The 288358-nt window shown below is 31.2% G+C and overlaps 9 protein-coding genes and 1 long non-coding RNA gene across 12 annotated transcripts in view; 5 read left to right on the top strand and 5 right to left on the bottom strand.

The window, feature by feature from the left end:
- Positions 1–12512, top strand: part of LOC130901413 (uncharacterized) — a 23194-nt gene extending 10682 nt beyond the window's left edge. The window contains exons 4-5 of the long non-coding RNA XR_009060278.1: positions 7736–7984; positions 12369–12512. This is a non-coding gene — a long non-coding RNA (uncharacterized LOC130901413). The remainder of the gene's footprint in view (positions 1–7735; positions 7985–12368) is intronic.
- Positions 12513–86219: 73707 nt separating this feature from the next.
- LOC130902811 (heat shock protein 75 kDa, mitochondrial) lies at positions 86220–116857 on the top strand. Its single transcript, XM_057815147.1, has 12 exons — positions 86220–86422; positions 86478–86815; positions 86875–86946; positions 87992–88152; positions 90044–90390; positions 91260–91443; positions 95663–95810; positions 108276–108400; positions 109622–109809; positions 109924–110155; positions 111621–111693; positions 116622–116857. Exons 1-12 carry the CDS (start codon positions 86323–86325, stop codon positions 116721–116723), a joined length of 2070 nt encoding a protein of 689 aa, XP_057671130.1. The 5' UTR covers positions 86220–86322; the 3' UTR covers positions 116724–116857.
- LOC130902810 (Fanconi anemia group D2 protein) lies at positions 95731–121938 on the bottom strand. Of its 2 annotated transcripts, XM_057815145.1 has the most exons (14): positions 121878–121938; positions 107173–107313; positions 106662–107094; positions 105246–105645; positions 104255–104666; positions 103598–103725; positions 103020–103248; positions 102473–102803; positions 102013–102327; positions 99907–100128; positions 99141–99311; positions 98604–99082; positions 97843–98199; positions 95731–96102 (listed from the first exon to the last, which is right to left on the bottom strand). In XM_057815145.1, exons 2-14 carry the CDS (start codon positions 107289–107291, stop codon positions 95880–95882), a joined length of 3819 nt encoding a protein of 1272 aa, XP_057671128.1. In that variant the 5' UTR covers positions 107292–107313; positions 121878–121938; the 3' UTR covers positions 95731–95879. The 2 variants fall into 2 exon arrangements, with proteins under 2 accessions (XP_057671128.1, XP_057671127.1); XM_057815144.1 differs by lacking the exon at positions 121878–121938 and having other exon boundaries at positions 107173–107697.
- A 1986-nt stretch (positions 121939–123924) lies between these two features.
- On the top strand, positions 123925–149702 carry LOC130902805 (V-type proton ATPase 16 kDa proteolipid subunit c). Its single transcript, XM_057815137.1, has 3 exons — positions 123925–124310; positions 139959–140148; positions 146712–149702. Exons 1-3 carry the CDS (start codon positions 124232–124234, stop codon positions 146917–146919), a joined length of 477 nt encoding a protein of 158 aa, XP_057671120.1. The 5' UTR covers positions 123925–124231; the 3' UTR covers positions 146920–149702.
- A 3863-nt stretch (positions 149703–153565) lies between these two features.
- LOC130900723 (abhydrolase domain-containing protein 2) lies at positions 153566–205060 on the top strand. Its single transcript, XM_057811532.1, has 6 exons — positions 153566–153876; positions 172430–172602; positions 177343–177510; positions 182576–182759; positions 199718–200067; positions 201887–205060. The coding sequence occupies exons 1-6, from the start codon at positions 153722–153724 to the stop codon at positions 202069–202071; spliced, it is 1215 nt and encodes a 404-aa protein (XP_057667515.1). The 5' UTR covers positions 153566–153721; the 3' UTR covers positions 202072–205060.
- An 8108-nt stretch (positions 205061–213168) lies between these two features.
- Positions 213169–224091, top strand: LOC130901271 (PC4 and SFRS1-interacting protein-like). Its single transcript, XM_057812494.1, has 12 exons — positions 213169–213413; positions 213469–213524; positions 216368–216527; positions 218057–218207; positions 218773–218938; positions 219014–219170; positions 219670–219706; positions 219760–220139; positions 220630–220854; positions 220926–221058; positions 223725–223774; positions 223837–224091. Exons 1-12 carry the CDS (start codon positions 213339–213341, stop codon positions 223921–223923), a joined length of 1677 nt encoding a protein of 558 aa, XP_057668477.1. The 5' UTR covers positions 213169–213338; the 3' UTR covers positions 223924–224091.
- Positions 221845–227776, bottom strand: LOC130901272 (U11/U12 small nuclear ribonucleoprotein 35 kDa protein-like). The gene is made up of 3 exons (XM_057812495.1): positions 227560–227776; positions 227145–227508; positions 221845–226369 (listed from the first exon to the last, which is right to left on the bottom strand). Exons 1-3 carry the CDS (start codon positions 227566–227568, stop codon positions 226101–226103), a joined length of 642 nt encoding a protein of 213 aa, XP_057668478.1. The 5' UTR covers positions 227569–227776; the 3' UTR covers positions 221845–226100.
- Positions 227777–228461: 685 nt separating this feature from the next.
- On the bottom strand, positions 228462–230287 carry LOC130900813 (pre-mRNA-splicing factor Slu7). The gene has a single exon (XM_057811700.1). The coding sequence runs from the start codon at positions 230176–230178 to the stop codon at positions 228538–228540; it is 1641 nt and encodes a 546-aa protein (XP_057667683.1). The 5' UTR covers positions 230179–230287; the 3' UTR covers positions 228462–228537.
- Positions 230288–235728: 5441 nt separating this feature from the next.
- On the bottom strand, positions 235729–241529 carry LOC130901855 (transmembrane and ubiquitin-like domain-containing protein 1). The gene is made up of 6 exons (XM_057813489.1): positions 241218–241529; positions 239821–239952; positions 238651–238920; positions 238379–238595; positions 237998–238309; positions 235729–236056 (listed from the first exon to the last, which is right to left on the bottom strand). The coding sequence occupies exons 1-6, from the start codon at positions 241285–241287 to the stop codon at positions 235894–235896; spliced, it is 1164 nt and encodes a 387-aa protein (XP_057669472.1). The 5' UTR covers positions 241288–241529; the 3' UTR covers positions 235729–235893.
- Positions 241530–246145: 4616 nt separating this feature from the next.
- On the bottom strand, positions 246146–280297 carry LOC130901054 (activin receptor type-2A). 2 transcript variants are annotated; one of them, XM_057812131.1, is made up of 11 exons: positions 279914–280297; positions 277918–278105; positions 277285–277444; positions 276979–277115; positions 275421–275450; positions 274339–274497; positions 273679–273901; positions 260413–260614; positions 260008–260263; positions 256532–256719; positions 246146–256472 (listed from the first exon to the last, which is right to left on the bottom strand). In XM_057812131.1, exons 1-10 carry the CDS (start codon positions 279981–279983, stop codon positions 256540–256542), a joined length of 1605 nt encoding a protein of 534 aa, XP_057668114.1. In that variant the 5' UTR covers positions 279984–280297; the 3' UTR covers positions 246146–256472; positions 256532–256539. The 2 variants fall into 2 exon arrangements, with proteins under 2 accessions (XP_057668114.1, XP_057668115.1); XM_057812132.1 differs by lacking the exon at positions 275421–275450.
- Between the last annotated feature and the right edge of the window lie 8061 nt (positions 280298–288358).

Genomic DNA, 288358 nt, shown 5'->3' with positions numbered 1-288358 from the left:
AAGACAGAATGCAGATTTTTCTCAGAAAACAAACTTTGTGTTAATAACGCCAATGATAAAATTAGATGTTTCGTTTGTCCAAACCCTAGTTAGATTAAAATATTGCTACTTAGCTAAAGGTACTTGTTTAAATGATAAATATTTCATAATAAAAATATTTTTTACTGGGGAAGCTACATTCAATATTATTGGAATTATATCATCTCTTTCTCATCATAACATTATGGGGAATAACCCTCAATGATTTAAAATCATGAAGATTAATACTCTCGGAAAGTGAAAGTTTTCTGGGGGATTTCAGGTGAACAAGTGAATTTTGACTATAATTATTTAAACGTGGATTTTTGAAAAAAAAATTATTGGACCAACTTATCTTCCTCTGATTGTACGACACAACTACTTCTATCAGCTTGATAGTGCATTCATAAAAACAAAGAAAAATTCATCTCTGGTAAGGATACAATAAGTATTGGATAGAAACACCTTTTTCAAATTGTATCAATTATGATCTCCCGACACCGTTAGATTCCATTTTTTACAGTAAGGTGAAATATGAAATTTATAAAACAATATTTATCGAAAAATTTGTGCCATAATAAGTCAAGAATTTGGTATCACTCACTAAACATAAAAAAATTCAGTCCTCCAATTTTGTGAAGGTATCCCACCAATGCGGATTGCGATTGGGTGATCCTCGAGAAAAAATGAGATACGTAAAAGACGTGCAAATACAGAGAAGATCAGAAAAAAGAAATGATCATCTACGTCCTGACAATAATACTTATTACCGAGGCTATAAAATTTTACTAAAAGAAAGCAAAAAAAAATTAAAAATAAGCTATTAAGTAAAAGAGAGAACAGTATATTGAACAAAAGAATATGTTAACTTATTTCTTGTGAAAGCAGAGTAAATATGTAAGTGAAAAGGAGAACAATTAAATAAATTCGTAGATAAATCCAAATAAATTACTTCACGAAAACTTTTTCCTATTAAATAGGTGTCTTATAAAATACGACATATTGTATATGATAAAATTTTAGGTGGAAAATCATTGTGTCAAATTAACTCTTAGAACATGCTGGGTGCATGGATTCCCTTTTCCAATTTCCTTCCGACTTTTTTGGGGCTTTTTAACTTACTACCCCATAACCTTTTAACTAGATTGTAATGCTTTCATTGACGTCCAATTAAGATGCCACCACAAAAAGTTAACTTAGCGGTTTTTTACTACCCTTTTTCTTATATTACCCTGTCATATTGAGTTCGATTCAATGGATCACCTGTCATTCAGAAGGGTAAAAATAACCCTTAAATGGCTTATTACGCCACCTGTCTCTTTGCAAGTTACAAGGGTTATTGCTAAAGGGTAACGGTGTACAAATTTCACTTTTTACCTGAGTGGTAGGTCCATAATTGGTGACATTCTTTTGTCTGCTGTTTCGAGATAATGAAAAGGGTAAGGTATTCATTGTTATTTGGCTAAATTAGATCATGTTGTCCTTTAATTTATTTTGGCGTCAGTGAACTAAAGTGAAATAAATGGGATCTACCTAGAAATAGATCACTATCCTCTGGGCTCGCAAAATTTAAACACACTAATATCCTCAAATTCTTTTAATAATTCTGGTAAATCGAAAAATGTGTTGATTTGTTTTTAACCATTTCAATACGATTTTTTTTATTTTAATAATTCATGTAATATTTATAGCACAAAATTTATTATTGTAAAATATTAATTGGCACATATTGCAATATATGTTGCATTAGGAAGGAAAACAGTAGAGGAAAAACATCAATGTAATCCAACATTTCTTTTTTATTGCATACATACAGGGTAATCAAGAATGATACATCATACACAAAACAATAATTGCAGAGCGCTACTGTACACATTTGGCAAACAATCTTTGTCCTCTTTTTTTTTGAAGCCAGCACATTGTACATATGGTTTTATTGAATTTCGCGGAATAAGTAGATGATCCTCAGCATTATCCATGAATTTAGTTCTATTTGAGGGACATCCTCTCTTCATTATTTTTTTCTTGCCCAGTTGAGATATGGCAATGGTTATCATATTTCTACTACTGGTATAATAAAGTTCATAAACGCCATTTTGAATGTCTTGCTTAATTGCATATTATGTATGCATTATATATGGAAGTCATGAATAGCTTGTAGAAAACCTTTGGCTACCATTTAGAGCTTTTTCTATCCGAATCATACTGTGATATCATTTGATCGGCGGGATCGACGCCTGCCATAAATTATAAAACGTAATGGAGCCGAGATAAGTAATCTCTTTTTTACTGCCATCTTTGGCTTTCCTTTCTACAGTACCGATACTGACACTGACAGTAGCTTCCCAGCAAGATATCTCTGGTGTTTTGTCAACGACTGCAAATTACACACATTCCATAATTTCCCAGTCTCCTCTCTGCAGTTTTTTTCAAATTTTGGAACATTTTTTCTAGTCTATGCACGTTCCAACGACAACATATGGTAGTGTATATAAAAGATAGATTTAGATAAAAATTCGGTCAAAACATAAAACTATGGTTAATTTCTCCACAAATCTTTCACCAAGTATGCATTCTTGTGTGGAATTTTCTTTTCCAGTGTAAATATTTGTATAGTATACATACCCAGTTTTGGAATCACATCTTACCATAGTTTTATACCTCGTTTGATTGGTTCTACAGGAACATATTGTTTCATTGATGATCTTCCTTTGAATTTTGACATCATCTCGTTAATGCATTTATACGTACTATCACTTCCAGCAGACAAAAAAGTAACTGACATCTATCTCTATATATGGTACTTTCAATTTCATCATTATCTAGAGATTTTTTGTTAGACATGTGATATGCTGGTAAACGATTGATATTCTTTATGAGAGAACAACAAACACAATCATTCATTTCTAAAGACTTGTTTGCTATGTTACATAGTACAATTGTTTGTTTTTCCTGTGGAATAATTATGCCACGGTATAAAATTTTCAGTTTTTCTTGTCATGTCAAACGCAACTTCTAAATTAATATTCGAAACTTCGTCTTCCTTTTCATTAATGTCGTTGTATTTTTCATCTTCAGAAGTAAACGCATCATCCAAAATTTGTGTCAATTCGGTATCTTCAACTTCACTTGAAGAATTATTGTCGTTAAATGATTGTATATAATTTTTATCTATATCATCCTCATCACTGTAATCACTGTATTCGAATGGGTCTAATTCTTCTTTAAAATCATGTTATCCACAACATCTTGGAGCTCTTTATCTGACAAAGGTTTATCCATTCTAAAACGAAAACTTTGAATATAATGGCTATTCAAAACTTATGGGGCATAATATCCCAATAGTTCCATTTTCATTTTTGGACACAATGAAAACTATAGCTGCAAGCTAAATAAGTGAAATACAATTATAAATAGCTTATATAGCAGTTCCGAACACACCACATATAAGACTGATAAAATTTTATAAAAAAAGAGAACAGCAAACAGCAACAAAGCAGACAAGTTTGGACTTGTTTACGAGCCTATGACGTTAATATAGTACTAAAATCCTAGATCCCACTGCATTTGTAAGCATTAAAATTGAGCAAAATCAAAAGTGGTAATGAGATGGTGGGAGGCATTCTTCTGGATCCGTAACACTGAACTAAGCTTGTGCTAAAACTGGATGAAATGGAAGTAGAAGGAATTCCTATGAAGTGGAAAGGAACTCTAATGTAGATAAGATTGAAAAAGTGGAACGAGGATATAGAGACTGACGAAGAGACAATTACAGCGCTACTACCGATGGAATTGTTAAAAAATGCTATTTAAACAGGAATCAAAGCCAAATTTGAGAAGATAAGATCAAACAGAAATGATTACGTAACATTTGGCCATTGATGAATGAGAAGAAATAGAAGAGGTTATAAAATTCAGAGAATACTATATAATAAATTTGGAACAGTTTCATATCAAATGACTACCAAACGTTAAATGGTAAACCCCAACGACTTCAAGCAGTAATCCATAGAAAAGACGATATAACACAGTTATAATTTGATTTGATTTCGTTTAATTTCAAATATCGACATTCTTTCAATTCATAAGATATTACTGCTTTCTAACAAAAAAATTTGATAATATTTTTTTTCATTTTTGAATACTACTTGTGTTACAAAAATTATGAATAACTATTATTACTTGGGCTCACTGTTTGTTGAGTATATTAAATTTTTATCTTAAGATAATGAGTTTTCATCAAAAGCTATTTAGTTTGACGAGATGTATATCGTTACAACTATCTCATTCTTTTCAAACTTTCCTCCGAAACCCACAGTTTATGCAGTTTTTCGGTTTTAATAACCGTCTGGGATAGTAAAAAACCACCCTTAACTTAATTTAACAGCAAGGGGTAGTCGCCAAGGCCGTACACAAATATTTTATTCATAGAGGGTTTTTAGTATCTTGTTTACAATATACAAGATTTTTTCGTTTGTCCATCGTATAAGTAGAAGAAAATAATCCATACTTCTGAGTATTTGTTGTATTTGAGAATAAGAATTAGTGGAACAAATTCATCAATAGTTGAATTCTCTCTTGGACTCATTTCTGAAATTGTAATTAATGTAATTAATAATTTGAAATTATTTCCAACGTGTATGGGAATCGAACTAATTGCTCTATAGGTTTATCATTAAAAATGTGAATTTTATTAAGGTTTATCCATGAAGGATACTCTATCTTTGAATTGTGAAATTTAGAATTTAGGTGTACTATTCAAGTCATACATATATAGGATTTCGAAATCTTGATGTTCAAATTTCATAAGTTCTTCTTTGACACTATCTATATGTTTTTCCTTGTTATCACTTCATTTTCATTATTTGATTATCAGTCCAGGTTAACATGCTGTAAGTACTCGATTTGTACCCATTTTAAACTATGAAATAAATTTAAACTTGTCAACAACTTAAAATATTACACTAATTTAATATTCTTATAATATTGTGGTACTCATGTAATCAGGATTTACGATTTTCTTCTGATAACGCGGTATAAATTAATCAGCTTGTAAAGCGTTTTTTACAGGTTTGTATTAAAACAACCCTCAAGGTTTTCTGAACAATCTGATCTAATCATCGGTGCGATCAGTGAATAATTTTAATCTATCCGAAATTACTATAAATGTCTTAAAACTAATGGTCGTACTCAGTAAAAGTTCTTTGAATTGTTTTACAATTCGCACTTTGCTTTGCTTTTAAACCAAGCACTTAATTGTCATGGAGCTGGAATTGTCTTTCTCTATATCCAGTAGAGATAGGTATTTCGAAAGTACGAGTTTCCTTAGCACTTATTTTAGAATCTCTGGATTATTCGTGTGTTACTGAATCCTGTAATTCCAATGAAAAAATACCAATGAAATAAAATCAAGATGGATTGAAAATTTAACTGATACTGACATACTAAATGAAGTGAAAGAAGTTTTATCTTTAGGTCCCATTTTTGCACAAAATATTTCTAGTAACAAAGAATTACCTGTGACAAATAGCTTATGTAAGATTGAATGCAATACCAATCATCTCAATAAGAAATTTAGAAATAAAATAATATTATTTCTAATGTTAAAAATAGATGAAAAACAACAAACAACAGAGCAATATGAAACCTCAAAATATAATTAAAACTAAAAATTATATTAACCACAACAGACATCTGAAAATAAGAGTAAATAGAGTAAAGAGAGAGAGTAAATAAATCTAATAAAACGATTATGAAAATTACAATGAAAAACCTTACGAATTCTTATCCAAAACAAGATAATGATCTAATTCAATGGCAGATTGAATTTTCTTTCCGGGAATCAAAACATTTTCTTATATCTAATACCAAGTTCTCGTTCTTTTTTATGAGAACTATTCAGCATAGCATTGCATCTATTGTTAGCCTCTGAAATTTTGCTATATCAGCATGTGGTATCGGTTTGTTTTATTTGTGAGATTAATATGTGCCGATATATATAATTCTTTAAGGTTATTTTCTTTTTTTTGGTTCAACAATTAATTTTATTAATTGATTCCCGAGGCCACTTCTTCGTTGGTGTCATGTACAGCCAAGAAAGCCTTGTAAACTACCTTAGGGGTATACCTGCCATAATTTTCTTCAAGTCTGGTTAAGCAATTTCCTGCTTTATTCTGAGGCCGGTTCTTTTGAATATGACCCTAACATTTTTGCATATTTTTTAGGCAAAAGTTTGCTTAATATGTATTTCAACCATTCATGCCAAACCTTGTCGAATACCTGATCCACATCTAAAAGCACAGAGAAGCCAAATTGATGTGAAGGAATTAAGTGGTAGTAATCTTGGCCTATATGAAGATACTATCTTTGGTGGTTTACCTGGTTTGAGTATCATTATGACTACAGCTACTTTTCACTAGGTAGATACATGCTGAAATCGGAGGGCTGCATTAATGATATGTTTAATTTAATTTTATATTTCTTTGGTAAACATTTTAGTATTGCCCCCGTAATAATAATAATAAAATTCAAGACTTTCCCTCGAGTTGATATTTTCTTCAATCAATGTGGACATTTCCGTTGGAGTAGTATAATATGTTATTAACAAACTTTCTAACTGCTCTTTGGTTTTAAGTTTTACTAAGAGATTGAGAGAGAGAGAGATGGTTTTTCTAGCATCTTTCCTAAATTCAACCAATCTGTTTGTATATTTGCAAAGTTGTTTTGCTTTTTTATGATAGAGTAACATGAGTAGAACGGATGATAAAAAATATTTTATACTCTTTACTTTGTTATTTGTCCTTAATTTTTTCAACTATTATTTTATATATTGGATTTTATGAAGAAATAATTTATAAAATTTCACAACCCCTCAATCTACGCCGTTGATTCAAGGGGTTGTCGCGTGCGTATATGCCGTTTAACCGGTTTCCGGTGTATTCCGTTTTAGAAAATATATTGCCTTTTGTGCCACAAAAAACTCATTTTCCTCGTGGCAAAACGGAGGAGGATGAGCTTTTGCGGCTCGACTGGATGGAATTTTATTAGATCGGGTTTTGAAAATTAATGTGTCGAGAACACAAGTCTAATTTTTATTAATTTCTTTATTAATTTTCCCCAAATGAATGAGGCTGGAGGAAATTGGATTCTTTGGATTTTTACTGAACTTGACGTAAATATGATGAAAACGCTTTAGAGAATTTTTCATAAAGATTTTTTTTGGTGAATATGAAACGATACATTATTATAGAAAATAATCTGAAATTTTGATAATGAATTATGTATTAAATTTTTGTACTAAAAACTATCATGAATAGAAGAAAACTGATTTTTAAATTCTTTGATGCTCCTACAAAATAAATTACGAAATCAGATATTTGTAACGGTCTCGAAACCGTCCCTATGTAAAAGAACATTATAGAATGTTCAAACGTTGACAAAAACGTAGCGTTTTTTTCGGTGCGAATGACACAATGATCATTTAACGATTGTTATGCAATAATCATGGTACTACTAAACGTTGAACGACAATTTATTGTTAAACATTTTGCTCGGGGCGTCTGTGATTCGTTAATTATTCACTAGGCGCATGTTTTAATACGCAGCCACATCATTCTAGAGAAATATTGTGATTAAAGTTAAAACAAAAGGATTGAACAGGATGAGTTCAAAGTTAAGTAGACGTGAAAGATTGTTACTTAAATGTCTTTTGTTTGAGGAGGTGCAAGATGACGAAATACTTCTTTTTACGTTTGGGACGATTAGAGCCAAAAAACACCGTCTGTTTGAACTCAAAAATGAAGAGGAAAAATATCAAAAATTGATCACTACCCAACTGCGTGAAGGTAGCAAATTTTTCCAATTTTTCCGTCTTTCTGTTGAACAATTCGACTTCGTGCTAGGATTAATCAAAGACGTATCTACAAAGAATTATAACATCCGATGAAAAACTTGCTATTACATTAAGGTGAGTAGATACTACTTGTTTAAATTTTGTGATTCAGTTGTCTTGCATTTTAAAACCTTACGATGAGGATAATGAAGATGAGGTCGAGAGGATGTGAGTGAGCTCCGTTAGTGTAGAACTTTGACGTGAAGAATCGCCAATGAGGATAATAATTGAGACGAAGTAGCAATAAAAGTGTCGCAGTAAAAATGTGGTTATTGTAAAGATTGAAGAAACCATGCGATTTCCACATTTCACTTTCAACCTTGTTATAGGGTTTAATGTTTCGAGCTCAACTTATTGCTGCAGAACAAGTGTTTTTTTTTTCTACGGATTTGGCCAAATTTTTGAAAAGAAAAGGCCATCACACTCAGATTCTTCGACAAACACAGCTTTCATAATTCCATTTCGCCGAACTTCTCTCAAAATTTTCCACAATTTTGTCTCTGTTGCTCGATCTTTTTCCTCAGCGTATTGTGGTGAGGTACTATGGCAAGGCATTACAAGGAGACGGAATCGTTAATGCAGTTGATTTTGTTGTTGAGGTTTGTTTGTAAGGCTGGTGTTTGTGAGGTTTGCGTTCATAAAATTTGCTCATCACCAGGTAAAGGTGAATCTGCTAATTCTTTTGTTGTGGAGAATTGAGATTGGAGATGTTCCTACAATGAAAAATATCATCTATGTTATTTTTAAAATTGATTTAGCTTAAAACATGGTTACAAACTCACAATGTGCTTCAGCTCTTCTTAGAAATGATGATTTTTTCTCTAGAGCCCATATTTTCCTTTTTTTTTTGGAGTAGCTGCTGAACCTGTCTTTTTATAATTTTTTTCTATCGTAGGTGTCTTTTATGTTCATCCAACGTTTTTTGTATTAATTATCTAAAGTATTCAGTGATCATTAATTAGTGAGTGATAATCAACTAGTTTTTTTTATTTCCAGATATCTAGTGAATCTTTCCAGTAACTGCAGTTTTAGTTTCGATTGAGTGTAAGCAAAATTAGTAAAATATTAAAACACACGTTAGAAGCACTTAAGAAGGCTCTAGTGCCACTGATGCTGCTTCAAGATAACTTACATAATAAGATGAATTATAGTTGAAATGGGATTTTCCCAACTGTTTAGGAGCCATTGATGGTAAACATTTTCACATTGTCTGCCCTGTTTCACAACTCAATAGTGCTTCTGGCTGTTGTCAACGCAAATGTAAGTTCATTTTTATCGACGTAGAACGGTCTGCTCTGGGGAGAATGTTTCTTAAAGGAGAATTGTTTCCACCCCTAAGCAAATTACCCAATTCCAATCTTGTGCTACCTCACGTATTTGTCGGTGATGATGTTTTCCGCTTACATCGAAACATGTTGAAACCATACTCGCGAGAAGATGCGATTAGAGAGAACTCGAAAGCTATATTCTTAGCGGAAGGGTGGGCTGGCAAGATCGCCAAATTAAGAGAACCGATCGAATATAATTAACTTTTAGTTCATTTCATGTGTTAAGCTGCTATCCGAAAAAAATAATCATTATAGTAATTATTTTAAAAATATAAGTATTTAAATAACTAAAGAACAACTTACTTGCTTTTCTAACTTTTATGACAATCTCAGCCCACACATTATCCTTGACAATTTGATTCTTGTAGAATGTGTAAGATAACTGCTATAGTGAGGAATGATTTGACACTTCCTCGAGAAGAATTTCATCATGAATGAAGGGACCATGAGCGCATGATCTTCTCACAACGAAATATCGTTGACGATTAATGATTATATTCAATCTTTTCCTGAACTAATGTTCAGTCGTTCGGAGCAAAACAGCTCTATAAGAAATACAAAAAAATAGTGCTCCACGATTATCACTGCACGATCATGTTTCGATATAGCATTAACTGATCTCTCATTTGTCATTCTGGCCATGTGTCAGAACTATCTTAACTTATTGCTTTTTATTGTTTGAGCTATTGATTTGATTATTCTCTTATTGCATCGTTTCTTATTTTGTTTTCACATGTTATTGCTTTTTGTTCCGTTTGGCAATACCCAGCTTTAGTTTCCATACTCCAATATTGGTATACATTCTTATATACCGTCATTTTAGTTTTCTTGCCAATTTATTTTGCATATGCATAGGCAAATGCAAGTGTATAATACCTTTTGGAGGCACTAGAGATTCTTTCATTCATTTCTTCGTCTTCTGTTTAGTGTCGTCCATAAATATTTGATTATCTCGACTTGTTCATTTTTTACCCTTCTATCATTAACTTTATCTATTTATTTTCTTCTCCTTTGTATACTAAATTTCAAAATTAACCTTCAGATTTCTCTTCGGTAGATCTTTGTCCTGTATATCGGTGTTATTTATTTCATTAGATGCACCTATAATGAATTTATCTGCAAAAGCCAATTCCGACAATTGTACTAGGTTTAACCTATAATATCCCATTTTTACCTTTTTGTTTTTTTGTTTTTTCTATTATATCATCTATTATCAACAACAGAGGATTCAGTACTCCTCCTTATCTTCGTCCATTTTGTCATGAAGCTTTGACATTTTAAGTTGTTTTTCCTGGAGTAATTCTTGTTATTGGCAAATAAACTTGTGTTTGCTTTTATCAGTCTATTAGGTACGTTTCACTGATACAGGCCATTTCAAACTATCGTTTGCTTTATACTATCAAAAGCTTTTTGAAAGGCGTTGTATACTTATTTTGTTCTGTTTTCACTATTAATTGTACATGTACACTGTATCCTTTTCTTCACTAGTATAATTTGTACGATCCTTGGATTCTCCTTTATTGTGTATCGATTTCCAAGCTCCTATTTTCCAATCGTCTGTTTACCAAGCTTCTTTGAATATTTTAAGTAGCAGCTCTTTTCTGTATTTTCCTAGATTTATCTTGATTTCAAGGGATATCCTGTCTCTTTCTTTAACGTTTTAATGCTTTCTTTCGTCTTATTAGCGCTTGCTCCGTGAATTCTGCTTCTGCTCCTACTTGATGATTGTTCAGTAGTTTACTTGTTACATTTCATTTTGTTTGTTTTCCCACAGGTTTGTTGTTGCATAAAGTAGCTTTTGATTTATGATACCTATCCATTTCTAAAAATGAGGCATTGAGGAAAATCTCTAGCATGAAAATATTAAAAATTTTCTGCCGAGAGAGATAAACTGCAATTTAAGAAACGAAACATGGCAAACCATTGATGGAAACATTACGAATTTTTCATTAAAGCAAATTTTATTGTTATGTATGTACGAATTTTATTGAGAATACTGTACAACTGCTTTTATATATAATAATTATTAAGAACCGCCTACTAAAGTGTTGTATTAAAAACTATTTCTATTGAAAAGTATTGAATAACAGAATTTGCGGAAATCTTTCCATGTTGTTCTCAATGCATTCTTCAAAGGCGCGTGTTAGAAGGTCTAATCTTTTGTAGAAAGCTAAAGTTACACCAAGAAGCATCGAATTACGATAAATTGGGCTTATGAAAGGTACGAAGAGTTCTAGTAGGGATTTTTTATACATCTTTTCCCATTTTAAGATTCTTTTCTTAGAATATTTCTGTTTGTGTTGATTCCTGAAAGTCAGTACTAGTGAAATTCTACAAATGTAGAAGTATACTATAGTAATTACTTTGAAGTTATTTGATATCACAAAATACATTGATCAGTCTAATAGAAGAAGAAAGTTTCTCGCTCAATATTTTTTTCATCGGGATAGTTATACAACACTTTTTCTATCCAATTTTCCTTTAAACCAAAATATGCTTCTATTTGAGCGACGACTTCCTCATTTGTTTGATGTTTCTTACCCTAGAATATGTTTTTGCTATAAAACAGACAGTAGTTGCTATACGACAAAACTGGAGAATATGGTGGGTATGACAGCAATCTGTTCCAATTAAGCATCGTTTGATCGATTTGTGATACGGTTCATTGTTTGGTAGAGAGAATTTTGTTCTTTTACATATAGGGTCGTTTATTGTGATTTTCTTTTTGTATCGAGCCAATAATCTACAATAATAGCGAGTGTTAGTTGGCGTTTCTCTTTTTCAAATAGTCACTATAGGTTTTAACTTTGCCAGCCAATTTCAATCCACTTAACTGATTGCCGTTCAGATTTAAGTTCAGATTTAAGTGTATGAGGGTAACTCAGTTTCATTCATGGTGATATATCGACGTAAAAATCTTTCATTTTATGAAAATACCTCCAATCAGGGTTTTATGCAATGAGGAGATGCGGCATATGCTTTTTCTTGCTCAAATGCTCTTGTGAAATATATCATCTCTCACAATTTTACTTTGTGGATTTTTCCTACCTTGGTTAGGTAAGTTAGGTTAGGTTAAATATAAAAAATGTCTTAATGCTTGTAAGTATTATTCAAATGCACATTTTTTCTAGTTTCTAGACACCAGAGATATTTATACAGCCACCAGATCCAAACGTCCTTACTGGACTCTGCCGACGAGGACCAAGGGGGAAGTTGAAATTATAAACAACTATGTATAAAATGTATGACTTAGTTTTTGTATTGAATGCAAATAATTTTTCATACAAATTAAAAATAAAAGTCTTATTTTTCCTCTGTAACTCTATATCTAAATAGCCTTTCGTTAAATATATGTAACTAAATTGTATTTAGCTGCTAACTCTATTTTATACAAAGTAAATGGAAAAAATCTCGGGTTAACTTGACATAGTTTTGGAATCGACTATTTGTATATAAGACTGCGATTTGACGGAAGTATGTTCGAAGGTTGACAATATTTTCGTCATTGACGTCATCTGACAGGTAGATTTAATTTAAAACTCATACTAAAAATGCTGTTTTAGTTAATAGGTAAATATTGGGAAAAATGGAGTTCGAATATTATTAACTCGAGAAAACAAGCGAATAAACCAAGGAAAAGTAACGTAAAGATTATCCTGAAAAAGCTCTGTCCCATGGAATTGTTAATAAATCCGTACCTTTCTATTTACAGATTGTCGAATAAAAGTACGTGAGGAAGTAAATATCTCAACCAAACGAGTATGCAAGGTTTTACACAAAATGTTACACAATTTAAAAGCTATTTGCAAGGTGGATTCATTAAGGTTAATCGAAAGCTCACTTGCTCTAAAAATTTAAGCGAATATTTGGATATCTTACGTAATCTAAGTGAAAATTTCCGTTGATAGGTTACAGCACATGAATCTTATTTATACGCTCTAACTTTATAACTTTATAGATCATTTAGATAAAGGAAAAATGGTAACTGGCCAATATTATGCTGATTTGCTGAGAAGTTTTGATGCTAAACTTGAGAAAAACCGACCGCATTTGTTAAATAAAAAAAAATTTGTTTCTTTCATAATGCGCCTGTACATTATTTTGATATTGTTGCCTATATTAAGATTCATTCCCTGAGCCTCCATATTTCCCTGAACTGACTCATCCCGATTACTGTCTGTTCCCAAATTTAAAAATGCGATTTCTTCGTGAATTTTGTGGGACACTGGACTGAGTGTGCAACGTTTACAGCAGATTATGTTTAAATGCTCTTCCTTTAAACTAGAAAAATATGTATGTTCAATTTGGTGATTGCTGTGTGAAAAATTGTCATTCCGACAAAATTAAAGAATACACCTACATAATTGAAAACGAATTTAACAAAACTATAGAAACATACTTCAAATTTGATAATGGACATATAAGCAAATTTATGGTTTTGTTAAGGGTGAGTCTTATATTAGAATTAGTACTAGAAAATATTGAGAAAACTACCTTGAGTGGAGTTATGAATATTCTTGAAGACGAAGGACGAATATGTAACAATCCGCATTGGAATAAGAGATTGAATAGTTAAAATTTATATTTCTATAAATAGTTTGGTATTACAATCAATGAAATATAAATAGAAATTCCATTCTTATCATAAAGAACTTCAATTTACAATCAAAATCGAACAAAATAATGAAGGTAGCTTTCTTAATGCCACAATATATAAAATTAAACAGAATGATGAACAAGATATTTAAACTTCCCATGTCACAAAAAAGTGAATAGAAAAGAGAATAATTATCCGAAAAAAATGATAAACAGTAACATATTCAAGAATAGGATATATAGATACTATAATTGATCAAGAAACTAAGCATAAAACATTTTTCCTTACCAAATGTACTAGGACTTTACCAACAACTATCGAATTATTTCAGTAAATATGATATTAGTAATAAGTATTCATAAAGGATATAATACATTATACAAATATTTCAATAAACTAAAATTGAAAACCACCCAAAAACAAAACAAGTACTATCATATATCAAGTATCTTGTAATAATTGTGATGATGTCTACATAGGACAGACATCTCAGTATTTAAAAAATAGACTAGAAGGTCATCAATACGATAAAAAATTAAACTACATTAACGAACCACGAAATATTAAAAAGCACACATTCAATTATAAGGTTTCAAAAATTCTTGAAACAGATACACGGAAATCAAAATTTTTAGATATGGCTCGCATACATAAAAATGAGAAAGCTGTCAATGATAAAAGAGACTAAACAATTTAAGTTGAATTTTTATTTCTATTTTATAAATTTTGATGCAACTACGAATAATTAATTTAAAACATTTCTGTTAAAACAGATTTTGATATTCATATTGAAGATGATCTGTGGATTAATATAATATAAGCTGTAAACCTCAAGCCATATTTTGATAAAGACCGAAATAGGTCGCGAAACGTTCATTTTTTACTTGTTTTACATCCTAATTTTTATTCAGAAGAGACCTAAAATCAAGACAATTTAGCAACAAAAATATATGAAATGGTCTAAGAACTAAGAAGCTGAAGAAATTAATATTTTTTTTATTTAAAGTTTCCACGTTTCCACTTAGAAGCCGTGCTGACGTAAGACGTGAAAGGGAATAATAGAAGTCTAAAAGCAGGAGGAAACAACAAATCGCTTTGTGTTGCCCCCGAGGTGATAATATCAGAATTCGCGAGAAACGACATCGATGAGTAAAGAGTCGAATAGCTGATAGGGCGCAAAAGAACCGAAGGACCAACACAAGACAAGAGCACATATGGAGACCAAAAACGACCCCTAAGGACGACGGCTACCGTTACGGCGTGTTTCGTGGACAGTCGATGGACACTCCCCACATACGTTGTTATGGGGTGCATAATGCACAATCAAATTATTCTTGCAATCACCAGTGGTGTAGAGAAAATATCTTCGACTGATAAATAATAATTAACAAAAGCTTGCATACTTCCATTAAACAAAAAATCTCGAAATCCTGCGTGTCTATTATTTTATTTTGAAATCATCAAATCAAATCAAACAAGATGAAGTCACAGGAAACTACTTTGAAAATTATAAGCGAAAATATCTATTTAAATAAATGTTTAATAAATCATACCAGTGAAATTAGTAGTTGAAATTCTGTTACTTCTACAGTTAATTTTTGCTTCATCTTTACCAAAGAAACAAACTATTATAGATATTTAGTATTGATGCCAATCGCAAAAAATTTAATAGTTTTGGGAATTTTATGGTGTGTTTCATGACTCACAAAACACGTAAAGCATAATTATGATCTTAAGCGGTTGTCATTTTATGCCAGAAAGGAGAGAAAATATTTTTCAATTAACTATCAAATACTAATTACTTTTTAATGGGGTTTAAAATTATCCTCTATATTTCAACTCATAGTGGATATTCAATTGGGTCTAAAAATTAGTGCTGAGAAGAGAACAAGACAAAAAAAGTCGAGACCAAGTAAAAACTGGAAGGTGTGGGTGTGAGTTGGTAAATAAATTTAGCTACCTTGATGTAATGATAATGAACGACGAGTTAAAACAGAAGATACAAGCAGTAACTATAACGCTCGTTGGAAAAATTCTGAAAAATAAAGGAGGAAAATATATAAAATAGCATAGCCTATGCTGCAAATATGACAAACAATTATGCGGACCGAAGAAGAAAAAATGAAGAAATAGAAGAAGTGCTGGAGGGAGAAAATATTGTAACGATAATAAAAAAAGCCTAAGCGGGAAGCAAGGAAAATAGAGTGCACGAGAAGTGGTAGAGGAAGACCGTGGTCGAGATGGTTAAATAAGGTGAAGATAATGATAAAAATTGGGGTGAAGAACTGGAAACAATGGATGAGGATAAGCGAAAATTGGGAAGTCTGGTAAACATGTTCAGCTTAAGGGGCTGACTGGAATTCGGAAGTATTTTATGATCAATAATAATAACGTAAACAAGTTTTGTGAATCAAAATACTTTGTGGTATTATTTTAATTAATAAAACTGGAGCTGTATTACTTAACGATATGTTCATCGTTAAAATCCAAAAAGTAAAAAAGAAGATTGTCAATAATGTTTAATGAAATATGCCCTAAATGTCTTTTAAGTTTAGTGAAATTAGTTCCGTTTCTAACAAAAAAGAAGAAATAATTATCGTCTTTCGAATAAGGCAACACAAGTTTATCTTTTAGGCATCTTCATTGTAGAACCACTCACATTTACAAAATATCCAAAGAAAGTGTAAAATTGTTCAGCTACTTTTGGAAACAGTAATTTTGAATCTCCATCCTTTAAAGACAATATAACTATTTAAATATGTTTCAACCTCTTAACAATTAGTTTGAAAAATCAATTTGATGTGTCTAATAGGAAAATTTTATTTACTTTGCACACTTCGCATTTTTGCAAACATACAGTAGATAAAATTATTTCCTGGCAAAGGGATTGGTCAAAGAAGATCAATAAAATGGTCTTGCCACCGTAATCGCCTGACTTAACGCGATAAGATTTTTTTTCATGGGCACATTGATTTTTCATTAAAAAAACCAGAAAAATAACGGCTCTACACAGAACTTTTTCGAAATATTGAGTTTGTAAGCACACTGTCAAAAAAATTGACATTTCAATCATTTTATAATATATGGTACCTTTCGTCGTAAGTTTGATTAAAAAACACACTAGAAGTAATTAAAAAAATCAAGTATTTTCTATTCACAATAAGAATAGTTAAATTGCTTTCAAAATAATGTAAAATTTTAATGTAATTCAGTTAAAAACGAGCCTAAACTATATCCATCAAAAATAAGTAAGACGTGACTTTACATATTTTCAAATTTTCTTTGGGAGCTGACAATTAGAAAGAAGATACGTTTCTACATCAACATATGGTATGTAAGAGTTAATTTATTATTGGAAATTACTATTCTTATGGGCTTAATATGAGAATTAATATTCTACTCAGAACATAGGCTTTATCTTTGAAACCTCAGTATCTAGAGTTTTATAGGTACTTTTCTCTAAAGATAGAGTGAAAAATTTACCGTTAAAAACGAGCATTTTTGTCAACTTGTAACTTTTAACACAGGTTGGCATGATCGGTATTATGTGAATTTAAAAGACAAAAAGAATTTATACAATTGCGATAAATTATATGTTTGCATAGATCTTAAAAGTACTGAACTCCAGTTTATCTACAATCCCCAACAAAAAAATTACAAATATCTTTAGTACCAAACTAATCATTTTAGATATACTTATACTATCAGTACGTTGATAAATAGTTTTATTAGGCAGCTATCTAAAGTCGATTTTATAAATGAGGGATCTACGTCACTGGTTAATGCCGTTATCTACAACTAGAAAATGGTGGAGTGTTAGTTTTCCCGCGTGGAATATTCGCCAAACCGCGAAAAAAGCCATAAATTTTTTCTTGGGAGACAGTGTCACGCGCAAAAAACATTAAACGTAAAAAACAAGTTCTCCATTTTGGTGTCCAGATATATATATATACAACTACGGCCACCCTCCACTTAATCTTTTCGATTACTTTTATCTGCTATAACGTTGATCTTTCTTATCGGAAATAGAAAATTACATTCGCAGAAAATAAAGCAGTCAACAATATACCTATGTAGATTTTTTGTTTCGAATATCTAACTACGCGTTGTGTAAAAAAAGTATCGGAATTCGATTATTATAACAGATACTGTCTAGCATAATTTTTTGAGTTAGTTACAAGGATATTTCCTTATCTAAGATGGGCCTATGGCAAAGTATACATTTAGACTTATGTATGAAAAAGTAGTTGAAAAATAAATATGGATACCTTGTTTTCTGAATATTTACTAGATTTTCTCCGAAATACTTCGAAAACGATACATTATAAAATGTTAATGTGAAAAAATATTAACTATTAATTATATACCTTGAAGACTTTGATCGTGAAATAAATCCTTTCAATGTAAAAAATAGTAAACTATGAATATAAGGTACTCACATTTATTTCTATAAATATACGAAGATTATTCGAAAAGTTTCCGACCTAACAAAGAAATAAGATTTTTTTTCCATAATCATTTTTATTTTTCACCATTTAAACCTTTCCAAACAGTAATTGCCGTCTTTCTCCTGTAATTATATTTAAGTATACGATAATTTTCTCTTCTAATGAACATGTCCTTAGCGATAATGATGTGAGGAAGTGCGTTGTGTTGATGGAGAAATACTTTCTTTTTTTCCAAATGCAGTCTCTTTTTTGCAATTTCCCCTTTACTTTATCAAGCAATGATGCTTGATACTCTCCTTTTATTGTTTTACTTTTTTGCAGATGGTCGACGTAAAAAAACTGATCCATTCGGCACAAAACGCATCAATAAGGTCTGGAAAATGGATGTTCATTCAAATGGCTTACGGATGCATAAATAATTCTTCAGTCTGTGTTTGACAAATGCGATCTTTTGATAAGCCGATAGCTTTTTCTAGATCTATCCAACTATCAGATCCTGAATTTAGATGCATAACTATAAGAAAAGCAAAATGTGTGTTAAGAGAAAATCAGAAACAACATATTCATGAGACGGATAAACAAATACAGAAATAGAACCCAAACATATAAGGTTTTTAATACATTATAGTAGTAATTCATAAAACTAAAATCTAAAACATCCAAAAAGAAAACAATATCGAGTATTTGTCTATGATACTGTTTACAGATGACAGACATCTCAATATTTGTAAAATATATTAAAAACTGATCAATACGAGAAAAATGAAACTTTATTAACAAACCACAGAATATCAAAAAACATTCAGTTTTAAAAATTCATCAGAAATTCTTGAACAGAGTCAGATACAAAAAAAGAGAATTTTTAGGAATGGTTTACATACATTGAAACAAAACTGATATCAATGATAAAAAGAACTTAAACTAAAAAATATAAAATTATTTAGTGTGATTGAAAATAGATTCTTACTTTGATATGCATATTACGGGTAATCTATTGATTAATAATGAAAATTATCAGTGTCAAATTATACATTTTATCTAAGCCAAATGTCAAGACAAATTATATAATATATTATATAAGGATGAAATGTGTATTACATTCCGTTTCAATAATTTTTGAAACTTTAAAATTGAATTTATGTTTTTTTATATTTCATGGTTCGTTAATACAGTTCTATTTTTTTTATTGTATTGATGACCTCTATTTTCTAAATACTGAGATGTCTGTCCTATGTAGACAGCGTCACAATACAGTACAAGGAACACTTGATATATAATATTACTTCTTTTGTTTTTTTGTGTTTTAGATTTTAATTTAGTGAAATATTTGGATAATGTATTATGTCCTTTATAAATTATTGAAATAATTCGATAATTGTTGGGAAAGGTATGGTAAGGAAAACTGTTTTATGTAATAATGTTTCGTTCCTGTTTTGTTTTTAAATTGATTGTTATATTTGTTTATCCTTTCCTGGAATATGTTATTTATCATTTCTTCCGAATAATTATTTTCTTTCAATGCAGTTTTTGCTTTTTGAATAGCTAAGCATCTAAATTATAACATGGGATGACACGAATTGAAGTTTTCATTCATAAGAACGTGAAAGCTATTGATAAAAAAGATCTAAATAATTTAAGTAAATTCTAAAAAAACCACAAATAATTTAATTGATTACCGCTATATATTTGAGATGTAGAGACCAAGGAAAAATTAATTTTTCTTATTAGAACGAAATTCTAAGTTGATTTCATCCTTATTTTGATATGAAGGTGATCTATAAATCAATATAAATAAGCAAATTGTCAGTTTTAATATCATATTTTGATAAAGAAAGATAGAAAGTCGAAACGTCAAAATTTAACTTTCTTTTGAAAATTTTCAAAAAAAAACTAATTTTAAAACAGAAAAGACCTAAAATCAAAAACAATTAGATGCATTATATATATATATATATATATATATATATATATATATATATATATATATATATATATATATATATAAACTAACTTCAATATATTTTCCGAGCTTTCGAATACTTATGTATTCATCGTTCAGTAATTAATTAAGATTTCCGGTGATTTTGATATTATTATGGAATTCAAAATTCAGTATTCAAATTGACTTTGATAAAAATATTGAATTTTGATTTCCATTAGCTTAAAAATTTTTATAAGCTTTGATAATATCAAAATCACCGAAAATCTTAATTAATTATTTCCCAGACGATGAATATATAAGTATTCGAAAGCTCGGAAAATATATTTTAAATAAATTGTAAGTCTTTGCCAGCTATATTATGAGCGATTTCTTATTGGGAATGTGGAAATGAAGCACCAAAGTCTCTGTTTCATCTGTAATGTGTGTGTTTCATTGTATAGGGTTTACTTGTTTAACGCATATTCATGTCTGTCTCAATCAATTTTTGAGTTCTTCTTCCGTTGGTCCTGGATATATGAATTGATCTACATTTTTAATTCCCATGTTTTCATCTACTTTTAGCTTTTTTACTCTTTCATACAACATTGCTAGATCCTGCGATCCTACTTTCTCATACTCCTTTAAATTCCTTTAATTTCCTCACCATATAACCCAACCATATCTCCTGTTTTTCATACTTTAATCCGATGGGGGTTCAGAACTATTTGGTGAATTTTTTCAAAGATATCATTGGTTGTCATAGTTTTTGACTGCTCCGAACGCTTGTCGTCTGTCCAACTGATACGGCCGCGTTTGAATTCAGCTCAAAATTTAAGTTTTAATTGATGACGCAGAGTCTCTCCGTACATAGTATTTGGCTCCTTTTTCATTAGTGTAGTTGTACTTCCTTTCAATAATGAATATTTAATGTCGATACAAACAAACTAAGCGTTGGTAGTTGGTTGAAAATTTAGTGAGAATCTTCCAAAACATCCACAAATATATTCCCAACCAATATAGTCAGTGCTGACCTCTTCAGATTGAGGCTGGATACATTTTAGATAACCCTCGTAGCATATTAGATATTAGTTCAATGAAAAAAATGTTCGCCAACATTTCTAAACGTACCAGGCAGGTAAATTATATAACTATATAAGGGCAGAGAGAGGTGGTTGTTACACAATAAAAAATATCTATTAAAAAGAGAACAACTTAATTTGTCAAATTTCAGCACTGCATGTAATCCCCCGTATTAGCAGTTTCCCTGTGTAGAACGAGAAATCTCCCGATCGATGTCTCTCGCACGTATAGCACTAAAAAAGAATTAGGTAACAGATTGCGATTAGCGACCGATTATGCTGGTGAAAAAGAGAATAGAGAATACTATCTCGGAATGATCACACAGAATACAAACGTGAACATAAAAAGGAATTTTGTTGGCTACTAGAGAATAAACGATTTTAGTGACTATAATGCATTTTAAAGCGTAAATTACTTCCGACGGCTAATGATTTACGTATGATTTTTATGAACAGAAAAATGAAAAATACAGCAATCAAAAGTAATTTGCCACATACTTTGTGTAAGATAATGTATGCACTCTTGATCACAATAAAGGAAAACAAATAAAAAACTTCCAAATAAATTCCAGTGAAAAAATCACGAATTAACAATTTCTCACAGACTCAATCCAAAGTCTTCAAAAAATTCACACCACAAATCCTTTAGCAATCAAAAACAAGCAACAATTGCAATATATACAAGACAACAACAAAAAATAGTATTCTGTTGAATCCCCTGACACACTGGAATAAAAAGAAACAACGAGGAAGACCTGGCCGCTAAGGAAGCTGTAAATAGTGATAGTGCGGAGTGCGCGAACTTTTTAATTGCTGCCGATATTAAATCAATCCTAAAGCGTAAAGTGATTAATGAATGGGAGAACAAATGGTGAACGTCTACACATGAACTTCGCGAAGTGAAAGACTCAGTAAAACCATAGTCAATACTACCAAAAAATCAAAGAGATGAAGTTCTTCTAACACGTCTGCGTCTAGGCCATACGCGACTGATCCATAGCTATCTATTTGATGCGAAACCTGAACCAAAATGTAGCAACTGCAATTGCAAATTGACTATAAAACACATAATCGCAGAATCTCCATTTCTTAAATCAGAAAGATCATCATCAAATCTACCACTCGGAACAATACGTGAAATTTTAGGACCAAAATACAACATTACTTACTTTAAAAATTACCTTAAACAGATCTCTATCATAAATTTAATTTAAAAAATATTCATAGATAAAATACTTAACCTTTACTAAATCGCTAATAACCAGTATACTGTTGATGCGAAATTTGTAATAAAAAAAATAGAACATGGAGAAAAGGTAAATAATTTGAGAAAATTTTTCAATATATAAATAAATCTTCCTAAAAATAAATTTTTACCTGTTTTAATTTGGTTCAATATCTAATAAATTCGGTTGCAAATCCTACAATTCCTTATTGATTTTCTTATAAAATTTAATGATGCTAGTGGTTTCAAAATGTTTGAGAAATGTGCGTCTTAATCTGTAAAATTATGATTGATTACTTTATGTTAATTACGAATGGATTAAAGTTAGATTACAATATTACTACTACTTATTCTTCACTAGTACTCGTTCTTTTTTCAATAGGATTCATTACTGGATGGTATAGCGTTACTCAGTGTGGAGTACTTTTGCGCACTCGTATCATAAATAACTATTTTAAATGCATTTTAAATAAATGTTTGAAATTTTTTTCATTAAATTTGTTTATTACTTCATCATTTGAATAAATAGTATTTGGAGGACATTTCACGTATTCAGACGATTTAATATATCACGTCCTCACCGACTATATTCATACGGGCGCATAATTAGACCATACAGTGACACTGCCTCTACCCTCATTCTCCCAGCAAAAGAAAAGTGATAAAACATCTATTAGGACTAACGTTAACTAGTGTAGATTTTCGATTTGCTTTTTTGAAAAGGGGTAATCAATTTTACAAGAATCAATTCCAATTCTATTATATTCTATATATGTTTTGATAAAAACTTTAAATTAGTCGAAACGTCAATTTAAATCTATCTCTTAAAAATTAATAAAGAATCTGATTTTGAAACAGAAGAGATCTAAAATCAACAACATTTAGAAACAAAAACATATCAAATGGTCTAAGAAATAAGAAATTAAAGAAATTTTCACCTATAACTTTGATATTCATTATGGTTTTCTTCTGTATATTGAAATTTTATTTTATTTGTATCTTTTTTTTTTTAGTTACTTTTATGTATTGTTTTTTAAATAGCTTTTGTCTACAAAATGTAACAATTTTTTGATAATAAAGCATTTCTCTTTCTCTCTATTCTTTTTGTATTTAAATTATTGAACGAGAATAGAAACATTACTTTTTCTACGTCCATTAAAATTAAGGATTCAAAAACTCATATAAATACGTGAAACTACATATTATACGTATATCTAAAAGCGTGAGAAAAAAATGGAAGTTTCATTGTGATACCCAAAAGAGTTCGAAAAAGTACAATTCTTTTTTAATCATTATAACACTCCTTTTCATTAGTATATTTCTCAAGTTACCTTAGATTATTTTGTGTTGTGTGCTCTGTCAAAGGTACTGTAATTGTAATAATTTTGTACTGTCATTAAAAATTGTGAAACGTCATCGTCATTTTGCAAAATATTTTTCAAATTTTGATTGATAAAACACCGATTGTCAAGCTAAATAAATAAATATGGAAGAACAATCTGATTGCACTTCTCTTGAAATTGCAGTAATTGCGTGCAATATCACTCAAAACCTTGTTCATTTATCGAGTTTTTGGATTGGTGCTTCACTAAAAAATCGAAAATTACACGGAAAAATGTTCTTATTGCATATTTCTCGAAAAAACAAGCCAATGTTAATGGAAATCATCAACTTTATGTTCCCATCATTCAATGGTGAAATTACCATAAATTCTTATTTAAACGATGATAATAGTTAATTTCATAAACTTCATAAAACAATGATCAGAGAGCCATAAACCAAGTTTCCTAGATATTTACAAAAAATATGTATCTTTGCGACCTTCAGAAGTAAATAATAAATTTTATTTTTGACTTATCGCAAAAATAAAATTACCAAACAACCTGTTGGTATTAACCAGACTAGGAAGATTACATCCTTTATAGCACAATATTCAAATTTGCCCAACTCTAAGGACTTCACAAGTCACTGTTTCGGGCATACATTTGCTTCTCTACTCGCAGATTCGGGAGTAGATATATTAGCAGTTTAACGGCACGCTGGGTGGAAATCTTCTATCGTCGCAGAAGGATACATCGAAAATTCTTTCAACAATAAGAATTGGGAGAGCAGAAATTTCTGCACTGGAGGAGCTAGAGCCCAAACCGACACTTGTCAATTTTGTCGATACTGGGGTACCTCAAAAATAGAAACTATAACATCATAATTTTTGAGTAGCGAAGTTACAGTGGAAAAAAAATAATTAATAATATAAACAATAATAATATAAATATAATATTGTCCAATTTTCACTCTAAATTTGATTATGTACCTTATGTGTAAAATTTGGTCACAAATATATGTTCATAATTCTGATTTCAACTAATTATTGTCTACTCTTTCCGTTCAACTATTGAGTTTACATAATGTTCTTTTCAGAATCAGTTTTATATCATTTTTTATTTGTGGGAGGGACTAGAATTAAGAATGTAATATATAGTATGGTGTAAATGAAAGGAATAAATTGTTATTTTGTAAGCCAGCGACTTTAAGGAAAATTCCTGAAAACCGTCAATTTATATTTTTAAACAGGCTATTCGTAAGGATTCCTTTTTATTTTTGACGTCATCTATTTGAGCGTGATGCCGTCATCGCTAAAATTTTCAAATGGAAATGTGGGTGTTGTAATACATTATTTGAAAGATCTTTTAAATACTTATTCGGCCATATCAATATGTACAGTACAGTACAGTACAGATTTGCGTATTGTCACAAATATTATTTATGAAATTTCAACAGATTTCTTAATATGTAAAATGTATTAAGTACTGGTATGATGTATTTATTGACACACAAAAATAAATTTTGTAAAGACCGTCACTGGTAATGAAATGTCTTAACTACTTACTTTTTACCTTTTTTAAAAATCTAGTTACCTTATCAACATCAACATTAACACTTGGATATAATTAACTCTCTGTCAAATGATTGATAGTATTATTGTATCAGACGAATTCAAACAGTCTTTATATCTATCAACATGAAGTTGACTGAAACGCAAAGAATTGAAATTCTAATAATGATTGATTGTGGAGATAAAGCACGTACGCAGAAAGAAGTATGTACGTTATTTGATAATAAACACCCCAACCGAGAACCAATTTCACAATCCACTATAAGCAAAATTGAGAAGAAATTCAAAGAAACGGGTCATGTCAAAGACCTCTCTAAAGGTAGTAGGAGACCAATATCAGAAAACAAACAACTAGACGTTCTGTTAGCCTTTTAAGATAATCCCCATACCAGTTCACGGCAAGCAGCATTAGATAATGACATGGACCATTCAACAGTTCTTAGAAACCTAAAGAAAAAAAAGTGGCATCCCTACAAAGTAAGTTTAGTACAAGAGCTTATGGAAGATGATTTTGATAGACGAATTGAGTTTTGTGAAATTTTGATGGAACAAAATAACAGAGTTCCGATGTTTTTAAAAAAGGTTCTTTTCTCGGATGAAGCTACATTTCTACTAAACGGTCATGTCAATCGTCAAACTTATCGGTACTGGGCTACAGAAAATCCACACTGGATGCAAGAGTACCATACTCAATACCCAGCGAAAGTTAATGTTTGGGCAGGAATAATAGGCCATACTTTTTCGAAGAAACCTTAACAGGTCCTCGACATTTAGAATTTCTTCAAAACTTCTTGCTACCTGAATTGAACCGGCTGTTTCCAAACAGAAATGATTCATGGCTGCAGCAAGATGGTGCGCCTCCACACTATGCTGTATTGGTGCGCAACGTCTTTCCAAATCGGTGCATAGGTCGAAGAGGAACAATAGAATGACCGCCTAGGTTACATGATTTGACTCCTCTTGATTTCTTTTTATGTGAATACTTGAAAAGTAAAGTGTACCAAAATAAACCACAAAATATCAATGAACTCAAAGAAAGGATACGTATTGAGGTTGCACAAATAACTCCCGAAGTTATAGAGAAGGTTCGAGAAGAGTTCGCGGCATGTCTCTCTCATTATATTTTACCTGAAGGTAAACAATTTGAGCACTTAATTTAGGTTCCGTTTTATTTAATAAGTAATACATATTTAATATTTTTTATAATAATAAAATTTTATTAATTTTTCAAACAAATACAGAAATCAATTACTGTACATTTTAATATGGCTGAATAGATATTTAAAAGACCTTTCAAATAATGTTTTATAGTACCCACATTTCTATTTAAAAATTTTAGCGATGACGTCATGACGCTCGCATAGATGACGTCAAAAATAAAACGGTATCATTACGAATAGCCCGTTTTAAAATAAAAATCGACGGGTTTCAGGATTTTTCCTTAAAGTCGCTGGCTTACAAAATAACGATTTATTCCTTTCATTTGCACCATACTGTATAATAAAGGAAAAGAATTTTTTAATGTCCTGGTAGATAAAATATCGAATGGTACATATGCGTAAAAGTACTTTTGCGCACTTGTATCATAACTAATTATTATAAGGTGGCTTATGCGTTTCACTTAGCCATAAAGCAAATTTCGAAGCACTGCTTTCATAAAAAGTATAATATTATAATAGCATGCATTGGATATTTAAATGATTTATTTTAAGTACAGCATACCGTATAAATACGTATAAATCATATGGTTCTTTTTTCTCGCTTATATTTTTTTAATGTCATTAAATATCAAAAGTGATTCAATATCAACTTTTCTAATGAACATTTTTGTATTATCTACCACTTATCTCCATCTGATTCCCTATTTTTTTTCAAGTAATTATCTACAATTATCTATTTTGCATGTAAAATTAATCCCGTCCTAATTTTTAATATCATTCCCATAGTATTTATTTTTTTAATGAGCTGTAAAAAATAAAACAATAAAAACCTTATACTTATAGCTTCGTAAATATTTATAAAGTCCAGCTAACTATTCAACTAGATACATAATTAACAAAGAATCTACAATAAAAGTGAATACGCTAACATAAAATATACCTCAATTTGAATGTACAATAACGAACTGGGCTAAAACGGATATCTGAAGCACTAAATATTTCATACGAACGCGTTCATCATATAATTCACGTCAATTTGGACAAGAGAAAAATTGCTGCAAAATGGATCCCCAAATGTTTGAATGTTGACCAAAAGCGTGCAAGGGTAGAAGCATCGCGTTCGATCTGTGCTCGGTTTTAAAACAATGTAGACTTCTTAAACCGAATTGTTACTATGGATGATACTTGGGTATATTTCTACGATCCAGAAATAAAGCAACAATCGATGGAATGGCGACACTCTGGTTCTCCAAGACCTAAGAAGTTTCGTATCCAAAAATCTGCTCGAAAAGTTCTTGCTTAAGTTTTTTGGGATTGCAATGTAATCATGATTGATTTTTTGGATAAGGGTAGAAAAATAACTGGAGATTACTATTCGACATTACTGACCACTCTACGGGAAAAATTTAAAGAGAAAAGACGCGGAAACCTATCCAAAGGAGTTTTGTTTTTGCAGGACAACGCCCCTGCACACAAATCTGATGTTGTCATGTAAAAAATTCGTGATTTAGGGTTTGAATTACTAGAACACCCCCCTTATTCACCAGATTTGGCTCCGTCCGATTATCATATCTTTCCTCAACTGAAAAAAAGCTTAAAAGGTCGTAAATTTTCTTCCAACGAGGAGTTTATAATAGCTGTGGAGGTCTGTGAAAAGATTTTTTTTGAAAGGTCTGGAGACGTTGCAGGTTCGCTGTAATAAATGTATCCAATTAAGATTAGAATATGTAGAGTAATAAAATATGTTGACATTGAACTTTTGTTTGGTTCTATAGTAAGCTAAATATTACTAATCAATGACTTAACTCTAGCACCTCGTAACCCACAGATAGAAAATTTTACCGAAGAGCTAAAAAATGGAAAGGACATTATGTAAATCCAATAGTTGAACATATATTTGTGACAAAATTTTACAATACTTATATGAGTTCTTAAATGCTTAATTTTATTGGTGGTCATAGATAAAAAAGTTTTGGTCTCAGAATCATTAAATAATATATGCTGATGATAAGAAAGTTGAAAAATTATCTCGTGAACATCTAGATCAGAAACATAAAGAAATCCTAGTAATATAGCAACTATTACTATCTAATGATTAGTTGAAATATCTGCTATTAATAAAGTTAAGATTCTTTGTCAATTGATGATTTGATTTGCCAAGTGAACTGTACATTATATTTTTTGCCGTAATGTATTATAATTGATTGATTCACTTAATCATATGAGTAAAACTAAACGAATGCGTTAACTTCATCTTTCTTCCACATATTTAGACGTTCTTGTCTTTTAGCTCGGTGCCCATATCAAAAACACGCAAATATGAAACAACGGTACAGTATACAAACAAAATGGGATTCAATCCCGTTTAACGGAGATATATGATACAAAAATCAAAAGAAAAGAAACTTTCAGTTATCGATACCTACAATGTGATAAAGTTAAAATTATTAAAAAACGGTTGTATTGTGTGAAAAAAATAGTTATAGTAAATAAATATAGTTATAACAAGTGAATTCGGGAAAAATGGGGTAAAACTTAAAACACTGACATATCTCCATATGCGTAAAAAAATCACCTCATTTTTCGAAATAGTTTTAGGCTGAATTTTTTCCTAGAATAATTGGATTTTTTGATTGACGTTTGTAATGAGATTTGATCTGCCAACTATAAAATTGTAAGCTGTGCTTATGAGCCATCGGGTTATTGAGGCTATTTTACTTTTCAAACCTCATTTGACAATTAATTTGATTAACAATCAATCTATAATATCTTGATGAGATTAACAACCACTGCTATGAAGTCTAATATGTCTTATGTGGTTTATTGGCCAATTTTTGTGTTCCTTGGTCCTCTAATATTTAAGTGAGTTACTGCGGTTTTATTATGTTTAATGATTCTCGACTAGATAATTTCTTGTACTTTGAGCACGTGAATGTTCATAATGATTTGATACATACCATGGAGAATTTATTAGTTGACGGAGTGTTGAAACTGCTCAATTCCATATGTCCATATAGGCTCAGTGACAGATTTGTAGATTTTTAGTGAGACTTTCGAATTTTTTCTCTATCAGCCAATGTAGCTCTCTTGCTTTTATTCCAAATTGTATCCTTTTTTTGAATGTATCGTTTTTGATTGTGTGGACTCCTAGCCATTTAGCATTGTATGCTTGTAGTATTTCTCCATTATTTAGCTTTACTGAGGGACATGAAACCATACGTAACGTAAATGTTACAAGTGTTTTGCTTCCATTTTCTTTAATCCTCCATTTTGGTAGCTACCCTTATAATGCGTTTAGATGAGTCTGAACATTGCTGTTTGTGGTTCTTAATTGGTAGAGAGGCTTTACATTTCAAATATCATTTAGTCCGAGGCTCACGTTAAAAATTAAAAGCATAATAAACTTCATTACTATAAAATATTAAAATAAATTTGAATCTAACTTATATTAAAATGATCCTGGCAATAAAAATAATTACATCTCGCAGGATCGTCAAAACGACCAACACTTTCAAACCATTCTTGTTGTATATTCGAATGTCTTGCCAACATAAAAAAACTCCATCAGGTGTTTTAGTAGTAGTATTTTTACATCCTAGCATAAACACGATTTATATACCATTTTTCAGATTAATCAAAGTTTAATAAAAACGCTTATTTCAGAATAAGTCTCGCAATATGGCGGTCTCACTGAAATGTTTAAACTACCTACAAAATTTTTGAATTTTTAATAATATTTTTCTCTATAAATAGTAATTTAGAAGTGGCAAAAATTATAATAAAAGTTGTATGTAAACAATCGACAACTATTTTTTTCTCAAACCATGTAACCACGCAAAATAGAACATTATGTTTCATATCAAAAAGAAATTAAGTATTCTCGATCATATGAACTCACATAGGGGCTTTAATCAGACTACATTACATTGAATGTGATTCCTCCATATTTAATTCTCGGAATTATAATACAAATACGAACAGTTTTTTTCCATAAATTAGATTTACAAATGTATTATTGAATGCTCCAACTTTTACAAATATATTATTTCAATTGAAACAAGATCCCGACAAAAGACCGTCGATTATTTCCACTAACAGAAAAACCCATTTAGATTCTTTAACTGACCATTATGTGCATATGTTATTTTCTGTGGGTCCATTCTTTCTTTTCGAAATTTATTCCACCCTATTCACTCTTTTTTTGGCTGCCATATTTATTTTGTGAGGAATTGGGAATACATATATTTATCGTCTCTCTCTGACCCGTATGACTCACTATTATCCAGTAAGAGCGTTTTTTGCATTAAACAGGCTCCTAGTGAAATATATAAAAACAAGTTTTTGGGAAGGGTCATTCCCTATGGACGCATGGGGTTAGTTTCCCCTAACATTCGCGGCCAATGGTAGTAAAGTTATGTCCAAGGGTCAGAAATTGATCGATATTTTCAACATTTTTTATTGTTAATTTTAATACGTGAAAATGATTTTAGAAACAATCGAAAAGAAGTTATTTATAGAAAATAACGTTAAGCAATAAAATAATAACTCTTATATTATTCAATACAGAAACTTTTTGCACAAATAGACCTCAAAAATATTTTTTACCTGTACCGGCTATACCCTTTCGTTATGTTGAATCAAATGGACCCGATGATGAGTTAAATTCAGTATGAAAAGAGTTAGATACAGTATCGGAAACTACCTGTGAACGTTTTTCAGTAAAAGAGCTTTTGTTCAACACAAAAGGGTTAGGGCAAATTACAGAATAAACATGATCGATCCCTTTATGATAGATATGAGTATAAAGGGTAATCATTTCATGGTGTTAATGTTAACATTTAGCCTTGTAAATAGAGAGGATGTATGCCTGTTGCACACTATTAGGGTTTATATTTATATATATATATAAAAAATGAGTTACTAATAGTGACTTTTCAAACGTTAACCCCGACGATTTATTGGCGCATTAGTGTCTGATCAGGTAGAAAACTGTATTTGAATTCAATATTTTACTAACTTAACTCAAAAATTTGCAAAGATAAATGTTTTGTTGACTTTTAAGCTTCATTATGATAATCGTTTCACGAATTCATGCAATTTTTTGTAATTGAACATAATAAAAATAGAATAGGTTAAGTTACATAATGCTCATATCATTTCTCCAGGTTAGATCAATCCACATTGTCTTTTTACTTTATCGCTAACTATTCTCCATGAAGTCCTGGCCTCTTTCCAATTTAGCATTGACAAAGCTACTGTGTCTTCGTCTGCTCTCCACAAATACCCTTGCCATTTAAATATCTGTGTTTTGATTCTTCTAAATGTATCTTAAGTCCCCCTTTTATTTTATAATTCATACGTTATCGTCCATTTTCATCAATCTTGATCGCGCCTAATATTGTTCTTTTTTGGCTACTCTTAACTCCTCTATTTTGTTTTTGTGCGCCAAAACTCTTAACGATTTTTAGTCCGTTGAGATAAGTATGAAATAAATCAGGATGGGTTCATTAGAAAATCCAAAAAGAAAAACCTAGAATTTCTAAATCCCTTGGCTTAGGTTGAGTTAGGTTAGGTTGTAGGGAAGAGCCGACGTACAAGGTTTAAATCTCATTCCGATTCCCCCCTAGGCTAAAGCCGAGTAGGGTGGTTTAGTGAGGTGGAAGCCCCATACAGATGCACGGCAATTCACAGCCCGCCGCATCTCTAAGGTTAGGTTAGGTCAGGCTAGGTAGCCTAATCTAAATTCTTAATTTTTTAAATAAAACAGATTTTCTAAAAAATAGCTGTGGAAAATATTTCTCATTCGACAATGAGTTAACTAATAACATTTGGATTTTAAATAAATTAAAATTGTTTGAAAAGCTCAGCAACATTTTCATAGATGGCGTCTGTGAATACTATTTAAAGTACTTTTTCACCAGTTCTCTAATCTTCATGACAATCACGATCATAAGTGGGCACTTTGTAAAAGAAGTTAAAATTTTATGACGGGTATTAAAATCACGAGCTGGTGCACGCACAACCAAAGTTTGGTACTTTTATTAATTCATAATCTCCTATTTGTATTAATCCCTTCTTAAATTGCTTGCCATAACTCATATTTTCATTTTTTTCAAACCAATTCCTCTTCCTGTTGTTGTTAGTTTCTTTAACAAACTTTCTATTATATTTCTACTATATGTAATTAGTTCTATGTCGTCCGCGCATACTTTTATTTCTTGCAATCGATTGAATAGTATTACCGATAAATCACTTGAAATTAAAAAATTGTCTATATATGACTGATTGTTTGATTATTTACTTTAAAGTTCCATTTTGTATTTCTTTGGCCACTATCCATTCTACAAACCATCTAACCTGTTGGTTTTAATTCTGGTGACACCTCTGACTATGCGTAAATACTTCCTGTCCACTGTTTGAATTTTTCTTTCATTCACTTCTGCTACTTGATTTCCATCGTTTTGTATATTTAGGTATACCCAAATACTTTTCATTCCTTCTTTTTCCCAACTATATATCGATGTGTTTTCCCCACTACCTTTATTTACGTCTTCTTTATATTGATATTTATGTTCCACAACTTTAATGTCTGCTTTCATGTTTTTAATTTATGCTTTTACTTCTTCTTAATTTTAACAAATAATATTGAATGGTCGGCAGTTCACACATTCAAAAATTGCATATACGTTTATCTTTCTGTATCATATCAGTATCTGTTTTACATCTTTCATTAAATCATCATTTATTACCATAAATAGCGCCAGACATCAATACCCCCCCCCTGTCTTAATCCCTCTTTTTGGTGAATTCCTTAGGTCGTTCATTATTTGTCTTCATCTTGTTGTTTCATGCATACACTTGATTTTTTTCTCAATTTGCTCCAACTTCTCTTTGGTTTAAAATTTGCCTTGCTGTGTCCGCTGTCAAATGTTTATAAAATGTCTGTAAAAACAAGGAGTACGAGGGTGGTCCCAGAAGTACATGGCCCAACAAAGAAAACACAATAATTTTACAAAAAAATATATTTATTTTTTAACGTTATCTTCCAGCGATGTTTGATAAGTTCAATACCCTTTTTATAATAAGAATCATCAAGTTCCTCAAAATATCCATCAACTGCCGACATCACCACTTCATTGTTGAAGTGAATATTTGACCACCGAGTCTGGGATCAGAAAATAATCAGAGGGGGCTGATTCTGACAAATAGGGTGTATGAGGTGGAAAATCAAACTCCAATTCAATAATGTTGGCCATTGCAATAACGGATGTGTGAGCTGGTGCATCATCTTGATGTAACAAAACTTTTCTTCTTAGCCAAATGTTTGATGGACCCACGTTTCATTCATGGTTATGAAACGTTGCCAAACGCTCGATAGAAACATCTTCCCATCGCTGTTTTTGTTCTATTGTGAGCAAACGCGGCACCCATCTTGCTCACAGCTTTCTCATGTTCAAATTTTCAGTTAATATGCGATGTACCGCACTTTTGGAATGCCTACTATGTCTGCTAGGTCGCGCACTTTCAGTCTAAGATTAGATTGTGTACTTTCTAATACGATGGTATTTTTCAAGTAACTAACGCCATCTCTAGTTTAGACCAGGTAGTTCTAGGACCATCCTCGTACTTCCTAGGTCTGTTATTAAGAGAATTTCGTGGACTATCAGCTTAGCTTATCTTAGCAATGTTATCCCTTTATCATTAGTACAATCTGTTATTTTACATTTTGACAAGTGTGAAAATGCCCAATATGTCTGATTTTTTCGTTGTAACAACTTTGCGTTTGTAAATTCCTTTCTCTCAACCTTAGTAGCATTTATTATCCAATATTGTCGCAGCCCGCTGCTTTGCCACTTTTTAGCTTCTGTACTGTTTTTCCAACTTCTTTTGAACTTCTTTTGTTTGTGTCAGTTGTTTATTTTAATTATTTTCTTGTTCTATATGCCTTTCATCTTGGATTTCTAGTAATTTATTTATTGTTGCATATCTCTGTTCGTTCATCTCGTTACTTTTTTATTGTCATCAATTCTGGTGATACCACTTGGAGAAAAGTTTATACCTGATATTAGAGACAAAACCGAAAGTGAACAACGATAATTTTTCGGTAAATCATTCCAAGAGTAAAGAGGAATATGTAAAATTAAGTTGGAATTTCTGGAACCTTTGATGATATTCATACTGAACTACAACAACAATAAATAATATTATCCAGAACTATTATAGAATCTATAGTTTACTAAAAGGGTATTGACAAGTGAAGCCAGTCCTTAGTTTTGACTAATATTGTCAATTCCATAGAATAATAGAATAATACTCAATTGTTACATCAAAAATCATGTCACAATAAAATCATAATGCAACATTTATGGCATTTTAACCAGCAATATTTTTCAATTTCTGTTTTCTGTTTGTTTTCTATACAAAACGAGTGCTTTTGTTGTACCCATAGCTTTGCTCTTTTCGTTTAAGCAATGTATTCTGTAAAAAGTCCTTACCCATGTCCGAGGATACATTGGTCAAATATAGAGCACGTTAGAAATCTGTGCTTCACGATGACAGGATTTTAAATCGTGAACATATTTTATTAGCACCGCGAACGCACAATTCCAAACTCCGCATGAATCTGGTGACAGAACATTTTCGGGATATCTACCGCGAACAAAGCTCTTAACATCTTCTTTAATTACTAATGTGGATTTAAGAATATTGACCGTAACGTTGATGATATAACCATTGCCAGCTCTACTAGAAAAATCGACCAAAAGTACAAAATACGAAATTGAGATTTGTCTAAGAGATCTTCAACATTATTTTACTGACCCAAACCGTGAATGTGATGTGTGAATTATATTGCTTTCCGTATAAAATTTCTGATTTCTAGGAATATAAAATCCAACGAGGTTTTTGTTGCTGAAATTTATTTGTTTTATATTACTAAGACGAAGTGTAGCTGCAATACCCAGCAAAATGAGTTGCAGAAGGGTAGTTTTGATGCAAGAAATTTCGCTCTATAGAAAGCGGCATTAAAATGGCTCTTTTAGATGAAATATCAACATTCAGTTGGTCTTATCATGATATATAAACATTTTTCAAAAACTGTCTCAACAACCAGATGCATTCAATGAATATTTATACGACATCGGAAATATACACAGTGCCAATCTTTTCAGATATCGTCTTCTTCCGCCCCAAAAACCAACTGTTTGCTTTATTTTTAACGATGTGTCAAATTTATTATCGCAAAGTACCATAACACAAGGCAATCAGAAGACTTTTATTTGTTCGCCTTTTCTCTGTCCGTTAATAAAATGAAAAAAATATCGAGATCACCTGCAAAATTTATTAGAAATACCTGACCGCTGCATCTTTAGAGGTAGAAAAAAATTAGAACTGTCTACACCACCAACTGCCTGTCTCAAAAACATAATCCACTTCAGGTGAAGTATTTTTTCAATCGAGCTATAAAACTTTTACAATAACGTGAATAGTTACAGCTATTATACATTTTCATATAAGCATTCATTATTGGGTATACTTTGCTTCAATGAAAAGCTTCTATATTTTGGCGAAGAGTATAGTTTAATTTCCTTCGTTGTATAAATCTTTGTATACAGAAAACACCTTCAACAGTTTTTGTGGTAGATTTATGGTTTTTGTTCATGTTTCAGTTATTAAATTTTTATCAATATTAATGTTAAGAACCTAATGCGAATTATTCATATTTTGCAAATAATAACATTGTGAGCAAATTCTATAGAAAGTGCCGTTTTTGTAGTGAATAGGTATTAATTCTATTTCTCACTCAGTCTTTAGTCAAGTAGTAGATTTAGTTATGCGAAATTAATTTGATATTGATACAAATAATAGACAATTGAATTATTTTTTACCTTCAACATTTTAATCAAACAACTTGAAGAGGTGTAAATGATCGTTTATGAGTGAATAATATTTACTTTCTCTATTATAGACATGAAAAAAATATGTTAATTTTCATTATGGTCATGCATGTTTCATTCACTTTAGGTACTAGTATGTCCTTGAAATTTTCTCAAAGCAATAATATTTGCTAACTATGCCCATTCGTATTAGAATCGAATATATCATTCTGAATTGGTATTAGAAATTTCAATTTCAAGACCTCTCGGCACCAAAATTAAGAAACCTTGGAGAGTACTTGAATTCTCATTTTTTACGGAATACGTGAATGGTATCTGTAAAGACCTTCTACTACACATTGTATATTTTGTGTCCCTGTATTTTTTGTTCATTGTATAGTAAATTTTTGAAGATACATTTTAATTTTTTCAATTCGTTTAACTCAATCTTCGAGTAGTTTCTGTATGTTTATTTGGTTAAATGGAATTTTGTAATGAAATTTTCATTAACATGAAATTAACCCGCTGACTTGAAATTTTCCATAATTTCTCGCTTTTGATGACTATACATCCAACAAAAGAAATGTATACTTATGTCAGTCTATAAAAGTATTTTTCAAATTTCAAACGATTTTTTGTGACATAAATAAATATTCATATGAGCTTTTAGCAAAATGAGGTTTTAAATGTAAAATAGCTTCGATAACTCAATGGTACGCGAAAGCGGCTGACAATCCTATAGTTGACAAAGTTGAAAAAATTTATTGTGAATATATAGGCACAAAAATGTGAAAGAAAGTTGGTCATATTGTAATTATTACTTTCTAATAATAAGCTGAATAAACCGCTTTTGAGTAAGGTTAAAATTCGTTGACATGTACACTAACGTACAATGTGATAAAGTGATAAATTATGAAAAAATGTTTTTCTACGACAGTGCGTTTTAAACCACTTTCCCGCACGCATTTTAGTTTTGAAAGTGTCACTTTCCCGCACTAGTGCGGGAAAGTAAAATTATGCACATTTTGACCATATTAGATAGTTTTTCACTTCTGAGATTATAACTATTGTTACTACAGGTAAATAAATATTTACGAAATAGTCCATAAAACAAAATTTAAACCTTTTCTAGCTTTTTGTAGCATTTTTAATTTTTTGAAAATATAAAATAATACAGATATTTTTTATATAACCATGTAATTGTTACTAAAACGTCAAAGTTGTTCAAAACGTTTTGGAAGTGACCGAATAAGTGCAATCTTCTTCTAAATTAAACCACATTAAACCGAATCCGATACAATAATATTAATTCATCATCAACCGAGGAAGAACTTCCCGAAGCCATTTTGAAGGCTGCAAATGAAACTAATTCCTGCCACTTGTTAGGAAATAGTTATTTTCCTAACAAGTGCGGAAAGTGATACTTTCCCGCACGCGACTGCAGTTGTCCCGAACGACACGGAGCGGAGTTCGGGCAAGCGGTCAAGTGCGGGAAAGACACTTTACGCATGAGTTAGGAACATAATTTTTTCTACGACCGTATATACATAAAAGTATACCAACCCATTTTTCAAAAATTATTTTATTCCAACAAACATAATAATATACAAAATTTTAACTAAAAACTATTAATTATTATAAATATTAATATTGAAAACACAATTTGTTGTATTCTGTAGACTAGTAAGAATTGCCGGCCCAGTGGAGTTATTTGGTTTCAACTGGAAGGTAGATGACGTCGGTGAAGATGGCATCGGTTGCAGGTCGCATAAAGATGACGATGACGGTGACGGCAACGGTTTTAAGTCATTTGTAGTACAGAGAAACTTTTTACCATCGAATAGCGGGACCATAATGTATTAGATTTCAAAACCTTACTTAGGTCTGAAAAATACGCCAAAAATACCTCTTCCTTATAAGTTTTGGCCCCTTTCTCCTTACACCATGTAACAAAATGGTCGTATTGCTTCTCATACTTTAGTCTGGATTTGGCAGGTAACAGCTCGGAATTAGTTTCATTTGCAGCCTTCAAAACGGCTTCGGGAAGTTATTCGTCGGATGAATCCATTAATATTATTGTATCGGATACGGTTTAATGTGGTTTAATTTAAAAGAAGATTGTTCTTATTCGGTCACTTCCAAGACGTTTTGAACAACTTTGACGTTTTAGTAACAATTATACGCTTGGGTTGTCATAGCAACTGATATCAAACCAGTTTTGATATTTGTTTCTCCTTTGAAGAATGTCACTTTCAAAACTAAAATGCGTGCGGGAAAGTTATATTCTTCAAAGGAGAAACAACTATCAAACCACCCTGGTTTGGTATCAGTTGCTATGACAACCCAAGCGTGTAATTATTACTAAAACATCAAAGTTATCAAAACGTCTTGGAAGTGACCGAATAAGAAATCTTCTTCTAAATTAAACCACATTAAACCGAATCCGATACAATAATATTAATGGATTTGTCGGACGAAGAACTTCCCGAAGCCATTTTGAAGGCTGCAAATGAAACTAATTCCGAGCTGTTACCTGCCAAATCCAGACTAAGGTATGAGAAGCAATACGACCATTTTGTTACATTGTATAAGGAGAAAGAGGCCAAAACTTATAAGGAAGAGGTATTTCTGGCGTATTTTTCAGACCTAAGTAAGGTTTTGAAATCTAATACATTATGGTCCCGCTATTCGATGGTAAAAAGTTTCTCTGTTCTACAAATGACTTAAAACTGTTGCCGTCACCGTCATCGTCATCTTTATGCGACCTGCAACCGATGCCATCCATCCTCATCCTCTACTAGTCTACAGAATATAACAAACTGTGTTTTCAATATTAATATTTATAATAATTAGTAGTTTTTAGTTAAAATTTTGTATATTATTATGTTTGTTGGAATAAAATAATTTTTGAAAAATGGGTTTGTATACTTTTTTGTATATGCGGTCGTAGAAAAAATAATGTTCCTAACTCATGCGTAAAGTGTCTTTCCCGTACTTGACCGCTTGCCTGAACTCCGTTCCGCGTTGTTCGGGACAACTGCAATCGCGTGCGGGAAAGTATCACTTTCCGCACTTGTTAGGAAAATAACTATTGCGATGTGTGAAAAAATAGTTAAAGATTACATGAACATAGTAATATCATAGTGTGGGCATTTTATGTATAAAGAGAGTTCTGGATAATGCTCATTAGCTTTTGAATGTGGTTTTTGGAATCGTTGGTATATGAAAAGCTACTCATTTTTATAGACCCCATATTTCTATATCCAATAGTTAAACTCAGTGTTCACATTGTTTTTTCGTGCTCTTGACTATTTTTTCTAAAGGATAGTGCCCCCTTGTTTATTCCTGTAATTCATTAATGATTCCTCTGCAATTTATAATATTGTCCTTACTTATAGCTTACTTATAAGTCTTACTTATTCCAATTTCTTTCGTCCATATCATCTAATTTCTCTTGGTTGGTTTCCCCTTCCTATTTAAAGTACCCATTCTTCAACTAGTTTCTGTTTTAAATATTTCATTTTCAAAAATTTTTATTCAAAATTTGTGTTTCCGCTTAAAATTGGTCTTATTGTTTAAGTATAAATACTATTAAATTGCCACGATATCTTCTTTTTTTGACACATCCAATCTATACTTGTTTCTTCCAACCACTTTATAAGTGTTGGTGCTATTCAGTTTCTACTAGCTTATCATATTTTGATGTTGTGTACGGCTTCTTTTCTCATAAATTCTCATTGTTCTTTTTCCGTTTTTTGTTAATTTGGATCTTTATCTTTCTAGGACTACAGTGAAATTTGTCTACATAGTACACTTTCTACGTGACTTTTGGTTGCTAATTTTTGTTTTCAATTGCTTTTATTTCCTTCTTCTCATCTTTTTAGTTGTTTCCATATCTTTTCATTATTAATCCGATGCGTTTCTTATGATTAAAAATGAAATAATATATTTAATATATAATTAGATATTTCTGTATGAAATTTTGTGAATCGACTCGATAGACACTTCCTAAAAAAGTATATTTTCAAATTTACAGGTGTTTCATCTATATATTGATTAGCGAAAGTGTGTTTGGTGTTGATTTTATCTATCACGATAAAAATTTGTGTGTAATGGTTATTGTTACTGTTAGAAGATTGTAGAATGAAAAAACTATAAATTTACTTTTTATTATATTAGAATTAATTTTCGTTGGAAGAATAATATATAACAATCAAGCTGTATATTTCAACAAATCGTTATTGATCAGATCATTTTGCTGTTATTTATATCTTTAAAATTATAACAACATCCAATTAAAAGAACTAATTGAACTTCCTCGTTGTTTCATATTTGGCCAAGATTCTACTGATGACATGATTGAATTTGAATAAATTCAATGTTGACTTTTATCTGTTTATATTGTTCAAAATAAAGTTTCCATTTATATGAATATTACTTTTTAATAATAGTCACAATCTTCGGCTCCTTGATTTCGTTTGTCCTCATACCCGCGAAGGAATATTCTGACGATCACTTCCAATGTGAATATAACAAAAATTTGATTATTTTGCTAGAATTAGGAAAACAAAGAGGTAATCAAAAAAAGAACGATTGAAAACTATGGTGAAAATTTACTAGAACTACATACAGTAGTCTTTCAATAGGAACAATGAAAATAACAAGGAAAAAATATAAACTCTCATATTTTGGAGGTACCCAACGAAATGGGAAAAATTATTCGACAATTGGTTCAAACACATGCAAAAGTATATTGATCTTAATAGAGAATATTTTGAATAACAATACAGCTATGTCCAATTACCAATATTTGTATTTATTATCTCAAAACTTGAATTGCAACCCTCGTACAACATATAACGCAACATCATCATTCTGTAAAGCAATGCTGTAAAAATAAATGCCTTTTTATCAAATTAATTATAATAACGTCAGACATCTGTTGTTATAACATCAATACCTAGGGAATGGGTCCATATCAATTTTTATTTAGGTATCTCAAAACATGATCTCTCACTATACCTCCCCGATGTAGGTAAGTTAATTTATGCCGAAGAATAAAATAATCTTCCCTGTTCTGTTAACCTAAAAAAAGCGTGCCACTCGAAAAACCGCCAGGTCTTAAAAAACCAAACATGACGTCCACGTTGTTTATTCTTTTGTTACAATTTTGCTACCCAGTTGCGACAAAAGAATAAAAATGCAACAGTGCAGGGATGGTTTTGGCCCATCAAAATATTAAGTGAACTTGATTGAAAAGATTTAACTTATTTGACGATTCTACATCGCATGTTGAGAATAAGTGTCGTACTACAAAACTGTTACTAAAAATTTTTACGTTAGTGCTGAAGAAATGTAATTAGTAATTGAAACAGACACATGACTTAAAGCTTTGTACAGTAGAAATGAATCAGTTGACGAATCAACATGCAAATTAATATAGAATATTCCAGTCATTATTTTCTTTTTCGGATTTTCTATAACTCAATGCTTCAACCCCTCCTAATGCCTATTTCATTATTATTGATAAGCTAAGGAAACGCTAAAACTATAATTTGGAAAACCGTAACCGTTATCATTGACTTAATTTATTATTGTATTATTTATATTTTTGTTTGAAGCCACTCCTGGTAAATTTGACTCGTGCTGCGCTTCAAATATAACTAGAAATATTTAAATTTAAACTGTCGGATTTCGTATTTTTTATGGAGCTAAAAAATCTAGCAGATGCTTAGCGAGGTCAACTTTACCTACTACATATAATTCAATAAATAAACGAGGGTAAGTTGCATAAAAAAAGGTGAAAATGAAAATAAATAATTTTGCATGAATTTACGTAGACACGTAGCACGTGATCTATTATTATTAGGTAGATATTGACAGACACTGGAAAAGTTTTGAGAAATTTCCTCTACATTTATTGATGAAAGATTAGATATAAAATCCTGTCTTCAATCAACTTTCAGCCGTAAATATTATTCAAATTTGGGACTAGCGCTAAACATTTTCAAAGTACGACACTTTTTTCTTATAGATCATCTTCCACACCCTTTGCGTTTAATATATTACACCATTCAATTTCTGACATTATGGCTTTTATATTAGATGAATTAAATCTTTTAATTCACCAACACTATTGTGTAACATATTGTATAACCCAGACTTTTCACCAGTCATATAGTAGTGACTTTACAAAGTATCTTGCGGCTAAGCGGCTCACCTATACTGGCTTTAAGAATAGGTCTGTACGAGGATATATTTATATCTAGTTATTCTAGACCAGTTCCATGCGTAAACAAAATATTGCGTTACCATAGCAACGAACAATAACTTATTAGAAGTGTAAGTGTAAAGTTTGACGTCAAAAAAGTGAGCCAGAGTTACGCAATAAATAAAAGAAAAAAGATTTCCACCAAAATTGTGAAAATCGAAAAATTGGAGTGTCGACCCATTATCAAGTACCTGCATTTAAAAGGGTTAAGAGGTAAACAGAGTTACGAAGATTTCTGTCTCAATCCCCGAAAATATCGATGCAGTTCATTACATAATTTTATCAGACCGTCGAATTGGGTTAAAACGGATATTTGAAGCACTGGATATTTCATATGAACGCGTTCATCATATAGTTCACGTCAATTTGGACATGAGAAAAATTGTTGCAAAATTGATCCCCAAATGTTTGAATGTTGACCAAAAACGTACAAGAAGCATCGCGTTCGATCTGTGCTCGATTTGAAAACTATGTAGACTTCTTAAACCGAATTGTTACTATGGATGAGACTTGGGTACATTTCTAGGATCCAGAAACAAAGCAACAATCGATGGAATGGCGACACTCTGGTTCTCCAAGACCTAGAAGTTTCGTATCCAAAAATCTACTGGAAAAGTTCTTGCTTCAGTTTTTTGGGATTGCCATGAAGTAATCATGATTGATTTTTTGGATAAGGCTAGAGCAATAACTGAAGATTACTATCCGACATTACTGACGACTCTACGGGAAAAAATTAAAGAGAAAAGACGAGGACAGCTATCCAAAGGTGTTTTGTTTTTGCACACAAATCTCATGTTGCCATTTAAAAAATTCGTGATTTAGGGTTTAAATTAATAGAACACCCCCTTATTCACCAGATTTGGCTCCGTCCGACTATAATCTCTTTCCTCAACTGAAAAACAGTTTAAAAGGTCGTAAATTATCTTCCAACGAGGATGTAATAAAAGCTGTGGAGGTCTGGTTTGCAGAGCACGAAGAAACATTTTTTTTTTAAGATCTAGAGACGTTTTGTTTAATAAATGTATCCAATTAAGATTAGAATATGTTGAGTAATAAAATATTTTGACATTAAAATTTTGTTTGGTTCTATAGTAAGCTAAGAATTTTTCAATATATCCTCGTAAGTATAGCCTCACAGAGGATGTGCTCGGCTGTTCCCTTCGTTTCTTTGCACATATGACAAGAGAAATCGAGAGTTTTTCCGATGTTCATCAGGTACTAACTCACTGAACAGTGTCTAGTGAGCATACCAGTAACTCTCTTAAGCTCGTATTTACTAAATAAAAGGAATTTTTGGGTCCAGTTTCCATTTAGTAGAATAAGAGATACATCTCTCATATTGTTTCAGGCCTGGGGTATTACTCCGTATTCCTGATTTCTTTTTGTTTTGTACTTTTTTAACATTATAGTTTGATGAGGTTTAAAGCTTTCATCAATAATCTTTGTATTCCTTTTTAACTTATTATTATTTCAATTTAGGACAGAGACCACACTCAACTAATATCTCTATCCGATGCAACACTTTTCCAGAGTATGCTTTTTATTTCTTTCAGATCATCTCCCCACTCCCTTCGGGGTCGATATATTACTTAATTCAATTGTGTGAGATTGTGTCTTACTTACATCTATTTAAGTTTGGCTACATGATCTATAACATGCTGGACTTTTGATCTATTTTATAACCAACTTCGCTCCCTCTTAATATCCTTTTGTGTTTGGGCTATATCCTACATGTCATTTTTTATTATTAGGAGGATGTTCAGTTTAATTATCCTTAGAAATGGATATATTGATATTTCCATGTCAATATAATAAATTCTATCCATACCAAGTTAGTTCAAGAATTATCAGATGATGATTTCAACAGACTGGGAAAGTTACCTGACATAATAATGGAAAAATGTATTATCGAAGCGATAAAATTTTTCGTTAAACTATTTTTTCCAATAAGGCCACTTTGTGTATTAAAGGATACGTGATCATTGTATATTCTCGAGGAGGAGAAAAATATCCACACAAATATTGATGGTTTGTTAAGGTATTTCTAATGTACATGTATTTTTAGTTGCTTTTTAATTTTGAAATTGGGATGGATAGAGATAGATTTATTGTTTGACCCCCGTAATCACCCGATAAGAATCTTTAAGAAATTCCTGAAGTTCGCTTTAAAACATTGTTTACACAATAAAATGTGCCAATATTCAAGCATTGAAAGATATGATTACACAAAGATAAGAAAAACCAGTCACGGATGTTAAAAATGTATTGAAAATATTCAAAAATAGTATGACCGGTTAGAGTGTAGTGAAAAGATAACACTTTAAGTTGTTATCTACTGTTAGCAGCATTATTTTGTGTTTTCTATAGTTCGTAATCAGCTCTTCACTCAAATATGGATCTTGACATGACATATACAACTAAAAATTTTTCAATAATTATTTTATGTTTCACTGATTATTAGAATATGAATGTTTCTTCAATTATAATCATCTTAATATCCTATTTCAACTTTAGTTAGATTTAGTTAGATCTTTTGAAACTTAGAAGGTACCTATGTGATGTCAAATGTTTCCATCTTTTCTATTTCAATATTAAATCTCACTTCTTCTACTATTATATCCGATTATTCTCTTCTTTATCAAATTCATTCGTGAAAATAATTTTTTATTTAAAGATGTAAGCGGGTAGATTTCTTAAAAATTTCTTTTCGCCCCAACTACAAATTTACAACGGTTAAAATCTTTAATCAGCCATAAACATCTACTGACCTATTTTTACACCCATCATGTTTCCAAAAAATTTTTTTCGGAATATTCTAACCGGCCACTACATTATTTCGGACAACAGAATAGATTATGAATGGCTTTTTTTGTATAAACTGACGGGTTGCAGGGATTTTTTTATGTAGCCGGCTGCAAGTTTGCACCCTTTAAATGGACATCGTCAAACACATTGCCAATAAATTACAATCGATGGACAGAAAATGGGCATTGGGCAATGGGACCGCCCATTTGCAGCTCAGATTTATAATACTTAAAAATGCAGTGTCGGAACTTCAGTAAAAATAGTTTTGTCTAGTAACTAATCTAACTTTTGGAATTCTATTTTAGAAATGGTTAAATGAATAGAAACTTGAGAATACCTGTCTCAAATTTCAGAAAATAGGGTAAATAACATAAATTAGAACTTCCACACAATAACTTTTTTTTTCCAAAATTAACAATTTTGAAGTAACGAACAAAATTTTTGTATTAAAAATGTTTTACTATTTGCATCACTGGTGTTTTCTCAGTTTTGTTCTGTTTAGCTATTACACTACACAACAAGCGCACTGTTCTCTTCTTTTCAACCACTGCACTAGCTCAACTCTTTTAACTTTTGTCACTATCTCATATTGGTCATGCAACTGGATTGCTTCGTCCTTCTCTTGATTGGGAAGCTACTTTCCAAAATGTATTGCCTTGTTTACTACCATTAACATCCTAAATTCCTGTCTGTTTCTTACATATCAAAGGTTGTTGACAATACCCCCAAAGCCTTGTTTTGAAACCTTGAAACCTTTATAAGATTGCTTGAGCTGCCTTGACCTTGACGTTTAAAGTTGTAAGTCGTATCCATCCATACAGGTTTTTATATAATCAAATAAATTCTAATTGTTAGTTCAGAATTTTTACGTAATAGCTAATAATTTTCCAATTTCCGGGTTTTTTCCTTTTCTTCTTGATGTCTTTTTACCATCGTAGCTTCCCATCTATACTCATGATATACTCAGCGGTGTTTGAATATTCATATGCATAGGTGAGTAGTGTAGTTTGTTTAGTTATGGGTATATCAACAGTGTATACAGCAGTGGAACCAGAACACTGCCTTGAGGTACACCATAGTTCTTCTCGTTCACCTGAAGCTCGAACATTTTAATCTTACTTGGTAAACTTTAAAGCTTTCTCATTTGTGAGTGCTGGGTACCGATGACATGGTCTGCAGCTTCTTTTAAAGATGGCGACCTAAATGACCGTATCCGATTAAAAAAGGTCACCAGTCACTGAGAATTCACCAGTGAGCAATATTGTATTCAGGTAAAAGTTGTTTATGCTCTAATGCCAGACTAGGTGCTTAATTGACTTCTTCAAGAACATCGGCTTTTGTGAGTTTTTTTAGTGAAGTCTTTGGGCCTATGTGTGTAACGGCTCATGTTCGGCCCCTGCCAAACTATGAATTATGAATATAAAATATAAAAACTGAATATTTGGTTGCAAGCGAAGTAAAATAGAAGCATGGAGTTGAAGAAATGTGACTGTTCATTAAAATCCAAAAGAAATAGAAGAAATCTACCAAACAAAAGATAATAATCGATATAATTCGTGGTTCACTAGGAGTCCAGTCCCATATATTATCAGTTATTTTTGGGCCAAAAGCAATGTTTAACTATTCTATCGGTAGTAGCACGGTAACTGTGTTTTTGGCAACAAGAGTGCCTCGCAACTTTTATTTTGTTGTTTTAGATGCTATAGCTTTCAAGGCTTCTTGACTATCTGTTTAGATTGTTGTGTTTTTTCTCAATAGTCTGGTAGCCTTCTATATTACGTAAAATTTTCACGAGAACGATATTACTTCCAGTCCGTGCTCTGAACTAGTAAGCCCTTTATTCTTCTTCCTTCTATTTTAAGTCTAACTACTCTCCATTTTCTTAGAATGTAACCTAATCTTAGGCTTTGACGTCAATTTCATTCATTATTCATCCTGGGAATAGGAAAGCATAATGGGTATCACTCCCTCTGGCTCCGCTGGCTTCTATGGTTCAAAAGAATTTATTGTCCATATGATTCTCTCTCTAATTGATATTCTTCTACTATTTCCATGTCAAAAATTTGGGGATTCATTGGTGATTCTTCTTCTTCTCCAGCGATATCCCCCAGACAAACCAGTTTCAAACATTGATTCTTGCGTCTCTTTGCTCGTATATTTTCTATGTAAAGGTTGAAAGAATAAAAAAGCAACGAAAATAGATGTCTCATCAAGATGAAATAATTGAAAAATTAAACTGCTTACACTTTTTGTGGCCAATTATCTCCAATTAGTCATTTTAAATTCGTAACATGTGGTCTTTAAAAAATACCATATGATAGTTTTTAGTTCAGGATAATTTCTAGTATAATCCTTCAATATCTCAATGGCACCATCTTAATCTTTTTAGTTAACTGGTGGTTTTAAGGCAAAAACCATTAACTCCCTCAACAGGAAATACACATCTGACCTACCCTAAGATGACAAAATTTGGAATACTTCAAAAAGTGATATGTGGCTAACATTTGTTCTCTTTCTTCCTCAAGATGTGCGAGTTGTGACGTCGATGTAAAAATCAAAAACAAATTAGTTCAGTTCGACTACAGGACTGGACTAATCTCTACCAATATAACGTATTTGAAATAAAAAATTATTTGGTGTTGTAACGTATTTTCGATCTCCTATATTCAGTAACAAACAACAAACTTTTAAAAATGATTTTTCCATCACGAACATAAATATATATTCAATATAAAGTGATTAATATACTTTCTTTCCCCATACAATTATAAATGAGTTTAATTTTTATATAAATAACCCCTATTAGGTAAAGAAGAAAATTTTTAATTTCAACCCTCATTGGATCGCGTCTCCAGTTAAACGAGGAAATAACTTTTCTGCTGCCCTTGAGATTGATCGTTGTATATCCAAGATGGCTGATTCGAAATTAATTATTTATTGGTTCTCTCCTCCCTATCGCCCTTATTTGGGGGGACCTATAAATGAACTTTTAATTTATTGCTTCCATCAGTTTCATGATGATATTTGCAAAGTTTAATGGGACGCGAGAAATTGATGAGGACAAAAAACGTTATGACGAAACCTTTAAAAAGACGAATATTACAAATTCACGATGTGTTTCTAATTAATTCATGAAATAAATTATAAGAAAAAATAAATTGTGATCATCAAACTTTTTAAACGTGATAGGTTTTCTAAATTCTTATTATATACGGTGAGTTTTTAACGTGATACTATGGCTCATAGCTGCTTTGCCAATATACATTTCTCAAATGCGTCACACTGTATATTCCCTCATTTTTAAATTCATCCTAGACGAGGGTTGTTTGAAAAGTTGCCGACCACATCCTCAAAATGTCAGTACTTCTCTATATAAGTTGGGAAATATATTTGCGCTTTGAAAGTTTGTCACTTAAGTTTCCTCCGTTTTGGAAACTTAGTTTCTGTTTTACAAACGTATAAGTCATTTGTTGTGAAGATTTTCCTGAAAATGGAAGAAAATCAGTATTAAGATAATAACAAATATTTTATTTTCTAAGAAAATACACCTACGCCAATGAAAAATGAGCTAAACACTTATATTAAATAGAAAGACAAGACTACCGGCATATCAAACTTATACATGAGTAAGCTATCCAGCCTTAGCTTACACGTATATTGAGCTGGGTGGCAGAGAACTGGTAGTGCAGTACAGCGAAGGACAGCATCGGCAAAACTTTCCGACGCCCAATTTATCTCGCAATCTCGTCTTGAAAATCAAAACTGGTTCGTTCAATCAGCCTTTTCTAGGAGAGACGTCTGTTATCACTTTATTGAAATAGTACCCCTTCCCATCAAGTAAACTCCTTAGAGGCCTAATATTGTGAAACGTCATTTTTGGGTTTATCGTCAGCATTTCCGCTTGTTCGTGGCACCTATGTAGAGGTTAGATATTTTTTTCTGTTTTATAATATATAAGTAATATAATATTTTCATTTCAACATATTTTCTCCTAGGTTTCTTGCATGCATTCATTCATTTTCTATCACTGGGATCATACAAAACTAGGTGAACATACACCAATTCAATCAACTTGCTCTCTTGTTCCATTGCAAAATTCAGGTGAACAATGTGGCTCAGTTTCTGTGTCTCAGACTTTGTGAAGTCGGAAACTTTCCTGGCAACCCTCGTAATCTTCTTTCCAATATGCAGTTTAACCAAAAGAAATAAATATATCGAAATCGCTCGGAGTGACTAGCTAAATAGACGAATATTTATTTGGTATCGTAACATGAAGGAAGAATAGTCTTCAAACTAGTTTCAACAGAAATCGTGACTAAATATGTATAAACAAGATTTTTCAGTTCATTAAAATTTTAGTCATATATACCTATTCAAAAGAAAATATTGATCTGCTGTACAACATTTTCAAAGATTTTGGTTAATTTTAATGATCCTAAAGAGAAAATCAGAAAATTAGAGGTCGAGAAATTTCTCGAGCTATTGGGACTCTCCAAGCAGGCTCAACACAGACGGATTTTGCAAATCAACTAAGACTTATTTCGGCTCCAGCTAACTAGAACTGGAAGACCTAGAGTAACAAGATCGTTAGTTCCGACTTGAGGCTCAGAAGTCCTCGTAATACATACAGAATCCTAGAAAGAAGTTTTAGTGCTGTACATACTTCTGAATCTACCTTAACAATAAGTGAAGAGTCCGTAGTGCTGTTTTGAGATCCAGATTTTTAAGAAGACGTCTGCGTATAGGCAACAAAGATTGGACATTGGAACACACACACTGGCGTAATTGTAATTAATAGAGAAATTCAATCTTCACAGATGAATCTAGTTATGGATTGTATTTAAACAGTAGATTTAAATGAATATGGATAAATCTGTTGACGCCTTTGCATAAAAGACCTGTTCAAGAAATTTACTCTTCTCGAGAAGGTCCAATGGTTTATGCAGGAATTAATTTGTAGCCATCATACTGTCATAATTTCATACCGCTTAGGCTCACAGTTCATTTTATTGATGAAAATGCGAAACCATATCGAGCTGCGGTGTTTCTAGATTTAAATTTGGGGTATTTAATATATAGATCACGTTTAATACGTTTACGTATCAACAATCAACCATCCTGTAAATATCGGGATATTTCCTAGATAAAAACCGCATTGTTCCTTACAATTTAAGATTATTTTATTTTAATAGTTAGTTTCCATAATAATGGAGTTAGATACCGTTATCACACTGTATATCCCAGTCTTTTATTTACTTTTTTTTGGTGAATGTCATGTAATTAGGTTTTTATATTCTCCAACAAAATGTTTACCTAGATATTTTTTGATTGTCTAGAAAGACAAATTATCTAATTAACAATTGTTTGTGCTTCGAAATGTAAACTGTTTCATTTCATATAAAAAATTGTTAGTATGACTTAGTATGAAAAAGAATCAATTAAAACAGTACACTCTCATTAGTTTGTAATGTTTTAAGGTCCAATAAAGTTAAATGTAAACAACATGCAAAAAATGATCAGACAAATACTTTTTTCTACACATCAGTTTCTCTATTATATTCTTACTTGCAGAACTTGAAGAAGCAAAAAAACTTTTCGTCCGCAAACTATTTTTGTTCTCTGTGGTTCCTATACCAGCCATTTTAATAAATCCATAGGCAGTTTTGACAATAACTGTCGTTAACTCTTATGAAATTAGTTATTTACGAAACTGGCTAGATAAATAAAATAGATAAAATAATCAATAATCGTTGATATTTCTTCGGAGCTATGAGCTATTGTACGAAAATAATCAAACATATTCAATATAAGGTAGAAAATTTCTCAGTATATGTTTTTTCGTACTATTATTGTAGTAAAATCAGCATTAAGTCATTGCATTTTTTGTAAAAGCAAAGCCTTGGATCTGCTTGAGTATTTGAATTACTGAAGTTAATCTAAGAGATTAAATACTCAAAAAAAGAACCACAATATGCTTTCAGTATCCATTCTAGGACTCATTAAGAAGCAAGTTTTTCAAGAATCAGACAAAGTTTGCTACAAATATATCGACAATGTGCCAAAAACTGCGAAGATAAAATTGTCAAAAAAATTAGAGTACGCCTGGCATTGTTATCTACGTACATATACAACACTTTTGATTAATTCCGGCCAATTCATAACCTTAAACTAAGAAGTTGTAAGTATAGTATTCCTTATCAGTTGAAGTATATATATTTGAATAACAATTAATATTAAATTGGTGGCGTCCAGCTTTTTTGTGAAACTAAATTTACTAATAGAGAAAAAAGAGGAAAAGCTAGGAACATCCTTTTTTAAATTAAAATTACTTTTAGAATCGAAACGAATACAAGCAGTTATAAAGTTAAACCATTTCTATACTGATGTGTGATACAGATCTGACAAGAAAATATATCTGGAAGTAGATGGGTTGCAGCTGTCCACTGTGGTTTCAGGTATGTTGTGATGTAGCTGCTAGCGAAGCAGTGATCTTTAATCTTTTTGTTTTGTTGTTTTTGTCGTGACTGCTTAGTTCATTAGTTTTATAACATATTTCAAACTTAAGTATACCTACTCTCTTTACTACATCCCTTGATCTGTTTCTGCTCTCTGCCCTGTCACCTCTTCTATACATTTTTTGTTCGGCTTGTCTATGTTTCTTCTGATTTCCTCTCCTTCTACCAGCTCAACACCCGCCCTTCTTCTCCATGAATAGTTGCCCATTTTCATCACCTCCAGTATTTTTCGAAGCACTTTCCTTTCCCACATTTCTATTTTTTCAGATCTCTTTTGTTCGTTTTCTATAATTGACTCTTTGCTGGTTTGAATATTCTTTTTGTTGTCTGAATATCATTTAAATAATTTAAAAAAATATTGATGAAAAAATACCAAACGCATGAAATAGCACTTTTGTAAGTACTACACATACAAATTCACAAATAATATAAGAAAAAATATAACCACAAATTTATTGAAATTACTTTGCTACGAACGTTTTAGAAGCCATTTTAAACTACTCGATCTGAGATTTTAGGATACGAAAAAAAGAAGTTAGAACAGCAAGATTGTGGCAATTAACAACAAGGGGGTATAGGAGTGCTTACATATTGATAATACTAAGCGAAAACAAAAAAAATGGAAAAATAAGATCAATTAAAAAGAAAAAGTTGATAATGAACATCTGATTTTTAATCGAATCTTAAAGTTTAAAGAACTTTAAAGTTATCATATTCCATATAAAATAAAAATATCCAAAAGCATTTTAAGCACTCCAAGATGGAACTTGCATAAACAAGTATCCAAAATGAATAAACATATTGCCTCTCCTATTATATTGAGAAAAACGTGAGTACCAAAAGAATAAAATATTTGAAACTAGACAAATCGAAGAGAAATCATCTAACGGCTAAAATTCCTTGAGGAATACACAACCACATCTGTATTAAGTTAATAACATATCTGTGAAATGGATAAAAGCGTTCAGAATGCAAATATATACTACCCTTCTCTTTAATAGAGTAGTAGCGACAGCTGCATTTATTCTGCATGCGAAAACACAATAAACCTTCAAATTCCTAAAATATAACATTTTTATCCAAATTGCATTCAAATCAGAGTCAACCCCCGGTTGTATGTGGGTAGAAATATAAAGCGTGGATATGTTGTGCATTCAACAGAGACGTATCAGACATTTATCAAAACATTCGTTCATACACTAAATTGCAAAAAACTTTTATTAAGCTTATAAAAAAATAGAACATATTGACTTGCTTAAGAAACCTTTGTATGGACTTGTAGCTTCACTTGAATTATCTTTCAATATTTCTAGTTCAAAAAAATCTAGAATATGTATAATTGCAAGGATTCCAAATGAAGGTGAAAATGGGCTTCTCCCCACCTATTTCTTAAGTCCAAAAAACTGCAAGAAAGCAGAAGAAATTTGAAAAAGAAAAGTGCAACGACGCATTGAAGATGATTGATTTAAACAAACATAAATACACTTTATAGAAAATGCACCGAAAACTCATAATTCTTAACTCTTCTGCAAATTTTTGGGAAATTGGTCTTAAAGGCTAAATTAAATAGTAGATCCTGATGGTAAGAAAGTTACAAAAGTGTATTGTCTACATATAAGCGATATATAATCGGATCCACATATACCACATAGTGTCTGGTCTAAGTTTACAGTTGTGTACTATATACAAATTTGGTCCATTCTCTTTTGTTAAGTGCTGTTATTTTTGCTTCTCTCCATGTTGTGCATCTTTTCTCAAGTATCGTCCCATCTCTGCTTCTAATACACTTTTTTGTCTATTAGTGTCCATTTTTCGCAACCGTTATTCGTTATTATTGAGACTTCTCTTTTATTTATTAGGCAGCTGTTTATGATGTTATATATATTTGAGGCGTTTTTAATTCTCTTGACAATTTCTACGTTTTCATTGTCAAACTGTTTCAGTGTATATTTTCAAATGTCGGAGTTTTTCTGAAGATATTAGTTCTTTCCTGCAATAAGGACTAGTCATCAGCATATGTTCCTTAAGATATTTTCATTATTTGCAGGTTTTTGTACACAACGCACATTTTCTATAGAAATACAGAGGAAAGTAATGGACTGAATCCCCCATATTGTCTTGCTCCTTCTGTAGTTGGAAAAGCCCCTGAAATTAGGTTTTTTCTAATAACATGGTTCACATTTCTTTTATATAAGCTCATGATTGCATTTCGTAAATCAACATCTATTTGTCTTCTTTCTAAACTTTCCCATATTTTTACCCTCGGTACTCTGTCAAAAATTTTCTCCACATTAATAAATCCAAAAAATGCATCTGTATCTTGGCGGCCATCTTCATATATATTTAAATAAAAATTGATCATTTATTCTAATAATCTAAAAATCTAAAAGTTAGAATACATTGTCATAGATACTAAAGTACAATGTGATATTTTTTTCATTTTCCTGTTTATTCCCAATCTATAATAATTATTATGATGGGCAAGTTGGGTGATAATACAATTCAGTTGAAATGCTCGACAGGAATCTATTGATTACTATCTTTCATCAGTTGACTAGATGCTATTTGTATCTATTGGGAAAGCAGTAACACTTATTAAAACCTATTAATTAAGTCGTATCGATCGTGTCGTTTAAGTTGGGCTACTGGTTGTACCATGTGGTTAGATGGCTACCTATTTTGATGATATCTTATCTACCGTGGGTTCAAATGTGCTTGAGGATTGCTCTGTAGATCGGTACCTTATCAGATAATAGAGATTATCTACCTATCAACTAGTTTTATCACTTTGTTTCAAACCCAATTGTTTTCGCTTGGTAGAGAAATGTTTCCTCCAGGTTAGATACTTATCTCGGTGAATAGCTAGATTTAGAGTGACTTCTGGACATTTGTCTTTGCGGTAGGTAAAAGTTAACTGAGCAGATTTCAATTAAATTGATTTAATTCGCTATTTCTTTAACTATTTTTCTAACAAACTGGGATGAAGCTGTTGTGTATTTGGTAGTAGGTAAAGTAGCGACCCCAGAACACTTCCGTAATAAAGTTAGAATTAGTGATTTTAATGTGTGAAAAAATAGTTAAATAATGAATAAATAGTGGTATAAAATTTAAAACTAACAAAGTAAACTGAACAGTGGGATGAAAAGAAATAATTGCAGGGTGAAAAATCAGTGGTATAGGGTATTAAAGTTAGTGCATAATAATTTGACTCGTCAACACTAATAACATTGAGACGTTGATTATGTACAGTTTAACTTTGTCGCTAATCACTAACAAGATAGATAAGATAACAAAATTGAATGAAAATCCCTTTTTGGTTAAGTGATTACTTAAACTTTACATCCACACATATTTACAGAAAATATCGTCACAAATATTTTTGTAAAAAAATGTTTGACAATAAAATAAAAAAATAATTAAGTAGGTACGATAACAATTCAAAAATTTCAAAACGCTATACAAAACGCTCCCTATTCGCAAAATGAAATAAATATTTCCCACTCAGAAGTAAAGTATTTCATAATAAGTTTCGGTTCCCAGCTTCCTGTATTTCGCCTGGTGGTTGATCTCACTATTGACGTCACATCCTGTGTCACGACCCTGGTCAAAGAGTTTCCTACATCCATTTGACCTTCAACGTAAACAAACTCACATGTGTTCTACATCCAAAAGTAAGGAATTCATTTAGCGTTAATATTGAGCGAAAGATTAGAAAGGGGAATTTATGTAAACACCTGTTTCTATATAATACTGAGTGTTTCTAAAATGTATTACCCAATTCAATAATAAATATATTCAAATTCAATAGTGATAGAAATGAAAATTTCGACATTTTGTCCTAAATATTTGAGAGAAATCTTTAGTATTTGCCAATATTCTCAAGTGTTTAGTTGAATTTTTGGTTCGAGTATATAAAATGTATAATTAATTAAAATATTAGTAAGAAATAGCAAGTTTTACATACTCTGAATTTTTTTTGTACTTTCCCCATGTGCCTCACAAAACCATTCGTAAATGTGATATAAGGAATAAGAATGTGTAATACGAGTACTTATTACCGATTATAAATTGCAAAAACTGTTTTTATAAGGAGTATTTTATATACAAAACATTATAACTAGTCGTATACATTAAAAGGAAGCTATAGAAAGGTTGCGCAACGAAAAAGACATCTTATGGTTGAATAAAACCATGCTAGGTAATAATGTAATATATGTAAGATCCATATAAAAAATAATAAATTTTCTTGAAAAATAAGTAGAAGATTGATATGCATTACAAAACAATGTTATTGTGTTTTGTAAGTTAAAAAAGTGATTATGAAATAGTAAGTGCGTATAAAAAATGTCCCTAAATGTCAAAAATAACATTTTCAGAATTCTGTGAGGCTAACCAGTGAAATGTAAACAGATATAATACAAGACAACTACAGTAATAAAAATTGCTAGAATAGTTGGAAATTAAGATTTTTGTCTGATATAAAACGCAAAAATTAATGATAATTAGATTGTTAATCGTACAATTTTCATTTTTAGGCAACTATGGATGTAGTTATGATACAATTCTACAGAATAATAAAATATTTTTCATAATTCCATATTCAAGTCTACAATAATTTATTTTAAATATCACAGATCGACTGAGCCCGTTTTATGGAACAATTTGCTGTTTACAATCGTAGCGGCAGATGTAAACATGCAAAATGACGGTTTATAAGGCGAAAATGATATTTTTGAGCGTCACCTACATCACACACTAATACTTTGACATATTTTGTTGATATATTCCACAAATTTCATATAGGACAATATATCTCCATAAATAAATTCTAACAATCACAATCTACGAGTTTTCTATATAATTTCTCGTTTTTTTTATAATTCAACAAATATTGTACACTTTTATACGTTTCAACACCCTTAGAAATCAGTCAAAATTTTGTGGTGTTTTGAAATGATCCAATTCAAATTCCACTTTCCTGAATATTATATCCGGGTTATGCCCGCATCTGCTGTTCTCTCTGTTACCCCCTTTACAGTTTCCACCCCTACGTTTCGCTGATATGAATGAGAAACATCCATCAGAGTCGTTGCATAATAAAGACTCGATAGTTAGATGCAATATTTACATCAGTTTTACACATTGATTAAACAAAATTGGAAATACATCAATCACTTATTTTGTAACTATTGAAATATTCATAAATTTCATTAATTTTTCTGATATTAAAACTATTATTTTTTAGTAAAAATTTTGTCAAAATATGAGTGTAGGATTCAAATTAATACTAAATATCTAATGAAAACAACTGCAAACATATATGGGGCGATCCGAATCACCTCATAATTAATATTTAGGTACTTATTTAGCGTATCCAGTACACGTTTTTTATTTATTTGAATGTTATGGGGTCATCCATAAACTACGTCACAAAAACTCTATGTTTTTTTGCCCTTCCCCCCGGCCTTGTCACATCTCTTCACATTTATGAGACTCCCCCAGTTCCTAGTGTGACGTCATATATTTTGCAAATTAAATTTAGAAATTATTGAATGAAAACAGAGGTTCCAAAATCAGTTATATTCCCTTTCAAATTATCAAATCAAACAGTTAACAAAATAAAGAGCGATCAATTATATTAATTGAGAAATTAACAAATCAAAAAATTTTATACTAATAATCTTGAGTCATTGAATCCACTCATTTAAATTGGTATCTGATATTTACACAGATATAGTTGTTTTGAAATTTTTGTAAAGTAATAGTTTAAAGTTCGTGTTCTAACATTAAGATTATAATAGATTTCAAAATATGACGTCACGAAATTTAGGACCACTCCCACTCCCTTAACGTGTGACATAATTTAGGGATAGCCCCTATTGAGGGGCTTGGACAACCCTATCGTCCACACCACCACCAACAAATTATCAGGGTCTTGGACGGCCCAATAATCACGCAGGATGTCGTCCGTGGCGTTGAACCTCCATTTTGATTGAGGCTCCTCACTGGTAAATCATATTTCGCAATTAGGTCTTCTTTACGATAAAATATATGCCTCCAGGTTTAGCTTAGTGGAAATTAGGAAGCACAAACCTCGATTTTCGAACCCCCTCAAAAATGACTATCTTGGGAACAGCAATATCAGTATCTTCAATGTATATGCAGTGATTGGAAAACAATTTTGTCGTTATATCATTGGTGTAAACATTGTAAAAGCTGGATGACTTATATTCCCTGAAGATTTTTATGCTTTCGCCACCTATTTTTTCTGATTATCTGTGTCGTAGAAACGACGGTTTACTGCTAAACCGTTAATAACATTGGTTAGTTCCCAATCCCGTGTCAATTTGTAAAATTTGTTAAAACAATCAAATATATTTAAAAATATTATCTAATGTTTTTTTTAATAAATGAGAGAGAAAATAGAATTTTATTATTTTCAGAAACTGTTAGCTGCTCACTGACCTTTTTGAGGATATATCATACAGTGATGGTAGTCAATTGTAGATGGTACAGCCAAAAAATTCATTAATTTAAGTCAACCACGCTGCTTAAGTCAACAATACAAAACATGACGAACATCATTAACATCATTTACTTAAATAAATACATTTTTGTATGCTCCAATTGAAAATTCAATAAAAGAACAACTGTTAAAGAAGAAATTGACATTGATGTCAAGGAAAGAGGTAATAAATGGGCAAGGGACTGAAAAAAAGAAACTTTTAAGAATAGATTCACATAATACCGGGTAACAGTAGCTGACCATTAGCGAACAATGGAATTCGGAAGGACAGGGTTTAAGAAGATAGTAGGAATAATGTTAAAATCTTGCATTTCACACATGGTCACTATACAATGTTTTTCGGTCTAGATTTATGAGTTTCAGATGCAACTGTTTAAGGAAGGGGGTTCATAGACGGCTTATGAGGGTGGTATCCTGGTAACTCGATATATCGTTAAACGAAAAAATAACAAAACTATCTAATATTAATATATTTCTACCCAAAGTATTTACTGAAAAATATTCAATGGAAAACTATTGTTGCAAATTTATTGTAAGATATTTCCAAACTAATACAATCATTAAAATATTTTGAGAATATTCTCATAGTGTAGTGCAAATCATCCACTACGCCTGGATCGCTTTTAAATACACTGTATATAAACTGAAAACAACATTTTCGTAAGAAAATGCCAAAAATGAGGTATATTGTGAATATTATTATCGATTGCTGAACAGTAAAAAATGTAAACCGCCCATAATATTTGCATTAGTACGGATGCTACATATGTAACGAAGTGTGATAAAAAAGCCACGATATCTTTCATTTATAAGAAATTATAAAGGTAGCAATCATTTTGAAATGATCTCTTTCAAAGTGCTGCCTTTCTTTGCACATCAATTCGAAAACTTTCCAATCTTAGTCATTCACCTGTTTAAATGAGAAGTTTGTGGACTTTTTGTGAATTTTCAATTATTTTCTAGGTAGTGGTGTGTCCCTGTCGGTTTTCGTTCTTGATTGACTCATTTCTACCTTGAAATTACTAATTCCCACTGAAAACAATCTTTAAACCGACTATAATCTTACTATAGTAGCAGAATTACAAACCAATCCGTGTCACTGATCGCCTTAATACAAGAGAATATGAGACATTCTTGTTCTCTGTTGTGCAGCTACTTTCAAAATTAAAAAAAGAATAATTAATCAACCTATAATTCTAAAATAGCTTAAAATAATAGTTTAGAGTTCTAAAACGTGCTCCTTCATATATCGCATACCAGAGCCAGTATATTTTAATTAATTTACGGGAATATTTATATTTATACTCGCTGCTGTGCTTAAGGTAATAAAAAAAATGAAAACTAAGTCAACAATGATCATATCAATACCAACGACATTCCCATCAACCTAGACCACAGTAGAGGGCTGCCAGCAACTGTTTCTTTTATTGACTAAGTGGTTAATGAGATTCTTGTTTTTTGATAAATATATTATCGCTGAAATTTTTGTATTTCCAACAATTTCGTTCAATTTGTGAAATATTCTTTGGGTTAGTCTTATTTTATTCAGGTTACATTAGGGTTTCCAACTATTCGTTTGGATGAAACAAATGATTTATAGTTTCCAGTCAGGAATTATAAGATCACAACGAATAGTAATTCTCACTTTTTCTACTACCATAAATTGAGAATAATTTTGTTATGGTCATCTCTGTTTATTTGCTTATGGTCTTCGTCAAAGTTCTAGCGTCTTCAGGTACATCTTCTTCTTTTCTAATTCACTATTCAGTGTCCTCTTTGATACCTTTTCCAAATTATTTCCATTTTTTTACAATAGACTCTTATTGTTAGTGTTTTCCTTCTGGACTATAAAAACAAGAAAATGTCGATTCAACTGACCTAGATATCAACGAAAATTAACAGGGGACATTAAATGTTACGGAACAAGTGATTACTATGCAAGAAATAATATTTCTAATAAATTCTTTGAAAAAAATAGACAAGCAGGAGGCAATGACGAAAAAACTAAAACAAGCACATACAAAAAGCAAACTGGTGACCCATGGTGTGAAAAATCATGGCTAGAGGTATTCTGGAAAGAAGAAAAGAACCACTAAACGACAAATTTTCGTAAAAGCGAGCTGGATTCAGAAGTGATAACTCTTGCAATGTCCATAGGCGTCAGTGAGAATCATTCTGGAGCAAAAAAAGAGCAAAAGGAAGCTATCTGGTTAAATTTTTTAGACTTCGAAAAAGTATGGGTCACTTTTCCCATAAAACCAAAACCGAAAAGGGAGTGTAACAGGGATATCTACTGTCGCCAACTCTGTTCAATAAATTAATTAATTAATAAATAAAAGGACAGTATTCAATTATTTGAAAAACTGAACAACCTTGAATTCGTGGATAATATATGTCTACCAGCAACAGATGGAAATTACATGAAATAGAAAACTAACTGACTACATAATAACCTATTTGGACTAAACAGGAACAGTAGAAAAACACAGATATGACGAAACTGCCAACTTAAAGCGCCATCTATGTGGAAGAAAGAGAAATAGATCAAGTCGAACAATTAAGACTTTTTCGGGCCAATGTAAAATATATTCTGTTCTATGGGGCCGAAACTTGGAGCTGTGATGAAAACATGTTTCAGAAAATTCAATCAATAGTCAACAGATGCCTACGCGAGTTATTTGTTGTCAAAAAATGTTTACAATTTGTAGACAAAAGCATGAAAAAACTAAGGAACAATTACACAAATAACTAAATAAAAACATAAATAAAATAAAATCTAAATATAAAGTATACACAAAAATGAGTAACAAAATTACCTTTTAAAATATATATGTGAAAATGTTAATATGTAATTTACATTACATGTATACATTGTCAAAATTGAATCAGAAAATAAAACCAACTATACGGCATCCTAAAATTGATAATAATTTGTATTGTATTAAAAATCAATACCCCAAATTAAATATTAGTATTAGAATTAAAGTCGGTTCTAGAGTAAAAGGCACTTTCCAGAAAATATGAAATCGAATTATTCCGAAATGCGGGAAAAAATCTTTTGATTTTAATTGATAAATGATAGTTCATTTTTTGCATTGTAAAGTATTGAGCCCTTAACCAATTCTGAACTTGGATTAGGTAGATAAAGGTCGTGTTCAGCGTGGATAGCTGTGCAATGATCTTTCTAAAATGGAGTGGTTACGAATTAGGCAATTTGAAATTAGGAAATTTGAAGATGAATATAGAAGGAAGGGCCAATATTTTGAATCTTCTAAAGAAGTTTCGGCAATGAGCTCTTTTGTAGTTTGGAGATTCGCTCAAACTGAGTCGCTCCACACGTATCCCAGAAGGGAAAAGCATATCGGAAATGCGACTCAATAAGGGCATAATAGTTGGATAAGTTTAGTTCCTCGGAAACTTAGCACAAAACAGGCAGAAGTTTAATTTTTGGCATAAAGCGGCAATGTCTAACTCCTATTTCAGATAATTGTCTACAACAAGCCCTAAGAAGTTTGCAGATTAATCGATGTCAGTGGTGGTATTATTTTACTTAAGTTTTAGAAACGTTGAGACACAGAAGATTAGAATAGCACCATGATTTAAGGGTAATTAGGTCACTAGATATGGTGCTATGAAGTGCCGTGTTGCTCTAAAAGAAGCAAGAATCGTCTGCAATAAGACATATTTTACCACCGATGTCTAGACAGGCGATGTAGTTGATAAACAGAAGAAACAATATAGGACCTAGTACTGAGCCTTGAGGCACTCCACATTCTATTGGCTTGCAAGAAGACATCGTTGGATCATCCCTTTCAAGTCTGAAAACGTAGTACTGCAATTATATTTAGGCTGGAGTAAACATTATTTAGGGGGCAGAATATAGCATCATTTGTTCCTTGAAAATCCAAATTGATGTGTATGTTCATATTATATAACGTGGGAAGTTGGAAGAAGTGCAATTGAGCGATAGTTTGATGCTTTATCTCCTCCTTTATGCAGATATAATTTTGCCTAATGCAATTTGCAAAAGTGTCATTTTGAATTGACATGTTTATTAAAGTGGTAAGGTGATTTAATGACTCCGGTCCATCAGTACCAAATAGGGATTAATTTTTGATATCATCTATTGTACTGCGAAGCTCTGCTAAAACTTTTCGAAGTAACCCTTCTAGAATTGCTTCTTAGAATCAATATTTGGATAATCAATGTTATTATTTTGAAAAAAATTAATGCAAACTTCCAATTTTTAGTGGAATATTTAAACTATTGTTTGATCAAACCACGAATTTTCTATTTACCTCATAATCTAATTATGTATTTATTAATTATATGTCTGTCTATGTAGCGTATTAGTAATTTGGTTTTAATACCTGGTTATTTGTTTTTTCGAACCACTATGAACATTTAATTCTATTTTTTATAACAAACATTTATATTCAATTAGATGAAAATTATTGATTTGATTTTTGTGATTAATATTGCATTAATACTAAGAAATATCGCTGACAAAATTTCGTTGTAAGTTAGTCTTAATACTATTATTTATTTATTAGTTGATGCATTTAATGAACTCACTTAGTAATTCTACCCGGTGATTCCGATTAAGTTTCTATTATTGAAGAATTAATGTCGTTTACTAAACGTACCAGCAGAATTGTTTATTATTAACTTCCGACTGTGGTTCTATTTGTAAAAAAAAACCAAACAATTTTAATTTTAGTTATTTCACTAAACTATTATGGCTGTTGTTATTATATATCGAATTTAAATCAAAGTTAAGGCTGATTAACCAATTATAAAGTATTGCTCAATAACAATACTTAATAGGGCAATTTCTCTCATTTCAATGAAATTGAACTGTTAAAATTGTTGTAGTGACTGCTACTTAGCAATTTCACTTTGACTATGAGATGCGCAATCAAAGAAAGGAGACTGCAGTATAAACAAAGTAGAACCGTATGTATCACAAATAAATATTTTTGATTTGTGATATATTTTATATTATACACATACAGGGTGTCCCGCTTAAGAACCGACACAGAGCAGAGGTGTATAGAAATATAACGATGGGGGGCAATTTACCTCTATTTTAAGCTGCATCCCTTAAGAATGATACGGCTTAAAAGTAGGGTCGAGAATTTCGGAAAAAAGTAATTTCTTTGCAATCCTTTAACTTCAACTACAATGTACACTATTAAGGAGATTGAGTAATTGTAAGTAGAAGGCGATCGAACCATTATGGGATATTAATTAAGCGTGACCTGAATTTAAAATTTCACAGAAGTTCTTTATCTATCAGTTGATTTGAAAAATTTTATTTTCATACCAGGGAAAATTTGATTCAAAAATTGTTTTTCACTCTTGTCATTTTTCATAAAACTTCATAATTTTGGCTAAAAAGTCGAATAATCGAAGATATTTCTTCAGCGATTCTAATCTCAATCGTAATGACAGATCGCCAAATAAATCCGGAAGATTATTTTGGAGAAACCCTAAATAAGTTTCGCCGCTTAGCGGGTTTGTCAAAACAGCTGGTAGATTCAAATAATTATCGATAAGGCCGATATAAACATGTATCTTACACTCAAATATTGAGGTTACAGCTCTTGCACTTTTTGAGCATGATACGAAAGGAGTAAATTACGCCTAATATTTCAGTGTACAGATAATCTTGATAAGCCACTCTATCTAGATATAGCTCTAGTGCTAATATACCGTTGATAGTAAATGATATCCAGAATAAGTTCTTCATCTCGCACACTCATTTGAACGGAACACTCCCGACTAACACTATAAAAAATTCTTGTTTCTCGAGTCCGTTTTTTAACATTAGAAAATGTTTCTTTGCTAGAAACCACCCGATTAGGAAAACTCCATGCTTCTCCTACAGTTTTCTGTAATCATAACCATTCAATTACTAGAAGAACTGAATTGTCAATTGTCAAATTTGATGTATAAATTCATAGCCAACTATCGACTTTTTTAAAACTTTTTAAATGACATTATTGAAAACATGTCTTTTGTTGTTTGCGTTTTTATTGAAAATTTTCATCAAAAAATACAGAAATAAAAAAAGTTTTAAAATTAAATTATCGATGCTATAAAATGTTTCTAATCAACCATTACTTATTGCCCTTAACAGTCTCAGATAGTGAACCAAATTTTTTATTTTTAGTTAAAGGGTTGCAAAAGAATTGATATCTTAATAATTCTGAGCCCTACTTTGAGACCCTGTAACTTCTCGGGGTGCGCAAAATCGTAATATTTTGGGCCCCTCTATACGCATCTGCTCTGTGTATGTTCTTATGGGAGACGCCCTGTATAGTCGATACACAACGTTAAAAACTTTGTGTTTTAGCTTTTCCTGGTCATTTTCGTATTTAGGTTCAATCTATACTAAGGCGGGGCTCATAAAATACGTATTTTGTCATTGTCATATACTTTGTCTAGACATTCATTGTATTTGTTAATTGCTGTTAATAAAATCTGGCTGGTAATTGGTGAGAGCAAAAGTTATTCATCAGTTATAGTTCTTCCAATATCAATTGCAGATTATAAAAACTGGTTCAAAACCTTTACCGACAATTTTGTTTGATCTACCATAGGCGTAGATATATCATTTTATAAGTTTATTATTTTAATAAATACTTTTAAAAATATGTATATATTATACAAGAAATTATTCGTTAAAAGGCAATCGAATCATTACAAATTGCATTATATATCGTTATTTAGACAGACGCAACTAATTGTAATCCTACTTGGAACTTGGAAAAAAATCATTATTATACCTTGATAACTTGCTACAACTCAATATTGAACAGCAATTTTTACTATTGTCAACCCAACCGAAATTTACTACATCCTGACTGTCAAACCATGTTTCATGTAGATAAATTATATGTCTATTAGAACTCCGGTAGTCTTTTATCTGATGTAAATAATCTTGTCGCCATCGAACTATCCTTGACTATTCGGTTATTGTCATCCGTTTATTCAGTCTTTAGTATTTAAAACCACATGCTGACAAAACTTGATACAATGTTTTTAAACTGGTATAATTGTATCCTGGATAATTTGCTACCTTTTGCTGTAACTATTACTTCTAATGGCGCAGCCTGTTCTCCTTATATAAACTCTAAAAACGTATAAAATCTTGAGTAACTTTGTCAACTGATTTCAGTTTTTTTTACATATTTTTCGGCACTGTGAATGATCCACTGCAACCTTATAATTACTTGCTGTGTTTGTATATCTAAATCTTTATTATTTAATTCATACCTTTCTTTATTCTCACTACACTGTGCAATTTCATTGTCTTCATTCGCCCATGGTCTAAAGAACCCCATCTTTCTATTTATTTAAATAAATTTATGAATTAAATGAGTCTCATCTAGCGACGCCACTGCTTATCGCAGACTGTCTGGCAGGAATATTTCAAAGAAATTGTCTACATACGCCTTCTAACAGCTTCGGCCAATAGAAATGCATTTATTTTTACGATTCGATGTTTTCATTGGTAAACATTGGAGATGATGAATTTTGAGACACATTCATAAAGTCCACGTGGACTGACGGTTTCTAGAGGTTAACCAAATTGTATATGAGGAGTAAACATTATTTTTCAACTCCACGTTTAGCTTTGATAAATTTAACAATTTAGTACAATAGATCACATACATAAGTGGCCCCAAAATTGCAGTAAGTATCTTGGCCCACTCCTTTGATTGCGAGTACTTTTCTTCCAGAACATTTTACGTAACTCAATTGTTTCTTTCCGGACCTTTTGAGTTTTCAAGCTCTTGTAATTTCAACTTTACAGCTGCTATGTTTTACTATAAACGTTTACAATATCAATAGGGAAAGAAATTTTAGAAATAAAGGTTATTCACTCAGCAAGAATAGAAATTTTACATGATTATTCTTCTGTTTCCTTCCATACATCAGGAAGACTACTAGAGATTGTTTTAAAATATTTAAAATGAGTTTCTGTATCAAGCTTTTTTTGAAACAGTCTTAATTTGTTGTGCAAGTTGAACATATTCTGCATTAATCGTGTTTTCCTTTTATATATCTGTAAAGGAGGATGAATCTAATAACCAGCTTGGGTCATCAAGTTGTGAAAAAGATTTATCTTTTTACAAAGATACATCATCAGGAAACTCGTCATAATCAAGTTTTCTAGGACGTAAGCTGACTGTGTGTTTTAGTCCTTGAACGAATTTTAAAATTAACAGTTTTTAAAACTAACAGAATAACTTGTGAAAATATAAAATGTTTTGTTGCTAAATGTTCTCTGTGAATAAGACTATGTGCAAGTGAGGAATCGGGATATGAGTTGACGAGTGTGCCAAGGCGAGAGTCGCATCAGATGGACACGGAAGCCGTATGAGGCTAGCGAGCTGCGTTATAGCCACCCCGGTAACTATTAATTTTCAACATCATATAACAGCAAGAAAAAAATTTTCTCTACTAATGTTATGGAACACTGAAAATACATAAAAAATATACTGTTTAAAAATACTTTATTATGCATACTGTTAATCTATTTATACAGATAATCTATTAATTATTTTAAACTAGTTCTATTACACATTTTTTGTCAAACCCAACAGAAATCTAAATATCATTGTTAATACAACACTCTGTATAAATTTTGAATATCTGTCTGACGTTTATATATCTCATTTTATTATTATTTATTATAGACAGTAAAAAATATACCTTAGTATATTCACTTCGTTTTATATTGATAATATTGCATCCAAGAAAGTTATGTAAGCTATTTCTTACCCTTGAGACCTATTATTACAAAAATATTCTTTAAAACCTACCGAGCAATAAATTTACCCAACGAAATGCAAATTTTTTACTTTTTCAAATTATTTTACATTTGCGAAATCGTAATAAAAGGTAATAAAACAATAAAAGATTCCTCAAACCAGGTCAGGATGTTAGTACGAAAAATCGAATCTATTTCTTTATATTAAGCGTTGTTGCCTGCTTTATATATTTCTTAGAAGTCACTAGTGATTTGTTACGGACGCGATTTTTTGTTAGCTCTATTTTTACTCCACTCCACTACATGCGTGTTTAGTTTTGGATAGTATGTATTTATGTAGATATTGGGATGTCATATAGACTGATCTGTTAATCCCAATCCTTTTATAGTCACAATGTGGGATGGCTGTAGCTGCCAAAGATCTTCGTCTTGTATTTCATACGCTCCCAGGTGTAGTACTCTGGAGTTCTGTAGTGTCTCACACTTTTAGAGAATGTAGATAGAGGTTTCGTCCTATGTGCAACAAACTCTGCACGCCGCATTTTCTAATAAGTTTAGCATCATTAGGTGTCCGTTGAGGAGACAGTGTTCCGATAGGACATCCGTTAGTATTCGTATTCGGTTGCCCTTACTTAGGTTGATACATTCACCAGATCTTCTCTGGTTATAGTTTCCCAGGAGAGTCTTTGCCTGTCTTAGCCCCTGTAGGTTGTCTCAATAATTGGTATAGCTTCTTAGTTTTGGATTGCTTAACTAGTCTACAAGGTTTTTTCTCGAACCCTTCGTTCTATACGTTTCTACATATCTCTAGGATTTCTGTGTTATTTATCTTGTAATTTAATTATCCATTCTTTACTGGTCGATTGATTACTTCATTGGAAATCGCGATAAATAAAGAGAGGCTTCATGAAACTCCTTTTCTAATGGTATTCGTCTGTTATCTCCGTTTATATCAAAGTTAAATAGAGAATTAATGTGAAGTGAAAAGCCCCGAATGTAATGATTCGAAATCACTTCATATTTTAAAAACATGTATGGTAGAGTATAGTAAATGTTGGAATTTAAAGTGTATGGTTTTGAACACCAGCCCTGAATTTGTGCAATACCGCCTGGTATCTCCTTTAAATTTCTTTATTGGGTCATAAATAAAAGTTTTGCAAGGGTACGATATGCAAATATTCATTGTAAAAAGATTCGGCTTCCGAGAAGGGTTTTTAGATTTATTGCACAACTTTCGGTAACTTTTTTTGAAATCAAAAAGAAAGGTATAATTTCTTGGGGCAGTTTTTATAGGAATACTAATAAAATTATTTTATCAAAAATAAATATTAGATAGTAATAACTGATATAAGTAAAGAATTCTCTATTAATTAATACTATAGGCTGTATCTAAAAATTAGATTATTTATTAACATCTTGGAACAAGAAACGGATCGAATGACCCTCCAAAAAGCAAGTTGAACCCATTCAAAGTTAAACTGAAAATTGATCATGAAATATCTTGATTGACTTGAAATTTTACAAGAAAAAAAGGCTTAGAATATGGTCCAGTTAAGCCTATCGTGATGTGAATGTTCAGGAACTAATTTGGATCAGAAACTGAACGAAGTATATTTCTTTCTTTCTTTTCTAGTATATCGATTGCATTAATACGATCAGATCCAGGGTTATTTTTAACATTGAAAGTTATTAATTCCCCTTATATGATTATTTATTATCAATTCTTGGGAGCAGCATATTGTTAGGTTACTAAGTTAGTCCTAATCCTAAGTACATTTTTGTAACTGTTGAAGATAAGCATTACCAAAATTTACGACTTACAATTTAACATATATATTAATAAAACATTTGAATATGTAAGAATATTCTTCATTAAAGATACTTTCAAGGTGAATACAATATTTATTCAAGTTTATATTGTCAGGTTGTATAGATCTTGAAGCAGTGATCAATACAGAATGTTTTCCTGAAGAGGCTGCATAGGTTGATAGTCATTCTCTTTTTTTGGAAAGACATTATTCTAAGGTTCTAGTTTGTATACCTTTTATTTTGTTTAGCAATCTTGACGATGATTTTTTTGGCTTTTCTTTACTCTATGATAATTATGGAATTAATACATGCAGCATTTGAAATTCCTCTAAATATTCAAAGGAAAAATCTTCTTTTTGTTTGATTGAAGGTTTATATAATTTAGGCCTTTCTAGAATTCATAGAAATACTTCCACCTTCGTGCATATTTGAAAGCAATTATACATTTTTGTTGCCTTTAGCTTTATATGACACCAGCAATTTTTCTTTGTCAAAGCAAAATTTCGAGAATGCAACCTTCCGGCTATTTTAAATCTAATGTTTCTGGAGAATTTTCACGTTTGTTTTAAATCTAATTTTAATTTCGAATCGATCCCTAGATTAGCTCAAACGACTCGTAACAAGATATTCTGCTAAATGTAAACTTTAATTTTCTTACTGAGGAATGGAGCTGCAATGAGAATGTATTTGGAAGCTGTATCATAAGTCATTTCTACACCATACTTTACTGTCTTATTAGGAATATACATGCAGAAAGGATACTTTTTACGAAAGTTCAGCAACTGTTTGTCTATTGTAATACACGCAGCTGGAACATTGGCAGTTTTACAGGTCTCTATGAAAATATCTCATATATTTCCATAGCAGCCACAGGGTCAGTCACTTTTCTTTCATCCCTGGCGTTCGCCGCTGTGTAATGTCACACAATTTTTTAATCGGAAAAAAATTAGCAGAAAATCCATTCAGAATTAACGTTTTTAGTAACTAGAGAAATAATAGCAGGTTTAACTTTGTATTTCTGAACTCGAGTTATCGTATGATTTATATGTTCTAAAATTAAATGAGAAATACCATCTGGGACAAGTGTTTTGAACGCTTCTACTGGTGATATATTATTTGTATCTACCTGGTTAGCACTAGGAAATATCTGAACTACCTTCTTCTTTTAAGTTGTTGTCAATATCTTTTTGAATCAGTAAATGTTTCACTCTCTAGAACTCCATTTCCCTGTATTTACTATTCACTACATGTCTAGAATTGATTACTAAAATTACAAAAATTTTGATTGTTTCTACTAAAACTAGTCGGTGTCTTCAGATTCAGATTCCTTCAAATTTAATTTTGCCCTTTTGGGTAAAAAGAGCACCTGTTTCTTATTGCCGTTGCTCCCACTCTCAAACGATAAGAACCTACTTCCAGAATCTATGAATGGTTACGTCAAAGCTAATCTCTGTAAATTTTACTATGGCGCTCTTAAAATTTGCTGTGTATCGGTAAATAGCTGATAATTTCTAAATAAAAACTATTACATAAATGAATCGAGGTCTATAAACACACAAAAGTATGAAGTTATAAATTAACGAACGAAGCTAGAGTATTAAAAATAAAAGCATTTTGTAAAATTCAGTTAGAAATTTAAAATTTATATCGAAAACGAAACGAAACGTTCGGAAACTCCTTAAAGCGAAAAAGAGTGTCTTGTGTGAGGGAGTAGGTTAATATCTGGAATGCCCCTAATATAGAAATGAGGTGATGTGGTACCGCCTCACTGCACATATGTCCGCCTATCATCACGTGAGCGATATAAAAAACTGAGCACTTTAGGAAAAAAATGACTCGACGAACCAAACAGCTTTTTGGAGAGTAAAAAGATTGTTTCTTATCGTATATCTGATCTGAACAAAATGTTGTTCTGGGATAGAATTCCCAATCAGATGATAGGTAATCTACCTGAACATGGATCAAATTTTCCAAAAACCTACAAAGTATTCTTTTAAAAAATGTAACTAAATTTATACGTTACCATATGAATATTCTGTATAGAGTGTTTAATTTGAAGCTTTAGTTATATTTCTGTACAACTCAAATATTTTAAATTTCATACTTCCTCTAGACTTCAAATTGAAATAATGACTCTGTATAATGTCAGAATTATTATAATACGCATGAAGTATAACAAATATTTTCTGGTGCGCCAAGTGCATAATTACAACCCTTCGACCATCTATGATATATTAGGGTTTCGAGTGTGAATCCCACTGTTAATAATATTTCAAATAATAGTTACTTATTTTACGGTTATTTTATTTGGAATAGAGCTTGAAAAGCACCGAACCCTTTCAATTCTTCCGCACCCCTGCGATTAGTAAGAGAGCGACGAATAACAAGAGAATTAGCGGCCATTTCACCCTTTCACGAAGGGCATCATGGTAGACCAAAATATTAATCATATATATGTAGGTGCCCTTGATTATTATGTAAACGAAAACATACTCGTTAAAAAAATAAATTTGATATACAAAAAATAATTTATACATAATACACAAATTCTGCCACTGTGCATTTTGAGAATATGTATCTTTATTTCTGTTTCTGTTTGTTTCGCGTACTAGATGAATACTACCACTATTGATTATGTCAACTTCCCTGGTAAATCTTTTACCCTTTAACTCAGCCCCCCAATAGAAAATAATCGGACAGAACGAAATCAAGGCTATGTAGTGGGTGTACAATCTCTGTGAAGCCACATTCATGTACAGTAGCGTTGAAAGTCTAGACTTGAGCATGCATGAAGCAAGCGCAAACCTTGGCTAATTTTGACTCGTCTTTTTTCGATAAATTTTTGATGCAACTGTCTTATAAGTCAGATTATTATACCGCGTCACTGTTGACATTTAATTAATTAAAGTCAATCCAAAGGATACCCTCGCAGTTGCAAAATATTGTACCCATCACTTTTTTGGATCAGGATCTCTTTCTCAATGCCACGGTATTTGTTTTGGATGCCAGATCAAAATAAAAGACCATGAAGCTATGGTTTGACCACCTACTACAATTGATTGGATTACACTTTCTTGAGCTTCGCGGCAAAGCTCTAAAAATCGCTCACAACATTCCACTCGATGCTGCTTTTACACTGCGCTGAGAATTCGAAGCTCCCACCTTGCATTTTTGTCATATTTAAATGCTAATGTAGCATCATTAGAGCACCTGTTTTGGAAATGCCGTTCTGTACTGAAATTTCTTTTGTTTTTCTGTTGGTGTTGATCTTTCTTTAGTCAAAAATTTTATAACAGCGCCAAACTTAATTTTTAACAAATTTTCAAAATAGCTTCACTTAGTGGTTATTCGAGCTCTACTATAATGAAATGGATTGAAGCAGCAAGTTGAAATTTGTTGTTTTTGTGTGTTGTTTATTGAGACACTGACGCATGCATAAATTTTTTGCGAAAGCAATCTAATTACTATGTGAGACCAAAAACTTATCGACCGCACTACGTATACTAATGCCGCATACAAGAATTTTTTATGGATTGGTAGTCAATGCAAAAAATCACTTCTTTTTCTGAGAATGTCCTCACTATGGAATTTCTACTCAATGCTAAAATCTACTTTGAAAATTTACCATAAAATCCATTTGGAAAATTATATGAAGCAACAAACATTTCTGAATCGCAAGTCCAAAGGCCAAAAAAAGTCAATATTCCGTAGTAACTAAATAAATTTCTAAATGAAGCACCAGGACATCCATTTTTTCCGACCAAAGTAACTCATAAAAAACTAAATGTTGTTATGTTGTGTTTTTCACAAATTGAATTAAAATTAAAGTTAAAGAAATTACAACGGTGGGAATCAACCGCAGTTGCTGAAATCGACGACAACATAAATAACAAGTAATAACAAGGAAGAAAAATTGTAGAAATAACATTTATAACTATACTATACAAAGTATTAACAATATTACAACTACAGCAGAAAGTATTAATACTTATAATTTGACGGATAGAGAAAATTCACCTGTAACTTTTAGTAATTGCTATAGTAATATTGCTAATAATTATCATTTCATAAAAAAATAATAGAATTTATTATTAATATATACCTATTATTAAATATTAAATTATAGACCTAACGTCAATCAAATCAAATATTATACCCCTAATAAATACCATGGTACTCTCTTGGTTGGTTCTTTTATAAATATCTTTTCGGAAAGTGCCGTCAAAGTATGTGACAGAGTTTTGACTGATATTTATTCGCTTGACTTAAATTGAAAGGAAGATATTTTGCTTCTTTTGTTAGAGTCAGTATTCAAAGGATTAAAATACGATAATAACAAACATGCAAAGGACAATGCATTTCTCACTTTTCTGGTTCCGTAATCCTTATGAACGTTGCCGCATTACTTTAATTCAAAGAATATTTCTGTAAGGATGAGATTATAGTACAGGGTAAATCAATAAATAAAATAGAGAGCAAGTTGTTTTGAACATGAAATGTTATTTTCCCAAGAATGTTATTTTAAAAGTTGATATGGTATTCTTGGGCTGCCAAAATAACTAATTGACCAGCAGCTCATGGTCAAAAAACACATAAATTACTATTTCATATCTTATTGAACAGCTGTAGAGAATTGTTGTAGTGCAATAATTACACAAGGTGTTAAATAAATGAATTGTTGATTGCTAAAATATTTAACCTAAATCACTTTGTGTTCGAGTCACATGGTGTTTTGTGTGTGCTTTTGAAACAGTCTGTAATCGCTGGGGGTCAAATCTGGAGAATATGGTGGATACTTAACTAATTCAAAGCCAACCTGGGCTATTTTCACTCTAAAAATATTTCTCTAAGCTCTAATAAAAAAAATTAAGTAGATAGAAATTTAAAAACCTCACTTTGCTTGAAATGTATTAAGAATAAAATGGTTTGGCATAAATCATGGTATAATTAGTTCTTAAGAACGTATTATTATGTTCATTTATTCTTCAAGTATTTTTTCATACAATTTTTCAATAGTATTAACTTTATCACGTTAGTATCCATTACAATGAATGTAACCTTTACTCAATAGTGGATTGTTTAGCTAATTATATAAGAAAGTTCCTATGTGACCAGTTTTCCTCTGAACTTTTTTGTTTATATGTCCACAATATAGTTTTGTAACTCTACCATCGTTAACATCTATTATCTAATTCGTTTGGAAGATCAATTGTATCATAATTTATCCAAAAAAATAGATTTCAGTTCTTTCTAAATAAGATGCGGTTTTTAAAAAAAATTTCACTTCATTTTTAATAATAAATTTTAAAATTTAGGCGTTAATTTTAAAATACACTGTATGAGTAACATTCTAATTTTTTTGGCACTAGATTCCTGGATATATTATTCACAATACATCAATATAAAACCAATTTATTGCGAAGTTAATTGCAAAACATAATTTATTTCTCATAACGGTAATTTTGGTAAACTTACGGTTAAAAGGCATTTTAGAAATAATTTAAAACTTCTGCGAAAATATCGGTGTGGCTCTTTTTTAAAATTCTGTTATATTTTAGTCATTGTTATGTAATATTTGGGTCTGTAAAATTCGTTTTAGAGTGATTTAAATGATTTGTATAACAAAACTTAGACGAATAACGTGAAGGTTACATTTCCTTGACAATACAACAAAATTGTGCAATTTACAAACGATAAAAGTGAAATTTTTATGGTGTATTATAAATTTGTGTAAAACTGTTGTAAATTATCATGAAGGCAAACACCGTCTATATAATATAAAGATAAATATAAGCTAAATTCGTAAAAATATATTATATTTTTGGCAATACTTCCAGGACAAAAATCTATTTCAAACTATTATTATCATATATTATAAAATTACAATACCACTCTGTCATTTAATACCACAAAGGTAGAGTGACTCATCAACATAGCTGCAGTCTTAAGGTAGAACTACAAGTCAAAAACAGGATGCTTCTAAATTTATGGCACAAAATTCATATAAAATTAAGATTGTTCTTTCCTATAACAAATCAGCCTTTCCAAGGTACCATCCTTAAAAAGTGATGACTAAAATTGAGTTTTTTGAAATCAGAATAATGAAAAAATACTTTCTTGCTTCATTAAAATGTTGGAAAAAAATAAAAACTCAATTTAAGTGTGATTTATCAGTAGTATCATCACATGAAGGTTTAACAATAGGTTCGATTATAATTTCAATGAAGTTATTAAGATTCCACATATTCTGTTGCTCCTTCACTACTTCTTCCTAACATTTTGCTGACGATTGTAGGATCATATTAGTTAGTGATTGCAATATTAAATAGATTTTTACGTCGTTTAGTTTGAAAGTAACATTGTTTCGTACTACTCTTTTTTATTTTACCTTGTACAAGTTATCTTAATTCAACTCCCAATGGTACAAAAATAACCTCACCTCGCACAATTTCACCTATTACATATCTGATATGAACAGCTGTTTAAAACGAAAGTATTAATTTAATTCCATTTTAGAAGCTATAACAGAAAACTTTGATGTTATTTCTTAAAAGGGTTGTTTAAGTCCAATCTAACAAAAAATCAATATTTTCTTCCACGCCCATTTTTATTATTTATTATTATATATCAAATATATCAAATCTATACATACTTGCCAATTATGTAGTAACCTTTTTAACCCTTTCAAATAATATATTCTTTCCTCAAAATAGGCATTTACGAGTACGTATACGATAAGGTCCTCGTCTGATGAAAACTTAACTTGACTAAAGTTAGGAAATGAAAAAAGTCGCTGGGGGACTGATCTGGTTAATACGGTGGGTGACCAAACGAGTCGAAAGTCAATTTGTGAATTTTATCCTGAGAAATATTTATTTGAATGCGCTTTAGGTTCAAAGGGAGCAAACCCAACACCCAACGCGTGGTTAGCTTACGCATGCATAACTATTCAGTTAGTATGTGGAAAATGAGTTCTTTTTATAAATCGATAGCGTCTTTAATTTCTCTAATTCTAATCTGATGGTAGCTCAATACCATTTGGTGAACTTTTTCGATGACATCGGCCTACTATAGAACCAAACAAAATTTCAATGTCAAAATATTTTATTACTCAAAATATTCTCCTCTTAATTGAATACATTTATTACAGCGAACCTACAACGACTCTAGACCTTTAAAAAAATGTTTGTTCCTGCGCTGCAAACCAGACCTCAACAGCTTTTATCACCTCCTCATTGAAAGAAAATTTACAACCTTTTAAACTTTTTTAGTTTTGGAAAGAGATGATAGTCGGACGGAGCGAAATCTGGTGAATAAGGGGTGTGTTCTAGTAATTCAAACCCTACATCATGAGATTTGTGTGCAGGGGCGCTGTCCTGCAAAAACAAAACACCTTTGGATAGCTCTCCGCGTCTTTTCTCTTTAATTTTTTCCCGTAGAATGATCAGTAATGTCGAATAGTAATCTTCAGTTATTCTAGGTCTTGGAGAACTAGAGTGTCGCCAATCCATCGATTATTGCTTTGTTTTTGGATCTTAGAAATGTACCCAAGTACCCTAGTAACAATTCGATTTAAGAAGTCTACATCGTTTTCAAATCGAGCACAGATCGAACGCGATGCTTCTACCCTTGAACGCGTTTGGTCAATATTCAAACATTTGGGGATAAATTTTGCAGCAATTTTTCTCATGCCCAAATTGACTTGAACTATATGATAAACACGTTCGTATGAAAGTGCTTCAGATATCCGTTTTAACTCAATTCGACGGTCTGATAAAATCATGTCATGAACTGCATCGATATTTTCGGGGACTGACACAGAAACTGGCCTTTCCGATCGGTCATCATTTTCAATGGAAAATTTAACTCTTTTGAAGCTTGCGGTCCAATTTTTCACGGTCGCATACGACCATTGATCACCATGGGTATTTTTCGATTTTCCCAACTTCGGTGGACATCGTTTTTCTTTTATTTTATTGCGTAACTCTGGTTTACATTTTTGACGCCACACTTTACACAGACACTTCTAATAAGTTATTGTTCGTTGCTATGATAACGCAATATTTTATTTATGCATGGAATTGGTCTAGGCTAACTAGATATCAATACACCCTCGTATATTTCGTTTTCTGCTTATTTATATGTAGTCCAAGTTCTCTTTCTTTTCCTCCTGAGTTAGCTAGGACATTGCAAAATTTTATTTTTGATCTAATTAAAACTACTACATCGTCCGTATAAGCAATACATCAATTACTAATTGTGTTATACGATTGCAATGAAGAGCATGCACAACTGTATATTCTGCTGGTAACTAACATATTGTAGTCTATTGGGCAGATTACTGCTCTGTACCATTTACTTGATAGCCTTTCTTATTTCCATATTTCTTTGATTAGCTATATTTGTTAGTAGGCAGTGACCACCCAATTTCAGAAACTTTGCTAGTTTACCATCCTCCCCGGGGCTTCTATTATAATTTCCTCTTTCTGGAATTCCTGCTCAATTGGTCCTAAGATAGGTTATCTCTCATTTTCATTCATCTATTCTTCGTCTTTAATATTTAGCAGTTTATTACATTAAATCTAATATAGTGCTAATATGTAAAAATTAAAAAAAAGAATTTATAAAAAAATTCAATAAAAAAGAATGTTTAATCTGTATGGTCCTTATTTGTATTTATCACGGCACTACATCTTGGCATGCCATCAGCCAAGTTGTCTTGTCGATTCATTCCCAATTTTTTGGAAAAAGATTTGTAAGCCTCTATATGGTTTCTGATCGTTAATTTTGTTCAACGACTTTTTGTAACTGATCCCAAGTATTCCAAATTAGAAAAACCTTGATTTTCTATTTCTTTTAAAACCAGCACAACTCTGTATAGACTCGCATTATCTCCAAAGATATTGACTGGGCGCCTACAACAGAATGAAATTGTAGCAGTATGTTGGCCACCAGTTGATACACCTGTCCTGAAATGCATTTATCCAATACAATTCCTGCCCAGACCATAATTGTACCTCCTCAATAACAGTGCATTTCTTAGACTGTCTGTTGATGGATTTATTCATATTCGTTCTCGTCTACCGTTTGAAACAATCCATAACGAGATTCATCTGTTAAGATCACGTTCATCCAGTCATTCCGCCAGTGTTAAAGTTTCAGCATGTCACAACGTTAAGCGGGGGCAGAACTCTTCATCGGACCTTAACCCTTCTGTAGTATCAGCTACATAATAATAAAAAAGCATTGGAAAACAAGATAGGAGCAAAAACAATTATTGGGACAACCTACAGTGTCTGAGACAGGCAAGGACTCTCCTGGAGAACTATATCCAGAGAAGAGCTGCTGAATACATCAATCTAAATAAGAACCATCTGCGAATACTAACAGGAGTCCAATCGGGGCACTGTCCTATCTAAAGGCGCTAGACTTAGAAGATAATGTGGCGTGAAGATTTTATTGCACGAGAACGAAAACTCTATCCACATTCTCTCGAAGTGTGAAACACTACGGAACTCCAGAGCACTACGCTTGGAAGCGTATGATATAGAAGACGAAGATCTCTGGCAGCTACCGCTATCCCACATTCTGGAGTAGGATTAACAGATCAGCTATAAACACTGAGCTCCCCAGTATCGCAGCAAGAAAGGGGGACACAATAAATTCTTTGGGTCGCAATGTATACAATATCAACATACATATATGTCGCATAAGTTTGCAAATATATCTGCGTATACGTTGAGTGAATCTCACTAAAATTTACGAGATTTTATCATTTGTTCGTTTCCACGAATAACTTCCTCAATAAAATAATAATCCTTCAACCCCAACTTACTGATACCTGCCCCAGAGAATTTTAAAACCTTAATATCCTAATAGCAATTAACTCAATTCTCTCCGATACACCTAGTAGCATGTTGTCAAAAAAAACAGTGTATCAACATACTTCTACCTTTCAACTTGGTCCTAGTACATGAACCCAGTCGAGTTGTTGGATCAACCTTTGAGTTCACTTCTCAGAACAGCTAGGTAAGTAGATTTCGAACGCCTAGATCTCCGTGCAGCTACGCTTCTCCTAGACATTTGGCACGCGCAACTTCGTTTTGTATTAATTTCTGTCTATATTGTAAGTTGGTATATTTGTATATATAGAAAGTTTAAGTATTTATCGAATTTGATAATTGTGCTAAACTAGAAAAGAAAAAATGAGTATTTAGCTTTATTTTTGGAAAGAAATACGCCTACGCAAATGAAAAGAAAAAGTCAAATCAAGCATGATCGTATCATCATGACTAAAGAGTGTTTGGGAAAGCGAAAAACTGCGATATCATCGAAAAAATACACCAAATGGTCGTGGACGAATATCGGATTGAGGCTAAAGACATAGACGGTTTTATAGAGGCTATCTGCATATCAAAAGAATAGTGACTAAAGAATTATACATGCATTAACTATCCGCGTTATGGGTGAAACTGACGAATTGCACTTCGAGTTGGTCGACCACCCTCCATATTCATGAGATCTGGTCCCCAGCGACTTTTTCCTGTGTCTTAACCACAAAGATTCACTTGCAAGAGAGAGGCAACTACGCTTTCGCATACGTAATCGCCTATTTTGAGGGGAAATATGGTAACTATTATATGGAAGTGCTAATAGAGTTAGAGCATCGCTCTACTAAGTATATACATTTGAAACAAAATAATTATGGTAATAAATTTCTTGTTTCTTTGTTAGGCTGGAAATTCTTCAGACAACCGTTAAAGGAATTGGTGGTTGGGATATTTCATCGTAGGATTTTTAATGTTACGAAAGGATAGAATGAATTCAGAAGAGTTCCATCTCATTTACTAAGGACTCTGTTGTTTGTATATAGCATAAAGGTTACTAATTTTTACCTTTCATTTATTTGAACATAGATGGGCTAATTAGTAATAAATTTAAAAAATGCTTTTTGGGTTAATGGTCTTAAAATAAGTCAATAAGTCTAGATTGAGCAAAATCGGTCCATGCAAAGAATGTGAAAGAGATAAGTTGGTAAATGTAAAACCGGTGCCATATCCATATGGAGCACTTCATATTGAATGATGGCTCGCGTAGTTTCCTCATTTCTTCTCATCTTACCCGTTGAAGGTGACGGGAGAAACTTAGACCTTAAGTGTATTCGAATACTTGCTTATTTAACATGATCTATATGAGTTATCATTATTTTCTTCAAATGTATCCAATAGTTTATGTAAACTACACCAAATTAACTGTCATCAATTGCTTCTTAATGCTGTACAACGCGCAAACTATCTTTAGCATTGTATATTTGGCTCATTAATCCACAATTCCTCTTTTCATCTCACTATCCAGTTTTGGATGCACCACAGCTCTAATTGGTTAATTATCTTACGACTCTAATTAACACAACCATTCTTCAACCACCTGTCAATGATTACCTATAGATTTCAGTGTGAACATTCGTATTAGAAACAAATACTTAACCAGGTTTCGATTTCACGATACGAGTATGTACATTTTATCGAACATTTTTGAACAAAGATATTTGTTGTCTTCAAATATGTTACTGGTTCATTTAGTAAGTGAAAGAGGGAGTGCGAAATTTACGCTTTATTTAACTTGATGCCTATGGTTACAAAATCCTGTAATCCTTAGAAAATAAATATCAGAAAAATCTGGCCCGTAGCGGCATATCACCCAAAAGGAGTGTGTATCACTTTTAAAAAGGGATAAGAAGGGTTTTGCGGGATGATATTTAAGACACAAACTCTTTCAAGAAGTGATTTTATATTTTACTTTGCTATTCGAGTGAAATGGTGCGATATCACTATTGTTATAGATTTTACAATGAACATAAAAGAAAAGGCGACAAATATGTACTCGTAGTATGTTACATCTCATAAAAAGGAATCTTGAGATTATATTTGTTTTATACATTCAAAGCTCTAACCATGGGCATTACTAAAATACTTTTTACATTAGATTCTGTATGTTGGTATATTGATTATTTTAACAATAAAATATAGTTTTAAAAAAAAGAGCAGCACACTTTTATAGTTGACTGAACTAAAAAGTAGAAAACAATTCTTAAAAGAATAAAAAGACTGACGAGAAAATATGACTGTTTTATTTAGATTTTGTTTCTGGGAACGCAGAGGTCTTGCCAGTTTACAGGCCTTTTTGTAGCCTTCGTCCTTAAGACTCGTCAGAATTCGAATCATCTGAGAAATCCAAAACTATTCCACTAGGTCGAATCCTAGGATTGTTCCAAGTGTGTTGCGAAGAATAAATATCGTAGATTCCTTCTCTTTTTCACAGAACCGACCGTCCGTCTCGGCGATCTTTCCTCTGTGATAATTGGCTCTCGCCTGCCCTTAGTCCGTCTTGGTGATCTTTCCTCTGTGATAATTGGCTTTCGCGTGCCCTTAGTCCTACCAGAGCAATTGTCTGCTCTCAGCTTAGCTACAGCATTTTCTTTACACACTCTGATGGATTTATCTCATCTGTAAAGGTTTTAGCCTATTTGCAGCCATAAACTGCAGCTATGACACTTTTCCCACAGCTTAAGATGTTCCTTAATCTAGGAATAAGGGATTTCCACTGCAGATTCGGGTTTTGCCCACGGTTGATTAGCTCTAGGTCATTAGCAAGTTTATTACTCCTTGGTTTCTTATGTCCTGAGCTCCAGTGTAGCTCTATTTGCCATTCCACCAATCCCGTCTATGTAGATATGCACATTTATACGCTATATACTAAAATGGTTATTTTATGCAGTAAACTGGTGAGTACGTGAGTACGGCCATCAGCAGAGTTAATTTAAAAAAAAAAGTCGGTCGTCGAATTTCCTCATAAATCTATTTCCAGTACTAGTAGACGTGTTTTTTGAGTTAATTCGTATTTCGTATATATTATATCCAGCACCACTATTATTATAGACTCAATTTCATATTTATCTATGTATTCTAACTTATATTATGCTCAGCTCTTCTTGATGTGGCATTTTTGTTCTATTTTAATTTTTGACTTGTAGTTTTCATAAAATTCCATAAGCTTTAGTTAAATAGAAATGTTTAATCCATCCACAAGCTACCTTTTGTCAACGTGTTGTGTTTAGATGATTGTTCTGGCGTATACCAGAAAATTATAATAAAGATGAACAAATTGCCATAGGCTTTAGTTGAATGAAACAACTAAATGTATCTTCCATCCACGAGCTACATTTTTGTCATTATGTTGTTTCAGAATAGAAATTATGTTCTATGCATGAGCTACCTTCTGATTAAAAATGAATTCTTAAAACAATTCAATCACAAGAAACCTAGAATCAAGACGATGCAGAAACAAAAAGTACAAATACTTCAAACTGACTCTTATTCCTTGTTCATAGACTAATTACGAAGGCGATGTAATTAAAAAAATAGTTTGTCTGTGCAGTATAGCGTCTCAGAACGTCTATAACGGAAGCCATCATTAATTATTTCTCAGAAATTGCTTCGTTACATATTTGTATACCTAATTTGTTCATTGCATTTGATTTTGTGAAACCCTTTTCGTTTATTTGACTAGTGGATAGCTTACTTTCAGTTTCAAACCATTCTTTGTGAAGTGTATATCACATTTGTACTAAAAAATGTTAACAAAAAGAAAAAGAGTGGTTCTTGAGTTAAAAGATGAAATGGAAATCATTACGCTGCTTTTTAGCCGGTGAATCGGGTCAGACATTATCTATCGAGCTCGGTGTTGGTAAATCAACGATAACAAAAATAAAAAATAATTCTGATTCAATCACCAGGTACGCACATAATCTTGCCAATGAGGAGGACAGTTCAAATCGTAAAACTATGAAAAAAGCAAACAGTGAATTGGTGGAATATGCTGTTTACACTTGGTTTATGCAAAAACGGTCTTTTGGGCACCCCATATCAGGGCCTATTTTGTGTGGAAAAGTATTGGAATTAAACATAAAGCGTGGTGGTGAATTAACCAACCTTAATCGCAAGCCTTAAATTACAACATAGGATACGGCAGATTGAAATTCTCGGTGAAAAATTAAGTGCTGACGCTCCAGCAGCAGAGAATTTGAGGAAATTTCTTGAAGTTAAGAATACGATTTGAATTTCGTCTACAATGCAGACTAAACGGTATTGGAAAGCTTTGCCATCCACGTTAGTGTCTCGAAAAGAAGCCGCAGCTTCAGGTTATTAAATGAGCAAGGATCGCGTTACAGTGTGCGCCAATGCATCTGGGACACATAGGTTTTTATTGATAGGTAAATCCAAAAACCCACGATGTTTTGAAAACGTGATAATTTTGTCAATATACACATGCCAAAAACATGCCTGGACGGATAGCGATTTGCTCATAAAAGATAAGAAAACACTTTTATTAAGTGATAAATTTTCGGCATTTTAGTGGAAATGGAGACAAGGTTCTTCTCCTTTTGTACAATGCTCCGTCACATCCATCGCCTGAAACTTTGAATAAGTTTGTGGTGAAGCTTTTCCCACCTATTATAACTTCTCTAGTTCAATCTATGGATCAGAGCGTTAACGAAACATTAAAGAAACTGTACCGAAAACAGCTCATGCGTCGTCTGCTTTTAGGTGATACAAATGACAAAGAAACTATTTTCTCTATGTACAAAAAAATCAATTGAAAAGACTGCAATTATATGTTGGTCAAAGCATGGAATGGAGGAATGGAATAGAGGAATGGAATGAATAAGTCGCGGTATAAATTACTGAAACCATCCAAAGATAAAATCGAAATCCACGAAGATGATAATGAAATTTCATCGGAAATTGTGGATGAAATGAGTAATATTAGTGTTTTCGCAGTTTATGCTAAAAATAACGTGAATGAGTGGCTACGTGTGGACAGTGATGATCCAGGCTTTCAGTCGCTGACAGACGATGAAATTGTTAAAAAATTATTACGTGGCTTGATCGTCAAGAAGGGTCGAACCAAACGCAGTTATTACCACTGAAAAGAATTAGAGATCTAGCTGCTATGAAGAGAAAATCGACATTGAAGCAGACAAATATTAAAACATTCTTTATGCCACAGCACCAATTTTAATAAAGCTACATTTTTGATTATCCAAACCACCCCTGACAACATCATTTCGGATAATCGACGCTCTACTATATTTTCCCTTGTTTCACTTTTACATGTAACTATTGTACACCTTATTTTTTCGGAATACTTCCCATTCTAGTTGAAAATAATAGTTATTTATCTAACTAGTTATAAAAAGAGCGATATTGTTCAACAAGCGCAAATTACGCGAATTGAACAATATTAATGTGGCATTAAATGGTGTTAGAAATATTGTTATTATTGAAGCGATTTTTCAAAATAAGTCAAAACAAGTTTGAAGTAAATATTTGGAATGTCTTTAGATAGCGAATCAGACATTCCATTTGAAGTAAATGCAAATGCTGCAGTAGGTAGTTGAATACCTAAAAAAACAAGAAGTAGATACGCCTTGACCTACCAAAAATTTGAAAAATGGTGCGATTTGAAAAATATGAAAAACATCAACGAAAAGATACTACTTGCTTATTTTGAAAATTAAAGATAATAAAGGCGTCGACTTTGTGGACTACATTTTCAGTGTTCTGAACTCAACTACACAAAAATCTCAATATCAAGAAGTACACATGCTTTTGGCTTGGCTGAAAGACGCAGATACTATGCGAAAGATAATGTAGAAAGATTTATAAAAGAGACTGAAATTAAAATATTTCTATTTTCAAAAGTACGACTTAATTTACGATATGTTTATAATTCATTAGGTCGCAGTAATAATAGGGATTACGGGAGCCTGCAGGAATGCTGAACAGACGCTCCTACAAGAAGAATATGTATTTGATAAAGGCCCCTTTTTTGAAATTACAATTCCAGAAAGCAAAACACAGGTTATTCACGAATTTGTGGTCGCTGCTGGAAATATTACTGGTGTCAATCTGTTGACCTCCTCAAAAAGTATCGAAAATTAGATCTCCTGCTGTAAATCACGACAAATAATATAAATATAAATATTATAATGGAAAATGTGGCATACAACCCGTGAGCATAAGCACCATTGGAAAATTATTGCCAGCAAAGATTGCTCAGTACCTGGGTCTACTTAATCTTAAAGGATACGCAGGACATTGTTTCAGATTATTGTCAGTGTCTGTTCTGGCAGAGTAAGGAGCGGATATTCTGAAAATAAAGCAACACAGAGGATGGAAATCCAAAAGGATAGCCAAGGGCTATGTTTAGAGTTCGTTAGAAAATAAAAGAAGAATTTCAGAAAACGTTATGTGACAAGCCCCTGGCATACAAGTAGATCCCACAGCTTCAAATAAAATTAACATTAAACAAGAAGTTCAAGAGAATATTCACTCAGAAATGGACTTTAATATCTTCAATAATGTTGTTTTTAATGTTTATAAATCTTAAAATACTATTGAATTCAAATAATCAGTTAATGATCAGTTTAGATAATAAAATAATTGTCAGTTTTTACGGTAACTAATAAATAATTCTTTGAAACAAACAGTTGCGTAAAGTTTTTACATAACTATTTTTCATAACTGATACATGAAGGTCATGAAAAATGTGACGTTTTCTAATGTCAAGGATTGACTTAAAGGGTCACATTTGACAGCGAAATTAGATTTATCTTTATATCAGAAACGATTCTAATATTAATAATGGTTTCATTTGTTTTAATTGTTTTATTAATAAACATATATTTCAAAAAGAATATCACATCTGCCATCTACAGTCCAATCTTCGAAGAATAACTTTGGCTATAGAAATTTACTGCTTCACATTTGAGGTGTTACTAACTGACATCTATTAGAGAGGTCTTTAGCTCAACTTTTATAGGAATTCAAATTTCGTGTCTCGTACTCTATTGTACCTATACTTACAACGACTATACTTTATAATAATGTTTACCTTATTGATTTAAGATAAAATGTATTTGATTGAAACAAGATATTTTGCGAGTTGCACTAGCTTTGGAGTCGACTATAGCTTAATTACATTAGACTATATAAAAATAGCATGAAGTTATTTATTCATATATATTTAAAAAAGAAGAAGAAACTATCCATTACAATTACAAATATCAATAAATCCGCGAAACGAAATTTGAATATTGAATTCTCCAAAGTTAAATATGTCTTTAAGTAGATTCAGTCGTATACTTACATTTAGAAATGTGTTAACCAAAAATAACACATTTAGAAATGTTAATTGCAACAAAGCTGCCATTCGAGGTATGATTCATTTTTTAGGTTAAGATAACTTTTATTTAAAATTAACTTTTTTTAGGCGCTCAACGTTGTTTAAGGCTATTAAGTACACAGACTTCACCTAACGAAGAAGAAAATCATTCAATAATCAAAAATACAGAAAAGCCGACAGGGGATATTACAAAACATGAATTTAAAGCAGAAACGAAAATGTTGCTAGATATAGTTGCGAAATCATTGTATTCCGAGAAAGAAGTTTTTATTAGAGAGTTAATATCAAACGCTAGTGATGCTTTAGAAAAATTTAGATACTTAGCAGTTTCAGGAAATGAAACTGCTCAAAATATTAAAGATATAGATAGACCACTCGAAATACACATTTTAACAGACAAACATAACAGAACCCTAACTATACAAGTATGTAACAATATAACAATTGTATAACCTTAGGGTAAATCATAATTCTATTTTTGTAGGATACAGGAGTTGGTATGACCAAAGAAGAACTTGTATCAAATTTAGGAATAATAGCCAAATCAGGATCCAAGGTAAGTACAGTATTTTAATTAAATGGAATACTAGAAAATTTAAGATAAGTCAATTTAATATATAAAATTGTAAATTTCTTGTTTTTAAGTTGTTTGGATATATTTATGTTGCTAAATCATCTTGATTTTTGCTCTCTTCTGATTGAAAATTAGTCTTTTTTTAAATGCAATTGAAAATTTGACCTACTTCCAAATTTTCACCTGTCTTTTAAAAAAACTAATTTTCAATCAGAAGAAACCTAAAATCAAGACATTTTAGGTCAGCATAAGTCAGGTAACAAGCCTGCATTAAGAGAAAAAAATGCAGTGTCTAAATGAATTTATTGCAAAAGAGATTCAAAAAAGGGTAACTGTAAATGTTCAAATTGGTAACCATCTTGATCAATGCATTTATGGCAACATCTCTCAACAGAGAGGCAGGTCCGGCAAAGTATATCAAACCGTCCATGAAGAGTTTCAAATTCTTCTTCAATTGCTGTTTGGTGGTCAAGATGATTGTGTGGCTCTCTTGAAAAAACGTGGTTCTTGAGAGGGCCCTGTATGAAGAAATCATTCTTCATCATGCTGGCTTGAAGGTTGCTTCATCTGAGAAAATGGAATGCTTAACTGCAGATTATCCTGACTACATCCAAGGTACTACTCGCCAAATTCCAATCTAATGAGATCCAAATCATCTTCATGAAGTACGTGGAGGAGACACAGATGGTAAATTTGATAGTGCATGCATTTCAACATTAGTTGTAAAGAACAATCAAATATTTGAAGTTCTCCCGATAGCCGCACTGCAGATTGGTTCGGCTGCTCAAATAATGCCAGCGCCACTGTTTTCATATTTGCGTTAGTTATTACAGATACCAGTCCTCCAGAACGCGGCGCATCGGCAAAACATGCTTCGTTTTAATCGTTTTGAAAGCGTTGCCAGACTTATGAGCGTCACCGGTCGCCGATTTTTCGGGAAAGTTGTTTGACTTATGCCGACCTCTGCGTGTCTACATATATGGAATTTATTATGTTACATTTACACTCAGTTGGCTATTAATTCCAGGCCTTCATTGAACAAATTAAAGAAAAAGCGGCAGTTGGAGATAATAATATTATTGGTCAATTTGGTGTTGGCTTTTACAGTTCTTTTATGGTGGCTGATAAAGTAGAAGTTTATTCTAAAGCAGTTGATGCAGAAACTGGCTATAGATGGGTCTCTGAAGGGTGAGGAATGTTCCTAATATATATGGAGTCTATTTTTTAGAATATTATTAGAACATATCGTACCTCCGCTCAAATAGTGTCATAAGTCAAAAATCCAACCACTTACCAAGTAATAAGTATTTGAAATTAATTCTAACTTTATTTTTCACTTCTTGAAAGATAACTCAACAAGTGGCAAAGTTACCACAATAGTAACTATTTACTTAACATTATTTGAGATCAGTTTTTGAAGTTTTCTAGCACCAATAATACAATAAAAGAGATTTTCTCATTTTTTGAGTTATGACACTATTTGAGCAGAGGTGTGATGCATGGAAGTGAAAACAAAAAATCCGTACAAACTGTTTGTTTTATTTTAATTATTTATACTTTACTCTATGAATCAATGGTTACTACACTATAATACACACATTTTATATAACTGAATCCAGCACCTAGTTAGCTCGCTGGAGTTTGATCAAAATTCTCTTTTTCAATTCTTCCTAACCAGCCAACAATTTTCGCCAAAAATGTTCACTTGGCCTCAGTTAGGAACATTCCTAGACTCAGCGGTGGATTTACACTAGGGTAAGTCAGGGCAAGTGCCCAGGACGACATTTTTTTAGTCTAATGAATTATTATTTTAACTTATAGTAAAAATTAATAATCAAAATGTCTTAGTCAATTTATTTCCTTAGAGATTTAAAAAAATAATCGATTTTTCTATTTTCTGCAAGTGAAGAAATATGATTAGTATTTGTTTGAAAAAGTGAAAAAAATTCGGAATTAATCTTTGCATTTTTCAAAACATAATTAATCAATGAAACTCAAAAAATGTTATAATTTATCGATTGCACCAATTAATTTTAATTTAAACAAAAATTATTTTGGAATTTATTAAAATTTAAACAGTGCATGCTGTCACCTACAGTCTGTTTCACAAAAACTTATATAGGTTCTTGTGATGAAGTTTGTTATTTTAATTTTGAAAAATAAAATATATGAACTATAAGTTGAAGTAAAATTCCAGTATTGGAGTGAATTTTTTTCGGTGCTCAGAGGCGGCATCAAGTTTAAATCCGCCCCTGCATAAACTTCTCATTAAACGGAATATTTAACTCCGTAAAAGCTCTCACAACATCCTTCGCATAATGAATAGTTGCCATATTTATCCAGAACACAAATTTTCCTTCAGGATGTTTTTTCGTAATGAACTGCATTAATCTAAATCTAATGCACTCTTTTTCATATACTTACAAACCCTTGAGTTGAACTTTTTGTTACTTTTGAAATACATTTCTGCATTTACTTCCTCGCCTTTCTTAACAATAATAAGTCTTATTATTCGCCATTTCACTCCCGTCAAATGTCTTTGACAATTATTTCTAAGCTTTTAGTGGCTGAAAACTCGTTGTCACTGAGATTTCTAAGTTTTGATTTTTGTTCCATTATTTGGGTGTAGAGTTTCTTGAATTTTGAGCTACATTCTGTTTCCTTAGAATGTTGCCTGGATATTTTTGCTTACCTGTCTGATTTTTTTTCAATCGAAATACCTGTCTTAACATGAAAACAGATATCGTAAATTGATTTTGTTAATAAAACTTTGCATTTAATTTACATCGTTTGTTTTCCTTTAGATTTTCCATATTTGAAACTAAACTTCTTATAGAAATAATGTTTATACTTAGTACATATGCAAAACCCAAATTATGAGAAATAATTAAAAATATTCTCAGTCAACGCCTACTTTACATGCTAAGCTATCTACAAATGTAAGGATTTTTTGTCCTCACACCCTTAATTTTATATATGCATATTTCACATTTTCCATGCATTTCAAATTATTAAATGGTGGTAAATATCTGTTTTTTTATTTTTCCCAGTGTTAGTTTAAAAATTCTTTCATTTCCAGGACTGGTACATACGAAATTCAACCAGCAGAAGGTGTACAAAATGGAACAAAAATCATAATTCATTTAAAAGCAGATTGTCGAGAATTTGCCGATGAAGACACTATCAAAAACGTAATAAACAAATACAGCAACTTTGTGGGAAGTCCTTTATACTTGAACGGCAAAAAAACTAATGTTGTCCAACCACTGTGGTTATCAGATCCCAAAAGTGTTACTTTTCAACAGCATAACGATTTTTATAGATTCATAAGTGGCAGTTATGATGTACCTAGATACACTTTGCATTATAAAACTGATGTTCCTATATCAATTAGAGCATTATTATATTTTCCAGAAGGAAAACCAGGTGAGTTGAATATCTAAGGGTAGAAAAAAAACGTTTGCTCCAAAATGTTAACTGTTGGCTTTTAAGGTCTGAACCTTATAAAAAAGGTAAAATCGTCCAAAATGGTCCACTCTATTATACACTCCCGAGAAATCCCATATCTACAATCTCCAGATAATCAAGATTATCTACATATATATCTTCTTTAGCTGTTACTGGTACAATTTTTTGATTTCTTTTAACACAGTAAACCAAAAGAATGTCTTGTTGTTTGGAAGAGTAGATACAATAATATTGTGTAATACCTATAATGATAAAATTTCAAATTTCAACCATTGTTATCCTTTCGGTGCAAGTGGTCATAAATAATTGCGTAATCTGTAGCCTTGACAGCTAAGCTCATTGTCGGTAGCGCGCAGCACTTGTACCGCTTGCCGCTGCGTCGTATGAAAATTCATATTATTTAAACTAATACCAGACAGTAAACTTTTCTTTTGAAATAAAGAACTTAAATGTATAATGCGTAATACGAAAAAAGTTCAATTGTCATACTGAGAAGTCATAAAAATTTCAATTTGTTTATATTTTGTCTTCAATAGTTTTTTATAATTAATTTTTCAATTTGAAGTACCGAAAATTTCTATTGTAATAAAAATTGTTGGTATATTCAAAGTTTTCAAAAACTATTTTGAGTGATATTATCATTATTATATTTTAATTAGTTTTGTATTATCAAGTGGTAAAGGAAGGGTTCACTTGACTTAATCTGGTTCTTTTATCACACAGTAAGATTGTCTTTTTTATATAAACTACATGTACTGCATAAGAAAATGAATGGAAATTGGAGAAATAAACTTAACTCTCCTGTTGAAATATATTTTTGATTTCAGGTTTATTTGAAATGTCAAGAGAAACTGAATCTGGTGTAGCACTTTACACTAAGAAAATACTAATTAAAAACCGAACTGATAATATATTACCGAAATGGTTACGATTTGTTAAAGGCGTTGTAGATTCAGAAGATATTCCTCTGAACTTGAGCAGAGAACTTTTACAAAACAGTGCACTCATCACGTAAGTATGAAACTTGCACTTTGATAATACTGTCACGAAACTGTGTCTGAGAGGATACATGAATAACCAAATGTATTTAACTGTGTTGGAATATCTGGAAATACTGATGATATTCATACTGAACACACTACTCTTTACTATTACAACACCAACACTTACAATTACACTGTAAGATCCTCCATGTTTCTCAAATATGAAATATGTATGTGATTCCTTGTTTCACTCTAGATAAAAAGTATGATTAAATCTTGTTGTTCATTAATTACATATTATTGAATTAAAAATAAACAAAACTTTGACTATAGGGGGAATTTGTTGTGATCATATATTTGTCCTTAGTGATAGTAATATGAAAAAAGATGTTTATTCTTATTAACCTTTAAAAGCAAATAAAAACATTTTTATCGTACGTGTAGCACCAGCTCTGCTTTCATTATGTTAACGACGATGCTTGTGTATGATGAGGCTAATATGTATTTTTTTTTCTTTGGATTGCTGAATAATAGTAATGCCTTAAGATGCTAGACTGTGTGCCCAGAATTATCCAAACAATAATTTTCTACGTTCTGAAATGTTTACTCAGAAACGAGAAGATCAGATTCTTCAGTTTATTGACGACTACTATTAGACTTATTCAGAAAGTAAATTTTAGTGATAAAAATGAGAATATTTTATTATTTGAAAAACTTATGCGCTACTCAATTTATAGCTGTTATTCTTTACCTATCCCAGATACAATGTATCAAAAGGATTAGGCTCGGTTCACAAAATAAATGTCGGCGAAGGTGTTTTTTGGTAAACACAGTTTGGTGATGCTATTGTGCAAGTTAGGCACGACGCCGGTTGTTGACATAATAACTGGGACTATTCTTACATTTTCGCTGTGCAACATCTGTTTAATATCAATTGCGAGATCCGCGTATTTCGCCAGTTTTTCCTGGTGTTTGTTGAGAACATTGTGAGTGGATGGAATGGACCTATTGTAGCAGAGTCTAAAATTAACACTTTCTAGCACCTTCTGCGGCTGGTACTTGTAATATGGTGTATACATATTGAAATATTCTATTCTATACATATTCTAATAGTGGATTCCTTCTTTGTGGATTAGTTCTTTGTCATCATTATTCGTGTTAACCTCTGAATCCCCTCTAGCTTTGTTTTCGTCCACTTCAGGATTCCAAAAGAGTTCGTTAAAACAGGTATGGCATAGGTGTTGAGTACATAAGATGTTCTTTGCACCCTTGGTGATCTCTTCTGCAACCTTTCTGTTTCTCTGCTAAGATGTCATTTTCCTCTACGTGCCTATAAATTCTGTTAGTGATACAAGCTGTAAGTATCTTATATAAAGTTAGTAGGCACGTGATAGGTCTATACTGAGTAGGGTCATCCGTCTGGGAGCTCTTTGGAAGCAATTGAGTGAAACCCAGTGCTAACAATGTAGGGATATCTTCTGCGTTCTGTAGAAGGTGAATAAATTGCTTCGCTAATATTATCGACTTCCATTGCTTTCCAGTTGCTAGTATTTTGGATTACGTCAGTGATTTCTTTCAGTGTTAAGTCGTCAAACTGCATCGGAACAATATTTCATCGCATCTCTTCGGCATTTCTCTTGTGGATTTTGGAAGTTAACCACAATGAAGTCCAATACTTTTCCAATGTCTGTTTTGATGGCATAGCTTGATTAGTGTTGTTATTGGACGTAGCTACAAGTTTCCTGTAAAATACTTTTTGGTTGCCATGAAAAGTGTTATTCTGTAGCTTCTTTGTGCACTTAATGTAGATCAATATACTCACGCAAATGTTGTTGATGTTCTGAATTCTATGTGTGAATACCTATTTTCTTGAATATTTTTCTGATGTAGTTTCTCAAGCGTTTAGAGGGTTGTGCACAATTCTTGTACTCACTCCTAATTGTATCTAATTGTTCTAGGTGGCATTGCCACCAGGATTTTTTTTGGTGTTATTGGTACTGATATTTGTCACTTATATTTGCGAAGTACTGCAACAGCACAATAAATAAGTGAATGAAGCCACTCGAGCGTATTGTAGTCGGAGGGTTCCTATTAATGAGCCGACTCCTGTAATTACTTTATTAGAGTTTCAGTTGGTCCTCAGCTTATGTAATTTTGGACAACGTATAGGGTTTGTGCCCTCAAATTCCGCTAATGCTTTGTGCATTTCGAGGGACACTTTATCGACGATGTTTGGTTCGGTATTATCTAAATCGGGTATAGTCTGATTGTAATTTTATCTTCATGTTCGCTAGTGTGAGTTTCACCGTGTGTACCGTTTGCATCTTGCGCTGCGAGATGATCATCTATTCTTTGAAGATCTCTCGTATTTGCTGCAGTATAGGTGCATGAAGCAAATTGTTCTTCACAATACTCCTTCTCTGTTCAGCTATTCGTTGTTCCGTTAAATGCTGCAATTCTGGGTATCTCTTAACAAAATCACGATGAATGGCGAATCGGTAGGTGGTCATATCGGTCTCCATGTTGATTGCTCTTTGAAATAGAAGCGCACAATGAATGAATTTAAATCACTGGTCTATTTCATGCGCTTCCCAGGCAATCCGGCTTTTGTGGTCGTAAGCACATTGACTTGCGTCGCCGTAGAGGCAGTGGAGGAGTTAGTGGTGTATTCCTCAATTGTGTTAATTATCACAGTACTCTACTCGGCGCATCACGCTTCGTTTGCCGCTAGCCGAGGGAGTCTGTAGCTCATTTTCGAGGAGGACCCACTACCTAAATCCTGAACGGGACAAGAGGTTATGGTGGTACAAAGACCATTCACCCATTTACTCCGTAAATTATACATCATGTTTTTTGCATCTTAAACCTTCTGCCAGAGGATAGGGAAGATGTGAAAATTGTTTGTATTATTATTATATCTATATTAAGTACAACATGTTCAGCATTTACTACCTAATAGTTATCCAGTCTGTATGGAGTATTGTCAATAAAATATGAATTTTGAAGTAAGAGTCGCCAAGTGATGGCAAGAATCGCTATGTAATGTAATATCTTCCCAAATATCTTCTTAATATCAGACCACATGGAAGGATTGCTTTGTAACGGGCTCAATATAACTTTTTGGGTTTACACGATTTTAGGAGAGGTAATCAAACCCTTGATATGTTGGAGTATCTCTATTGAACCTATCTTTTTATGTGTATCAAAATGAATATAAATTTTATCATTAAATATAGAATATGGCAGCCACAAAATTACTACATAGATCATAATAAATCTATACAATTAATAACTAGGTCAATAATGTGTGGCACTGAACAACTAGCTCAGTAAATTATTTTAATGAAATGAAAAATGTAACTTCCATTGCACTAAATTTTGCATTTTTGCTGTCAATGTTCTATTTATAGTGGAAGTCAACTTTTCAAGGCAAATCATTGTAAATTTTCATATCCACATATTATGGACTGATTTTCAGTCCACATACCTCAAGCTTCACAAGATTCCAACAATGTTCTCGCTCAATGGATGGATTGGCATTATCTATGATTCTTTATTAGGACGATTTTTCCTTCCGGTACTATTAACCAGTAAAATATATCTTCATTTTATAGAAAATGAGTTTCCAGTTTTCATAATAAAAAGGCATATATTGTACAGAAGTTTTAAAATAATGTTTTTACTTTAAAGTTCGTTTATTAAAAATAATTAAATACCGTGTAACTCATTAATAAAATTTATATTACATATTTATAAGAATGTTTGGTCTGGGAATTAAATACTGAACACACTGTTTACACTACTACTACACCAACACTGTCTGACGAGCGTTTCGATAACCAAGTTTTCGTCTTCAGAGACTGAATGTAAACTAAAATCTTGGCCCTTTGTCCCTTACTCACTCTATAGTTTAGTATTATAAATGTGAAGATCCCCGCCAAGGAGGTTTTTTCTGCTGGATTTCATTTTCGCCTATAAAACAGGTGAATCAAGTTATTAGGTTTTAGTTTAACTTCAGTCTCTGAAATGATAACTTGGTTATCGAAACGCGTGTCAAACAGTGTAATTGTGAGTGTTGATGTAGTAGTAGTAGTTCAGTATGTATATCCCGAACGGTTTCAGAAATTCCAACTTAGTCATTAGAAACTAAATAGTTAATCACCAGTAATATTTCAGATTACTTATGAAATACCATGAATATATTATTCCCATTACCGACTATTAAACAAAAATTTTATTTGTTTCAGTAAACTTCGTGACGTTCTGACCGCAAGGGTGTTAAAATTTTTACAAGAACAACTAAAAAAGAATCAAGTAGAGTTTGAAAAATTTTACAAAGACTATGGTCTCTTTATTAAAGAAGGAATCATCACAAATTATAATCAAGCTGAAAAGGTAAGTTTTCAGTATTAGAAAATACAATATTTACATATTTAGAGATTCTCTAATGTTTGACAATATATCTTAATCGAATACTTCACTACTAACTGATGCATCATCGTCACGTTCCAAAATACTCATGGTGTCACTATCATCTGATGGCAGTTCTTCATCACTTTCTCTAGTATTATCTTCTGTGATAACTGTACTTTGGGAAAGAATCTCCTCTCCTTGTAAATCTCTATTTCTCAAATTACCCATCCAAAATGCAGTGGAACAATTGTTGGCAACCAAAGCCGCTTTAACTCTGAAATATTTGAAATTAAATAAATAAAGTAAGAAAACATTTACTTAGTTGACAAATAAAAGAAATATGTCGTATCAATAGAATTATATCCATTATACAGTGTGATGTCAAAATAACTTTTGAATCACAGCATTATTATAGTTACGATTGGTAGATTACTAAATTAAGCACGTTTTAATAGTACCAGTTTTTGTTGCCCAATAAGGGAATGAAGATCTAAAATTAAATTTATTACTATTCACGGGAGAATGCTGGCAGAAGAATACGAAAAAAATCAACCAAAGATTTGGATACAAGAATTGCAAAAAAAAATCAAAAGAACTGAAACCTAAAAAAGTATGATTCAAGAAAGAATCCAATGTGGATAATTTTCTGTAATTGCAAACATATTGCTCACAACGAATTTGTTTAAGAAGATGGACGACAAGAAAAAAAATTCAAGTATTTGCTGGTCAATCACCTAACAATTAAATTCTCCCAAACTTGGAAACTGAAAGGAAATGACCATACCAACAACCACAATGCAGGTGGTTTAAGAACAGATTGCGCTAACTCTGTAGACAAATTGGATAATGAAAGTCTTTTCAATCATTTCAACAAATGACTCATATCCTCTCATATCAGTTGATGCCATTTTGATTTAAACAGCTTTGATTTCTCAACTTCTTTTTGAATTTGTTTGTGACGCTAGTTTGGATTTGTTAAATAGTAAATATAAGCCATTATATGAACAATTCAGAAATGATGGAATAAATAATATCATGATTTCTTTGTTTACAAAAAGGAAAATGTGAGTAATAGAATTGTGGAAACAAGTAAACAAATTCATGATGAGGAATTACCAGATTTTTTTGTACTGCTGTGTACCCTAATACACTAATAATAGAAAATTCTCATTCCTTGGAAAGGGTAATCGATGACAGTGATGAAAATTAACTTTTTGTAAAAATAAAATTAACCGAAATAAAACAATGTTTTACGTATACAGGAGAAAAAATAGAATTAAAGATATGTCAAAATTATGTACGAAGATTGTTCCAGAAGTACCTGGTCTGACCTAAAGAATGCGGTAGTTGCTTGAAAAATACCACTGTATTAAAAAGTACACAATCCATACAGCATATGTTTCAAGTTTGAAGAAGCCACATTGTTTAGTATTTGTTTGGCAGTCAACAATAATGAACGTTTTCAGTGTATTTGTGAACATGGAAAAAATTGATCTTTAAGGCATTTTTTAAGCGAAGAAATAAAGCAAAACGGCCCCATTTGGCTAAGAAAGTGTTGTTTCATCAAGACAATACACCAGATCACACATTCGTTATTGCAATGGCCAAAATTAATGAATTAAAGTTTGAATGGCTACCTCATGCACCGTATTCGCCATATTTAGCCCCTTCGGATTATTTTCTGTTCCCAGATTTGAAAAATTGACTCGATGGTCAAAGATTTTCCAACAATAAAAATGTGATGTCGGCAGTTAATGGCTATTTTGAAAATATTGACGAAGATTATATTGAAAAATAAATATATTTTCTCCCAAAATTTTTGTGTTTTCTTTGTTGTTGGTGCAGGTACTTCTGGGACCATCCTCACATAAATCTTTATCGTCAATCTTCAATTCATATGAGTTTGAAAGCAAACAGTTTTAGTACTGCAATTTAAGACGGGCTATTACCACTATTACAGTCATTGGGTACAAAGTGAGAAGTAAACAAATATATAAATATAAATATTACTCACCTATAAACTAACGATTCTAATATTAACCTAAATTGCGGAACGTATGCCACGAAACTAGAATCTTTAGTAAATTTTGTATAACAACACAAGTGATGTAAAAATCTTGTACAAGTTTGCATTGTCTTAAAAATGGCCACTACGTCATCTGGCTTGGATCTCAACATTAATTCCATCATAGGTATACCATGAGATAAGAAGAATTTCAATATTCCAATAGATTTTTTCAAAAAACAAGCTAAATTAATTTTGGTGTCTTGAATTTTTGCTACAGTCATCAATCCTTGCATAGTAACTGTAGCATTAGTCCAAAGAATTATGTGTTGATTATTAGTTAAAGCTTCCGCCTCTGCTTTTATCCTAAAATTAAATGAATAAGTGGGGCTTATAGAATTATCAAAATCTGTGTGATACATTTATTATTTCATGTGAATTTCATTTTAAGTGAAAGAGTAATCGATTTAATTGGTTATATATGATAAAATCTAGTCACATCACATCTCCCGAGGCCCCCTTAACTGCAAAATTGTAGGCGATAACCCACTTTACTCACACCTAGTTATTCCACTAGTTTTCAGATACCTAAGGTAAACAGTATAGCTATTTGTGAAGTTGAAAATAACAATGTAACCAGGATGAATATCACAGAGGGTTCCAAAAATTCCAATCTACTGAATAAATAATATATATGTTATAGATTAAAAAAATTATTATACATAAACATAATAAAAATCACTATAATTTTAAATATATTGTAAACATACCTGTTCAATAATGCATTACATAAACCATTGTAAAATACGTGAAAGTTCTGCTTGTTAATGGCGCATAACATCTCTAAACTGTCTTCTTTGCTATTCAAATTTCCAACTTCATCTTGTAAAGTACCAACTAACGCAGCGATGGTTTCAACATTGGCACTGCTAAGATAAGCTTTAACCAAAATGTCTATATTCAAATTAGAATTTCTACCACTCTCTAATATTCCTTTGGAATTGTACCAACGTTTAGAAAGTAGTTTTTCAGCAACTGCAGATATTTTCTTCTGTATCTCATGTGTGGGTGTTGTAACTGAATAAAGTGCTTGCATGATTTTGATCAAATTGACAGCATGTGGCAGTTCAAAACATTGTTCATGTAAACCTGCAAGTCTATTTATAAATTCGATGGTTAAGCGTTGAGCAGAATGTAGAGACTGAGTTTGATCTGTGGAACGGATACTTTTTAACATATTTTTCAATACCTAAAAGAGTAAAAATTCATTATAATTCAAAAATCATTGAAATAAATGTAAAATATACCTCGAGATTACTGGAGTGTTGGAAACCAGTCCAGCTGAATATCAATAAAAAACATTCCATAATTAATCCGAAACATGTTTTGTAATCCAAAGCTGATGGAGAAAACATTTCTGCCCGATCTAATCTTCCATCCGATTCTTCTAATAATTTTTGTAGTTTCTCAACCATAACCTACAAGACATTAATTTAATAGGGCATTCCAAGACTTTATGATACCAGTATTCCATAACCTTTGATTAGTATTGTTTGAGTTATGTTTTTATGTTTCTTAAAGAGGCTCCCGCGCGAAATGTCGAGAAACAAGATATATATTTTTTGATAGTGTAGAGTATGAAGAATCCAACTGTACCCTTTTCTATATGTGTTATAGATCAAAATCTAAAAAGAGTCTAGTTCAAAGTTCGCTTCTTTAACATGAGCTCTTATGGGAGCCATGGTTACATTCTTTGATTACAAATTGAATCAGAATTTCCGCGATATATTAGTATATAGATTTGATTGGTAAAAAATGAATCTTTCTAATGGTGTCAGTCGTTATGGCAGTTATTGAACAAAGATATGAGTTATTAGCTAAAAATTGTTATTAGTCAATGTATATCCAGTAACTTAACGGAAACGTCAAAGTTGTTTCTGTCACCCAAGGAAAGCTCGCAAAACTCAACCACATTTTTTTGTTTCTTTTTGATTTTGTCTAATTTTTAAACAAAAAGGAATTAATACACAGAAAGCTACATATCTATCAAATAATTTAAATTGATTCAATTACCTTGAGATGTGACTCTAAATTCGGCAATATGTGACCCACATCTGTTATAATGTGTAGTGGTATGACTTCGTTTAAGTGTGAAAAACCTGCGTTTTTCCTTTGGGTGGTTATCGCTAATTTGGAAACTAAATCCTCCAGTAGAAACTTCAATTGTTCTATGTCCAATGTCACTGTTTGGGTCAATGGTGTCGAATCGTCATCAGTGGGTATTTTTAAAGGATACTATAAAAAATAATTCAATTTTTTTTAATAGAATTTTTCATATTCACACGAACATAGTATAAACTTAATATTAAAACTATGAAATCATAAAGTGGCAGAAATGTGAAAACGACTTTGCCTAAATCTCACTATATCAGATAGATTTTCTAATTTTGATCTTTGTTAACTATTATATAGATATTTGATCGGCGAATTAACCAATAGTAAATTAGGGAGACTTTTCTCACTGGAGAAATCTTATTATGGATAGCGAAGCTTACAATCCGTAAAAATATTTGTTTCTACATTTAATTGTTCCTGATATTTGATATTAATTCATCAAAACCGTCACAATAATGACATGACAGCTTGATTGAAATATTTATTTTAGAAGTATTTAATTGAGAATTGCATGTCACTGAGTTGATTTGTTTAATAGAGAAAAAATATTTGGGACTAGTAGGATATATTTCTAATGCAAGGCATAGCTGTTACAAAAGACAAAAAGGTCCGATTTGATTCAACCCACTAGACTTAACATCATCTTGACAAACCTCCGACTAAATATTTATTTTAAAAATTTGGAATCGACAGTTGCATGTTTATTTTTTGTATAAGTTACCGCTGCTATAAGAGACAGAAGATACTGGTTGTGCACCTTTCATTTTATTTTTGTAACTTTCCAAATATTAACAAAGGATGAAAACAAAGTAATGTAAAATTTGGAAGCATTTTATTATATGTAAATTTAACAGCATATTTTTTCTATCACTTTTTTAAGCATTTTTTGTTTAATTCTGAACAGACTATTTACACTACCACTACCCTTACCTTCAGTCTCTGAAAACGATAACTTGGTTTTTGAAACGCGCGTCAAGCAGTGTAAACGTGAGTGTTGGTGCAGTGGTAGTGTAAATAGTGTGTTCAGTAAGAATATCACCAATGGTTCCAGAAATTCCAACTTAATTGTTTTTATAGACTTTTATAGAGTTTTTCGTAAACAGTCAATTTCTCTAGAAACAACGTCGTCACCTCAGATATTTAAATCCGTCACGTTCCGTGTTGTCTCATTATCCGACCGTTAAATTGAATTCTACAGCTGTTGTGCTTTTTTACTATGTCGCCCCTTTAAATCAGTTACCTTTTGCATCTTTCTCATAATTTCGTTTCTCCATCTTACTGGTACATCTTTAGTATTTAATCGGGGACTAAACTGTATTTCAAGCGTGTTTCACTAACAAGATTCAATCTCTGGAAACTACAACTTGGTTATGGAAACTTGCATCAGAAAGTGTAGTTATATATTTGTCAGCCTGGTTGTAGACGTAGTCAGAATCATAACACAATAGTTGTGACTTTTGTTTTGGAACTAAATTCAGTCTTAACCATATTTCATAGTAGAATAGTGGGCGGCCAAGGGCCGTTAAGTACATAGGCCTTCTGATAGGCCCGTCGTGTCCCACTTGAAATTACCAAATGTCGATGTCCTTGAAAAACCGATCAGGCGCTTTATCTTGAACCTTTTGACAAATTAAAATTATTCATAATCAGCCGAAAAGGTAGAAACTACGTTGGCTTGGTTCCCCTGTCGGATGGAAACCGCTTAATGGCCCCAGTCACCGCGTTAATCAAATCCAGCAGCTGTTCTTCTGTAAAGCTGGTATCGGGTTATCCTGGTCGACTCACCCATGTAGGCGCGTCCGAGTAGGGGGTCTGCTGGCTCTCCTCACTAACGTCAAGGTCCAAAGACCAATAGTTTTAACCATACAGTTATCATATTATTTAGATCATAAATGATGTGATCATAATCTATGCACAACTTTTCAAATACATGCAGTCTAGTTGAGAACATAAATTATAAATGTACAAAAATTTAAAGATCAGTTTTGTCAAATAATCACTTGCCTTAAGTAATAACACAGTATCTGTATCCAAATATCTGAAATTCACTTTGTATTCTGTTCCATTGCAAGATTTTGTTGAAGAAATTTTCCTTTTATTTTTTTGTAACGCTACAGTAGAATTAACAGAATCGTCCATGTCTACTGCTGTAGCAGACATTTTAGATTTCTTCTTTGGATTTTTTCCTTTAGTTTCACTGTTATTACTTATTGTTGTTTTGTTTCCTTCCAAACGATAATCAAAATAACTGGCTGGAAATTTATGTTCAGGATCTCGTCCTATGCACTTACGTAGATTATTTTCCACTTGAAGTAAATTCTGTAAAATGAAAATTAAAAAGATTTTTAATCTTGTATTTGTCTATTCCCCTCTAGTTATCTTGAGCATATATTAATGCTAATATTTATTCAAGATATGCTGTAAATAAAGGACTTTTGAATACAATATGGAAAAAACAAATCACCTCTAATCTTTTAACAACCCGAAACCGCAATTTCTTATTCTTTTGTGTAACAAATCCGCTAATAAGTTCTCTAAACCAATTCGTGCAGTGGAATAAACAATCAGCCACTTTCTTTACTTGATCGAATCCTAGATCGTCTACATCATCGAATGTGGGTAAAATTACGGAACATCCTAAAAGAGCATCTATTGTCGAAAGTTTACCGTCCTGTTGACGATAGTGAAGCAATCTCAATAAACGGAAATGTGGTGCCATTATCAAAATCGCAGGATTTTTTGTTAAAGTTAATCCACTTATATTGATTCCCATGGTCGTGTCCATTTCACAAGAACTAAAAAATATACAAATGAATTGGTGTTATTGCTTAATAATTGAGTAAAAATAACTTCTTGTATCTGTGAAAAACAGATATATATTTCTTTGTATAAGATGTAACCTGCCTTAGATTAACAAGTTGAGTGCTTTAAAAATCATAATTATTATACACAAACTAGAAAAATCCACAAGGTAAAATTTATGTAGAATTAAGCTACAGCTGTGTACTCACCTATTGAGCATATATTGAAAACTCATTTCCAAATCATCGATGGGTGGTGGTATCGTTTCTGACACGTATATTTTCCGGAAATCTGTTGTAATTGTTTCATACAACCATGCCAAAAAGAATTTATCCAAATGATGGTTCAATATAAGCATTGATGCTAGTTGATCATAATAAAGGCCTAATAAATCGGGATAACCTGTACAGCAAATATTAGCAAGTTCTAGTATTGATCCTAAAACAAGATATTTTTATACTTATAATCAATCTTGCAATTTTCCACCAAAATCACAACAAGGAATAACACAAAAAAATTTATCAAATAAAAAATATAAATTTTCACAACTTTTAAACAATTGTAAAGAGTTCTTGAACTGTAAGCAATAAAATATTTGAGGTAAGAATTTTAACATAAATCCATTCGTGAATGTTATATATTTATTTTTGAAAAATTAATAATAAAAAATTTAATATAAACTTTTGTTATAAACGTGCAACGCATTGTGAAAATCCCTGTATATTCTATTCAATTCTAAATTAACACATGAAACACGTATAATAAATAAAAAGTAATACACTGTTACCTGCTTCCCTTGCTGGACCTTTTGGGAGATCTGACAAATTTTTAATTGGAGTTTGAGGTAGTTCATATGAATCATTTTCATCTGTCCTAGCTATATTACGTGCCATAACTACGGCCGATATAATTCCCCTAAAAATATTTGTATTATATATTATTTCGACTCATGATATAGTGCTTCATGTATTTATATATGTGTGACCAATTTTTCGGCATAGTTTTCCTTTATTTTCAGATCTCCACATATCTTAATTTTACTAACCCTAACTTCCTAGCATTATCCTTTTCATAGACCTTCAAGTTTTGAATCTTTTGTTCTCAATCTTTGTTATCGAAGTTCGGGAACTATCTGGATGAATGCATTGATCAAACATCAGATATTTTGATATCACATAATGCAAACATTATGAAGAATTATTAGCAAGTACTAAGATAGTTAAAAGTACTAATTTTATAATATCAAACTATATTTTATTCATAAATATGTGGTGTTACTGTTAACTACCACTACACTAACATAATCATCCTGTTATTTACCCCGATGATTAAAAATTATTAAAATAATGAAAAATTGGTTTTCCTTTTCTAGCTATATGCCTACTAAACTTTATTAACATTTTTTTTTTCAATATAAACATTTTATTAGTATTCTGTAATGTACCTGTATTTAATTGATTTCTTTGTACTACCCATTTGCTTCCTTACAATAATATGAATCTCATTTTGCACTCCTGACATTGATTCATCAGCATTTGGGCCACAAGACAAACTGCACAATATTTCAAATACCATTTTAACATTGTTTGGTTCGAATACATCCAACTTATCTAATAACCTCAATAATATTATTATATGTTGTTGTAATTTTTCTTTGGCTGATGTAAATGATGATATAATTTTCAAAACAGTCGTCACTGTAACTTTATCACTAGCGCCAGTTAAGACTATTAAACTATTCAATATTTCTCGTCTGAATATTGATTCTGTGTAAATGTGGTTAAATAATAGATGAAATAGTGTTGAGCAAAATTCTTCGATTATTGGATCACTTGAAAATCTGACTAAACTACAACCTGAAAAATAAGATGTTTCTACCAACACCTACTATTTGAAATAAAAAAATGTGTTCCATTTTAGATGAGATTGCACTGTATCTCAGCTATTATTAAAGATACAGACTTGGTATTTTTTAAATGGAACACCATGTATATTTTAATGTAAAATTCTTTTACACATGCATTTAATTATTATTTTCTTAAAATGCCATGTGATTTAAACCCATTTATTTAATTATATTAATACAGTTTCAATTCTCCTTAAGGCATTTATAATCATATTGTCTCTAAAGTTTCTGAATGCTTCTTCGGTTGAAGCTCGGAGTTCATATTATTATGCCGATTTACATAAATCTTATTTTTTAAGTATGACCATACAAAGAAGTCTATAATACTTAAGTCCGACCCGTGTATTCAGAAAAAAATTTTATACATGATGTTCCATTTAAAAGTACCAAGTTTGTGCCCAATCTTAAAAACAGTGCTCATAAAAACTACTTGTATATATCTTTAATAATAACTAAGATACAGTGCAGTCTAAACTAAAATGGGAACAGTGTACATACTACTAGTCTGAGTATAATAAAAATATCTTACCAATTTTCACTATAGAAGTAAAGTAGTCATTTAGAAGTTGTTGTGGAAGATATTTGTCAAACATTTTTTCCAGATTATTGATTTTGAACAAACCAGAATGGATACGCTTTTTAATAATAGCTTCAATTATTCTCTTCTTAGACGGCGTCACATGATACAACATAAACATTATCAGATAATCTACTGGTTTATGATCAGATGATGAATTTATACTTGAAATCATATTCAACCATCCTGCATTTGATGAAAGTGTAAAATATTGTAGTTTGTTGAAAATTAATATCTTCGCAGATTCTTTCTCCTTACTATCCTCTAGTGTTAACATTAACGAATTTAGAGCATTACGTATTTTTAATAGAACTGGCACGGAGTTTTGAGATTTGGAATCTGACATCAAAAACTAAAATAATAATATTTGTTAAAAGAAAAAACAACACAAGGCATGCATAGATATATTATATTTTCTATTAAAAAATATATAAAACAGTTTACAAAAGAGTTTATATTGTTGATATTTCTTGTGTACCAATATACTTTAACTTAAATGGACACGTGAACAAACAAAATTGCATATTTTGGACTAGAGAACAACCTTAATTAAAACACCAAAAACCTCTAAATTCTCCAAAATTAGTGGTTTTGATGGTAATATCTTCGAGCCCGTACTTTGTTGGTAATGCACATGGCAATTCAGTAACTTTAAACTCTACAGGATATCTGAAAATGGTGCAACCTGTCATATATTCAATGAACTTCTCAAACAAATTAATCACACACATAGGAGATAATCCAGGGCCTCTCCGCAGCTCAAACTTGTGTAGTTTGTCTCAGTTTAATGAAATGTTTATGGAGTTGGAATAAATAAAGGAAAAAAACACATTGCTATAACCCTATGCGACAGATGGTTCAAAAACCACCACAGTAGCTGGCACATCAATAATTGAGGCTTGTACTAAATACTCATCGTTACTAGGTTCCTTTCCAAGTGTCCCACAAGAAGAAATTCTTGCTCCCATATCATTTACTCATAGCTGAAACTCTTTACATAAAAAACCTGTTATAGCACAGATCTAACCTCCTTAAAGCCAGTACAAATATTAGAGTATACAAGGAGTACTCTGGAACTAGAAAATGTAATGCAATGTAACCCCTAATCTACATTTTAATATAAAAGTTTATGGTTTAAATAAGCTTAACATATTCATATAGCTACATAAACTATTTTTAATATATCAATTCAATTTTTGAGCAGTTTTGTGTTAGCTAGGAAAAAATCTCATCAATACAACAACAAATATCAACAATAATCATTAACTCTAGTGACCTTATATCATATTAGTGAAACAATTGACCACTTTAATTAGGCATAAAATCAAATTCCACTTCTTAAATTTTGTATAAATAATATCAACTTACTGATAATAAAATTGGAAAATCTTTCAATGAAGTACCACTATTCATTCTGTCTAATATCTGACCTTGAACTTCACTTCTTGTAGTAGGATCTAGATCTAAAGCATTCAAACAATCAATTACAGCTCCTGTTATTTCAGTCTTGTCATCTAGTAATTTACATAACTGCTTAGTAGTTTCGCTAAACTGACTATCTGGAATGATTTCCGGGATTGTATCTAAAATTTCCAACTGTGCAGGATAAGTTGCCACATCCAGAATATCTATTAATTTTGTTGTTAACTTTTCTGGTTCTTTTATGTAAGGTAAATATCGAAAAGGGTTCAACAAGGCACGTAACCATGATGTATCTTCAGATGAATCTGCGGAACTTGTTATTTCATCTAAAAGAATATCTGTTACTTCTGATTGAAGGCACTCCACTTTCAAAAAAATTCTGCAAACAGAAAATAAATATAATAATATTTAATGAACATTGGAGTTATGCCAATTATTTTTTTGGTGGTACTGTTACCTAAATAAACTATCCTGTTCTATTCTCCTAATTGAACTTTCCATTACACCATCACTCTCCCCTTTTTTGAGGTTAGTTAATGCTAATGCCTTTTTAAAATATTTTTCTTTCTTACACATCAGCTTTAAACCTGTTATAAAACTTTGTAAAGCTTTATCAGAATTCTCTAAACATTTTTCCAAATCCCTTACAACCAATGATTGCTCTTGTGTAAGAATATGTGGTTCATCTTCAAAGCAAAGTATTATTCCGATTTCTTTTAAAGTTGATTTAAATTCTCTTATTTGATATTTAAGATCTTGGGATCTTTGAAAGGTTTGATTTTGTGAGGTTAACATTTGAGACATTTTGTATAGTTGTGATTAATTACAAAATATATATTTTACGAATTTCTTATAATTTAGAAATATGTTTAAACTACAACACATCAAAATATTAAACACTGAATGAAAATAACATTTAAACATACAGATTGGCGGTTATAATCTTATTTAAACTTAAATGTCATATGACAAATAGTTAACTAAAATAGATCTTCTCTTCCTCTTCTTCTGTTTGACCGTGAAGAACTTTGTTCGTCAAATAATATAATTAGCTAACCGTTTCGATATTTGAAATGATTGCGGTTAACAAGTTAACAATTAAATTCTCCAGTGAGAGTTGCATATAATTCTTGATCAATTATTTAAATATTCATATTCATTATATTTCTATCACACGTGATTTCGAATATTGAATTCTGAATCCCATGAATTTCAAGTTTTTACAAGAATTAATACAATTATCTCCCAGACAATGAATACATAAGTATTCGAAAGCTCGGAATATATTGAAGTTAGTTATTCCCAATAAGAAAACGCTTAAATATTTATATTCGTATTCATAGTAGGAATGTGGCAAAATTAAATACTAAAGTGTACTAATTTTAATATATTTCGAAGTTTCGAATACTTATGCATTCATCGTCTGGGAGATAATTAGTTGAGATATGCGGCGATTTTGAATTATGTTATTTTTTGCAAAAACATTGAGTTTATAGATTTCAAAATTCAAATCAATCAATTCTATCAAGAGTCGATTTGTTATATTACGATTTATTACAGGAAAATGCTGCAAATTTATTATTATTTGAATCGTCTCACGAAGAACCTAATAAAAAAATAACTTTGAATGATTATTTAGCAAGGGCTGCAGATAAAAGGACTATATATTACTTAGCCGCCCCGAGGTAATAATACCTTTGAAATATTATTGCACTGTTTAAAGGACTAGACAGAAGCATCTACAAAATTAATGTACCAATCATATTTTTTCGATATTCTTCATTTATTAATGACTTACTGCACGACAAGTAGACCATGTAGCATATATTTAACAGGGATAGTTGTTATTTCAGTTAACTATAATATCACATAGTCATGTTTTGATAGTAATTCGTATGAAACCTCGTTTTAGACTAAGCTGTGTTAACATTTTATTAAAAAATGCTGATAAAAACGTTCTCTCAGTAACAGGAGAGTCACCAGAAATCTGCTAAAAAAATGAATTATTAGATGTTCGAATTATCGGTATATCGTCTCGAACGACTAGAAGTCGTTTACACGAAGCAGGGTAAAGCAACAGAAGACCATCCAAAAAATCCTTGCTCACCAGAAAACACAAAGTTCAGAGATTAAATTTTGCAGAATTGCAGAGCGAGCCTTAAAGATGTAAATGAACATGTCTGGCGAAGGCAACGAGAAATGTTTGCCAGCTGTAATATCTGTCCTAAAGTGCCTTTTGGTTGGCTCTAAAATATTTTGCTTCGATTTTCGTACCAAATTAGTTCCTATACGTACGAGGTCTATGAATGTCCAATATTATTTAGACAAAATTAATGTCGAACATGTAATGCCTTTTGCTTTTTTTGGTGGTCCTAAATTTTATCTATGCAGGACAACGCTCGGTCTCACGTGGCTAGACAGGTTATTAGCTACTCAACTATCTCAAAAAGAGGATTCGAAGTAATAGTTCCCCTGTTTCTAATCACAACCAACTCATAGAGGTCGCTATAGAAGAATGGGAGAATAGACCGCAAGCTTTTGTTGAACACTTGAAAAAATAAGGCAAATGAAGGTTATGTTAAGGTTATATTCGACTAATTTGTAGCTTATTATTATTCCTATGTAACTTAGTTTTATTTTGTATTTATATTTTAAATATTTAGATTAATTAAGTGGTGCTTTAATTTTGTCCAGGACTTTAACTATATTCACATTTATTTTCCTCGAGAATTTTATACCTATCAATATATTAAAATCTATTTTTGTTTAGGACGTATTGGAATATTGCTTTGTCTAGTTCTTATCAAATAGGATGGAAATATGTTACTGCATATCCAGTATATGTTAACTATCCAGTAGGACAAATACCATTTTGTTGAAAAATAAACATCAATGTTATTTTCTAGCCGAACTTTAGCTGAAAGTTCTCCTTATTATGAATCTCTTAAAACTAAGAAACAAGAAGTTCTATTCTGTTACGAACCCTATGATGAATTAGTATTAATGCAACTTCAACAGTTCAAAGGTTATAAGCTTGTTTCTGTAGAAAAAGATATGAGAGAAGATAAAAACGCTAGCGACCTCACAAATTTAGGTAACTTTAATATTATTTTATAAATTGGGAAAACTTCACTTCATTATTAGTATAATATATTTAGACGAATTTTTTCAAATAAAAAATACTCATATATTATTAAACTATTTCTAGGAGATGACAGTTTGAAACGTAGCGAAATAAATGATCTATCCAAATGGATAAAAGAAAAATTGGGCGATAAAGTTACAGCTGTAAATGGTACTACTCGTTTAGAAAATCATCCGTGTGTTGTAACAGTGGAAGAAATGGCAGCTGCTAGACATTTTATCAGAACACAGAGCCACAATATCTCAGAAGATAGACGATATGCTATTTTACAACCCAGATTAGAAGTCAATCCTAAGTAAGTTGGTATAAATATCATTTAGTCTTTTTAAAATTATTGATATCAGTAAACTATTATTTATAAACTCTATAATGATATTTAGTCTTAATTCAAGTAAAGGTTCCAATTTCCAAAAAAAAGAGGCAGAAATATTTAGAAGATGTGATAACCTGAGAAGAAATCGGCGTGGCTCTTTATGATACCATGACGAGGTTTGACTTTATCTTGGTGATTCATATAGTTGAGGAGGAAACTTTATAAACAATCCACTAAAATCGGATAAATACCATTCAGTTTGAATTTGAGACTACAAGTTGTTATATAATAATCATGAAATCATATGAAATACTGCTCAAACTGTCAGGAGAGTAGTAAATTTTAAATGTACTTTTAAAACTCTTACATTATACTACTGCTTTTACTGATTATAAGGTTTATTCTGATCAATAGTTGTGCTGACCTCAAAGAGTGTAGATTTTTGTTCTTACAGGTTCATCTGAGACACCTATGGCCTTAAACAGGGGCATGCTTGGCCCGCAGGTACCCACCACGGGCGCAAGAAAAAACTGTTTTATTTTGTTTTCACTTTTCTGATTTTGTCATCAGATTCCATATACGAGTCTAAATCCAAATATTAGTTACAGTAGCGGGGCACTCACCTTTAGAGGTCATGGGTACAACCGCACTCCTCGTCTCTTTGATACCATACAATAAAAGTGTAGGGTCATCAGATTCCCTATAAATATGATTACTAAAGCAGTTTCAATACACTTAAATGAAGATGAGTGCTTGGTCTTTGTCCAGTATTCAGCAATGGATATGACAACAAAATTGGCTAAGTGAGAAGCTAATTGCTTGAACTCGAACTAAGAGCTCTTCAATCATTTTTTTATTATTGCTTTGGTTTTAGCATCATTATTATAGGGGTAGGGGCGCATCATATGTGTGTCTGGTATGGTATAACCAGCTCAAGAAGCCCTAAAGCCTGCCTAAGGTCCCGCATTGGCTAGGGTCGGTCTTGCTGAGACATCTTTAGAATGGTGAAGCATTCTAATAGTAGAAGAACTAGCATTTCATCTTTCTGTTATACTCACCTAAATAAAATGAGAGATCTTCACAAGTTTTGTTAAATGGACAAGTGTCACATGAGCATCATAATTCTATGTGCTTTCTATTTTAAGGAGTGTGATTAAACGTCAGTGAGAAAATTGAAATCAATAGGTATCCTAGCAAGAATGCAAAATAGTAAGATAATTGCAAACTGTGGTGGCCAAGAAATTAACTGGACATTTTGTCTACTTTTACATATGAGCATTTTTCTATTCTTTGGCAATAAAAGGCGTTAGTGATCCTTTTTCGCAAGAATATTGACTTCATTCCATTTGACTCCTCTGTTCAGGACTCTGTTATTACTGCCATTTCCTAAATTCTGCATTTAATAAAAAACAAAAGTATTTGTTTTAATACTGTTTATATATTGTAGGCATCCAATTATTAAAAAAATGTATAAATTGATGAGCAGCGATCCAGTACTGGCTGAACTCCTTGCCAAACAGGTAAGATATTATTTGTACTAAATTTATGTATTCAATTAATTAAAATTATAAATAGATTGTTAATATTTACATAAAAATCTATTTAAAAGGAGTTTGTAAGCTGGAAAGTGTTTCAGAAGTAATTAAACTTGTTAACTAAGTTGAAATTTCTGGAACTTAACAATTATCATCTTCAGAGACCAAATATACTGACATAGGTGATCAAGGATGCAGGTCTGTTGCTGCTGCAAATCTGATTGACCTGGGGACGCGAAGGTTTATGAATAGTGAACTTTTCACATAATTTCCAGATATTTCATGTAGTCCATGTATAAAATTGTGTCTACCGGGCGAAAATCTGTTTGTCCGTTGGGTCCCAAAAATGTTGAACAAGAGCTATAAAATGAAATGAAGTGCGTTAGTCAAATGGTATTATGAGGAAAATAGAAAATTAAAACAGTCATAACAATGCACAAGCAATCTTCTAACAAACTAAAAAAATTACACAGACTTTGACCAGGAGGAAAACAATGTTTTTTCGAGATAAAGCCGTGCCTGTTTCATTGGACAGGAATAACGATAAAATGGGAATGTACTGTGACACCCTGTGTCGTATTTGAATAATATGACTATAGTTGAAATAGAATGTATTTGATCACCCACCTTACAACTCTGGACTAGCACCGGTTGACCTCTTTAAAGAAATATGGGTGTGATTAGGTGGTTAACTACCAATGAAGATCTTTAAGACACTGGAAGGACTCACCTGAGCTCACTAGCAACAGACTTTTTGCAGAGGGTATAGGAAAACTGGTGTTTCATTATACAAAATTTCTTCCTTCATGATGACTTATAGAAGAATAGGTATGTTTTGGTAATAAAATTATCATCTTTGTCTCTTATTTATGACATATCGGAACTTGTAATAGAAGTTAATGTTTTTAAATTACAGTAGAATCGCAATTATTATACAACTCAGTTATAAGGATTCCTGTATATTCAGATTACCGAGGAGATACAATAACATATTCAAGTGACAATTACCAAATAATTTAAACAAATTGAACCACATAGTATATTTTTACTCATATTATTCCTTGTTTAAGTATTTTATTAATTCAAGGAAAAATACTATATTCCAATCATTGTTAATCTCAATAATCACCTAGCTGTATTAGTACATAAAAAACCCGATTTTCTTCATTCCATTATAAAGATTTTCAACACAGTGATAACAATTTGTGAGGATAATCAAGTTTCTAGGGTAAGGGTGGCCAACCAGTCGATGACAACTACACAAGTCTGCAAAAAAAAGTTGAGAGCTGTTTTGGTTTTTCTGTGTGCTACTTACGTTTTTGGGTGTGCTGCATCCGAAAAATGATTTTCATTTGCTCGTAGAACGTCACGTTTTCTGACAATATAGGTACAATTTATTTTAAACAAATTATTACTTAAACTAAAAGATAAAGTAATAAAAAATTGTTTTTTATTTATAATTGCGTGACAAAACTTATTTTTTCATCTAAAATACATTCATTAGTAAGCACTAAACACAACATTTCTTGTTTCCAGCGAGACTCCTTTTGGTACATTTTCGCTTATAGGAAGCATCTGGAAGGTCTCTCTGAAGTGTCCAACAGTAGTCTGTCATCATTCTCCATTTTCCCTGGTATCTTTTTTCTATATTTTTAATATCTTGTAGAAATTGTTCACATTGATCTTCACACACATCATCTAAATTTTCTGGAAAGTAGTCGAGGTGGAAATGAAGAAAATGAACTTTTGCACTCATTAAGCAACCTAAATACTACCTCAAATTATTTAAAGTATAAACTCCAATTTTTTATATTTTCTTCAGAATATATGTAGAAATTACATTTTCACCACCTATTTAGATAATCATCTTTCAGGTTATATTTTTGAGGGATTTCCAATACATTTAGACATTTTTTCAATGTTTCATCTGAGAACAATATTAGTTTACCCTTAATTTGTTTACAAACGAAACAAATTAACGTATCTCCCTTGATAACACTAACAGTGGACTTTCAATATGTCTGATAAGATGTAAAAACCATTAAAACTATCTGGCTAAAGAAGTAACATGCTTTTATAGGTCCCCCAGTAACATATATAAAATTCAGTTTTTATACTATAACAAAAGTAAAATTATAATTTATTACAGCTTAGGGGAGTCTGGCAAGGGGTAGGATCTGTAAAAAGTGCCCGGCAATGGAAAACATGATTTCTACATATATCCTGTTGAAAATATAAAAAATTGGAGTTTATACTTTAAAGAATTTAAGGTAGTATCTTATACACCTTCACTACCTTTTACCTGACCAAGTAACCACAATCGGAACTAAATAGTCGGGGGTCTATCTTACCTGAGTAGGAGACATAAACAGAGAAATTTTCAGCTTTTATAAAATAACGAAGGTCTGGGCGTGGCGGGCTCTTGCTCTATAACAGAAACTGTCAGACGAATTCACACACTTCCGCACAGAAGACATTGCACTAAACTTAACCAAGAACTATAAAACAATGACGAGTTAACAAGTAATTGTATCGCGCCACTTTTTACACTATCAGAGCGCGCACGTTCAAGTTACAACTTGTTTATGTTTGTTAGGTTAGCTCACACAGGGCGTTCTTTATTTAAAAAGTAATGATACGTTATGACCTGTATACATTTAAAAACAATAATCAAAATAAAATTGTACTTATTTATTCATGACTTCAAGTTAGCTCAAAAATTAACTTTTTTTGATTAAAATTTTGCGGCTTGCAAATTAAATTGACGTTCTGAAATTTTTTCAGTTTTCAGAACACCTAAATACATAAAAATCAGTTATAAACATCTAGACGGCATTACCAACTGCAGCACGTATAATTTTTCAAAGGACGTTCCGTCACGTTACGCAATATAGATCTCTTTTATTTTCGACACACGATGAATTAAGCGGGAAGCGTGTGAAACACGAGGGCAGGACGGTTTACAGCTGTTTCGAAATACTATGATTGACCGTATATACACAATAAGTGAAAACATTAAAAACAGCTACAAGAAGATATCGTCCGCTGTGTTGTTTTTTCGCTATAACTTCACTATTAACAGATGTCACTGGCACTACAGAATTTTCATTGTCTAGTTCTTTAAAGATTTCTCGACTTATAATAAGTATGATTTCCTTGAAAGGAAAAACTCGTAACATTGATATATTCACGGAACTCAGAGCATATATTACTTTTTATACATTTTACAACATACAACTTTTTATAAACTTGTCTGCTTTAAACAAAGCAGATAAAAACCGAATAGAGGCTTTCGAAATGTGGGTTTATAGACTACTCTAACGAGTATCATGGACAGAACACCGAACCAACGTATCCGAATTACAAGAAATTTGTCCACGTACAAGGCTTCTAAACAGAATAAAACGCATGTATCTGAAGTAGAAGGAAAACGCCCAAGAGGTAGACCAAACAAAACCCTTAATAAATATGAGATTGAATCATGCCTAAAAGATTGCACAGGATAGGCAAGCATGGAAACAACTGCTGAATCAAAAACAAATGGTGTCATTTCATCCTTTGGAGTATAATGGGAAGAGGAGATAAACTCGTTTCAATGACAACAGAGAAGGCACTTGTAATAACTGGTTAGTATGAACACAAAACATGTTATGGATATTTCTTTCAATATAGTAAATAATAAAAAGTAAGTTTCTACGAAGGCGGCTACTTTTACAATAATTAGGTGGAAGGAATCAGATTTGAAATTACACACTGACATAATGTCGTTGATCGAATCAAGTTTTTGTAAATATTTCGAGATATATTGGACGAAATAATAAAATTTCTTCAAAAGAAGTGTGATGATTTACTGGAAAATTAAACACGTGAAATCTGGAACTATGACGCAATAATAAAACAGTAGAAGAAATGATGAGTTCTATTGCAGCATTTCAAACAGCATCTATCATAGTCGACAACGAAAATAAAAAATTTCAACAATTTGTAACCATTAAGTATCATATGGAAAAATATACTACCTTAAACCTAAAGCAGTGATATCAAAATTGGGTGATTTTAAAAAATTGAGCGATTGGTGGAATTCATCAGTTATCTGGTGAATAATTCTATTGATCATAGTGATATATATATGAACTGGCTACAAAATTTGCAGATAAATTTCAAATGAATCCCATGATAGTTGGCGCTACGGTCCTTGAAGAACCTTAGCCTTTCAGACAACTATTCTCCATTCTTCTCGATGTTGTACTTTTCTCCGCCAATTTCGGACGCCTAGTTCTTTTAGGTCCTGTTCTACGTTGTCCTGCCATCTTATGCGTGGTCTGCGGTCTTTCAACTTTTGTCGGTATGCCAATTTGACTCCTTGACTATCCGGCATCCGTTCAACGTGACCAAGCCATATTAATCTCGCACTCTTGATCTCTGCTAGCAAGCTGGGAGTAAATGTCAGCGGTAGTACGGATGCGCCATTCTCCTTGGATTTCTCCAAGTACTTTTCTCTCCAAAGAGTAAGTTTTATTCGTCTAAAGTCCCCCCTCTCTCTCTCTCTCTCTCTGCTGCTTATACTTCAAAACCAGAATAAAATTATTACTCGGCGCGGCGACATATTCGATTCTTTAAATTTAAATTTCCAACTACAAAACTGATTTTGCTGATTTTGTTTCATTTAAGATTTCAAGAGATATATAAATGGTAGATCGCACAGAATTTTTCAGTATATAATAGATGTTAGGACCTTCTAAATTCTTTCTCTAAATTGAGGAAAATTTTTTTTCCTTTTTCAAGATATCTTAATTATGGAGGTGGAATGTAGTTCTAATAACGTAATAAGTTGTATAAATTGCAATGGCTTTTCACAATACTACAATATTAAACTTTTTTTATACTTGAATGTAATCACGATTTTTTTTCAGTTATTTGCCAATTCCATGGTGGGAGCTGGACTAGTAGATGATCCTAGGACTTTACTTACTTCAATGAACGATCTTTTGGTCAAAGCCTTGGAGAAACATTGATAATTTTTTTATTAAAATAATCTGTTTTTCTCATTCCAATTTTCTTCCTACTAATCTAATTATATTTAGTGGGATCACATTTTCCAGGTTTAATTTTTCGTTGAATGATAATAAAAACGTTTATTGAAGAAATAGTAAGATTTTCATTATTTTTATTAGGTAGATAGATATTGATGACTCAAAAGGATCAGTGATCTCAGTAGTACTATTCTTATTTCACAAATACAATGTCCCCTCAAGAAGCCATTGGACATTGACTATGGTGAGGGTGAGGTGACTCAAGGGCCGCTAAACTCGGGCGCGCCTATTTGGGAATGAGGAGGGGGGCGGTGCAAAAGAGCAAAGAAAAGTTTATTTTTATGGGCTATATCTAAAATGGAGCCCTAATCTGGTGTCGCGAACAATGCCTGCGGGAAACCTGGCGAAATTCTAAAGGCACTCCTTTCCCCCCGAGGCTCTGAGCAAACAGGGACAACGGAACATACTACCCCCAATGTCCAAACTATATCCGGTGGTTTTGACAAGGCCCGATTCAAACGTTTTCACATCAATTATATATTATAAATATAATTTTTATTGAATGAGAGTAATAAATATGAAAATTAAAACAGGTTGGCTTGGTAAACCTTAAGCAACTATTTATGAAGATACTGAACAGTACTTTCGTACTACCGCTACACTAACATTTACTCAGTTCCTTGTTGTCCGACGTCCGCTTTGATAACAAAGCCATTATCTTCACAGTCTGACGATTGACAATGGTAACTATGTTATTAAAACACTTTTCTTTTATATCTCTCTATAAAAATTATAGTTCCTTCAATTCTCCTATTACCGTAAGAAGATATTTTATTTGATTATCATAAAAGTAGTTGAGAGTTTTAGAAGAAATTTCAAAGTGAATTATGTAGACTAGGTTAACCATATATGTTCATTAAATAATTCTCAAACTTAGTGTTTCTAAAGTCCATTTATTAATATCTCTAATTATTTTGAAAATGTTATATAGGTCATGTAATAAAATTAATAAAAACAGATTTAAAAAACACCTTGATTGTTCACTAAAAAAAATAATAGTTAAGCTAGTGGGTAATGGGTGTTAAAAGTTGATGAAAACAGTATATGATCCAATGCTATGGATCTCTTAAGTAAGATAGCTGCAGTGAGGAGAGTTCGGGTACAAGTTACTCCAAAATATGGGTTCTAATTATTAAAATGCCAATGCTTTAAATATAAAAAAGACCGGTAAGGAATGTAAATTTACTTACCTCAGATCTTAACCACTTTACTTCAAACAGTTTTTTCAAAACATGTTTGTTAACCAATTGGCAGTTTTTTTTAATAACAAAAGCAAGGGAAATCAATACCCGCGCCTCTGAATAGGGGTGAGAATTCTAACAGCTTCATTCCGTTCTAAAAATGCTCATACTCGTTCGAAGGTACAGTTAAATCTCTTGCAATTGCGAACATATAACCAATTGCGAATACTAGAACTTGTTGATTGAGTTGTCTACCTCACAGGAAAATTTTCAAATTTTTTGTACTTTTAATATTAAAATTGAAAAATATATGAACTAGGGACCATATTTAGATTTCATAGGCCCGTAAATAGTTTTTAGTTCTTAAAAACCCCTTATTCTATTTGAACACCAAATTATACATGAATTTACAAGTAATAAGCAATATCACCCTAAAGTGGTTAGAACTACCGCCGATCCGGAAGAACAGTGACTTAAATGGAAAAAATAATTTGCAGTTGACAGCATATAGAATTCTTATCGTAGAAGGCACAACTGTCGTCATTTGATGCTTACAGCGATTTTATGAAATTTTTGTCGTTTCATAAATAAAAAGAAAGAAAAAAAGAACTTTGGAAACTCTTTTATATAGCGCTGCTAAATGAAGGTAACAACAGCTAATCTTTCGATGCTCATACCTTACGGAGGTTCCCCTTTGTATGGGATGTTTTTTTATATTATCTATGGAATTTTTTGCCCATTTTTTGAATTATTTTCGATTAAATCAGTTGTTTTAAGAGTCTTGATCCATTTTTCTGGGTGTTCCAACTGAAATACGTCTGGTTGCACCCTATGCTCCCAGCTTCATGTTTTACAAAATCATTATATTTTATTTCCAGTTGTTCTTCTATAACAGCAGGAACCCCTACAGAGAAGCGTCTTGATTCCTCTAATGTACGTACTTTCTACGGTAGATTTCCTTACCTACCATTACGGGCACATATGCAGATAACACATCAATCTTAGCAAGCCACAAAGATCCGGTGAAAGCCTACAGATACAGTTGGATGAATTACCAGTCTGGCTGTACAAATGTAAAAGTAAAATCAATGAGACTAAATCTGTCCAAATAAACTTCACTCTAAGAATAGACAACTGCTCCCCGCTATAAACAATATACAAATATCAGTTGTCATCAATCACAAAATACCTATGAATGCATTTATGGACCTGAAAAAAACATTGTTAAGAAATGGGAACAAATATTTATACTGGTTAATCGGAAGAAACTCCAATCTATAAATAGATAATATGTTTTTGTATATAAAGCAATCATTAAACCAATATGGGTGGAGCCGTGAAATTGTGCAAGCAAATTCAATACATGCATAATTCGGAGAAGTCAATTAAATATACTATCAAAGAGACGTTACGCGAAGATCTAAACATACCTTATATTGAGGAGAACATTAAAGAAAAACGCAATAAACTCGAAAATCACATAAATAGTGCGGTATCTACCCATTAACAATTAACATAATAATAGAAGTTTCAAAGTCACCTAATAGAAGGTTAAAGAGAGCCTTTTCACCAGACAAAACCTCAACACGTCACAGGAAAAGCTGAAATACGTTACGCCAACACCTCAGCTCATAGAACAATATGTATTCTGATTGCTAATAAATAAAACATAAAAAATAAACTTAGTAATTGTAATAAAAAGTAATTGTAAATGAATTGAAGTATGGTGAGTTGAAAAATTTCTGACTCGAGCAGTACATTCATGAAAATTTCAACGACTTGCATTGTACAAAATAATGTAGTAAATATAAACTCAAAGAAATTTATCCTGATGCTAATGTGGCCCCACCGTTATTTGAAAAATTCCAACGGGAACTTTTTCATACATACATACAGATAATTCCACTAACCCTGCATATACCTAATAGGTTGCATGAACTTTAATTATGGTCCAAGTTCAATAATTTTCAAAACTGATCACACTGATCAGCGAGCACGGTCTTACAAACAGTTAGTCATGACTAACGTTCACGACGATCCTTGTCAAGAGGTGGGTTGAAGCAATGTATAAAGAATATTATTTATACAATGGTTGAAGTGAACGTTGAAAGAATTGGCGCCATTTTCAAAACAGATTGCAACCATGAGGGTCTATCTCATTATTTCATGTGGTATGAAAATATGATAAGTACTTGGAAGGATTATTGTGACGCACCACTAAATATTTTACTATCGCTGTAGAAGAAATTTTGATTCTACTTCTGATTTGATTTTGTACTAAAGGTTAATATTAATAAGCATAAGTTTCAAACTTTCTGGATGCTTAAAATAGACACTACAAAAACATACAAGATTAGAAATATTTGTGGCAAAAATAGACATTTTTGCAATTATATGCAACATAGTTCAACACCATTATAAGTTAGAAAGCCAACTTTATTGTTCTAAAATGTCAACACACTCAAAAATCGCAACTGTACTTTAGCTTCAAATAACACCACTCCTAAGTTTATAACAGCAGCGTATGTGCTAATAATATGATGAAAATATCCTCAACAGTTACTTCACTAATTTTTGTATTTATAAAGCTTCAAAATCCTCACAAATTGAAAATCAAACACAGTAATATGAAATATTAACGAATAACGCCATTAACCAGACCTCTCAAGAGAAGGACGGGGATCCTACAACCGTGTGCTCTCTGTTACAATTTTGGACTCATTTTTGCTTGCCTTCGCGCATTGTCCCTTCCATTCGTTTATCCAGTTTGATGTAGTTATCTCTGACAAATTTTCTAATTTGTTGTATCGTACTTCTCCCACCGTTCTATTTCTCTACTCCTCCACAACTATATCTATGGTTTAGTACGTACGAACACAGTGAGTTAAAATAAAAATTTTGACGTTTATATGGCACGAACTAAAAAGTGAAATAAGAAACGTCACTTGCCATTAGGAACTTTTCAGCATTGATTTCGGTCGTTAACTTTGTTAAATAAAAACTACAAGTATTTTGGACGCTCGGTGATTCACTGCCTTATAGTTTTTCATCATTTACTATCTGGCTTTTCTGAAACTATGATCCTGTATCGGATAAATCACCTATCAGCTGAATACGGATTCTAGCCCAGCAGGAAACGAGTTAATATTAAAGATAGAGAGAGAGAGAGAGAGATGTATGAGAGCATGCTCGAGTGGAACCGAACTGCTGATAGAGAAAAATAGCATCGGTATACCCATATATGTAATACTCCTATATGAACAGTCTCTATAAGTGGTAGGTTTACCGAGTAAGTGAAACAAATCTCTCTCCTCCGGGCGTTTCAGTTAGTTCTGCGCATCTTTTGCGCGCATGAAGCATGCGCAGTATCTGTGTCTCGAACGAGAAAAAAATGAATACTGTCGGCACCGTTTTTTCCCATAAGAACTGTCCATATAAGAGTATTACATATATGGGTATACTACTCTATGTTCCTCTAACCTATTGTGATTGAATCACCATGACATATAAGTTTTGAGTGGTGGGAGCGGCAAAGGAGGAGAAAAACAAATGTTGATTTTAATTGCAAGGAGAGGCAGAAAAATAGTGGTAAACCATCGCTTTTACTCTCTTTTCCATGAGTAAACTTCCTACTACATGCAGCTATCTCTATCTTTAATATTAAATCTTATTTTCAATAGAACTTAACCTACAAAAACCTTTTATTTCTATTTAGTTTCAAGCGTTAATTTTTTACATGACTTTTCATGTTTATACCCTTACAGTTTTTCTCTCTCTCTCTATATATATATATATATATATATATATATATATATATATATATATATATATATATATTAATTTTATGATATATTTTAAGAATATAATAATTATGATTGAGCAGTTGCGATTTTACCAAATTCTAATATCAACAAGCTGTTTTTATGTAATAAAAGCTGAAGGAACACAAATCACAAGCCTCAACAATCTGTTAATTACGTTGCTTAAAATAATTGATCGTAGAAAAAAATTTATAACGTCTAAACTACACAAAAACAAAAATAAAACAATCAGCTGATCTCGCACTTGAATTAAATCACTAATCCACTAAGCGTTCATGACGACTGAAATACTCTTTCGGGTGTTCCACATAGCGACTACGGTCGTGTTCGCGGCTAGAACGTCACTCATGACGTCATGACTAACGTTCACGACATGATGTAAAGCGAATTCTCATTGGCTGCTTCTCAGCTGGTGCGCTATAGCACACCTTTTAGTCTTTACATCATGGATCTTTGTCAAACGCTAGGTCGAATTAGCGAAGAAACAAAATTTTCAAAACTCAAGCAACGCAAATTATGACCATGAGAATCTATTTCATTTTTGACGCAGTATGAGATATTATAAGTATTTTTGAAGCATTATTGTAAATCAGTTGAGCACCCCACTAAAAAATTCAATAACTTACAAATTATAACATAACCTCTTAAAGCTTTTCCTTCATTTTTTCTATTTTGCTATTACTTAATATTTATCTCAATGCTCAAAACGCCTCGTAATGGTATCCATTTGAGCACATGATTATAACGCTGCGAACTATGTGGAAAAGGAAAGATCGTGATCGTAAACGTGATTGTCGTGAGTGCTTAGAGGAATGCAGGATCATATATGTAACACGTATTACATATATGTGCACCATATAAATTCAATGATCTTATCATAAAGCTATGATCCAATCAATGCAATCAGTTCCCGAGCACCAGAGAACATGAAAGTTTGGAAACGAAGCTTAGCGATTACCCACTGAATATGAAGAATATCTATGCGGGTTGTCAACTTTCCGATAATACGTGCAATTCAGTTTTAAATTAAAAATTAAAGTTGATAGTATTAACTATGAAGAAATTTTAGCGGATTCAATACTAATTTTCGAGATGGAACCCTTGGTTTATTGGTTCCACGAACTTATAATAAATTTTGGGTATTTTAAAGCCATACGGAAATATAGGTTTTTTCCTCATGCAATAAATACACAATACTGCTTCTTAGAATTATGGAATAAAGTTTATTCCTTCAAGCATCCGTGAATTAGATTTTGATACATCTCAAACTTGAAAGTGTAGTTATCTCCTAGGAAAATGGATGAAAAATGTTATCCAAATAAAAAGAAAGTACCTATAGTATTATAGTACGTTTATCAATAGGTACCTTTGAACAATTATTGGAGCTGGAAACTGTCAAAATTCAACAGAGAATTTAGAGTGAAATTTAAAAAGCCAAAAATAGGTTTTTCACTTTTGCATCAACTCTTAGGTATGGAAAAGATATAAACTTTTTACAACAATCAACCCTATTCTAAGATACAAAAAATTATTTATTTGTTACAAAAGATATTTAGATATTTGAACTTCGTTATTTAGTATATGTTCTATCAGTATCACGTTTATATCCTCCATTGACGTGTGTTTTATGTTTATATTTTAATATATCTATATCTAGTATATTTTATCCACACCTTCGGATTGACACGTTAAACTTGTCAGGTGATTATGAATAAGGATGATCATTGCAAAACGAATCATATATTTATATTATATAATTGAATAAATAATTCTCAAAACTTCTAGCATTGAATATATTTCTACAATAATCGAAGTATGTGAACTAAATAAATTAACAATTCTTATAGCAGTTGATATTCTGCCGTAATTAGAATTATTAAATATAACTTATATGTGTTTTAAAATATTAAGCAACTATTACATTCAGTATCTATAATAGTTCTAAGTCTTGAATATTATAATGTTCAATTTAAAATTACCGCCATGTGTCTCATGAAAAACCGGAAACGATTGATTGTCATGTGACTTAAATAACGCATTTCTATCTTGGAAATAACTTATCGTTATATTGTATCCTTTTGGAAATTTACTTTTAAATTAAAATGTTTATTTTACGTAACATGTAGATCTCAAAAATGTACGAATTTCAATAATTTTGTCACGTCATGCGCTTGGATTTAATGTGACATCATCAAATTATCATCTCAATTTGCTTGCGATTGGTGGTTATTCGACCTTCGGCTCAAATCGGACCAATCACTGTACTAGAAATTCTGCACTCCACCTGAAATTTTCTTATCGTCATATGACCCATTCTTGCTGGTGGCAGTCGCGTAAGCCATATTTGTCAGTGGGTTCGCTAGTTCCGTAGTGTGTTGTGCACTTTTAACATCGTTCTGGCCTGTGAATACTCCTAATAACTTAAAAAATGACGACTGATGAAAAATACCCAGTCTACGGACCCTTCTTTGGCGTCATGGGGGCCGCTTCAGCAATTATATTCAGTTGTAAGTAGAATATTTTGTCATCTTTTCGCCGATAGACTATTGATTTTATGCTATCAAAAGGTCTTTGGGTTTTTGATAACTTTGGATACGATTTTGTAAAACGATTCAAAGTTCCAAGTTTGTTTCGATGGAAATACTAGTGTCTGAAATAGTTTATATATAAGTAATCTTTGTGTTCAAAGCAAAATTAAACCATGGGCGTAGTAGATAAATCATATGCCAAGTTTTAGGTAATTCATGCGTTCTTAACGATAACATTTGATAAAACAATCGTTTTCTTTTTTAGTAGAAAATCAAAGACTGTTGTTCCATGTGTTGGTCGATAATTACTCTATATTATGACCCACTTATCTTGTCACATGCCTTGGTAGACCCACCCGTTGTGAAAAATGTTTTACTTGTTTTTCCATTTCTGGGCAATTTTAGATCCTAAAGTCAATCTTTTATTGGTTTATTTTTTTATTTCAGTCACAGTACATAAGAACATCAATGCCAAATGCTTAAAAAATTGACAGACTTAGTATATCAAAAACATTGTAGAATCTTTTGAAAAATGTTCTATCAGTTAAAAACAAATAATCTTCTTTTAAAACAAGTCATTTAGACTTTTTGTAAATATGATCAATAAAATTTCAAGTTAGATTGAAACAAGCAAAAAAACACAAAAGTTGACTTTTGTTTGAATCCATAACTTGAATTTTCACAGGTGGGTGTAACCTCAAAACATGTGACATTCAAGGCTTATTTGCGATATCTCTTGATCACTATCTATTGAAAGTATATAACCATTATTTTATAATTTCAATATGTATTCAAAATTCGGTTTATATTAAATAAACTTTTTTGATCATAATTTAATTTCAATTTCAACAATTGTAAATTTGTATTTATTTTAGCTTCCTTGCAATTGGATTTCATTAACTATTTAAAATGTTACTTGTAGTCATGTGACAATTATAAAAAATTATGTTTTATTTACCACACATATAAATTTCATTTTATTCTAGTATAAAACATGTCACATGGTTGAGATTGTTTTATCAGGTATAGATTGTTTGTTAAAATTTTTATTGAAGTGGATTTATTGTCATGTGATCAACTTCATGCAGTAAAAATGATTTGATTGATCACTTCTTTACTAATTATTTCTTGTGTCTTTAAAGCAAATTTGTTTCATTTCAATATTACATTCATATTTTCTCGATTTTAAGGAGGTGTAATAGTAGGGTGTTTCCTTAATTGAAATAGGGAGTAACTGGTCACATGATATATTATCTTTGATGTTAATGTTACTATATATATATATATATATATATATATATATATATATATATATATATATATATATATATATATATATATATATATATATATATATATATATATATTCACATATAATTCAGATCCTCCACCCTAGAACTCGTCTGCAAATAGCTATTTGCTGTGCTTTGCAATAGGATTGGTTACTAAGGTATTCTGCACTACTACTTAGCAGTACCTAAGTTTCTGAATAATTTTCTGAATTTCATATTTCTTAAATCCAAAAGTTTAAGGGCTCTTTCTATTGACAATTGGTATAATTTCATTTGCAAATTCCATGAAGAGCCATGTTTTTGGTTTAAGTAGGTATAAACTGGAAACTGTTAATTGAACCAACTTCTATCATCCCCTGGCCGATAAACATTTTAAAGGCATTTTGACGGTTCATTGATTGTTCCAATACTGTCCCAAGCTTCCACCTTGTATAACAATATTGATAAAATAATTCCTGTTTTAGGTCTATTACTCATGCTGATCTAGACAGTTCCATGAGACATATCAATTTCCATGTATAATCCATTATCTCTATGGCGATTTTAATTTACCATGATTTTTTGAGCCCATTCTCAAGGAATCATAATGGAATTTTGAAAATGTTCAGAAGCTCTTGTTAGGTTTTTATTAGATGGGAAGGCGGAGAGCAATAGTTATCAATTAAATTCTGAACTGTTGTAGTTGAGATTGATTTTTTATCATCTAGCATGTATTCCAGTTTTTTGCTTTTATTTTTGAATATGAATAAACTTTCTGACTTTAAAGTTTGACTAACTAATGAATGTTTGTAATGCCTAACAGAATCTCTATTCGTGTACCTTGAATACCAACAATTTTATTGCAGTTTTCTGGAATACATCACCTATCAACACTGACGTAAACAAATGGTCTAAAATATTACAGTTAAAAATCATCTCTCCTGCTTAAAATGAGATCCTTAACAGTTTTGAAATGTTTAATGGGAGCTTACATTTACTTTGCGCTTCTCGGAAAATATACCTTCCGATTTATTTTTAACACACCTAAGGAAATTTATAGACCAGTCAACTTTTTAGTGTTATTTAACATCGTTAATGTTTATTAGTTACTGTTAGTACAATGAGCTTTTATAATATTTTCAGTGTACTCCCATATTTTGCTACTAGCTGTTTCTAAAATATTCCTAAATAATGTTTGAGTTTAGAATAAAAAACTGTTAGATATATTTCTCTATAATCAAGTATAATGCCAAGTTATAAATATTGTAATGAGGCTAGGTAAATTGTTTACCTGCAAACTATTATTTTTTTCTGTATTAACATAGCCTTTACCTATATATAAGTATACAGTTGTTGAATATTCTGGGTACATGAATTTTTTTAATTTTGTTACCTCCCTTCTATTCAAATAGAATTCTCAAAACTTGCCCTTTCATTAAATATTTTCATGTATAAACAGATGGTTTAAACAGTTCATAGTTTAATTATATCTAATGTCTTAATTACACAATATCATAGTTCATATAAGTCATTTCGAGGGTTTTTCTTAACTGATATTTAATAATTTTCCTAGTGATTAGATTTAAAATGCAGTAGGTACTATAGAAGCAATCTCATTTCCATTGCTCTTTAAAAATATTCATTAAAATGTTTTTGTTACTTATTAAGGGACAGTATGTCATCACTTTTAGAAAATCCCTTTCTCATTCATAGTCGATAATTGAATGAAACTGTGTTATTTCAAATTTTATCTTAATAAATTTGACTTGTAATAGTATATTAAGAATGTTTACAGCTGTATAACACATTGATAAAAAATAATAGTACATGAATCGAAAGGAAACTGATTAACATTTCATTTGCCTCTCTATAAATAGAATAAAGTAATCAAGTTGTTTCTGAAGCCATATAGCTTTGAATATCCATCATAGTAATTTCCAGGAGTCACTTATAGTATTGGAGAAAAAAAAACGTAATTCTTTGGATAAATAAGGTGGATGAAGTAAAATTATGAATGACTGAAAGTATAAACTATGTTTAATGAAATTTCTGTCAGAGTTTTCTGAAGATAAAACCCATAATAATTTTTCTGTGGATAAAGGTGGAACTGATTTGTTACTCATTATAGGTTTATTATAAGATTCATATATAGTGAAGAAAATCCAAATTGAATAAATTCATTATTTTGGTCCATATGTGATCCCTTTTTTGGAATTACAGGTATAACTTTTCTATTTTTTAAATGGGTATTATAGGTTTGTAATATACTATCTATAGGAACTTGATTTGATCATCTAAAACTAAATCGGTGGCAATAGTTATTTCAACTCATACAATCTTTCTTTTTTCACACAGAACAAATATCAGTGTGATGTTTGTCTCATATACCAAAACGAGAATCAGAAATATCACAGAATATGAAGAAAATATCTTTTCGAAAAGGGCTTATCCAGACTGAAAAACGAGAATGATACAGACATGTTCCCACAACTACATTTATAGCAAAAATTGTGACTATGACACAAAAACATATTTGAAAACTTTGAAGTGTTCAGGTGAAAAATACGCATTTTGCAGGTATGCCGGCTTTATTTCATAGCGACCAAATGAAGATCAATCTGTTGTAGCCTTTTCCTGTTTATCTAAATATTACAATGTGACTCGAGTTTTCTTCATTACTATTTGTGACTTACATTCCTTTACTCTTTCTTCTAATTCATACTATTAATCCATATTAACATGGTCTTCCAATCATGTCTGTCTGTCTGGTCTGTCTAATTACAAACATGAGAAGGATGTAACCAGTAAAGTCATGCAGAAACTTTGGAGGAATTGGGGCAGTAACCCATTTCAAGGAGTTTGATGATTCTTATTATAAAAAGCGTATCGTACTTATTAGGTATTGTGGGGAAAAGTGTATGGAGCTATAAGGAGATTACGTTGAAAAATAAATATATTTTTTTCCAAAATCTTTGTGTTTTCTTTGTTGGGCCAGGTACTTAAGGGAACATCATCGTGAACCAGTATATAACTTTGCTGTTAAATTCTTATTTCTTTGTAAGTTATAAGACATCAATATGAAGATAATGTCTACTTTACTGATAAAAACAATTGTATCACATTTTTGTTTTTGAACCGGTATTCACTATTATTTTTATATATTAATATTTTCATAAAAAAACTTCAAAAACAATTACGTTTTGGGATAGAGAATGAATTAAACTTTCCTCACCTTATACTAACAACTAAAAAAATTATGAGTTGTACCTTTTACTTCGAAGGGGGATCATTAAAGAACAATTTTCAAGTGTTTTGGGATTTATTATAAGTGTGGACAGAAACCGAAAAGATGAGTTAATTTTATTTGATTTTTCCACACTGTATGTAATATTTAGAAATTATCTGATGTGGACTATAAACTTATTTACTAGTTTCTTGAGTTTAGTTGAAAAATATTTGTAATTATATATCATAATATATTTATAAATGATAAATATCGAAGACAACATTTGAGCTTATTTAATATTTTACGAAAAACGTGAACTTACATAATTTTTGAGTTTTCAATGAATTTCTGGGTTGTTGTCAAATGTTACTACTATAATGTATTCTAAAAATTGAGCAAAATACTAAAAAAATGTCAGGTGCGTGTTCTTAGGTTTGTTTACATTTTTATGAAACTTTGCCATCTATGCTAAATATACTGGCAGAATATTTTCCGTTCTGAATAAAATGTTTATTACAGAGATACATAAGTGAATTTATAATAAATAAGTTTACTTTGCCTCTAACTCAGAGAGTTATATGTTTTTTTGGTTTTTGCTAGAAAATTTTAGTAATGGATTAGGTTGATTTGGTATGATATAGAATTCTTATTCTCTGCAAGATTTAGTTGAGAAATTTTAAATGGGGTTGATTGTGTGCGTGCGAGTTACAGCTGGTTTGCTTAAGGGATAAATTATGTACATTCATGAGCTTTAGATTGTTTTGACGCGTTTTTAAATGAGATGTGCCCAGAAATGAAGTTGATTTTGTTTCCTCTCAATAAAGTCGTAATAACCAGAATTTGCAATTTTTTATCTTATACAAGCAGTATTATCAATATTGATGAAGGTATTTATAATATATGAATCCAATAATTTTTTACTAATGTACAGTCAGGTGCAAAGAGTTCTAACCACTACATTTTCCATTAATTTTACTTTTAAAATATAAAACTTGTTTGTTTATATGGCTTGTATAACTATTCCTCAGATCTAGAGTCCAATTTTCGCCAAATCGGATTTTTTACTGATTCTTATATTTTTTTTTCAAACTCTGTCAAGCTAAGATTTTGCAAGTTCTCGAAAAATTGAATTTTAGAATATTGCAATTATTATAGAAACTTCTTTTATTGTTAGAGGCAGGAAAACGTAACTCCATATACTATACAACCTGTCAAACTCATATGGTTTAACAACACTAACAATAAAACGTGGTGCATGCTATATGATGGAGTGACAGCAAGAAGAAGACGGATTGTAATGGTATTTTGTTCAGGAGTTAATGGGAAGTTAACTGTATGGTCAGATAACTGCATTGGTGTATGCATATGGTGTTGATATACATTTGGATTCTAAAAACAATTCCTAACCTCATCTCAATCAAGCACAAATTTCTCTTGGTTGGCAATACACATTTGTATAACTGTAAGATAAGATGCAATTCATCATACAAAGAATGAATATAAAGTTTCCTTAATTTTTTATCACTTACAAAAACTAGAAAATCGCTGTACATTCCAAATAAATGATTTAAAATGCGTCTTCGTCAACCGCAACGAAATACTCATCTCCATTCCGCAGACAATTCCTCCATTTGAATGTCAATGAATAGCACTAGTAGTAATAAATGTAAAGATCTCATAACCCTATTTTAGGGGTGGGCAACCTGTGTGAAGAAAGAACGAAAGAATTGTTTCGTAATTTCAAAAACAAACCAAAAATCTTGAAAAAGATCAAAGATTTGCTATCCGCTAAAACAGTACAAGATAGAGTAGCTAAAATGTTTTGAAATATAACATATTTGCAGGTTGAAGATATTAAACTTTTTTCTGCTTTATCACTTGCTATCGATGAGTCATATGACATAAAAGGCACAAGTTACTATTTTGTCTTCCCAAGGTCTAAAAAAAAGAACTAGGATTGTTACCGCTTTTTGGATAACTTAGAGGGGAAAATATGGCGAATGTCATGCAAATAAAATCGTTTCATTAGCAACATATGGAGCTGTATGACAGGCAAAGTTAAAGGGACAACAACGATTCTTATGAGCAAAATAAATCACGAAATTCTGAAGTTTCAGGCCGAAATAGTTGAGGTTGTTAATTTTGCAATAAAAATTGTTAATAGCATCTTGTCAAAAGCACTATCCCATCGCCAGTGCAAAGAAATGGAGACTTAGTATTCCGACTTCTTTCCTCATAATAAAATGTGATGGCTTTCCAAAGGTAAGATGTTGAAACGTTTTGCTTTGTGCTGTAATGAAATAAAAACAATCACCCCGAATTGAAGCGACAAATGGTTACTAAAATTTACTTTATAGTGGATATCACAGCGAAACTAAATCTAAAATTGCAAGGAAAGGGAATCCCAGCCTATGTATTGGTAGAAGAATTGGTTTATTTTTTAAAAAATTCATTCTTTTTGCAGAAGATATTGTTGACACTTCAGCACACTTATAAAAGAAGATAAAGATGAATTTGCTGACAGATTTATGCAATTCAAAACCAACAAAACCACTCTAGCATTCGTAGTAAATCCTCTCAACAGAAATAAATCTATATTGAGCCATTTTGAATTGAAATTAGAAGTATACAAATGAAATTGATCGATTTAAAAAGTAAAGCTTTGTGAAGTTGAAAAGCAAGGTAGAAGAGTTGGAGGTCTAGAAATGTATGTACGTAACGCAACAAAAGAGGATAGCTCTGAAAGAAATGTACTGAGCTGAGGGAGGCTCCTTATATTCGATGGATGGAATAGTGTTCCGTATTGCTACAGTGAGGTGAAGAAGTTGGAATTTGGAGTGCTGACTATCTTCGAATTGACATATTCGAACGAGTAAGCGTTCTCTTGCATGAATATGATAAAAAGTAAGAAGCCAACTAACAAATTATAATTTAGAGTCATGTTTGAAACTTGAAACATGTTTTGAATCAAATTTATCCAAACTTTATAAAACCATGCAAAGCCAACGCTCCCATTGAATTTGTTTGCCCAATTGTTTCTAATTGAAGTACAAGTTAGGACTGTGAGTGAATGTATGTTTAATTGTTTTATTTTTTTTACTTAAATGGTACGTAATAATTCCATATAAAAATTATGTATATAATGTAATTTTTTGTAAAATATGCTATAAATGTATGAATAAATAGATATTTTTATTATGAATGAAAGATACTATATTTGATTAAGTGCGAGTATTATTTATTATTTACAACAAAAATTTTTGTGACTATTTAAAAATTTTGACATTTCGTAAATTTTTGGCTGTCCTGACCGCTGCCCTATTCCAAAGGGTACCAGATCAATAAAAGCCATACTTCCAATCAATGCCGCATGATGATAATGCACCTGACTTTCCTGAGGCGAAAACTTTCACGAGTTAAAGAAAATCTCGTTTTGATTTCCATTTATGAGAATTAAAAGCTTACTTTCAATGATTTGTAGTATGAGAAGTTTTTTAAGACCACATCAAGTTGGTAATTATATAAGTAGTCAAATAATTATCAAGTCCAAAACTTGAATTTTCGTTTCCAGCCATAATAACTTGTATCAAATATTTTCCAATTTAAAAAAACGTATTTTTTATGATTTTGATCATTGAATATAATGTGATTTATTTTATCAAAAAAGACCACTGTCCACATTGTTCTATGTTTGTGTTATGACTTGTGGAGAGAAGTTGAGTTCTAGGAAGTTGGGAGTTTCCTGTAAAGTTGATTATTCGTTCCTCTACTACAGAACTTACCTTCGTACATGTAGAATTATAAATTTGTGTGCACTTCTTATGTTTCTTAAAAACAAATTTACTCTTGTCAGAAAGTAAATCTGCTAAACAAGTTTATTCGTTTTTTTTATTTTGACACAGATTTAGTGTTAAAACGTCTTGTGTTCTTCAACGAGGGTAATTGCTTTAATTCAAAATAATCTTATTCAGTATTATGCAGCTGAGATGTTGGAAGAAGAGAGATCTATTTTTGGTTTCGTCTAGACATTCAACTTTAGTTGAGTTGGTAGATCATGTAAAAAAAGTGAGGATATGGATGTAAACAAATGGGCATTTCACTGATTAATTACCGAGAAGACCAACGATTGCTATTTGCAAAACACGACTTGCCTTCGCCAAAAACCGCTAAAACTAGACTGCAGTAGATTAGAGCTCTTTGGCAGTGGTCTCCTTTTTTTCAAGACACGAAAAAGAATCTGAAAATAAAGATTTGCACAATCTAAAAAAGATGAGAGTTATTGAGAGGGCTCAGTTAAGATTTGGGACTGTGTAAGATTCGATCTACACATCGGCTTGTTCATTGTAAATTGGGGCTGTATAGGGCGATACAAACATTTTAGATGAATATGTGATACTTTTAGTTTTATTAATGGAATTCAATTCTATTTTTGATAGCAAAGATTCCATCTACTCTTAAGCCGGCTTTACACTTATCGCGTTTTCGCGGTTTTTTCGTGGTATTTCGCGATAAGTCTAAAGCCGGCTTAATGAATACTTAGAAGATGTCGGTATTGTCTGTATGTGAAAAGTGGTAACATGGAATATAGGATTGCTAACGCATTCCTACTAGCAATTCTGTTGAGCTTAGTATAACACTTTTTTCTACACCAGATCTAAATCGTACTGAACACTCAGTTTATACCAACACTCACAATTACATTGTCTGACGCTCATTTCGATAACCAAGTTATCGACTTCATAGACTGAAGGTAAAACAGTTTACCTTCAGCTAAAACATTAGTGGTTTAAACAGACTGCTCAATATGAATATCACCAAATCGAATTGATGTAACATCTTTGAGTTATAATTTTGTTTGTAATTCTATTTTACGTTTTATACTTTTACGTATTTGACTATCATTATATACACGGTATTTAACATTTTGGTTCTTTCTTTAGCAGCAATGACGCCTAACGTAAATTAAGGTCGAACATCAATATCGCTTTTGTTTGTAGCGAATTGTTTGAATGTTCTAGTCTTAAACACTCATTAAATTTCGTTTTGATGTATGCCTCAACATTTTAAAATGTACTGCTGTGTTTTTATTATATATTTAGTATCGACCGGTCTATAATAATCCTGACTAATTATAAATCCAAGTTTATGAGATGAGATAAATGATGATACTGTATGTGCTGTTTTCTGTGGTCGTTGTTATCTGTTTAGTGTTGTTTTTATAATGGTATGAATATAATCGATAAATTATCGTTGTAACGAGGACGAGACAACAAAAAGGCGTCGTGAAATATTATTCTCCTACAAAATGATGAATTAAACACGATTTGCATCCTTAAAAAATACCCGTAAGCAGAATTATTTCAGCATATGTGTAGACAAATACTTTTCTGCACACGTGTGGTGACATTCATCTATTTTAAACTAAATTTGACGAAACTGGGTGTTGAGTTTAGTATGACGTTAACTATCGACCATACTTTTCCGCACGTGTTGAAAGGTACTTTTTTATGCACGTAAGGCAAAAGTAGTTTCAATTTATTTTATATCAATAACGTTCTCACGTTGTTTCACTCTGCCAGCTCCTATTTCACAAAGCATATATAATAGTATGATTATATATATATATAAAAAAACGGTCTATCGGACTCTACAGCTCCTCAAACGAGCTGGCTATTAAAAGAGTATCATCAGTGTAGCGTATATTGTTGACAAGTTTTCCATTAACAAAGACATCTCCGACTGCGCTCTCTAAAACTTCCTTGAATATTTCTCCAGAGTAAAATTAAAGAGCAATGGAAACGCACACTTGTTTCTGAGTCCACTTCATCTACTGTTATTGCTTTTCTGTAGTTTTTATTACTCTAGACACTTCGTCTGTGATAATACTAGGACCAGTTGCTGTTGTGTATTTCTCTGGACCGTTTAATTGAAGTTAATACGTAATTTGCAAGTATGACATGATCCATATGAATGAATACCGAATACTTCATTTGTGCACTTTCCATTAAATTCACCCAACGCACAAAACTAATTTTAACATTGTCCGTAACTGTCTTTAAAGGTCGGATTGTCATAAGCAGTACGTTTCCTTTGCCATTCGCTTGGCTGTCCGCGCTACACAGTGGGACCGAATGGTCCAAATTGCGGAAAAAATTCAGTATCTCGAGAACGGATTAACGTCTGGGGTTGGTCTCATTTGACTCAGAGCAAATGAATACATCAAGTTAAATTTATTGTAATTTTGAAGAAATAAAAAACAAGGAATTGAAAAATTTTTAGCAAGATAAAAATTTTTTAAATTTTCCTGATAGGTTGTTCTTATCAAAGCAAGTTGCAACAATTATTTCGATCTTAAGGACTGGAAAATTTTGTTAATAATAAAACCAGGGATTAAAAGTCAAAAGTTGTTCAGTCTGAAAAGAAAGTTACAATTTCAAATTTAAGGAAATTAGATTAACTGTTCCCTAGCTGCATCACTGATTTCCAGATTTTGGTCTCATGTACGTGATAAAAGGATTCGAAGTCTCCAGTCGGTTGTGGAAAACTTCTTTGTTGTAGATATACGAGACATTTTCTGCGAGTTTCTGATCCTGAAAGTCTTGTAATCTTTATTTCTACTTTCTTGTTCCTCTTCTGACAATATTCCGACTATTTTAGCACTATGTAACAAAATTTTATGCACCGCGGATTGCATGTAGTACCATTGGACTTCTCTATTTTTCTGGGTGTACCATTACATTTGCTATTATTAACTTTCAGTATGGTAAACATGTAATATTCAAGCAAATTCGGTGAACAAAGTATTGCAACAAACGAAGGCGTACTCTTAATCTTTTATCAGATATCGGATAGGCAGATTTTTGTTCTAATCTTTACTTTAACACGTCTAGTTTGACAAGGGACCTTACACATCTCGGAGGAAACCGGAGCTTTTTTGTAATCGTCACTGTTCTCAATGCTTATTTAAAATTCGTAAGTTATAAAGTTGTAAAGGTCTCTAATTTTTTGATTGTCCAGTGTGACTGATGTCTGGCTTAGTTGACCATCGTAAAGCAAGTGAAAAATTTGATAAATTTTTCCTCCTTCATTTACCCTTATATATCACTCACTTAGAGTAGTGTGTAATTTGGTGAAACTCCTATTATTCGGACAGTGGACTGACGTTTCGGTGTATGCAGAAACTGTGTTCAGGTGTTTCACCATCTTCACAAAATCTCCAGTCATCAGCTTATTTTTATCATCTCAAGGTGTTCATTCAAGTGATAGTGCTCTGTCAGATAACCCTGTGAGAATGTGTAGGATGATTTACCTTTGGTCGTGGTATTTGTTAGACATTTCGCGGTCATAGTTTCCGAGGACCAGTCTCGAATGTCTTACACGATATCCCCATTTAGAGCCCAGCCAAGTTTTTGTTGTTTGTGATCCCCAGATCTAAACCCTAGTTGATCATGTTGTACAATATATTTACTTGTCTATCTATGTCTATTCTTACAGTAGAATAGGGGATAAAAGGAAGATATTGACTATTATGTGTTTTTTAAACGACATTGTATAAGTAGTTCAAGATATCTTAAGTGTACTCTCTTATAAGTTTTCTTCTGTGTCCGCCTCTCATTGAGCACTACTAAATTCATCAAAGTTTAATATTAATTCGAAGATTGAGTTTGACCGAGTATGTTAACAATTAAATAACTAAATACCAAATACGAATGAAACTTTTTATGTCCGAGACATCAAAAAATTATTTATACCTACTTTTTAGCCTTCGTATTCGAACTCCTATTATAAAATATAAAGTTTTCGTATACAAAAATAGATCACTAGCCGACCGACGCTTAAATGGAAGGACACTTTATATATATATATATATATATATATATATATATATATATATATATATATATATATATATATATATATAAACAATACACGTTATTCCAATCATACAAAGTATTATAAGTTTACCTACCACGTGGATTAAATTCAAAATACCTGAGGGAATACTGTTTTGAGATCACCGTAAAAAAATCGCGTCCTTGGTTAGTAGTCGATTTGGAACCCATCCAATTGTCTATCAAACATGTCTAGTCTGTATGCTGGGTTTTTTATGTTATCTATAGACACCATTTTTATTTTATTTTTTATTCTATTTGAGATGGAGGATGATTGATCAGTTAGTAATACAAAAAATGGCGACATTTTTCAGTTATAATAACCTTGTATGTGTACATGATGCATTTAAATTGAGTAATTTTGTTCCTTGCCTAAAATGTACACATTCCTATTATTAGATTATATTTAATACTCTTTTAACCAATAAAAAATGTTCAATTTATCTGGATGAAGGATGCTGATTGGTCTCTTCTTTCTTCCTTATATTTGTTGAAACTTTTTCACATTTATCTAAATGTTTTTATTTTTTTCAAGCAATTTAATGCGTTCAATTTCCCAGCAAATAAAATTATCAATTTCATCCTAATTGAACTTTCTATTTAAAAACTAAAGCAATACTTCTGTCAAAAATAGAAATTACTATTTTCATGATTTCGTTTTCTATGCAGGATTTTTATTGTATTCCTGGCGCCACTTAGAAACCGCACTATTAATTAAAAGAAAACATAGAATAGTGAAGTGTGTTTTTTGAAAATAATTTTTATTTTCTGCCTGAGAGTTTATCGGAATTATGAAAATGTTATGGTAGGAGTAGTCAGAGCTTCACTGTGCTGATCTTTAGAATGAACAACTAGAAATTCAATTCCTTTATTTTTTTAATAATACCTATACATCTTATAGTAAGGCGTAAATCTATCAAATAAGATTTTTTTCCTAAACTCTTCATTGTACTGACATTACGCAGCAAATAGAGTATTAATATATATGAATATTTAGGATTATTTTTTCAGTAACTTTTTTCTTTATAAATCTGGTTGTAAAGCTAAAGGATAATATTAATGAACGTATTTTACTCGAAGGTATATTGAAAAATTTTAATTTTTTACTGCAAACAATGAGTCCGTAAAAGCCAAATTATAATGCTTATTTTAATCAATTATTGTGGTTAAAGTAAGCTAATTGAATAAAAATATTAGAAACAGAAAGTTTGAAAAAGATTTCAGGTATTTAAGTATCTCAAAATTAAGTCAAAATGTTGTCGAGATTGCGGATTCACTGGAAAACAAACAACTAAGCAAAGTGAAGAAAATAATGTATATAGAACTTCACTGGGTAGTTCCATAGGCAAATAATTTAACCCGCCCCTATTTAAGTGACTCAAAATTCAAATTAAAATGTTGTCGAGCTTGCGGATTCACTGACAAACAAACAACTAAGCAAAGTGAAGAAAATAATGTAAATAGAACTTCACTGGGTAGTTCCATACGCAAATGATTTGACCCAACTCCTTTTCCTCCTTTGGACATCAGTATTCAATCAAAGTAAATTGTTTTACATACCAAAATATATCATTTTTTTTCAATTTCATCAATCATCAACATTTTTTATTATGTCAAGTCATGGTACTAGCATTTGGATCCAATCCATTAAAGAACTGACCGTTGATCAGTTGCTTTCAATCTGTCATAATTTTCCAAGCCTAACCAAGGTTCTTACTTTAAATTGGCCCTCTTATCTTTAATCTAAATATAAAGATTCAGTTATAACTGAACCAGAAGAGATGACCAAAAGCAAAGCATAACGAGATATTATCAAAAAACAACAAAATAAGTAAATGTGAACATTTTTAGGTAAGATAAATTGTAAATTTAAAAACTTGGAATATGGAGGAGTGAAAAGCTAAAATTGAACGTACTCTAATGCGTTACTGTCAATTGCCTGGTTTTACCTTAATTATCTATTATAAAATTAGCCAAAATGTAACTCTTTCTTATCCGTGTGGGTGCCAACCCCAAAATTAAAAGTAATTTAAATAAATAACTGTAACAAAAATCCGAACCATTCAAAAGTTTTACGAAAGTGTACCTATCGATCAGTTGATCTGACTAACATTTAGTTAGTGACTAACATTTAGTTAGTTGTTTACCAGAAGTAACTAATTTCTCTCTAGAATTGTAACTCGCTTGCAATAACAATTGGCAACAAACAAAAAATCGATCAGATGTGCTTTATCTGCGCATGCTTTTGATCCAGATATGTTTCGTCTTGCTCCATGTCAAGCGGTCTCTATTCGAATTATTTTTATCGTTATGGCAACAATCAATTTATTATTAATATAACTTGCAATCCACTAATATTTTAAATTGTTCCTCATCCTAATATCCATCCATATTGTAAAAAATATTCTGTTATCAATTGTTCTTTGATACTTAATGTGTAGAATTTAATTTGAGAGTCGTGACGTACTTCCCTTATCTAGAAACAATGTAACTTGATAACGTTATAACAGCAAATGAATATTGCGGATTTAATAATTGTTATAAATATCGTGGGTAGTTAATCAATATTAAAATCTCAATATGAACGACCATTTTATTAAATAATTAAGCTCGTGCTTCAAACATCAAATTATAAACCTAGAACTTGTCAGTATTAGCAAGTCGACAGTGTAAATAAAACACAAACAGGCCGAATAGTCCTGACAGATGAGGCCCAACCTTAAGAAGAAGAAAAGAAAAGAAAACTATTTGACGTGCTTTTAGATTTTTTAAAAAATGCATACTGTTTTACGAATTATGTGCATTACTTTATCAAAACCTTAGACAATTTTACTTCGAGGACAATTTCATTATATAATTGGAAAATTTTTGGAAAGTGTTTTATACTGTATTCTTTGTTATAACTAAATTGTTAAAAAATGTTTTATAATAATCTTTAGTGGCGTAAGAATAAAGGTATTTGCTCCAAACTGCTTTACTATATTGTAAAAAATTCGCCGAATTTTTAGCAATACTTGAATTTTATTTCATTCCAAATAAATTGTTTGTAGCCTTTGACTGAAGGTATATATTATGTAAACAACTAATTTTTCTATTAAAAAATTCATATAAACCAGCAATTTATCAGTGATAGATTAACAACCATTTTCTTGCTAGATATATTGACTACTGTCACAATAGCACCTTTACTAATAGTTTTTCCAAGTAAATTGAATGTAACCAAATAAATTTGTTTTAGCGCTGGGTGCCGCCTATGGTACTGCAAAGTCAGGAACTGGTATTGCCGCCATGTCGGTGATGAGACCAGAATTAATTATGAAATGTATTATCCCCGTTGTCATGGCTGGTATTATTGCCATTTATGGTCTAGTCATAGCTGTATTGATCGCTGGTAATATTCAAGACAGTGACTCCTACTCATTATACAGGTAAGTTTCGAAACTTTTCATTTTATTTACTCCCCAAGAAAATAAATTTGACTACCGTTAAGCTCATTTGATTTCATTTTTTTCAAAGTTCTGACTTTGGGTAGCAATGTACATATTCTAACATTGATTCCGTTATTGTACACATTTCTGGAAGGCTTCTTTGGGAATGACTTTTATTTGTTCTGTAGTGGTTTTCTTAATGCCAGGATTGGTCTCAAAACGTTTTATTAGCTCGTCTTTTATTTGCATGGTGCTTAATCTGATGAGTTAGGCGGATTTAGTTTATGTGTGAGAGATAGAAAGACTTTTAGTTACCAAAAATCGCTAATTATAATAGACTTTTAGCATGGCTTATTGATGTTGAAGGAAAAAGCCATTGTCTCAATTTTCGGGACGTTTTAATATCCTTTCACAAACAGTCCTACCCTTTAGATCGAAATATAATTCCTATACCTATACGGCTTACCTCTTCTGACTTTAAAAAGCTTGAATGTAAGTAGTGTAGCTTTTTTCTATGGACAGTTTCGCAAAGGAGATGTTGGGCGGTTTGATTTGGTTCCTTGCAATAACGACAAGAGCTGTCGGGAGTTTCTTCAATGTTTTCACATGGTAGTTTACCGGAAAGTGTCCAATAAGCTTACCGGTAACTCTTTTTACCTCATCCTTTGCTTATTGAAACGACCTTTTGGGACCAGTTGGTAAAAAACTGGGACCTTACTCTGTATTTATTTTTTCTTCTCCTTTTCTCTGACTTTTTCTATGGCCATGGCTTGATGATCTTTGAAATTTTGAGAAATTTCTAAAAGTTTGTGTTCCTATGAAAAGAGTTGTCTCGCTTTTCTTCGCCAGGTGATCAGCTTGTTCACTACTGTGTGGCCAGATACCCACATTAGAGTAACTTTGTTGTTTGCTCCCAATATGTTCAAATATTGGATGCATTCTTAAACTAGCTTTGATTCAATTTTATAAATGTCAAGTGGTTGAAGGGCTGCTCTGCTATCGGCAATAAGCAAGTTCTGAGTCCATTGGTATAGCGAGCTTGATTCCTCCTTCTTTCATTGCCTTATCCGTTGCAAACATTGGCTATTAACCATGCTATTCTTATCTTGTTTACTGTGTTTCTAAACAGATAAACAGATGATACTCCAAGTAACTGCAGAAGACGGTATATGTGGCGAAAATACTCCAGTTTCCCTATTTTTTTACTGTAAAGAAGACTCCTTTCTCTTTCCCTAGTTTCTTCATAACTTCCATGTTTGTGATGTACTCCGTCCAGAATATTTTCAAAATACGTCGATATAACCACATTTCGAAAGATTTCAATCTTTTTAAAGTAGCCTCGATTGTGGTCCAAGCCTCTACACCCAGGCTGCTCAACCCCAGGCCCGTGGGCCACACTGTGGCAAAAGCTCTTAACAGACGTCAATTCGGGCTATTATTTGAAGAAGAAATCGGAGAATATGGAGAGTTACAACTGTATTGTGCTGTGCAACGGCTTTCAACATTTATTCAACAGGTGTCGCAATTTTTAAAGTAGAAAGGGGCTTTACCATTCGAAGTTCATTGAGTGATCTTGCATTTCTTGTGGACATTACGAATTTCCTCAATATTTTGGATCTCAAATTACAGGGTAAAGAGTGTTCAAAGCAAAATTGAATCTCTTTTCAATTAGCTCTCTTCCCCACATTTAAACATTAGAAAGAGGAGCTCAATATTGTTTCTTTAAATACTCTAAATACCAATCTAAAATTAAATGCTTATCACAGTCATTTGAGAGGAGATTTCAAGATTTCGAGAGTAAAAAACAAAATGTACAAATTTTTATAAATTCTTTCGTAATAAGTTTGGCTGAAATAGTTACTTATCCTGCCAATATTCAATTAGAACTTGTTGAGCTGCAAAATCACGATACGTTGAAAAACCTTTTTGCTAACAAATTGTCTTTAAAAGCACAAAATTCTTCAGAAGATTTTGCAGATTTTTGGAAATTGGTACCAAAAGGAGAATTTCCAGCAATAACTTACCTGGCGTTACGGTTTTTAAGTAATTTTGGATCAACATATGTATGCAAAAAGGTTTTATCAGATCTTAATTACGTAAAAAATAAATACCGCACATCCTTAACTGAGAAACATGACTTGTTACTGTCAACGTCGGATTTGTCACCAAAAAGTAAGACAAACAATGGCAGAAATCACATTGATTGTATAAACTAATTACCCTAGATTTAAGTTCAATTTTTTTCCTTTACTTAGATTTTAGAATAACAATAATTCCATTTTAGTTTCTTAATAATTAAGTTTTTATTGCGCTTGTCCTGAGAGTAACTGAAACAGCAAATGTAAGTGGTCCGTCGTTAACGATTGAATCCACCGTTTGGCCTAACTCTTCAAAAGGTTGAGCAGCCTTCCTCTACACCATAGAATAAAACAGAAAATATGTAGCACCTGACTAGTATTAATTTTAGTTGCAAAGAAATATTTTTGCTGGTATATAGTTCATCATGTTTTTAAACGCAGCTCGAAACTCTTTTTCTATCTGTGATTGTATTTCTGATGCCTGCTCCCATTTGTACGTTTCTACTGGATATATCTTGACCATTTATCATTAGACGTACTGGAAGATGTTGACTTTTGCCAATGATCATATGCTTTATTTCAATCGCTGCGTATATTTTTTGCGTGATATTCTGTAGCTCTTCTGAATCATCAGTGTAGAATACTAATGAACTTAGTGGGAACGCAATCTCTTCATTTGTCCAATTATGTCGACTTGTTAAGAGTTTATTGTATTTGATAAAGTGTAGATTGGAATACATGACATACGTAATCATATCTATGGGTACATTATATTCCTTTAGAATGCTTAGATACCCAGACAAGTCGTCGAATATCATGTATGCTTCACTTTTTATAAAGGACATCAAAGAGGGCAAGTTTAAAATGAATTGTAGTTCATGGTACGAGATGATCATGAACTTAGTGATAATGAGGGAACTATCACTTTGTACTCCATTCCATAAAGAAAAACATCTTTTGTGTTGCTGAAAAATAAAGTATACACGTTTGTTCAAAAGATGTTTCCCGAGTAGAAACTTTGTTATATATCGATATATATTCTGATGTCAATGTAGTTGACAACCTTGGCGCCATTTATGTTTGCAAATATACAAGAAGTTGACCTACCAGCCGGACTCGATTCTGAAATAACGTTTTTTGCAAACCCAAATTCGTCTCAGGAAAAGGATATCTAAATTGCAAACATATAATCCTCAATCAGACCCTTAATAGGAAGTTGTAGGACTCGAAAAAAACTTCGCTATGTTGATCATGTTACCAATGCAGAAATCAGCACTTACCGTTGACAAAAATGCGGTATTGGTCTATGTTTGAAACATCACTCGAAAATACTTTGTGAAAACTGTCTCGTTACGGGTATTTATTGATGAATTTCTTGTTGGATCATAGTAAACTTTAATGCAGGCAATATTTATTGAAAATTAAATTATTGACACGTTTTTTTGGGAGGAATAATATTGTTTTGTATTTGACACGTAGCATTAATATAAGCCCTACCATGTCGTGTTAGTGCATTTTTGGGTAAAATTTACTCGAAAACTACAAAATATATCATTTCTGAGGTATAATTCGAATTTTAGGCCGAACATTAGTACAAACATGTATTTCGGTTTATCAATGACAGATATGATCTCGTTTTACAAACTTATGATTGGTTTATTTACTTAATCTTCACGCTAAAATGTGTATCCAACCGTTTTGTCTCGAAATTTAATTGTTTCGCCTTGAAAACCATTTAAATATAGTATTTACGTCTTTGAAATTCGGTGTGTGTACAGATTCCACATCTACAATATAGTCATTTAAATAGGCTAGTTTACTACGTATTTCTTGTATTTCAGTCAAAATTAGATTGTGTTTTATTTGAAATATCACCAGACTATTTTCTTTAATGAAGTAACTTATCTATGCTATATTTTCTTGAAAGTTTGAACTTTCATAACCGTTCGTAAGCAATAAAAGCAAAAATATCGATCTATAATTTTCCGATCTAGCAAAGAAAAAACTATTTAATCAGTTAGTCGTAGAGATAGCTTCCTCCAAGAACATAACGCTTTTCCGATCTTTTTTTTTTGCATCAATTTCAGCAACGAGTTTCTCATTTGATTAATTTTTTTGGAGGGCCTAGATTTGGAGAGTATAATGCTGCGGAAGCAATTCGAAGTTTAATTTATTAAATTTGACCATCGTTATTCCCGAATTGCGACATGAGGCGTATAGAAAAGGGTCAGTAGTCGCTGGAGGCTAGATCTGGAGAAGTCGAGGCTTAGAGCTTTATTGAATTTGACCATCGTTTTCATGGAATTATAAACAGCCCGTAATCCCTGGGGGCTAGATCTGGAAAAGTCTAAGCTCTATTTATTGAATTTGACCAACGTTTTCATAAAATTATGACACGATGCATATGGGAAACGGCATATAGTAGCTGGGAGCTAGATATGGAGAAATCGAAGTTCAATTTATAGAATTTGACCATCGTTTCCATGGAATTGTGTGACACAGTAAATATAAGAAATGGTCAGTAGTCAGTGGGAGCTAGATCTGAAGAAGTCGAAGTTCAACTGATTGAATTTGACCAAGGTTTTCATGTATACAGTGCATATGTGAATGAACAGTATTTCTTTCCATCAATAATAATTATGCCAAGAGTAACTCAGATTTTACTGGTAAATCCAATCCTTATCTATAGTCACATATCGCAAAAAGTCCTTTTCACTTTACGTAAAAAGTTAACGCTTCTTGGAGAAGATTCGCCATAATACTTTTCAAACCAATCATGTGCTCGACGATGTTTTTCCGGTTAAAAACAATACTTGATTAGTACATGCAATTCTGTTTCCTTTTCATCGTTTGTGAAAACTCCGAGGTTGTTCTAACTATTGGACACAATTTGGTCAAAATTGTAGTTTGAATGGTACTTGAAGGAAAAAGTATTCAAATGTGATTTTACCGGTTATTCCTTGATCGATAGTATAAGTTACTTTCTTTTTATGTTCTGAAAAATAGCAATAAGAATATTTTTTACTCGTTTCTCTTATTGCCGAAAGAACGAGACGTTAATGCGTTAACTTGCGATTTAACAGTTTATTTCGAGAACGATTCAATCAATACCGATTTGTTTTTAACATCAGGTATATGTAACGAATTGATTGATACTATCGTTTAATATGCATTTACTTTTCATTACAATCGTCGTTGTAAACTGGCAATAAAATTTTATTGGCGAAATATTAATAATAGATATTGAATTGTGTCATTAAATTGTTATGATTTATTTTATAATCCAACTTCACTTGTTAGATTTTTTATGAATCACATTTTAATCCTTTGGATATGAAAAAAATAATCTTCAATATATATTTGATAATTTTTTTTACTTTTACGAAATGAGTAGGCCGAAGCACAACTCATAATTATGCATGTTAAGCTAATAAAAGCTTAAGCCTAATAAAAACTAGAAATCTAAACAGTAGGAAACAATCAAAAACTCATGGAAATTATATTATAAAGAAAACCTAGAGGAACATTTTATTTAAATACATTTATTTCACAGGTAATCAAATCTATTTTACGATATTATGGCTTCCTCAATTCCTAACATCGAACTTGAACGTAAAACTGGAATTCTTTCATTTCATCTGGTACCAGTTAATTTTTTCAGATCAAACTGCCATCTTTGTTTGGCGTCTATCTAGTAAATTGTCCGTTTCTAATTTTTACATTTTTAATCTATATACCTTTATTTTCAACAAACGAGAGTTACTACTTGAGTTTTGAGATAGACAAATAAAAAGAAAGATTCATATTTGGATACCCTGTTTTTCAAAATATTCTCCATTAAGATGAATACACTTGCATACGTTTGAACCAATTGTCGAAACATTTTTCCCATTCCTTCAAAACATGTGATTTGAACGCATCAACCGCTTCTTCGGATGTAGAAAAACGTTTACCTCGCAATTTATGATCTGCGGGAATAAGAAGAAATCATTGGGTGCCAAACAAGGACTGGACGACGGATGGCCCATCAATTCAATGTTTTGAATGTTCAAAAACATTTTTGTTTGAACTTATGTGCATTGTCGTGCTGGAGAATGATTCGTCTTCTACGATTGGTTTCCCTGAGTTTTTTCGAACACTTCTGGTAAACAAATACTAGCGTACAATTCAGAATCGACCGTTTTAACTTTGCTCTAATGGAATGGTGGCGACATATCCAGTTATTCCGAAAAAACATTTGCTTCGTGCCCGAACAACCTTTGTTGAATTTGGCTCATTTGAAAGACCCATACCGTCGACAGAATCATCACAAAAATAAAATGAAAATGTCTCCTAATATTTTAGAGAGAATAATTCAACTCTTAATGATTATTATTGTTATATAATGTTATAATTAATATGTAATTTTCCGAGTAATGAACTCAATGACTAAATTTTTTTAAAAACACCTAATGTTTCATTAATATATTTTTTTGTAATTTGCAGTGGTTTCGTCCATTTGGGTGCAGGACTTTCAGTAGGATTTTCCGGTTTGGCGGCAGGTTTTGCAATCGGTATAGTGGGTGATGCCGGTGTCCGAGGTACCGCACAACAACCAAGACTCTTCGTAGGAATGATTTTGATCCTCATTTTCGCCGAAGTATTAGGTCTTTACGGTCTTATCGTCGCCATCTACCTCTACACCAGAGCTTAAGCGCTCATTTCCCCTAAAATATCATCTTCTCAATACAGCGTACCAAAATGTTGCGCCTCTCGCCCCCGATCATTTTGTTTTTAATGTTTACATGTAAAAAAAATTAAATAAAAACTGTATAAAGATGGTAGCAGGTGATGAAAGTGACTAAGGCGGGCGATGTAAATAATTTAGTTATGATGGGGCCTGTATTTTTAGCACACGAGGCAAAAATAAATTAAGTATCTTTTCTATTAATCAAAAGACTGGGTCTCTCGTTAACTGTAGTATTTTGCATTAATAATATTTTTATCTTTTGAAAAATAAAAGTGTATCTCTTCCTAGGCGAAATAAAGATGAACGAACTGTTTATTTATACAAAAATACTTTATTTATTTGGCCTCGTATGTCGTAATACCAGTACTATCATTGTAAATAATTTTATCAATTTTTAAAGCCTCCAAATTCATTTTCATGGCGGGTCACCACTATATTAAATTAATTGTATAGTTAGTAGATTTTAGGTTACATTTATTTTCTTTTCTTTTAATATAATATTAAAACTAGACTCTATTGAGCCTAGGAAGTATTTGAATAAAGTTGAAACAGTAGCACAATTTATTTTTAATTTCACAGAAAAACAATAAAATACATTACTTTTTATTTCTTCTTGAAAATAGCCGTAGGAGGCTTTCAGCAGTTCTTAAAAAAAGAGAAAACAAATTCGGTTCGGGAATGTTATTTTTGACAATTTCAGTTGCTAATTTTTTTTAGAAAATATTCTCCATGAGTTTTATTTCCATTCTCATGATTCTCTATTATTCAACCACTTAGAATGTACAAGGTATTTGAAAAGAAACGTTTTTATGTTTTATTGAAGTTTATTGTAATTCCCTCGTATAGCGTTCAATTCCAAAGTTTTTCTCTATTCTAGAATATGTGCTATAGTACTATTTTGTGTATTAATACTTTCTATAAAAGTACATTTTTATTTATTTATTTTTTTATATTTAAACCATCTCGAAATATTCTACATTCAATTTTTATGTTTCACATTACATTTACATATTATGAAAAAAATATGGTTTTGTTTAATATATTTAATGAGGGCTACTGCTGTTGAATAGCCAGAAGAAGCAATGCCGCAGAGAGAGGCTAATTCAAATGACACCGTTTTTATCTTAATTTTAATGAATCATCATCGAAATTGAAATGTTTTGAAGTGGTATAGCTGTTCTACTACTTGCTAAAATTATAGTCACCACCATTTCTTCCGTATCTGGCTTAAATCAGCTCTCTTTCTTCCTAATACCCTACTGTTTTGTATAATAAAGAGTGCTACTGAATAAACCTTAACTTAAATTTTGCTTCATTGTTATTTTTTTTCTAAGCCTCCTACACTACCAATGACTGCTTTAAGAGAGTGTTGTCTTACAAAATTTTGTATTCATTTGTTTTAAAGAAAAACCTAATTGCACAACACAACTCAATTCTACTCTTTTCTGCCTTTCAATTTTTCCTATTCGGCAATAATTTATATTTAAATTCTGCCTTTAATAATTTAACAGCTATATTTTAATACCACATTCCTAGGTGATACAGTATGAGTATAAAAATGGTAGCCCTCATTGTTTATTGTATACATTTCAAATATTACGAAAAAAAATCATTTCAATAATATACAAGGGACATACACTAAATTTAATATTATAAAATGATTATGTAATACCCTCTTGTGAATTTGAGAGTTGAAAGAGAATCATTACATTAGCAATGTCCTGAGAGGATTAATAATTTCAATAGATATTTCCAAAAAATTTCATTGAGAACTATTTTTTATAAGATTAGTAAAAGGTCTCTACACGTCAGTAGAACTGTGGTAATTTTTTAATGTCTCATCCTTTCTTTTAAAATAGATAAATGGAACTTTAACAAAAGTAAAATTGAAAACTGATATCGTTTATTTTCTACAGATAACATTTGGAGAATGTTACAAGAAAAATTCTGTAGTTATCGGGATAAATTGAGCAGGAGGGACAAAATTTATTTATACGTTATTGCAGAAAATGAACGATTTATATACCCCACACCAATGTCTGAATAACATTCGTAAACTCCAACTTAGATTTTTTAATACTATTTTTTATTTCTTTAGAACATTTAATTTAAATCGATAATCTGAAGTTCCATTACCTTTCCAAAAATAAAACAATTTTGTTCATGTCCAGCATTGTTGTAAATAATGACAACGTAAGTGTATTGATGGTTTTTTTTGGTGTCCATAGTTATACGTGTTAGCCTAAAAGTGTAGTCTATAGCTTCGACAAAAAACATCCCCGTTTCGAAATACTGACGAAAATTACTCCAAATCGGACGGCGATGCTTTTTGACTATAGCAAACTAAGAATGTTATACAGGGTTAACGAAAACGGGAATGCTAATTCACATCATGTAACACAAAAAAACATATCTCTCATTCTCTAAATCCAACTTAATGAATAAATAAATAAACGGTTTTGTGTTACAAAGTATAGATTTTCTCTTTCAAGTCAACCCTGTAGTTATTTCCTCTTTTATTTAGTCTTGATTCATCGTCTCAGCACGGAGCTTGTTGGGTGATAAATGTCTGTCAATTTGACGTGAATTGGCACATCAACGTCGACAGGCATTATATGCAACCCATTTTGTTGTAGAGTATTATAATTATTATAATGTAGTAGATTGGTTCTGTTGTAAGAAGGGAACAGCAAAATTATGTTGAAAATAAATAATTTGTACATTCCATTATATCTCTGTTTTATCAATTCTTTGTTTTCATTTTTTGATGACTTTATTTTCTAATGTTATGCTGTGTTGTGTGTTCCTCGCCTTATAGCTTTTTACCATTCTGTTCTGCGCTTTTTTATGTTGAGAAATGCGAAATAAAACGTTGGTCATTGTTCTTTTTTCTAATAGAGGTAGATATTAAAAAAGTGCGAACGGTCGCGAAGGTACAAACCAAGGTAATTTAATATTTGATATACCGGGAGATTCATTAATTATCAACGATATTTCAAAAAAGTCAATAAAATGTAATAATATGTAATATACTGCCAAGTGTCACCAATTTCCACCAAATTTCAAAGGAATCTGCCTAATAGAATTTGAGATATCGTTTCAACCACTTCAAAAAAAATATTTTAGAGAAAATTTTTAAATAAATATTAATAAAAATATTTAAACGCGTTTAAAGTTTGAGGAAGAATTCCAGTAGTTAACTCTTTCCACTCTGTCGGCTTAGACGCTGCGTCACAAAATCTACTGTATCTCCGGAAATAATGCGAATTTTTAAAAATCCGTTTAAGGACATATTCTTGAGGGTCTAAGCTTTGAAAATGTGCAAAAAATTTATTTTTTTCAAATTTCTAGACCAGAATATCCACTTAACAAAAAAATTAACAAGTAATTTTTGTATAGTCAGAACTAAATAAACCCGGATTGGTGGCTTAGTAGTTAGAACCAGGATATAAATTCAACCTAGTGCGGACAGATTTTTTATTTAATTAAAAATTATTTTTAAAAAGTTTCTTATGATGCCATGTAAATACATGTGCATGTACAAAACAATTGAATCTAAATAAATTTAAAAACGTTCTTCACAGAATGATCTTGACGATACAGAACTAAAAAAGTATTTTTTCCACAGTCGAACAAATATAAGTCACCGGATTGTTTTTTTATTTGATAGAGACAGACTCTGAAATCGAGAAATCCCAATTTTTAATTTCATCTAGTTTCGAATTCTAATTTCTAATCATTAATTAAACATTAAGGTAAATAACAACATTGCTCATTTATATAGATTTTACTTTAAACTAGTTACTCTTAGAGATGCTCAGACATCCGTGCATTTTAGTGGCAGATGCAGAAGACAGCGTTAACGGCAAATAATAAAAAAGTCTTAAGAAACGACAGTTAAAATTATAGAAGAAGCAAAATAAGAAAAATGAAAGAACCAATATAAAATAAAAAAGTACAGTTTCGAAAAAGTGAACAGTTTCAGATACATAGACACTATTGTAACTTAAAGAAATGACGGGTCACCGCAAACAATCTAGGAATACAACAGATTTATTATAAGAGACAACAAATTGAGTTTTGGTAGACTGTTATCATCTATGACGTGAAAACAATGCGTCTAACGAAAAAATAGCGCTAAAGAAAATAGATGAGAATTAATATAAAAGATTAAAGAATGAGGAACTCAGGATATAAAGGAAGGACAAAACATACAAGTTAATAAAATCCCCGAACATGAAATAGTATGAACTGTTAGGGAGTCGGCAGCGGAAATCTATAATAAAAAAAAAGGAAAAAAATGGTATGTAGTCTAAAAGGATTAGCAAGAATTAGATGCAAAGTCCAAGTGAAACAAGGCATAAAAGAAATGGAAGCTAAAAGCCACAAAAATATTTAGAAATATGAAGAAAGAGGACCATAAGAAGTTATGTGGAGTGATTCACCCCAATAAAAGAATTGAAGAGCTCCAAGACACAACATTCACATCAGAATACTTTTGGCCTTATTTGTATCTATTCATATTTAGTGGATTAGTGGATAGAGGTAGAATTCTAAAATCGAGAAATTTTAGTCAATAATGCTTCTATAATGGCGTCAGAAAAATAAGTAATGAGAGCTTTGTAAAATAAGCTAAATAATAAACAATAATCACTCATATAATGTGATTTATATTTAAAGCAGTTTTTCCAAAAAATAATTAATTGGAAAACAGGATATTTATAAAAATTTAGCTGGTTTGTTGCTTTTTGGTACATTTTTAAAAACTTTATTGTTTATAGGCCAATTTAATCATTTTATGAAATTAATATTAAATGCTTCAATTTCTACATCTTAACAACTTAATTTATGCATAGAAAATGTTTGTTTTTATATAATTCTCAAGTTAATTGCGTTAAAAATATTTTGTTTTTTTCTTTTTACATATTTCTGCAAGAATTACAGCAATAACATAAAAACTTCTATACATGAGAAATTTTCACATTTTCCTATGGTATATGTAGTTAATCGTAGAAGACCATCCGAGAGCTGAAATTTGCAATTAGTAACAGAAAACAAAAAAAATGTAGGACTAATCAAAATAAAACGACACAAAGCCTATTTAACTAGATACAAGAACTGCAATCATTTGTTTTTGTATTATAATATACATACATTGTTAATTTGCTAATTCAATAGCAATCACTTGAAACTTATAATCTCATAAACTGGTGACTATAATGAATTAGATCAGGAAAAAATAGAATGCATGCAATATAAACATTTTTTTCAAGTGCGACAATCGTATTATCTCCAAGAGGTAAAAAAAGTTCTTTTGCTGTTATCCTGATTCTGATTTTAGAGTACTTGAAATGAGAAAAATGAAAATGCTGCTAAACAGGATAGTTTTATACAAACGGTTTTAAAAGCGGTCTAATATCTAGTTAAAAAATTAAAGGTCCACTTGAGAAACAAAATGCTAAAATCTATTAAAAAATGCTGAAGTTGATAGGATCTTTATTACGAGTTGTAGTGTTTGCAAATTAAGGGTACTCCTCATATGTTGCACTGTTCTTCAAATAGTGTACTAAATAGAAGTTTTCCATATATTTTTATCAAAGAAATGAAAAATTGATAGTGCAAATTTAAAGCAGATTCACAATGGTCGTGTCCTTCAACTAACATTAATGATCTACTTCTATTACCTCTAATATTCACACTTATTTACTCTATTATTATAACTGTGTTTTCCTCCATTTCTGTTTTCGAAATAACGAAAATAGGTTTTATTAATGAATCGCCCTGTATGTCTAGCAGTAACAATTTTATTCAAGTAATGTATAATTGAAATGTACTAAAAAAGTTATTCTAGAATTAAAAAACTGCCAGATGTATGTGGTACGTAAATTAATCAGTAATATATGTGTTTAACCTACATTATGTTAATAAATTTTCTTATCTAAACTAAAAAATGGACAATAAAAGCAGGTGAATCGATCAGAAACAAAGTGTATTCTTTTTTAAAGTGTGAAATATGGACATTGGCGATGAGTTGAGAAAGGTAAGTCAATTCATAAGTACATATTTTTAGTTACATTAGCTGCTACTCCTGTTCTTCCCAACCAAAGGAAATAGGCAAAACATCGATTAGGAGTAAAGTCAACATGTGGGAATTTCCAATTCCCTTTTTTAAAAATTATTATTCAAGTTTTCAAATATCGATTTCAACTCTTGCATTCCTATTCTTTTTTATGAACTAATCGATTTAGACTTCTTGAAGAGAATAAAATGATTTTTGATTTTTCTAAAACAGAATTGTCAATTCCTTAAAAGAATAGAAAACCCTTTAGAACCATAAAAGCATTGAAAACGCGATTTTTTTGTCTATAAAAGCATCCTACAGAATTTACACAAGATTGATTTGACGTTAGTTGTTTGGATATTTTGCAACTTAGTCGGCCAAAGTAGCAGTTCCTTGACTATATAGTCTAAGTTTTTATAGCCTCTTTTATTGAGAGAAGAAGAAATATTAGATAAGACATAGCTGTAAGATGAGTTGCCTACATATTTTAATTGAAGTTATATCGATTGTAATCGAAATACTGTCAAGTGTCAATGTAATCATACCTATGGTTGACTCAAAACATTAATCTTTAAATTTATGTTCTGTGAATACAAATTGTTTGTAGAGTTGATTGTTGTATTATGGTTATATTCATTACTTAATAAATGATTTAATGTCAGTTAGTGTTGTGATTTGATATTAATCGGTCGTGTTGTGACAACTATGTCGACGGTATTACTAGCTGCCGTAGCTGTCATCATATGCATTCTTTTCCGAATTTTAAATGTAAACAGTGAACCACAAAAGCCTTCGATATGGTGCTGTGATAATAAGTTTTTGAACAACATTCAGAAAATAGCACCAATTCTTAATGAACAGTGAGTACTTGTTAAATTTTAGCTTAATAACTTTAAGGAAGAAACATACGATTACAGGTATATTGATTATTAGGGAGTTTTTCAGCTTCCATTTGCTTACAGAAATGGCTATTTATAGGAATACAGTCATAATTATTGTTTTACACATATATCTTTATTGTTAATCATTTTTATTGAAACCCAAATTTGGATCGAAATAAATATTTACTAGAAATAAGTTTACAATTAATTAAGATCAGAAATATCGATAATCTATAAAATTTCTTATCATCAATATAAATATGTATACATATATATTGTATATATATATATATATACAAAAAATGAAATGTCACAATTTGAGTTTGTATGAATTACCTTTCAGAAATTCAGTTATTGTGTTGATTTCCAGTGAGCTAATAATTTTTTTTATTATAAAATAACAAGATCATTTGGTGCTTTTTTTTGTAGAGAAATTTCCAAGGAAATTCATTTCCAAATATACTAGCATTCACTTTCAGTTGGTCAAGCAAAACCATGGCCCTATTATGTTCTTACACCTGCATGATAGAAAAAAGACCACACTTATTCAACATGCATCATAATTATACCTACAGCTTGATCCTTTTACATGAACTTATCCCATCTAAACCAACCAATAGATGGAAGATAAACTACAACCACAACTAAATTGGGTATAAACACATGCACCACCCAGTCATGTTGTCTTCTTCTAGATCACAGAGTACATAAGATGCAACACAAGGAGTAGGCAGATTGGAGCTTCTTTGTTACAAACTCATGAAAATGGCTTCAATAATTAATCTAAAATATTGGGATCTATACTTATGAGTATGAAATTGGTCAATTTCATTTTCAGGATAGTGAATGGATATTATGAATAAGATTTACGGAGCTAGCCTCATTAGACTCATTAAAAATTTGATCATTATATATATATATATATATATATATATATATATATATATATATATATATATATATATATAAATTTCTTATTTCTTAGACCTTTTGATATATTAATACATCTAAATGTTCTTGATTTTAGGTCTCATCTGTTTCAAAATTAGTTTTTATTGATTTGATAGTTAAAGAAAGATAAATTTTGACGTTTAGACTTTTCTTTAAGTCTTTATAAAAATATCTTGATACCTATTTTCACAGTTGTTAACCAACTTGACCCATAGAATGGTTTAACAATTAATCTCATAATATGAAATTTATTGGTGTTATCAAGCCTAGGCAAGTCAAGTTGCACATGATTTGTTTCTCTTCTCATTTGGCATTCCTCACATACAACATTTGCATGTAGGTGGTCAAATGTTTTCACTATTCTGGTATATTATTACCCACTTCTGTGATTATTTTGATTTATACATCATGTGTGAGCAGTGCAATGAAGTAATATATAATTTTAAAAAATTCATTTTTTGCTAGAAAAATTTTAATTTAATTTATTTGTAAACAGTATTACTATAGGGTTTCTATTATAGGAAAAAAATAAGAAAATTGTCTTTTGTTGAAAAAACTTATCAAAATAAAGACCAATCAGATAATAGATCAGATGCAATTGATATAGACCAATGTGATAACAAAATTAAATTAAAGGAGGAAGTCAATAAAATTGAATCTTCAACCAGGGAAGATGAAGTTCCTAACAAAAAAAGGCTAGGGTTATTTCTGATTCTGAAACTAAAAGTGGAGATGAAGTTTTTCATTATACAGCTTCTAGTAACAAAAGAGCTAGAGTTATTCTGATTCTGAAATCGAAAATGATTTAGACTCTATTGATACATCTCCTGATGAAGGAATTTTAGCTAAAAAAGCTGCTGAGACTTTATGGGAAACATTGAACTAAGGCAGAAACTTAGGTAGATTATTTGATTTATAATACCATATTTAAAGATGTTTCTGATCCAACCACCCATGCTTATTTTCATAATTGATGAAGTTAAGATTGCATGTATAAAATCATGTACCGAACTGAAAGCTCCTCAAGTTTTGAATGATAAGGAATGACCAGTTACAAAAGTACAATTGTGGGGAAGGTTTATATATAAAAAATGTTTTCCATGAATTTTTTGATAATAAACATTTCATTTAAATTGATTTAGAACCATTTTCTTTGCAAAAAACCTCAATTTTCTGGTATGACTCACTTCAGTAAAAATAGGTATATAATCTATAAATCTAGTGTTAATATAAGTCAAAATTGTAATAACCATGACATGATTTTAATTGGATATTACTAATTGAGGTCAAAAGATTGCTCTTGAATTTATATAACTGTTTAGATTCATAATTAAACACAGTATAAATAGAATTAATCATTAAAACGAATAATTATGATCAAAATTAATAATTTATCCTAGTTTTAATAATTGCAATGTATGATAAGGTTGAATGACCCACTCTTGCCATTATTTCCTCATTTATACATGCCATAAAACTATTGTGAAATATGGTCTTTGAAATTAGTTGTAGCATTGTTATATTAGGTCATATATCAGGAGAAACATAAGTATTGGGTCACTGTTCAAAGTTTAATTGTATACATAATTTGAAAGTGCCTCTCCCATGACAACTCAAAATAGAGAAAATGTTTTATTCGAATCTTAGTTACATTATATTCTTTTATAAAAAATATTGAATCAATGTTTTTTTATATTTACTTAATAATAGAACAAAATCATAAATACGTATGATGATCCTATTAAATTTGTATTAACCCTCTTAGTATGGTCTTATCATTTTAATTAATGATTCCGCAAAGGAAACAAATTCTAAATCACTGAATATCATAGTTACAAAAGTAAAGGCGCAGAATATTATTACACTATTAATTATAATTATCAATAAACACTATCTACACTACATGTGGTCTGTTCTGTTTTCAATAAAATGCAAATTAAAAGTTTTTAGAAACAATGAACATGGCAATTTTCATGATTAGAATATAAATTTGGATGTATGTTTCTCTATTAATATGCAAGAGTAAAAGTTTTTGTGTTATTTCACAATACTTGGTGAAGTATTATGATATCAGCAAATTTCATTGTTTATGCTGAATACTATATTATGGTTTTCTGAATTTAGGTTATGTTTTAATAAAAATTATTTTAAATATACTTTTCAGGCTCTGAAATTATTTTCAATGCAATGGTTATGTACCTTTTCCGACTTGCTTATATATTTTAATGTGTAATAAGTTGATTTAATACAGTTTATACAACTGTTATATTTAGTTGCATTATCAACATTCTCTCATCCCCATAATATAGTGAATTTTCTTAGATAGATAGATAATATATAAATAAAATTATTTCTAATAACTTTTTCCTGCTATTTGTTAAAAAATATTTCATTCAATTAACAAAATATTCTCATTAGTAAGTAAGTAAGTAGGTTTAAGTATTTATATTGAAATATCTATTTCACAAAAAAATTCCAATGCTGTAGAGCAGTGGTCGCTTACTTTTGAGCCTATAAGTTAGTTTACATAGAATATATAAATTTTCTAGTGCACACATACATTTCTACTAATGAAATCTAAATACCTGATAGTAAGTTAAAATAAAATTAAAATGATGTTTCTTCTTCTTCCTGCTGTGTATAGGCATCATTGCCTGTTTTTCTTCACCTCATTGCCTCTGTTTAGTCACCTGGGAGGTTGTCACTCCATCTTTTCCTAGGTCTTCCAAGGCTTCTTTGTCCTGCTGGTGATTTGTCCCTTGATATTTTCACAATTCGTTCTTCCGTCATGCGGTTAATGTGCTCAAAATGATGTTTAGAGAGTATATTGTAGAAGCCATACTGATGCAGTTGTCCAAATATTCATTGGCCACTCTGTTTCTATATTTGTTTTTAATAAACTCTCTTCAAAAATACAGTAGTCGAATTGAGCCACAATCAATGTGCTTTTAAAATCTCGGAATCGTTTATTACATTTTTATTTTAAATCTGGAAGAATTTTAAGGTATTCTGGGTTATTGCTGAGATGATGTGGAGGATTTTGTTTGTCTTCAAACTAAGAAAGTGGTAAGACAGAAATTTTGGCATGTTACTGTCTTTACAACACAAGACAATAAAACCCTTCTCAATACCTGTCAATGCAGGAGCACTATCCGTAGCTAAGTTCAATACCTTCTTCACAGCAAGTTACTCTACACTCTAGTCTTATTTGTAAGCTTAACATTTTTCCTCAATTGTATGCTTATTCCTTCTAAGATTAAAATCCATTGCTTCTTTGATCTACCTGGTTATATAATTTGTTTTCCCAAGTTTTCACAGCTGCAAACTTCTTTGAATGGCATCAAACAACTTGTGTGAAGTTATCCACGGATTTCTATCACGAATATTTTTTGATAAAATAAACTGAACTTTTTCGAAATAATGTTAATACATGAGACATAAAAGGACATTATAACAGACTACATAATTTTACTACCAAAAATTGAAGATTAGGTGGTTAAAACGTTTTCAAACACACGTTTTTGTATATATTTCACGATTCTGAATCGAAGACCCAAAAAATATTTAACTATTATAAGGGTAACCTAATTAAAAAACAGAAAACTAAAAATTGTGTTTGAGCGCTGACACGCATAGCTCTTTTTGAAATCGAAGCACCAAAATTTTTATAAATTTTCTTTAACTATGGAAAAGGACATTGAATTGAATTATGTTACTAGGAGTAGAAGGCTATCATTATTGTTGAATTCAGATTCTTGCACTGCCGAGGCTGTGCAAACTGGGCGAAACATATAACGAGTCTTCTGTTCCGAGTGACATATACTATTTTTTCTTCAAGCGGAGGTGTACATTGAAATTCTTCTTCTTGAGACATTTTTACAATACACTTTTCAAAACTGACAAACATCAAATTAAATAGAAATTAAGTAACCATCATGCCCATAATAAGGCGTTGCTATCGTTTCTCATTATTTTCTTACTAGTACAATAATGAGCATTCATTATCTATCAATGAGAGAAATAAAAAAAGTAGGGGTCACAATTTTTTTACGTAAGTGTCTGACGTACTCGCACAAATAAATCGTAGAGATCAAATTCATGAAAATTTCATGCCCTACACAATGGCGGAAGTCGATTTGTGAAATGAAAATATTTCGACTTGAAATTTTCAAAAAATGAAAATTTTTTCGAAAGGTCGTTTTCTAACTGGCAAACATACTGAAAATAGCAGTATCGAGATCAAAACATAGCGAAACTGTCGGCTATAGAACATTTACGTTTTTTCAGATTCGAAAAATTCAAAATGGCGGCCGCAAAAATCTTATATATATGATTTTTTTTTCAATCCCGCCTCCTTTTGGAAACATTAACGATATCGAAAAACGCGGTTTGTTGCAATCGATAGGGAAAAAGTTTCAGATATAAAATAAATACTGATTTTTTTTAATGCAGCCAGTGACACGTTCTTTCAAATCTGTATCTAATCATTACACAGGTGTAACAATCTAGTGCAACAATCAGAATTTAAAAATTTTTAATAATACGGTCACAGTATGATACGAACTTTGAGCTTCTATATCTCGGCAAAAAAATTTTTTTTAATGTTTAAAAAAAGTTATGTGATTTTTTTTATTTTATACCTAAAACTATAACTTTTCCCCTATCGATTGCAACCAACCGCGTTTCGATATCGTTAATGTTTTCAAAAGAACGCGTGATTGAATTAAAATCATATATATCCGATTTTTGCCGCCGCCATTTTGAATTTTCCGAATCTGAAAAAACGTGAATTTTCTATAGCAGACAGTCTATGTTTCCCTATGTTTTGATCTCGATACTTATATTTTCAGTATGGTTGCCAGTTAAAGAACGACCTTTCGAAAAAATTTTCATTTTTTGGAAAATTTCAGAGTCGAAAAATTTTCATTTCACAAATCGAATTCTGCCATTGTATTTTGATCTTTGATTTTTTTGCGGAAGTACGTTATAAAAAGTTATAAGCAAAAATATCATCGAATTTTAGTGCTTTCAAATGTGCTTGTAAGCTACTTTTCGAGTTTTCACGGGATTTGGTCAGAAATCTAGGAACGATGAAGGGTCGATGCACTTGCACTTGCGCCACTACTTTTTTTAATTTTCTTCTTATATACTTACTTCTCCGTACTATATGGAATATCTCAGATATGATAATTTTTATATATTTTGATTTTTTTTTACAATAACCTGTGATGAGAATTAATAAGGAATTTCATTTATACATAGTAGGGTCGTAGGACCATAATTTAGAAGACACAAATATGTGAAATGCTGAGACCCGATTTTTTATTTTTATGTATATTGATTTATTTCACAGTAATTGAAAATTAGCATTAATATTTATACTACGATTATGAAGACACAAATATAGTGAATGTTGAAACGTAATTTTTTCGAATGTTTTCTGATCAATCAACTTTTTTCCTTAATTCAATTACTAATTCGTTTGATAGTAGATAATGTTCAAATGGTAAAGTTGTGTTCTGCTTTAAATGCGTGAATCTTCCACTCTACCTTAAAGTAAGCTTAATGTAAAGGCTTTTCTTTGAAGAAAACTTCAAATTTATTTAGAAATTTATAATACCTATATCAAAAGCAAACAAATATATTCAATTGATAATGTATTATAAATGATGTACTGAAAGGAACGGGAAACTTTTGAGTATCTGTTATAAAAGCCTCCTCTTATTAATTATGGGATTTAAATAATTAAATTAAATGTATATATATTTAGGTTAAAATATTGGTGTAAAAAATGTTTAGAGGGAAATATGAAATTTTTTCAACAAAATATACAATTGCCATAACAAAGTTCCTTAAATATCTTACAATAATGTGAATATTACCAAATCGTTTAAACTGCTTGAAGCATTCTCTTCTTATGACTAAAAAAGGAACATTCTCTTAGGAAGTCGCACGCTCGTGTAAATAAAACTTACGCAATGTACTGAACTTTCTAAGAATATGTATAGAATTTACTTCAATATCACTTTTGATAAACTATAAAACCGAATGTGATTAGTTACGCTACTTAAAAAATATTTTATTGTGTAATTACTTTTTCGAAAGTTTCTGTTCTTTAAATAAAAATACAAGTATCTATTACAGAGCAATGAATATATATTAAAAAAATCGATTTCGCTGGATGTCAAGGATGAAATGACGTTAATTCTACAAATCAAGTAGCTTATTAACTTTGCTAACCATAAGGATAATTTTCACGATTTTTTTTTTTAATTTACAAATTACAGTTAAAATATTTATACATGCGTTACGGGCTAAATAAATAAAATTTTATTAGATCTACTCGATGTAAATAATTCTCTTCGAAATAATTGTTTATACAGGGTAAACCGTTTATAACGATAAATAACATGTCGTTTGAAAAAGTCGCTAAAATAATTCTCTAGAATCAATAACACTAACATTTAGAGTTTCAGGTACCAACTGTGGTTTCTTGTCACCTATTAACAATAATGTAATGTTTCCATTTTTACTGCAGTTTGCTAGTGGTACTAACATTCCACTTGCACTAACTTGATATATATCAATAGTAGTATTAGATGCAATGGATATGTTTTCAAAACTATTTACAGAATGCGACTATGACTTCATTACCTATTAATGAATCGCAAATAATCGCATCGCATGACAAATTAAGGTTTAATGTATTTTGTAGAACGTATTGAAATATTCAAAATAACATTAAAATTTTGACATATGTTTTTAAAATCTATATATCAGATTTGCAAAAAGGCAAGGCCATTAAACAGTTTAAAAATATGTAGACAGATATGGCGTGTGTGTGCATTGCATTTCTTTCTACGACAGCCGTTCACCAGCATTCGCGTTAGTTTTTTATAATTTATGTCCAATCTGTAGCTTTGAACGTAGTCAAAGCCTCGAAATACGTTAAAAGGATTTTACTTTTAATTAAAAACCACCGTGAAAATCCGGAATAAGTGACAGACGAAATTATAAAGGAAGCTGCTGTTGTTGTAGAGAAAGTCGGACTGAAGGAGGACATTACATCAATGCCGCGTGTTACGGGGAAACAACGTAATAGAAGCAATCATCCGGCAGGAATCCCTTCAGAATACTGGAAGAGGTAATACTATACTTGGATTCAATTATTACCTGACTTGAAGTACGTTTTGCTGAAGAAAACACGACATCATTCGCATTATCTAAGTTACACCCGGCGAAGAGGTAAAAGATGACAACTGATAATCTGGAACAAACTTTGTGAATCTATTGCCCAGTTTTATGATTTACCGAACATAAAGAATGAAATCGACCTTTGGCAGCAATTGTGGCTTAATCTAACAAATCTAACAGTTGTTGATATCCTTAAAGAAACAAATTTCTTCTTTCCCGAAACGGAAAAAGCATTAAAAAGATTTGCAAAAAATCCCCGCAGGTTATGTTTTAATTAAATATTATTTTTGTTAAAATAAATAATTATTACTATGTTTAAAAATGTGATTTAGTTATTGTGTTCTCGAGAGCTTGTGAAGTTTTATATTTGATATTGATATTAGAACCGTTCTTATTAAAATCGTCATCGAGGCAAAGACTTCCAAAGTGTAACGCTCTCTCATGCTCTCGACTGTACCAGGCGTTCATATTTTTTATCCTTCATAATATTGCCCCATCGCCCCCTCCCTTAGTCATAAGATGGCGATGCCCTTGACAAGAGGTTGTATCCATCTGGAAATAAAATGTGTGATTGTTACTTAAACTATGCAAAAGATGTATTTTCAAATTATTTGCTATTGTGACAAAGTCGAATTTCACAAAAATTATTATTTTTTAGTTATTAATTGAATCTGATGGCAGATATATTTAATAATAATAAACCGTATCTAACAGATTTACAAAAAAAAACTCTGTAGAACATCCCGTATCGTGAATGTAAATTTTAAATGACAAAGGACACAATACGGGGTATTAAACTAAACTAATTTTTATATAGTTTGAAAGAAGGAAATAACGATACGGGGTTTTGCAGTAGGTTCGAGAATATCCTTATCATGTCGGCGAACCAAAAATCCCAAAACTTAAAAAATGTAAGATACGGGTGGTATTGGTATTAGACAATCGAAATACCAGTCATTTTTGTGATGATAATTTTAATGTACGAGAGTGACTTGAATGGGCAACACTACTCCTTTCAATATCCATTTGTTTAACTCCTGTTCAAATCGGAACAAGCGGTTAATTAATATTTGATATGAAATTAATAGCAGTCTACTTCTCACAACTAATGAAATATAACATCATAAAAAATGAATTTTTTTGAACATTCTTTTGTTTCGATACGTCATTTAAATAAATTTACAGATAATTCAATAATTAATCTGAGTCAAGTTAAAGTAAACAAAATTTTGCGTTACCATAGCAACGAACAATAACTTATTAGAAGTGTCAATCGAAAAATTGGAGTATCGATCCATCATCAAGTACCTGTATTTAAAAGGGTTAAGAGTTAAGCAGATTTACGAAGATATGCTTAATACCCTTGGTGATCAATGTCCTCGTATGCGACCGTGAAAAATTGAACTGCAAGCGTCAAAAGAGGTAAATTTTCCATTGAAGATGATTAGCGATCGGGAAGGCCAGTTTCTGTGTCAGTCCCCGAAAATATTGATGCAGCTCATGACATGATTTTATCATACCTTCGAATAGGATATCTGAATCACTGAATATTTCATACGAACGCGTTCTTCATAAAGTTCATGTCAATTTGGACATGAGAAAAATTGCTGCAAAATGGATCCCAAAATGTTTGAATGTTGACCAAAAGCGCGCAAGGGTAGAAGAATCGCGTTCGATCTGTGCTCGATTTGAAAACGATGTTTCGTGTCCAAAAATCTGCTGGAAAAGTTCTTGTAATCATGATTGATTTTTTGGATAAGGGTAGAACTATAACTGGAGATTACTATTCGACATTACTGACCACTCTACGGGAAAAAATTAAAGAGGAAAGACGCGGAAAGCTATCCAAAGGTGTGTGCCCCTGCACACAAATATCATGTTGCCATGCAAAAAATTCGTGATTTAGGATTTGAATTACTAGAACACACCCCTTATTTACCAGATTTGGCTCCGTCCGACTATCATCTCTTTCCTAGACTGAAAAAACGTTTAAAAGGTCGTAAATTTTCTTCCAACGAGGAGATAACAAAAGCTGTTTGCAGTGCAAGAACATTTTTTTGAAAGATCTAGAGACGTTACAGGTTCCAATTAAGAGGAGACTATGTTGAGTGAAAAAATATTTTGATATTGAAATTTTGTTTCGTTCTATAGTGAGCTAAGAATTTTTCAATATATCCTCGTAAAAGTGTATTTACGGCCTCCTCAGTTAACTGAAATTCAGAAAGCTGCCATTATTTTCAAATTGGAAGATGGCTGTTCTATCAGACTGGCAACTTTTGTAGGTCTTAATGCAAGTACTGTAGTCACAGTGAAAAAGCAATGAGAACCTTGCGCCGAAAGGATGGATCTGGAGGAAGGAAAATTTCAAATAACGCACAAGATGTTGCATTGATTAAGTTTTTAAGAGAACATCCATTTTATTCGGCTGCATATGCAACAAACTTTACGGGATGCCGTCCTACGGCATGTAGACGAATTAAAGCTTCGGATTTGAAAAACTGTCCAAGTGCTGGGAAAGATTTGCTTTCAAATGAGTGCAAGTAATCCAGAGTTGTGTTAGCACTTAATTATGTGTATCGTGATCTGGACTTTTAGAAACGAATTGATGAAAGAACATTAAAGTCGTGCAATGACGAACGTATTCCCGTTTAAAGACCACCAAATTCAAGATTTGATATATTGGAGAATAGCTGCAAGGTTCAACTCTGAAGTTTACCCCAATATTTTAAAAAACGACTTGTTGCAATAAATCACAATGAAAATTCAAGAGAGTGGTTGGTTAAATAAAATTTACAAAATAAATATTCGTCTCAGAAATCAAGAAGAGCTATGGGAAACGATTTATTTGATACATTCCATTCCATCAATTTAATTCACTCCATGCCAAGAAGATTAGAAAAAGTGATTAAAAAGAATGGAGTTTTAATTAATTACTAACAAATTGTTTGTCCTATCCAATTATCTATTATCAAATATTTCAAACATTTGTTCTGTTATCTAGTGTATTATAAGTATTACTTCTATTCTGTCTTTTCAGTTTTATCTTTATTATGGATTCTTTTAAAAGTGACTCACTTATGACGTGGTCTGTAATATAACAGGTTGTGGGAAGCTATATTAATCCTTTCAGTATGGAGACGGAGGATCTATCCGCCAAATCATTTCCCAATACAATTTGTTTCAATGTTTTCATTCTGTAACTGTGTTTGGTAATGACATCGGAATACCTCATCGTTTTACCTTCTCTCTTTCATTGCAGATCACTATGAACATTTTTCCTAAAGCACTAGGAACAGTTTTTGACCAGATGTCCGTATCAACTTAAGCTCTTCTAGGTCGATTCAGAAAGAGGGAATAAAAAGAGTATTTGTTGTTATAGACTGATGAATTTATTGCGCTATAATAGTGTTAAGAAGAAAAAAAAGATACCATACATTAATTCTCTAGTATACCTTGTAACAAAAAATGGGTTTGAATGGTAAAGATTTACCCTGAAGTCTGCTGTACTGAAAGGGTTAATAATTATGGAAAGTTTTGTGTGAATACTTACCTGATAACTTAATATTACTAAACATAGCGTCAAAGGTCATTTAAATTTACACAGCTAAAAATTTCAAAAATATGTCCCAAGACTATTGCTATTTCAATGAATTGTACCTCGAACGGATCAATGCCTTCAATGTTAATGTACAAGCACTCCGCTCAGGTGTAAAATTTAATGTACATATTTTTTCTAAACTAGAAATAGTAAAGCTGCAAGATTTCTCTTTAAAACTGCGTATATTTTTAATAATCTCTATTTGGTCACTTTATTAATTAAATAAAACTTCGTCAAGAACCGGTTACTGTTAAAGATAAATTAAATACAGGATTTATTTCAATTCAAGTGACAACATCCACGAGGTGGTTGCCCGTGAATTAAACAAAATTCACTCATATCAAATCGGAGATATTAACCTTAAAGTAAGGTCAGTAAAATTGGGTTTTTATTTTTTTCTCATAGAAACTTTGTAATTTTGTAAATACCCTGCAATCGCAAAGACATAACCACCTTTTTTTCAATATTCCCGTTATATTATAATAGGGTATTTTATAGTCTAACAATAACAATATGATATGGAAAGATAGAGACACTATTTTAGAGAGATTTCAGAAGGAAAAAATATGAAACAGGCTGAAAACAAAGATACTAAAGGACAAGCAAGGGTAGCAGAAACTCAAACAACAAAAGATAAAATAAATACAAAGAAAATACAACAAACAATACAGGAACTAAAACTAGAAAAGGCATTAGGAATAGACCAAATATCGAAAGGCATGGTAAAAGTTACAGAAATAAAAATAACTCTAAATCAAAATTAACAAAATATAAGACATAGTAGAAGCACCAGAAAATTGGAAATACACAACAAGGAAGGGTACACAAGGGTACCCAACAATTACTGAGAAATCACATTAATAAGTCCTGCCACCAAGATATACCAGAATAATAGAAAACAGACTGAAAGAGGAACTAGAAAAATCAGAGTAACAGCAAATTAAACAAATAGCTGAATAGGCATTCGACACAGCCAATAAATGTGACGTATAGAAAATTCATGATTACAAAGAAAGAGGAGAAAAACTATAAACGTGTTAAGATCTTTATATAAATAGTCAAAAAATTATGTCAAACTTAGGCAAAAGGCATTAAATATGTTAGAAACCAAAAAGTAAGTAAATCCAGGATGTATGCTGAGCTAATTATTATTTACCATAGTGTTAGATTAAGGAATAAAACGAACAAAAAGACAAATAAAACAGTATAAAGTCGGAAATGTTATTGTTGCTATTGAAAGATCGGAAATACTATATGCACATAACAATAATAATGACAAAAGATGATAAAACTTTGAACCCAAACTTAAACAGTTTAGAAATAATGAATATGGAAATAAACGATTAAAAAAACTATGATAATAACCCGGAAACAAATAAGATAAAACTAGAGAAATTAAGAATTGGAAGACTGCACTTAATCAACGCAATCAATTTCCAGAAAGGAAATACCGAAATAAATAAAAATTGAAGTGTATAAAAAAGTAGTCGTATCCATATCGATCAGAAACATGGACGCTTGTACAGAAACAAAAAACCAGAATCAGAAAATTTGAATTTGAAAAAAATTGGGAAAGGACAACTTGGATATGGCCACATCATGAGAATGGGAGAAGGACGATTAATACAGAAGATATAGTAAGCATAAAAAAAACAAAAAAGAAAGACCAAAGAGGAGGTAGACAAACAAGAAAGAAAGATCGAGGAGGATTTGGACAGAAGAAATGAAGATGACATAAGAAAAATGAGGAATAAGAGTGCAGGAAAATAGACAAAGAAACAAGAAAGGAAAAAGCTGTGGAAAAAGGAGCCAACGCAAAGACTCATCTCCAATAAGCCTTTTACACCTGAAAAGGTAGAAATGTATCAGGATTAATTAAGCCCTATGGCTTATATCTTCGAATAGTATGAGCTGAGGAAATTTCGTTATTGGAAAGACCCATCATAACTTGTTACGGGAAATCAGCATTAATTTTTTTCGCGTAAATTTGAAAACACCTTGTATATCGAAATAAATTTCAATTGCAGTGCATCTGTTATAAAGTTTTACGTAGTTATTTGCTGTAGTATATGAAAGATAAGATTAGCAATATACATAAGCCCCAGTGAGTCATTAATGAATTACATCATTTCAAGGTACAGCGATACAAATTCAAGTATACATAAAATATTTCGTTGATACTTTTATTGTATACCGGTATTCTATGTAAATAAGCTCTGCAAATAAAACTGGTCTTTCTAAAAATAATAATAGTCGTTCTTGAACATATATGTTACGTATATTTTTTCAAAAGAGTTGTACCTATGTTTATAATCTGAAATTGCCTACATAATTCACGCAAGCTATACATGAATCTTCGTTATTTTAGAGGTTATAAAGTGAATAGAGTCATTTATAATCTTCAGATTCTTTTTACTAAGCTCGACGTCCGCATTACAGGTGATCTGCAGTTTTTCTGTAACCGGTGAGTTTGAGCATTATACCGAACCTCCTCCCACTTATACTGCGCTCTGTATATACATTTTGTGGATATGAGCAGAAGTTTTATATAGAAATAAAGCTTTATATGTTCATATATATTTAGTATCGCTTTCTTTCAAATTCTTTATCCGATGCCAAGGAATCTTTACACGTAGTTCCTATTTTTAACTTTTGATTTTTAAATAATCAATTTTTAATTGCAGTTGCTTCTCGTTAGAACAAACATAAAGTCATATTTATTGAATAATACTTGACCATAACTTTCAACTCTACACAGTTAGTACAGCAAGTTTCCAATTTTTTCAAACCATATAATAATAATCTTCCGAAAGTTCCGCAAAATATGCGTTTGTTTCTGCCATAACCTTCTCATTTGTCTGAAATTACTACCTAACCAAACCATTTTTTCAAGTCTTGGAACAGAAAGTAAACGGAATGAGTCAGATCGTTGATTGGAACGGATGAAGTGATAAATCGTTAAGCAACTCAGCAAAATATAGGTGGAATCGGCAGGAGCTTTATAGTGATAGAACAAAACTCTTACGTGTATCTCGAATAAATGCGATCGTTTATTTATTTTGAAACCATGGTCAGGACTACCAAAAAATTGTATAGATGTTCAAGTTCAAGTAAAGCGTCTCCGTCTATGCTATATGCGACTGACCCCTAGCTTATTGGATGCTAAATCTGAACCTATATGTGACAACTGCAATTGCAAATTGACTATAAAATACATAATTACAGAGTGTTTGAAATTTTGGGACTTAAATCAGGTGAATCAGCAGCTCTGAAAAATAGAGGTTGATATGGTGATAGAATAAAACTCTTGCGAGTATCTTCAATAAATGCAGTCGTTTTTCTTCTTGAAACCACTAACCTAACCAGTGTTACCAAAACCAACTGCAATTGCAAATTGACTATAAAACACATAATCGCAGAGTGTCTGAAATTTTTTAAGACCTAAATATAATATAACCAAAAATGACCTCAGACAGATTTTAGTCATAAACTTAATTTAGCAGAATCCTATAAATAAAATACAAAAATTCGACTTGTAAGGTTAAAAAAATTGAATCGATAATAACCAATATATGGTTAAGGCAAGCAGTCTTTTTCATGGATCTGTCTTACCTTACTGCTTTTCAGTATAGACGGTTTCTTATTCCCGTTGTGCAATAAAACGGCTTTCGAAGAGTCAACGAATTTTATTTTATTATAGTTTTGATTCGTTGATTTCAAGTCCCCGGATATTAATACAAACAATATTTCCCATTTCTTTTAACAAATTCCAAGTAATCCTTACTTCTTTTTCTAGACAAGGTTACTTTCGTAACTGGTGTTAACAAATTCCACTGTTGTAAGCGAGATCCAAAAAGTTCTGCTGTTGATATTCGTGAATCTCTAATGAGATCATTTAGTCTTCTGATCATTTCCATTATCATATTCTAATATACTTTGACTAGATTTTCTCCAACCAAATAGAAAGTATACGTTATTTTACAGCATTTACGAAACACATGGTGGTATCCACTTCTTATCTTGGTTCGTAGTAGAAGATTAAAAATAATGACTATATGTACTTTTCCAAAAAATAGACTTTCTATTCGTCATTTCAATTAAATTTTAATCGAGTTATTGGGCGTTGAGCGAGAATTAACTAATTATTAAATTTAGTATCATCATTAATCATTATTTTTTTTGTTATAGTTTCTGTTGGTCCCCGCCTCGTTTGTCAGTTTTCTCCATTATTTTCTGTCTCTGCATTTCTCTTTCCAGTCTACTATTTCTAGGAATTTTTTCCTGCCAATTTTGTACTTTTATATACTCTACTCTATACTTCTACTCCCAGCTCTTCTATTTCTTTATTCTTCTTTAATCTTCTCTCTCCATCTCTTGTAATATTTGGTACAGTTCTCAGTATTTTTCTCTCGATTATCCTCAGATCTTCTTCTTCCTTTTTATTTATGACTGTTGTTTCTCTGGTACAGTTTTCAGTTTCCTGGTTATTTATTGTTCTTATGAGTTCTTTTTTAATAGTCAATATGGTTACTTGGTGTGCATATGCTACAGCTTGAATTTGATTCGTTGGGGAGATCGAGTAATAAATAGAAAAGTAATTTTAGGAAAATAATTGTAAGAAGATAATTCAAATAAATGTGGTTTCGAGAAACTCTAGCAACAGACTATTTTATACTACTTAAATGACAAAATACAAGATACCAATATTAAATTAGTAAAATAGACGAAACGAAAGGTTTTAAACATTGTTATAAACATTAAAAATGAGTTAATCCTGTAAACTGGTGCGAGGTAGGTAAGGTAGGTAGGTAAATAAGGAAATGGAGAATTAAATGAATGGAACCCTTATTAGTGACTAATATTCGGTCACGGAAAAATAATAATTTAAACGACCCGGTAACGAGCCAGAAGCTTTACCAGTTAAACAATTACACGTACAACTATATAAGAGATCCATCAGGAAAAACTATCCTCCATATTATCGTAGAGAGCCATTTCGAACTTATTCCAAAAATAGGGAAGAGAAAAATTTTTAGTAATCGAAATAAAATCGATCGGACAATCCCCAGGCTGGGAATCAGAATCAGATCTATTTTTTATAAAACGTTAGTCTAAAAATGTCAAGCGCCTCGCACTTTTATATCAGTGTTATTAATATTCTCAGAAGTAATTTTATTTATCCACGACCGTTGTATAATGAATCCATTATACGTCTGCTTGCTCGACCTTAATAATACCCAGTTATTAATGAATCTGCTGTCAGATACTTTCTTGATTTAGTTATATTATATTGTTTTTTTTTACAAAAAATCGGTTTCTATAATTGTATCTCTACTAAATATTTTTAATTTAGTTCTCCTAGACCAGATTTGAAAACGGGACTTTCATTTTGGAGGTATGGAACATTAATAAGTGTATAATGGAGCATATTATTCACGAGGTGAATGTGAATATGAATGCCATTCGTCGCGATCGTTGGCGAGTGACGTAAATCACGGCGCGAATAATTATTACCATTATACTTTACCCACAATTACTAAATATTTTTGCTGTAGTTTTTTTGATGAAAATTTTCGTACATTAATGGAAACTCTATTATTTTATTCCAACAAATATTTTATAAAATATATTAATGTTCATTTAAACCTAGATAGTTATCAAAAATTATGATAATCGTATAATGTCTCAATAATAATAAACATAAAAATCTATGTATCAGTTTGACAAATTTTGGTATCTAATCTAACAATATGATGGTACTTATTTATAGTTATTAATAATCCCTGTTGCCAGTTCAAAAATCATATGCCATATTATATACATACTTTCCAGGCAATAAATTTGATTAGGCAACTTTAGCAGTTTCTCTAATTTCTGGTGGTGTTAAAAAAGTCACTTATTTTCTATATCAATTTCTAGTTGGTTTTATACATAATCCACCATAAACTATTGAAACACTGAGAAATATAAACGCACAATAATGTTGACAGGTTTGAGTCAGATGTATACTGGTTCGTTGTACAGAGATACGTCAAACAAATTCATGTCGCTGACATCTCAATGTTAATATCCATGCCTTCAAAATGGAGGTCCCAGTTTCGAATCTGATTTAGTGTACAAAACTAATTAGGAAAATATATAGGAGTGTTTTACATGATTTTTAGTAACAAAACAATATAAAATGAATAATGAATGAAGAAAGCATGTGATAGTAGTGATTAAGGATTCATTAATCACAGCGGTGATTAATGGGTATTATTAAAGTCGAGCAAGCAGACGTATAATGGGTACATTATACAACAGTCGTGGATAAACTTATTTTTCAACTTTTTAACACTTTATTTGAATGTATACGAAGTAAAAAAATAAATATAAATCAACCAAAGTTGTTGAAAATACAATTTACACAGCAAAAAACAAAGAAAGAATCTCCCATTATAAATGTTTCGCATGTAAGTTTATGCTAACCAACATTTATAGAAATATACTTATTGTTATTACTGGATGTTGATGTTTTTGTTACGGAAACGGCTAACGTAAGAAGTCCGTTTTGTGTGGTTGTTAGCCATTGAAAATTTAGTTTTAAACATACAGGTCAAACTAATAAAAGCCAGTTATAATAAATATAAAACTTAGCAAATTGCAAAATGTATTAATTTGTATAAAATCGTGTTAAAAATGTGGTAAACACTATCATATAACGGTTATAATATGCGATATACTGAGAACAAATATTTAAAAATCCCGTCGTATTTATTGCGTTTTATATTTTTATTATTTTTATTATAGATATATACCAACTAGACTTTGGGGATTCAGCGGTCACGTTCAAACTATTCTTCATAGCATCATAGGAAGAGTAAAATGTCCTTGGCCCATCGGAGAAAGAGTTTTTCTAACACTTCAAGATGGCACGACATTGACGTACGACATATACCAACCGATTGACACTCATTTTCAAGGTAAAAAATATTGCAACCGAATCTTACCTACACCCACTGTGAACTATCATAAACATATTTAGTCAAACGTTTGACAAAAATATTTATTATTTTCTCATTTTTCAAGATTATTGATAATGATTTTCTATTAAGTATAACAAGGTCACCATTTTTCTAGAGATGGTGGCGACACATTTACACAGATTGGCGATGCTGCGGAATTATTACGCATGCGCCAAATGCAAGCAATCGACATAAATCTTTCTGTGTTCACAGTAAACAAATCTTTATAGTCGGATCCGCTTTTTAGTAGTTTGAGTTTCAAAGAAAGCCGAAAAGACGTTCTTGGAGATATCTGCTCAGTTTGTCCTTCCACGTCAAAACGATATTGTGAAAATCGATGATTTGATCTGACGGTCGGTTGAGTATTTGGCCGATTGCAAAAATTTTAGGAATCGATAAAAAATCCGTACGCGAATTTCACATTACAAGTTTAGAATGCGAAAAGTGTGTGTTAGAAATTTACATGTTTGCACAAGAAGCACACAAAAATATTTGTAATGATACTTTAAACACTATCACCCAATCTTATAGGGAAGAAGGAATATATGAACATGAAATTCCATGCAATAAAAGATCCCATCTTTACCTAGAGTCGAAGAAGCTCGAATAAACACTCATTGGGTTCCTGCTAACTATTACTTAACATTATTACATTTGCGTTCTTGCTGTACTTTGTGAAAAATGGGAGGACAAATCATGAGTTCCCTACCCAGACAATACATTGGTTCATTCGGCATTTTGTGTGAAGAAATTTCCTTATCTCGAACCGTGAAATTTCGGTTTCCTAAGGTAAAATCTACATGTAAATCAACAACATTTGAGTCCTTCAAAGCTTTGAAAGAGAAAGCGCCACAAGTCCTGAAGCACCTGACAGAAAAAAACTTTAGCACTGTTTCAAACAATGAAAGATTCACATTGAGCATTGTCTCATTCCTTCATGTGTTGAATATGAACAAATTCGATCCCGTTTTTGCTTGGTAATCTGCTATCTTTTTAGTGAAACGCATAATTTGTTTTACAATTGATTTGAATGTTAAAATAAGTCAATTAAGGATGAGAAATGGTAGCCTCTCTTATGTCGAGTGCCCTTATAGTAAACAATTTATCGTAATAACTGTTTTTAACGGTGGGGTGGAATAATATACACGTTTCTTACTTACTTAATTTATTTATTAACTAAAAAGTATACTGAACTAGTTAATATTTACTAAACTATACACTAAAACTTATTACTAAACACTTATCTAATTGTCAACATATTAATTTATTTAAAAATACCGTTTACTGGTCTATAACGGAATAACATTAGATTATTTACTCAATTTCTCACGAAAACCCAGTAGTTTCTCGAATAACAAACAAATATAAGGGCCTCCTAGAAATTGCACAATATCAAACGCCTCTACCCCACCTCAACGAAATCCACACTCGTTGCGTTAACAAAATTTTCATAGTATCGGCTTCACGGTCCATGTTGTGGACGAGTTCTTAACAGTACCAATTTTTCTATATAAGCTTTAAAACCTCTCCGACATCAATGAATAACCACTAAGGCGTTTGAGAACTTGCTTGGAAAGGGCCTACTGTAGCATGATATCCTTTCAAGACTTGTCGGATCTAAAGCAGGCGTTATGCTGTTGCCCAAAATGTCGAAGAGGAGCCCGGAACATGAACCAAAAGTCGTGCCACACAATTGGGCATTAGCCAGCATTCCTTACACATAATTTTAGTGAAAAAGAACCATTACACTTGTTCAAAGCTACAACGAGGTGTACTACACTGGAGGAGTCATCGAACCATTTTTTTACGCCTCGGGTCAAATAATGACTGTGGACGGCACGTGCTAGAGAACCATAATTCCCGATTTTTTTCTTCTTCAGTTGGATTAATTAAGACTAGAGAACATATGGTTCCAGCATGAAGGTGTAATGGTACACACTGCTTCCACAGCCGATATTCTGAAGGAAACCTTTTCGGGTCGCATTTTGGTGATTAGCACGGGCTGGCCAGATCCCCCTAATTAACCGTTCCAGACTTTTTACGGGGTTTTTTGAAGTCTTGGTCCCACGTTAATCCTCACACTCTTTAAACCCTTAAGGAGAATGTTACTAAGAATACGAGAACTTGTCCCCGAAGTTGCGGTAAGCGTGATAGAACATGAGATAAAAAGTTCCTAATGTCTTGGTCTATATCATTTTCTCGACTACAGCCTATTTTTATGAATCTGATAATATTGTGATCACGTTTTTTAGTAAACAATTGAAAGATTTTTTGAGGTTCTCGCGTATTTTCATATGAAACAACTTTTGTATAAATATAAAGAATTATCAGATGAACAGAAGAACATTGTGTTATACTGATTATATAGGTTAGGTGAGGGTTAAAGCTCCTGACTTTTAAACAACGTTACGTTCATAAAAAATAATTTTAATATAAAAACTCTATAAGTATAGCTACTTCTTACAAATCTAAATCGGAACCAAAATCAGAAGACCAATTGTCGCAATTAATATTTACAATAAGTGGTTCGATCATTTCATCAGTAATATTCTCCAACTTCCATATTTTCTCTTTTTATCAAAAGTATAATTTAATGCCTTTCCACGCTTCACATTATTTTCAGTCTCAAAAAACAACTGTTAAACATCATTCGTTTAAAAAGAATTATTTTTACTTGAAACTTCTTCCTTTATCTGTGCCCATACCAGTTCAATGGGTACGGGAACCGAAAAAATACATCTCTTTTATAACAGACCCAGGATGGAACTTTAATTTTTTTGAATTTAGCAATCCCGTAAGTTTTTTTAACCACTTGGTTTTAGGCAATTCTTCTAAAAGTGATAACTTGCGTTACCCATTACTATTTTAAAGTTCTGAGGAAGAAGATCTATAATTTTTTCGAACCAGTCTTTGAAGACATCATTATTTATGTCCTCATGCTAGTCACCGGTTCGAGTTTATTCAAAAGGCAATAAACCTCCTTCAATAAAACAGTTGGATCTGCCGGTGTGTACTATTATCAGTCTGTACCCCATTTCTGATGGTAGATTAAAACCTGTAGATTAATTATTTAATAAAGTCAGTCTTCGACTTGTAATAGTTTCATCTTGCCAAAAAAAAAGTAAGAACTTTAATTACTTCCCGAAATTATTGCATGCTTGCACTTTCCTTCCAAGTATTTTTCAAATGATTTTTTATTTAAAATTTTGGTTTTCCTTGAAATTTACGTGCTGTTTGAAACCTAACCTAACCCTCCTCATTTTTCTTCTTCAATAACTCTGTAAATCGTAGATTTCCTAACAATAAGCGTACTTCTAACAAATTCCACTATATCATTCAACAATTTTACATAAATATTTGTCTCTAAATGATTTAAAACAATTAAATATTAATGTTTTTTTCTGTTAAAGGACCCATTTTTCGGCGTTCACGAAGCTCATCCAAATTTTCCGTAATCACACTAGAATGTATAATATATGGACACTGTACATACAAATTGTAACTAAACTAAACTGATAAAATTCCCAATTTTGACCTCCTTACTAAATGGAAAAAACTGCAATCGTATTTTCGGGGACATTTGTTGGGATTCTTGGAATTAAAACAAAAATTCTAACCTTTGTTGGCAAATAGTTGAAAATAATTGAAAAAAAAAATTTATGATAAGACTGTAATTTTTAATACACAAGGCTCTCGGCCTGACCAAACCTTTTTCTATTATTCTGTTTATCTTATGGTTATAAAAGACCAATGAAACCGAAACGTATATTAGCTTTGGTACATTTTTGAAAATTTTACGAAAGATCAAGATTACTCTGTAATAATATTTGAATGACCGCACTAAATTTTGCACTAGAAATTAGGTTTTAATACTCTCCCATACATAAAAATATACTATAGAAAGAATAAATCCTATTGTATTAGATAAATACATTTCACAAGCAGAACATAAGTTTTGTATTAAAAAAAATTATAGCGATGGAACGTTGTAGAATTTGGTAAATTAAATCTCCTGCTTAGAATTTCCAGTTTTACAATTTTTTCTTCTTGTTCTTGGGGGGGATTTAGTATCGAACTTGCCCACTCTCGTAGATTGAATTGTGTTATTGTTAAGGACGATTTATAAAGTAGACTTTCCGTTTGCCGTTCACGTTTGCAGCTACAAAATTAAAAACATTGAAATGGATAAGACCATTCATAGTTGCCGATTGGTCGTTGGACGTTGGTGACTTGTAATATACACGAATTCTCTCTTTTCCCGTTTTTGTAGTAACTTTCGTAGCAATATAAAAAACCAATCACAACCGTTTACGTTCGTCATGTGATTTTGATGTATGAAATTAGAGTGATGTTGGGATTATTTTTATTTTTGTTTGTTTATGTTGGTCTTTTGGATGTTTTTCTTTTTAGTTATTTTCCAAATATCGTCAATAAATACCGGATTACAAACAAAAACAAAAAAAATAACGTAAACAAGAAGCACGTCAAAAAGAATTACGAAATTCTTAGGTTAACGGTAGCAACGTCAAGTTTATGAATAGGGTGTAGAATTTGCTACGAATGTCACCCACCCGCGAAAGGTGGTAAACGGAAAGTGAAATTTATGAATCGGCCTTTAACTGCGACTTTAGTTTCGCGGCTCATGTAAATTTTCAGTTAATCATGGATTCGCATTGTAATAATCTAATTTTGTCGTAGATGATGTTAGTATAGCAATTTGTCCTGGAATCTGCAATACATCTGAAAGTATCTACGTTCGCACATTTGTTCATTGGGCACAATATCACGGTTATAGATGCGTCGTATTGAATCACGTTGGTGTATTGAAAAACGTTCCCGTTACAGGTCCCAGAATCTTTAGTTATGGTAAGTATGCTAAATTTATAAATTCTCTTAAAAACCATTTATACGTTTTTAAAGAATTGAAAAAATATATTCAATTTATTTTTCTTTGGCGAATCTAATATTTAACAAAAGGCAACACCGCTTCCATAGACATCTGTTACAAATTTCGACAAGCCACGTCATTTAGTTTGTAGACAACCATTGGGAGCAGACTATCTCGTGATTTGAGGAGAACGGCATTGGATTGCCTGAAAGTGCGAGAAAGGTATAGTTCTTTCAATATCAAATTTTCAATATTTCATACCACTCATACCAAATTAAGAAATGAAAAATAATGTTTACTCCCCGTATTAAATTCGATAAACATCTAACAAATAGTCAGTCCACGTGGACTTATCATCTTCACTGTTTACCAATGAATACATCGAATCGTAGACATAAATGCATTTCTATTGGACGAAGCCGTATGTACACAATTTATTCGAAATATTTCTGCTAAAAAGTCTGCGATAAGCATTGGCGTGGCTTGGTGAGATTAATTCGTAAATTTCTTTAAATAAATAGAAATATGACATTCTTTAGACCATGGGCAAATTAAGACAAAGAAATTACACAGTGTAGTGAGATGTTTAGATATACAAACACAGCAAGTTATTTTAAATATATTCGAATGTTTAAAAAAGGAAAATATTCAGCAATCTGATAATGCAACCATAATAAGAATTGCTGAATTAACTAGAGTAAATAAATTTTCCATTCATCGAGTTGTCACGAAAGGGGTTGCCGTGGATCATTCAGAGAACCGAAAAACATGTAAAGAAAAACTGAAATCAGTTGGCAAAGCTACTCAAAATTTTATACGTAGGATAATTTATAGTTTATTTAAGGAGAACAGGGTTGAGACATTAGAAGTAATACAGCAAAAGATAGCAGATTATTCAGGATATAATTATACCAGGTTAGAAACGTTAAAAACACAAAAAACTGAATATACGGTTGGCAATAACCGAATCTTCAAGGATCGTTCGATGGCGACAAGATTATTTACGTCAGATAAAAGACCACCGAAGTCTAATAGACACGTAATGTAGTCAATTTCGATGTAGGCAATAGTAAAAATTGCTGTTTAAATGAGCCAAGTTCTAAAGGGAAACGCATTATAATAGTATATGCTGGAAGCAAAGACGGTTTTGTGGATATGACAGAAGAATTATTTGAAAAGTGGTTTAAAGAACAGCTTTTACCTAACATTCCACCACTGTCAGCGACAACTCATCCTACCACTCGCGGCAACTCCTTAAGATACCAAATAGTAGTAGTAACAAAGCTGAAAAGGTAAAATCGGCTTCAAAGAAGGCAAAGACCGTTCCATCTGCAGGTAAGGTTATGCGTCGGTTTTTGGAATGCGCGTGGGATAATTTTCATTGACATCTTAAAAAAAAAATTATCGATGGCGAGTATTATGCGAAATTAATGCAATGTTTGAGCGAATAAATCAAGCAAAAAAAGCCGTGATTGGCTAAGAAGAAAGTGTTGTTTCGAATGTTGTTCCACCACACTCCAAATTCTCCAGGTCTGACTCCCAGCGACTTCTCTCTGTTGCCTTGGAATTACACGTGCAGGGGGCGAATTCTCATAAAACAAGGATTTTTTCACATACGTAAACGCATATTTTAAGGAGAAATACAGCAACTAATATTTGAAATTTTTAAATAAGCTAAAACATCGCTGGGAACAAGTGTAAAAGAGATTATGTTGAATAAATGAAATGATGGTGAAAAAAATGTGTTGCTGCTTTGTTATGTCAAAAACTTTTCAGACAACCTCCTAATAGTACTTGAAGTGACTTCTTGCGATGCCCCAAAACACGCTTTTAAATTTGCGAGACTCTTTTTCAAGCGTAATAGCGATAAAATATATACTTTATATGTAGTTAAGTCTGAAGGCATTTGATTTAAAACGACCTCGAGAGGCCACGGTTAACTACGCCACTGTATTTAGTTGAGTTTATTAATAAACCTCCCAATCGTACTTGAAGTGACTTCTTGCGATGCCCCAAAACACGCTTTTAAATTTGCGAGACTCTTTTTCAAGCGTAATAGCGATAAAATATATACTTTATATGTAGTTAAGTCTGAAGGCATTTGATTTAAAACGACCTCGAGAGGCCACGGTTAACTACGCCACTGTATTTAGTTGAGTTTATTAATAAACCTCCCAATCGTACTTGAAGTGACTTCTTGCGATGCCCCAAAACACGCTTTTAAATTTGCGAGACTCTTTTTCAAGCGTAATAGCGATAAAATATATACTTTATATGTAGTTAAGTCTGAAGGAATCTGATTTAAAACGACCTCGAGAGACCACGATTAACTACGCCACTGTATTTAGTTGAGTTTATTAGTAAACTGTCCACACTGTGCACGATGTTTAATCTACATTCTAATTATTGACGTCAGATTCACAAAAGTGGTGATCTCATCACTATTAATTCCCAAGAGATTAATCATCTATGTATACATTTAATATAAAGGTTTATTTTAGATACCTGATAATTATTTTATTGGACCATAGGAACGAAGAGGAAATACAGTTTTTATATTTATCTATTAATAGACCTCACAATCATTTGTTCGAAACCAAAATATTTCAATTTAGTTTCGCATAAATATGTTCACATTAATAATCAGATAAAATATTAATATTATCGACTTTTATTCGACATTCAAGATTAACAACAAAACCGATAATGTATTTGTCCATTATACCAAGTGAGCTTGAAGTATGGAACGCCACAATCTCGGAAACGGCTTACACCATTTTTATTATTATTTTTTAAATGTTAGATAATACATTTGGAAAATATTGGGGTGTCGAATAAAAAGAGAGAGTTAATACACATGACAAAGAATAAATCGACAGCAAAAGTAATGATAGAAGAAAGAACCATAGTGAGTCTTCAGCTTTAATATCAAGCAGTAAAATCTGAAAGACATTTCTGTATGAAATTTATGAGTGAATCCGAGAAGAGGGGGATAAAGACAAAACTAACTGGTCACTGCCCCCTTAAACACCACATTAACACGATAGGCATGGCAGAGGACGCCAACTGCAGATTCTACGGGCAAGCAATAGAGACAGCAGACCATCTACTCTGCGAATTTCCTGCAAATTTTAACTATACGATTGAATACCTCGTATGAGTAGTGCTAAAACTTTTAGAAATAAGACAAAAAAAACTCCAGAAAAATTGTCGCTTATAGTCTCGTGATACAAAACAAAAACAAGCGATCGATTTTTATATTTAAATTTGGATCCATTCGATTTTCAGTATAAATTAGACAATTGTGGCGGCCAAATCATTACTTTCAGTACATTTTCCATTATCTGCCGATTAGGCGGTGGCCAAAACGTACTAAAGTTTCTTTGAATATTTTCTCCCTTGCCACTTTTCCAAAAAGACCAGTTTCTCTCAATCTCCTTTTCACTGAAGAAATACTCAAAGGCAGATCTCTAGATTCATTGATCTGAGAACGAAAACAACTTCACAAAAATATGTCTTGATCCGAAAGTATAAATCACAAGCTTTTGCTTATTACAGGGCTAACAGGGACTAAACTACAATCATTCATAGTTGAAGAATAATAAACAAAACAGCCGGTACTTGCAAGTTATAACTTGTCGTACTCACCAACAAAATACAAACATGCTCTCGTATAAAATAAACAAATAACGGACACTACTATTTTTGGTTAATTTGTAAGACACTGTTTCGACCTACGCTTAACAATATGAAATAAAAATTTGTTCAAGTGTAACATTTTTTACTTTTAATGAATGGATTATGGGGTGGGCAAGAACTCTATATGATTATGATAATTACTTTCCTAGCTAATACCGCGACTAATATTGAACTACATCTCCCCCGAAGAGTGCTTCAACACCCCCAATGGGTCGCAATTGCAAGGAGAGATTTCGACTTCTTGTGTCTGTTCACAGCGACGTTACAATCTCTCGTTTGGGGTCTCTAATCCTAAATAAAACCATCTCCAGTCTAGACATGGGGATCTGGAATCGATTAATCGAAGAATAGATTTCTCGGACCAAATAAATCGAAATGTTTTACTAAATCGATTCGGTGAATCGATATTTCACCCTTGAAACTCGACATTCGATTTTTTCTCTTTTGGTAAAACCCACAAAATTATTTACAATTAACTGAATGTACCCGTAATATTACGGTGTTGCTGGTTAAGGGGTTTATTATTCAAAAACTCGCGATATGGCTTTGAGATTAGTTTCAGTTGCTTGCAAAAAAGCAATTCTCCACGTGTATTACACTTGCAATGGAAAGGGTTTAAACGAAGAATTTAAACATTATCGCAGAATCATCTATTACTTGAGAGCTCCTTTTTTCAATTGCGCTAACATCGTAAGTGATGAGCAGAACCGCTGAAATACAAAATCCCAGATTTTACTGATAATAGATCGCAGAGATTATTTATCATGATATTTGTCTTGTTTTGCATAAAATTGATTCATATTTACATTATTAAAACAAACTTTGATAAAAATCGATTCATCGAATTGCGATTCGAATCGATTTCAAAATCGATCTTTTGGTAAGAATTGCTATCCCTGCACCAGTCAGCTCTGCTACTTGATTCGTGGAATTGAAAAATTTCCCAGCAGACGCCAGCAGCAGATTCTATTTCCAGTAAAACGAAAAATCTGCTAACAACGTAAATACCACCATTATATTAATCTATATAACCATAAAAATGAAACTTTCTGAAGATAAAACATAAAATAACTATGAAAAATTCCACTTTATTTTACTGTAGAGTGAACAAAAGATATTTTTTGGTTTGATTGGCTGTTGGGATTTTGTTAAGCTCTAAAATAAGATTGATTCTTCCGCACACTAACTATGAAGGGGGTATTTTCAAGACTAAGATAGAATAAGAACTTCATTATTAATAACCAGTGCCGGACTCTTTTATTTTTTAAATCTCCGTGGTTTACTTACACAATGTCGTACTAATGTCAATATCGTTTTAATTAGTCATCTTTCGATTTTTTAAAGGCGATTCTGAAGATTTTCAAGCGATGATAAGAAACATAGTAGTTAGATATCCAGAGACAAAAGTTGTTTGCGTCGGATTCAGTTTAGGCGGTAATCTAATTACAAAATATTTGGGAGAAGACAAACCGAAACCTCCCAATGTTATCGGAGGAATATCAATCTGTCAAGGATATTGTGCTTTAGAGTAAGTAACAATTTTTTTAATTTCTACCATACGGATAATATTTAGAATTTTAATATATTTTGTTATGTTTTCGAATATGAATTAACTTTCTCAGTGATAGTGGAATATTTTCTATATTTTACGTAAATATGTTTATCAATTTTATTGACAACTAATAATAAAATTTCTCTTTTTCATACATAGTCCACGTTTTACTTGATAATAAATTTTTAAAGACGTTTTTCTGTGACAGGAAAAAAGTTTGACATTTTATCTCTCCGAAAAAAAAAGTGAGTACCTACCTCCTTTTTTTCTCGGATATTGTATAAACACATAATCAAAAGTAGATATTTGATTTTGAAATATTTCCTTGTACAATAAAGTTACTTTTCCTTTATATCCAAAGTACAATAGGGTCCTTGCAGTGGTCGGTAATTTGAGTATATAACATATTTAAAAATTTGTTTGCTTGAACTTTATTTAAATGTAGTCAAGATGATAGCTTTGAAGGTTATGTTTTGATCGAAGCTTTCGATTTTAAAACATTTAAATTATCTTTCAGTGCTATTAATACAAAATCATTTAATTTATATGTAAAAGATAATGATAATTACAAATAAGTATAAAGCATAAATAAACCTGAAAATACATTTATTTAATAAGAAACGGGGTTTAATCTGTGTTACTGGTCCATTATTCATATTGAGTATGACAACGTCTATATAGAAAATATTATTGAATGTGCATACCATTTCTGGGGTAATGATATTAAGTCTGTTTACTTACTTTCTACGTCACACAACTTCACACTCAGTCATGTGAGAACAAATGCGTTTTGGCGAGTCTTTTAGGCATTTAAATTTATTTATTTTCTTATAAAATAATATACAGTTAAAGAAATATTAAAAAACAGTCTGTAATTAAGAACGGTATACTAAACGTAGTTAAAATATAAAAAAAATTATGCAAGGACCCGATAATTAAATATGCATAGAAGGAACGACACGATCCTTAAACTATATTCGGTAAAACAATAGAATGTTTTAGCGTTGAAATTATATTTCTTCCTGCCAACACAACTTCCGTTGATATACTTGTAGTATAGGATCCCAATATAAACAGACCTTCACCGATATGTTTATTTGATGAAACGTATTGTATATTCAATTTAATATGTCAATTAATATATTGCATATGAGTTGCCTAACAAATTACAGTTAAGGATATCACTAATTAACAATTGAAAAAGAATTTTTTTCGATCATTTCACCAAATTTTGCAATTTTGGAAAGTGAAATATTGCTGAGAATGAATGTGCGACTGAAAAGTTCCAACCAAACATACCTGGAGATAGAAGAGGACACAGCATAGCAGCAGCTCGAAGCCTATTCATTTAAAGAAAGAGAATTCGCGTGCTATTTGTTTTGGAAAATAAAAAGGATTGCGATAGATTCGTATGTGCTGTACATCATTTTGGAGTAGTTTAGTATTGAAATATAGGAATAGCTTTTTAAATTTTTTTTAGTCAAATAATTATTTATGTGTGTATTTATTTTATGTAACAGAAAAGTATATATACATCTTTGGTAAATAATAAGGTTATAGTAATACATACAGAGTGAGTTTTATGTATGGAACGCCTTAATTATCTCGAAAAAGTCTTGTACGATTTATATAAATTCTTGTGTACAAAGGTCTTGTGATATATTTTTTGCTTTTCGAAATCCTCAAGAAATACTTTATTATTTTTCATCGAATGTTCCCTCTACCTAAATGCCATAATTTCGGAGTTATAGCTACATTTACAGTATCTCCACCAAAGTTACAATAAATATTGTACATTTAGATGGCTACGATTGAATAAGCTCGTAACAAGGACTAGTGTCAGTAAATTAGTGAAAAGTAAAAGTAGTAAAGCAGTAAAATATTTATCCAAATCTTGGCGCAGAAAACCTACAGCAATTGAAGACAAATCTTTAAATGTTTATGCAATGTTAGAAGTAGATCCACATTTGTGAAGTAGGAAAATTACGAATATTAGAAAACATACAGGCGATTACAGCAGATGCTCAAAATGTGGTCCATTTACTTCAATACAACAAGCCATGCGATTTTTAAAACTTGACTAGTCAATTCTTCTTATCTCTGTGGTAATCCTATCTTTTAATTCCTGAATATTGGCAGGCTTTGTTTTATAAACGATGTTTTTAAAGTGATTCAACAAGAAATAATCTAAACGATTCAAGTCGTGTGGTCGCGGGTGCCATTCGATAAAACTACGCCTTCCAATCCATCTTCTGGGAAACACATTATTTAGGTATTGCCTCACCACTCACGCATAGTAAGTTGGGGTATCATCTTTTTGTAGACAAGTATTGTCTATTAGAATATTGTTATTTTCTGAAAATTTCTAATAATGAAGTTTTTTTTTAAATATAATTGAAAATACCTACTTGAATTTAGAAATATCCGTGCCAACTCAGGTATAATACTATTTTCCTATAAATCTAAATACGCGAGACCATTTAAGTTATCCTCAATGAAAAAGGGACCAATTATTTTGTCGTCTATTATTCTAGCTCATACATTCAATTTTTCGGAATATTGGGTGTGGGATTCACGTATCCAACGAGGATTGTTACGTGACCAGTGTCTACAATTATGGCGATTTACGTTTCCATTAATACAAAACATAATATTACTTTGGACCGTTATGATTGTAACATTTTTCCATTATTAGATCTGCAAACTCTTCACGTCTATCAAAATCATCTTCTCAAAACTCTTGAACCAACATTACTTTGTCTGGATGAAATTTATTATCACGTAAAATTTTCATACTGAATATTCTGTTTACACCAACACTCACAATTATACTGTCTGACGCGCGTTTCGATAACCAAGTTATCGTCTTCAGACACTGAAGGTAAACTGAAATCTAATAACTTGACTTACCTGTTTTATACTAAATTTTCCCACCAATAAGCCACCTCCAGCGAAAAATTAATTCCAGCGGGTAAAACTCCTTGGCGGGAATATTCATGTTTATTCTTTGACTACTAAACTAAAGAGTGGGCTGTAAGGAATTGGCCCTTTGTCCTTATTTAAGCTACTATTACATCTAGCAATTTCAATGCTCTCAAATGCATCCAATAATTTATTATTATATAATTATATTATATAAATATAGATTTGGATGTACTGGTTACCTAAGCAATTTATAAACAAGTTTGATGCAAAAGCAGATAGATGCATGGTAGGTTACACAAATTACAGATTATGGCATATAGAAGAGCAGAAGATAATAGTATCTCGTGATGTAATTTGATGAGAGGATATTAGACGAAAATACAAGTGGAAGAGACCATGAGAATGAAAGTGAAAAAGAAAGTACTGGAGAAGGTGAAATAATGAATGAAGTAGAAAATAATGAATAATGGTTCGAAGAAGGAGGAACAAATAACGTTGTAAAGAAATAAAACATGTTAGCTGAAGTTCCAGAAAATGTTAATGTTATTTATTTAAAATGGATGATTCCAACAAAAGAAATAGAAGGGAAGGAAGAAAAAAAGGCCCGTCTTGTAGCTAAAGGTTTTCATGAAGAAATACCTTTTGATGAAGAAATTTATACCCTCGTATCCAGAATGATGACATTAAGAGTACTCTTAGTCATGGCACTGGAAAAGGATTTTATAATTCATCAAATAGATGTTAAATCAGTATTTCTCAATAGAGAACTGAAAAATCCTGAGTATATGTATCCTCCACTAGGTTTAAAAAATGTGGAAGAGGGTTACGTGTATAAGCTTAAAAAGGCTCTTTATGGTCTAAAATAGAGTCCTAAATGTTGGTATGACCGCTTACATATGTATCTATGTGCGAAAAATTATTGCTTATATATAAAGGGTAATAGTTATTTGTTAATCTGGGTTGATAACATTATAATTGTCTCTTAGTGTGCAGATGAAGTGAATGAACTTGAAGAACAGTTAAATTTTGAATTTCAGATGACAGACCTTTCAAATTAAAATAAATATGTATTTATAGGAATTGAAATTGAAAGAACAAATAATGAAATAAAACTTTCCCAAAAAACATTGATAAGAAAAGTTTTGGTTCAATTTCAAATGAATGATTGTAAAAGTTTGGATGAACAATTCAGCCAAAATTAAATCTAATGACTCAAGAAAATTTTACAGCAAATGTACCATACAAACAACTTGTAGGTTCACTTATGCATATTATGTTAGGTATGAGACCTGACTTTTGCTTTGCAGTAACTTATTTCAGCCAATTTCAAACCCAAAATTATGTTTTAAAATATACTAAACGGATAGTGTAAATGTGAATATTATTGCTTTTGTTAATTCTGATTTTGCTCAGAATATATTTTATTATAAGAAAAGTATTAATGGATTTATCATCAAAGTCAAAGAAACAGCCTGTTGTTGCTCTGTCAAGTTTTCTTGAACAAATTCTAGAATATCTGATTCATCAAGCAAGTAATCAAATATTAATTTATGAACACAATCAGTCATGCATAAAAATGGCGAAAACACTTAAAACGAAAATATCAAAGCATATCGATGTTAAACATCATTTTATTATGGAATTAATTTCGAATAATATTGTGAAACTTAATTATGTATCTACTGATCATCAATATGCTGATCTAATGACAAAATCATTGTCTTACGTAAAATTTCATATTTTTTTAAAATGTATTGGACTATGTGAGTACACATAAGTAACTTTAATAGAATTGAGGGTGAGTTTCAGTGTCACCAATTACTACAGAAGTAATTCTGACGAGTGACACATAAGAATATTTTTTTATGTTTTTTTGTATCGGTTTTCTGTCTGTAATAAAGTGATAAAAAGTAACACGTGAATGAAGTTTTATCAAATGAGTAATTAACACCTGGCAACAAAAATAATTACATATCGTAACACTTTCAAACCATTTTTGATGTATATCAGGTGTTTTAGTCGTGCTATTTTTACATCCTGGCAGAAAACACGATTTATAAACCATTTTTCAGATTAATAAAAGTTCCATAATAATGCTTGTTTTAGAATAACCAAGAGAAGAATTGTCGTATTCACTTTGTATCATATGTTCAGTGTTTATTTCATACCTATGACGCCACGTAATATGGCGGCATTACTGAAATGTTGAAACTACCTTCGAAATTTTTGAATTTTCAATAATTTTTTTGTCTATAAATATTGATCAAAGAGTTAAAAAAATTATAATAAAAGTGGTATACAAACTATTCAAAACTATTTTTTTCTCAAACGATGCAAAACTCATAACAATAACATTGATGCAACTTTTGATACCATAGAAATTAGCATCAAATTCTTGAACGCTCTTCATTTTTTCAAAATAGCTGAGAAGGTTTTACTTTTCCTTTATTATAAAATGCTGCCGTGTAATCTCAACCTGTAAACGCAAGGAAAACATGAAAGGCTATGCCATAATTTGATTTCTAACTTCAACGCTAAATTGGTACAATGAATGCAATCAATAGGTTGATTATCATTTGTTTGTTGCTGAACTGGCATGCCAAAATTCTGATTCAATAAGTTTGTACATTTTCTAACAAAATAATCAAAATTTCAATATCGGAAGTTTTAATCAAAATTCTTGAGCTTGGTTCCGCTTTATAAGTTTGAAAAATAATCCTTGTATTCAACTCTTCATGATGACATTCATAATTAGTTACTTCAGTTTTTGTTTTCAGGAATTTTCATGAACTCGATAAGAGTATTTTTTTAATGTTAAATCCAACTGACCAAATATTTATCTAAGCATACCAATTATAAGCGAATGCGTCTCCATCGTAAGTAGGTGGAATTTTTTATTTATTTCGTGACTGAGGTGCTAACATTTCTCAATGACCTTAAAAATGTTTAACCCTTAATAAAAATTTTCTAACGCAGACCAATTAATAAAACCAATTAACCTCGTATGACCAATTTCTGGCCATTCAGATGTATAACTGATTAATCGAAATTCCGCACTTGAGGAAAATTACTTTTGGATATAATCAAGAATATTGCATCATTGACTGCTTAAAAATAAAGATACAAAACCCATAAAAAATTACACTCATTGTGAGAATATAAAAAGACCAATACAATTAAGTATCTGGTATCTTATTCTCCAAAACCTGGGGAAACTACCAGGTATGATCCTTATTTAAGTTTATACCAAAAAAGGCACCTATGAGCAAAAAACATATTGTGATTATACATACATTTATACAAAAAAGTTGATTTCAAAGTCTGGATAATTCGATTGCTGCATAAAAAAGCGGCAACCCTAAATACCTGTTCACGCCAGAATTAATTCAAAACTCATGAAAACTGGCAACGCTGTCCGACCAACCGACTACTGAGCGAATGGAAGAAATGAGATATATAATAAGTTCTGTTGTTAAAGCTATGTAAAAAATTTTCTTACAAATAAATGTTAATGTGAACGTGTTAATAATAACTATAATACAAAACATGGTCCTTACGAGCGGATTATAAACAAAACCAGTGAAAATTCGCAATAAACAATATATTATTAACAACTATAACCCAAAAACAATTTACCACGTGCTGCAAGCAACTATCAACGAGTGCAAAGTGATCGACCAAACAAGTAGTCGATACAATATCACGGCGACCAAACATCAACTCAACTGGCCGACTAGTTCAATTGCAAGAATCAGGCAGTTCGACCGAAATCAGAGTGAGTTTGTTCCAAATTATTTATTTCCGAATTTTTCTTTCCATTTGCGATTTCAAAGCTTCTCTGTTTGTGCTTGAACAATTTGATAATATAAAATGGCAGAACTTGGCAAACTAATAAAGAAAAGAGGTGTAATTAAAGCTCAGTTAACTATTTTCACAAAAGCGGTAAATGAATTTGCAACTATATCTAATTTAAGCCAAACAGAAGTTACAAAATTAAAAGATAGGTTACGTGATGCCGAAAATTATCTTGACGAATTCAAATCATATCAATTAGAAATAGAGTTACAGGATGATATAAATTTAGATGAGCAATTAATCGAACGAGAGAGATTTGAAAATTCATATTATGATGCAATCGCTGTTGCTAAAAACATTTTACAAAGCTACAATAATCACGATAATGATACAAATCTTAGCGTGATTTCAGACAAAGCTTGTTGTAAAAACGAGGGTATAAAGCTTCCGGATATATCACTTCCTAAATTCAGTGGAAACTTTGAAGATTGGTTAGAATTCAGGGACACATATAAATGCCTTATTCATGATAGTAAAAAATTAGATAATATTCAAAAATTTTATTACTTGCGAAGTGCACTAGGAGGAACAGCAGCGGCGTCCATTTCCAAAATCAAATATACGGCCGACAATTATGAAGTGGCATGGGCCACAATTTCAAAAAGATTTGACAATACTAAAAAATTAATATATGAACATATTAGAGCTATTTTTTCATTAGAAAATATACAAAAACCGACAGCTGAAAAACTACAAAATTTAGCTGACGATATTCACAAACATTTGGGATCTATTGAACAATTGGGGCAAAATATAACTAATTGGGATCCTCTACTAATTTTTTGGATTACTAATAAATTAGATACTAGCTCAAACCTTGAATGGGAAAGGAAAAATAGAGATCAGGAAGAATTGCCAAAGTTAGATAAATTCCTACAATTTTTACAAAAACGTTCCAATTTTCTTAATATGTTAGAATCAAAGAACAGTCTCAGTTTAAATAAATCAGATTCAAAATTTAGTAATGAGGAAAATAAATTCAATAAACAAAGTAGAGTAAGGTCATTGACCTCAAGTACATATACATGCTCCTATTGCAAGAAAGAGCATTCAATATATCGTTGTGCAGAGTTTCTCGGATTAACAATAACACAAAAAAAAGATTTTGTCAAAAAATCAAATCTTTGCCATAACTGTTTGCGTTCGGGTCACTCTGTCAAACAGTGTAAATTAGGGCCTTGCAAAGTGTGTAAAGCTTGGCACAATACAATTTTGCATGAAAAACTCGAGATAGCGGACAACGCGAGCTCAAGTTCCGCAGCACTAAGCAGTGGCGTAGTGGTACCAGCGGCGGGGCAGGTGCTATTATCTACCGCCTGTTTACTCATTTCAGACAATTTCAATAATTTTCACAAAGCAAGAGCGTTATTAGATTGTGGTTCTCAAACTTCCTTTATAACGGAGGATTTGCAAAAGCGTTTGAATATTGCGACACATAAAGCAGATCTTTCAATTTTCGGAATTTCAAACAATATTTCAAAGGTCAGTAAAAGGTGTAAGGTTTCATTTAAATCTATACATACCAATTTTAAAGCGCATGGCAATTGTTATATTCTAAAAGAGATTACAAGTGTGATGCCGTGTTGTCGAATCAACACGCAATCTTGGGCGATTCCAGGTGATCTAAAGCTAGCTGATCCACAATTCAACATTCCCGGACCAGTAGACATGCTCATTGGCGCGGACCTATTTTGGACAATTTTAAGCAATAACAAAATTTCGTTAGGAAAAAATATGCCGCTATTAATTGATACAGTGCTAGGTTGGGTTGTATCTGGGCAAATAAGTACTAACAACGTTGAAAAGGCTTCTTGTAATTTAAGTATAAACCAGGAATTATTAAATTCAATAGCCAAATTTTGGGAAATCGAGGAAATATCTAGCACGCGACAACTTTCTCCAGATGAACAATTTTGCGAGGACAATTTCATCAAAACTACTACCAGAGACGCGAACGGACGTTTTACAGTCACTATACCTTTGAAGCAACAACCTTCTAGTTTAGGTGAGTCGAAAGCTCAAGCCGAAAAACGTTTCTATGCATTAGAACGAAAATTCAGGAGAGATCCAATGCTGCACAGCAGATATATACAATTTATGAACGAGTATAAAGAGCTAGGCCATATGACAATTTGTAACGGCAATGATTCAAGCTTCGAATATTTCATGCCGCATCACGGAGTTTTGAGAGAAGAGAGTTTGACCACAAAACTACGGGTAGTTTTCGATGCATCAGCGCCCTCTAGCAACGGTCTATCCTTCAACAATATTCAAGTCATTGGACCCGTTTTACAAGACGATTTACTATCAATAGTCTTAAGGTTTAGGAAATATAACTATGTAGTTTCGGCAGACATAGTTAAAATGTACCGGCAAATTTCAATAACGCCCGAGCAAAGGCATTTGCAAAAAATTGTATGGCGCGAAAATCCGAGTGATAACCTGGAAGTCTACCAGCTAAATACCGTTACATACGGGCAAGCCTCTGCCAGTTATCTTGCAATACGCTGTTTAGCTAAACTCGCTGAGGATATTCAAGAAATGAACCCGGAAATAGCCGAAATCATTAAGCACGACTTTTATGTAGATGACCTGTTAACAGGTGCACCTACACTTGAGCATGCGCAATACATATGTAAAGCGATAAGTGACACTCTTAAATCGGGATGTTTCGCACTCCGAAAATGGTGCTCTAACGACACCAACGCGCTCAAAAATATAAGTTCAAATGATTTAAAATCCGATATACTAGAATTTGCGCATGATGGCAAAACAAAAACATTAGGCTTGATATGGGTTTGCAATAACGATAAGCTTCAATATAAAATTCATACCAATCCTATAGGTACAAAGGTCACAAAACGCACAATTTTATCTACTATATCAAAAATATTCGACATCCTTGGTTTACTAAGCCCATGTACTATTATCGCAAAAATGATAATGCAAAAATTATGGGAAAATAAATTAGCCTGGGATGACGCTATTCCAAAAGCTATATCTGAAAATTGGGTAAGGTTGGAGAAGGAGCTTCTTATTTTGAACGATCTTGAGTTAAACAGACAAGCTATTTGCAAGAATGCTGTTGAATTACAACTGCATGGTTTCGCTGACGCTTCGGAAAAGGCTTACGGAGCCTGTGTTTATTTGAGAAGTATTGATTCCGATCAAAAGGTTCATGTATCCCTGTTATGCGCCAAAGCAAAGGTGGCACCTATAAAAACAATACCAATCCCGCGGTTGGAATTATGCGCAGCATTGCTTCTAGCCCGCCTAACAGATAAAGCTAAAACTGCTTTAAAAATTCAATTCAAATCTTTCACACTTTGGTCGGACTCAACTATAACTCTAGCTTGGGTACGCACAAGCCCGAATCTGCTAAAAACATTCACGGCCCATAGAGTGGCAGAAATTCAGTCTCTCACTAAACACGCCGATTGGAGGCACATCCCCACCCACGATAATCCAGCAGATATTGCTTCAAGGGGAATATATCCTAGTCAAATTTTAAACTCTGATTTGTGGTGGCGCGGCCCTACTTGGCTAGCTAAGGACCCAAGTTTTTGGCCCAATGACAAGCTGGAGGTGGTTCATGATTTACCTGAACTTAAATCCAGTCTTCTGACCAATGTTGCGCCCCCTACTCTGAGTTTTCCCTTTGAACGTTTCTCAAATTTCTCAAGAATGCAACGAACAATGGCATACATTTTACGATTTAAGGATAATTGTCTTCAGAGAAATCGCAGAAGAGGCGGTTCTCTTACAGTACAGGAGTTAAGTGATTCTCTAAAATGTCTCATTCGAATTTGTCAATCTCAATCGTATTCTACCGAAATTGAAACATTGAAAAATAACAAGCCTTTGAGCTCCCATAGTAATCTATTAAGTCTTAGTCCCTTTCTAGAACCCGATGGTTTGCTACGCGTAGGAGGGCGACTAAAACATTCAAATTACTCCTTTGACAAAAGGCATCCAATTTTGATCAATTCAAAGCATCATTTTTCAAAGCTACTATTTTTACAAGAACATGAACGCCTATTGCATGGCGGCCCTCAGCTGCTCTTAAGCACTATAAGAGAAAATTACTGGGTTATATCCGGTAGAAATCTTGCACGAAAGACTGTTAAGAATTGTGTGAAATGCTTCAAATTCAATGCTAAAACCATACAGCCAATTATGGCCAACTTACCGCGCGATAGAACTAATCCTTCTAGTGCATTTTCAATAGTGGGAGTTGATTACGCGGGGCCATTTATGATTAACGATAAGAAAGGTAGAGGTTGTCGTTTAAGTAAATGTTATATTGGCGTATTTATTTGTTTATCAACTAAAGCAGTCCATTTGGAATTGATTTCTAGCCTTTCTTCAGAATCATTTATTCAAGCGCTATATCGTTTTGTCTCTAGACGAGGCAAACCATCAAAAATATTGTCCGACAATGGAACAAGCTTCGTCGGGGCACAGCGAGAGCTAAAGGATTTTCTAAAACATGGCAGCAACACTATAATCGAGAAATGTAGCTCTCAGAATATAGAGTGGAGGTTTATACCACCCTACTCTCCTCATTTCGGAGGTTTGTGGGAAGCAGCTGTCAAAAGCGTAAAGCATCATTTAAGGCGCGTTTTGACCCAAGTTCATTTATCATTTGAAGAATTTGCCACAGTTCTCGCACAAATCGAGGCGATTTTGAATTCGCGTCCTTTATGCCCACTGAGCTCTGATCCCAACGATTTTGGACCTCTTACCCCAGCTCACTTCTTGATTGGAAGACCAATAATTGCAGCACCTGATCAAGATGTCACCGACATAAAAATGAATCGACTTTCCAGATTTCAGCTCGTACAACAATTAGCACAGCACTTCTGGAACAGATGGAAATCTGAGTACATTGCGGAGCTCCAAAGACGCACCAAATGGAAGTCCAACCAAGGCCATCTAGTAGAAGATTCTCTCGTTTTAGTGAAAGGCGAGAACACTATGCCCACTCAGTGGTTATTAGGTAGAATCAGCAAGCTCCATAGAGGCCCTGACGGTATCGCGAGGGTCGCTTCTATAAGAACTCCCTCTGGAGAAATCATCAAAAGAAGCTTTCAAAAAATCTGCCCCCTTCCAGTTGACCTTTGAAAGCCATCCTTATGCTTTCAACGCGGGGAGTATGTTCACGCCAGAATTAATTCAAAACTCATGAAAACTGGCAACGCTGTCCGACCAACCGACTACTGAGCGAATGGAAGAAATGAGATATATAATAAGTTCTGTTGTTAAAGCTATGTAAAAAATTTTCTTACAAATAAATGTTAATGTGAACGTGTTAATAATAACTATAATACAAAACAATACCAGGCAGTTAATAACAAGGTCACCACTCCTGGATATAAAATATTGTAAACAATATAAATAAAATAGTGCAGTAACTTGGTAATTAGTAATGTAAATACATTTAAATAGTACTTAAACAAATTTTAACTAGAAACTATGTTTTTAATCTTATCTATTACTTTAATAAAAACTTATCGTTTTAGCATAAACGCAATTAAGTATGATCAAATAATTATTTTAATGTTTAGTGTTCATTGTTATTGATTAATTTTAAATTAAGTTTTTTTCAATACTTATATTATTGTTTATTTTAAATGTAGGTTGAATAATCTCTTTTACTTGAAATGAATTGGTAAATTTATGATGGATTTTGCATTCAAAAAGAATTTTATTTGTAATGAAATAAGTAGTACTAAAATTTCACTGTATCTTAATATATAATCTTTGATAATTTTCTAAATAGAATTACATGACGCGACACTTGACAAACATATAAAATGACTATTCATTTGACAATCAAATTTATTAGATAAAATATATTTGCTCGAGAATATACACTACTTAAACTTTTTAAATTCATATTTCAAATTTACGATTCATAGTAATTATAACAAAAACAAAATCATTTGTCTCCGAAAACTTTCTTTTGCAAAAACAAACTGTCATTTGTTTAAAAAAAATCTTTACCAAGAATAAACTATAATTTGTCTTCGAAACCTGTCTTTTGTATCATTTGACTTTTACAACTGTTTTTTTCTTAAAACAAAGTGTAATTTGTTTTGGAAAACTGTATTTTTCGATAATTCTTCTTTGAAAACTATCTTTCCCAAAACAACCAGTAACATTGTAGGCGGCAAAGGGGCCGTTGAGTACATATGCTTTCATATGATTGGTCTTTTAAAACTGTCTTTATAATTTGATTTAGAAAACCGTATTTGTCAAGAACAAATTATAAATTTCCGTTGACAACTACCTTTTTCTGAAATAGCATATACATTGTTTAATTGTCTTTGAAGCATGTCTTTTTCAAGAAAATCCTATATAATTTGTCTTTAAAAGCTTTATTTTCCAAGAAAAAAACCTTTAATTTGTTTCAGAAGATTATCTTTTTCAAGAAAAAACTATTATTTTTTATATGAAAACTATCCATGCAAGAAAAACCTATAATTTGGTTATGAAAACTGCCTTTTCAAAACTAAACTATAATTTGTCTCCGAAAACTGTTTTTTTTTTTCGAGAACAAATGTAAATTGTATTAGAATACTGTTTTATCCAAGAAAAAACTGTCATTTGTTTATAAAAACTATCCTTTCCAAAAAAGAAACTAAATTGTTTTTGAAAACTGTCTTTCTCATAAATAAACTATAACCTTGCTTGAAAAACTGTCTTTTCCAAGTTAAAATATCATTTCTCTTTGAATAAGGACTTTTATAAGATGAAACTATATTTTTTTAACTACTTCTTTCAAGAACAATTTTGATTCAAGTTTTGCTTCAATCTTGGACAGATTATAGTCTGATTCAAGTGTACCATTTTTTTGTATAATTTTTCAGTAGTTTCGAAAATTTCGACCAAGGTATCGTTCGATTCATATTGTTACCTAGAAAGTTTGAGAAAAAGTCCAAAAAGGCACTGAAAAAAATTACAAAAATTTTAAACTATTGAGTGACAGTAAAATGATTTCTTTTTTTGTGAATATCTGGAAAAAATTTTAAAAAAAATCTAAACAAATCAGTAAATTTGCTAAAAAAAGTTCCGACTTCAAAAACTGTAACTCAATTATTTATAATTTATACAGAACCCTGAAAATAGAGCCATAAACAGGTAGTCCGGCTTCCGCACGCGTTTTGTCACTCTGACACAAAAATAAAACAAATATTTAAACATATTAAATATGAATATTAAGGACTAAAAAATTCATGTGTTGTGATACATCAATAAATAATAATCCATGCGCAAAAAACTTTATTATTAAACTAAAACCCAAGATTTTTTACCCATAGTGAAGTTATTCTTAATAGGCTAAAAATAGATAACCGGCTCAAAAATGGTTTCGAAGTCTCATGGTTAAAAGCTACTCAAAAATATTAATTGAACTCAAATTTTAAACTGCTATTGTTTAAAAAATTGTTATAAACAAATACATTGTTTATGAGTAAATCAAAAAATTTTTTTGTATTAATTGACGAAAATTATGATTTTTAGAGAAAAAATGGTTTCTTCAAATATTTATTTACTGCTAAAAAAACGTTTGTTAATTAAAAATTGTTTTTTGTGACTAAATATTAAAATTAAGGAACCCTTTTATTATTAAAAATCATAATTCTATTATTTGTGAAGATTTACAAAAAAGCTTTTTCTATTCTTTTTTAAATAGTTTTTTTTTAAATCATTTTTTCCATATATTTTGTATACTTCATTCTGTAATAAAAGTAGCCATGTTTTTTTGAGCATCCTAACGATGAGATATCGAAACAATGAAGATTTTTGAAAAAAAAAGTTTCTATTTATTTTTTTATTTTGTAATTGTTCAAAGCTTATTTTAAAAATTATTTTTCCTTTATAGTTAGATATGTTGTAAAAACACGTATTTTTTGGTTTTTTCAAAGTATATTTTCAATTTTGTAGTTTCATATTTCGTTACAGGAAGGATGGCTTCCAGCATAATAAATTAATTATAAATTTGTTTAAAAATAGACAAACGGAACAAAATCTGATTAAGAAAAAGTAGGATAGTTTCTTCTTCTTATGATAACATCCAAGCCAACTAAATTAATAATAATAATATACCTGTTATACTCATTATAATTTTACAATATCAATTAGACAACAAAATATTATGTCCGTTGGTGGAGCAGGCGTGCGGGGTAAAAAACGTTCAACAATTTTTTTAATCAAACATTACGACCGGAGCAGGTCGAATGACATGCGTACAAACATGATTTTAACATTTCTTGTAAAAGTCTCCAGAAGCTACTTCTTGTAGATACGATTACTTTTTGCACCGGAAATTGACCATTAACTGTATGGCATTTGGCATAATTATATATTTATGTACCAACATCTCGTCGAAACTTGTATCGAGCCGTAACTGTGTAGTTGGTGAGATTGTCAAATGATTTCTAACATGTAGATCGAAGGTTTAAATCATCTGTCGAACGAAATTATTGTTAAATAAACCACATGCTCTCAGTCCAAAGGAAAATAACAAAAAAACTCGCAAGCACCCTCATCCAGGTAAAGTTAATAAAAGCATTTTAAAAATAAGACCAGAAGAGTGGTCGAGTTGGTACATACGTCAAAAGATGAATAAAAATTTATTATAATATTATTATATTTACTATAACCAAACTAAAAGTGTAATCGCTGTATGAGAGTAAATAACACAGCATACACTATTCTTGAAAGGGGTCAAATTTATATAAACTTCAAGCGCTCACATCTTTGATATTGTTATAATAATTTTTTTTCCAAGTCTATTATTCCTGTCATACGTACAATCCTTGTCCTCCAAGGCCCCTTATTTTTTACTTTTAAGTCTTCTTGAATACTTCCCATGTTCTATCATTTGTTTACTTCTTAAATCAAATTTAAAAAAAGATAGATCCTATTGCCTATCAGTGGACCTTACTTTTTAGAGTACGATCCGAGTGCACTGTATCAATTTGTTTATGTCTCGTCCGTTATTTGTCTGAAAACGATACACTTTTGATTCTTGAAAATTGGTCTTTTAATCTTTTAATTTTACAGCAAGGTTCTAAGGCTTTCCATCTCAACTGACGCTTCGTTGTTGCAGTCTGTTTTCCGTTAGCTTCGAGTAATTTAATTTCTTGTATTCGTAATCCATCTAGTGATCTTACTCGACTTAGTGAGATGTAGGCGATTTTGTTTTTAAACCTCCAAGAATCTTATAATTATTTATATGATAAGTAATTTTTAAAACTTTTAAATGTTATAACCGATATTTTACTATACTTTTGTCTTAAAACTTTTTTCGAAAAATGCATACTTTAATTTTTTTGTAAAAAATTTGACCATTGCAGACCGTTATAAATTATTTTTTTACGAGGGTACCCTTAAAGATATGAAGATGGTTTCTGTTCGGCTGTTTTTAGCAAGGTCAGACGTATTTGAATCTAGGTTGAAAAATTTTTCATCTTATACAGGGTGTGTATAAAAAGTGTTCAAAGCCTAACTCCATAAATATCAAATTTCTTTATTTTTTTAAATAGAACCACCCGGTTTTCTCTATTTTAATGCATTCAGGGGTAAAAAATAAGGCAAATTCGTGTATACTTTCCTATACCTAAACCTTACCGTTATCCAGATATTAAATGTTTTCTGTATGTATTAAAATAGAAAAAATCGGGTGGTTATATTTAAAAAAATAAAGAAATTTGATATTTATGCAGTTAAACTTTGAACACTTTTTATGCACACCCTGTAGATCTCAAAAATGTCTTAATATACAGGGTGTTCAATTTAAAATAATAAAGTTACAGTCGGCTCTACTACTATAAATATTTTGCCATATTAGAAAGTATAATTGTTACAAGCGCCATCGTAGAATTTTTAATTAGATCATGCTTTTTCATAGGGAGTCAGCGAGCATGCAAAATTTCAAGTTCATTTATTAATGAGAAGTTATTTAAATTTTTATTTCAAAATTTGTGCTATACGGACAAACAGTGTGAGTTGAATAAAATATGATAAAAATATTTCCACTTCCATACAGTTCGCCAATATAACGGTTGATATTCTTTAGGAATGTCTAGTAATATATTAATACATCGCATTCTAAAAAATAGTTTTACTTTCATATTGATATTTTCCAGGGGTTCCAAATATATGCTTAGTTGGCAGAACTTTAGAAGATTTTATCTTTATGTAATGACGGAAAATTTGAAGAACACCATATTAAGACACCGCAAAACGTTATTGTGCGAAGAATTGAAGAAACGTTTCAATTTGAACGAACACGAAATCGTATCTGCCGCAACGTTACCAGAACTAGACGAAGCATACGGAAGGAGAGTATACCAGTTCAATACAATTTCGGATTATTATAAATGGAGTTCAAGTAAATATTACTTTGAAAAAATTCAAGTACCGATGATCTTTATAAATGCCATCGATGATCCAATCATACCAGCACCATTACTGGAACCAGTTAAAAAATTAGCAAGTAAGTTTTTTTAAACAATTTTCAATAATAGTTTATTATTTTATTGCGTTTTGAGAATGCAAAAGTTTTTCACGCTTACATTTGTAACAGTAATCCAAAAACGACTAACTAGCAGCAGTACATACAACAGACGCAGTACATACAATTAAACAAATAATGTAAAAAGCACATAAAAACCAAATAGACATGCTCTTAATCGATTTTCAACAGGTCTTTCATTATATCGAAAGACACCATCTATTGACAGCACTAAAAGATCAAGGTGTAGATTTAAAACTGCGAAGACTATGAAAGAATCAAGGAGAATCTGATTAGTTTGTAATAGCAGAGGAGTAAAACAAGGCGACTCGCTGTCGACAACACTATTTAATTTAACATTAGAATATATATATATATATATATATAATAGGAAAAGTTCATAAAGGAAATTTAAGGTCAAGTGGGGGACAAAAAATCGCCTCTGCTGATGAAATAGTACTTGTAACCAAAAGAAGAACGTTAAACGAGATAGTTACAGAAGGAAAGCGGATCGGTTTAAACAAACGACGAGACAAATCCCTATGATCTTCAAAAATCCGACTACGGACGGTTAACTTCCAATACGACCGTCAATGTCTTTCAACATTGTCGTCAACCCTATTTACTTCATCTACACATAGGATGAATGCTGTTGGCACCAATATTTGGAGCCAGCGTCAAAAGCATGTCTATATAAGGACTAAAGTTAATCTCTTATTTTTCTTCTCTTTATTTCATTTTTCACATATTTATAAAGACGGTGCTCTTTTGTATTCATAAGCCGTAGCCGCTATCCGTTGAGGAAGCGAGTGACCTCTGCTCGAACTTCATCGTCGCTCTTGAAGCGTTTGCCAGCTAAGTTATCTTTTAGCTTTGAGTAGAGGTGATAAATGCTGGGTACTAAGACCGGGCTGTATGGGAGTGGAGGCTTAATAGTTTACCCAAATTTCCTCAAAACCTCCTGTTTTTAACAAGCGCCGTGACGACCTCTCTGGTAATTCTGGAGCGCTCCAGAGTTTGGTCAAAGTTTCACAATATCTGTCTGAGTTTATTGTAGTCCTAGGTTGCATAAAATCTGTAAGGAGTACCTCCTTCCGATCTCAAAACAAAGTCGCCATAAACTTTCCTACCGACTGCATTTGTTCGAGTTTCTTTGGTGGCGGTGAATGAATGATGCTACTGACGAGATTGTTATTTTTTGCGGGGATATAATGAAACACCCACGTTTTATTTTCTATGATGATAGAGTTCAACAACTCATTGTTGCTTACTCCTCACATTGTTGAAGAAACTTGCAAGTACACTCAGCTTCCGGGGCAACCAACAAGCTATCACCTAGCTAGAATTCAACGTTTCTGTTAAATTTCTTTCAATTGTACCAAGGGGAGCTTCAGAAATGCTTTCAACAAGTTCACGGAGGTTTTTGAGTAACTCACTGTTGACTTTGAGAAAGTCGCATCCAAAACCTGCTGTCTTTCATTTCGTTCCTCATCTTGAAATTCTGGGCGTCCCTCAATAAAATCCCTACAATCTTTGAGAACGTGCTAAACGGATATGAACTCTTCACCAATCAGTTGTCGATGAATTTCCACGAGCAGTAACCAGATTACTTTCCGAACCTTGCAATTGGCGATAGTGGCGATCAACACTTCCATTTCTGACGGCTGCCAAACGAACACTGACCGATGAAGCGAATCGCGACTCAAGATTGGGTACTTTTGGTATAACCATCGTATTATTAGTTCTTGTTTTGTCACTTCTCTAATGTTTTGTAAATGAATAAACAAATTTTTCATTTCAGTGGAAAAAAATAATACAGCATACATTGAAGTAGTGCATGGAGGTCATTTGGGTTTCTACGAAGGTGGACTGATATATCCAAATCCGGTAACTTGGCTCGACAGATCGCTTGTGGCTTTAGTCGGTTGTTTGACACTTACTTCGGATGAAATGTCGTTGAAATCACGTCACTCCTTAGAAATATGAAATGTATTTATGAAAAAGAAAAGAAAGGACATGCTTGTAGCTTTCATAAAAAACAAATAACTAATGGGGCGTTATAAGAGCTTTGATAGTTTTGACTATTTACACACAAAAGTCTTTAACATGATTTTTTTTCTCCAATTTTTGTTAACTGTTGACATTTTGTGGGTAAATCATTTACAATTACGGATTGTATTCGATGTGACTTATGTAAGATAACACATTTTTCAGATACATAAATAAATAGTTAATAAATTGTTTGTATATTTAATTTATGTCTATTTTCAATTTATTTAATCACTACTATACTAGCTTTGAAATGGACAATGTATGTGTACATCCCTCAAGATTGCATAGTCGAATATTATTCAGTGACAATATAAAATTTCCATTCCATAGATATTCGACATGCTTATTATTAATAACACTGGTCAACAAAATTTTAACTTCTTTTTGTCACCGGTAACTTATACCAAATTTTGAATGTACCATGGCCACCAAACAATAATATATCAATTGAAAAATATTGACACATTTGGTTTCTGGTAGGTCCCTTTTAAGTCCCCAACAATAATCTGCTAGTATTCCTGGACTTTTTTCCCTTGATAACGCTCTTTTAATAAGGAAATGTCCTGATGAAAACTTTCGCCTTGTTCCTCCCTCACAGCACTCAAATTCTCGGGGAAGAAATCCAAATGAGAGTACAGGATATGTATTTTTAAAGACATATTACATTCCAAAACTTTGTATTTATGTTTCCTAGGAAATTTTAGACAACATTTACAAAAAATTGCCAGGTGACTTTTTCCAGATCATTTAACTTTTCTTTAAAGTTTGTATTCTTCATTAGTTAATGTATTTGTGGACCAATAAATATTCCCTCTTTAATTTTTGCCTCGCTGAGTTTGGGAAAATTCTCTTTCAGGTATTAGAATCTATTGCCATCTTATGCATAGCTTTTACAAAATGTTTCATCAGGCCGAGCTTTATATGCAACTGTAGTAAAAGTATGTCGTCAGGGTTCAATAAAGAATCATTTTTAATATTCTTCTGTCATTGAGTAAGTTACAATTACATTTTCTGCCTCCGCTGTTCCATTCGCAAATGAAACAGCAAAATTTTGTGCATCCAAGCTGTAGCATAAACAAAAAAAGCAATGATTTTAAAATCTCCACAAATTTTCCAAACATGTTTATTGTATTTAATTTTTTCAACAAGGAACTTTGTGTTCTCGTAAGTCTCTTTCCAATCACCAGTGACTTGGATAATATTCAACATTCAATAAATTCATCACTACAAGATAGTTAATACAAAAGATTAATTCATCTGCTTTAGAAAAGTAAGGTTTCATTCCATTGTCACGATGTGGGAAATAAGAAATTTTCGTACCAGGAGAAAGTAAATTCCAGTCCTTTAATCTAAACTCCAAAAGCTCAGATTGTTTTAAAACAAATTCAAAACACTTACTAAATCGTTTAAATCACTTTCACAGTTCATAATTTGGGTCACTCTCTTGAGATACCTTATGGGGTTAACTAAGAAACAGAATTCTGAATTTATGCTTGATTTGGAGGCTTTGGCACAGGCAGTTGAGCATTATTTATGATTGATCTGTTGGCTGAAGACAAGTTTGGGTACTGGACAGTGTGTTTGGACTTTATGCTTGATTTGGAGGCTTTGGCACAGGTAGTTGAGCATTATTTAGGATTGATCTGTTGACTGGTGACAAGTTTGTATACTGGACAATGAGGGTACATCAAAACAAATAAAAATCATCACAAAGTTCGTGTGAGAGAAACAGTGTTTACCAGTGTAATTATTTAAATCTCCTAAAAATTTTTGTGAAATCACTTTGAACTAAATTAATAAGAACAAAAAACAGAGAAGAAGAATCAAATCAATACTTATACTAAATATTGTGTATAGGGTGAATATTAGTTTCTGAAACATTCCTCACTTAAAAATACATCATTTATTCATCTTTGAGAACAAATTTTTCTTTTAGGTTAATTATTATAATGTGAAAAGTAACTCCTGTTATTATTAGCATTTTCCATTATTTGTATAACTATTTTTAAATTTATTGGTCATATCTTTTACAATCTGAATCAGTGTACAATTTTGCATTACAAGTATTTATATATGTAAATCTAATCAAAAATCCCTTCTTTGATCGTGAACCCCTCATCATTTTCATACATACAATAAGATGTATAAAATAAAAAACGTCAAAAATGAAATGAATGAGTAGCAAGAAAAAACAAAATGAGCATATTTATATTATAATAGGGGAGCCAAAGAAGCTAAATTGAGATTTTCTCAAGCTTGTCACCTATTTAAAGTCTCGATGATAGGAAGAATAAATTGTGACTATAACGAAAGGTAGAGAATTATAACATACAATAAAAGCTATTTAAAAACAATCAGGGTATTAGATGATAATACAATTCATTCATACTATTCCAAAATCAAATATGATTATTTTAGAGGGATTTTATTAATCTGACGGTTTTCAATATTTTTATTTAATAAACCAAATATGACAAATGGTATGAAAACTTTCTGAAAAAAATTAAATACTGTCAAAAAATTGATTTTTAATCATTACCATTATAATCATTGTCATACTGTTTGAGAGTCAAAAATCATGATAGAGAAATATGGATTGGGGTCATGTGCTTTACTTCTTGTGTACAAACTAAACTTTTTCTATGAACAATTTTATGGCTTGTGGAAATTTACATTTATTCAGCTCCATTTCATTATAATCAGATTGTCGGTGTATTGAAATGGATACTTTTTAACTTAAAAACTTAATTTTTTTTACTTTTCTAAAACTGATTTAGACGCACGATTCGTTAGAAAGGACTAAAACATAGTGAGAGTACTCTTAAGTATGCAAAATATTCCCTTATATTGATCTGCAACTCTCGAGGTCAAAAACTCCCAGCTTGGGCTCCCCTTCAATTTACTGTCAAAAAGGAAAAATAAACTAATGGGGTCTACGATTTAACTCGTGATCAACTACTAATTGTATGAATATTATAATTGGATGTATCGATGTCAATAGATGTAGATAGAGTGTAATATTCAAGATTTAATTCCAAAGTAGCAACAGTTGCATATTACTATTTAATTTTACATCTTGTATAAGTAAACTGTTAATGTACATCTAAAGTTTGCAATTATATTACATAAATCTTAAATAGACATTCAGTTGACATATATCTGTTGTTGACTTTAGAATTTTATCTTATACGACTCAGCTTTGGTCTACATTTTGATGTTTGCAGAAGGTGCTTCTAAGTTTATGCATTTGCACGTTTATAGTTGGGTCCACAATTTTTTCACATAGTTTTGAATTGTGAGTATTGAGCTTTTTTAACATATAGTGCAATGATTCAATTATTTTGATTCTAATATTTTCAATTGTATTTAGCACAAAAATACGGCAAAGAATAGAATCAAGAGAAATAAAAAAACTGAATATGTAAAAGAAATTCATTAAACAAATCTGTATCCTAAAAAGATATTCTCTATATACGTCAATTAACTAATCAGTTTTTAAATAAAATAGTCAATAACATTGTTTAAAAATCTTATCTTCGCAAAATGAGGTTACGACCCATAATAGTTTGCCTAAGATTACTACAACGAAAAATATAAATGATAACCTTTTATTCTAAAGACTCATCAAAATATTTTTGAAATAAAATTCCGCATTTCCTTAAAATAAAACCAATAATTTGTTTCCTCCTTATACACAAAATAATCGCAAACATTTCTAAGAATGTCAGAAAGGTCTAAGAATCATATCTCTGAATTGCTTGATTAACAAATCTTCTCAAGTTCATTTAGGTAAAACTCATATCTACTTTGATATTTTCTACACCTTATTGCTCAATTTTTCTCTACAGCTACAAAACATCTAATCTCGTTACACTCAGGTCTCAATCTTTCTCTTTAGTTTTTTTCTTTTTCCAATCATAGACAGTGCAATGCATTTTTTTCTGTTTATTTTTATTAGATGTTTGGATGTCGCATTTATTTGATAGAAGTACATGGCTAAATCAACATTAAAGAGTGGATCTAATTGCTGCAGCTGTCCTTTTCTGTCTTCATATTTATATTTCAGTGTTGTGCTTGCAGTAGTATTCTTGAATGAGGTCCTTCAATCCTCTCAGTCCTATATTAGGATGAGTCGTCAGCTCTTTGAATAATTTTAAAGAACGGTTCTAATAATTCAAGTATCTTTTTTGGTCTAATTAGTACATTTATTCTTTCCTTTTGTTCCTTATGCAGATGTTCTGCTATTCTTGAACCTTATAACAGTTAGAAAGTATGAATCCCCGTGACAAATAATTCAATTTTCTGACCTCATTTTCCAAGCAATTTTTGTATATATATTTGATGATGGAATCTATATTGGGTCAGTGAGCACTTATTCCATTGAGCTGGTATATTTCTACGGTTTACCATGACATTGTAAATAAGTGATTTTCTGATTATAAATTAAGTCGTGATTCGCTTGGTGAAAAAAATTATAACATAAATACATTTTTATTTACAATAATATCATCAATGGGGTATGTACAGCACAAATTTTAATAATAAAAATTCTTTCTGGGTTAAAAATAATTCTGTGATCCAACTATAATTCACTTATTGTACTTATTGTGATACATAATTTATAGTTGTAGAATGAATGCTATTTATTAAACATAAATTGGTAAAAAAAATATATTAAAATTTATTTATTTTTATAAATTTTGTACAGTAGGTTATCTAACTTTTCTGATTAAATATATTTAAAATAGATATTACATCTTTTTTGTAGTTCTGTTTAATATGAAGACTTTTTGGACAATGTTTATGTGAAATAAATATAATTTCATGTTTGAGTTTGTTTTATTTTTATGCTATTCACATACAAACAATATATTTTTATAGAATAAATGAAGATATGCTTTTCAGTTTTCCAATCAAAAGCAACAGGATACATTAGATGCTAGTGAGTAAAAGATGAAAATTAATATCTGTCATCTATTTCTTTGACAAATAAAATGCTTAGGCACTAAAAACACATCATATGAAAATATGCAGTTAGTAAAAATAATGCTCCAGCTTCTGTAGATTAATATTAAAAATAAAAAATTATTACGGCATTATTATGGAACTACTATACCTTGTTTTTAAACTATAAGCTAAACTATAGCAATAAATTCCCACCTCTCATTTAAATCGTTGCACACACCGCATTGTCAAAAATTACAAGTAACAAATACTGTTATGCGGTTTATTAGATGCAAACATTGATAACTGAATAGGGAATGCTATTTAGAAATCAACGACTTGGCCCATTAAAGCCCAATTTTTTTTTAAATTGTTGGCTATACATATATTTATTATTATACAGAGTGAGTTTTATGTATGGCCCAATTATCTCGGAAACGGCTTATAAGATTTTTATAAATTTTTGAATTAAGAAATTATTTTTCATCTGATATTCCCTACACCTAAATACCATAATTTCGGAGTTATAGCTACATTTACAGTATCTCCACCAATGCTACAATAAATACTGTACATTTAGATACGATTGAATAAACTCGTTTAATTTAAATATTCTTTAATAATTTATGTCCTAGTACAAATCTAGTAACAAGGTCTAGTGTCAGTAAGTTAGTGAAAAGTTTAACGAAACTGGTGCAGTAAAATATTTATCCATATCATGGCGCAGAAAACTTGCAACAACTGAAGACAAATCTTTAAATGTTTGTGTCATGTTAGAAGTAGATCATCATTTGTGAAGTAGGAAAATTACGAATTTTAAAAAACAAGTACAATAAAGGCGATTAGAGCATATGCTTAAAATGTGTCCATTTACTTCAATACAACAAACTATGCGATTTTTAAAACTTTGCAATATATGCTACAACATCCCTGACTACTCAATCGTTCTTATCTATGTGGTAAACCTATCTTTCAGTTCCTGAATATTGGCAGGTTTTGTTTTATAAACGATGTGTTTTAAGTGACACCACAGGAAATAGTCTAAAGGAGTTTATTTTCCAATAAATCTAAATCTAAAAAAAATCTAAAAAGGGACTAATTATTTTGTCGCCTATTATTCCAGCCCATACATTAAGTTTTTCGGGATATCGGGTGTGGGATTCACGCATCTACAATTATCGCGATTTGCGTTTCCATTAATACAAAAAGTGTCCTTATCGCAAAACATAACTTTACTTAAAAAAATGTACCGTTTTGATTGTAACAAATTTCCATGATTGGGTCTGCAAACTCTTCACGTCTATCAAAATCGTCATCTGACATCTCTTGAACCAACGTTACTTTGTATGGATGGAATTTATTATCACGTAAAATTTTAATTACGGGTCTTTGCGAAATATCAAGTTCCCTGGATATTTGTCTAGTACTCAAGTGTGAATGAATGGTCTTCTAACAGGGCACAGACAACTTAAGATTTGTTTTCAGTTCATGTAGTTTTTGTGCGCCCTGTTTTGGATAAATCTTTTATTGAATCAGTTTCGTTAAACTTTCCTACTAATTTACTGATAGTACATCTTGTTATGAGATTTCGGTTAAGATATAAATTATTAAAGATATTAAAGTTTCTTGTTGACTTCTACGCCTATCACCATATCCTAATATCAATTCGTTTTTTTCAGATGAACGATCCTTTGTGACTTTCAATAAACTTCAACAATAATAATTTTGTCTGACATCAATGTAAATACCACCATTATACCGGCTGTATCATAAGACCCTTGCTCACAAAAATTCATAAAAATCGTTCCATACATAAACTTCACTCTATATAATGCCCTCCTGAATACAAAATGATCGATTTATTGCAAAAAAATCCATGTGGTATAAACGACCGTCCTTATTTTTTTGACATATTTGACCCCAAAAAAGTATTTCATCAACGCGAATTATATGAAATTTTAGGTTTATTCTTCCGATAATAATGTGATAAAAGGCTTCAAAAAATTCCAATCAAATCGATCAATAATTTTTTTTTTAGTTACAACACGAGCACTTTTCAAAAATATAGTTTCGAAATAATCGCGTTTAAAGTTGAAGTGAAGGAAAATGACCAGTTTTATTTAATTATAAATTATTTACCGATTAATCTGCAACCCCAGATCCATATAACAATCCTTCTTCTTCCTCGAAAAGAAGATTTATTATTTTTAATATACTAACAAGTAAAAAAGTCGTCGCACTCTCAGTGCGAGAGGCTAGCACATATTTTACCGTTGGCAATCAGTAAATAGTAAACGAAGATTTAAAAAGAAATAAAACAAGAAAAATATCAATCATTTCATTTATTTAATAATTTTGTGTTTATTATTCCTTGAAAATTTTCGTGATACTTGGTTTATGAAATGAAAAGAGACCTATAATGACATAAATTAATGTCCATTGGAGACGTTTATTGTCATTTGATGTTGATCGATGTCTTAGGATGTCTATTGATGTCGATTCACGTCAATTCATGTCATTTGGCCAATAGGATCACATTTAGATTAATTTAACTAATTTTTCGTAATAATTTCCAATTTTGTTTTGTTTCGATACATTTACAGCTATACAGGAATTAAATGCAAAAATCTCGAGCTGGCTACATGTTTCCTGTGAGGAGATATCACTGCAACAGACAAACGGACGTACCAAACGCTGGTAATAGTGCGTGTTTTTTAAAAAATGCGCTAAAAAGGTTGCTTACATCCAATAAAGTCGATGCGTCCAACGTTTGTGACAACATTGGCGTTCCAACGTTGGCCGATAGTTGGAAGAAAGGCTTGATGCAGTGCTGCAACTACACGATACACCAATATTCACGTTGACTGAAAATTGAATGAAGACTGGACGCAACGCTGTAGACATGCGTGGAAAAATATATAGTGTACACGAGCTGCCAGTCTTCTGACAATAGTAAAGTTTCACATAACAACAGAAGCGAAAAATGGATGATGAAATAATTGCAGTTGCGGCGACTGTAGTTATACTATCAGCAGAAGATTTAGAATTTATTATCTCAAAAATTTGACCAAAAGTAAGAAAAGAAGATACCAGCATGAGGAAAGCAATATCGATTCAAAAATGGTATATAAACAGTCACTCTTCGATTTTTAGCTAGTAGTAATTCCTTTACTAGCCTTGCAAATGTATTCAAGATATCACAGCAGGCGATAAGCCCTTCTTGAACCCGATGTCTGTGTTGCCATTATGGATATTGGATATTGAATAATACCTACTCTATTTATTATACGAAATAAAATCTTATTTGTTGCTTACTTAACAAATACCCACCAGACAACATAGAAAAACATGAAAAATATATTATAATTACTGTCCTAATTGTGTGTACTCTATAAAGGTATTCAAATAAAATCGTAGAATTACATTTACCAATAGAAATAAATGTTTTTCATACAAAATACTCATGCAAGCGCAAGAGGACAAGAAGTTTTGGTTCCAACTTCATTCCAATGTAGGGTACTCCTTTGGGTACGAGTCAACGTTGGAAACTAAACATTCGTCGAATGACATGCGCACTACGACCACACGATGCGTCCAACGCTGGAAGCATCCTGTAGTAGCGACATAACTAACATAGTATAACAAAGTGACATCCGTGCCGATCAAGATGTAGCAAAAATATAAAATTGACAAATTCTGATTTAAAAGAAATACTTAAGTTTGTTTTCATTTCATCAATAAACTAATCATGTCTTTGTGTGCAAGTAAGTTGTGATAATGTTTTATATTAAGTCATTATATTGAAATGATTCATTATAATCCTGATTTGAAGGACCTAAGTAACAAATCGACTGTCATTGACGACAGTGTGCAAGTCAACTTACTACCCTTGGAGATTTATAATTTTGCCATATCTTATTTACTTGAAAAGGACCCTTCATTGATTAAGCTTCAACAAAAAAAATAGGAAAAACCTTCATTTTTCTATTTCTTCTACAAAGTCAAACTAAGAATAATTAATATATAATTTTTTCTCAATTTGTACGATATGTTCAGACTCCCATAATTTTTCCATCTTTAACCAAGTCTATTTGGCTATTGTACAAATCAGTAATTTCAATTTTTCATAATAAACTGTCAGCTTGAAGATGATAAAATAACAATGTTTATGATGCCATAGTATAAGCTGTTCATAATTCTATGCAAAAAGTATCGAATTAAATTATTAAAAATTCAAGAAAGGAGAAAAATGTTCATGGGAGGTAAATATATTTAATAGACTCGAACTTTATTTCCAACAAATTGTTCTTGCTAGAAAATGTTACCTACATCACGTGTAGTATAATTAACTATTTAGATATTCTTAGGGCCAATTTTATAATTGGCTAGGGTAAAACTGTAGATTAAACCGAAGATTGAATTATGGTTTGAACTCTAGTTTAAACAAAAAATAAACATTTCTACAGATCACAACAGTTAAACACACAAATATAACCAAATTTTTTGCGATATGTTTTTTTAAAATTGAATTGTTTAAGAAAGTTGTATTAACAAAAATGAACAAAGAAAAAAAATCTTAGAATTTCTATGAAGTATTGCTATTGGTTAACCTTGTGAAGAAATACAAAGAAACTGGTGAATCTTAAAAAAAATGATATGGTAATTGGGAAGGAAAAAGAAAAAATTGGAAGGAGTTGGCAAGGGAATTTAATGGTGAAAATAACAAAAACGGTCATGTTTTCTATAGAACCACAAAAAGTTTAATAAATGTGGGACAATTTAAAGATTCTTTCTAGAACGAATAACAGTGCGACGACAACGTTGATAATTTCTTCATCATCATCCTCGAGTTATTCAAATATAAAGTGCAAATCTCAAATCAATCTTACAAAGCCCTTTATAATATTTTAAAAATATAAACAATTTGAAAAAGTTTAAATTACTCCTAGACAGGTAGTGTTTAAGCGGAAGTTAATCAGTAAACACCATCAATAAAACGTGAAAAAGCGGTACCTGTGGTTTAAACCACAAAACATACCCAATAAGGTGTGGTTTAAACCGAAGCTTGAGCTTAACTTGTAAAATTGAACCTGTTAATTCTGTTGAAAATATTTAGAAAAATTTGTGACGTTCGACTTGAACTGTGGAAACCCCTGGTTATGATAGCTTATAACAGAACTCATTTCGTAACCTTATTTACTCATTTTTCCTTGGGTCTAGATCACGTATAGATATTATACATCGTAGATATGTATATTGCCAACTTTATCATTGTATAAGTGTTTTAAGTATCATTTTACTCACGCAAGAATTATTAAACGTGAGAGTTTGCTCAAAACATTAGAAACGAAAACCAATTGGAAGGTAATGGTGCATTCCACTGAGCGTTCACGGCGCCTGAAATCAAGGACTCTAAAGTGGAGAGTCCTTGACCTGAAATACTCTTTAGGGCGTTCCACATAGCGATTAAGATCGTTGAGGTCCGGCGAGAACGTCACTCATGATGTCATAACTACATACATTACGACAGATATTGTTATCATGTCTAATCTAATTTTCCTTGGTTTAGTTGAAAATGTATATAATAGTATATTATAAGGATTAAAAGTGCATATTTTTTTTACGAGCAAACATACGAACTTAAACAGAAGAAACGGAAACTATTTAATCACAACTATTGAAGATTACACTGACTGACAAACTTTTTAACTAAAATGGTTGAAAATTAATAACATAGAATACACTACATATTCTGTGTTGAAAATATATTAGTTCTGCCACGTACCATCGAGGGCACTGTCATCGAATATCCGCCATGTTGTTTCCAATGAATAACTACTAAATTTGCACTTATTCTTAGGGTATGCTCTGTGGTTTTATCTTTATCAAACTAAGCACAGCCACATCAAAAAGAGGTATGAGTGTCAACGTCGATTTTGCAATAAAATTAGCAATTAATGTTTATGCGATTACTATTTGTATCGCTATATAAATTCTTATATACGTTAATTCAATTCGTAAGTTGTTAAACAAACGCGAGCAAAGACGTAGAAAAAGAAGAAGCACTAACGCTTCAACGGTGATGTCATTTGTCACATGCCAAAAAATAGGCGCCATTAAAAAAATGAGTGTTTGGTCGTTGTTTACGACTTTAAATTGAGAAAAAGTAATTAACAAACCTTTTAAATAGAATAATTCGTAGCGGTAATTGCACTTCACATCTAGTAACTAGGTGTCTAATTTAAATATAAAATAATATGAAGAAACTCAATTTTAAAGTAGGCGACAAAGTTTTCGCCAAAGTTAAAGGATATCCCCCATGGCCCGCACGCGTAAGTTGTAAGTGAATCAATTTTATATAAATACATTACCAAGTACTTATTCTAGATTGTCGGAGAAAATGGAAAGAAATATAATGTAGAATTTTATGGCACTGGTGAAACGTAAGTATTGTAGGAAGGTAACACAACTTTTATATAGTACTAAATAAAATAACTAAATTGTTACGAATAGTTTAAGCACTAGAAAAGAAATGATTTATAATGATAATAAATAATATTCCCCCCAGTGTATGATAAAATTGATATAAAATGTTCTCAAACTAAGCTAAAATATTTTGGATTTTTTTTCTTTCAATGTTTAGATGAGAAGTTCCAATAGACATCCCCAACGAAGTACAGGATCCTGTAATAATAAAACTCAAAGTTTTAAATAGAATTTACTTGATCTGATCCTAATTATTTAATCTAAAAAAATATATGGGTGGTTGTAACATTATTCAGAACTCTTCAAGCTTTTCTGAACTTATTTGGCAATTTATTAGAAACCTATGACTGACAAAATTACCTATTTCGAAGATTAAATATATCTTTCATGGTTATTAGTAAAAAGAATGATTTCTTTGGCAATCAATGGAATAACTGTCATTATGTGGGTCTTGACTTAATTGGAAGTGTGAGATATAGCTACCAATAAACTTGAAGACCCTATATAAATAGAAATTTGCCGACAAGTTTTTCATGAGCCTGAAAAATTTGTGCGATTATTCTCTCACATTCATTTTAAATTTATTTATTTGAAAATGATCATTGAAATTTAATTATTTATTACATGAAATTAAAATTTAATTTCAATACATTTACTAATATTTTCTCATACCTTCATTACTGTTAAGTGAAAACATATCAAACAAATGAAATGCATCAGTCAATAAATTGATGCATGTCATTGAAGTGTCTCAGAATACATTCTGTCATTCAAACCGATATTTAGGTCATAAGCTTTTCTCTCTTGAATAAACACTGAAATATCTCTAAATAAGTGTGTGAACATACAGTGGAGAAATCTTAGATTTAACAACGTGAATGATAGCTCATTGTTGTGCTGCAATATCTCAATTAAATTACACGAAACAAGTACCATATGTAACAGAATTTGGAATGGTGTTATTCTCCAACCAATATCTTACTGTAGTACAATTTTTTAAATCATACCATAAATTATTTTTTTTTCGAAATTGGCACTGAAGTGAAATATTGATGCCGATTGGTCGATAGAAATCGACAATGACAACACTTTTTAATGCCTAAGCACTGAAGTATCTGAGCTGTTATCCTTTTCTTTATGTTCGACACAATCCATTACACATTATCCAGCTTTTACAACCATTATAACAAATCACTCGAAACCTATTCTGTTTGTTCAATTCCAAGTATTTTTGAATCTGGGCAATTTTGAAAAACATATAATATACAGGGTGTCCCAGAAATTGCACGCCAGGCTGACACGGGAGGTAGATCAGCTTTAGATCTATCAAATAAAAGCAACATGACCTCAGTAAAAGTTTTTTAGTTTTCGAGATATTAACACTTTTAGGTTTTTTCAGAAAATCTCTACTTTTTGCCCTATTTTTGTCTGTTATGGGCATAAAAAACCTCTAATTTATAATTCTTTTTTTTTCTGGGCTACCGCTAATAGTTGGTTGAGACAACCCAGTATTCATTTTAATAAAAAGTAGCACGACATTAACAAAAAAAACAACTCAATCTTACCTTTTGTTTCAAAGCGAACACCTTAACTAAAGTTTGGTTAGCGACTGTGAAAAAAAAATGTACCAGACTGAGTCAGAAAATGTTCTTAAAAACTAGCCTACTTAGTGCTCTTTAAAAATGGTATAATATTCATAGAATTATAAATTAGAGGTTTTTTATGCCTATAACAGACAAAAATAGGGCAAAAAGTAGAGATTTTCTGAAAAAACCTAAAAGTGTTAATATCTCGAAAACTAAAAAACTTTTACTGAGGTCATGTTGCTTTTATTTGATAGATCTAAAGCTGATCTACCTCCCGTGTCAGCCTGGCGTGCAATTTCTGGGACACCCAGTATATTAATACGTATTTTGATTGAGTTACCCTGTGTTTTTTTGGAGCAATGTCTCAAAATTTTTAGCCAGGATCGTTATCTTCCCATCTTACTACCTTCCTTTTTTATACTTTCTACATTTTTCAAACTTATAAGTAATTTTTAGTATTTCAGAGCGCTCAATGTCTTTTTCCTTCTTCGACTGGAGAAACTCTTAGTTTAGAAAATGTAATTTTCACAGGATGGAGTAATGATGTATAATACTATAAAAATTTTAAGGATTGGCAAGAGTGCCTTAAATCGGGACCGTATTCTAGCCATTTGGTCGATATCATTTTTTCTAGTTAATGATAAAAGATATCAAAGAAACGCAATATTAGAAAATAGAACATGAGATAATAACTTGCGCCACCTGCTGCTTTAAACGTGTTTCTTAAATCAACAGGAATAGTAATAACTTTGAATAGACACAACTGGCATACGTTGAAATTAAAACATGAATATGTCATACCTCAAAAACTGATATACAAACTCCGTTTTTTTATTATTTTGTACTTGAAAATTTCTGAAAAAACCTAAAAGTGTTAATATCTCGAAAACTAAAAAACTTTTACTGAGGTCATGTTGCTTTTATTTGATAGATCTAAAGCTGATCTACCTCCCGTGTCAGCCTGGCGTGCAATTTCTGGGACACCCTGTATAATGCGCTAAAGTCTCTTTTTGTCACTCATCCGGTTGGTTGTTGCGATTAAACATCCCAGCAACTAATCTCTAGTGATGTGAAAAAAGTATGACTTTAGTGCCTTGATACATAAATATCTATTATGTAAATAATTGTAATCACATCCTTATTTATATTTATTTTTTTACCTGCATATAATTTCGATGGAAGTCATAAAAAACAACTACAGCACTATATTTTAGGGGCTCTATTAAGAGTGAGGATCTTTTTTATTATTTGAAAAATAAGGAAAAATTCCAAAAGCCGCTAAAACGTAAAGATTATATCGATGCTTTTGAACAAATAAATGAAGCTTGTAAAATCGATGGTGGAGATGGCGATGATTCATCAGACAAAAATGATGTAAGTAGTAACATGAAATGCTTATTATTTTCTAAATCAATATTTATTTAGTAACTCAGCTGAAATTATTCTTTGTGACATGTAAACATATTTTTTATCAAGTAAAGAGTAGTTCTTAGAGAAAATTTCATAAATCATTAAATGCATTGCTAGTATATGCGGTACTAACTAAAAAAATTTTTCCTTTAATCATAAAAAAGATAATTTTACAGAAATAATAAATATTGGCTTTATATACTGAAACATGGAAATAATATATTCCAAAATACCCTTTGGGTGAGTAGAAAAAAAAAATTAAAAAGGTAACATTTCTACTTTTTGACCAGAAAGCATGACCAACTAATAGCCAATAGTGAACCATTGTGATCACATCAAAGAACATCAAGAGCTGGCCATATTTTCATCCCATTTGTCTGATATACTACTTTTCCTATACTAATTTCTGTTTCATTATCCTGTGATTCAGTTCAAGTTCGCTTGAAGCAATTTTTTTGGTGTGCTATTCAATTTCCTTATGCCATTCTTATATTACTTTCTCAGTTTATTCCATCTTCTCTCAGTTTCCAGAATTTCTTATATTTTCAAGGCATTTTACCATATCCTCCACAGTACATATATATAAAAATCTTTTTTGGTCATCTGGAAAAAGTGAATTTTATAAAATTGGCATCCCAATAATTGACCAGCTATAACAGTGGAGTGCACAACTTTTGGTTAGGTTTTACAAAAATATAAAATACTGAGAGATTTTCACCACAAAGTCCACTCACTTTATTACAATGTAACACTAACTTGCAAAATAAGAACTGATCTCACAACAACAACCTGTTACTTACCAACTTGAAAAAGGTATGCAGCATTTTTCATAGAATGGTATATTAGACTACTATCACATCAAATGTGACCAATTAAATTACACATAATTGAATTTGTTATCTTATTTCAGTGCGTAGAATCGGAAGTGATAAACCACTAGCGTGCAGTTAATAATTGGCCAGATATTCCTAGTTTACAGGGGAAACATTAAGACCTGTTGTGCCTCCATTAGAGCTATTCTCGTCACGGGACGATCATTTTATGTGTTAGCTTGGCAAGGCATCATGTACATGTTTCAAGAAAATCAAGTCTTTATGAATTTATATTCTAAAGCTCACAAACCATGTATAATGAAATTTTCAAACATTTTATTCTTTTACAAGTAATTTATATATTTTGATGATTGGAAACAAGTACATCTTTTGGTAGTCTTTCATTTTTCTTATAAATCAGCACAAGTAATTTTTAGTTATCTTTCAATGCTGGATTCAACATATGTCAATCAATTGATTGATGTGGTTGCTTAAATGGTTCTTATAATTATTAAATTGTTTTCTATAATAGAATTTCATATATATTTAGAGGGTTTAGTGTCACTATCTCAGGTTTCGAAAAATCAATGGAGAATTTTTATTTTTGATGAATTAATCCACAACATCTACAAACATGTTAATATGTTAGACTAAAATATTAAGTATTAAAGTTACTTTTAGGAATCAGAGAATACATCAACTCTCAATACTACAAATGAAAAATCCGAGAAAAAAATGCTCGCTAAAAGAAAAAGATCTCTTCTCGATGAAAATGTAGCTGAAACAAGTACTCCCAAAAAGAAATCGACTCGACTGTCAAGAGCTAGTGAAGGTATTTTTTTTTTAATTATCTCAAATATTGCTAGTTAATGTTGAAAAAATAGTTCTGCTTCATTGTCTTCTTTGTTTTACACTGAACGAACTTTATTACAATTTACCTGTGAAAAGTGTATGCATTTGAGAATATTGCCATGATTCTTAATTTTTTAAATTAGTTACTATTCTGTTTTACTTAAGACAAAATCATTAATTCTTCATGCTTGATTTTCTCGTATTTGGATCTTTTTCTACTACTTTTGAATTTAAAAAACATTTTAAATTTGACTTGACAAATGTGGAAATATTAATGAGTATGTAATTTGAAGTTGAATCGATATGGTCACAAATCTGGGATCTTTCGTATAGCCTTATTATTTTTCAATATTCATGCAGCATTTTATTCCATGTTTTTCTACTTTGCTGTTATTCATTATGGTCTAAAATAACGTTAACTTAGACAAGAACTTTCTTATGGCAGCTCCTGCTTTGCAAAGATAAATATTTCACAAAAAATTTTAAAGCTTAGCTTTAAAGAAAGTAGACCTAACTAATTAAATTCTTTTGGACTTTATTTTTAGAAAATAAAAAAATTGAGCTCACAGAAGAATTGGAAGAGGCTGAAAAATCCATATCTAAAAAGTCTCCAAAATCGAAATCACCTAAAACTAAAGAAGAAAAGAAAGAGCAAAACTTAGATGGAAATACTAAATCTGAAGATGTAAAAGAAGATAAAGTTGAACCACAGTAAGTATTCAATTCAAATAGGCATTTATCAGTAAGTTGTAACTTGATTTCACCATATTATTTTCAACTATTCAGGATAGAGAAGGAAATTAAAAAAGAAGAGATTGAAGAAGTTCCTAAAAGTGATGATAAACATGATGAGACTGAAGAATTGAAAGAACAAACTCCTGAGGTGAAAGATTCCAAATTAGAAATAGTTGCTGAGAAAGTCCTGCGATATAATTTAGCTTATGTAAGTATAAATTATTTATTAATATGTATTAATGGTTTATATAAAAATCGCATTGATATGGAATTCTCTTTTTTGTAGTACATCTGGTATTACTTAAAGAAGAGATTATTTCACTATATTTTGTTTTTTCATTTTGACCTTACTTTTATCCCTATCAATAAAATGCAGATGCTATATTTTGTTATTAACAGTTTCTTGCTCTGTTATGATGAGATTTTTTTCCAACAAAATGTTCTTTCTCAACTGTTTTTTGTTTTATCTTTCCAGTCTTATATGCTTTAAGGTTCCAAGCGAGGGTATTGAAATGTATTTGTGGTTTCCAAGTTTGTTATGGTGTATCATTATTCTTATGTATTATGTATGGAAGTTGTCACCAATATATAGTGTTTGATTTGTTCTCAGATCAAAACCAACACTTTAAGAATGTTCTACTTCCATGTTGATTCATCATTCTGTTACTCAATTTTGTAAAATGATGTTTTTTGATATTTTGTTCCAGGCAAATCATGTGAAGCAAGCGGAATCTTATTATAAAGGTGAATAACTTATTGATTTAATCATAATAAATTAAACTAATGAACTATTTTAGGTATTCCTATGGAACCAAGAGATAATCACCCAAATCAAGTATTGGCCGTAAAATTTCCGTCTGGTGCGATGGGGGCAATAAAACTTCATTTAAAATGGCCGTTATCGTTTGAAAACGAATATGAATGCGCCATTTATGACGAAACAGTGGCTAATAGAGTTTTAGAAACTAAAAAGAAGATTGAGTCAGGAGATGACAGTAAAATCGTTGATAATGCTGAGATAATCATTCCAAATATCGAAAGAACAGAAGATGAAATCAAACAATCACTTTATATGAAAGATATTGAAGCTAAAAAGGTTAGAATAGAGAGGTTAAATTTGGAAGCTGATTTACTTGGCCTTGACGTTAAGATTAAAAATTGCTTGGGTTTGGATAAGGTATGTTTAGTCCTCTTAGTTTGTTTACTATTAGTTTGGACCATTTACAGAAATATTCATAAGTTCAAACCTATATTTAGTGACATCAAAATGCTAGAGTATTTTCATATTTTATTGATAAGGTTGTCTATAATGATTGATAGAGACAGAATATCCAATAGTATAGTCTAGCACATAAATTTATTTATTTTCTACTAGCGCTAATTCATAGGGTTAGTGAGTATTTCATATAGGTCATAAGACACATACTATATACTAGTTCATATTTATTATCCTTTAAAGGTGTCATTCTATTTTATCTGTAACTAATGTATACAGTGATATTTCTGAACTATTTTCTCTTATCCTTATTGTCTAATTTTATCAATTTCTATAATTTATAACATTGTTCATTCTTCTAGATACTTATAAATTTATATGTGATGATGATCTACATATGTGAACTAGCGCAAAATTTTGCACTATTCATGTTAGTATTTACTTTTTCAAGGCTGATCCTAAAGAAGCCATTCGTTACTTAGAAGAAATGTGTGAACTTAATTTTGATGATATTGTACTGAAAAAACACCTTCATATAGTAGAGATGGTTAGAAGATTGCGAAAATACGTTGGTAATACTATGGAATGGAACATGAACGATGAATCACTAAATGAATTTACCAAACAAGCAGAAACTATCAGAGAAATGGCTGAAAAAGTATATGCAAAGTTTCAAGTAAGTTATTGGAATTTTTATGATTCTGATGATTTGTTTTTAAAATTAAATTCGTCATTTGTTTCTTTCAGAACACTGTTAAATTACCTGAAAATTCATCGGGATTTTTCGAAGGATTTACAGAACTTGTCAATCAATTTAGAGCTGATTGCAAGGAATTAGAATTGACTGAAACTGAAATATTCATCTTATGTGCTGAACCACGTAAGTTATTTAAAATTTATTAATGATTTTCAATGAATTTCTCATTTTTTTTGTAATTAACTAAAATGTGTGTTTATTGAGAAGAGTGAAGTAATTCAGTTGTCCTCAACTTCAATGAAATGATTTATTCTTACTTGTTTTATTCCCTTGTATGATTATTATTCAGACTTCTCTACACTTCTTTTGGCCACTTGTCCCCTTCATTGCATGGTTAAGCCTGATTTTTCATGGTACCAAAATATCTTCGTTTTTATTCTTATGAAATATTTTATACAGTTGTACGGATCAACGCTAAAATTTTAATCACATTCAACTCAATTGATTTTGATTAAGTCATTAATAATTTCAAAATAAAATCATAACATAATCCAGCAACTTCACAATGTTTTTTAATTTGGAACCAACTAATTAGAGTGATTAATTCTCTTAATTTCTTCACAAAGCTTTTTATCCATCTTGATGGTATTTATATTAATTTACAAACTTAAAATTTTTCACATCTATTTAATTCTGTTGACAATACATGGATCAAATAAAAAATCCTCAAAAAATGGGTTAACTAGTGGCTATGGTGATAAAAGATCGTGATGATCTAGCGATTAGATCGTCGACTTCGAACTTCGAGGACGTTGGATTAATTCTGAGAAGGAAATAATTTTTTTCATTAATTTCATTTCAAACCATTGAACTTATCTTTGCAAACAATTGTGTGAATTCTAGCATATTGTAATGTTTTTTCTTCTTTATTCAAACTATTTCTAACAGTGGTCTGAATTTATACACACATTTCACACATGTTTATTTTACTTTATTTAAATATTTACACTAGACTTAACTAACTTATATAATTTACTTAAATTCACTGGTAACTTGTCTATCCAAATGTGTTCCGAATGACATCATATTCTTTACTGACTTCTCACTACTAAACAAGTACGAATTTATACTAGAAAGGAATCTCTAGAATTCTAGAAAAAAACAAATAAATAAAAAGGCCTTCCTGGAAATTGGTTCTAAAAAACAATATAGAAAGAGCCGATGCGAAAAACATGTAAAAAAACAATATCAAAGACGCCGCATACCGAGAACCAGCGTATTCGCCAAATTTTAGACTTTCATTATATATATATTAATCGGACGTATACAGTTTATAACCATATGATCTCTTAAGAGACAAGGTTAACGCTTTCTAACCTCGCGATATTCCCAAAGAAAAAACAAAAATTCCTTCCAAGTGTCCGCGAATACAGCAGTGTAAACTTTGTAATAAGATATTTTCACGAAAGGGTGGCACTACATCAGTGAAAGGTCATTATAAGTGTATACATCCTTCCGAATATGAAGAATTCAATAAACTAGACTGAAAAGAGTGCAGTACAGCATTCGACTTCAACGCCTCTCCAAGCAGCCAAAAAGTAAATTACTCTCAACGATACTTTGATGAGGAATTAAAGATGGTGTAGTTCCAATCCTAAATCAATGGAAATAGATAGATTTATGAAATGGTTTGTTTGAAATATCTTCCCTTCCAATTTTGTAGAAGGCATTGGAATTAGACGTCTTGTACAGTCTGTGGTGCCAAATTATCATTTAATAAGAAATCAGTTTTTTACGGAATATATTTGTGGAGAGTATGCAAAATTAGGATTAGGAAAAAAAATGATTTGCTGAAACAATATGATAAACATTTAACTTACAATAGACATTCGGAATGAACCAAGTTCCATCCTTATTAAGTCTTACAGCACACGCGCACGAGTTAGTTACTTTGAGTAATTCAAGAAAAAGATTAACGAAATGAGAAAATTCACTGTTTTGTTTGTTAAATATAATTTGCTTCTTCTGAAATCAATCCATGTGGTTCAATTTATAAGTTGTATGAGATTTAATTTTTCATTTATTTCTGAGTACTGAAATTAAAGATGCTGATATAATTTTCAGATGTTTTACTATTTTCCATTAGTATTAAAACATTATGATAGATATTGTCGTTATACATCTATAATAATTCAATACCAACATAAAATGTGAATGATAAAACTGCTAAACCTCTATTTTGCTCGAGAGGATTTTGATTGACCATTTGTTCACTCTCTTTTGATAGGTTGAAAACAAAAGTTACATTCCGAGGTAGCTGTCAAAAAGATAAACGAATGGACAAAGTACAGCAGATTTCTCATCTGCCTCCGATTCCGATAACTCAAATTTTAAAATTATGATATAACCACTTTTGTTACATCCTTGCTTTCTACCGATGTATAAAGAAAAAGACCGTTACGCATATTATGTACTTTAGAAAATAAAAGTGCACTTCTAATATCTGTTTATAGGGAATCATTGTATTTTTTTATTCCTTGGGGGTTTAATTTTACCAGTACTAATCGTAGCGACGCATATAGTTCTATTATGTTTCTACACAAAGATATTACCTTATTTACATAAGAAAAACTGATGTTGGGTTTGTTTTAACCGTCAATGGCGCGATAAAGTTTGTATGTTGAGAATACCAGTCCATAGGTGTATTATGTAGTAATTTTAAATCAATATTTAATAATGTTCTGTTCTGTAAGATTTTGAAGAATTCTTATGGATTAACATTTTAACTTTAATTCAATAACTATCAAAAGTTTTTTTTTGCCTTTGACAATTTTTTAAAACTTTTCTAGGATCTCGTATAGCATTTCTTAATCGCCTGGAAGAAAAAGAAAACGAAAAGGTAGTAGTACTTGTAAACAATATGTGTTATACAGGATATACCTCATATTAACTTTTTTGTAGGAAAATACCGAAGACTCTAATATTACTTCAGAGGAACAAGAAAAAGTAGTAAATGGAACTACTGAAGTAGCAGATAAAACTAGTTAGAATTACATTTTGCAGTTTTGTATATAATAAGAAAATATCTATTTTTTCGATACAAGAAATATTACTTTTGAAAAAACTTTGAAAATTGTAAATACATATTCATTTTCTATTTGCTGACATGATCCCAAATGTTCATATTTTTAATAAAGAGTATTAAAACAAGTAAAACTTTTATTTATTCCATATGCAATGTGAACCTGAACTACATGTATCATTAATGGGCATAAAATTCGTCAATCAAACTTATTACAGCTAGAAGTTAAATCATGACTTTTGAATAATGTCAAAGAAATCGCCCCTCGCTATTCTAAACTTTATCAAAAAAAAGTTACTTTGCTTGTGAACAAAATTGAGGAAGGTCATTCACTAGTTATGATTGGTCATAATCTTTACAGTTCTATCTTAGCATCATAAATTACTGATAAACTATATAGACTAGAGGTCTTCAAAAATTATATTATAGAGCTTCACCTACACAGACTTCTCAGCAAAATAAATAGATAATTCGATTTTTTAAACTTAAAACATTACAACGAATTTGAGAAAAAAATCGCTATGAAGAGCTTAGTTGATGTGTTCCTCAACACAACCTCATACACTTTTGATTCATCACACAAATAAGATTTGTATCAGTTTTTGATCAGCGCGTTGTTTTTTGTTAGAATTTCAACTTACAAAAACTTTAACATTAGTTTCTTGCGTTAAGCATTTCATAATTTTTCATGGGGAAGTGGGTTAAAAATATTTTCAACATTTTGGGATTATTTGAATATTAAAATGCATTTTGACCTTTAATATCATTCCAAATTCGCCTATTTTTATTAAAATAGGGCAGTTATACAAAGAATGGTATATGATATTTTTAAGTTATTTCATTTTTCATTCACAAAATAAATCATCACTTTTAATACTCACATCATAAATAACAATTTTAATTTTTATGAAAAAATCTAAAACCATGAACTATACCTCCTAAAAGATGCAACTTGGTATAGAGCTAAGTAATATTTTGAGCCCCCCTATATGCCACTGTTCTGTGAAGGTTATGACTGTATATTAAGTGTACTAAATTTTCATTATTTTTTGTCATTGTACGAATAGAAATTATAAATATATTTTTCATATCTTTGGTAATTTGGGGTTTTTGTAAAGGTAGAAATATTTAAATAACCACAAATTTTATATTAGGAATGAAATGTGTTTAATTTGTTATGAATTAAGTGTTATAGTATTGCCTATAATGAAAAAAATGGTTGCAATTTTTTTTTATAAATAATAATCTCAAGATGATTTATTAGGGTTAAAGTGTCTAGTTCAACAATAGTTTCATTCAAATGATTTAAATTTAATATGAAGCAATTTTAATTATTTCAAGATATACTAAAAAAATTTTAATATTTGCTGCTCTCAAGAAATGAGTTTAAGGGGTTAAAGTGATGTGCAACTAATCAATTTCAACTTAATATTTTGACTTGGAACCTAAAATTTTCAAATTTATTTTAAAAGAGTTAGTTTTCACCCCTTAAAGATGCACACTCGGCACAGTGTATATATTGAAGAAGAGGATAAATATTGCTTGAATCTAAATTTTCATAAAAATCGGTGTATAAAGAAATCTATTGTTCACAATAAGTCTTGGTTCTTTTCAATATTGAAAAAAAATTTATTGTGCAAAAATATTGCTCTAACTAATAATGATGTTGATGTAATCGAAATAGTAATAGAGTATTCAACTTGGCAACTATTGTTGGTGAAGATGTTGACTTACTAGATTTTATTTTGTTTATAAAATTATTCATTTCGCTCTGCTCATTTCACAAAAGTTTCCACTCACAAAATATAACATAACTTTTAACACTCATTAAAATGACTATTGTCTTGTTTAATTCATAACAGTAATAATTTATTTTCATATTATATACTGAACCACATGTTTTGTTTTGCATTTATTAGTTATGATAAAATATTAATAAAACAAATCCTATCTGAGCAAAATATCAAAATTTTAAAGATTTCTCTAACTTTAGTGTAGTACTTGAAATCCTCATATCTTCCTATATTTTTTCAAAATTATTGTAACTGCTCTCATCTTGACAGATTTGCAAATAAAGCCATTCACCAAAATTTTAATTGAAAATATAAATATATTGAAAATATTAGAACATACAAATACAGTTTTAACTTCTACTTCTTGGAGATCTTGGCCTTTTTCTTCTATACCTGTCTCTATCCCTTTCTTCTTTTGATGCCAGTTTTCTTTGTTCTCTTTTTCTACGTTCTTCCTGCTCTTTGATTTCAATACTAATAGGTTTTTTAAATGGTCTATCTCTACCTCCAAATCTTAATTGTCCAGATTCTTTTTGTCCACCAAAACCACCTCCAAGTCTTCTAGGTTTCCAACCTTTCAATAAGCGACCACACTCAAAATCAACAAATATTACACTGCCTAAAAATAAGTTTTGAACTTAAATTTACAAATAACAGTACATCCTAAGAAACACACAAGATATCTCTAGCTGGCCTGTATCAATATCATTTTCTGATCCAAAGTAACAATGAACATCTATTAAAATAATGAAGGAAAGAATCTATGCCTTGTTAATGATGGCATTAAGGAGAATTGAATGTCATAAACAGTGTTGGATTTAGGGGGGCTGAAGCCCCAGATCCCGAGCAGGAAGGGGTCCTGCAAATGATAAAAACTTTTCCAAATGTATATCTAGCCTACCGATTGCTCGTTATGACACCTAGAGTGAATTGTGAAGCAGAAAGGTCGTTCTCAGTTTTAAATAGAATAAAAAATGTATATAGTTTTACAACGAATTTTGAATGAATAAATGATAAATTTGCCACCTAAATCAAGAAAGAAGTTTTTTCAATGAAAAATTTACATAGTTTAAGAAAAAAGATTTCAATTTATTTTTACTTATAATTTATATTTAATTTAAAACTAATTTTTATTAGTATATTAATTTAAAACATTTAAAAAAGATGGAGCTGATTTTGGTTTTCTTGAGTGGGCCCAGGTCGATTTGAGCACCTTCTCAATCCAATGCTAGTTGTAAACATAAAAATACCTATGTTAACTGGAACTACTTCAAAAAGTTGTGCGTATATTGAAAATTTACTAAATAGATATTATCTTTTTTACAAATATATTAAAAATTGTAAAATTACAAAAAAATAATCTCCATATATACATTCAAGAAAATATTTCTTACCTTCTATATTCATTTTGTTTGCCTCACGATAGGCATCCTCTGCAGAACTTTCATTTTCATATTCAATAAAAGCATAACCTTTAGGCATACCTGTTACAATGTCTTTAACTAATCTAAATCTCCTCAATTTTCCGTATTTCGAAAATATTTCTTTGATGGTTTCTTTAGTTATTTTGTAATTTAATCTACTAACAAAAATAGTACATCCAGGTTTTCCTTTAACGTGCCTATTTGGTACATAGGTTGATCGTATTGCTCTTTCTATAGCTCTGTCATGAGGTTCTGTATCAGTACCATCGATTGAACCAATTTTAATAGGATCATAATATTTTGCATATTTTGACCATTCTTCGATATTTGTTTCCTGAAATGAAATCATTTATAAATGAGTTACGTATAAGTTGATACTTTTTACCTTGGACATTGTTAATATTATAGATCGCAAACAACACAACTTATGCCATGGACAAAAATTTGTTTATAAAATTTTTGCATGGTCTATACGTATGTGGTTCATCTATGGTCTATACTTGTGAGGCCTACAGCCATAGGTCAACCACATCCCATACAGCTACAGTTTAAATTATGGAGTGTAGTACACTCCATAGTTTAAATGTTCATCCTCTAGACCTGTAATGCATAGATAAAATGAAATTTTTCTGCCATGGAATCCATAGATAACAGTTATACAGGGGGCGATTGGTTATGGAAAAATTTCATTGTGCTGTCACACAATTATTGGTCCTTATTTTTTTCAATAAAATCTTACAGGGAATCTACAATTTCTGTAAACAGAAGTTATATCAGTCTTTGTCAATATGTTTCTAAATGTCAACAACCCTAACTTACCAGATGTTAGAGTCTGGTTACAAGATAGTATACTCGCTCATTATTCATGTGATAATCTTCAATTTTGAAACTAGTGTTTTCTTGGATTGGTAGATGAGAATCGATAGAGTAAACTCTAGTTTTATTTGTCTCCGGGGTATTTAAAATCAAAGGTTCATTTATATATTTAAACCCAAAAACTGCAAGACCGAATTAGATATAAACTTACTAGAATTAATAAGTATACCCATTACTGTAACAGTTACAAAAAGTGCCTACGTAAATTTTAAATATCATATTCTTTTAGGCTATTGATAATTTAACAGTATGTATGAATGGTTTTAACTACTACTGGAACTAAATATAAATTTAATTGATAATAAATTTATTATCCCTTATCTTTAATGGTGGAAATGTAAAAGGAACAATACAAAAATTAGTTAATATATTAAAATAATACTTCAGGTATTCAAAAAAGTTACAAGCTTATTTTTTCATTACTTTTGCTCATTTAATATTTTATCTGAATTACATATTTTACAATAAGGTGAATATCTCAGGTTATTTACAAAAATTGATTCATGGGATCATCAAATCTTTGTCTTTTCTTGAAATAGTTTTCCATTTCTTCTTCAGTAGGCTTTTTAACTTCAAACATACTGTTATATGGTCTCTTCCTATCATCTAAAATAACACTATCTTGCATACTCTCTTCAGCTTTTTTATCTTTCTCTTGTTTTCTTTTGGACTTCAATTTTGCTTTTTTTTCTTTTTTCTTTGCCTTCTTCTTTAATTTCTTTTCCAGAACAAGTGTCTGGTCATTATCTGAGGAGCTGTTATTGCTACTATGCCCTTCTGATTCATTATGTTCTTCAATTTTTTCTTGATCCTTATGTAAAGTATCTAAAGGTATTGATAGAGATGTTTTACCAGATTCTCCTAAGCAATAGGAATTTTTTATAAATGAATGGCAGCACCTATATCCCCAGTTTCCTCCTCTCCAAAAAGATCCCCAAACTGATGTATGATTATTAATGTAACAATCTTCTTCATATTTGGATCTTATAACTTCTTTTTCTGCTCCCTTAATTATTTTTCCAAACCTCGAGTATTCTACATAATCTTCTGTTTGTGCCAATAGTAGAGTTTTTGGTGGAGCTTCTAAATATTCTTTACCGCCATATCTGTCCAAAACACTGCTTTGAATAGTAGATTTGACCTCTTCTTTCTTCTTTTCATACTCTTTTTGAAGCAGCTCCAATTTTGTTGGTTCTGCTAAAAGATGAACATCAACACCTTTTTCATGGGCATCCCATGCAAATAATTGAGCTTTGGCATGATTTGTAGTATCTCCAGTAAAGCGAACAAAATTTTCTCCATGGTAATTATCATCCCTGTTTGGATTCGGATCTTCTCTCATAGACCTTGTTTTAGGATCATAATAAGCAGATGCTAAATCAAGGTTTCTCAAGTATTTTGCAGTATCTTCTCTGATCCTTAAATTTCTAACAGTTATTCTTTGTTTGCTATCAACTTTAGTTCCTGGCATATCTACTTCATCAACATACTTATCTTCATCTTTTTCTTCATCCTCTGATGATTCATTTGCGTTTAATTTGTCAGCTTTTAATTGTCTCTTAGCTTCCTCAACTTTTTGGAATTCTTCTATAACAGCTTTATGCTCCAATGGATTATATCCACTCCATCTATCTCTCTTTCCGTCAAAGCTGAGTTCCAAATTTTTTTGAATGAATTCATCAGGAGCAATATTGGCTCCTGAGTATTTAGCACCAACTTTTCGAGGCCTATCCATACAGTCTTTCTTTTTATGTGTCATAGCTCCACAATTTTCACAAGCACCTTTACGATATTTTGTAACTATTTTTGAAGTATCAACTCCTCTTTTGTACCATTCATCAATATTTGAAAATTCTTTTTTGTTTTCCTCTTGAGGGCGTTGGTGCTTTAAAGTAGGTCCAGTAGTTCCATAATACCATGGTGCTGTAGAAATATATTGCGGTATATGAGGATTGATATCTTTACCTTCCTCGTCAACTGCAGCTGGCGCAGTACCCGCTTTTCTTGCCTCTTCTAATTCTTTTGCCTTCCTCCAGTCTTCTCTCGATTTTTTCTTGGGCTCATCATCAATTTCACTTTTTGATTTTAATATACTGGAAACTGGAAGGTTCTGATGGTTAGAAGTCATAATTAATAATTTATTTATATGAAAATCATAGAAGTTTAGTTTATATACGTAACTATACTTTGTTTTGAAAATTAGTTGACATATTTATCTAAGTGAGGTTAGAGATTTCTTCTTTCATTTCATTGCAATGGTCTCGTACGAGACTAACTAATAGTGTTTTTTAGTAACTCCGATCTTGATTACTTATAATAAAAAAAAATTTTGTTATTGTCTTTATTAGTTTGGAATTTAGTGAGATATGCAAAACAATGTAAAATATTTTTTAACTTGTTTGAGGCTCAAAGTCATAAATATATTGGTCGGAGGTAATTCATGACGTCATAAATCCAACGATACACTAACTCAGTGTACCACCCTATTGTGTGTGAAGTATTGACTATACTTGAGATTTTGTGAAATTTTCATTGTAACTATAGAGGGTAGAAGCATATATGTAATACTCTTATATGGACAATTTCTATAAGTGGAAAGTGTTTAGAGAATTTTCAAGCATGCGCAGTATAGATGAAGTGTCCCGAACGAGAGAGAAAATGACTGTCGACACCATAACGTAGAGACGTTTTTTCCCATAAGAAGTCTCCATATAGGAATATTACATATATGGATAGAGGTAAAAAGTATCTTATATGGTCGGCTTAATTCTCAAACTACGTAAATCCGATTTTTTTCCTATATCAACTTTTGATACCATTAGTTAGATAATTTCTGAATGTATCTAACAGAAAAACTCGAGAAAGCAAAAAAATACGTTTCAATTTAAAATTGTAAATAGAAAGCCTCGTAACTCCAGGCCGCCATTTTGATTAAAGCTAACCGCTGTCCTTGTTAGTTTAATTTAATTGTTTTTTTTTTCAATTATTTTTTCAAAATTTGATATCTGGCCACTATTTCCTTTCTTTATTGACCAGCTGTATACGATATAAACCTTCCAGAGTGGCGCTGGTCCAGACAAAGGGCATGTTCATGGGTTTTTCAAAAGTCCTGACTTTTAGAATTACGTTAAAATTTAAGAAATTTGGCTAGAGTTTCTACAAAATCAAGCTGCTCTTTTTCAAAACATTATAACACTTATTGAAGGAGACAAAATATCGGCAATCGAAGTACCAAATGTAATTAATAATTTAAAATGTCATGTCAAGAAAGGTTATAATATAATTATCTCGAAGAGCAAGGTGTAATAAATCGTCAATATATCATGAACAATGTCAAAAAGTTTTATAGTAACTGCAAAGATTATTTGGAAGACTGTACGGTATAATGTAATGATATTGATCATTGGGTTACATTAAAACCAGAACTTAATTGGAACGATGTGCAAAAATCATTTGATTATATTTCTCAAAAATAGTAATATTTCCGAAAACGATGAAGTGCCAATAGTAACAAAATATATTGAAAAGAAAAAGCTTTAGTAGTGGGCATCAGAAAAAATCACAGTAGAAAACAAATGGTTAGAAATATTTCATCATTTGGAAACAAACTATGTTCCATACAATATTGTATTAAAAGTTGTGAAATATGCACTATCTTTACCTGGAACTAACGCTGCGACTGAACGCGTTTTTTCTACAGTAGATCAAGAGTGGACATCAAAATTAAGTGTTGAAACTTTGAAAACCATTTTATGTGTCAAATATAATTTGACAAATTCTTGTGAAGATTTTCACAATATTTTAAAAAACGACAACAATCTACTGAAACAAATTCACTCAAATAAAAAATATGTCTAGGAATAAGATATACATTTTTTTATATTTATTAATTGTACTTACTTATAAAAATAAAAAAATATTACGATATTATTTTTTTCTCCAACCATCAAAAAATGTTGACAAAATATCATTGGGCCAAGCTTAAGAAAAATTTCCGTAAGGATTGTGAGGGGTTCTTTTGGAGGAGAGGGTATCATGTTGTGGAGTGGAATATCTTAAAGGGCGCACACAGAATTGGTACTGTTAGACAGAGGATGATTAACTGCTCATAGGTACATTACATAGATTTTAGAACCAGATATTGTTCCTTCTACGAATTAGGTAGTTCGTTCATACTGCTACGAGTATCAAAGATCTAATGAATTTTCAAATTTATGTTTTTGTCTATAAGATTTCTCAAAATGGCATATTTTCAAGAAATTTATTAGTTGTCATCTTGTTTGTAAGAGCACTTATTTTGTTACTCAAATAAAATGTAGGTAAAAAGGCTTTTGAAAGTAATCTGATAATCCTTAAATTATAATAATAATCTATACATAACGTATGTGTATTTATTAATAAGGTAAAATAAAAGTTGAAGAAAAAATATTTAGTTGCATAAATATTGCATACGAAAATAGTAAATTAATATGACAAATATTAAGTAATTACACCCAATTTTGATAAATTTAATTACTTCAACTCCATAGTACATCGCTTGCAGTTAATTTAGTATTGTTTATAGCCGGCAGCCATCTACTAAAACATTTTAAGTCCTCATGAAGATTTGGAAACAAATGCGTCACATTAATAGATTCCTCAATGCTATACACAGCATTTATTGAAAGTCAATTTGAAAAATTAACCACAACTAACACTACACATAATTAAAAACACGAGCACCTAACCCAACAATAATCAAGAGTCATCAAGAGAAAAATTTTATTCTTCATTATCGTTTTATTTTGTCCTAATTAAGCTAAATTAATTGCCAAGGTGCCACGAAAATCATATTCTCCCTGTAAAAGGTATTGATGACTGAGTGGGAAAATTTGGACAAAAATTACTTAAAAAAATTGATCAGAAGTATGCATCGGCGTTGTAGTGATGTGATTAGAGCTCGAGGAGACAATACACGTTACAATATTTAATTTTAAAAGAATTATTTAACTTTCATAATTTGTTAAGGCTATCTGAAAACATTCATATAAATGTTATTAAATAGTTCTATCTCTTCGCAATGATCAGAAATCACAATATTTTTTGCCGAGTGTATAACCTAAAAGTTATTATAAAATTTACCCTAATGTAGCGTCACCCTTATTTAACACATTTCGACGGATACTTTTTCATATACACAGATGATTCTCCCTACTCTACCCTCAATAATTCATATATTTAACTTATACAGTGAGAGGGTAAAGTCTTATCTCTTAATTCGTTTATTTTAAAGTATAAACAACATTTGGGCATGTCGATTTTTAGAATTATGTAATGTAACATAGTTTCGGTATTCCGTCAATACATTGCAGGTAACAACCACACCCTAAATATTTTTTATAGCAAACGGGATCATGTTATCTTAACAGTAGTAGATATAAAATTTGTATAATTATAAGTTCGTAAAATAGTTCATCCTAGAAATTTAGTCTATAAATTTGAGACAGTTATAAAACTTTCTAGTGGAAACGTGTGCCTATACAATTATACATTACTCATATACAACATATTCTCCTCTTAATTGGATACATTTATTTCAGCGAACCTGCAACGTCTCTAGACCTCTAAAAAAATGTTTCTTCTTGCTCTGGAAACCAGACCTCAACAGCTTTTATTACCTCCTCGTTGGAAGAAAATTTACGACCTTTTAAACTTTTTTTAGTTGAGGAAAGAGATGATAGTCGGACAGAGCGAGATCTGTTGAATAAGGGGGGTATTCTAGTAATTCAAACCCCAAATCACGAATTTTTTGCATGGCTATATGAGATTTGTGTGCAGGGGCGTTATCCTGAAAAAACAAAACACCTTTGGATGGCTGCCCGCGATTTTTCTCTTTAATTTTTCCCCATAGAGTGGTCAGTAATGTCGAATAGTAATCTCCAGTTATTGTTCTACCCTTATCCAAAAAATCAATCATGGCAATCCCAAAAAACTGAAGCAAGAACTTTTCCAGCAGATTTTTGGACACGAAACTTCTTAGGTCTTGGAGAACCAGAGGATCGCCATTCCATCGATTGTTGCTTTGTTTCTGGATCATAGAAATGTACCCAAGTCTTATCCATAGTAACAATTCGGTTTAAGAAGTCTACATCGTTTTAAAATCGAGCACAGATCGAACGCGATGCTTCTACCCTTGCACGCTTTTGGTCAACATTCAAACATTTGGGGATCCATTTTGCAGCAAATTTTCTATGTCCAAATTGACGTGAACTATATGATGAATATTTAGTGCTTCAGATATCCGTTTTAGCTCAATTCGACGGTCTGATAAAATCTTGTCATGAACTGCATCAATATTTTCGGGGACTGACACTGAAACTGGCCTTCCCGATCCCGAAATGTATCTCTTTTGAAGCTTGCAGTCCAATGTTTCACGGTCGCATACGAAGGACATTGATCACCAAGGGTATTAAGCATATCTTTGTAAATCTGCTTATCTCCTAACCCTTTTAAACACAGGTAATTGATGATGGCTCGCTACTCCAATTTTTCGATTTTCACAATTTCGGTGGACATCTTTTTTCTTTTAATTTATTGCGTATCTCTGGTTTACTTTTTCGACGTCAAACTTTACACTGACACTCTCATTATTTAGTAAACAAAGGCAGCCATTTTACCATAAACGCAAACAGATACGTAGCGATGTTGCCAAGCTTATATTTTTTCTCAAACTTTTTGAGCAAAATTATTTTCTTCGTCATGAAAACATTTTTGTTGAGATCAATATTTCCCATTCACCAAAATTAGTGAGGACTAAAGACTAAAATTAAGTTGTATAAATAATTATTTGTGAAACGTACAATGCAATCAGATAATAAATATTAACTGTGAAATTTTACAGTACTGTGGTCAACTGTAAGTTGGCTTCAATTATATTCAAACATGCTAGGTCAATTCTTTTTACTTATTCGTCCAAGGACAACATGTAGAGTGAGTAGAAAAATAATGTATGCAACACATTGGTAAATTGGAATCATGTGATAGTCGTATTCGGTTCATAGGAAAATATTAATATTGGCAAAAGAATTTAATTTTAACTAAATATATTCTAATTATGAACTTAAGATTAAATTTTTATATTTTTTTTCTAATATTTATTTTATATATACATAATATTAGCTTATTATGGGTATAATAAGCTTTTAATGCTTTTTGGTAATAAATAAATCAATGTTTTAAATTCTATATTTATTATTATGATGATATAATTTTTAACTTACTTCTCCTCGACTATAAAATACAAACCTACTTTATAGTACCACCAAACGGACTTTTTTAGATCTCACTTTATTAACTCTGTGTATCGTTACCGGTTTCAAGGTCATTACTCGAGACTTTCTCCACTACCTATAGTATATTAAAATTTTTCAAATTAAAGCGCATACCCCTATGACCTAAAAAAATTACGGCAGCTGTTACATGCAGGGAATTGATCACCGAGAGATTTTCTACATATATTATCAACATGTCCGAGCATCTTTGAAATAAAGAAGTCAACACTATACTTTCTTTAGCCACTACTCTTTTAATAGCCAGCTAATAACGCTCTTTATGAGTTCTGGCTCCCCGTATTTTTCTTATGTGATCCTACATAACTTTTTTATTTTTATGACTGTGGTAGAGAACAAAAAAGATTCAATGAATAAATAATTTACTTTATATATAACTAAAATATAAAATTTTAACCTACAATATATTTTACATTGTATACAAATAATATTAACATGTTCATTTTCATAATAAATAAAAGTGAAAAAATTCCAAAAAATATGCTCCTCAAGACACGGGGAGCACGTTTGGTTTATTACTCTGTTTGTTGCGCTGCTCGTTCGCGTAAGTGAAATGTTATAGTTGGAGATTGTTCATTATCAGGAAAGTACATTCCTACTAAAACTATCGTAAAAATACCAGTTATTAATATCAATCCTACTGTTGCTGTAACGGTATACAAATGAGCATACACGTACCTGAAACAAAAATAATCATAACTAGCTTTATACAAAATCTTTCTTTTCATTGTTCCATAGTAATCTTTTGAAACTACCTCTTTGAATAACATAGTTTAATGTCACAATTTTTATATCTTGTTCGCGGTAGATAATTTGAATGTATTCTGAATATTCTTTGGACGTGTACTTTGTTCAGAAAATGTTCTAACATATATTCGAACGTTTTATGAACATCTAAAATAATAATTTGAATTCAAAACTAGCTAGGAGGATAAAATGTATATAATTAACTAGCCCAAGGTTTATTCTTTATATTTGTATAAGTATAAAGTCAACTACCACGTTTTTGAAATACACTTACGTAGAAAACCACATAGATTGGTCAAATTTAGAACACGTTCGGAATTAGAAATCTGTGCTCCACGAAGACAGGATTTAATCGTGAACATATTTTATTAGCACCGCGAACGCACAATTCCAAAGTCCGCATGAATCTGGTGACAGAACATGTTCGGGATATCTACCTCGAAGCTAAGCTAAGCGATTCTGATATTTCTAATATTAATCTAAAACTTTTTGTGTACTCCTCATAATATGAAATAATCAATAAGACTGTAGATTAAAAACTCTAACAATAAAATGGTACAAATAATAAGGGTACTTCTATAAGTTCATTTTATTGTTCTAATTGTGAACTTCATATTCTGAAAGTGATTATAGAACATTAGAATAATTAATTTCATATCACCATTCCATTTTAAAATTTTATTTGCTTGATTCATTAGAACGATTATAGTTAAAATATATCAAAAGCAGTAATATGTACTGAGATCCTTTGTAACCATTTCAGTACATCGCCTCTTTTAACCAACACGTTTGTCCATAATAAGCTCAATAACCTTTCAAAAATAAAATACAGGCTGTGGTAGTAACCAAGAAATTAGCCATTTAATAAATAGAGAAAACATTATAAGAAGTCACTAATAATCATGGTATATATTTAAAAAGGAGAGCAATACAGCAGAGTAAAAAAAACGGAATTAAAACCATGAATAGATACAAAAATATATATTGGAAGGAACAGTCTCATGGTGCTAAATTTATTAAGGCGAATGAAAAAGAATCCGTTGTAATAATTCCAGTACACCAATCGCCTTTTTTGACAAGTTGGCCACTTTTTGCATATATTCATGTGTTTTTGAAGTCGAAGGATATATTGACAGATTAATTTCCAATTTCAAATTACTCATACTACTTATAAACAAACTTCAAAATTATTACACTATGATTATGGACATATTCTAGCATTATGTTTTTTCTTTTGTACTTTTCTTTTTAACTTAATGTAATGTTTAAGATCCATTTTCACGAAAGACACCTGAAACTTGATTTCTCTAAAATAGCAAAGTTGGAATTATGAAACTTAAATAATTGCTACTATAAAAATTCATTCACTGTTTCTTGATTACACTTCATATATACAAATACTTACAGCAAATGACATATAATTTCTCTTACAGAAAAAAAAACAACCATTATAGTTACAATCATCTAAAGATGTCCCATATTAGAAAACTTCAGATGGATGTCTGAACAGTATTTATTTTGTTATAACAGATGATCCCAATGTGTCACAGCCAAAAAAGGTTTGATTTCAATAATTCAACAATCTGTATAAATATTAAAGTTCAAATCAGCAAGGCTATTTGCTTGTGAAAAGTTATTCTAACATATACGTAATATTAGCTTAATTGTTGATCGAGTTGATAGGCAAACAATAATCTTTCACCATGTAAGACTCGCAAGAAATTTTGGTATCCTAGTAGCTGTTTAGATTTATTATAAACTAACCAACTACTTTATACATATATTGGCTCCTATCACATTTTTGTAATTAATGAGGGAAAAACAATCATCTTTTCCCATATACATAGAAATGAAAATCATTTACTCACTCACCTAAAATACCAGGCCGCCAATAAAATCAAGCTGATAAATGCAAATAAAAAATTTCCTAAATCCCATTCTCTGTTTTGATTATTATTATTATTTGACAGACCGCTTGGGCTTGGAAAAGAATATCCCTCCCTTCTACTTTCTGTTACATTAGGATCTGTAGGTGGATTTCTTTTTTGGTGTATCAAACAGTGTACTACGCAATTATCAAACAGTCCACAGTTTTTCAGGGTCTGGCTGTCAGGTTGAAGAACTTGTCCGTTAAAAATTAACCTTATAATTTTATTGGCTGACAATTCAGGAAGAAAATGTCTCCTGAAAATAAATTGCATATTACCAATAATTAGTTTTAAGTATGAAACAAAAGTAAATATGAATATTCACTTTTTGAATTCTTCAAGTGATTCGTTCAAATTGCCTTCCACTAATTTCAAATCATCATTTATATATTTTAGTTTTATTGTAATTCCTGCATTATTTCCATCATGTACATGTTCAGCAGGTGGAGCACTTTCTTCACTAGGAGGAGCACTTGGTGTCAATTCTTCTGATGAAGTTTGTGGATTTTGATTTGGTAATGTTGAATGAGAGCTTGTTGCGCCTAGAAGAAAGTGTTCCCCAATTATCCTTATAATGGTTAGAGCTTAGTTATTTACCTTGTTGATTATCATCATTATTAAAACCACCATAAAATGCTAATCTCCTTTGCCTCACAATATTGGCATCAGCATCCATGGTATCAATAATATTTTGTTCTTGGTTTAAGGGTTCTTCTAATGTTGTACTTTGAGTAGGAATTAAATTGTCTTCTGAATTAGATTCTGGTGGTTTATTAGCATTTGATGATTGATCTAAAGCCGTTTGAGTTTCTGTAGTAGCGTCTATTTGTGATTGTTCCTCTTCTACTTGTACGGAATTATTTGATCCTACAAGGCAATTGACAATTAATAAAAAGGGGAAAAAGAATTAAAAATAAATCAGACTAAGCAGTAATTGATAGAGTATTGATTAATAAGAAAAAAAATCTTGAAAAAAACGAAGCAATAAAGTGAATTGGGATATATTGGTGTGCTACATATCAATTATAGAATCTATAAAAAAAGTGTGGAAGAACTAGGAACACGTGAGTTAAAGCAATTTGAAATGTCTTCAGAGACTGAAGGTAAACAGTTTACCTTCAGTCTCTGAAGACAATAACTAGGTTATTGAAACGTGTTAGACATTGTAATTGAGAGTATTGGTGTAGTGGTAGTGTAAACAGTGTATTCAGTATACATAACAAAATGGATTTGCTTGTATGTTTATCACTTTAACGACCAAGTCATTCTAGTGATAATTTCTCCCTGGACGAAATTGGTATTTTCTGCCAAACGTTGTAATGTTCTTAAAAAAATATCATAGATTTTATATATAGTGACAATTAAGTATTTTTGACGTTTTCATAATTATATCTTAATTTCTCTTCGAAATTTCTCCCTTCCTATTCCATGTTTCTTACTCATTAGGGTTCAAGTAACTTTTATTCACCCCCTACTCCTACCCTTTAACTCAAATCTGAACATTAAAGCTTGAACCTCACTAATTGTTCAGTTGTTTAATATCCCTTGTCCAGTGGAGAACAGAATTTTATTAACTAAATTTAGGGGGGAATGAGCTTGTCTGTTGATCTCAATGGCAGGCATATATCCTCGCCACAGTCGTTTCTCATAACTGCAACTGCCTATTTTTTTTCAATTTTGTATCAAATATCCGTATCTAACTATTGGTGAATGGAAATTATATTATATTAAACATATTTCAATAAATAATGAGATTTTTATAATTACCCTCAGTAATTGTAACTGATTCAATATGATTTGTTAATCTTCTATGAGCTCTATGTCTTCTTCTTTCGAACCAAAGAACTGCTCTAACAGGTCTTTGTTCAGATATATTAGTAGTCCACCAAGCAGCTGTTCCTAAAACATAGCACAAGTTTTCATAATATATTGTGTATACCAATCCTTTGTGTTATAGAAAAGTAAACAAAGGGAATAATAAACTAATTTCATAAGCCAAACACAAGATGTAAATGTGAAATAAAGACAATAGGTGGGAAGAATGGATTAAATTTTAAGAAAAAAGGCGATTGATATGATTCAAACTTTTATATCTCTTTAAAAAAAATTAATATAAATGATATAAACTAACTATTTAGATATTAAGAATGTCTATTATTTTAAAAACAAGTAAAAATCAGTACACATTGAGAGAGAAATGGACCTTATAGAAATAGGAAAAAAATGAATAATACAAAGATGGTAATATTTTCGAAAGAACTGTTATAAGAGAATATGGATGATACATTTTTGAGCTGGACTATTAAATAAAAATGTAGCAGGTTTAAACAAACAACCTTCCCAACCTAATTGTATTGAAGTAAAACCTGAGTTATGATAACCAAGAAAATACTGAATAGCAGAAACATAACACAAGAAACAGTTCAACAATAATTAATGTAATCTTATTAAAAATTAATACAGTAAATTTCTATTTCTAATGGAGAAATAACAGAAAAAAAGGAGGATAACACCTAGAAGAAAAAAATAATGCAGCATATTGCTGAAAAGGAGTTAAAAAACTATTGCTAAAGGCACATTATTGAAAGAATAAGCATGGGAACCTGACCCTGCAGACTTTACATATACAACCATTAAGTAATATGATGAAATACAAAACTTGATGTACTCCATCCGAATTGTTACAGAAAGCATTGGATTCATTTATTGACTAAAATATATTAATGATAGATTATCTCATTACGATATACTATTATAATAAACTGCTATTCAAATTATATTTTGTCTAAGCTTGCATGTCAATCAAGACAAAATACTTCATTTTAAACAAGAGAGGTTCAAGGTTGGAATTAAAACGATTTTTTTAAAATAAAATATACTCACAGAATGTTTCAACTGATTAAAAGCAGTGAATAAGCATATATATTAGTATGGAGATTGTCAATATGTGAAATATTCAACATGTAGGCAAATGTCGTTTTTTTTTAGCCTTGTACCTTGTAGAACTTGTTTGTTTTACTCAACAACTGGCAAATATTTTATTTCAAAATACTGTGTATGTTCATAAACATTAAAGTGAAATAAACTAGTAATTATCCAATCATTATCAATTTTGATAAGATTAGAGTGTTTTTATTAATTGTACGTATTTATTTTTAACTTACCAATTACAACAACAAACAATGCAATGAAAAAATGGGTAACTTCGTCGCCTATACCTTCAATAATGGTCATTTCGTTCAAGATCACCTGGTTATATCAATATTGTTCGTTGATTTTGTTCTTTAGGTCGCGAGACTACTATACGGTGCCTTCCAATTTTTAATATTTTAATTTCATGTTATTCCTTTATTTCGATTAAATTATCTATGAAAAATAATACACGTACTTATTAACCTTCATGAATTATTTATTTAAGATGACAGCTCCGAAGGATTATCATTCAAATCTGGATTATATAATTGTTGCCAACTACAAAGAAACAGACTGCTGCGCCGGTAACATCATGCCTCCGCTACTCTCCGCTAGGTGACAGTAACAATTTTAAATATTTATTTTAGGAAATATATATTAACGATTTTAATATTAATATTAATATATTATTGAAAAAACGGGTTTTGAAATTTAGAATTAACCAAAAATACCTTCATTCTGTTCGGTGTTAGGATAATCTAAAAGAGCGGAAAAGGATTAAGTGTAATTTTTTCTAAATCCTGCTACATTAAAATATGGTGGTGAAAAATATAAAACATAAGATACTCTCCTATATTTCCTCAATTTTATTTATGTTAACACCGCTCAGTGCTACGTCAGTCGCATAAGGGGCTCATCATATGACTTAACGTGAGATGGACTTTGCTTCTTTTTTTCACCCATTTCATATCACTCACTTTTACCATGAATATCAACGCATATCTCCTATACTATACGCTTTTATATGTAAATTCACCAAAGTGTTCGTCATAGGGACCTTGTCCTAAGACCTTATATGATCACAAATTTTCGAATATGTGCCTAAAACGTAGTTCCCTAAGAAGTATATATACTAAAATTTAGAAAAAAAATCTATATGCAATGCAGTAATACTTTGAAATGGAAAAATTGAAAATCTGAGACGAGTCAAAGAAGGGAATAAATAAGAAATGAGATTGTGAAATATAAATTACCACGGATGCAAATCCTCTATTTGTAACTGAAAATTTATTTATGTTCATTATAAAACGACAACAATACAAATAAACAATATGTTCTGATATCTTCTAGATTGTATATATGTCTACACACTTTTTGCTTTCGCTGTGGAATTAATTTGATCCTATATGTTTTCATGAACTTTTAAAATCTTGTTTCTAAATGTTAGTAAAGCTGATAAGTAGCAAATCTCAATTCATCTATGAAACATAAAAAACTGATCTACAAAGCGATCTTCAAGCCCATTTGGACCTACGGTATCCCAATGTGAGGATCAGCAGCCGATTCCAATATTGAAATTCTGAAACGATTCCAATCAAAAGTGTTAAGAATTGTTTCAGATTGTTTGTACCAAATTTTGGTATAACGTGTGATCTTCAAGTGGAATCGGTCATAGTGGAACTGAAAACTTATCCATATTATGCAACATAAATAAAATATCATCCAAATAGACTGAGAACCTCATGGTACAACCAGCAACCCAGCGTAGGCTTAAATGACATCGTACATACAACCTAATTTTTTTTTACGAGTGCTTGCGTATTCCCAATAGACAAACTAATTAATTTAGTCGTTAATTATAGTCATAAGAGATAGTAATCACTGTATTCTTGTCAAGCATGCTAATTGACTTGTATTATTACACAATTGGCCTATTATAATAGTAGATTATAGATAGGAAAATAAAAAAAAATGTGGTTAACATCATAATAAGTAAGAAATAATGGTGAAACTTGTTTTTGTGATAATTTATATATATATATATATATATATATATATATATATATATATATATATATATATATATATATATATATATATATATATTGTTAGCTAAGTTGATTTTACGGTCAATCAATTTGTTCATAGTGTCTTGTTATATATTGCGCCAACTTTAGCCTAAAACAATCCACATTTCTTCTCGCGAGGATGGACTACAATTACGGACGTTCATATCAAGCTCTTCCCATAAAAGTTCAATGGGATTGAGATTCGGGCTCTGAGGAGGTCAAATTAAGTGTGCTTCTTTCTCTTCCAAATGTCTTTTGCATAATTAATCGTAAACGGCATTATTAATTTTTTTATACTGTTCATTTTTCATAATTCCTTCATTTGATCAAATCGCCAGTTCCATAGCTAGAAAAGCCACTCCATATCACAATTGAGCCACCATCATGGTTGATTTTTGGGACTACACAGTCTGGCATCATCTTTTCTTGGGCACTTCGTCGAACGTAATTTCTTCATTTTGAACCGAATAGCTCAAACTTGGCTTCATTGGTTCAAAGAACTTTTTGAAAATCTTCAGTCCAATCTCGATGGACAAGGGTCCACTGCATCCGTTTTTTCTTATTTTGTAGATACAATATCGCATCTCTCCGTTGCCGTAGACAATGATAAAGGTTTAACTCGGGTTTTGTTTACTTTAACGCGGATTTCTGGTGCTGTTATAAGCGCTTAATCGTAACAACAATGAAATTATCTTCACTTGACTTTCTCGGGCTTTCCGATCGTGGACGAATTTAGAGACGAAAAAAGTAAACAATCCATTTCAAAAATTGGTTCAAATTATCCAATTGGACTCAAAAGAAACAATCTTGAACCAAGAAATTTTTCTCGGTTTGAGTAGGTATATTTTACAATTAGCCTGGCGTGCATATGAAAAACTTTACGAATTTTTTTTTGATATTTATGGAATGTATTGCATTCATAGAGTCTTCGAGATATTTAACGGAATGTGGATATTGCTTTCCGAATTTTTTTGAGTGTCCCGGCTACAAATTGTTCAGCAGAAAGATCTTCCCCCGGCCTAAAAAGAGTAAAAACATTTTAACGCACAAGAATGAGCTAAGATAGACTTAATGCTTTTGCATTACTATCTAATGAAGTTTAACTAGTTCCAAAAAATAAATTATAAAGATATAATCGACGTTTCTGCGTAGCCAGGAAAAAGAAATTATCAAATTGATTAATATTAAAAAAAATATTCATTATTTATTTATTTAGGAGTTATAACTTATTCATCTTTCATGATTATTAGTTATACTTCAGTAAAATACATTTTGAAATAAAAATATTAGATAAAAATTAAGAAATCCGTCAGTGTACAGAAACCACAAGTTTAGACTAATTGAAATTGTGAACAAAACCATGTAACCTCAGGGAATAATAAGTCGAAAGCACGTGGTTTTAGAAGCTAAATAATCCTCATTATTTACCGATGGCAACAAAATCATAGCTATTAGTTTTAGCACATCATAAAATATTATTACGACTCTACCACCTGCCTCTAACATAGCGCTTGTCGGTCTTTGAAAAAATTACATGTTTATTGTTCAGATAATCGATATTAACAATAGAATATACAGGTCTACATTTCTTTTATTTATCTTATAGGGTTTGGCTACAATTGATAGATAATTATGTTGATTTAATGTCTTTTAGCCGGCATTGGATATGGTAAAAAGGAATGAGGATCTCGTGAAACAGTTGAGTTTATCATAATAAGGGGTTTTCCAATAAGAGGTGTTATTTTGATATTCAAAGAAAATGCCATTTTTTGAGATAAATGATCGGATGTTTATTTCATTATAAAGAGGAAGGTATGCCGTTAATAATGGAACACATCAGCCAAATGGCCGCCACGACTGCGCTTACAGGACCATATCCTTTTCATGAAATTTTCCGTAACCAAATTGCAAAGCGGCTGCCCTATGTCCTCGATAGCCTCACGAATTCCATCTTTGAGGTCTTGAATCGATGCTGGATTGTTGGCGTAGACCTTATCTTTCACGTGGCCCCAAAGGAAAAAGTCGCAAGGTGTTAAATCACAAGATCTCGGTGGACAATTGTGTTCACCTCTTCGAGAGATAACACGGTCCGGAAATTTTTCCTGTAAAAGATCGATGGTTTCGTTGCTTGTGTGGCACGTAGCGCCGTGTTGAAAGTAAACGTTGTCCAAATCAATACTATCCAATTCCGGCCATAAAAAATCATTAATCATCTCTTGATAGCGCAATCCATTCACCTTAAGGTCCAATGACATCGCCAGACCATAAACCGCACCAAACAGACACGCGTTGAGGATGGAGAGGATTTTCAATAATAACTCTTGGGTTTTCCGAGCCCCAGATTCGACAATTTTGTTTATTGACGTAACCACCAAGGTGGGAATGGGCCTCATTAGTTAAGATGATTTTTCGATAAAATTCCGGATCATTTTCATGCATTTCAAGGACCCAATCAGCAAAGACACGACGTTGTTGATGATCGGCCGGCTTGAGTTCTTGTGTTAACTGAACTTTATAGGTCTTAAGACCCAAGTCTTTATGCAAAATACGGTGTAATGACGTTTGTGGAATGGCTAATTCCAAAGAACGACGAGGAATGGACAAACCTGAGTTTTCTTCAAAACTTTGGGCTAGAGCAACAATATTCTCAGTTGTTCTTAAGCAACGTGCACGGGTTTTATTCTTCACGTCACTAACTTGCCCAACAGCTCAAATTTTTCTACCAATTTCTATATTGCGGTTCGAGAAGGTGCTTCACGTCGACTCAAAAATGTTTTAGTTTTACGAACCGTCTCTGCCAAACTTTCACCATTTTTATAGTGAATTTTTATAATTTCAATGCGTTGTTAAAGCGTGTATCGTTCCATTTTCATTAATGGCGTAGTTTCTACTTGTCAAATGTCAAAAAATGACAGCTTCAAAAGTGACATTTACCGAAATAGCGGGCTGTTCAAAATAACACCTCTTATTGGAAAACCCATCGCGACGTTCTATTGAAACTTACACTGATAAATTGTAACTAAGTTGATTAAAGATTTTTTATTGGTTAAGGATTGGTTTTAAAAGAAGTATTCTATATATTGATAGGATGATAAATAAAAAAATTGAAGTTCGTTAGTGATATGTTATATTAATTAAAAATAAGATTATTACCTACTTACATAATACTTACAAACAAAATATATAAATAAAAGAATGTATACAAAACTTATATGTGCAAATGTTGAGTTAAATAAAATCCAATTACATTTTTAACCGTCAATAATGAGCAAGTAACAAACCAAAATTTGTTGATAATATCTTATAAAATCCGAACTTGTTATCCAAATTCGACTGGAAAATATCAAGGATTAAGTTGATAATTGAAATACAACTTAATATAAGATTTGCAGACAACTTGGTGATTTTAACTAAATATGGAACATCTTGATTAATCATAAAATTTTTGATAATCTCAAAGAACAATTCAGTGAACGTTTAAGTACAGATGCAAGCATACGGAAAGAATAGATTATCATAATCAAAATTTTTCTTGTAAAGCTCCAAGAATGATATTAAAGTATCACTTTGCCATATATTCTCTAATTTTTCTTTATCTATGATTAATTATAAACAGAATGCCTCGATTATAGTAAGATTGAAACATTTGGAATTTGGATATGTAGTTAAACAACAATTTTAGATAGGTATAATGCATTTTTTAAAGGTGTAATCCTCACTTACAGCTGAGTAAAGGTAGCAAGATGGGTCTTAAAGAAAAGTAATTAGTTCATATCCAGTTCTTTTTTTCTCAATGACAAAATGTTCCTCGGCAACTAAACAAAAATTTGAGATATAAGGCAATTTTTTTAAAGGTGTACACATCCTTGCTTACAGCTGAATAAGTATATGATATAACCTTCAAGCTCAGTTTATTACAAATCTTCATATAAATCTTCACTGAAAGAAAACGATTATTTATTAGTAGCAACTTGGAACAAGAATCAACATTCTAAAGATTGATTGGATTAAATAGTATATTGAACAAAACAATGAATCTAGTTTTGTATACAATCTGTATATTTTGTATCAATATGTTAAGAAGCACCAAATTACATTAAATAATATAAAATACAGAGGTAGTATACGGTAGGAGGATAAAAATAACTAACACTAAGAAAAACGGGTTTGTTTTAAAAAAATTGGCAAGATGTACAGAATCGGATGGTGTTTGATAACCTGAGGGAAGTCTATATTTTTTTCTTATCTGGAGTATAAAAACATATAGATAAAACATATTATTTAACCTATCGGACGATAATGGGAATTTGTAGATAAAAAGAAAACACCCTGATTTCATTTCGAACCCTGTTTATGAATATTCTATTTCGTGCATGCAACAAACTCCAATTAACGCCTCTATACATAAACTCTGAGCAAAAAATTGATCTCGACTTCTTGAAAAACGTTTTATAATAATATTTTCAGGTCCAACAGAGCAAGACTTTGGAATCAATTATTCTAAAAAACATACACTAAATAAGTGACATGCAAAGTGTACTTTCGTAATTTCATTGAAATTAAAGATTACTGAGTATGCTAGACTTGAATGAACCACCCTATGTATTAAAATGTATGTTTGAATAAAATACAATTTAAATCGAAAGTTGGTGTACTTCATCGTTTTTTATAATGTTCTAAATTAAATATATAAACAATTTAATTACATATGAGGTTTCCTGTGCTTATTGAATACTCTAAAATATACTTATTTATATTCAAAACATTTTTAAAAAATCGAGATTGTTGTCTAATAGCTGCCTTAAAACTAATAAAAATTTAAATACAAAATATTTATTTTATTTTTTTTAATTTAACAACTTCGAAAACTGTAATTTGGAAGTACCGTCAGATATATCTTTTTTTTTTCAAATTGATAACGTATTCTAAACCTAAATTTCAAAGCCAATTACTCTTTCAATTGATTGGGCAGTTTCGCCCTATATGTCCAAATTTCAGTCTTTATCTTTTTTATTTCAGATAGATTTATTTCTATTTTTCCTAATTACTTTTACGTATTTATTTTCAATTATTATTCGGAAATTAACAACTAGACTGCTCAATTAAAAAAATCAAACAAATATTATTTAAAAGTACTGAAAAAAAAATGAGTTTTTCAATATGGTTTAGAAATTAAAACAAAATTTCAAATATATCCAAAACTCGTTAAAAATTTAATCTAATCACAGACATACAATAATTTATTTGAACAAAAATGTGGAACGGTTCATAATGCTATGCTCACTGAAAAATGTGGGCAATAATAAACTTGGCTCCAATCGATGCAGTGTATTACATTTTGCCAGATTTGTATCTACTATAAGTGTCATAGACACAATCAACTAAATATGTCTCAATCAGTAACAAAGTCATATCAACAGTAATGGTAGGTAAACCCCGGGACCTTCCGTACTTACTTTCCAATTAGATGAAGGTATTCAAATGGAACTAGATTCCCACTTTAAATAATGATTAATAATATGAGAGGTGTTTATACACTCCGGGTCTTTGGTAGAATATCAATTGTAAACAGGACTTGGTCTTTCACGTTAAAACAAAAAAATTTTCTTAATACCAAATTAATAAAAACCTCCAACATCTTGTAAATATACCTCCAATACAGTTTTTTTGATAAAATTCTACATTAACCAGTCCCACTCTGTTTGGTTCTGCAAAACCTAAGCTCTTTATACCATAACAATATAATATAGAAATGTGAAAGGTGCCCGACACTGCCACACGACCAGCGGACAATAAACAATATTCACATAGTCAGCGGATTCCAAAATACATATCAAATAAATATAAGTTCATTGCATTAAATTCGAGTCATTCCTTGTTTTGTTACTGTTCATTGTTGAAATATTGATTTGTCTGTAAAGTTATTTTCTGTAGAAATTATAAGTCGTTTATTGTAAATAAAAATACTTTTTAAAAAAGTTAAAAGTGTCTCAAAGAACATTTCTATATATATATATATATATATATATATATATATATATATATATATATATATATATATACAATTAGTTTTCAGTAGGTCTCATAATTAAATAAGATCGCAATGCAAAGTCTCGAATATAGAGAATTGCACCAAGTCAATCACAACAGAGAACTTTTCACAAAAAACCAGCAAAGTAATTCTATTAGGAATAATTCATCCAACCATAATTCAAAACCAAGAAATTAGGAGAAGTAGCATCTTAATGACAAACGAGCCAATTACTATAGAAGGAATACGATACAATAAGAAAACTGTGCAAGAAATTACAGTGCCGCAAGTAGTCCCAATCAAGCTGCATCCGAAGCACGAAATTATGCTAGAAAAACTCCAAATTCCAGAGACGCATTGGACAAGTTCAACCTATTGAACAAATTCCACTCCTGCCGCAATTTTCTGCAGGACTCCGTATTGTTTCCTTAATTACAATTTTGATTATTTTAGCCATTTTAATAACAGTCTCTGCAAAGAAACGAAAAAGAATTTCCAGAATCTTATATAGTCCCAAAACTTACAATCTACTCAAATCCAGATTCTTCAAGATTTGTTCTCAGAGACTTCGAGGACGAAGTCAACACCAAAGGAGTAAGGAGAAATGTGTAAGATCCCCGACACTGCCACACGACCAGCGGATTCCAAAGTGCAATAAACAATATTCACATAGTCAGCGAATTCCAAAATACGTATCAAATAAATATAAGTTCATTGCATTAAATTCGAGTCATTCCTTGTTTTGTTACTGTTCATTGTTGAAATATTGATTTGTCTGTAAAGTTATTTTCTGTAGAATTATAAGTCGTTTATTGTAAATAAAAATACTTTTTAAAAAAGTTAAAAGTGTCTCAAGGAACATTTCTATATATATACAATTAGTTTTCAGTAGGTATCATAATTTTTCAGCACGCTAAAATTATATGAAATTGATTTTTTTGATAGCAGCCTGAATGAAAGATTAGTATCTAGTAGAATTGTTTTCTGATGAATATTACATATTTCGATTAAAGAAAAATATCACCAGATTAACTTTAACACATAGAAAAACTGTACAATTTTCATCTTTCTAAGGTTTTTCTCCTCTAAACAGATACTGTTATTAAAAATATATAATTGTTTTTTTTGTATTTTTCACCAAACTTAACATTTAATTGCACAAATATAATCTCAAAGAGAAAAATTCATTAAAAGTGCACAAAATAGATTTTCTATGACACTCACACACACACACACATATTCTATATGAAATTTTTCTACTAATATTTCTGTTTCATTACGCCGTAAAGCTAACGCATATTTTTTGAAATTGAAAAATTGACCATATAAAATTCTTAAACCGAAGACGATGATATAAAGATATTTCTACCATATATTTCCCATGTTTTGTGCTAGGTACAATTAAAATAGAAGGTTGATAAAATTGTATACAAATCCATTGCATAACAATGCCATTTTATTATTTGGGTAGTCAGTTTATTTTGAATTTGGAACAGGTTTCGTTAGTTAAAATGGTTTGAAACGCTAGTGTCAAAAGACCGAGAAATTTACTGCTATTGTCATTTGTCACAAAGTCAGATATCATTTCGATGTAGAATAACACGATCTACTGTCTTCAGAGCACTGGTGCGATTTTAGGAGAAGGCTAGTAATGAAAGAAGTCGTGGATGAGGCTACCAAAGAGAGACCAAGATTATTGTGAATTCGAATATTACAAAGTCTCTTTCCCGTAGCTGTAATTACTGCATTAGCCAAGATAATGCTAGAAGACCGGTAGAAGTCGAAGTTACTTTCGTTTCAAACCTTGCCCATCAAAGGCGGTTTCTTCAGTTCGTCCAAGAGACCCATAACTGGATACAACGTCAACGAGTCAATTTAATGACGACAGCTGTAGAAGAATGTTTTGACATAGTGGAGAGCAATACACCCAGTGCCGAAACAACAAGTGTTTAGTAGTAGATGAAGTGTTATGTGAGATCGTTTTACAGTTACTCAATACTCAATATATAACAAAAGGTTTTAGAACCTTATATGCACTCTTTGTATTTTTAATTTTTAATAATGAAAGCCCACATGTGACTGGAATAGTACAAACTTACCTCCATTAAGTAAAAATGGCAATTCTAGCTTAAGTCGGAATTAGCAGTTGTATGGTGATAGGGCTTCTATGATTAGAGCCTAGAAGTCTGAATGAACTTCCAATAAAACTGACAGAAATATGAATTTAGATGGATGAAGATGCAATGGGAAACCTGATATCAAATGTACTTCGAAAATCTGCAATAATTAGAGAAGGCGAGTCGATATACAGTTAGTAACATATTTATTTCAAATATTATTAAAGTACTTGTTCAAAATATTCAAGGTAATTTTTTTAGAATTATGCATTAAATTTGCGGCGCCATGTATTATATTGAATAAGACTTTGAGTACAACGAAGTTGTTTTATCAATTTCTGTTTTCCTTATTAAAAAGTTCCACTATAAAACTTTTACATTAAAGGATGTAATCATGGTAATTACTACTTGTTACAATAATAGAATAATAGATGCCAATAGCACTTATATTAATACTCTTTTCACTAAACCAAATGTAAAACTTTTTTTTAAACAAAGTTTATTTAAAAAGCTGTATTATTGATGTTTAATATTCATGAGATAGGTTTAGGTAAATGGAACTACTACTAATACCTTTGGAAAGTTAGGAACCGTTCTATAAGAGGGGGAAACTATAATTTTTACAATTACCATCTCTATGTACTGAATCTGGAATCAAAATAATGAAATATGTTTCAAATGAACGCTAAATTTTTTGCATTGGTTGAAGATTTTAATCAAATAATGACGAGAGATGTTTTGAATAAAATGGTAAAACTCATTTTTTAGGTTTTTTGGGATAACAGTTGAAGATTTTTGGAAAAAATAAAAAAATATTTATTTTTCTTTGAAAAATTAAAGGCTTCAGTTATAAATAATTCTCAGTTATACCAAAATTCACGATGTGATTGACCATATAAAATTATAGTGGATCTTTGATATAAGAAAATTTTCACAGCCTACACCTTTCCTATTTATCACTACTAAAGAGTGGCGACTAAATTTGTATTTTATATTTTTTGTCAAATATAATTAAAGATAGAAATTTGAAATTTTTCAATTTCCGTGTAAGTGCAAAAGAGCACCTGTATTTTTTTTTCAAATATTCCTGTTACAATATAAGAGGGTGAGATTAGCAAGCAAGTATTTGTTTATTTTTATTATATAGACCTAAATCTCTGAAAAAGTTATTAAATAGTGGAAACCAATTTCAGGCCCTTATGTAACAAAAATGTAAAAAAATTTCTAACTAAATTAAAATTACTCACTACTTATTTGGAGAAATATATCGGTGAATTGTGGCCTGAAGAACAAAATATTACTTCCTTTTTATTTTAAGTCTTTATCAAATGTTCGACGAGAAAAGGAAAAAAAATGGAATGTAATATTTTAACATAAAAAAGGAATTTGAGCAATGTTTATGTTTTTAAATATTAAATCTCGAAAAAAAATGCTTGTTACTAAATAATATTACGAACTCGTCCACAACATGAGTCGTGAAGCCGCTTCTGATTGATTATTTCAATATAATAGAAAATGTGATGGACGCGTCGGGTGCTGATTTCGTGGAAGTGAGGCAGAAACCGTTTAATATTGTCTTTCTACATAATTTTATCACAACGGCGATTTGTTTATATTGTTTTTTTTGAACCAATTTCTAGAAAGGCTTTTTATTTATTTTGATTAATTGTTTACTTTCTAGAATTATCCGAAAAATTTCTTTTTGATATATACATGTGCTTGTTTAGCAGCGAGAAGATAATTGAATGTCATAGTGAACGAAATAGTAAATAGTAACTAGTGAATTTCAATAAATGATACAAGTAGTGAACAATTAATTATAATGTAGTAGTAGTTATAAATAGTGTCTAGTGTAAGTATATACTTAAATTAAGTAAGTAAGAGACAGTGTGTATAAATTCACTCTACAGTTAGAAATAGTATAAATAAATTAATATAACAAACATTACAATAAGTTAAGGGTCTATCAATTTCTTAAAATTTGAGAGAAGAAAGGAGTGCTGTATGTTAGATTGATTATAATTTCATTTGGACAATCACCTCTTAGATTTTCTCTAATGATTTAAGAAGCACCTAATTTATGAAATAGAAAAAACTGTCCAAATCTACAGTTTTGCTTATATTAAAATTGAATAGAAAAATGTAGGTTTAATCATATGTGTAAATTCGGAAAATAGTGCTATTGGCTTGGTTTACATTTTCTTAATTTTAAAAACTTCAAATTCACAATGTTGAATATAATAATAATAAAAAAAATAATACAAATAAATTAGGAAAAACCGACAATATTCTTTTGTTGATGTGATTTTTCAGTGAATACATAAAATATATTAAAGTGGAACAAGCCATATATTTTTCATTTCAAAATTCAGTTTTTTCAATTTGATAATAAAACAATTCAAATTATAGAAAATGTTTTTACCATGTAAATCAAATATGGGAACCGTAAATATCCCTTCTTTTATCGAAAACAATAATTATTCCCATTTAAAAAAATCGTTGCATAAGCAAAGAATAAAGAAAACCGAAAATGGGAAATGAACATGGAAGTCCCTGAGAAAATATATTCATTTTAGTCACTAAAAAACAACATTGACTTTATAATAATATTCTTCTTCTTCTACTTCTTGGAGATCTGTTGATCTGTTAATTCTGAAGCTGCCTCTTCATATAAAAATTAAAACCAAATAAATTGGAAGATAAAGATACACAATAACATTAAAGGTTTACACATAACAAAAGTTTTGTTTTACACCACAATTTAAAATTCTCAATGTCACCACACAAGTTAAAAATTAAAAATTTTCTGGTATAACAATTCTGTATAAAAATCTGTATATAAACAAATCAAAAGTCTATTTTTCTTCTATTGGCACATGAGAAGAGCAATTCAATGTTAGATGTTCCAGTGTTGAATTACATTATCCACAAATATCCAGACATACATATTATTACTGATAAACTGATACTGAAAATTTGCTTCATGTATTTATCTACATTGTTACAAATTGTTATTTCATCAAAAATTATAAACAAGGACAGAAGCTAAATAAGCTTAGTAATTGATGCCAATGACACTTGAAAAGAAATTTCCAAATAGGCTATCCCGCTTTGAATTTAGTTTGTATTTCTCTATCTCAAATGATCTAGTCTGAACAATTCAGTAAGGAGTTAGAACCAAAGTCAACTTCCGTGGTTCAGTTTCCACCATCTATCGAAAACGCTCGTTAATGAATTGTATTATGAGTATCAAGTATGTGACTTTCCAAAAAATTTTTATTTTCACGAAAAGATCAACTCTGCAAGGTCAATATTCCAGACAACTGAGCTTTGATGCAGTAAATATTATTGCTATAAGATTAACCGGATTTTTACAAGAAAAATAAATTTCAATGTTAGGAACTTTTAAGCCTTGACAATCAACTTATTGGAGAGGAATAAAGGAGTTTTTTTAATTTTAATCGATGCAACATTATTTCAGCTGCCTACATTGAACCAGTAAAGGGTAAAATGACATTCTACGTCAAAATACAGCTCATGTAATAATTTTAGGATAAAGAACCACTCTTAACTTTCTAATATTCTAGAGGAACTTCAAGAACTCAAAGCTTACCAGGATGTATTGATATCTATTTAGCCTAGACCGGTTCCATGCATAAACAAAATATTGCGTTACCATAGCAACGAACAATAACTTATGAGAAGTGTCAGTGTAAAGTTTGACGTCAAAAAAGTAAGCCAGAGTTACGCAATAAATTAAAAGAAAATAGATGTCCACCGAAATTGTGAAAATCGAAAAATTGGAGTAGCGAGCCATCATTAAGTACCTGTGTTTAAAAGGCAGATTTACGAAGATTTGCTTAATATCCTTGGTGATCAATGTCCTTCGTATGCCATCGTGAAAAATTGGACTGCAAGCTTCAAAAGAGGTAAATTTTCGAAGCAGTTCATGACATGATTTTATTAGACCGTCGAATTGAGCTAGAACGGATATCTGAAGTACTAAATGTTTCATAGGAACGCGTTCATCATATAGTTCACGTCAATTTGGACATGAGAAAAATTGCTGCAAAATGGATCCCCAAAAGTTTGATTGTTGACCAAAAGCGTGCAAGGGTAAAACTATCGCGTTCGATCTGTGCCCGATTTTAAAACGATGTAGACTTCTTAAACCGAATTGTTACTATGGATGAGACTTGGGTATATTTCTACGATCCAGAAACAAAGCAACAATCGATGGAATGGCAACACTCTGGTTCTCCAAGACCTAAGAAGTTTCGTGTCCAAAAATCTGCTGGAAAACTTCTTTGCTTCAGTATTTTGGGATTGTCATGGAGTAATCTTGATTGATTTTTTGGATAAGGGTAGAACAATAACTGGAGATTACTATTCGACATTACTGAACACTCTACGGGAAAATTAAAAAGAGAAAAGACGTGGAAAGCTATCCAAAGGTGTTTTGTTTTTGCAGGACAACTCCCCTGCAAATCTCATGTTGCCATGCAAAAAATTCGTGATTTGGGGTTTGAATGACTAGAAACATCCCTTATTCACCATTTGGCTCCGTCCGACTATCATCTCTTTCCTCAACTGAAAATAAGTTTAAAAGGTCTTAAATTTTCTTCCAACGAGGAGGTAATAAAAGCTGTGTAGGTCTGGTTTGCAGAGCAAGAAGAAACATTATTTTTGAAATGTCTAGAGACGTTGCAGGTTCGCTGTAATAAATGTATCCAATTAAGAGGAGAATATATGAGTAGTAAAATATTTTGACATTGAAAAATTGTTTGGTTCAATAGTAGGCTAAGAATTTCTCAATATATCCTTGTATGTTGATTTCAATGTTTAGTTTCTTACTATTTGTGGAGAAAATTGCCATCAGGTTTATATGATGGCCTCTTCAGTTTCAAGTTTAAGCAACGTGCTTTGTCAATATCGAAATGAGTCGTATTTGTCAGTAATTATTTCTGATCTATAATCATCTTGACCAAATATATTGGTAAAATAATCCTAAAAAACACGGAACATGCCATAACTTGAATTACCTATAAATAGTTAATAATAATAGTAATAAAAAAGAAACTTAGTCAAGGTGTAGAAGGAAACTTGACTATTAAAAAACGTATAGAATTTTCGCTGAATATTATTGACTATGTTTCTTTTTGGACAATACTGTAGTGTAGTAGGCTATTTAAATTAGGCTATGTTAATGTAGGCAAGTGTGGTAACAGGCTGCAGGCGCAGGTACTTTAGTTATGCAGGTACGGTTCATTCGCATAATCCCGAATCCTACTGTAAATAACAAAAATAGTTAAAATAACAATGAATAAATCGAAAATTGTGTAACTCACTTTTTTCCCTACATACTGTTTTCCTTTAAAATATTCAAAGGAGCCTCATTTTCAATTCTCCATCCGATAGATTGCTGTTGGTATTTAGCTTGTGAGATAATTCTTTCCATTACACATGACGCCGATAATCTGGCTTCAGCATCGTGATCCCAGCATTCTTCCATAGTATCGCAAATTACTGATAATCCCTGAATAATAAAATTTTAAACTACTATACTGAACTCTTGAATAACATAATGTAACAAATTGGGATTTCAATTATTTATTAGAAAATCAAGGGTTATAACTTCAAAATATTCGATATCTAGTTACGCAAATATGAATTATGTAGTAAAGAAGAATAACCTAACCACTCATTATTTTACTGGAGCCTTCGCCGCTTATACATTCTAGATGGATGTCCCCACTGATCTTCTATAGTTGCTCATTCCTATTACTCGGGCCATTATCCTTCCCTGAGAGCCCATTGTAATTATAGTCGACGAAACTTAGAGGAACTTTATAACGTGCAAATAAAACGCCAAATCACTTCTAAATCGATCTAAAGTAGACCTTGCACACTGATATCACTACTTTTAATCCAGTTCCTATCAAATCAGTACTTTTTTCTTATCTCTATTAGTACTTTTAATCTATAACCGTTTCTTCTTCTTAAAAATAAACCCACACATGTTACTAATTTGAAACACCTCGGAGCGCAATTTATTTACATAAAGAAATCAAGGATTTAAAGAAAGTGAGGGTACCGTCGGGCTATATGGAACATTTTTCAATTTATTTTTAGGGTTGATAGCCTTGTTTTTGACTAAAAATCCCTTTTAATGCCATCCTAAAACTTGCTGCTACAAAGTGTTTTATTCTTATTTTGTGAAATTCATTAGTAAGTAATGTAAAAAAACATATTTCAGAAAGTTTCACCTATTCTCAGTACATTAAACATTGTTCGTTATATATGAAACGTTTCCATGAAAACATGTTCACAAGCATGGCAACTCGTATCAATGAAATTATTTGAATGAAAACATGGAAAGGGACCTTGAAGGAAATATAGGAGGTAAACTATCGTTCCAGCAAGAAATAAACAAGTTTGGGATGCCCAAAACTAGGCTATACAATAAATAGATTGGGAAGTTCGAAGACAAGTTGGAACGGACTCCTGTCTTAAGTATATTGGAGGAAAAAGTATTATAAATACTGCTGCTAGTTAATTCGGGTACCCCTTCACCCATCAAGTGCTATGTGAATTCGTCCAACAGTATTTTAACCAAAAGGGTGTTTATATTCCTGTATTTCAAAACAATCTGCCTAGAAAGGATTGGTATATAATTTTTTTGAAAAGAAATCCTGAACTGAAATATAGAACCATCAAGGGCACAAGTAACAACAGAAATAATTATAATTTGAGAATTTCAAAACGGCTCTTGAAGTTGTGTCAAAAGGCAAAATAAAATTTGTGTTACAACAGGTAAATTTGTGTCCACATATGATATTTAAATAAATAGGTCATCCGAAATCGAAATAACTTCTGTTGAAAGTGAAGATGACGATTGTAACGATAGGACTGAATCTGAAGAAGACTTAAATACAAAACAATTTCCTAATAAGAATCGTCAAAAGTTTAGCAACAATCAAACTAAAGGCTTTAATTTAGAAAATGACATGTTTGATATTGTACGTTTTTTATATAACCTAAATTCTAAAATAGAGACAATAAAGAAATTTGTCGCTAAAATTGGAGATGGTGAGAAGAGCAGTGCTATAATTGTATCATGTATGAGATTCTATTGACAAAGCAAAAATATATTAATTTTTTCAAATGTTGAATATACTGTTTCAATAAATAAAACTCAAATACAATGTGTATTGCCTAGCCGTAACCCTATAGAGAGGAGGGCTAAATTTATTTTTGACAGGAAAGTGTAATTTTGCGATCTTTGGCTTAATTTTAAATTTTTGTAGATATGCTAAAAAAAGAAGTGATTTATTGAGTTTTATACTTTTTGTTGTGTTTGGATAGGAATTTTATTCGTTTATTTTTAATGCCATATATTTTTTAAATAAAACTATTATAGATTCCATGTTGAATTAAATTTAAGCTGCTTCAAAACCATTGCTTACTTTCAGGCACATGAAAGTAAAATGTAAAAAAATGTCCCAAAACGGTCCATAAAAACTAGTAAATATGTCTATACTAACCAAAGATAAAATCTCAATACTTTATAATAGAAATTTTTTACCGTTCCATATATACCGAAAGTACGGGTTATATGGAACGACGGAAAAAAATTAAAAAATTCAAGCGATTGCATTTACATTTTGTAATGTCTTAAAGAAATCCCCTTTTGAACTAACACTCGGCATAATTTAAATATTAAATGTATATTAAATGCACTTTATATTAACAAAAGATTCAAAAACGTGTTCCATATATTCCCCTCGACGGTATTTGTCATTTCCGATAACTGTATATCATAATCAAGATAAATAAAATATTTGAAGATAATAATTTTAATGATTCCAATGGTATTGTTTAGAATAATTTTATTTTAAATGCTTTTTGTTCTTTTATGATAAAGATTTCTTTGTGCCAAATACGAGGATCGTTACTTAAGTTTTGAGATCACTTATGTAAATATGTTAAATTTGTAATTGCCATCATAAACTTGGACATTTTTAATGGTGAACGTACTCAGAACTTGTTGTCATAAGAGTGATATTTGAGTTGTTTGCAGAGACTTGAAACATAAAAAAATGAAATTAAATCGCTAACATTTTCTATGACTTTCGACGTGGACTAAACCAACAGCAGTGCGTCGAACAACTCGCATCGAGTTTTGGTGATGAAGCACCATCTCGAGCAATCTTGGTTCGCTGGTTTTCCGAATTCAATCGTGGTCGCACTTGGCTACGTCTTCTTATGTCCACAGTTCAAAAATTAATTGCGCGGTCAACGTTTTTCTGCGCCTGAAGAAGCGGTTGATGCGTGCAAATCACATGTTTTGAAGGTATAGAAAATTGGTTCAAACGCATGCAAAAGTGTATTGATCTTAATGGAGAATATTACGAAAAACAATAAAGTCATATTCAATTATCAATATTTGTTTTTATTTTTCTATATATAAACTTGAATAGCGTAGCAACTCTCGTATTACTGCACAGTAATCCACCACCTTATGACAAAAAAATCAAATAATTTTTTATCAGAAAGCTTCAACTAATTTCGGTCTTTACAAATAAATTCCAGTCCGTTTAAAAAGTTTATTGATAAATTCTTCAATTGTTTTCCTAAGTGTTTACTAAGTAAAATATTTTGAACATCTGTAAGCTTCACAACGAGTTTTTAATTGCACTGCATACATTTATGGACCAATTTTTGAATAAGTAGTATTTATACTATACTGTTTCGAGAATTAATTGACTTAATTATCAGTATCAGATATAAAAAATTGAATATTGTTTAAGAACAAAAATTTTACCGGATGATGTTTCCAATGTTCCTGTATTAGAGGTCTAACTTTCTGTTGAACAACAGATTCCTGCATATCTTCCAAAGAAGGATGTTGACCGACTTCTTCTTCGAACGGTAACCTATATTCTGGAATAGGACCATCTTGAGCTGTGCAACGAGATACTAACTCCCACAAAACAAGACCACAAGCGTACATGTCGATCCTCAGGAAAGCGTCTTGAGTAAAATTTATTGCACCTTCAAGTACTTCGGGAGCCATATACCTAAAAATAGTTAAAAACATATAATATTGGTTCTTGAGAAGAGACAGAAACTGGAAGTGGAAACACCAATGACTTAATTTAGCCTCTATAACAGCAAGGAAATTGCAGATCTTATAAAAGGTTATGTCTAAAACTGTTGGATTACTTACCTTCTAGTACCAACTTGTCCGTGAGTATCTCCACAAGATTTTCCTGCTTCAAATGTAATTGCCAAGCCGAAATCGGCAATACACGCAGTGAGATCACTTTTCAATAGAACGTTTTTACTTTTAAAATCTCTATGAGCGATGGCTGGTTTGGATACTTCGCCTGGAATCCTACCTGGTATAGCTTCATGTAGTCTCATTAAACCTAAAATTAAAACGTATTTATTCAATCTTAACGATGATATACATCATTTAGCGTAGAAGTGACATATTGATGCTAAAATTAGGCATCTATGGACATTACAGCTATGTAATATGTTTATTCAATGAACGTGGAGACATTTTCGAAATTATCCTTCATCTGATAAAATTTTTTGAAAACTCAGATTTTATTAATTGTAGTAAGTTGTTTTTTTTTAATAAATTTGGAAGCATTGTATCATTTTCATCAAAATATCAAACCTTAAAATTCCTCAAATTATCATATATTTTCGTCCAAAGGTAAGCCCCGATATAAAAAAATTGAACGGGGTGAGATCTGGCTACCGAGCTGGCGATTCGAGAGTAGCAATGAAAAAAGAAGTAGCGAAATTAGTTTTGTTATTTTTCAAAATAATGTCCATGAATATTTTACCAAGCATGCACCTTTTCCTCTTCGACTAAGGTAGCTCTAAACTATGCTTTTTGCAAGCAAATATTTCTTTTGGCGTTGAAAATCGTTGACTACGTTTGCTTTTGATGTGAGGGAACAAAAAGAAGTTGTAGGGTGCCAAATCAGGGTTGCACGGTAGATGGCCCAATGAACTCAACCTTCTGATTGGTTAGAAATTATTTTTTTGAGTAGGAGACCTTGCAGTGTTAGGATGAAAGATGATTCGCTATTCTTGGAATTTTTCCAAAATTCTGCAATGACTTAAGTAACATTTGAAATTGACCATATTACGTTGCTATATGACCAGTGATGCCAAATAAACAGGCCACCAATTCCTTCAGTGTGCTTCTTTTTTGGATTTGTTGCGTCATATGCTGGGCAGTTGTTATACACAGTGTTTGATGCAACTTTAGCAAAGGTATTCAACATTTTTATGTACCAGTTAACGCAAGTCTTTTCAAGTATTGGTTTTTCTTGTATTCTCTAAAATTTACAAGCTATTATAATGCTTTTAATAGAATTTTAACAAAATTCAGACGTAACCCGACAACTTTTTCTTCTTCTACAATAAGGGACGGTTAATTTATAATAAAAAACCTGGTACATCACATTGAAACAGTACAGATTGGAAGTAATGCATGTTATGAATTATGAAAAATGAAATAGAATATGGGACATATACAACCGGATATACAATATTGTAGCAATCATTATAAAAGTTGCCGAGAGGAATTAAGGAAGTCACGATATATATTTTGTAGGAAATCCAATTATCGACTTTCCTATTTTGAGGATAATTTATATGTAATTAGACGAATAATGATAGTGAAACTAACTTATGTATACTCGAAAAAATTTGAAATCCAACCGGATAACATATTAAATATCAAATAAATTATTATTTGAAAAGTCTTTTTTCTGTAGAAGTATGAATTAAAGTATAAGTAAAATTATATTTAAAGATAGCTGTACTTTGCATCTTCATCTACGTCAAATAAAATACATGGAATGTGTTGAGGGCACCTATGATATAATTCTAAAGGAGTCGAAATTTTCTTTGGTAGCCTCAGTGCTAATTTATAAACGCGGACAAAACATTGTTTATATGACTGTAATGGGTAATATTTATGGGTTAATTTTAGTTTCACTAGATGGGAATCTACAAGGAATGATCCCTTTGCCTCTCCCCTGAGCCATTTATGAATCGAAACAATTATGTTTAAAAACACGAAATTTCAATTCTGAACCTGCTGAAGCGTGCCGTATATCAACGGTTTGAAGGGGTCGAACAATCTTTATTTGCAAAATTTCAAATTAATCCGACGTGCTCAAAAATATTTAGTTACATAGACAAACACATGGGCTGATCCCTTTGCTGACTCTCAGTGGCAAAGATATAATGTTTGTTTCAATATACTCTCCATTAAGACGAATTTTCCCATCGATATTTTAGATTATTCAATAGTTTCGAAAGAAAAATTGTTTGCAAGGTAAATTATCTTTAAGTTTTGAAACTAGTCGGTAATCGCTGGGGGCCAAATCTGTAGTATATGGCGTATGATTAATAAATTCGATGTTATTGCATTGCATCTTGATAAGGACCTGTAATTGAGGTTTTTTTTGAGGTAAATCATTTTACACTTTTTACTTTACATTATGATCTCTACATCATAATGACTGATTCATGACTCTTCTATTGTTGCTAATCTTGTAAAAAAAATCTTTTCAATACTAGGCAAAATATCTTTTCGAGTTTGGGAATCTGCATCTGTTCGTGTTTACGATTTTTATCACGTTCTTATTGGCTCAGTTTTGTGTCTGTTTGGTTCAAAAATGAACATTGTAATTTTAAGCACTTTTGATGGTCATATTGAAATTCTTTATATAGACTACTGCTACCTACCAATTTATTATTCGATAGTTTCTCATAGTTAAGTTGGTTTAGAGTATTTAATTAAATTAATACAAATTTCAAATGTTAATAGTAAGCATCGTAAAGTGTGATAAGTCATATGTATATTTTGCCAGTCTTTCACATTTTACAAAATTGCTATACTTAGTTCTATAAACGAAAACTATCCTGATAAACACATATATTATCTCGCTCTTACAAAAATCCCAAATTCTCGATCAGTAGCAATCAGCTATTAATCTATTTAAGAGTTCTTATGTGCACAAAGTTAGTGCTAGCCAATAAGAAGAACCAGTTTAGGACAATATTTATTTATTAGGCGAGTCAAAAACAAATACAACACTTCTGTACACCACATAAGAGACAAGACGTCGAAGCTTCTATTTTCAAAGTTTAATTCCAGTGCTGAAGTTCAATTATTAACTATATATGTTAAAAAAAATTATTATTTTTTAAGATGGAAGTATTTCTGTTTGAGAGACTATTTTTTTGTTTGTTTGTACTATATTTATACTTTAATGTAGAATCATGTAGTTTAAGTTTGATTATTTATATTATATTTCTGAGTTTCAATCAAGATGAAGAATAAAAAGTTCTATCAAAAAAGACTGGTAAAACTTTCATAGAAGAATTTGTTTTTGTTAGCTTTAATGACACTAATTTTTGTGTTAAACGTTCTAATAAGAATTTATTTTTTCAAGCTTTATAAAAGTAAAAGAAAATAATTTTGTTATTGCTTGTTCAAGTGATTAATTGTGATTCTTAGGAAAAATGATATTTTTAGTATATTGCAGGTTAATAACAAAGTGGTTGTTTTTTATTTTTAGTTTTTCAACATGTTTTCACAATATTAAAAAACTGATAAAAATTTGTTCACATATCATTATACATACTTATAAATAAATAATACCAAATGATAAAATGAATTCTGATCTAAAAATTTATGTGATTTTTATGTTCTAATTTAAACAAGATGACAGCACAGAATAACACAAGCAAGGCCGCCAACCACTCAGAACAAAAAACCACATAAACTTTCTTGTAGACTTGAAGTCATATACGAGGTATGGGCTTCGTAAGAATGCCTGCAAGTTAGTACTCGGTCCAAATGCGCTCCACAGCTAGTATCCCTCAGATTTTTTCATGATTTCCTCTTAGATATCATCGTATAAGACTGCAGTCGAGACATGAAACTGCTGCAGAACCATCCTCTCAACAGCTGTTATTGACAACAATGATCGAATCGCCTCCAGTCGAGCAGCTGGACTAAAGGTGTCTGCATAGTCAATGCCGGGTTGTTGTGAACAACCTTTTATAAACATGATACTTGTCAATACTACCGTTAGGATTCCGCTTGATACGATATACCCATTTATTATTGATTACTTTCTTTCGCGGAGGAATTTCAGTCAATTCCCATGCATCATTTTTGTACATGGATTTGATTTTAGTATTTATTGCGGTTTTCCATTCGCTACTATGTGTAGACTGGATGGCTTCATTGAAAGTCTTCGGCTAATCTTCTAAGAGAAGAACTTCAGCAAAGTATTCTTTCAGTCAAGCAGGGGCTTTCCTTTTTCGACGTAACAATCTCGGTGACTTGATTTGATTTGATTCAAACTTGCTATTGGGATTTCCAATTCAAGCAGTAAGGATATTGACGAGGTTTGGAGATGTTTGGGCGTGTGAGCTTGAATATTCTCATTTTTCCAAGTTGAGTAATAGTCGACCACTTCAATTGTCCCACTGCCAAGAGCTTTGATTAACTTCTTTCCCGCCGGTTTGACAGTAGCGTTTGTAGTTTCTGGAAAAGGGTTACAATCAGTGAACCAGTTTAATTTGATGTAATATGGCGTGTAGCTTCATTACGAATGCTCCACTGGTCATTTATGGTAGCCATGCTAATCGAGACCATAGAAGCACTGGAATAGGTTACATTAGCTTGCCAGTCCTTCGATTCTCTCCCGATAAAGGTCACTTAGAGCATTGACGACTCCAATAGTCTTTAGAGCTTTCTTGCATTTCGAACGGTTATTTTCTTCTTCTGGTGTCCACCATTGTTTGTAGCACTCAGAACGACACCAGATTTCGAAGATGGTGTAACATTACGTTCATGCAAAATCAAAGCAGACGAAAGATCTTCTACAAGACTTCTTTTCGCTTGTTCGCATCAGTACGTAACTCGACCGACAACCACTTGAAAATTTTGCATATGGTTTTGCGATATTATAGGAAAATGTAGAAAGGTAAACTGCACCTAGTGTTTCAAGGCGCGACCTTTTGTCATTTTTAACGTTTGTAGGAAAAAATTGTTTCTAAGCAGTATTTATTTATTCAACACAGTTTAACACGTAAATAAATTAATTTTAGTACAGAATGTTATTAGTTAGCGAGTTTTGCTTTAATCGAATTAATTTTTAACTTGTTCGAACGGCCTAGATAGCATTCGATTAGAAAAACTACAATAGCCACAAGCCACAATATACAGGACAATTGGAGAGTAGGTAAAATATTCCTTAAAGATATTTTATAAACGTTACTAACAATATCGAATCTATCCTCAAACTCATGTTCCCATTTCGTAATGAACCCAGCACTTATTATCATGTTTAATATTCGATTAAATCTATCAAACAACGGAAATCCTTTTCTCATTATTAAATTCACAGGATAACGAATCCTCCAATTATTCAAACAGTAAAAATCTTTAATAACGGTGAAGTTATTTAAAATAAAACTTTTGAATAATTTGCTCAAGCATATAGCAGAATCTTTATCCTCAATTACGTTACGTAAACACAAATTTAAATCGTCGCATTTTCTTCCATTCTTCTTCAATTCCTTGTATATTTCATCTTGGATGAAATTCTGTGAAAAAATCTTTTCCCCATCAACAAAATATATTTTCAAATTGTAACGATTGATATCGGAAACTGTAGAGTAGCGTTGTTTGAAGGTTTTTCTGGAACAATAGCTTACGAAATAACTATTCGATACTGCTAGAAATAAAAACGCTAATAATAAATGCAACAATAAAAAATATCGAACTTTTGGCGTTTTAACTCTGACAGGGATATTACCACCGGCTAAAATATCAAAACTATGAATATAAACATATGGAAAGTTTTTAAGCATAGAATTTTCACGTATATCTAGACGACTCAATGTACATTTAAAACAACAAAGAATTATGTTAGTTACAAGTAGAAGGAGGATACATTTTATTTCTATGAAAGACAACATGTATTCAAAATCTCCAACGGATGGAATATTAGGAGCACACAAAATTATAGCGTCTTGGGTGTAAAAATGACTAACATCAAACATTATACTCCATATATATTCCTTAGGATAACCACCAATAGCTATATCGATACTTTTATTTTCTAAACCTTCAAATTCGTTTTTTAATTCGTTATCTTCTTTATATATAAACTTCAAATTGAGTTTATCTCCTATTATTGTTAAAATATTTATTTCAATACCTTTTACAATATTATTTTCGTTGTAACTGTACGGTGGAGAGTTGGTATATTTCACTCTTATCGAACAATTTTCAAATTTTTTTGGTATCTTATTATCGAACCAATTGAAGTTTTTTTTAGATTTACCAAATTCACAAGAATCGAGAGTTTGCGCCTGGGCTTCCGATGCGTGAGCACAATGTTTAAAAGGATCCCAAGAGAAAACGATTAATTGAGTTACGTTTCGTGGATTTACTAACAAAATAACGGAATCTATCACGTTTTCGTTTGACAAATATTTCGATATGTTTGATGCTATTAGATGTGGATTATCGAAGATCCTAGTGGAAATTAGCAGAAATTTGGCGTGTGGGTTGAATATTTTTTTCTTCTTCATCGCTGTCAGTTGATTGTTTAAATCTTCTTGTGTTCTAAATTGTACTATATAATTTCTTGACAAATTCAATTTGTTTTGTATTTTAGTAACATTTCTTCCACCAAAATTGATCGTTACAATACCAGCAGTATATATTTGGTTCAAATTTTCAAGTAAAATTAAATCTAAAGTGATCGGAGAAACGATCGTATCCACCATAGGTAAGGAATAAGTGACGGTTTTATAATCGTCGTTAAAAAAATGATTATTTGCTAAAATGACACATCGTGATAATGACAACCGCAGATTTATATCTCTACTAGAGAACGGCATTAACTTAGTATCGGTTTTTATAATAAAAAATATAACGAAGCTATATGTTTTCCACATGGTGACCAATTTTGTTGTGCGACATTATTTTTTTTAAGACAAAAAATTGAATGTCGACCTATGGCATGACCAGAATAATTATTCATTAATTACTTCAAATTATGAATCATTATAGCTATGTGAGAGCTTCACTCGAAATTTGATGTAGATAATAAATATTGATCGTTCAAGTAATTTACAGTTAACCTTCATAGAGCTTTGTGTAATTTACAGTTAACCTTCACAGAGCTTTGTTCAAATAATTTCAATACGAGGTGTAACGAGTAACTTCTGAGAATTCATTAAATAAATTGAATAAAAAAATAAGCAAATTAAGTTTCAAACATAATTTCACAATAACCTCCACTCAACTCTACCAACGTTACACCCACAATTCAACGCTTGCCTCGTAATCGTCTGAAGTTAATCCATCCAAAACCATGATTACAGCTTATTTGAAGTGTGACTTCATTATAAAGAGATGATATCTTAACCGTAGAGTGAATGCAGCATTGTTGAAATTCCTTTTATGCAAAAACTCTTACACAATCAATGTGAATCAGTAGAAGACCATCCACGCAAAGGAGATTCCATTTAGTTACTTCTCACTAATAAAATTTACTAGGCAGCAACGTTACATTTATGGAAAAAGAAAAGGCGAGGCTAGATGCAGAATTTTACACTTAATTCGATGGTAAACAAATATACAGGGTGTCCTATTTAAAAAAACTTCAACATATTTTAGAAATGTGTATCTGTGCAAATATAACAACCTTTATTTATATTCTTTTTTTGTTTATTTTATCTTATGTAAGTTATTGCACTTCCACACACTAATGGGCCACCCCGTAAAGAAGACTGAAGTAATGACATTCAAACAACAAACAATAAACATAGAAAGAAAAAGAGACATGATTAAAACGTTGAGCAGATTAGAATACCTTGAACAAAAAAAGAAAATACAGGCAATGAGTACGCAGAGATTTAAAGATACTTTGAACATATATTACAGCATAAACAATTACCAGATAAATAAAAGAGAAATTTCAAAAAATTCGAATCTCAATGTTATTATTAAGAATTGATCCTTATGCTCAATATTTCTATCAAGTGTCAATTTGAATATTGAATTTTGGAATTTTGAAGTTGATGAATCTAATGTGTTTAAAAGATATATATTAAAGTTATTAAAATTTGGTGTTTAATTTTACCACAATCCCACTACGAAAACGCTTTATATATATATATATATATATATATATATATATATATATATATAAACTAATATATTGGTGAGTGGAGAGGTAAAAAAAAGTAGATAAAAAATTTAAACCATATATATAACATGTTTGTTGAATATATAATATTAAAGTTGACTTACGTTCAATTTGAGGATGAATCCCTAGGTATTTTCTTAAAGAAGTTATAGCAAAAGATTAAGGAGTTGGGTTTCACATTACCTGTGCATGTTGTAATTAATATTAGGTTTGAAATTAATTAAAATTAATTGAAATTGATTTTATCATAAGTAATGCACATATTTTCATAAAATACCATGTGATATATATATATATATATATATATATATATATATATATATATATATATATATATATATATATAAGTATAACAATAATAAAAATTACTTGCATTAATTAGTTAAGAATTGCAGAGTTTAAATTTTAATATTTCTTTTAAAAATCATTTAATTCATCAAATTAAAAAATCAAAATTCAAATTAACGCTTGAAAAAAATATTAAACTTATTGATTCTGGTTGCCTAAAAATCAGTTAGATTATGAAAAACATTGAGTTTTTACAGGTTAAACTAGGTTACGTAGTTGAGAATAACCTTGTATATTGATTGGTTAGATTGTGAATGACATTAAATTTTTATAGGTCAGATCAGGGGTGCTCAAACTTGAACTGCTGGCGATCTACCTCAATATTTTTAGACTACTTACGATCGACTCTGAGAGGCTGCAAGTATGTGTGATGCAGGGTTGTCGTACATACACGATACACCCTACCTACCTAGGTAGGGTGTACCGTAGCATATATAGATATTAGCTTTCTGCACAATGTAGGTACATTATTTTAGTCAAGGTTTGGGTTAGGTTTAGTTAGGTTCTTCTCTACAATATCAATGAATAAACTCATAGTTATTCAAAATTGCGAGTTTATTGGTTGTTACAAAACAAAAGAGTTACATATGGTGTTAAACCTAACTAAAGAGTGGCTTTGGATGTTGAAGCGTGGCACTGCATGTCCTCAGCATACTTTTCATAAGATGGTACGTAACCACTGAGTGCTAATCGCAAGCATGATGACATATGATCGCGATATTTTGACTTAATTATCTTCATTTCAGAAAATGCAGACTCGCACAAGTAAGTTGACCCAAACAATGCTGTCAGTTGAAGGGCGATTTGCCTTAGATTCGGATATTTATCTTCAGATATAAAACACCAGAAATTTGTATCAGATGCTGTAGGTTTGAGATGTATATCTGATATAATCTGCACCAACTCATTTTCAACAGAACATGAGTTCATATTAAACTGACTTGCTATTTCAGTAGCTAATTCCTCAATGTTTTTACATGAAAAAGGATAACTCATAAATGATGCTATATTTTCCAATTTACTGCAATCATAAAAACGCATTTCGAATTGTCCCAAAATATTTGATAATTCAGCTTCATACGTATCATAATTAAACTGAGGAATCCTTGCTTTCAAAGACGGAAAATGTTTCAGATCCTTTCTTTCCAGTTGATCTATCATAAGTTGCAATTTACTGTTGAATGCGTTTACTGCGCTAATCATCTCATTAATAGTTTTTCCTTTACCTTGAAGCTCCAAGTTAACGATGTTTAAGTGCATTGTGATGTCAGTCAAAATTTCAAAATCTGAGTGTCATCACCTCTTTCGTCTAGAAAAGCTGTTATTTCGGGCATTAATTCTTGAAACCTTTGTAGGAACTTTCGGCGACTCAACCACCTGACGTCTGTGTGAAGAACTAAATCAGTGTGTTCAGCTGACTCCCTATCTTCCAACTGCAACTGAAAGAGTCGCCGTTGCAAGCTACGTGCACTGATGGAATTCACAATTTTTGTTGCAATGCCCATAATTTCCTCCGTGTTTAAAACTTTGGAACACAAAACTTGTTGATGTATAATGCAATGGAATGAAAAAAATGAAGGGAATTCTTCATTAGCTCGACACAATGCCACAAAACCGTTTTTGTTTCCAGTCATTGCTGGTGCTCCATCGGTTGTAATGCACACTAATTTATATATTGGTAGCTCGTAGTTTTTTACAAAATTAAAGAAAACTTCATATATATCTTCGCCACGGGTCTTCCCCTTCAGAGGAATGATTGTCAAAAATTATTCCTAAGCCGACATGTCATTGAATACCATCCAAATAAAAATACACAGCTGGGCAGTGTCTGTCATATCGGTGGATTCGTCGAACTGTAAAGAAAAGTATGTACATTCCATGATATCATGTTTTAGTTTATCTGCGATGTCCTGACTCATGACTTCAATACGCCTTGTGACAGTCGGACGAGATAACTGAAGTTCTCTAATAGCAGACATGATTTCTGTTTTATTTTTAAAATCTCCAAATAAAGTCTCACCCGCTTCAATAAATGCTTCCTTCACCACCGATCCATCTTCGAATGGTTTCTTGTGTTTCGCCAATATATGAGATATTTTAAATGACGCGATCGTAGCAGCTTTTGATTGTTTGGCTGGTCTTGTGAACATGGTTTGTTCTTTTTTCAAACAAGATATAAAATCACTTACTTTTCATTTTCTTAATTCACTCTGTGGCGGAAAATCCTTTTGATAGTTTTTATGAACCATTTTATGATGCCTCTCTAAGTTACCATGCTTAGATATTGCAACTGACGCACGACAAATAACACAAATGCACTTATCCTTCACCATACAAAAGAAAAATTCTTCCTCCCAATCCTTATTAAAATGATACGTTTTAGATTTCTTCACTGCACTTATTTTCCACTATTTAATAATAAACTTTGTATCGACGTAGTATCGCTATCAAGTTACAATTCAGAATGACTCCAATTCATGCAGGCGCAACATTTATATCGGTGTGAAAGAAAGTCTCGAATGTTCCCATCAAACGCGCCGCCCGAAACTAGACAGTACAGTCTAGTCTAGAAACAACGCGTCTTTTCTTTGACAAGTGCTGCGCGTTCCTTTGATAAAGCCGCCTTTTGCCGCAAACAGTGTTATTTTATTACGTAATACATTTTTGTAGTTTAGTTACCTACCTACTTATTAAAAATTTTTTTCTTCTCGAGATCTACTCAAAAAGCACTCGCAATCGACTGATCGATCGCGATCGACCGTTTGAGCACCCCTGGGTTAGATCATCATGAGTGAAGTTGAATTTTTATAAGTAAGGTAAGGTTAGTTGGTTGCCAATGGCGTTAAATCAGAATTTTTTTTTCGAAATTTAGAATATATGCTTAGATTACAGATTATTTAAATTCGATTTTTCAATATATATTAATCATTTTGTGCAGAATATGTTGTTTCTAAAAATAGGTGTTTTTTGTAGTTGTTGAATTGGCGAACAGTGGTGGAGCTACAACTTATTTTGAAGTCATTAAAAAATATTTATGCTGCCTGTCGGAAAACAATTCATTACAAAAATCATTACTGAAGATGGCAGTTGCATGGCAAAAACCATGAGTTCACAATAGAAAACTAGCGACTCATATATCCCTGAAAAGACCCGTTAATCAAAGTCAAAATCAATCAAGTTATCAAAGAACATTTTGCCTTTCTTTTTCTGTAGTTACGAGGATCATAAAAATGAATGGAACTCACAATGCCTCACATGATGTACCTATTACTAATGATCGTACCAAATGCCTTAACAGTTGTTTGGACACGAATCTATGTATTTATTATGTATATAATGCTTTAAACAAATAAATGAATATAAAAATCATGAACACTCATTTTTTAATTTTAATTTAAACAAATTTATAGTATAATTAAAAAATTCACGAATCTGACGGACTGCTAACACACATAACAAAAGCTCAATATTTTTGAGAAGTACTTTATTGTTTATTTTTTATATTTCTATTATTATCAAAATTCTAAAATAATCTTTAAAATATCAAAAGAAGCAGTCATTTGCTATAATAATGGTCAGTGTCAATCAAATAGTAGACAGTTTCTAAAAACTTGAACAGAAACCTCCTAAATTTCATCTTATTTATAATAATTATTTTTTAAATGACAAACAAGTGTTTAATCTATCGACATCTCAATTTTTCAAACAACCTGTAATCACTTGATGAAAATACATGCAATTGATCTTGACTCAACACAAACCCAAGTGTATTTCAGCAATTATTAAAGTAAATAACTGAAAGACCATTTATCACGAGAATTCACATTAAATTATCATTCACCACTATATTATAATTTGTAGATATATACAAGGTGTATGCAAAAGGTTAAGACATGGATTAAATAGTAACTTCTGGGATAAAAATTGGTTAATTGAACCCAACTTATTTATATCCATAATAGTCTTGTTAAATTGGTACAAGGCAATGATATTTTTTTTAATAGTTTTACCCAAAAAAGGAGTAGGATGGGATCGAATTTCATCATTTTTGGCAGAAATATAATTTTTAAACAACCATCATAACATATAAATTTGGTGATAAATTTTTAGACGATATGCTGTAAACTTCCAATTTTACTTTAAATTATCATTTTCAATATTTTGGGTGTCGATGTAAAGAAAATTAATTTATATTATTGTTTTTGAGTGCCTCTGAAATGTATAGATTAATTCTATGCAAAAAGTTTAGAGATACTCGCATTTTGGAAGCAGAACAATGAGATTTAGAGTCTTGTACAAAATATCTTTTAGCTATAGATGCAGAGTAGCTGTAAAGCTAAGACGACTCCCCAAACAATCTACAATATACTCTAAATATACTTATTAGTTTTGAATAAGATATTCACCAATCTCTAAATATACTTATTAGTTTTGAATAAGATATTCACCAACAAACTCTATTGTGTTGATTCTTGACATATAGGTAAGTAAAGTTTTCTTTATGTCTAACAATTAAAAGCACCTCTGTTGTCTGGCTGTTTAATTCTTCAATATAATATGCAATAGTTTGTTAGAACAATGGTATTCATGCAAACAATGTCCATCAGATGGATAAATATTGCCAATGGCCTTGGAGAAACAGTACTGGAAGCCTTGTTTAGTCAACTCCCATAAACTTCTATCACTTTGCATTTTAATGATCCCAGGGAGTTAAAGCTAGTCCCATTCACTGCAGATTTTATAGCTGCTATATATTTATATTAACATTTATTGCTATTTATTCCATCAAGTGAAGATACAAACGAATCAACAAAGATCACTTTTGTTACTTCTTTACCCCTTTTAATTTTTTTAATAAAAGAATATGTTACCTTTTGACATTGTTTCTGCAACCCTGCACAATTCACTCCAAGTCAGTGTATGAGCCTTAAGGAAATCACATAGTGAGCCTCTTTCGTGATAAGCAGTAATCAACCAAAATTCCGTTTGCAGATTATCGCCATGTTTTTCAACACCAATATATTGCAAAATATTAGGGTGATCCATATGAGGTAGTTTGAATATATCCTGTTCAGTTAACCATGACTGCTTATCCTAAAATGGAATCCACAATAATACAATATTCATAGAATAATATATTACTAGTAGCTTTTTCCATTACAGTTCAAATAACTAGATGTCTCGATTATTTCTATAAATGTACATTCAGAATCGTTAGTAATAAATGTATTCCTTTGAAATATAATTCTGCAAGAGTGTTAACGTCAAGTTGAATAAGATGATAACATACATTCATCAAAAGATTATTCACATGCTTTGTGAAATCCTTTTTTTTCGGCTAACGGAAGGAACACTTTTTATTATCAGTCTGTTATTGATTCAGCATTACATATTTGTTTGCAAAATGCGTATTAATGTGCTCTAGCATCCGACATAAAGAGGAATACATGGATAAACTTTCAATTTGTTGCTTTAGGTAAGTGTCAAGAAATTTTTATAACTTTATTAATATCTGTTCAAAAAGCACTTACTTGTATGGGAAATATTTTGACAGCTACATCTTCACCTTTAAACTGAGCTTTCCAAACAGCTCCGAAACGTCCCCTGGCTTTTATTTCAATGAGGTTTATGGGTCTATTATCTAAAATGGGCGTTGAAGGGGGCAACGGGTGTGGTTCAGATGTTGGTAACTGTAATTTCAAGAATATAAAAGATTTTTAATAAAAATTGCCAAAAAAAAATTGATGCAAAGGAATCTTTCCTCCATGACACAAGTAATAAATGGATGGAGAATATCACAATTCTGAATTGTATTTCACACAGCAGTAATCACATAGTGATAAGACTTGAGGTCTAAAAAATATTTATTTTCGCCCTGATTAATCATTAAACTCTATAGGCCAACATATAAAATTTTGATTTCACAAATAAAATTTACAAAATATAATCTAAAATGTCTTGTGCGTTGAGTTGTGTTATAGCAACAAGGAATATGTATAAAAATATTTTGTAGGTGGTTAAAAGATATAATCAAAAGTAAAGTTACATTTTAAAATTAAATTTTTTTTTGAAAAATGATGACTAAAGCTCGGATTAAAGAAAAACTGCTTTTTGCCCATTCTTGATGTACCATTTTTATGCTAATAATACATGATATTCATATAACTGTTATTGTGTGTTAAAATCTTAGATTAATAAAAGTAGATTAAGTTTGCAGTATGAGAAAAATTACAAATGGAGCCAGATTTATTAGCCATTTTAAAAACATGCTCCACAAATGATGTAAAAGCAATTATTTTGAATGTATATATTGGTTTTAAATAACAAAGAGTTTTTTGAAATAGAAAATATTGAATATATTTTAGTTTTAAGTTTTTCCAGAAAAAAATTCTGATTGGTTTAAATAAACAATTATTCAATTACCGTCATATCAATATCCCATTGTTAATTCCCTTAATTATTATGGAATTGATTATATTCATCTACATTCTAAGATGTATGCATTTTTCAATAAAGGATATGCCTATACCAGCACCTTTTTCAAAATTTAATTACCAATAAATCCGAGTTTTAGTGATCATCTTTTCATTTATATTTTAAAACTAAAATCTACCTTAAAAAGATAATAGCCACTTACACCCCACTAGTTGAAATCGGCATGAAACAAGAAAATATGTTAATATATTATGTACAATAATTGTATATAAATCTGAGAGGTGTTTATTTAATACATCATTCAATAGGTGACTGACACACAGACACATTGTCAAATGAAGAACCAAGTTTCAAAAGACTATGTGTAAAATATCATGACATTTCGATTAGTCAGAAAAAAGTGACAGCCATTTAAGTGAAGCTACCTTTGTTATTTTCAAAACAATGGATTCAAAATAATTTCGTGTGTTAATTTATCATTGCTTTTTGATAAAAAAATACTGTAGAAACTCAGCAATGTGTTATCCGGTCTTTGCTCCATCCCAAAAAACTATTTGTTATTGATTTGCTGAATTAGAACGTGATCGTATAGGCACCGATGATGATGAACGTTCTGGACGTCCAATTGAGGTGATTACTCCAGGAAACTTGAGATAGCTGAGGCCGTAAAAATATCAGCAGGGAGTGTGTTTACAAGTATGCATGAATATTTGACCATGAGAAACCATTTTTAAAGTGGGTGCCGTGTTTACTCATAGTCGATCAAAAACAACAACGTTTTGATGATTCAGAGCAGTGTTTGGTCATGTTTCCACCTTATAAATAAGATTTCTTGCGTCGATATGTGACAATGGATGAAACATGGATTTTACAAATTTACGAATTCACAAATCCTATAACATACTGTTACTTCTGTTGGAAAGTGGAGTTGTATTGAGGGTTCATCTCAGAATGACAAATAATAAATTGAAAAGTATTTTTTAAAAGCTGTCTGATGATCTCATAAAATCGAGTGTCCATAGAGTTACTTAGGTCAGAAATTTCCTGGTAATAGATCTAGCAGAAACTAATGAATGCAGGTTCTCTGGGAATAGAGATGAAACTATAGTTGATCAAATTTTAGAAAGACTTAACCAAGAAATATATTTAAAACCAACACAAATACTGGACTTTGATATAACACTGGAAAGGAAAATGTTTGTATAAGAATTTATAAGAAGAAAATTGAAAGAAGAGCACTCATGTAGTGTCTTCCTGGGCTAGATCCTATGGAATTATAATGCCACTAGATCCAAAAAGTATGTAAATTAAAGCTATACTTCCTCACTGACTTCCTTATATGGAAACACCTGACCAGAAGTGTAGTAGGAATTCTGTGAAGAGGAGAATGAAACATAAGTTTATCAAGTTCTAGAATGCCTTGCCATTACAAGAAATCTCAAAAAATGTATTGTAGTTCATTAGAACCATGGAACTGAATGGCTAAAGCAGTTCTCATATGGCATAGGGCCTTAATGCTGCAGTGGAATGTAACAAACGTGATTATATATGTATATATCTATTTAGGTAATGTTTCCTTGATTATTTCTGTTCCAAGGCTCTATTAATGTTAACATCTTGTATAAAAATTGTAGGGTCTGAGCAAAATATTTCATCAAGCAACTGATGAAAAACTTTTATGTTTTGTTAACCAGTAATATGGGTAAATAAATGTTATGCAATTAAGGTTAACTTACCCCATGAAAATAGTGTTTATTTCTTCTTGTCCAATAATAAGCAGCTCCTAAAGATAAGGCTAAGATTCCAACAGCTAAACCTATCCAAATACTGTGGTAAAAGTTATAGCCAGCTGCTTCTCGGATCGGAATCGATGCTAAAGTTCAACAATTTGTATTTAGTATGATAAACTAGTTTGGTAAGTAATATAGAAACATTTTCATATAATGTTCATTGAATATTTCTCAAAATACATTAATGAAAAAAAAATTTCAAACTATTTTTCTAAAATATATTCTATACTTGGATTTATTTTTGTTACTTACTACTGGGAGGAGCAGCTTCAGTAGGTTTGGGCTCCCATGAAAAATCACTATTACACATATTCCTTTCGCAACAGCAAAAAAGTAAACTATTTTTCGGAACTAGAGTAGTGTCAACACATCTTGTCTGGTTTACACAGTCTACTCCGTTTAAAAAGCATCCCTGTAAGAAAAAAATTGGGAACTTGAAAAAACAAATGTGGTTAATAGGAAAGCGAATTTTTAATGTAACAGGAATTTATATGATACATTCAGAAAAATCTGTATTTGAGTTAATGAGAAAAACAATAATTGTTTTTATGCATTTGAGCATGGAATTTTAAAATCTTACTAGATTCATAATTGTGGTTAAAGTCTCAAATTACAACTTCACATTATTAGAAGACTATTGAATACATATATTTCAAATTTATGGTTGTGAAGAATAAAGTCAAATGAATTTTGTGTCATCAATAGCTAGATACTGAATAAATTTCAAAAATATTTGGTGATATATTGTTGTCAAACTGTATTTAAATAATCATATTGTAGAATACATTTCTGTATTATAAGCTGTTCTCCTTCGTTTTCCTATTATTTAATGAAATTCTGGTTTACCATTTAAAATAAATTTTTTGTATTATAGTAAAAATATACCTTTAGTTTAACAGTGAAAGTTCCATTTTCTCCAACAGACCAAAGGACATAACAATGGTGTTTTTGATCATCAATGTGACATATTTCTACATCTTGACATCCATTTTTTTCCTTACAAGTACTATTATAATATTCACATTGTATAACTGTTGATTCATTCTGTAATACCGCTCCACCAACGAATATACCTAGAAATATATAAAAACTATAGAGATAAATTATGTAATGATTATTGTGCACATGGATATTGGAAAAATATTGACCTATTTCTCCTAATACATACTATTTATAATAAATTAATTTATCTTCATTAATAAAATAAATCCAATGGATTTAATTTACTGAAGTATGTTATAATACAGATATCTTTGACAGTGAAATCTTTGGAATGCACCACAATATGTACTTTTAATTTTGTAAACTAGACATTTCTAAAGGTTTAAGACAATACTTGTTTTCACAATAAGCATTTGTTTCTGAAGTTTTATAAATATAGAAGATTCATTATAAGAGGGTTGCTATTTAAGTTTTGAAATATAGTAAAACTGATGTTAATGTACATACTCAAAATGTATTGTCATACGAGTGCTATTTGACTTGTTTACAGATACCTGAAACATTCATCTTGGTCAAAAAATAGAACATTTTCGTGCGATAATTTTCTATGACTTTCGACGTGGATTAAACCAACAGTAGTATGCCCATCAACTCACTTCGATTTTGGTGTATTATATGGTCAAAAAGATTTGTTCATATTGTATAACGCATAATTTGACAGTTGTTCAAAAAAACCCCATTTCAATTGGTTGCAAGATATGCTTAAAAATCGCTTCAAAAGACTTCTTTAAGATCGTGACAGGCGAAGAATCATGAATCTATGCATATGAACCCAAAACTAAACAACAATCAACTGTATGGGTCTTTAAAGACCAGCCAGTTTTTTCAGAATAACTGGATGTAAATGCCGCCACTGTTCCATTAGAGCAATGTAGAACAGTCAAATCTGAATAGTACACTAGCATTTGTTTGCTAGAAGTGTTTGAAAATATCAGGGAAATGAAACGCATAAGATGAATCATTCTCCACCATGACAATGCGAGCTCTCACATAGATTTGAATGTTATCGGCCAGTCCTTGTTTGGCACTCAATAATTTCTTATTTCCAATTAAAACTAAATTTAGAGGTCAACGTTGTTCTAATGTTAATGTTCTATCTTAATCGGAATGGAAAAAATGCTTCGACAATTGCTTCAAACGTACACATCAGTGTATTGATTTTGATAGAGAATATTATGAAAAACAATTAAGCCATATCCAATTAAAAATATTCGTTTTTATTTGTCTAACTTAAAACTTAAGTAGAAGCCCTCATATAAAGTTCTGAACTAATAGATTAATTTATCACTAATTATATGAATATATATTTATAACTTAAGAGTGGGAAAGATATAGAGGGATTAGTCTAGAAATATGAGCAAATTTCAATTTTAATTAAAATTGAGAAGCAATGTTTTTGTGATATGGGTTACACAACCATGAAAATAAACCTAAGGAAAAATCAAAAAAACCCTTTCAAGATATTATATCAAAGAAGTATTATGATAAAATAGAGAAAAGTGACCTGATATTAACTGTACCAACTTGATAACAAAGCTATTTGTTTCATCTTTAAAGATTTTAAATAGATCACAATTTCTCATTCAAATTTATTCATGTACTAAGCTACAAAAAAGAATACATTTAAAGATTAAATGAAATATTAGTATATCCAACTTCCTTAAATTATGTAAATTATCCACTTTTTAGTATTTTAATTGTGTCTCCAATTTTATTATCGAGTTTTAATTAATAATTCATAACATGAGAGAGATTATACTTGTCTCTAATATAACTTAGTAACTGTAATCTGTTCAATACTTAAAAGTAATTTATAATATGGAATTTTGTCAAGAATTCTCTCATCTTCTGGTAGTGTGACCTTTTAGTAATTACTTACCTTTATGTAAATTCAGCACGACCCAACACGTTATAAAGTAGTCCAAAAAAGTTCTAATAAACAAAACCATATCGCAGTGAGTTTTCCTCCGGAAACAAAAATTTAAAGCAAAATTGGCGTATTATTTTTGTTGAAAACAAACATGGACAACAATTTGGCCCAGGTCAGGAACGTAAAAAATGGTATATTTGGAAAATAGAGTCTATTTTTCATATTTCTCTTGTCACACACTTTTTAAGTTACTATTTTCTCCAAGTCAAGTTGAATCATACTTAAAGGTTGTTAAAAACTTAGAAAATGCGTCTTTTCTCAAGCACTTAAATAACATTACACTTTTATAGTAATATTAGAGCAATCAGTAATCGTAAATTGTAATCAGGTCACATCAGATAATCTGATCAAGAGAATTGACACGATCATTAATCGATTACATTGGAATCGATGATTTTAAATCGACTATGGACTAAATATTATTAGTTGCAAAAAATAGCATTTTTGATCTAAAAATATATGAGACAGGTACGATGCATATTGCTACATGAAATAATGATCTGTTAAAACCATTTATGTAATACTCCTATATGGACAGTTTCTATAAGTGGCAGGTGTTCCGACTAAGTGAAACAAATGGTGTATAATTCTCTCTCTCATCCGAGCCCTTCAGTTAGTTATTATTTTCAAGCATGCGCAGTATAGATAAAGTGTCTCGAACGAGAGAGAAAATGAATACTGTCGGCATTTTAACGTAGAGACGTTTTCTCCCATAAGAACTGTCCATATAGGAATATTACATAATCACATTTTTTTACTCAAAAGTTAACACTTTTGGTTTTCTTTTAATCTAATTGATTTGTTACTAAAAGCATTGTAAAAAGAATATTCTTTATACAATGCTAAAAGTAAAATGACTCGATTTTTCGATTACTTCCCATTGCAATAAAGGTTACTATATAATTATTAGCCATGAAATATGATTCAGATATCATGAAGCAGGCACAAACCATTTATATAGGTAAACTGTGGAAGTAATATTTCTATTTTTCATTCATGTCATATTTATATAGCAATAATTGTACATTAAGTAGATTTTTTCATATTATTCGGACAAAGTTGAGCTTTCATCTAATAGATGACGCTTAAGTTCCTCGTCTTATATGTTTTATTTGGCAGATTAACATCTAACTTTAGTATTACGAATTTTTTAGATTCAAACTTTTACTGTTTCTTTTTTATTCAATAATATTCACATAAAACTATAATTTTCTAAATTAAAGGGAGAATAAAACGATTCAGTATTTGATAAATAGGTCAGTTTAAATCTGAACTTTATACTCACACTCACAATAATGAAAGTGCAATTATTGCTGTGAATATGAATGAGTGGATATATCATAGAGATATTACCAATATGTAATATCTCTATGGGATATATACATAGCAAAAGTTCACTAGACAACCTTTTGGACTTTGTTCGTTTACACTGATCTATATTTATGTATAATTCGATTAGGAACTTGCAATATAAGAAAGGCGTTTTAATAAACCAATAAAAGAATAAGATTAATATTAATTTTGAATGGAGGAGACCCGGTGATGTAATATGAGCCGCCTTGATGATAATAACAATAGGAGCATCACAGTCATCAGCCCTACGAGTTTTTATAGTGATACACTCTCAATCAAAAGTATTGAACTTGAGGACATTTACATTCATATGAGTTTATATAATTTTAATATTTATCTGTCGATATCTATGAAATTTATTTTGTATAATACATTATGAATGTAGAATATATAGGGAAGGTAAGAAAATGTGTATACACAAATATGGGACAAAACCTGATATATTAAACCGCTCTAGCAATTGTAAAATGATGATGTTAATGGAAGAAACTCACGAAACAAGATTGGGACTAATAGGTTTTACGTATCGTAAAACTGTTCAAGAGTCACGTGTTGAAATCTTCGAGGTGTACTAAATCTGGCTAGTAAGGCGGACGTGAACAGACTAGGATGGCCAAGAACTCGCGAAATAAAAGCATCTTTTGTTATCGCGCAGTGTTACGATGATGGAAAGAGCTGTTGATCCATTTTTGAAGTCTTTTCTGTACATCGCTTAGAATAAAAGTTCTATTACCCCAATCCCCTTTATTCAATGAACCATCAATATGACTACTTTATGCACCTTTGTATTTGTTTCATAAATATAAAACAAGCAATCAGAAAGATAATCAAAATTTCACTATTACAAGTGGACAACGATTTTGCGCCCGAGCTATAGTGATTAATCTGTAAAAGCATAAGCAGGGTGAAGAGTGAAGGCATCAGTTTTGGCCACTTCCATGCTTCTACTAAAATATTAAGTTATAATAAAATGTCTCTTTAACAATGTTTGCGTCGAAGAAAACTCTAACAAGTTCTGCATTATTTTTTAAAATTTTGAGTAGATAGTGCTAGTGCAGATAAAGTTTCTTTCTTACATTGTAAACCTTTTCGCTAAGAATCTGTGGTAAGTTTTTGTTTCTTACTTTGGTTATTCTTACATGTTTAAATTTAGTTTATAAGCTTTTATATAAAAAGGGCAGTTATTTTCTGCAAAAGGAGTTATTTTACAAAATTTGTTTTTTTATAACCGTAGTGGCCAATACTGGATGCATAAAACTGTCAGTTTTTCAGTTGTGGCCATTAGGTGGCCAAAACCGGAGTTTTGAAAACTCTAGTTATGGCCCTATCAATTTTCTCAAGTACAATTGAGGATATCAAAATATCACAGAAATACATCGAGGAAAGTCAGCGTGCCACTTTAAATAATATCCGCCAAGGTGTTTCCGTTCTTATTGCCAGTACACTATATGGCATTCCACGAACCACTTTACGATATAAAATTTCTGGACACACTCCTATGTACTAGAGGTCCTACATGCGTTTTGGGAGAACAACTGAAAACGAGCTATGTAATTGGCTAAAAAAATCTGCCAGAATGGGATTTCCCATAAACCAAGAAGCGTTATGTCATTTCGCTATGCAACTGTCCAAAGTCTTGAAAATTAGTGACCCATTTACCAACATTTACAAACCAGACAAAAATGGTTTAGTAGTTTTATGAAAAGACATTCTGAACTATCCATTAAACATACTGAATATATCAATGCCAGGACTGAAGTGAAAAAATAAGTGAAAAAAATATTCGCGTATGTTTGCCACTACAACTGAACTCTTAGGAGAAAATATAACAATTTTAAATAATCTCAAACTAGTTTGGAATTTAGAGGAGACTTTTTTTTCTAAAACTTACCGGAAATTCTGTAATATGCGAAAAAGGAGTGTTATAGCACATCTGCTAACAGAAATATTATGACCTAAATCACTGTAAATGCTGCAGATGTCGCTTCATCATTAACTCTATACAAATTTAAATATACAAAGACTACCTGAACATTATGTAAAAGCATGTCTTTCAAATTGGAGCTTGGGGAAAACTAAAAATGGCCGGTTGTTCGTTCTAGAAATATTTTGCAATAACTTTTTATCCGAACATATTACAAAAGGACTTCGAACTACCAATTATAGTTTTTTTAGAGCCATTCATCTCATTTTTCTCTCGAACGTACTCGTATCTTTATTTGCACAAAAAAGTGCATGGAAAAGAAGAAATTGAAAACTTCATCACGATGGGAAAGATATCAAGAAGCAAGATGTGCCAATAGTCCAATACTATGAAAAATGTGGTTAATTTCCGTATAATGCCGAAAATGTAGATTACAAGAGATGTACTTTAAAATATGTACATGAAAAAATTGATATCAACAATGATAAAGTCCTGTCACATTTGGAATAAAAGTTACAAGATTACGAATTTCAACAATTTAAGCAATTGTATAATTTGAATGAACATCTTTCAGATTAAAGATATGAGAAATTGTATCAAGTATGGGTTTCATTCAAACATGATGAAGCTTTAGAAGTGGAAAGTATGGAAAACGAAGAAGACAGAAATTACAACCCAATAATAAACTTACAAGAACATGAAGATCGAAAAATTCAAGAGCTTGATACCTTAAGTTTTGGGTTTCGTTATTATAGAGTACGGAATATGCATTTTATCCTGGTCGAATAACCAGAACATTAGATAGGCGCCGATATCTAATATCTAAAATGGTCTGAAGTGGCAATTATTACTAGAAATGGCTACAAAAAAAAGGATGAAATCGAATAAGAATGGGATGAAATTAAATAAATGATTTCTAAGCCGGCAATGAAAAATCCTCGAGGAATATTTAAAGAGCCTGAAATGATGAAGTATTACTAGTCTCAAATAAAAAAAATATTAAATTCTAAAGATATTTTTTTTGCCAATTATATATTCTGTTTATTTAGTCCACTATTTATAATACTTTCAATTAATAATATTATTTCTAATAAATATGCTATTTTTTAGTTGTTTTCCATTTATTTAGAACCTGGCACATAGTGTGGCTAAAAATAATTTCTCAAGTGGCCCTAAGTAGTATTTTGGTGGCCAAAATTGGAGATTTTTGATTTATTTTACAAATTTTTTTAAAAATTTGATTATTTTTTCATAACACAGAACGCTTAATAAAACTTTAGTTTGAAGCTGCAAAGCTTAGTTTTCTTAAGATATCCAAAACTGGTGGTTTCACCCTATACGGAAAAATTGCTCACGGTGCTGTAATGGTTTAACTCTAAAATGAAGTGCTCTGTACTTTTCAAGCAGAGTGCTACTCTACAAGGTTTCATTTTCGATGCATCAGAATTGGAAGTGGAAAATCACGCTTTATGGTGAGGTGTGAGAATATTCGTTTATGTTTTGTTTGAGAATGGTTAGGTCTCATAATTTCTAGTTTGAATAACTCGGTCCTGATAGAGATTATATACCCTTCAGCTCTAGGCAAAAACTGACATTTCTTTAGCCACAAAACTTCATTGGCAAATCAACTAACTTTTATCAAAATGCATTACAGTTTTGTTGTGAAAATTATAAATATTTTAGAAAAATAAAATTGCCTTGAATAGAGGCTGTTGAAGTTGTTAAAGAATTTAAAGAAAAAATTTCAAAAGTTTATGTAAAATTGGTAGATCAGTAAATAACAAATGTTGAACCGTTTTAGAAAAACAGCAGCCTCAAATCCCCCGATAAAATTTAGGAAATTTTGAATGGAACTGATGTAGATATCGAATTTCCAGATTTAAGTTACTTGAAATATATTCCAGTTACCTCGATAGATAAGCTTTTAGAATTATAAAAATATATAGTCAAATAAAAGGCAAAATTTTCAGGTAGATAACTTGGGAAACAACTTGTCATAAATTTTAATAGAAGTTTTGTTAGAATAATATACAAATTCTCCATTTGTAGGTGTTTGCACCTTTCTAAATAACTGTACATAAATTTTATCTTTTCAAATAGAAAATATACAAAATGTGTATTTTTTTAATTTCTGTGTTTATTTCATCAAAATTTTCCACATCTAAATCTGCTCTTTAATTATTACAATAGATAGATTTTAACATTTTATGAACTTCTTTCGGACTTTTTTCAACTTGTAACAAAACGTATTTTTTGATTACACAAAAAGCATAATGTGAAGAGGAATAAGAAGAGTAATAATAATAAGAAATTATTATTATTATTAATTTAATAAGTATTTTGTGTCTTTGTTATCCTAATTATTACGTAAAAATTTAAGCAAATTTTATTATGTTCAAACCGAAAAATCACAATTTTTGAAAGCGAGTATAAATAACTTAATTTAGTTTTGATTGCTTTAACCCATCGCTACAAGACCTTTTTAAGAATATCCGCTACATTGAAATTGAGCGTTTCTTGTCCCTTTTTTCCCGTCTCGTCGTGGCCAGTCATTCGAAGCGTTACGTATCCTGTCTAACTTGAAGTACACTTCCATGCATAATATATACCTATTATAATGTGGTGTGTATATGTGTGAGAAAATACTTCTCTATAATTCAATACCCACATGACGACCATTGTAGTTTGTTTAACTTACACCACAAGGTATTCTCACATCCATTGTAATTAAGAGGTTTTACTTGTGTTTTACTTATAGATCACATTAATTATTTACATCATATTATTACTTTTATTCTATCAAGTGTAAATTCAAACAGAAAAAAAAAATTAAAGTGAAATAGAAGTAAAAATATAAATAAAGTACTCTTCAGTCATGAATTTTTAATTTTTTCGAGTAGGTGTGGGGGACAAAAATAAATACCGTTTTCGCTGGCTATACTATCGGAGGATGCACATTCGGTAAATGAATTAACTGACCTGCGGTTTTGCAAAGGTCGTTTTAAATTCACTGATAAATTTGGCAAAACAGTGTCACAGGTACCTGAGTACATGAGGCAAGTAAGTATCTGAAAACGTAACAAGGATAATGTTTTTTTACTAAATTTGTACACTTTAATTTACATTGTAATACAGTTTAGGTTAGATTCATTTTATTATCTCTAAATTTTGATAATTTTGTTGCTTTTGTAAGGATTTGTACATTTCTGCAAATATAATATTACATATACACCTATCTGACAGTTGGATAGTTCAATTGTCCTCACTCAATTGAAATATTTTTATAATATCTAATTCAGTTTTTTTGGTTTAAAGACAGCACCCTAAAATCTAGCCGAGTTTACAACAAATATGACATCCCAAATATCTCTGACCGAATATATTACCGCCCATATAAAGTCGTCATATTCACAAATGCAAAAGTTTAAAAGGGTTATCGATATTAGCGGTGGATTTAATTTAATAATACTGGCCGACAAGATTTTCGTAACATAGGTAAAATGAAAATATCCGTCCAATAATAGAAAAAATATTTATTAAGCCATAACACATACCACTTTTCAATAGCTTAATTATCCCTGTTTACATTAGCAGGTAGGTAGTTTTATAAAGGAGCGGTTAATATCGGTAAATTTCATGACCGAAAAAATACCTGAACTATATTATTTAGAATAATAAACATAAAAATAACGTTAGAAATTAGTATTCTGTTGAGTTTCATATTAAGTGGTTCTCTGTTTATAGTGCAAAAAGTGATTATATAGACGAAAATGTCGAGTCAAACGTGTAGCTGCTGCAAAACTTCTCCTGACAAATATTTCAAATATTTTGGTACTTTAATTGGAGACCAAGACAATCAGTGGGCCCCCCACGCGTGCCATGTTAGTTGTAGCGTGTCATTGGTGCAGTGGATGAATGGATCTGCAAAATATTGTTTTAGTTTAGAAGATACTGGAAACAACGTATCATCAAGAAGCTCCGAAGAACAATGCACCGACCCTATTTTAACTCCAAATACCAGTTCCGGGGAACTACATTTGATTGTTGAAAGTGAGTTGAATGATTTAGTACAAGATTTGGGGTTATCAAAGCAACAGTCCGAACTTCTTGCTTCCTGTCTTAAGAAATGGAACTTGTTAGCCAAAGAGACAAAAAAGAGACAACCTTTAGGATGGAAATTTAAAATCGTCTATACCAGTTGCTATTTTGTGAAGATGAAAGGAACTTATGAAAAGATTCGCTTGCTTTTAGACAAAATTAACTACAACAAGTATAAGTGGCAGATATGTGGGGGCCCGAGGATGATTGGAATTTTAATTTAATTTCAGGGAGGGTTTACGAAACATTGCTGCTTTCTTTGTCTATGGTACAGTCGGGCAGTAGATCAAGACAATATAAAAACCATTGGCAAGCAAGAAATGAGTTTCAATCGGGATCTCAAAATGTTAAGTTTATACCAGCTGTAGATCCCAAAAATGCCCTTCGCCCCCCCTTCACATTGGATTGATGAAAAACTTTGTAAAGACTATGGACAAAGACGGTGATGGATTCAAATACCTTAGAGAAGTCTTTCTCCAGTTGAGTGATGCCAAATTAAAGGAAGGTATTTTTATTGGGTCACAAATAAGAAATTGCTGGTATATCTTAAAAATAGAACTGCATTAACAAACCATGAAATATCAAAAAATAAATAACATAAATTTAATTATAAAGATTCAATAATTCTTAAAACGAAATCTAATACACGAAAAAAGAAATGGTTTAGAAATGGTTCACACTCATAAAAACGAAAAAGCTATAAATTATAAAGAAGATCCAAATAATTTAAGTAAAATTTATAGCTCTATTTTGTAAATTTTAATATAACTACAGATAATTTAATTGATTACTGCTATATATTTGAGACGTAGGGACCAAGGAAAAATTAATTTTTCTTATTAGAACAAAGTTTTAAGTTGATTTCATCCTTATTTTGATATTCATGATGAAGGTGATCTATAGATCATATAAATGAGCAAATTGTCAGTGTCAATATCATATTTTGATAAAGACTTAAAGAAAATTTATCTTTCTTTTAAAAATTATCAAAAAAAACTAATTTTGAAACAGAAGAAACC

Source organism: Diorhabda carinulata, chromosome X (genome assembly GCF_026250575.1).
Source record: "Diorhabda carinulata isolate Delta chromosome X, icDioCari1.1, whole genome shotgun sequence".
Classification (NCBI taxonomy): domain Eukaryota; kingdom Metazoa; phylum Arthropoda; class Insecta; order Coleoptera; family Chrysomelidae; genus Diorhabda; species Diorhabda carinulata.
The sequence above is the reverse complement of the archived record's forward strand: the minus strand, read 5'-3'. Positions and strand labels throughout refer to the sequence as shown.

What these genes read in the sequence shown, in the direction of transcription:
- LOC130902811 (XM_057815147.1), top strand. Translation starts at nt 86,323, where the DNA reads ATGTCTTTAAGTAGATTCAGTCGTATACTTACATTTAGAAATGTGTTA. An exon ending in TATAGATGGGTCTCTGAAGG is followed by an intron (nt 88,153 to 90,043) that starts GTGAGGAATGTT and finishes TTTCATTTCCAG; the next exon opens with GACTGGTACATACGAAATTC. An exon ending in TAGCGACCTCACAAATTTAG is followed by an intron (nt 109,810 to 109,923) that starts GTAACTTTAATA and finishes AACTATTTCTAG; the next exon opens with GAGATGACAGTTTGAAACGT.
- LOC130902810 (XM_057815144.1), bottom strand. Translation starts at nt 107,519, where the DNA reads ATGTCTCAAATGTTAACCTCACAAAATCAAACCTTTCAAAGATCCCAA. An exon ending in GGGTTGTTAAAAGATTAGAG is followed by an intron (nt 102,328 to 102,472) that starts GTGATTTGTTTT and finishes TTCATTTTACAG; the next exon opens with AATTTACTTCAAGTGGAAAA. An exon ending in AACACTCCAGTAATCTCGAG is followed by an intron (nt 99,083 to 99,140) that starts GTATATTTTACA and finishes TTACTCTTTTAG; the next exon opens with GTATTGAAAAATATGTTAAA.
- LOC130902805 (XM_057815137.1), top strand. Translation starts at nt 124,232, where the DNA reads ATGACGACTGATGAAAAATACCCAGTCTACGGACCCTTCTTTGGCGTC. An exon ending in TTCAGCAATTATATTCAGTT is followed by an intron (nt 124,311 to 139,958) that starts GTAAGTAGAATA and finishes AATTTGTTTTAG; the next exon opens with CGCTGGGTGCCGCCTATGGT. An exon ending in GACTCCTACTCATTATACAG is followed by an intron (nt 140,149 to 146,711) that starts GTAAGTTTCGAA and finishes TGTAATTTGCAG; the next exon opens with TGGTTTCGTCCATTTGGGTG.
- LOC130900723 (XM_057811532.1), top strand. Translation starts at nt 153,722, where the DNA reads ATGTCGACGGTATTACTAGCTGCCGTAGCTGTCATCATATGCATTCTT. An exon ending in GATTGACACTCATTTTCAAG is followed by an intron (nt 172,603 to 177,342) that starts GTAAAAAATATT and finishes ATTTTGTCGTAG; the next exon opens with ATGATGTTAGTATAGCAATT. An exon ending in ACCAGTTAAAAAATTAGCAA is followed by an intron (nt 200,068 to 201,886) that starts GTAAGTTTTTTT and finishes TTTTCATTTCAG; the next exon opens with TGGAAAAAAATAATACAGCA.
- LOC130901271 (XM_057812494.1), top strand. Translation starts at nt 213,339, where the DNA reads ATGAAGAAACTCAATTTTAAAGTAGGCGACAAAGTTTTCGCCAAAGTT. An exon ending in TGCGATATAATTTAGCTTAT is followed by an intron (nt 219,171 to 219,669) that starts GTAAGTATAAAT and finishes ATTTTGTTCCAG; the next exon opens with GCAAATCATGTGAAGCAAGC. An exon ending in AAGTATATGCAAAGTTTCAA is followed by an intron (nt 220,855 to 220,925) that starts GTAAGTTATTGG and finishes TGTTTCTTTCAG; the next exon opens with AACACTGTTAAATTACCTGA.
- LOC130901272 (XM_057812495.1), bottom strand. An exon ending in AAACAAAATGAATATAGAAG is followed by an intron (nt 226,370 to 227,144) that starts GTAAGAAATATT and finishes ACTTATTTTTAG; the next exon opens with GCAGTGTAATATTTGTTGAT.
- LOC130900813 (XM_057811700.1), bottom strand. Translation starts at nt 230,178, where the DNA reads ATGACTTCTAACCATCAGAACCTTCCAGTTTCCAGTATATTAAAATCA.
- LOC130901855 (XM_057813489.1), bottom strand. Translation starts at nt 241,287, where the DNA reads ATGACCATTATTGAAGGTATAGGCGACGAAGTTACCCATTTTTTCATT. An exon ending in ATCAGTTACAATTACTGAGG is followed by an intron (nt 238,921 to 239,820) that starts GTAATTATAAAA and finishes ATTGCCTTGTAG; the next exon opens with GATCAAATAATTCCGTACAA. An exon ending in TCACTTGAAGAATTCAAAAA is followed by an intron (nt 238,310 to 238,378) that starts GTGAATATTCAT and finishes ATTTATTTTCAG; the next exon opens with GAGACATTTTCTTCCTGAAT.
- LOC130901054 (XM_057812131.1), bottom strand. Translation starts at nt 279,983, where the DNA reads ATGGTTTTGTTTATTAGAACTTTTTTGGACTACTTTATAACGTGTTGG. An exon ending in CGTGCTGAATTTACATAAAG is followed by an intron (nt 278,106 to 279,913) that starts GTAAGTAATTAC and finishes ATATATTTCTAG; the next exon opens with GTATATTCGTTGGTGGAGCG. An exon ending in ATAAACACTATTTTCATGGG is followed by an intron (nt 275,451 to 276,978) that starts GTAAGTTAACCT and finishes GATTTCAACTAG; the next exon opens with TGGGGTGTAAGTGGCTATTA.